Source organism: Biomphalaria glabrata, chromosome 13, assembly GCF_947242115.1.
Source record: "Biomphalaria glabrata chromosome 13, xgBioGlab47.1, whole genome shotgun sequence".
Lineage (NCBI taxonomy): Eukaryota > Metazoa > Mollusca > Gastropoda > Planorbidae > Biomphalaria > Biomphalaria glabrata.
The window spans coordinates 29012986-29301343 of record NC_074723.1 but is presented as its reverse complement, the minus strand read 5'-3'; the positions used below and the strand labels follow the sequence as shown (position 1 = coordinate 29301343).

The 288358-nt window shown below is 36.4% G+C and overlaps 11 protein-coding genes across 24 annotated transcripts; 5 read left to right on the top strand and 6 right to left on the bottom strand.

The window, feature by feature from the left end:
- The first annotated feature begins 3550 nt into the window (after nt 1–3550).
- On the top strand, nt 3551–20501 carry LOC106068590 (uncharacterized). Of its 2 annotated transcripts, none has more exons than XM_056008896.1 (5): nt 3551–3822; nt 6644–8139; nt 11291–11414; nt 15448–15586; nt 16384–20501. In XM_056008896.1, exons 2-5 carry the CDS (start codon nt 6926–6928, stop codon nt 18855–18857), a joined length of 3951 nt encoding a protein of 1316 aa, XP_055864871.1. In that variant the 5' UTR covers nt 3551–3822; nt 6644–6925; the 3' UTR covers nt 18858–20501. The 2 variants fall into 2 exon arrangements, with proteins under 2 accessions (XP_055864871.1, XP_055864872.1); XM_056008897.1 differs by lacking the exon at nt 3551–3822 and adding an exon at nt 6330–6449.
- An 11721-nt stretch (nt 20502–32222) lies between these two features.
- Nucleotides 32223–42825, top strand: LOC106070332 (39S ribosomal protein L47, mitochondrial-like). Its single transcript, XM_013230210.2, has 5 exons — nt 32223–32376; nt 35821–35999; nt 37189–37249; nt 39010–39106; nt 42416–42825. Exons 1-5 carry the CDS (start codon nt 32273–32275, stop codon nt 42785–42787), a joined length of 813 nt encoding a protein of 270 aa, XP_013085664.2. The 5' UTR covers nt 32223–32272; the 3' UTR covers nt 42788–42825.
- Nucleotides 42826–43110: 285 nt separating this feature from the next.
- On the bottom strand, nt 43111–52153 carry LOC106070318 (uncharacterized). 2 transcript variants are annotated; one of them, XM_056008683.1, is made up of 4 exons: nt 51998–52153; nt 50433–50533; nt 50169–50226; nt 43111–47196 (listed from the first exon to the last, which is right to left on the bottom strand). In XM_056008683.1, the coding sequence occupies exons 2-4, from the start codon at nt 50469–50471 to the stop codon at nt 46259–46261; spliced, it is 1035 nt and encodes a 344-aa protein (XP_055864658.1). In that variant the 5' UTR covers nt 50472–50533; nt 51998–52153; the 3' UTR covers nt 43111–46258. The 2 variants fall into 2 exon arrangements, with proteins under 2 accessions (XP_055864658.1, XP_055864657.1); XM_056008682.1 differs by having other exon boundaries at nt 50433–50523; nt 51998–52152.
- A 15420-nt stretch (nt 52154–67573) lies between these two features.
- Nucleotides 67574–73054, top strand: LOC106070331 (uncharacterized). The gene is made up of 4 exons (XM_056009070.1): nt 67574–67706; nt 70763–71012; nt 71192–71260; nt 71827–73054. The coding sequence occupies exons 1-4, from the start codon at nt 67687–67689 to the stop codon at nt 71944–71946; spliced, it is 459 nt and encodes a 152-aa protein (XP_055865045.1). The 5' UTR covers nt 67574–67686; the 3' UTR covers nt 71947–73054.
- A 29358-nt stretch (nt 73055–102412) lies between these two features.
- Nucleotides 102413–123946, top strand: LOC106056499 (uncharacterized). Of its 2 annotated transcripts, XM_056008567.1 has the most exons (7): nt 102413–102531; nt 104862–104966; nt 109057–109167; nt 112359–112535; nt 116464–116601; nt 120815–120897; nt 123841–123946. In XM_056008567.1, the coding sequence occupies exons 1-6, from the start codon at nt 102498–102500 to the stop codon at nt 120895–120897; spliced, it is 648 nt and encodes a 215-aa protein (XP_055864542.1). In that variant the 5' UTR covers nt 102413–102497; the 3' UTR covers nt 123841–123946. The 2 variants fall into 2 exon arrangements, with proteins under 2 accessions (XP_055864542.1, XP_055864543.1); XM_056008568.1 differs by lacking the exon at nt 109057–109167.
- A 701-nt stretch (nt 123947–124647) lies between these two features.
- LOC106056498 (polyhomeotic-like protein 1) lies at nt 124648–143507 on the bottom strand. Of its 2 annotated transcripts, none has more exons than XM_056008565.1 (14): nt 143370–143507; nt 140208–140281; nt 138877–139288; nt 138033–138172; nt 136601–136888; nt 135689–135907; nt 134118–134306; nt 133016–133444; nt 131838–132311; nt 131330–131456; nt 130228–130443; nt 129396–129529; nt 128828–128962; nt 124648–127452 (listed from the first exon to the last, which is right to left on the bottom strand). In XM_056008565.1, the coding sequence occupies exons 3-14, from the start codon at nt 139265–139267 to the stop codon at nt 127249–127251; spliced, it is 2946 nt and encodes a 981-aa protein (XP_055864540.1). In that variant the 5' UTR covers nt 139268–139288; nt 140208–140281; nt 143370–143507; the 3' UTR covers nt 124648–127248. The 2 variants fall into 2 exon arrangements, with proteins under 2 accessions (XP_055864540.1, XP_055864541.1); XM_056008566.1 differs by having other exon boundaries at nt 134118–134303.
- A 7742-nt stretch (nt 143508–151249) lies between these two features.
- Nucleotides 151250–180119, bottom strand: LOC106069596 (uncharacterized). 3 transcript variants are annotated; one of them, XM_013229299.2, is made up of 2 exons: nt 179817–180119; nt 151250–159953 (listed from the first exon to the last, which is right to left on the bottom strand). In XM_013229299.2, the coding sequence occupies exon 2, from the start codon at nt 159605–159607 to the stop codon at nt 155423–155425; it is 4185 nt and encodes a 1394-aa protein (XP_013084753.2). In that variant the 5' UTR covers nt 159608–159953; nt 179817–180119; the 3' UTR covers nt 151250–155422. The 3 variants fall into 3 exon arrangements, with proteins under 3 accessions (XP_013084753.2, XP_055864727.1, XP_055864728.1); XM_056008752.1 differs by lacking the exon at nt 179817–180119 and adding an exon at nt 167607–168218; XM_056008753.1 differs by lacking the exon at nt 179817–180119 and adding an exon at nt 167613–168218.
- On the bottom strand, nt 168176–212535 carry LOC129922554 (uncharacterized). The gene is made up of 2 exons (XM_056009192.1): nt 212461–212535; nt 168176–170902 (listed from the first exon to the last, which is right to left on the bottom strand). The coding sequence occupies exons 1-2, from the start codon at nt 212533–212535 to the stop codon at nt 168176–168178; spliced, it is 2802 nt and encodes a 933-aa protein (XP_055865167.1).
- A 2542-nt stretch (nt 212536–215077) lies between these two features.
- On the bottom strand, nt 215078–221672 carry LOC106070329 (UPF0488 protein C8orf33 homolog). Of its 4 annotated transcripts, none has more exons than XM_013230207.2 (5): nt 221535–221672; nt 217884–217946; nt 217408–217492; nt 216125–216259; nt 215078–215725 (listed from the first exon to the last, which is right to left on the bottom strand). In XM_013230207.2, the coding sequence occupies exons 2-5, from the start codon at nt 217902–217904 to the stop codon at nt 215295–215297; spliced, it is 672 nt and encodes a 223-aa protein (XP_013085661.2). In that variant the 5' UTR covers nt 217905–217946; nt 221535–221672; the 3' UTR covers nt 215078–215294. The 4 variants fall into 4 exon arrangements, with proteins under 4 accessions (XP_013085661.2, XP_013085662.2, XP_055864796.1 ...); XM_013230208.2 differs by having other exon boundaries at nt 217884–217937; nt 221535–221616; XM_056008821.1 differs by lacking the exon at nt 221535–221672 and adding an exon at nt 221201–221528.
- Nucleotides 221673–221735: 63 nt separating this feature from the next.
- LOC106070327 (coatomer subunit beta'-like) lies at nt 221736–241961 on the top strand. Of its 2 annotated transcripts, XM_056008815.1 has the most exons (21): nt 221736–221876; nt 222964–223101; nt 223541–223627; nt 223882–224008; nt 224431–224579; nt 224688–224834; nt 224945–225044; nt 226000–226142; nt 226906–227105; nt 227626–227825; nt 228190–228296; nt 228650–228793; nt 229261–229391; nt 229683–229890; nt 230187–230378; nt 231005–231138; nt 231311–231403; nt 237022–237202; nt 238078–238215; nt 239299–239532; nt 241118–241961. In XM_056008815.1, the coding sequence occupies exons 1-21, from the start codon at nt 221874–221876 to the stop codon at nt 241154–241156; spliced, it is 2895 nt and encodes a 964-aa protein (XP_055864790.1). In that variant the 5' UTR covers nt 221736–221873; the 3' UTR covers nt 241157–241961. The 2 variants fall into 2 exon arrangements, with proteins under 2 accessions (XP_055864790.1, XP_055864791.1); XM_056008816.1 differs by lacking the exon at nt 239299–239532.
- LOC106070325 (uncharacterized) lies at nt 241660–280106 on the bottom strand. Of its 4 annotated transcripts, none has more exons than XM_056008817.1 (17): nt 279994–280106; nt 261682–262338; nt 260316–261442; nt 255782–255912; nt 255257–255397; nt 255001–255061; nt 254463–254547; nt 253637–253742; nt 253451–253511; nt 252040–252173; nt 251598–251715; nt 250992–251055; nt 250700–250762; nt 250523–250580; nt 249450–249505; nt 249198–249314; nt 241660–248297 (listed from the first exon to the last, which is right to left on the bottom strand). In XM_056008817.1, exons 2-17 carry the CDS (start codon nt 262106–262108, stop codon nt 248206–248208), a joined length of 2841 nt encoding a protein of 946 aa, XP_055864792.1. In that variant the 5' UTR covers nt 262109–262338; nt 279994–280106; the 3' UTR covers nt 241660–248205. The 4 variants fall into 4 exon arrangements, with proteins under 4 accessions (XP_055864792.1, XP_055864794.1, XP_055864793.1 ...); XM_056008819.1 differs by having other exon boundaries at nt 261682–262149; XM_056008818.1 differs by lacking the exon at nt 279994–280106 and adding an exon at nt 266890–267038.
- Nucleotides 280107–288358: the final 8252 nt, after the last annotated feature.

Genomic DNA, 288358 nt, shown 5'->3' with positions numbered 1-288358 from the left:
AACAGTAAAGAAAATTAAGCCCTAATACACTGAACTATTACTTACAAATACAGGACAGAAATGGCGAAAAAATGATAGGAAAGTGACAGAATAGTTGGTAAACTAGTTAGATCTAAAGAGAGATATAAGTAGACGCCCGTTTGTCCCTGTGATAAATAAAACTTGGTATAAGTTACGAGCCAATCCGTGACATACTCTCCCCCCCCCCCCCCACTCCCTCTCTTTTTATTTTCAGAGCCTCGCTCTCTGGCACCGTGAAAGTTACGTGGGGTAACTCTAGTCCGACTTGCAGAAAGAAAAGAGTTATCTTTCCATGACTTTTTCATCGTGATGTCCCGCATGGTTGGGTTACGGAGAGAATTAGAGATAGATAGATAGATAGATAGATAGATAGATAGATAGATAGATAGATAGATAGATAGATAGATAGATAGATAGATGGATAGATAAGATAGATAGATAGATAGATAGATAGATAGATAGATAGATAGATAGATAGATAGATGGATAGATAGATAGATAGATAGATAGATAGATAGATAGATAGATAGATAGATAGATAGATAGATAAGATAGATAGATAAGATAGATAGATAGATGGATAGATAGATAAGATAGATAGATAGACAGACAGGCAGGCAGGCAGGCAGACTGATAGATAGATAGATAGATAGATAGATAGATAGATAGATAGATAGATAGATAGATAGATAGATAAATAGATAGATAGATAGATAGATAGATAGATAGATAGATAGATAGATAGATAGATAGATAGATAGACAGACAGATAGATAGACAGACAGATAGATAGATAGATAGATAGATAGATAGATAGATAGATAGATAGATAGATAGATAGACAGATAGATAGATAGATAGATAGATAGATAGATAGATAGATAGATAGATAGATAGATAGATAGATAGATAGATAGATAAATAGATAGATAGACAGACAGATAGATAGATAGATAGATAGATAGATAGATAGATAGATAGATAGATAGATAGATAGATAGATAGATAGATAGATAACTGAAAACAAACGAACAAGGTCAGCATTGATTAAGAATTACAATAGAGTCTGAGAGATGTCAACGTTTCACTCAGTGAACATAAACAATGCGATTGGTTGTTCTCATTACCAATCACAAACGAGGAACTTCACTATGGCCACTTTTTCTGCACACCAATGATCACTTGAATTCGCCTTTTCTTTGAACTCTTCCCTCGATTTTGGAAGTATTTATTGTTTCCATGGACTTTTTTGTGCTTCGTCACCCTATCAGTTTGTTGTGATTAGCATGCTTGTGTAATCTCGAGGGGTCAACGCGGTTTAGATTCCAGTTTTGAGAAACACTCTCTGCTCCAGTTCTAAAACTCAGCTAAGCGGTTTCTTATCAGTCCATCTGTCATTTCCCTTGAATGCTAACCAGTGTCGCTGCAGGAAGTTAACAGGGGCGCCAGTGACGCCAAACACCCCCTCGCCGATCTTTCCCAGTTACGCCGCCACTTTTAACCATCTTACAATTCAAGTCGATGATTGTGTTATGTTTGTGTGTTTGAAATTCTAAGTAATATTAACACTTTTTGTCTCCTAAGTCAGGATACCATCGTTGATCTGACCCCATTAAAAGAAACCAACTACCAGAGCTCGCCTGATACGATTCTATGGACTATTTGGCGGATAACTATAAATAGCCAGCTATTTTTGGTATTTCTGGTGTGCATATTTTATAGGAAGTGTTAATAAGCTATTTATTTTAATAGGAATATCTTACTACTTGATAATCTTATGCCCTTTTGAGCTCTGTCAAATCACATTTCTAAGCTCATTTGCTTGTAGCGCAAAGGAATTTGGTTATTTTTCTTTTTATATATTTTATTTCGATTTTCTTTACATTTTATCTCTTGTTCACACACACACACATTTTCTCTTTTTTCCTTACATTTTATCTCTTGTTCACTCACACACACACACACACACACACACATTTCTCCGTATCTCTTTCTTTTCTTTTTTTATTTTGGTGCTCAGAAAATGTAAACCGTATATTAGAGTTGAGAAAATAAACAAAGAGTAGATCTATCTGTTTCAAATTTATCCAAACTGAAAGATACCTTTGAAAAAAAAAAAACTGTATGTTTAAAATGTTATAATCTTGTGTTAGAGAGTGGAGTATATTGTTTTGATCAGGAGGTTAACCTTCAGACTTATTCCATAGCAGTCTAAGATGATCTGTCGACCTCTCTCTCCATTCCTCTGTTGTTTTTTTGACACGACAAGTATCGCCTTCAATAATAGGTTCGTCCATTCTTTGCTGCTGCTACCAATCATTTTCAATAATAGACTCGCCCATTCTTCGGTGTTGCTTCCCATTTCTTTCTCTGTCTGCCTCTTCTTTTATCTGCTACTGTTGCCTGCAGAAAGGTCTTGAGAGCCTTGAGATATGGCCTTACAATTTTATTTTTTTTTTTACAGTGGGGTCCAATCGCCATTATGATTCTGTTTCGAATCTCCTCATTCGCGACGAGTTCTTGGCATGTTTTTCATTGAAAGTATCTTGATTCCATGGCTAGGATCCTTCTCTCTAGTTCTGCAGCTAGCGTCCAAGATTCGCAATCATACAAGATTGTCGCCATGACCAAGGAGTACATCAGTATGATTTAAGTGTGTAAGTGTGGTCGAGAGGCTAACTTAGCTTGGCTTGGCTACCTAGAAGGGAGCTCGAGGTTCGACACCCGACTCGGGCAGAGTTGTGTTTACTGAGCGCCTAAAGGCAGCACGGAAAACCAACTCCTAGATACCCCCCTCCCCCCCCCCCCCCACTGGTCCACAAATGAGATTGGACCAAAGCGCTCTGAGCATGCTATATAAAAGTAGCGCTATATAAAAGCTATAAATATAAATATATAGTGCACAGGCTAGATCTTTGTTATTCTAGGTTAATTTGTGCAAAACAAAAGTACCTTACTATAGCAACTGAAAGTTAAATCGTTTTTATGGCAACTTCGAAACAAAGTATTTTCTGTTTAGAGGGTAAAATTTTATATCCCTGTAATTATCAAAGCAATCCTTTAATAAATCAAGGAAAACCAAAGTTTAAATTCCAAACCCATATAGGTATAATGATATAAATGTAGATTCTATATAGATCAGTAAATTAAATCTAAAAACCTTGGAAAACCTTAGCAGGTCTCAGTTGCTTAGTCGTTTGTTAAGAGTGAATTATAATGTGTATGCTGGAATCTGCAATTGGATAGGCGGGCAGCTAGCAGATGAGATCACACTGACGAGTCTGTGTCTGGCTTTTCTTTATTAGATTTTTTTTTTATGTTTCACTTTTCGTGGGATCATAAACCACTGGCAGCAGATTGTTTGTACTTGTAGCACTAGGCTAAGATGATCACTAGATATCTTATCTTTTAGTATGTTGGTCAGAAATGTTAACTATTACTTGTAAATCGGATAGACGACAAATACGACAATCCACACACACACACACACATACACACACACACACGCACATTCACAGACGCACCAGCGATAATGGGAAGTCGAAACAAAACAACACCAAAGATAGACAACTGTCATAGCAACACAACTCGAAGACCTGGATACAGGATTATCTCCCTTGATTAGTGAAAGGGGCATCACCTACTTTAGTGTTACGTAATGTTTTCGTATCCGTGTCTCCGGAGCGTGTACGGATTTTGTGATTCCGTTTGTGGTTATAATTGAGGAATTGTTTAAGCGTAAGCATTCCATTGCCACAAGTGACGTGAAACAAGAAGATAAGGGCGCGCATAATCTTTCAGGTAAATTAATATTAAAATATTTTTCTATGTTATTAATGATTAAAGTTAAACACAACGTTTACGTATTGAAACAAGGAATACAGATAAATATAACCCTTGATATTTCAACATGGATTCTAATTAGGCTTACCTTGGGTGAGATTAAAATATAAAATGCATTGTTATGTGGCCTTTAATTTAATTTTTTTAAAGATTTATACGTTTAATTGTCCATCCATAAAGACTGTCCATTCTTACACACTGTCCATCCATAAAGACTGTAGATTCTTTCACACTGTCCATCCATAAAGACTGTCCATTGTTATACTCTGTCCATCTTTAGACACTGTCCATTCTTACACATTATCCATTCTTACATATTGTTCATTTTTACTCATTGTCCCTTTTCACACACTGTCCATCCTTACACATTTCACATTGCCGCTCCTTACATATTGTTCATTTTTACACATTGTTCATTCTTGCACATCGTTCATTCTTACATATTGTTCATTCTTACACATTGTTCATTCTTACACATTGTTCATTCTTACACATTGTTCATCCTTACACATTGTTCATTCTTACACATTGTTCATTCTTACACATTGTTCATCCTTACATATTGCCCATCCTTACATATTGTTCATTCTTACACATTGTTCATTCTTACACATTGTTCATTCTTACACATTGTTCATCCTTACATATTGTTCATTCTTACATATTGTTCATTCTTACACATTGTTCATTCTTACACATTGTTCATTCTTACACATTGTTCATTCTTACATATTGCCCATCCTTACATATTGTTCATTCTTACATATTGTTCATTCTTACATATTGTTCATTTTACACATTGTTCATCCTTACACATTGCCCATCCTTACATATTGCCCATCCTTACATATTGTTCATTCTTACACATTGTTCATTCTTACATATTGCCCATCCTTACATATTGTTCATTCTTACACATTGTTCATTCTTACATATTGTTCATTTTACACATTGTTCATCCTTACACATTGCCCATCCTTACATATTGCCCATCCTTACATATTGCCCATCCTTACATATTGTTCATTCTTACACATTGTTCATTCTTACACATTGTTCATTCTTACACATTGTTCATCCTTACATATTGCCCATCCTTACATATTGTTCATTCTTACACATTGTTCATTCTTACATATTGTTCATTTTACACATTGTTCATCCTTACACATTGCCCATCCTTACATATTGCCCATCCTTACATATTGTTCATTCTTACACATTGTTCATTCTTACATATTGTTCATTTTTACACATTGTTCATCCTTACACATTGTTCATCCTTACACATTGTTCATCCTTACACATTGTTCATCCTTACACATTGTCCATCCTTACATATTGCCCATCCTTACATATTGTTCATTCTTACACATTGTTTATTCTTACATATTGTTCATTTTTACACATTGTTCATCCTTACACATTGTTCATCCTTACACATTGTTCACCTTTACACATTGTTCATTCTTACACATTGTTCATCCTTACATATTGCCCATCCTTACATATTGCCCATCCTTACATATTGTTCATTCTTACACATTGTTCATTCTTACACATTGTTCATTCTTACACATTGCTCATCCTTACACATTGCTCATTCTTACACATTGTTCATTCTTACACATTGTTCATTCTTACACATTGCTCATCCTTACACATTGCTCATTCTTACACATTGTTCATTCTTACACATTGTTCATTCTTACACATTGCTCATCCTTACACATTGTTAATTCTTACACATTGTCCATTCATACACAATATTAATTCTTACTCAATATTTAGCCTATATTGTCCATTCCAATATCATTATTTAAAAAATGTTTATAGGACATCTAAAGTGGGTTTGTGTTGTTGTTTTTTTTTTTTTGGTTTAACGAGGATGCATTGTTGTCAGAACATTTGTTTAATGTATCCAATTTTTGTCACGCACTAATGACAGCCTTGATGAATTAGAAATAATGTCTCTAGATCTTTATTTATAGTCTATTTAAAAATCCATATAAATAATGAGTCTTAAAACTATGACATGCACGGTGATAAAATGGTGCACAGTCTAGTTGGTAAGTTGTCCCACGTTTGAATTTCTTGTAGGTTTTGCAGAAAGGAGTGAGGGAAACTGAGCCTCATCTTGCTCAAACGTAAAACCGGCACTGCTCATGGGGGAAAACGAGATATTGTCGGTATTAATGGTTGTTGAAGTCAACAGAGGTGTTTACATAAGTTTCTAAAATTAACTTTTGTGTTTAATAACAAAGAGATTTCGAAGGAATATTGCGACACAGTCCTAACTTTCGGCCTTGACCTTTAGTCAGGTGACTGGGTTCTGCGCGATTCGGAAATACTGGAGCAGCTCAGAAAGCGTCTTATCACAATTAAAATATTGTCCTAAAACTCTCTCTCTCTCTCTCTCTCTCACTCACTCTCTCTCGCTCTCTCTCTCTCTCTCTCTCTCTCTCTCTTTCTCTCTGTACCTGTACTCTCCAACTCTATTGCTTTCTTTCCTAGTTACAATTTTGTGGTTTATCTTACGGCTGACTTAGTTGGCTTTCATTCTGTTACTGACTTAAATTTTTAATGTAAGAAATATAGAGTACTGTTTCCATTCTAAAATTGAGAAAACAAAACATACTTATAAATCGAAAAATCTCCTATTTAACTAGATCTATTATATCTTAATGCTAAAATAATAAATTATTGCTAATGTTTCCTTTAATAAAATATGTATATTTTTTAGATAAAAAAAAAACTGTCACTTTATCTTTGTTTTCAGCTGAAACAGGCCTTAAGGATTCAATAACTTAAATTTTGTTGCAAGCTTACGCTCAAGATTTCCACCTTTACATCTACCTCCAGCAAACTTTATTTTTCGACTAGACGGATTCTATGACATCAAAAATCTCAATGTATTTCTGTGGAGCGGAAATTCGTGTTGCAAAACTTTCCCATTATTCAAAACTTCTTTTCAAAATGAAACATCATAGCAAACTTAGTATTTAATTTGATGGTGCTGCCAATTTAGCCTATTTTTTTTTGTTTCAAAGTAATAAGCGCCATGTCCGAAGTCTTCTGGCTCCCCATTTCATTACTAGTTGTCATCGCTGCGGTGCCGCTTGGAAAACAAGACTTTGAGCTGGATGGGAAAAAGGTGACGTGGAAGCATGAGGGACTTCCGTACCCGCACAGGAGAAACGCCTTTCTTGGCATGTCCGTCCACAACCTAGTGTTCTATGGAGACCATCAGAGGACGCAACAAAACTTTGTTACCGAACCCTCCAAGATGAACAACGACAGCGCTTTTCGAAACGATTCGGAACTATTTGCAGAAGTTCTTCAGAATGCTTCAGAGCACGGCGAGTCGTATCGACGATTAAACTCTTGGATATATCTGACATATCAAATGTATAAATATCAAGAGATTAGTTTTCACTCACCCCAGTTTGTAGCTGATTTGAAAAGACACATTTCTAGATCTTCCTTAGAGGGTGTTGATAAACGCTACGGCAATGGAGAAAAATACATTTACCACAAACAAAAGTTTTCCAGGTCTGATAAAATGAGATCATTGCGCATATATAAACAAAAGAAATCAAACAACTCAAATTTCACTTCTGCTCAAAAAGCAGCTAAAAGTGGCAAAAAGAGCGGGATTCAAACTAACTTTTTAACCCAGAACAACGAACCGGAAGTGGAAACGCGCAAGCCCGATCAGTTCGTGTCATGCGAGCACGTGACAGGCTACAACACGCATCGTTGGTTGGAAATGGTGGTTCGTTGTCCCGGCAACTGGACGCAAGACAATGTTCGAACTCAGTGCGAGACTTGGAATGATCTGGTCATGCCGTCCTTCAGCTTCCTCCCGTTTCTTCCCGTCCAGGACGAGGGAGGGAAAGTGTACGCCAACGTCTTCTGCGCCACTTGCCATGGTGTGGTCTCTCTCCTCCCTTGGACTTCCAAAGTAGTCTGCGAAATTTATGAACAAAGCAGCGCCGTCGCTCTGGTAAACGCAGCCAGTACCACCTTCCTAGCCGAGTATCTCAGGGCGCCGCACTGCAAACGGGAGGTGGTGCCTTCCCTGCCGGACAACATCGTATCCTGCAAGGTGCACTCCCCTGAGCAGAACGCCCGGAAGTGCTCGACCCCCGTGTGTGACGTCGTTGGCTCGGATTATCCTGTGTCATTCAATGTGCTGATGAACTTTGACTTTACAGGGGATACTCATTTACTGTTCAGCGCCAGCCCTAAACTCTCAGAGGAATATATTCCTAGGTGAGTAATTGATACCCCAAGTTGTAGCTAGGTGACATATTTCTATTAGAACTCAGCTGGAATGTTAAGAAACGAAGCATAGAAGCATGTCGTGTTGTGTATTTAACACTAAACAGAGACAGAAAAAAAAACTCGTTTCGGTACTTTTTATTTTATCTCCTCAACAAGCATTTATTTCAATTCTTTCTAATTTGAAAAAAAAAGTTATTGTTTTACTATTGGCGGTGACTAGACTACATCATCTCGGGGAGAAACTGTCTACCGTATACTGACATTGGCCACTTATTTTTAACGTCTTAATTTCAAGCTTACAAAAAATGGTGATTTCAAAAATTAGTTTCATTCCAGTAATCTACTTTTTGCTTGAACGTTTATTCACAGTTTGATATTTAAGGTTACCTTGACTATATTGCAACCACAAGAAGAGAAAGATATGCTGCTTCTTCCCTAGTGCTATTAGAGCATAGAATGGGCTATCTGAGTCAGCCAGGAAAACCAATAACTTGGTAGAGTTGAAGTCATTGATTAACATGCATATAGTGATGAGAAGGTGGTGGAGAGACTAAGTACGCTTGAACTTGGCTTGGCTACCTTTGAAGGGGGGCTTTAGGTTTGACTCGAACAGAGTTGTGTTTACTGAGTCCCTCCCTTCCCCACCCCACTCCACATATGAGATTAGGCCATAGCGCTATATATATATTTAGTAAGGGTGAATGATAGGTAGCCAGCTAGCATTGAATTGACCTCTACTTTGCATACAGCAACAATGTCCTGGCACTTGGCGAGGTGTTGTCACCAAGAGCAGAGCCCTGACTATTTATTTAAAAAAAGAAAGAGGGGAATTAATAACCTCTAAATGATTATTTAATCGGTTTATTTTGTTATTTATTCAGGTATTGTAATCGACTATGCACAATTTCGTAAAATTCAAACTTGATCTGAGAATGTTAACAACAAAACATGAATCAAAACATAAAAAATTAACCAATGATATATTTTATGTCTTTGTTTCATATACAAAAAGGGAAATGTGCAAAGCCCTCCGCCCTCTGGGTGACAAAAGTGGTCATCGTTGAACCACTGTAGATGAACTATAGATCTATATATTTATATTTGACTATCTGTTGTTTGATCGATTACCCCAGTTAGCTCATTTCTTAAGAGCAAATGTCGTAGGCTCTAACCCAATAGTGGCTGATTTTTTTCTTCTGTATTTTTACAAATCTAATTTTTTTTATGTGTGTCTGTCTTTCTGTCTGTCTGATAAAGTTTGAACACGTTATTTCTCTGATACCCATTCTTCGACCAAGTTGAAACTTCGCACAATTATTCAATGGGACAGACAAAACATAAATAAAAATAACCAAATATTCAATTATTATTTATTATTTCGTTTTATATCCAAAAGAAAAATGAATCCTTCAGTATATACAGATACGGTTAAATATGTCGGGTTTCGCCCACTTAAATAAGTGTACACATTATTTCTCTCACACCCATTCTCGGATCAAGCTGAAACTTTATAGCATTATTTCTTGTACCGAACAATACATGAAACAATTAAAAAATTAACCAATTAGTCAATTAATTATTTTGATTACTATCGAAAATGGAAAAAAACTTCTACAGTAATACAGTTATAAGTGCAGAGTACTCCTGTGGCATTTTACGTCTCGAGAGACGATCTTTTCCCATTGCAACTTCTTGTGTGACTAAAGAGGCCAATCCTTGCGATCGCTGGTTGGGCATATGTAATCACCAGGTGCCGTTGCATTTTCACCCTTCTTTCTGCTTCTGTTGTGTATGACATCTGCAATCTGTGACCCTTCCTTTATGCTCTCTCTCCATGTGGATCTGTCCAGTGCCACTTCTTCCCAGTTGCCAGTGTCGATTTTGAAGAGCTTCATGTCGCGTTCGCATACATCTGTATAACGTAAAAGTGGGCGACCAGCGGCTCTCCTGCCTTCTATTAGATCGCCATACAGGATGTCCTGTGGAAGTCGACACACTGGCATTCTACGAACGTGGCCAAGCCAGCCAAGGCGTCTGCTGCTGATAACAGAGCGGATGTCCTGGCACCCTGCTCTGTAGCACTTCCTCATTGGTTATCCTATCTTGCCACCTTATTTTAAAGATCCGCCTTAGGCATCGGAGGTGGAAGACATTCAGCTTTTTTTCCTGCCATGAGTAGGTTGACCATGTTTCACTTCCGTACAGCAAGGTGCTCAACACACAGGTCCGGTAGACAAGGGCTTTAGTACTGCTAGTCAGCAATATGTTGTCCCAGAATCTTTTCTGCAACAGTGACATGGTGGCCATTGCCTTGGCTATCCTATTGTTTATGTCTTTATCCAGTAGAGTGTTGTTGGATATGATGGAGCCGAGGTAACAAAAGCTTTTGTGCAGAGTATTTCCCCTTAGATAAGCTTTGTTTTTTTTTTAAAGGATTTTTTTTGTGTGCTTATTTTGTTATAAAAAGAGAAAAATCATAAAATGTCAGGAAAAGAATCTCCTTTTATTTGAATGTTTAGTTTACTTTGAACATCGAGTAGGAATAGATTTTAAATGTAGTTTATATGAACTTTCTAGATCTAGATCACTTTGATAAATTGGGACGTCTGGTATTAATGTTATCTCTTAACGTTTCCATTATAACGTCTTACACGCAGAAGGTTTCCTGAACTTTCCTTTTTACCGGGATTCCTTTTAATGAACATGAAGAATAAGTCAGCTCCGGTTGTTTACTTGAGTGTTTTTCCACATTTTTTGCTTTTTCTTGTGCTTCTAGTTTTTCTTAGGAATCTATTTCTCTCTCTCTCTCACTCTCTCTCTCTCTCTATCTATCTATTTATCTATCTATCTCTTTATTTATTATTTTTCTCTTCTTTCTCTCTCTCTCTCACTCTCTCTTTCTCTCGTTTGTCTTTGTCCCCTCTGTCCTCCTCACTTCCTCCTTCTCATTTTCTATGTCTCTTTCTCTATCCACCTCTTCCTATATCTGTCTATCTATTTACTTCTTATTTCTCGTATCACTCTCTTTCCTGTTCTCCTTTCACTGTCTCTCTCTCTGTCCCTCCCTCTCTCTCTCTCTCTCTCTCTCTCTCTCTCTCTTATTTCACTGTTACTAAGATCATGATGTCATATTTCCCAGATGTCGAGAATGGGAAACGTACGACACATACAGTCAGACGTGTCGATCCATCACTTGTAACAAGTTCTACACATTAGTCGGAGATAGATGTGTCCCGACACAGCATGACTCTATGCCTTCAGATGTAAGTATCAGGTTATACGTGTCACGACACAGCATGATTATATGCCTTCAGATGTAAGTATCACATTATAGATGTATCCAGACACAGCATGGCTCTATGTCTTCAGATGTAAGTATCACATTATAGATGTATCCAGACACAGCGTGGCTCTATGCCTACATATGTAGTTAAGTATCAGACTACGAGGGTCTTTCTTTGTTTTTCTTCTTTCCTTGTTTTTTCCGTATATTATGACTCTATACTAATTCGAACTACATAATCGCAAAGGTCGCAAGGTCTCAAAAGGGTAGTTTACTTTACTTTTAATTTATGTATCATTGACAAGTATTTTAATTTCCCATTCTCTTTGCTAATAAATAGGTCAGTTACAGATGCTTTAAAATGTTTATTTTTGCTGATGTATAAGTCAGTTACATGTAGTTTGCATGTCCTTTTTCAAAATTAATCCAACCTTTACATCAAAAGTATTTATCGACTCATTGATTGCCCCAGATACCAGGATGTCAGGGCGAAATTTTTTAGAACACACACCTTGAAAACACTATTCGACAATGTCGACCCTGGGAAGGTACTGGGCTTTGTCCGGGAGGTGGGGTTGTCTGCGAAGATCTGATTTTTGAACTGTGAACATATAATATTTACATAAGATTTTTACCAAATTATTAAATTTTTACCACCTTTACTTTTTTAACTGTGAATAGACCTTGTTTGTAATGATTTAACTGTATAGAATTTAGCCCTTGTTATGTAAAGGGAGAGTGATCCTTAAAGGATTACGGGCACGATATGGCCTAAATTGTGCCGATGTGCCTAAACTCAAAACTCAAACTCATTCTAATACCAACACATTCCAAATCTATTGAGATTCAAACATGTTACACGCATAACACTCGTAATTCATAAAGTCATTTTTAGAGTGGAATGGAAAAGATGAAACCTCAGTGAGTGTTCGTTAAGGATCGAGCTTGCGTCCTATTATGATGCTTGACCAAAGGAAATGATTTAGCTAACAGGCCAGGAATAAGAGATGGCTCTTCACCGATTTCTGTCATAATGATGATCATTTCATCAAATCAATTATTTTGAGACAAGGCTGTCTGTTACTGTTACAAGTATACAGACACCTGTATGTCTGTTATCACTACTGTTACAAGTATACAGACACCTGTATGTCTGTTATCACTACTGTTACAAGTATACACACACCTGTGTGTCTGTTATCACTACTGTTACAAGTATACACACACCTGTGTGTCTGTTATCACTACTGTTACAAGTATACACACACCTGTGTGTCTGTTATCACTACTGTTACAATTATACACACACCTGTATGTCTGTTATCACTACTGTTACAATTATAGACACACCTGTATGTCTGTTATCACTACTGTTACAAGTATACACACACCTGTATGTCTGTTATCACTACTGTTACAATTATACACACACCTGTGTATCTGTTATCACTACTGTTACAAGTATACACACACCTGTGTGTCTGTTATCACTACTGTTACAAGTATACACACACCTGTGTGTCTGTTATCACTACTGTTACAAGTATACACACACCTGTGTGTCTGTTATCACTACTGTTACAAGTATACACACACCTGTGTGTCTGTTATCACTACTGTTACAATTATACACACACCTGTGTGTCTGTTATCACTACTGTTACAAGTATACACACACCTGTGTGTCTGTTATCACTACTGTTACAAGTATACACACACCTGTGTGTCTGTTATCACTACTGTTACAAGTATACACACACCTGTGTGTCTGTTATCACTACTGTTACAATTATACACACACCTGTGTGTCTGTTATCACTACTGTTACTATTATACACACACCTGTGTGTCTGTTATCACTACTGTTACAATTATACACACACCTGTGTGTCTGTTATCACTACTGTTACAATTATACACACACCGGTGTGTCTGTTATCACTACTGTTACAATTATACACACACCTGTGTGTCTGTTATCACTACTGTTACAAGTATACACACACCTGTATGCATGGGCGTAGCCAGGATTTTTTTTCGGGGAGGGTTTTGGGGGGGGGGGCTACCACCCCCCCCCCGGCGGAAAAAATCTATATTTATATATATATGTGTGTGTGTGTGTGTGTGTACATAATTAATTTTTATTACATTCTGACCTTTTGTTTATTTTAGACTCCCCGCCCTTGCTAGCAAGGGGGTCGGGGGAGTTCGCAGCGCTCCCCCAGCGCGGGGCGAAGCCCAGCCGCCGAGCACTGTTTCTGGTATTGAAAGCCAACAAAATGCATATTCTGAGGTATCTACAGCTCATTATCTTGCTATTCAAAAGTTTTATTTCAAAAACCTAATGTGCTATTCTTACTGACTTAGACCCTCCCGCGCCGTTGGGCGCATTTTCCGGCAAGCTGTTTCCGCAACTCTTATTTTGCGTAATTCATTTTGTCGGAAAACATGTCCCGCAAAACCTCATGCGACGCTCTGTCACAACCTTACTAAGGATTCGACTCCCAGTTCGGCATATGATTTCTTTGATTTAGACCCGATCTCTATGACTGACTCCTAAAATCTGTCGTAGCCATCTTTGTTGAGACACATTTAATGATGTTCAATTTCGGCAGAAGACTATTCACACTTAATTAATGGAGCCCAAGCCACTGGTAGAAATGTGTAACCTTTCTTGACTACGCTCTTGGAATTAAATGCCTGTATTTCGCTTTAGATTTTATATCGAAAAGGAAAGTTTTTTCGTCAAATCATCTGTTGAGGGGTTTTAAACTAAAAAATCTCTGGGTTTTTTTTTTGTTTTGATTTAATTCAAAACCCCATTTAGCTACGATCATAGAATTTGGTGACTGTAGTTTGCTTTAAAATAATATTGAAGAGAGAGGTTTTCAACTCTAAACGCTCTGCAGGGGAATTTTAATTAAACTCAAAACCATCTGGAGGGGTTTTAAACTTTAAAGAAAAAGCCATCTGGAGGAGGGAGATTTAAACTCAAAACCCCTTTGGCTACGCTCATAGATTTTATAGTGTGTAATTTGCTTTTTTTTTATATCGAAGAGGTACTTTTTAGCTTCAAACCCCAACTGGAAGGGGGAGTGGGGTTAAACTCAAAACCCCTTTGGCTACGCTCATAGATTTTATAGTGTGTAATTTGCTTTTTTTTTATATTGAAGAGGTACTTTTTAGCTTCAAACCCCAACTGGAAGGGGGAGGGGGGTTAAACTCAAACCCCCTTTGGCTACGCTCATAGAATTTTTAGTGTGTAATTTGCTTTTTTTATATTGAAGATGGGGTTATCGTAAATTTTGGAGGGGTTTTTTTAAATCAAAATCTTCCTCAACTGTGCTGTTGGAATTTCGGGATTGTTGTTTGCATTTTTTTGTTTTGTTTTATAGAAGAGGGGGATTTAACTGCAAAAACCTCTGGTAGGGGGTTTAAAATTCAAAACCCCCTGTAGGGGGTTTTAAACTCAAAGCCCCCTGGTAGAGGGATTTGTATCTCAAAACCCCCTGATAGTGGTTTTTAAAATCTCAAAACCCCCTGGTAGGGGGATTTAAACTCAAAACCCCCTGGTAGAGGGTTTTTAACTCAAAACTGCCTCGGCTGTGCTGTGGTAAGTGATGATTTAGTATTAAAATCTCACCTAAAATAAACAAAATGAAAGCAAAAATCAGTCACTTAATTCCGTCCCCCCCCCCTGGGGGGGATTTCATTTCGGGGGGGGGTTTGAACCCCAAGAACCCCCCCCCCCCCCGGCTACGCCCATGCCTGTATGTATGTTATAAATACTGTTACAAGTATACACACCCCTGTATGAATGTTATCAATGCTGCTACAAATATAGGCCTACACACACTTGTATGTCTGTTATCAATAGTGTTAAATGTATACAGTTACACACACTTGTATGTCTGTTTTAGATGTTACAAGTATACACACCCCTGTATTCTGCCATCAATACTGTTACAGAAACATGTATTCGAATATACAAGAAACACTTTTGACTTCTTCAGGGGATCACTGATGTGCAACAACTTCGTAGCCTGGATCAAACAGCCATGGTCTCACTGGTTCTCAATGTAACCTACGCAGACTACCTCATCTTTACACTCAATAACGGGAGTGATGAAAACATGGTTCGGCAGCTTGCAGGTGAGGTTCCAAGTCTCTGTGGTCAACCTCAACTATTCTTCGCTTTACATTTTAACTCTCTTAGACAAATGTTTTTATTCAAACTGATATATGACTTATGCAATTCTCTCCGAAGAAAGAGGGACTAGTACATTTGCATTAAGTAAGACCGAAGTCTCAGTTAGCGCACTATAAATAGCGCATAAAATAATTAAGGTTAGTTTCTATAAAGCTTATATCAATTCACTCTGCTACACAGTTTGAGCATGTAATCTCTCCCACTAATAAAGCATGAATCAATTTTGAAAAATTAACCAATCAGTAATAAAATAGTGGTAATTAATTATTTTATTTGATAACGAAAAGGGGAAAGACATCTTACAGTATTTAAATATATGGTTTTACATTTGGAGTTCTCCCCATTAGATAAACTTCGGAGGTTTTGTTTTTTTTAGTAATTATATATAGGCCTATATATATATATTTTTTTTTTCAAAACAGGGTTAGCTCTGCAATAAATAAGAATTAATATTTGTCTCAGTTGCAAAAGAGCTCACAGCTCAGCAGCGAAAAGCTGGTTAGAAGAAGAAGTCTGGCTACATTTTCAATAGAAAGCATTTATGTCTAGAGAGAAAACTGTATCCACTCGTTTTGTAGAAACAAAAATGTCGACTTCATTTCACTAACAAGGCAAAATACTTTTGAAACAAACTCGCTATACTGATTGAGTATTGAATGATAACTCTGTCAAGTCTACTTTCACTTGATTGTTTCTTTAATTTCTATTGTTTGTTTTTTTTTTGGTGTTTTTTTTACAGATAAACTCAACATTAGCGCTGAAAGAGTTAAAGACGTCAACGTCACATTCGACTTCAGCTCCACCAACGGGACGACTTTGAAGGTCACTACGCTAACAGAGGAGGAGTACAATAAAATATTCCCTCCTCTGGTAGCGCAACCAGATTCCACGACCGATAACCCGTACGCGAATCAAAAGAACTCCACCAGTAAAAGTAAAAACATTAACGAGGCTCAGGTCAACAAGACCACGAACCCTAAACAATCTGCTAGTCTCAATCCGTCAAAGATAAAGTCATTTTGGGATCAAAAGAATTTTCTCGCTTCGAGGCAAGACCCTGGCGACTCCCGTAATTGGCAAGACCAAAAGAGGGGAATAGATAATATATTGAACATGTCAGACTCGGAACCAAACGAGAACGCTTCCATCACTTCTAGGGAAGTTGACACACGCCTGGAAGATTTAAGAGAAGCGTTGTCCCAAAGAAAGTCGTTTAAGAAGTATGTCCATGATCTGAAAAGGGCAGAGCTCTTGACCTCAGACATTGGAAAGGTCAAAGGATTTAGGAAGCTGAAGTCGAAAAATGATCTCTACGAGAAGGGGCTGGTCATGGTGGTCAAGAACGGCTCGAACTATTATTACATCAGCGAACCTTTCAATAATAAAAGTGATCGAATCGTGCTTCAGGCTGAGGACATCGCTGCAGCTGCCTTCATGACAGGCGTCGAGATCCTGGACACGCTAATGAGGCAGACCGTCAACATGAGGGTGAACTTCGTGCTGGTCCCGCCGCACGACCCCCACTCCCACGAGGACGGTCTGAACGCGCTGCTGCAGAAGATCGACACCATGATTGTGGAGAAGCGGTTCTCCCTGAAGCTAAACGGGAATAGCGTGGACGTCATTGACGCGGACGACAAAAGCGACATTATCGCCAACGCTGAAGACTTCTGTCCATGGGGTGTTGAGTACATGGTCTACGACGATGAGTTCACTATGATGAACATAGGCAACCAAACTCTTATGTACATCAATAAAACCAATTCTTACATCAATGTGGGTCTGTTCGACTTGTGGGTCATGTTTGCGGGAAACCTAGCCGCCAACGAGACCAATTTCACTGGCCTAAGTAAGTACGCCTTCGTTTGCTTCATGCCCAGAATCTTGCAGAAAGACTGCAACCGAATAGATCTAGAAAATAATGAATATTACCTGGCGGGTGATAATCGATCCATTATTTTCGAAGAAAGGGAATACGATATTTTCTCCTACAAAGTTGTTAATGAATCCACTGGGAAAGTCCAAATCTGCGTTCCCCAGTCGTTTCACAGCAATATGCAGACCATGCTGCCGCACATCAAGCTGTACGGGGGATGCAGTCATGACTTCGATACTGCCCTTAAGGTCGAAGGCTACATGACTCTAGTGCTAGGAAGAATATCCGTCGCTGCACTTGCCTGTGTTTTAATAACCTACTGCCTTTTCCCGAGGCTCAGAAATCTCCCCGGAGTTAACACTATGAATTTAACATTCGCCCTGCTAGTGGCCGAGATTATATTCTCTGAAGGAATCAACGTGAGTACTCACTGGTTGTGCTCAGCTGTGGCTATCAGCCTGCACTTCACCTTCTTGGCTGCCCACTTTTGGATGAATGTGATGAGTTATGACGTGTATCGAACATTCGCCAACTCGACCTCTGTCAGTCCGCAGCTTCGAGACAGGAGGCGCTATTTCCCGAGATATGCCACCTACGCTTGGGGCGTCCCCATGCTCGTTGTTGCTTTCTGCGCATTCATAGACTTCTCAGATGTATTTGACAACATATCCATAGGCTACGGCAAGGAAGTCTCCCAAGAGACCAATTTCAGTGATTACGACATCATCACTACCCAGGACGGCGAGGTATTAATCCAAGACATACGTAACGCTACGGGTGATCTCAACCTAAATATCGCGAGGGCATCGGTTTGCTGGATAACCAGACCTTTAGCAGCCCTCGTCACCTTCGGCGCGCCGATCCTTTTGATATTTATCGTCAACAGCATCTTCTTCGCACGGACGATTCTCAGCATCTCAAAGACGATGAAGCTCTCCAGAAAGAGCATCACCAACAGACACTCCAATTCCTCTTTTCAGAAGTTCTCCGCTCGCTCGGACGTCATGCTGTACGTCAAGATGTCCACGGTGATGGGCTTCACCTGGGTGTTCGGGCTCGGATCCTCCATCCTAAGCTCCTTTGCCAAGCCAATCACATATTCAGCCTGCATAGCCAGCCACGTTTTGGCTATCTGCTTCACGCTCTTCAATGCCTCCCAAGGAGTTTTTATTTTCATTGCGTTTGTTTGCAATCGCAGGGTTCTGGCGCTGTACTGTGGACTCTTTCGCAGAATTAAGAGATGCGTGTTCAAAAAGGATGTTGACGCAAGGCTGTCATCTGTTTCCACTATAGAATCCAATAGAAACACGCCGATGAGTTATTCAAATCGAATTTAATGTATTGCCGTAGGATTAAAAAAATCAAATACATTTCCATCTTCGCTTCAAATTAATATTGCAACATTCCATCTTCGAGTTCATATGATATCACTATCAGATTGTGCTTATCTTCGACCACAAAACAAAAATGTGTCTTTACTGCGTATGGAAAAGTCCTGAAACAATTATGTTATAATTTATTTATGTGAATATGTATTTAAAGTTGGTTAATGTGATAACTTTGTGATCTCTGATCTCTATGACTTATCATGTGATAAATGTCTTTACCTCAAGCAGTGTGCATATTTGAACGGTATCTCAAATAATTTCAAGCAAAAATTTAAGGAATGTGGAGCTCTCTTAAGCATTGGTGTATAATTTGACTTTAAAATGTGCATATTTATTATTGAGATGTCTAAAATTTCAACATATTATCAGGGCAGTATTAAGAATAGGCAAACTAGGCAGCAGCCTAGGGCTTCCGATGGATGAAAGCCTCGCACAAGACTCAAAAAATTTCGAAACTTCGATTAAATATCTAACTAGCAGAGTTCTGTGGCTCTATGTCTACTAGCTCTAGCTGTAGATCACACATGTAGGTTTTTAAAAAATATAAATTGTGTAATTATTTTTTAGTCTATTTTTATATTTTCGATTAGCATCTATTTTATATTTCTTTTGGGGCCTCCGGTTACCTAAGGGTGACCCTGATATTTGGGCCAGGATCTGGAGATAAATTGAATGTTAGCCTTGGAGCTTAAAATAAAAATGATGAATTAAGGGTAGTTTTATCTTTAATATTTGAAAGAGTTTAAGAGTTAGCATTACGAGAGGGTTAAGTTAATGTTACTTTTTTTTTATGTAGACCTAATGAGCTCAATAACTGATGATTTAGTAGTTTATAAAAAAAAATGTCTGCTGTCCACTCTTAAATACCTGCATTTTAATTTCATATTTTTATTATTTTATATCCTTGTGATAAGTTTGTATTCGGTCAGTTCAGATCTGGATTTTCTATTTCTTTTTCATTTGTTGTTGTTGTTGTTTTTAACTCAAAGATGAAAGATTTTTCGAACCCATATTTTAGTACATTTATAAGTAACATCCCCTTATATGAATAGCAACGTGACCTCCGTGTCGAAGGCGCCGATAGCAATGCATTGGACACATTATCATGTGAAAGTAGCTGATCTCGTTGTAAGGTTCTTCTATATTTAGGTCAGCTAGGGTGGGGTAATGGGGGTCAAAATTTGAAAAATCTCCCCGGGCCCCAAATGAGTGTCCGAAATTTTGGTTTTTACATTAAATATTACGCCATTATCTCATGTCATGATGTCGAATGTCAAAATTCAGGGTCCCCTATAGATGTCAAGCCCCCCCCCCCCCGGGTCCCTGGCTACGCCACTGTATAGACTAGACTAGTGCTCATAACATTTGTATAGCCTTTGTGTGGCAATGGGAAAGATATAGACGTAAGGAATCAAGAAAGAGTCTCCAGCTAGCTTGATAGTCGGTTGTGTCTCCTACCCTTGGATCTAAGCCTACGTGTCTAGGTACCACTACTGTGATACTGTTTGCAGAGTTAAAATATTTGTATAATTTGTATTTTGTTTATATTCATATATATATATATAGATATTGGAAGATGTCAATAAAAAATCATAACACTGAACGTTGTTGTTGTTGTTGTTTTTCTGTTTTGCTGTGTTTTAAAGAAATGATATTCTGAAAATGATTTTGTCTTATGCATAGTGTATTAGTCACTGTCTATACCAAAGGCTTCGAAACTATGTAGACAAAGATGTGGATCCTATCTTTAGTTTTAAAAGCTGATAACATCTACAAGTTCCAGGTTTCTTTCTGAATCTACCCCACCATCTGATACAAATATAAGCCATCCTTATGGGCATTCATTGTAGATGTAAATATATATTAGAATATTGATCAAGTACGAACGACATTATTAGCAATGATTAAACCAAATTACAAAAAAACAGAAGCGTCCCCTCCCCTCCCCCCAAAAAAATAAAAAGAGGGTCTACTATGACATGGGTCATCTGTTACTTTAGCGGCGAAAAAAAGAGGGGGGGGGGGGAGAACAAGTAATTTATTCTGTCACTAAATAGCAGGGCCGGACTTAACCATTGTGAGGCCCAATGCGAAACGGATTTCGCGGGGCCAAGTTTGGGTAGGGATACGGATAATAAGTGAAAACTAAGAGTTTGTGTTAGAAAATAAATTCGTCTTTGCATTTTACTCATTCTTTACTGTACGAGCCTTGCGTGTAGCGAAGTCATACAGTATACCATACAAATTCTATTTCCTAGATAGATCACGCTCAATAGCAAGAATTACCAAATGTTTCAATCTATCCATCCATCCATCCCAGTGGCGCTACAGCCCATGGAGGGCTCTGGCCTGCTTTAACACATCCTTCCATTCAGATCTCTCCTGGGCCTTTCGTCTCCACGCCCTAACCCCAAGCTGCTTCAGATCTGCTTCCACGTCATCTATCCATCGCATTCGGGGTCTGCCTTTGAGTCGCCTGCCTTTTGGTTTTTGCCTGTATACGATTTTCGCCCCTCTGTTGTCTGACATTCTTTCAAGGTGACCTGCCCAACGTAGTCTGTTCTTTTCAATCTATCTACGAGAATTGTTGACCTCAAGTAATTCTTCATTAGTTTGAGACGTGAGAAGCTTCTTTTATCAGATTCCACAATTACGGGTACTGCATAATGCCGTTTTTTTTTAATCGCGCGTAGGATTGGCGTTTTCCGTATTGAATGACACCCCAAAATGATAATTTTTGTCTATATATTTCAGGAGATTTTTGTATAAATTTTCAAAAGATGTATTAATTTCCGGAGATTTCCAGGACCTTTTCGAATATTTTGCTATTTCAAGAGATTTACAGGAGCTCCTGGAAAATCAGGAGGCCGTTGGAAATCATAAGTTATCAAATGGTTTAATTTAATAATTTACACCTAGAATTACCGCGGGTCCTATGAAAGTGCGGGGCCCACTGCGGTCGCAGAGGTAGCAGTGGCCTAAGGCCGGCCCTGCAAAATAGCGGGGGTATGCTACGCCATGGGTCGAACAGTAAGCTATAAAGCACAAACTATCAACAACCACAACCACCTCCCCCCTCACTCCATACAACCTTAATGTTAGCTGAGCAAAAGTGTTGCCGATGTAGTTGTTTTGTTACATTGTTATTATTACTATTTATTAATACTCATAAGTATTCTAAATTCAATCAACTGATTGTTAAGAAGTAATGGTTCAATGTGAGCCGGGTCTGTGATTCAAAGATAATCTAATTGATGGTGGCCGGTTGGCCTACAAACGGGAAGGGGGAGGTGAATGGACAATCTTTCATTTCTGGCCTCTGGAAATTTTTAAAGAGTATTGGGCTTTGGAATATCTCCTTGTATGGGTAGTAACTAGCACTAAACTCTGCCTATTCATTCTTGTGTTTAAACATTTAAATAATTGTGTATATACAAAATGCATTATTTTTAAAAGAATATAATAAACGTATACCCTATATTATTAGTACCTCTTACAACAGAAAACACATCAATTAGTAATGTAAACATTTATTTTTGGAATTAACAAAATTAACAAAAGTATTTTTTTTTATATTTATTTCACTAACTTATTTTTAGAAAATAGTATTTAAAACACTGGCGGATCCAGGGGGGGGGGGCGGTAGGGGCGATCGCCCCCTCCCCACTCGGCCGACCCCCCCCCCCCGAACGGGGGGGGGGCGGACGAATTTTAGTATAGAAGTCACACAATTTGTATACGAATTTATTACTTATGTTAATAATATATACTAATTATTTATATTTCAAACTATTTTTAGATTATTTCGCCCCCACCCTCTAGTATGTTGGCCGATTAGGTGGGGTCGGGAGGGGGCGATAGCATCAATCCGCCCCCCCCAACCATAAACTTTTGAGTGGGGGGGGCGGTCCAATTTATTTGTAGAAATCACAGCTTGCCAAAAGAATCAATTAAATATCTATATGATTAAAACTTGTTATTGATATTTTAACCGATCTTTATATTATGTCGTTCCCCTGTTGTCCGATTGGTGTGTGGGGGGGGGGGCGAAACCTCTACTGCCCTTCTCACCTAAACCCTTTGAGTGGGGGGGGGGCGGTCCTACTTTTATGGAGACATCATAGTTTGTGAGCAAGATTAGTTGCATTGATATATAAATTTGATATTATGTCGCTCTCCTTCAGGTATCTTGGCCGATTCGGTGGGGTAAGAGGGGGGGGGGCGATTGCATGTACTGCCCTCCCCGCTCTAGCCCTCTGAGTGGGGGGGGCGGTCATATTTTTATGGAGGAATCATAGTTTGTGAACAAAAATAGTTGAATTTCTATATAATTGATATGTGATACCATTTGTATATTATGTCGCACCACACTCTAATCTCAAATTTTATGATTAGTAAATATAAAAGGAAAAAGGTGGGAGGGGCGATACATGCCATCTCCTTTCCCTCCTCGGACAAAGCAATAATTTTTCTTTTTGTATTATAGTTAAGAAATTACAAAATGTAAAAAAAAAATCAGCCACTAATATAATTTATATATGCTATAAATTAAATTCTCGTATCGAGTTGCCCCACCCTTATTCTTTAATGCCAAATGCAATCATTAGCAGAAATTATAAAAAGGAGCGAGGATAAATCGTTTTCATTCTACCGCCCCTCCCATTTCCAGACAGAGTTTATGTAATTTCACATGAATTTATCATAATTATTTTAAGAAAGACTTTGCTTTGGAAAAGTTAGAATTCAAACAAAAATTTTCAGTATAAGAGTCACGATTGAGATGAGTAGCCTTTTTTCCAACCTCTACTCAATCTAATATTTTTCTAGTTAACTTTGGGACTATAACTCACAATTTATGCTTGAATTTTATTGAATATTATTTATTGCATTTTTTTTCGGCGGCGATCCTCAAAGCCTTAATCTAAATATGTTTTTTCAAGGAACAAATCGGTTTTATTTGCAATGTATTAAGGGCGTATACATTCAAATTAGAATATTTTTCAAGTACAATATTATTCAAAAGGTCCTTTTTTTAATAGGATGAATAATGAGCTTTAGGTAAGGAGAATGTGTTTCTTCAGCGAAGAATGCAAGAAAACGCTTTTAGCGTCGGGGCTTCGCCCCGAAAATCACTGATGAATAGTGAGCTGTAGATGTCAGGAGCAGGCGTTTCTGCAGTGAAAAATGCAAGAAAAGGCTTTTTGGCGTCGGGGCTTCGCCCCGAACTCCACTGATTAATAATGAGCTGTAGATGTCAGGAGAATGCGTTTCTTCTGTGAAGAATGCATGAAAACGCTTTATGCGTCGGGGCTACGCCCCGAAAATCACTGATGAATAGTGAGCTGTAGTTGTCAGGAGCAGGCGTTTCTGCAGTGAAAAATGCAAGAAAACGCTTTTGGCGTCGGGGCTTCGCCCCGAACTCCACTGATTGATTAATAGCTGTAGATGTCAGGAGCAGGCGTTTCTGCAGTGAAAAATGCAAGAAAACGCTTTTGGTGTCGGGGCTTCGCCCCGAACTCCACTGATGGATAAAGAGCTGTAGATGTCAGGAGAATGCTTTTATTCAGTGAAGAATTCATGAAAACGCTTTATGCGTCGGGGCTACGCCCCGAAACTCACTGATGGATAAAGAGCTGTAGATGTCAGGAGAATGCGTTTCTGCAGTGAAGAATGCATGAAAATACTAAGAAATACTGCTTATTTATTCTTATATATATATATATATATATATATATATATATATATATATATATATATATATATATATATATATATATATATATATATATATATATATATATATATATATATATGTGCTGTACGCACGTTTATGTATAGGGTTAGGGTTTACTGGGCGTTAGGGTTAGGGTTTGGAAAAAAATCGCCCCCCCCCCCCACTCCAAAGTTCTGGATCCGCTAGTGATTTAAAATGGAGGAATTTTTTTATTAAAAAAAAAAGGTTCACATATTAAATTTTAAGCACAAAACGATTCGTTCACTTTCAGAATATTAAAGAAGTTGTTGTTCCATCTATAAACCTACTTTGCAAGCTCTAAAATATTGTGAAATTAGTTTTTCAATATCCCTTTTAGTTTTTGAGATCTAATCGTGACGGAAGGACGGACAGACATGTAGCCTACAGGTTAACAACACCTTTATAGTTTTGAAAAGCGCTAAAAAAATAAATTACGAGAAAGTCATTTCAACTTCAAAGGACCTTCTTACGGTTTTCTCTAGAAACTCTGTGATAAGATTGACTGAAAGCGTTCTTTTGAAGCAGACATTTCAATAAGTCTCATTCATTTCGATTCTATCCAAAACTCTTTCTCAACTCAGAACGTTTGAATTTCTCACTGTCCTTTGTGTGAACAAAGCAAGCCTGCTTCAAGACGTCATGTTGAACAAAGCAAGCCTGCTTCAAGACGTCATGCTGAACAAAACATGCCTGCTTCAAGACGTCATGTTGAACAAAACAAGCCTGCTTCAAGATGTCATGCTGAACAAAACAAGCCTGCTTCAAGACGTAATGCTGAACAAAACAAGCCTGCTTCAAGACGTCATGCTGAACACATTAAGCCTGCTTCAAGACGTCATGCTGAACAAAACAAGCCTGCTTCAAGACTTCATGCTGAACAAAACAAGCCTGCTTCAAGACGTCGTGCTGAACAAAACAAGTCTGCTTCAAGACGTCATGCTGGACAAAACAAGCCTGTCTCAAGACGTCATGCTGAACAAAACAAGCCTGCTTCAAGACTTCATGCTGAACAAAACAAGCCTACTTCAAGACGTCGTGATGAACAAAACAAGTCTGCTTCAAGTCGTCATGCTGAACAAAACAAGCCTGCCTCAAGACGTCATGCTGAACAAAACAAGCCTGCTTCAAGACGTCATGCTGAACAAAGCAAGCCTGCTTCAAGACGTCATGTTGAACAAAACAAGCCTGCTTCAAGACGTCATGCTGAACAAAACAAACCTGCTTTAAGACGTCATGCTGAACAAAACAAGCCTGCTTCAAGACGTCATGCTGAACAAAAAAAAGCCTGCTTCAAGACGTCATGTTGAACAAAACAAGCCTGCTTCAAGACGTCATGCTGAACACATTAAGCCTGCTTCAAGACGTCATGCTGAACAAAACAAGCCTGCTTCAAGACTTCATGCTGAACAAAACAAGCCTACTTCAAGACGTCGTGCTGAACAAAACAAGTCTGCTTCAAGTCGTCATGCTGGACAAAACAAGCCTGCCTCAAGACGTCATGCTGAACAAAACAAGCCTGCTTCAAGACGTCGTGCTAAACAAAACAAGTCTGCTTCAAGACGTCATGCTGGACAAAACAAGCCTGCCTCAAGACGTCATGCTGAACAAAACAAGCCTGCTTCAAGACGTCGTGCTGAACAAAACAAGTCTGCTTCAAGACGTCATGCTGGACAAAACAAGCCTGCCTCAAGACATCATGCTGGACAAAACAAGCCTGCCTCAAGACGTCATGCTGAACAAAACAAGCCTGCTTCAAGACGTCATGCTGAACAAAACAAACCTGCTTTAAGACGTCATGCTGAACAAAACAAGCCTGCTTCAAGACGTCATGCTGAACAAAAAAAGCCTGCTTCAAGACGTCATGTTGAACAAAACAAGCCTGCTTAAGACGTCATGCTGAACAAAACAAGCATGCTTCAAGATGTCATGCTGAACAAAGCAAGCCTGCTTCAAGACGTCATGCTGAACAAAACAAGCCTGCTTCAAGACGTCATGTTGAACAAAACAAGCCTGCTTCAAGACGTCATGCTGAACAAAACAAGCCTGCTTCAAGACGTCATGCTGAACAAAACAAGCCTGCTTCAAGACGTCATATTGAACAAAACAAGCCTGCTTCAAGACGTCATGCTGAACAAAACAAGCCTGCTTCAAGATGTCATGCTGAACAAAACAAGCCTGCTTCAAGACGTCATGCTGAACAAAACAAGCCTGCTTCAAGACGTCGTGCTGAACAAAACAAGTCTGCTTCAAGACGTCATGCTGAACAAAACAAGCCTGCTTCAAGACGTCGTGCTGAACAAAACAAGCCTGCTTCAAGACGTCATGCTGGACAAAACAAGCCTGCCTCAAGACGTCATGCTGAACAAAACAAGCCTGCTTCAAGACGTCATATTGAACAAAACAAGCCTGCTTCAAGACGTCATGCTGAACAAAACAAGCCTGCTTCAAGATGTCATGCTGAACAAAACAAGCCTGCTTCAAGACGTCATGCTGAACAAAACAAGCCTGCTTCAAGACGTCGTGCTGAACAAAACAAGTCTGCTTCAAGACGTCATGCTAAACAAATCAAGCCTGCTTCAAGACGTCGTGCTGAACAAAACAAGCCTGCTTCAAGACGTCATGCTGGACAAAACAAGCCTGCCTCAAGACGTCATGCTGAACAAAACAAGCCTGCTTCAAGACGTCGTGCTGAACAAAACAAGTCTGCTTCAAGACGTCATGCTGGACAAAACAAGCCTGCCTCAAGACGTCATGCTGGACAAAACAAGCCTGCCTCAAGACGTCATGCTGAACAAAACATGCCTGCTTCAAGACGTCATGTTGAACAAAACAAGCCTGCTTCAAGATATCATGCTGAACAAAACAAGCCTGCTTCAAGACGTCATGCTGAACAAAACAAGCCTGCTTAAGACGTCATGCTGAACAAAACAATCATGCTTCAAGATGTCATGCTGAACAAAGCAAGCCTGCTTCAAGACGTCATGCTAAACAAAACAAGCCTGCTTCAAGACGTCATGTTGAACAAAACAAGCCTGCTTCAAGACGTCATGCTGAACAAAACATGCCTGCTTCAAGACGTCATGCTGAACAAAACAAGCCTGCTTCAAGACGTCATATTTAACAAAACAAGCCTGCTTCAAGATGTCATGCTGAACAAAACAAGCCTGCTTCAAGACGTCATGCTGAACAAAACAAGCCTGCTTCAAGACGTCATGTTGAACAAAACAAACCTGCTTCAAGACGTCATGCTGAACAAAACAAGCCTGCTTCAAGACTTCATGCTGAACAAAACAAGCCTGCTTGAAGACGTCATGCTGAACAAAACAAGCCTGCTTCAAGACTTCATGCTGAACAAAACAAGCCTGCTTCAAGACGTCATGCTGGACAAAACAAGCCTGCTTCAAGACGTCATGCTGAACAAAACAAGCCTGCTTCAAGACTTCATGCTGAACAAAACAAGCCTGCTTCAAGACGTCATGCTGAACAAAACAAGCCTGCTTCAAGACTTCATGCTGAACAAAACAAGCCTGCTTCAAGACTTCATGCTGAACAAAACAAGCCTGCTTCAAGACGTCATGCTGGACAAAACAAGCCTGCTTCAAGACTTCATGCTGAACAAAACAAGCCTGCCTCAAGACGTCATGCTGAACAAAACAAGCCTGCTTCAAGACGTCATGCTGAACAAAACAAACCTGCTTTAAGACGTCATGCTGAACAAAACAAGCCTGCTTCAAGACGTCATGCTGAACAAAAAAAGCCTGCTTCAAGACGTCATGTTAAACAAAACAAGCCTACTTCAAGACGTCATGCTGAACAAAACAAGCATGCTTCAAGATGTCATGCTGAACAAAGCAAGCCTGCTTCAAGACGTCATGCTGAACAAAACAAGCCTGCTTCAAGACGTCATGTTGAACAAAACAAGCCTGCTTCAAGACGTCATGCTGAACAAAACAAGCCTGCTTCAAGACGTCATGCTGAACAAAACAAGCCTGCTTCAAGACGTCATGTTGAACAAAACAAGCCTGCTTCAAGACGTCATGCTGAACAAAACATGCCTGCTTCAAGACGTCATGCTGAACAAAACAAGCCTGCTTCAAGACTTCATGCTGAACAAAACAAGCCTGCTTGAAGACGTCATGCTGAACAAAACAAGCCTGCTTCAAGACTTCATGCTGAACAAAACAAGCCTGCTTCAAGACGTCATGCTGGACAAAACAAGCCTGCTTCAAGACGTCATGCTGAACAAAACAAGCCTGCTTCAAGACTTCATGCTGAACAAAACAAGCCTGCTTCAAGACGTCATGCTGAACAAAACAAGCCTGCTTCAAGACTTCATGCTGAACAAAACAAGCCTGCTTCAAGACTTCATGCTGAACAAAACAAGCCTGCTTCAAGACGTCATGCTGGACAAAACAAGCCTGCTTCAAGACTTCATGCTGAACAAAACAAGCCTGCCTCAAGACGTCATGCTGAACAAAACAAGCCTGCTTCAAGACGTCATGCTGAACAAAACAAACCTGCTTTAAGACGTCATGCTGAACAAAACAAGCCTGCTTCAAGACGTCATGCTGAACAAAACAAGCCTGCTTCAAGACTTCATGCTGAACAAAACAAGCCTGCTTCAAGACTTCATGCTGAACAAAACAAGCCTGCCTCAAGACGTCATGCTGGACAAAACAAGCCTGCTTCAAGACTTCATGCTGAACAAAACAAGCCTGCCTCAAGACGTCATGCTGAACAAAACAAGCCTGCTTCAAGACGTCATGCTGAACAAAACAAACCTGCTTTAAGACGTCATGCTGAACAAAACAAGCCTGCTTCAAGACGTCATGCTGAACAAAAAAAGCCTGCTTCAAGACGTCATGTTAAACAAAACAAGCCTACTTCAAGACGTCATGCTGAACAAAACAAGCATGCTTCAAGATGTCATGCTGAACAAAGCAAGCCTGCTTCAAGACGTCATGCTGAACAAAACAAGCCTGCTTCAAGACGTCATGTTGAACAAAACAAGCCTGCTTCAAGACGTCATGCTGAACAAAACAAGCCTGCTTCAAGACGTCATGCTGAACAAAACAAGCCTGCTTCAAGACGTTATGTTGAACAAAACAAGCCTGCTTCAAGACGTCATGCTGAACACATTAAGCCTGCTTCAAGACGTCATGCTGAACAAAACAAGCCTGCTTCAAGACGTCGTGCTGAACAAAACAAGTCTGCTTCAAGACGTCATGCTGGACAAAACAAGCCTGCCTCAAGACGTCATGCTGAACAAAACAAGCCTGCTTCAAGACGTCGTGCTGAACAAAACAAGTCTGCTTCAAGACGTCATGCTGGACAAAACAAGCCTGCCTCAAGACGTCATGATGGACAAAACAAGCCTGCCTCAAGACGTCATGCTGAACAAAACAAGCCTGCTTCAAGACGTCATGCTGAACAAAACAAACCTGCTTTAAGACGTCATGCTGAACAAAACAAGCCTGCTTCAAGACGTCATGCTGAACAAAAAAAGCCTGCTTCAAGACGTCATGTTGAACAAAACAAGCCTGCTTCAAGACGTCATGCTGAACAAAACAAGCATGCTTCAAGATGTCATGCTGAACAAAGCAAGCCTGCTTCAAGACGTCATGCTGAACAAAACAAGCCTGCTTCAAGACGTCATGTTGAACAAAACAAGCCTGCTTCAAGACGTCATGCTGAACAAAACAAGCCTGCTTCAAGACGTCATGCTGAACAAAACAAGCCTGCTTCAAGACGTCATGTTGAACAAAACAAGCCTGCTTCAAGACGTCATGCTGAACAAAACAAGCCTGCTTCAAGACTTCATGCTGAACAAAACAAGCCTGCTTCAAGACGTCATGCTGAACAAAACAAGCCTGCTTCAAGACGTCATGTTGAACAAAACAAACCTGCTTCAAGACGTCATGCTGAACAAAACAAGCCTGCTTCAAGACTTCATGCTGAACAAAACAAGCCTGCTTCAAGACGTCATGTTGAACAAAACAAGCCTGCTTCAAGACGTCATGCTGAACAAAACAAGCCTGCTTCAAGACTTCATGCTGAACAAAACAAGCCTGCTTCAAGACGTCATGCTGAACAAAACAAGCCTGCTTCAAGACGTCATGCTGAACAAAACAAGCCTGCTTCAAGACGTCATGCTGAAAAAAATGATCAGAGAAAAGGCTCCAGACCTGTGAGAATGTATTTCAAGGATTGGCCTGTTTAGCCACATGAGATGTCTATCGACTCTTCAAAAGTCAAATGGGATGGTGATATCTTTATTTCTGTGTTGGATTTTTTTTTTTTTTGGTTTTGATCAATCTGAATGTAGCGTTGATACTTGGTCGTTGGTTTGTAGCTCCAAACAGCTAGTGCAACTAAACCGATGTAGTGCGTATTCAATTGTTAAATTTAGAACTTGAGACAAAGTTTAACAAAGTTCTTGTTAAACAAAACTGAATACAACATTTATTTGCAAATATAAAGTTTTCTATTTCAATGTAGATGTGTGTAGAAACACAAGTGAAATGATAATAGGTTATTAAACAAGATAAAGTTCAACTAAAAATGCAAGTCTATTCTATTCAGCCTACACAGTTCCAGTGAGTGTCCATTAAGAATCAAGCTTGCGCCCTATTATGACCCACAGGCCACGAAAGAGAGATAGCCATTCGCCGATCCCTCTGTCCAGAGGTTTTCCATAAACTAGATGTTCATTTAATCACATCCGTTATCGTGAGACAAGACTTGTTAAGCCTTATTTGGGCTCCTCTCCTTCCCAAGGAGCCCGAAGTCAAAGGCAACATGTTCCTATATAATGTAGAGCATTAAAACTATAGCTTTTATATAGCGCTACATTCATGCTTATAGCATGCTCACAACACTATGGTCCAATCTCATTTGTGGACTATTACTAGACGGACCTAGGGACATTCATAGTACGTCATCATCTTTTTTTCCTTGCGGAACGGCTTGCTTGATGGTACTGGTTAGCGGACCCTTACTTTCATACTCACCACGTGAAATGTTTGCTTGCTATAACGCGCTATGGGCATCCACTGGAGGCATTGCTCTATAACCAAACAATCAGCCAACCTTTTCTGGTCACTGCAAACACATTTCATCATAACGTCTAAATATTCGATATAAAACGATATAAACCATACAACAGTCATCAGATTCCATGAGCGTAGCCAAGTCGGCCAAGAGGGGTTTTAAGATTAATTACACGCACACACACATGTTGCGCGGGAGAGGGGAAATACCCCCCCCCCCCCCCCCCCGTAAAAAAATCCTGGCTACGCCCATGTCTAAATTTATTTTCTTTTATAAAAAATAGTATGGAACGTCTACTTTTGAATTAGCTAAAAGATGTAGATCTAATTAATTGAAATCTATGCTAGATCTGATCTTTCTTAAACAAAGATGACCGGTTGTCTCTTAATTTTATTTTTACTTATTTTAGAAATCTATCTATTATGTAGGGCCTACACTCTAATAACGGTCTCGTTAGTACCACACCACCAGTCAGATCTACAATATTATATAGGCAGAGCTTGTATTTAAGTGAAACCGAAAAGAAACGAGAGTTATTGTTCCTTATAATAAAACAAATATGGCTGCGTTCACAAATAGTTTTAAAAGAGTTTTGAATGTCCTTTCAAAAAAGTCGTTTACTAGTTCTAATATCTGCACAGCAGGACAGAATGGAATAAATAGGTATTGATACATAGATCTAGATTGATAATACTTTAATAGGTATAATTCTAGATTATATTTTCATAGATCTTAATAATAAGAATAGACAACACAAGACAAAGTGAAAGTAAAGTCATTTTAAACTTCAGAGTCAAAGTGACAGTCAAAGACAAATCACAGAGACAATCGACTCAAGTCACAGTGACAGTCAGTGTCACTCAGTCACTGACTCAGTCTGACTTAAGAGAACTGAGACTAAGGAGTTTGAGTTGACTCAAGCCTTAATAAATGAATTTGACTGAGACTGAGTCAGGCACGGGGCACTGTTACTCACTGTAGTCTTACTCATAGTAGGGAGGCAAAATAAAAAATTGATCTTTGAAAAAACAATTTTTCGTTAGTACATCATAGTGAATTTCTAGCTCACAAATCTGATTTCATTTATATTTATGAACTTTACTTGTTTAAAATGTAAATATTGATGAAATTTAAGCAAATTATCGGGTCTAGATCTACAAGAAATGCCAGAGAGGCAGGGACAAAATGGCGGCGTTGTGATGGCAGAAAATAACTAAATATTTTTAAAGTGGGATCAAAATCGTCTGAAACAATTATTTTTCAAATGCGCTTTATAATTCATGCGAAGACGATTAATACATAAAATCTATTTGAATATATCCAGAATATTAGGCCTTACATGGCCTCCAGTGGTTTTACATTGATGACGAAATTTCCTTATCAAAATTCACAAAAACTGTAAATCCCATAGCCCACAATGATAACCGTATTTTCAAGTTTTTGAGCGACGCGAAGGAGATATCGCGATAAAACTTGGTAGAATTATAGCCTGTCATGATATCTACTGTAAAAAAAAAATGAAAGTTTGATCATTTTCCTGGACCCTGTATTGCTAAAAACAAAAAATGAATATTTTTTATAATAAATGTAAAAATGACAAATAACTTTTTTAAAAACCTGTAATTAAGCTTTATATAGGCCATTGTCTAAAGTAATCGATAACACAAGTTTAAAACTTCTCACATTTCATTCAAAAGTGTAATAAATTGCAAGTGTGGCCTATGTGAAAAAAAGTCAAAAACGCAATCTCAAGTTTATGGGTCATTTTTTACTTTCACACTTCCTGTTTTTTTCACCTAGCTACTCATAGTAACTCATACATTTAATAAGATAAGTTACTGGAGAATAAAGTTTAGATTACGAAATTACGGACATTAATGATTAGACTGAGTAAATTAGACATAACTGTTTACTCATTTATTGTGTATTTAGTGTATGTATATCATCAGTACTAATCTATATTATAGCAGACCTGCCTACCGTTACACAAAATGCGTACATTCGTTACGCAAAATCTCCCAAAAATGACCGTCAGTACGCAAATACGCATTTAACCCGTCACGTTCTTTCCCTCTCTTGACTAGCTTACGAGCGGTCACAGAGGTCACGCTAAGCCGTCCTGTTGGGGGGGGGGGGAACAGAAAAGGTGGGGGAGCACATTGTGTCCAGATCTATATGTTGATTGGTTCTTAAAAGCAATTAGATTTAGTATAGAAATGAAGAACGCGAGAGTGAGGGAGTGGCGGGTTGGTACCAGGTTGGTACCGTCAGTTAGCTGATACACCAACGTGACTTTTTATTTTGTAAGTTCATTAGTAGAAATTAATTATATTGAATCCCTGATTCCCGTACCGGGTATTCATATGTATAGAAAAAAATATTGAAGTGCTATCGATTCTAAACACATTAAGTGACATTGTAGATATCTAATCTAGATCTGGATTCTAGATCTAGAATCTAGATAGGAATAGATCTAGCTAGAGTCTAGCTAGTGACGGCTAGTCATTACGTTATGTCATGATTCTCTACAATATAGATCCAATTTAGTTATTGTATGAGTTAGAATTTAGATTGACTAGATCTAGATCGATAACATCTACTACCATCTAGTCTAGATCTAGACTACATTCTTAGTCTTAGTATAGAATAGATCAAGGATGAAGGTAGGCCTACGAAAGTTTGGAGTAGACCTACGTTTGTAGCGGATCCAGGACATCGGTAACACTCTTGAGCCCAGATCTAGAGTAGATTATATTCATTATATAGATATAAATCCAGATCTAGTCTAGATATCATCTCTATTGTCGTATTGATCTAGATTTAGATTGTAGATCTAATCATGACATCTAGATCTAATATTATATATATATGTATATATATATATATATGACAAAATAGTGGATCGCGTAAGTGTTACGCATTCTGGTGCCAAAATACGCATTTTGACCATCAGCGTTACGCATTTGGACTTTTTTTTTGGTAGGCAGGTCTGTTATAGTCTAAACCTAGAGTCTCTAGAGAGTGTAATATAATACACATTTAAGATATAGAATTAGAATGATTTTAGATAATATTTATGGATCTATTTAGTGGATTTAATGTACTATATTTATACATAGTAGATTACTTAGATTAGTTCCTAGTCCAAACCTCCCGCTGGACAAAGGGGATGGGAGCGGGCAGAGTTTGATACATTAAATCGACAGTCTATCGCATAGCCAGTCATCCGTAGTGTGAACACTACTCTTGTTTTCTTGTGGACTATGCGCAGAAATAAGAGAGTGATCTTTCCTTTACTCCTTACTACTCGTCTAAACTGTTGAGGGAAGAAGAAAATTATATATTAATTTGTGTGACTACTAGCTCACTACCTTAAGTAGGTCAAGAATTATTTTTTTTGTGTGTTGTTAATTTATCTTATTTTGTAAGAAGAATAAATCTTTTCTAATTTCTCTTTAATGCATGTAAGATTTTATTAATTTTGAATATATGGATAAGGTTAATAATTATCATTTTTAAAATATAAGTGTACACTAAATGAATATATGGTGGCTGAGTGGTAAAGCACATGTCTTCCAAATGAGGTTCCTGGGTTCAAATTTTGGTGGACTGGGATTTTTACATTCACGATCTTCAGGGCTCCTCTGAGTCCACCCAGCTCTATTTGGTACCTGACATTAGTTGGGTAAAAGTAAAGGTGGTTGGTCCTTATGATGGCCATATGACACCCTCGTTAACTGTGCGCCATAGAAACAGATGACCTTTACATCATCTGCCCCATAGATCACTAGGTCTGAAAGGGGAACATTACTTATTGAATATATACAAAATAACAACTTGTAATTGAAAAAGTACTTATGTTTGATAAAAATTCATTTTGAAAGATTTAAACTTTAAAAGAGAAAAATTAATTTTATTTTTTCATTATTATTATATTATTTTAGTGCCCAATGATTTTTTAATTTTATTATTTTTATCTATCAAAACAAGACTATGGCTTGAATATTCCTGGTCCATGGGTGAATTCGATGGGGGCCACCTCTGAATTTTTATGATATTTTTTTTTAATGTGGATCCACATTAAAAAGGTATACTTTATTTTTACAGATATTTCTCCAGTTGTCTATTAAATCCATTAGCCATTCGATCTCCTTTGTCACTTCTGAGCCCTGCGCAGACATGTATGTCACATAAATCAAACCACTTCCACACTACACCATTGAAACATGACCTGATGGAATTTTTTGACAGAAAAGAAGTTTGGGGTGAAAGTAGCGTAGCTTCAGGTATGTACTTATCCTGTTATTCCTTAATACTTTAAATCTGTCTTTTTTCTTCTTATCTCATACGTTAAGACATTGTAGATTTTCATGTCCTTAATTTTTGTATCTATGAATGTTGTTGTAGAGAATAATTGGAATGATTTGTGAACAGTCATGGGTTATCCAGAGAGGTTCCATAATAACTAGATCTCTTCTAGAAGTTAAAAATGTCATTATTTCTGCATCTCATTTCTAACAAGCAAAAAAAAAATCTTTTTTAAAAAAAGAAGAACTCCTCCCTTACAACTATATCTATCAATATGACTATATCTATTAATAATGTAGAAGTTATTTCCCTTATTCAGTATTAAACAAGATAATTAATTACCAATTATAAATTGACTAATTGGTACGGTAATTTTTACAATTTATTTATTCATGTTTTTTAGGCACATAATTGTTTAAAATATCAAATTGATTGAAAAATGGGTCTTGGAGAAATAGTGTTAAAAGGGGACTGAACCCTACAAATTTAGTCTGTGAATGCTGAAGGATTAATTTCCCTTGTTGGTATCAAAGAAACTAATTAATTACCAGTAATTAATTGACTTATTGGTTAATTTTATGTATTAATAATGTGTATCCTTTTACCAGACAGACAGATAGGGTAGACAGACAGAGTGAGTTGTTTTGTTTATTATAAACATATTTGCAAAGACAATTTAATTTTTTTTTAAATATTTATTTATGGTACAAGTTTGCAATATATGAACTCATGTGATAAGAAAAACACAAATATATTTTGATTAGATATGGTAAATTAATGTTGTAATAGCTGAACAAGTTATGAACATAATTGTCTGGAATTTTCCTACTACAGCAAGCATTCAACCTTTTCTGAAAGTTGTAGGCTGCAGAAGCAACATGTGTAACTTAGAGACAAGAACTTTTTACGTTGCAACTTTAATGTTCAATTAAAACATGTGAATTTAAACATCCTTGATTGATATCAAATGTAAAGCTTATCTTGAACATCCATTTAATCTTTTAAAATGTCATTATTACACACAGACTTTCTACTTTATACACATATAATCTTAGAAATAAATATTCTTTGTTTTTAAATGTAAAGCATACATATTTTGAACATATTTATCCTCCAACGTAAAGCCAGTCATTACAACATTGCTATAAATTGCCATTGTACTTTCAGGAAGACCTTACAGGCTTGAAGAACTAAGAATCAAAAGCAATCAGGATCTGCACAAACTTTGGTAACTACAATGTCTTATACATATTCATATTTACTAAGATTATTACAGTATCACTTCAAAAAGATAATTGCAAAGGCTGGGTCTAATTTATTTAATGTACACTTTGACATGTTTGTTTTTGTCTTTTCAAATATTTGTCTTGTCATATCTACAGAGTGCTTAGTTTAAAGTCTTATTGCTATTATAAAAAAGAATAGAAACCTCTAGAAATGAGTACAATTTTAATTTGAGTGAGAAGCCAATGTTGCTCCTCCCTTTCTGAATAGCTTCCCTTCTAACTGGATGGCTGCATGGTCGTGTCGAATGTGCTTCAGGTTGTGATGATAATCTCGAGTTTGAACCCTGCACTCTACTATCTATGTCATCCTTCTGGAGGTCTGGACTAGGATGTAATAATCTTTATTTCTGAAGGAATGTCCAGATCTTTACAAGTCAAATAGATGAGCTACTATCTGCTCCAGTGGCTGAACGTCTCCTTCTTTCTTTGTTCTGTTTGACAGAAAGCATTAAAATATACTGACCACCTTCAGCGTTTGACCATCAAGATTTAATTACCATCTTATTTTGTCTCCACCACTAATGAGTATTTAGCTCTTTTTTTTTTTTGGCACTGTTTTCCAAGCTATCAACTCACTCTGTCAGTCTGGTACAAAGTTTGTACACGTTATTTCTCAAACATCCAATCTCAAATCAAGTTGAAATTTCTCACAATTATTTCTAGTACCTGACAAAACAAGAATCCAGTTTAAAAAAATCACTTAGTTAATTCACTATTAGTAATTAATTATTTTGTTTCATATTGAACAAGGGAAAAAAATCATGTGTGACAGATGTGGGGGTATAAGTTGAATTCATCCCTATTGATGATGCTTGAGTCCTAAGTTTGAACTCAAGTTATTCAACTTTTTTTTTCTGCACTAAAAAGCGCTCATGGTAACTTTCACTCAGACACCCCCATCTACCCCCCTCCCTCCTTTCCCAACTGGTGCAAACAAGACCAGGGCACTATGGTCTCCCTGCCTTGTCACCAATTGGAGTTCATCTCAGGTGCAAACAAGTATTTGTTTATGTTTTTCTTGTTTCTCCAATTCAATCTATAATTAACTGTGTATCTGAAGTTGAAAAAAGGATTGATATATATTCTCTCAATTATTTCCAGCAGGATAAAAATGTCTTCAATAAAATATGCTGTAATACATCCGTGACACTCTGCTGATTTGAATGTCCTAAAACATTCTCAAAGTTAATAGTTCTGGAGGATTATGCTGTTTGCTTATTAAATATTAGTAGACCTTCATAAAATGTTTAACTCTCTAGAACTCTCTCATCTCTGACAGTATATCATTACATAAGCATCTGTATGAAACATATTTGAAATCAGTAACTGTTTTGTGTTTTATTTTTTTTTTTTGTTTATGCTGAGGGCATTTTTCAGTCTACATTCTGGTATTAAATATTTGTTCTATACCTATAGTTCCAACTGATTTTAACTCTACCTTTTTTTTTAAAAAAAGGAATCTTGTCAGCTTTCCTTTTAAGCTTTTGAGTATTATTCTCAACATTAAGTTGCTAAGATGACTTTTTAGAGTGCTTGTTCTGTAAGGACTACATTATATACCCACCACATAGGCACATACCATTTTGTCATTATTATAATAAGAAACATTTTTTTTGCCTTCTTTTTTTAGTCCATATTTTGTGTGTACACATATGAAATGATTTATTTTTTTTTGTTTTTTTACCTGAACTTCTGTGACTAGGTATGTCTTGTTAAAAGAGAGAAACATGTTGCTGACTATGGAGGCAGAGTACAACAGAAATACAGAACTATTTCCAAGTCCTGAGAGAATTACTAAAGTAAGTTGTTTTTTATATTATTTTTGAATAGCTTTTGTAGAGCACATCTTTCATGATTATAATATGCTCAGTGCGCTTTGTACAATCTCTTTTTTGGACCAGTTGGAGGAGCTATCTAGGAGAGGGTTTCCTTGCTGCCTCTGGGCACTCAGCGAACACAATTTTGTTTGAGTCAGTTTCAAGCTCAGGCCCTCATGATAGGTAGTCAAGTGGTTTATGCGTAGCTTCAGTTCATTTATAATAAAAATGGGTTCATGAGCCTTATGTTACCAGTACCTGTGGTATTAATGCATTGCATCTACACCATTCTGTATTTATTTAAATTCATCATAAAATGTTTTGATATCTAAATTAGCATTATTTACAGTGCTGTCAGTTACTTTGTAATACAATACAAGCATGTAGATGAATAGAAGTTTGATTTAGTCCATTATAAGTAGGTTTTGTCTTCTTCTTCTAGCCAGCTTTTTGCTGCTTAGCTCTTTTGCAGACTGCCAAGGAAAAATAGTGAGCTGTTCTCTTAAGTAGGTTAAATATTAGCTGTACTTCCAGGAGAAAAATAATGCTTAGATGAATGAATACAGTCAGAAACAAGAAACACCAGACAATACAAAGAAGCAAAAAGAAGGGCCACAAAAGTTGAAATAAGAAAAAAATAGGAATGGGAAAAGTCCAAGATCACTTAGATTGGGAACCTAGTAAAAATCTGTAAAGAATGGATTTCAAGTTAGATCACACATTTGTGAGAACAGAGATGGTGGGCTTATCACAGAAAACAGAAGGGTAATTGAGAGATGGGCTGAATAATTTTAAGAGTTCTTAAATGCGACTAAAAATGATAAATATGAACTGCCACAAGGAGGACCAGATCCCTTAGTGAACCCATCAACATTCATTGAAACATCAGAAATCATTAGGACGAAGAAGAACTAAGAGCGGACCAAATTTCAGCAGAACTAATAACAGATCACATTTTCATACTAAGATGTATACTAATGAATACAATATACCAGTCCACCAACTCTATATTGACTATAAAATAGCTTTGGACAGTATCAAAAGGAAATATTTATATGACACACTACAGGATTTTTGAAATACCTAACAAATAAGACTTATACACTTAACATTAAGCAACTCAAACAGTTAAGTCATAGTACAAGGAGAACACTCACAGGAATTGAGTATTAAGTGAGGATTAAGACAAAGAGGCTCACTTTAATTTATGCTCTTGAATTGAACATTAGAAAGAGGAATGTACACTTAAACACAAGGGGAACAATTATTATCTTTAGCAGAGAAAACATAGGTCTACAACCATCAGGGACTAATACAGCTGATCTGTACAATACCTTGCTTATACTGATGACATTGCATTATTGGGTGAAGACACCTTTGACATTGGTAGAGCTTTCACACAGCTGGAAGAAACATCTCATCCAGTAGGACTTGAGGTCAATGACAGTGGTAAAACCAAGTATGTCATAATGACAAGAAACAATCAGATAGAGAAGCAATATATTCAAATTACTGGCCACCAGTTTGAAAATGTTGAAATGTTTAATAATAATAAATAATCCCAAAATAATCAAATATATACATTCACTCACTCTTTGGACTGTTGGGGCACCATACAAGATCTGTTGACTGTTTTTCTCCATTCCTCTCTGTCTTTTGCCTTGGATAGAATCTCTTTAATGGTAGGCCCGTTAAATCTTATATTTTGTCTTCCCATCGCTTTCTCTGCCTCTTCTTCTTTTTCCTGCTACTGTTCCCTGAAGACCTTGTAATATGGCCATAGAGTTTTAGTTTGAGTTTTTTGACAGTAGTTTGCAGGTCATCATGGGGTCCAATAGCTATGATAATCCTGTCTCTAATCTCTTCGTTTGTTATGCATATGTTTCTGTGGCCCACAGTTAACGAGGGTGTCATGAGGCCAGCGCAACGACCCCACCGCCTTTACTTTTCCCAACTAATGTCAGGTACCCATTAAAGCTGGGTGGACTCAGAGGCACCCAAAGATCCTCGAATTGAAAATCCCAGTCTTCACCAGGATTTGAACCCGGGACCCCCAGTTCGGAAGCCAAGTGCTTTACTTCTCAGCCACCATGCCTCCGGAACACTGACAAAAGCAACAGAAAATCTGCTAAATTCTTGGAAAGAGAAAATTCATAGAAAAATGCTATACAAGAGGAAACCTGGTGGACATGGACTAATCATGAGTATAATCATTGTTTGAAAACCCACCTAGAGTGAGGGAAATAAAAAAGAAGAGACATCCTTGGGCAGATCACTTCGAAAGAATGTCAAAGAACAGAGGAGCTAAAATAGTAAACTGACAAAAGGCAGACCAAGAGTACAATAGATTGATCATGTAGAGGCAGATATTAAGCAACTTATTAATTAGAGTTCTGGCATGTTTATTGGTGTTTTAGTTTTGTAGTTATTTTTAGGGATTAATCATTTTGATTTTTTTTTCCAATTTTTTACAATCCTGAAATTTACTTTGAGTTCTAAAAAACAGTTGGATATTTTCTTAACCTAGTTTCCAAAATGTGCTATAAATTTTAAATCTTAAAAATGTAAAGATATCAACTCACTCTGTCTGTTTGTCTGGTAAAAAATTTGTACACATTATTTCCAGATACCCCATCTCGGATCGAGCTGAAATTTTTTCTTTTACCTGACAATACAAGAATCAGTTAATTAACTATTGTTAATTAATTTTTTTGTTTGGTGTCTTGAACAAGGGAAATAAATTGTACTTCACTGAAGTGTTGTATAAGCTGAATTAGGTCACTGCTCTAAATTGAAACAAACAATATATAACTATACAATCTTTTCTAGCTATAAGTACTTCAGTAGCAGAGTTGTTAGCCTGTTGGCCCATTTTTTGTTTTTTTTTAAACCAAGTAAGGTTAAATTTACCCAGATATCTCTTTCTTTGTCAACCCCACCCCCCATTTTATTTTCCCAACTGGTCAAGATAAGTGATGGGATCATACATAGCATGATGAGAAAGCAAAAAGCATGAAATAGCCTTAACAAAAACAATTGGTAAAAATATTATTAATCGCCCAGATTTATTACAGATTTAATTACATGGCTGATACAAACTAATTGATAAAATTACACTTTGTATAAGTTCTTTTTTTAAGTATTTTTTATGTTTTTCTTGTTAAATTTTCTATTTCAAAGGTATAAGTAAAAAAAAAAAAGAAAAAAGCACTAATTTAATTTTCAAACAGTTTTTTAGTGATAATTTAGGTTTAATAAGCTTAATAAGCAAATTGAGTCTATTTTCACTAGGTGGAGGAGTCAATGGAGAACATTCTAGAAGTTGTCAAAGAGAGAAACAATGCTGTTTCACTTTTAGAGACGGGCAAGCCAGCAGACCCCGGTGGCGCCTATGTCCGAGACTTCCTGGGCAGGGTTAGGTGGCGCAAGTTCAGCGAGTACGCCGTCCCACCCTACATGAACAAGGCACACCGGCTCCTGTTCCCACGTGGCTTTAACAAGATTCACCTCAAGTATCTACCCCTCTGGAGACAGAAAATAGCGAGGTTCCGCTGGTACCACTATCACAGGCAGGTGAAGGAGAACCAAGAGCTGGTCAAGAAATTCCCTCACTTGGAAGGAAAACTGCATGTACCACTTCCAGAGGAACCCCAAGTTTACTGAAGCTTTAGAATAAATAGGATGTATAAATGTAGAATAAATTTGTTGGAGTTGGTTTGAACTATTTATATGTTACAAGTAATGGTTGTTCAACTTTGAGGTCCAAAAATGTCTAGAATTGAAAATTGTACTCACTGGATAAGATACAACCTTAAACAGAGATACTTGGCTAGTGCTCAAGGCAGCAAAAGGTTTTGTTTTGTTTTTGTTTGTTTTTTTACATTTGAGACTAGTTATCAATAGTACTAATTTAGATCAATTGTTATTAACAATTTCTATCGATGGTGTTACTTCATTTCTTAATTAAGTGAATTCGAATTCATTATAATATTCATTAATTGTAAGCTTTGAACTAAAAAGAATAAGATTCAGTGAAATGTAATTCATTTCCTTGGCCACAATCTCTATGGATCTGAAGAAATAAACTTTAAAAAGTGTCTTCATATTTACATATGCTACTTCATAGAGAAGATGAAACTATTAGAAAATCAAACAAAGCATTGGGGTTTATTCAAAGACATTCCTATAAATCAAATAAGAACATAAAACTAAACTGTTATTTAACCTTGGTTAGGCCATATTAGAATATGCATCCTCTGTTTGGGACCCCCTCAACTCAAGAAAACATTAAGAAACTGGGACACAAAATAGAGCAGTGAGATTCATTACAAACGTATATTCATATTTGACTAGAGTAACACCTTTAGTAAAATCATTAAATTTAGAAAGCCTTCTGGGTAAAAGACTTAGGAAAAAAAAAAGAAAAGTAGCAATTATACATAAAACACTGAACCATAATCGTCAAATACAAAAACACAATTTAATAAAATACTCAGACACAAAGATAAAGGCCCATTCCTCGTCCCATATGCTTGGACAAATGTGTACAAATGCTCTTTCTTCCCTAGTGCTATTAGAGCATGGAATGGGTTGCTTGAGTGTCACAGTCTCGGTTGACATTGCCTGTTATATGTTCACCTCGGCTTGGAACATATATGTTGTTGTTTTTTAACAGTCTATTATCACAACATACTACAAATAGGTTGGTCTATACACTGATCATTGGATCACTGTCGGGGCTTTTATAATGATTGATGGTCCCGGAATCACGCCCTGCCAACCGCATCCCCCAGGCCCCACCCCTTCCCACCGTCCTGCGGTAAGTTTGGCCTTGGGCGAGCTTGTTTCATCGTCAATTCTGAAGGAACACCGAAACATTTAAAGCACACACACACACACAAAACAACATCTTTATGTATTCTGATTAGGGTTTATTATCATGAAATTATTTTAGTTTGAGTATTTAGTCCAGTTCTTGTAGGTTTTTCTTTAAGAGTGAAAGCATGTAATTATTAAAATTTATTTCACAATAGACTCTGCCTGACAGATACATTCATAGGCGCCTGCATGATTTTTTGCAGGGGGGGGGGGGGCTTGTGAAGAAGTTTATTATATCTCTTCTATCATAAACTGGTGGACGTGTTTATCCGCTATTTTATCGTGTAGGCTTACTAACACTGACCGCAACTCCATAAGACGTAACTACATTTACCAAGATGACTGCACTCCTCAATCCTGTTCAAGGAAACCGCTCACATATATCAAATCTAAAGACAGCTGGTTAGAATGTTTCCTCGAAGACAATAAACACCAACAAAAACTTGTATCATATTCTAGGCATGTACTAAATATAATAACTATAATTATCTGCAAATGAAAACATCGTTACGACTAATGCGCTATAGAATATTGAATTGCAAGTCTATCATATAGCGCACATGGCCGTACATGATCTACAGATGAGTCTATTCTAGTTTCTTACAACAATAGCTTATCCTTATTAACTTTATGTCAGTGGAAGCACTACATGTTAAGTTGCTTCCTAGCAGAAGTTAATTGTTTTGAAGGTGTAAATAACTGGCTAAAATTTGACTATTCAGAATTCAGAGGGGTACATGTATATGGTCAGCCATCAATTGCCTGATAAGCCAAAGCTAGTCTACTACAACTGTACTTCAGTCAACAGGGGAAGCGCTGCTTGTTGTAGCTACTTTGATTTTAATTGATCTGATGGTGCAAAAAATAAATGGATAGAATTAGGCTACTCTGAATCCAGGGGGGTGCAAGTGCACCGCCTTGCATCTACCTACGTGCGCCCATGGGTTCATTACACCATACACACACAGTCGCAAATATCTTTCTGGATGGTGATTCATAAAACGATAGGTATAAAACAGTAATAGATTTATACAAAATGTTAATACATCAAATGATGAAATAAATCCAGATAATTTCTGCAACACATATATATATATAATATAATAATAATATAATCTTTAACTAATACATTATCCTAATAATAAAATATAGCTAAATGAATACTCTTTCAATTTCTTGACTGTGACTACAACATAAGATAATCTTCACAAACAACCCAAGACTTGATAACCATAGCCATCAGTTTGGTCCAACTATCACAAGGATGTCGTCGTTAACCCTTAAAACGCATGTGGCAGTTTAGCCTCTAAACATCAGAATTGTAATTCCATTTTGTATGCACACACTGTAAAACAACTCAGCACTTTAAGGGTTAACACGAGAAAGACACTAAAATAAACATAGATAGTGTCACGAACTTTAATAGCCTACTAGCACGAATGAATTTGTAACTAAGTCTTAAATACAAGACTTAAAAAAATACATTTTATATTCAGAGGTCCAATCATCATCATCAAACTCCGTTTGAGTGAAGGCTTGAGAGACTCAAATTCTCTCTTGCAAAAGCCCTGGACAGAAACCCTGCTGTCTTGCGTAGTGCATAAATGTCGCCATACAGGTCGAGAATTTTTAGTTTCCCAGACCTGTCGAGACGGAGATCAGCAAGTCTGGGGCAGTCAAACAGAATATGAGGCACGGTTTCCTCTTCTTCCCCGCAGCGGGAGTACCGTGAATCGAAATTTGTCCATAGCCGTGAGAAATAAGAGCCAACAGGACAGTGGCCTGTCCTGCACTGTGCTATAATAGCTTGCTCAGGCCTGGACAGCCTCCACCACGGGGAAGTGCGGTCAGGGCGCCTCATGCGCTCCGAGACTCCATGGGCTTTTTGGGACTTGTCCCAGCACTCAAACCACTTTTCCATTTCTGTTGTTTTTTTTTTAATTATAGCCAGAGCATGTGGAAAACTTACAGCCTGTATTCGGTGGGTGGAATTTGCCCTCCCTGGTGGGCTAGGGAGACTGCAATAGTCTTGCCAGTCACACCTATGTATTATTACAGGGGTGCTGCAGTGTAGCGTAGTAGCATATCACTCATTCAATTAACAAAAGACTCATACAAATAAATCCGTACTTGGTTACTCAAATTTACATAAGACGGAATTGAAAATCCTTTTCTATCTGACTTAATTAACTTGCTCCATCAAGTTTCTACAACTAGATTGCCTTTTCTATTGGTCAGCATTTTAAATTTTCCTTGCTACCACACCTCACCAGCACCACTGCTATTTAGATTATAATCAATATTGCCACTGTGGACTAACTGATCCCACCTGCCCCACCACCTATATCCAATACACTGAACAGTGGCACCACTACTTCCAGGGCATGTAGGTGTCGTATAGCAAAATTTAATGAAGTCACCAGTCTGTAATTTGTCTTGCCACTCCCCAAGGCTTATCTGTTTCGGGCAGCCGTGAGGGTGTGACACAATAAAGGTCATCCTGTTGACGTCTCTTTTATCAAAGTACTTGTTAGTGACCGTCTTCCAAACCTTATCGAAATTCAGGAAAAACCTTTCCAATTGTTCTCCAATATATTTGTCACAGGTCACACACTTCAACTTACAGAAGTCTCTTTGGACATTGACAAAGTCTATGACAGCAGTATTAATAATATATAGTGGACTGTCTTTTGTGTCGTAGAAGAGTCTTAATGATGTTTCACACGCTTCAGTCTCGTCAAAAACAACATGTGCCGCCGTGTCCACAAACACCTCCCACCACACGCTGCTGGGTGTATTGGAACGTTGACAATTTGCACACCAGCAATGTTGCTTCCTCTTGTGATGCTGAACTCTGTCTCGCTCAAAATAGCCGTCTGTGTACTTGTACACCTCACTGACCATACCACTCCCTGTCCTTAGGAGTGACTTTTGTTCATTATAGTGTGGATAGCAATGATTCGAGCCTGGCCAGAATTCTGGTCTCTGTGGGCTGATCGCTCGAACACTGACTCGTACGGTCAGCTGGGACGCAGCTATAATGACATCCAATACGTCTTGGTCCCGATGAGTTTTAGGCAAGTGTTTGATCTTGAATTTATGAGCAGCGATGTAACCTTTATGGCCAGGATTTTTCTGACAAGTTTTGTGCCTAGAGGATTCTCCTAATGGTGGTGTCTGTGTTTCGTGGCTCACTGTAGAAATGAAATAGATTTATGTGAACCTATGCAAAAAAAGCTTACACTAGAGTTATTTGATGTTTAGGAGTAACTTGCAAAGACACTACTTAGGCTACATTTGTTACATTTTCTCCCACACTTAGTGGAGATAGACAGACACCCTGACCGACAGACAGACAGATAGATAGATAGATAGATAGATAGATAGATAGATAGATAGATAGATAGATAGATAGATAGATAGATAGATAGATAGATAGATAGATAGATAGATAGATAGATAGATAGATAGATAGATAGATAGATAGATAGAAAAACAAACTATACGTGAACTGCAAATAAACACTACATCTATAGAACAAGTAATCATATAAATATCTAGGCGTTATCATCAACAAGCTTTCATGTGAAGACCACCTTGGAACTCTGACAAAGAAAACAACCCAGCCACTCTTTTTTCTATACAAACTCAATAGCTTTAAACTAAACAAGAAGATCCTTGAGATTTTTTACAGCGCGACTATACAAAATCTGTTAACATACGGAATAACCTGTTGGCAAGGCAACGCCTCATCTAAACTGTTGCGACGTCTAGAAAATTGAAAATTATCAAAAATTACACTCACAACATTACCACATTTAAAGGAACTTTTTGAACAAACGTGCCTAAGAAAAATCGAAAAAATCTTGGAAGACAACGGCCACCCGCTCCATCAGTCAGGTCGTCGCGAAGTGGGCGACTGCTGTCAATCAAAACAAGAACTGAGCGGTACAAAAACTCGTTCGTACCTCACTCGGCCAGACTCTGTCACCGCCACTCATTGTGTGTAGTCGCTGAATGAACTCTTTATGTTGTCTGTTGTATTTATGTGTATTTTTCTGTTGTGTTGTCTTTATATGAGAAGAGTCCTTGTAATCACAACAAATTTCCGTAAGGATCAATAAAGCAGTCTTAGTCTTAATCTTAGTCTCAGATAGATAGATAGACTGACAGACAGACAGACAGACATAGATAGATAGATTCAATATTTGTACACGTTATTTCTCCGACACCCGTTCCTCGGTCAACTTGAAACTTTAAGTATTAAATGTACCTAACAAAACTTGAATCAATAAAAACAAATTAAAACTATTAGTCAAAAAGGTAAATGACTCTTCATTATTGTGATGTATAGTTGTAAGTGTGGAGTTATTCCCTTAGATAAGCTTTGTGTTGTTTTATTTTTATAAAGGATTTTAAAAATATTTTGCTTATGTTCTCTTTGCTTTTAATATGTGTTGGGTGCTATTGACTGCTCTATTGCCTGCTGCTAATTATTTCTTTATTTCTGTATTGTCTTTTTTAGAATGAATCGTATGTATTTACATTTTCAAACGCGTGGTCAGTAATTTTAATACATTGCTCTTCAGTCTGATTGTCTCTTGTCGTTAGAACATACTTGGCTTTACTATCATTTTGTTTCTTCTTGTCGAGATGCTTCTTCCAGTTGCGTGAAAGCTCTAGCAATGTCAGAGATGTCTTTACTCAATAAGGCAATCTGATCAGCATATGTAAGGTTTGTAGAGATTGGCTATATAGTGTTCGTGTTGGTCATTGACTAATGTTTCTTCATAAATAAGTTTTTAATTGTTCCCCTTGTGTTTATGTGTACATCATGACTCTCCCTAACAGTCAATTTATTTGTTTTAAAGCAGTGCTTCTCATTACCTAACATTATTAAGAGTGGTACAATTTTTCATAGTAAAACACACATGACTTCATACAGATATTTCCCGTTGTCAATTTGGTTTTAGTAATTAACATTCTAAAATGTCTACAATGACGCATTAAAGAGTTGAAAAGAACTGAAGATGCCAAGACATAAATGTAGGCTTGAAGCTTCTGTGATTGCTTTCAAACATTTGTAAACGTTTTCAGAAATACATTCTGCTGGCGTCTACACCGCATTATTCTTCCACGAGTTAAAAAAATATAAAAGATAAAAAAAATTTAAATCGTTTAAATCTTAACACATGTTCCGGAAGCTCAAAATTGGAACCAGTGAAATCTGCCCATGTGGAGTATCACCAGAAAATGCCGACCACGTCCTCCAAAACTGCTCTCTCTACCAAGAGGCCCGGATAAGACATTGGCCCCAAATCACCCCAATAGAAAGAAAACTATATGGAGAGCTCCCTGATTTGGAAACCACTGCGCAGTTCATCTCATGTATTGGTCTAGTCATATGAACACTCCAACATAACAATGAGAACGATGAAGAAGAAGAAGAAGAAGTTTAAATCTTATCTTATATAATACAGACGTTTATGTACGTCCTACGCGTCATGCATTTAATCGTAGCGTTGAATCTTTAACACTAATGTCAAGTCTGTATGGTTCTGAAACATGGAGAACAACTGAAGCGACAACAAAATAAAGTACAGACCTTCTTCAACAGATGTCTGAGAAATACCAGTATCTTAAAAATACACTGATTGGACAAAATAGAAAACACCAAACTGTGGGAGCTGGGTGGACAGAAAAATATAGTAGGAAGTGGAGATGGATTGATCACACCCTTAGAAAAGATACCAACAACAGAGCTAGACACACCTTAGAGTCAGTTAGAGCCCCAGAGGGGACAGGAAAGAGCTGGGAAGGCATAAAAAAATAGCAAGAGTGGCGTGTTTTTACAGAGGCCACATGTTCCATGAGGAACTAGCAAGAGACCGTGGGGAGTGGACAAATTATTTATATTTATACCAATAGTAACCCTTATTAAAACTGTTCGCATACGGATGTATAAATACAAAGCATCAATTTTTGGTCTCTTAAAAAAAAAAAGTAAATTAAAAAATAAACGCTATTTTACATTTTTGAATAGCATTCCCAAATAAAAAGAAAATTTAATAGCATTTGAGAATATCAATTAAGTTATGAGCCTTTAAACGCTAATTCTTTTTAATTCACATTAAATGGGTACAAAGAATGTAATGTAATAGTTTACCTCCTTGTCGTCTTCTAGTTTCGGTAGTAGATCTAGTTTCTGTATCGTCTTGTGCACTCTTTAACGAGAAGGGAAGAATCAGTATATAAGTTAAGTGGCCATTATACATAAGACTCTGAACAATAACTTACAGATAGACCACCAGATGTTACATGTGTATTTGTAGGCTATGTTTGGTGTATATTATATTATATTATATTGTATAGTGAATTTATTTTTTAGCATTGTATGTTTCTAAGTTTGTTTAATTATCAAAACACTTGCCTTTTCATTGTTTAATGGCTTGCACATTTGTGAACCCATTTCTTTTCATTTTAGCATTTAACATCTCATTTGTACTTCGCTTTGTATTAAGCTGAAATGAACTTAATTTTGTTATCATAGCAATATTACATAGCAGCATTAATAAACTATATGTAATTCTTTTCATGGCTCAACAGTAGTTTGAACACCAAGAAGTAAAGGAGAGATCACTCTTTTATTTCTGCAAGTCGGACTAGAGTTATCCCACGTAACTTTAGCGGCGAAAAAAAGAGGGTGGGGATAACAAGTAGTATTCAGCCGTCACCAAATAGAAGGGCCGGACTTAACCATTGTGACCAAGAAGTCATGGAATGATCACTCTTTTCTAAAGAATGACTAAAATGCAAAGGCGAATTTATTTGCAAATACAAACTCTTAATTTTCACTTATTATCCGTATCCCTTCCCAAACTTGGCCCCGACAAATCCGTTTCGCATAGGGCCCCACAATGTAGTCAAAATTCCTGCATCAGGTAACTGTTTATTTCTATCAGTCGTATATTTCTGGGAAAATGTCATCGACGAAAATGTTGCTCTCGAACTTCGCAAGATGGCTGTAAGCTTTGTTTGCGAACATTGGGATAAGTATGGCTACGCCCTGTCCGTTTTTATTACTCACGGAAGCACAGTCATACACTCTACTCGACAATACGCAGCCTACATGAATACTTCCGGCGTTTATGGTAGCAAGCAGTCGTTTGCCCAAACCCACCCATTTGGAAAACTCGCGTCTTTCAGGAAGTGCTCACCCGTCACTAAATAGCGGCGATGCTACGCCGAGGGTTTACTAGTATTACATAATGCTTTAATTATATATTATATTGCATTGAATGTTTCGGGCCTCAGTGACTGCTGTAAATGTAATAAAATTAAATTGTACTGTTTATTTATATAATGTGCTCATCTTTATACTAATTTTAAGTTCTAGAATAAATTCTTTGTATTTATGTTTAAATGGAAGCGCGGTGGCTGAGTGGTAAAGCGCTTGGCTTCCGAACCGAGGACCGGGGTTCGAATCATGGTGAAGACTGGGATTTTTAATTTCGGGATCATCGGGCGCCTCTGAGTTTATCCAGCTCTAATGGGTAGCTGACATTAGTTAAGGAAAAGTAAAGGCGGTTGGTCGTTGTGCTGGCCACATGACACCCTTGTTAACCGTAGTCCACAGAAACAGATGACCTATAGACCACAAGGTCTGAAAGGGGAACTTAACTATTTATGTTTAAAGTATCTCTGGCATTACGATGGTTTTTGGAATGATTGGGCTTGGCTCCGAATACAAACACACAGCCTGGACCATACAAATCCGTTCTTTTACAATTTATAGTTTTTCAGCCATAAATGGAAATCCCTTATAGTATTTGGCCTATAACCAATAAAATGTATTAAAAGCAATGTGAAATAAATATAATTTAATTTAGTGCCTACTAGAGAACCAACATGAAATATATTAAATAATAAATAAGTTGAAATAATTATTGAATTTAAAAAACAAATTAATGAATGAAAAGTAAAACTTGTCTATACCTATTGAGAAAACAAAGATCTATTTCAGAAAGTTGTAAGACGTCTTCGTAGAAACTGTGTGTAGCCTACAATGCAAATAATAGATTTGGTAAAACAAAAACAAAAACCTTCATGTTTTAGCAGACGTCATCTTGATTTCTCAAGAAATATAATTCATATTTGTATCACGAGTGAGCATTAAGTGATGGAATGAGGTCTCGCATTGCACAGCTTTCCTAGATCTAGGCCAGTGATCTTCAACCTTTTGTGCTCTAACTCATTCTTTTATTATATATTTTTTCTTTTAACTCTTTCTCTCCTAATTGACTATGCCAGCGTTGAATTGACCCCATTAAACTAAATTGATTTTTGGATTTATAATCTTTAATTTGTATTGTGTAAAAAGAGCATGCATTTCCCTATAATTCGATACCAAATGTAACATTTTCTGATAGTAAACAAAAAAGTTATTGAAGTTTAATCAGAACAGAATAGTGAAATACAAAGGAGCAAAATGAATAATTCTATTGGAACAAAGAAAATAATTACAGAGAGAATGAGTTTAAAAATTCACCAGCGCCCGCTACAGAAAGAATAAACTAAAGTTAAGTTCCCCTTTCAGACCATACGGTTCATAAGGCAGATGATGTTAAGCTCATCTGTTTCTTTAGCCAACGGTTAACGAGCAGGGTGTCATGTGGCCAGCACAGCCTTTACTTTCCCCAACTAAAGTCAGGTAATCATTAGAGTTGGGTGTGCTTAATGCCGCCCTAAAAATCCCGAAATTCAAAATCCCAGACTTAATCGAGACTCTAACCAAGGACACCAGGCTCGGAAGCTTAACCACTCAGCCACCGCCTCCCCCCCCCCCCGAAAGAATATTATAAGACATCAGTTAGGCCAGGTTCACATTGAACTTCTCCTTCACTTTCACCTTTCTCTTGGTCTGCTGGACCGTTGGGGTACCACTCAAGATCTCCCAACATTCTTTCTCTATTCATTTGTCTTTTATAGAATTTCATTATGATGTTCTTTCTGAAAATATTGAAACCTGCCTTTTTACCTGCCTAAGTGGATCACTTCGGGGGCCGATTTTGAGTTTGTGTTTCCACACAAACTTTCTTTGTAACCTTGTTTTGGCATGAGTTTGTATTGTATTTACAGTTTACAATGAAATTAAAAGATGAAGTTGTGGGCTATTTTTTAGCAATAAGATGTTGCCTGTCTATCACACATTTCATTATAAACGTTTCTATATATATATAACTTACGAAGCTTTTCTAGCGTGCAACTATTGGTGGTGCCTCATCTCTTCCATAAGCTACTACATTTTGTAATGGTGATTTTGTTTTTGTGCTTGCAAATAAAAAAAAAACTACTTAAATTTTTTAAAAAAGCACCTTTTCTGTCACTGATAGGTTGTTTAGAAAAAGAACAAAGTAACAGAGAATTATCAAAGTTGACACATCCGTTTTTAAAACAAAATTTTGTAACTTCAATCAACGTGTCACGTATTGATAATACTTTCAAAACCTTGAGGTTATTGACACATCACTTTAGGGAGCGAGTAAAAGAAAAACTAGAATGATCTTTTGAAACAAAAAACATTACGAACTTTAAGATTGACAAAATATCACTAAAACTATCTTCTGTTTCGCTGTTTCTGTCTTCTTGTAAATATTGTTAAGAAAAGCAAGACAAACGACACTAGCTCCAGCTGGAATAACCTGCCCAGTGTGCGGCCGAATATTCCGGGCTCACATAGGTCTCACCAGCCACATGAGGAGACATAAAACCCCAGTGCAAAGCCCTCAGCCCCTGGATGACAAAGTGGTCATCATCGAACCACGATTGACGAACTATATATATTGTTGAAAAGTTGAGCTTTTTTTTTTTTATTATTATTTTTCATTGCCCTGCAAGATTCTTTAAATACTCAGTGGATTTGTCCTTTTTGTCAAGGTGCTGGCTATATACTTCGTTTCATTGCCTCAGTTGAAAATGTTTTCACGCAAAGTAGACACATTAGAATATGTTCATCTTGCGTCGAATCACTAAAACCCATAGAAAGATAATTTACTGCGTACTGGCGAGATTTTGTTTCTAGGCCGACATTATCAAAGCTTTCATTTTGTAAAGAGGCAAAACGTTAAATTGTTCTATTAGAATTACTTTGTTTAATTATCAACTTATGAACTTTTACGCGGGTACAACCTAAAGAATGAGACACTTCCTTCCTGTTTTACAAAATGTAATAGGAATTCACAAAAACTCAAAAAAAAAAAAAAAAAAAAAAATCTCATACGATGTATCTATTGTTACTCCACCGGCGCTGACTTTAGAGAAATTGTTTGTTTGTTTTGTTTCAAAGCACCTCCAGTCTTTTATTTCATCTCTAGTTGTTCAGTTTGTGCCCAGAGCCCACCTCGCGCTCTTCGTGTCCAGCGCCCCTTACCGCCCATTTAGCCCTCCTTTTTTATGAAATCGCCCTCTGGGGGAGCGTTTTCGCCCTCGTTGAAGACCACTGATCTAGGTCTATTTCGGTTGTCATACATGACAGTATGCCCCATTATGACAGAAACTGAGTTCAATCACGAGTGATCATAAAATTGAAAGAACGACGTGTGTAAAACTCCATGCATTACATCAGTGACGTATCAAGATACTCGTCTACCCGGAAGAAGAATGTAATAGCCCCAGACCCCCACATTACAACTAGGTCAATGTGACTGAAGCCCAATCGGGTCAATCTGTGTGTGTCAGTAGGCATACTTTTAAAAAAAGCAAAATCATACTATACAAATAATCTCCCATTTCGATATCAAACAAAATTAATTAATTACCACTATTAAATTAACTATTTGGTTAATCTATAGAAGCCCACGAAAGGTGAATAGACGCTATTAGTTTTGTGTGGTCTGTCTGTCCGTCCGTCCGTCCCGTTTAGATCTGGTAAACTAGAAATCAAAGGAATACTGAATTAAAGGAAGAGAAGAATTTTTGTGTATTTTCTTTGTAAAGATATGTTTGTTTTTCTTGAGGCCTTGAAAAGAGATTGACCCTTTACAGAACAATTATTTCAATTAGATAAGGTTAGGCCATGTTCACATCGAGCTTCTCCTTCACTTTCACCTATCTCTTGGTCTGCTGGACCGTTGGGGTACCACACAAGATCTCCAAACCTTCTTTCTCCATTCTTCTTTGTCATTTGCCTTTGATAGAATTTCATTCTGATATTCTTTCTGAAAATATTGAAACCTGCCTTTTTATCTGCCTCGGTAGACCACTTCGGGGGCCGATTTTGAGTTTGTGTTTCCACACAAACTCTCTTTGTAACCCTGTTTTTTATTGCTTTATGCTTTGTTCAATGAATAAATATACAAAGTTTCTACTTGATCCGAGAATGGGAAGTGAGAGATATAAAGTGTTCAAAACTTCTATCAGAGTAACACCTTAAACAAGTAATAGTGTCATTACTTACTTACATTACACCCAATTTATGCACAATTCAAGGTTTCTTATGAGCCACCAACTATATCTCTCAATAATGTTGAAGCTATTTCCTTTTATGATATTAAACAAAATAATTAATTACCAATCTGACTACTTGATCAAATTTTTAATTGATTCATGTTGTTGAGTACAATAAACAATTGCTTAAAGTTTTATCTTGATCCTAGAGTGGGTTTGGGAGAAATAACATGTATAATTATCTACGGGTACACAACCACAAATCATAAGCCATATCTCTGAATACTGAAAAATTTATTTCCCTTGTCTGCAGTGCTAAAAAACTACTATAAAAAAAAGGGCATCCTATAATTTTATTTAGGAATAAGGAAATGTTGAAAATCAAGTTTATATCAGTAATCTACTCTTTATTTGCATTTTTAAGATAAGATTCGTATAGTGCAATTATAAATGAAAAAACACACATTTTGAGCAATTAAATACAATTAGATTTTTAAAAAAGAAGAAAAAGATTTATGATCAATGTGGGGAAACTATAAAGAAAATGAAAAGACTGGAAGAGATGTTATAACAGATATTCAAACTATAAACCATGTCAAAAACACTACAATGAAATATCACTGTTACCAACTAAAGAATCCAATGTTAAGGTAGGAAGAGCTTTTACATTGGATTCTCCAGTGCTAAAATGGGAAAAAAATACTTGGTATCATAGATAAGATTTAATTCATTTGTCTCCATTATGGAAATTTCCATACCTGACACGTCAAATGTGCTCATTTTTAACAAAGTCCAAACTTAGGAAATGATACATATTTCAAACAATAAATATCTAACCCTTAAGCATGACACAAATTATAAGAAAAAGTATTATGGATGACTTTTATAGAACAGATTTACTAAGTTGCATTCTCTATTTCCCCAAACAAAACACTCCTATAGAAAAAAAATTAAATGGAGAGTTGCCTGATCTGGAAAACACTGTAAAGGTCATCTTTTAGATATAGGATTCCTTATCTGAATCCTCAAACATCAAAATGAGAATGCAGAAACAGATGAATAGACTCAAAATACACTTTTTATAATCAGATTTATAATCTACTTTTATAATCAGATTTATAATCTATTTTTATAATCAGATTTATAATCTACTTTTATAATCAGATTTATAATCTATTTTTATAATCAGATTTATAATCTACTTTTATAATCAGATTTATAATCTATTTTTATAATCAGATTTATAATCTACTTTTATAATCAGATTTATAATCTATTTTTATAATTAGATTTATAACCTACTTTTGCTAATTAGAATTATAATCTACATTTTTAATTGCGGTGGCGATGGGGATACCTTGTTGCATTTGCAGGTTGGCCATGGCCTGCATGATGGCCTGATTGGTCAGGATGCCCTGCACCGGCTGAGAGGTGATGATCTGTCCAGCACTATTGACCACCTGGGCCTGGTTCAGTCTGATTCCTCCCTGGTGGCTGTTCATTGTGGTGCACTTAAAAGATAAAGAATCATTACTTTAAGATGAAGAAACCAAATGAATTTGGATATAAAATACTTACACAGACCAGACTTGGGATCCCTGACAATTTGTAAAACAGTTGGATGTATACAAGGGGAAGATGGGAGTAATAAAAGAAATAAAAAATATTTGGAAACAGAAAACTGATACTCTCAGGGTTCATAGCCAATTTTATAAATGATTTTCCAGGTTTTCAAGGTGGCTACGAACCCTGTACTCTAGAAAATAAATGTTTCACATCTGTCTAAATATGTTTTCTTTGTTTTTTTGTTGCTTTTTTTTCCAAGTAAATTTGTTGTAGTACTTTATGTCTTTCTCTTAATAAATCTTAAATTGATTCATTCTCTTTATCTCCTTAGACCAGAATAAAGTCATAATAAATTAGAGTTAAGGAACCAGAAACAAGCGGAAAAGGGAAAGAATGGGGGGGGGGTGGAACAGCCAATTCCTAAAACTATGAGGCTCTTATCATTGAGAGACTCAAAGAAAACTTTTTTTTGTCCATTAAAAAAATAAACCACTGAATCTTGTATTAGAAGACTATAGTGATTAGTGATAAGCTTCAATGGGATTCAGTTCACTAGAGAATGCACAAACTTTGTGTACTACATAGGCAGTATTAATGTTGCTTTAAATATTTACCTCAGCCACAAAGCTACTAGCCAAGTTGTTGTTGGCTTGCTGCCCTGCCTCATCGTGGCGCCCGGGTGGAAACGGTCGTATGAGGGAACGACTAAGCCCAGGGGTAGCGAAACAAAGCTCCCGAGGGAGTGCCTAAGAGGATACGAGAGTAAACTCATTGCACTGGTGGGGATGTAATAAAGCTTCAACAAGAACCTTTGCTCTCTGCACTTTTCCTGAAGTTGACGGATGAAGGAAATCATGTCAATTGTGGATCTCCCTGAGCGAAAGCCGCACTGTGATTCTGGATAGACCCGATCAGCAAGTTTTTCTAGCCTGGAGAGTATCACTCGAGTAAAGACTTTGCCAACAATGCTTAGGAGAGAGATTCCCCTGTAGTTATTGCAGTCGCTTCTGTCGCCTTTATTCTTCACGGTGATCTTTGCATCCCGCAGATCCTGTGGCACATCACCTTCTTGCCAACTTTTGCAAAGCAGTTCATTTAGAGGTTGGATTAGTGTAGTTTTGCATTGTTTTAGAAGATCTGGGATGATACCATCGCATTCTGGTGCTTTGCGGTCTATGGCTTTGTTGAGCTCTAACAGAGTGGGTATTTCGTCTAGCTCGTACATTGAGACAGAGCTTGTTGTGGCGTAGAGTTCAAGTAATGTTCAACCCATCTGTGTATTTATTGGCACTTGTCTGTGATAATTTCCACAGTGGTTGATTTAAGAGGTGCTGACTGGTTTTGGGAGGGTCCGAGAGCCTTTTGATTCATTCATACATCCGTCTTATGTTGCCCACTTGGGTTTCGAGCTGAATATTCTCACTCAGCTGTACCCAGTATTCATTGGCACAGACCCTTGCTGTTCTCTGTACAGTGGCTCTAGCTTCTTTCAGATTTAACAAGTTGCGTTGGGTAGGTTTTGCCTTGTATGTAGCGAGTGCATCTCTCTTTGCTCTGATGACAGGTGCTAAAATAGCTGATTTAGAGTCAAACCAATAATTTTATTATGTAGTTTTTCTTCCAAAGATGTCAAAGGAAGTCTTTTGTATGGTCGACTTGAGGTGCTCCCATTTTTCTGTTGCTGTATTTCCAGAGACATTTTTATACTCGCGTTCAAAAGATTCCGCAAACTGTATCTGGAGATCAGGTGGCACATCTTGCTTACATCTGATTGGGGTCTTCCAATCTGCATGGTATGGTGGATTCTTTTAGGGAGAAGAATGATCTTACAACATACTAAGGAGTGATCCGTGTCACAGTCTGCACTGTGGTAGGACCTGGTAAGCTTGACAAATTTTAAGCACTTTTGTCTTACCATGATAAGTCTAGTTGGTGCCAGTATTTGGAGCGAGGATGCCGCCAAGCTACTCTGTGCTGTGGTTTAGTCTAGTCTAGTCGGGTCACTTAAGGCTTGAGTCAACTCAAACTCCTTAGTTTCAGTTACTCTTGGGTCACTCTGAATCAGTGACTTGAGACAAGTCGAGTGTCTCTTTGTCTTTGTAATTTGTCTTTGACTGAGCATGAGTCTGACTTTGACGGACTGTCGTTGTGAAACTTTGAGTTTGACTTTGTCTAAAGTAAAGTCTAATCTTATTTAGCCTAGTGCAGTAGTGGCCTTAGTGGGTGACAAGTGGTGCAACCGCCCCAGGCCCCGCGCCTGATGGGTGATCCGCGATGGGAGATTTTATTGTCACCTACTTCGAAAACTAAATCAGTTCTCATAAACTAGGACTCATTATTTTCCCAGTATCTTTATACCAATTTCCAGTTAAACTCTTAACATACATTTTTGGTTTCTGTCACAGTCTCAGTTGACATTGCCTGATTTAATATTCACGTCATGTTAAGAGTTTAAAAGACACGTGGAATTCCTGATGTAGAAAACAGGAAGTAGAATGAATAAAGTTGACTTTGAGTTCAGTCATGTCAGTCAAGTCAGTCAAGTGTTATCCTCTGGACGAGGCAGTCTTTTTGAGACATGTATTTCTAGTATTATTCTGGATTATTCTGTACAGTGTTACCCGCTGAGATGCGGACGTGATTTGTAATATATTCTGGAGAGTTTAACGTATTGGATATTTTTTATACCGCTGTTATGCGGATAGAATTTTCTTGACTTGTAACACTAACAAGGAGAGCAGTATTATTTTTATTGTCAAATAAACTTTATATTTGTTTGCTGAAACGGACTTAGGTCAATTTGTCATATATATGTTTGTCACGTGTCAAGAGTACTCCAGGAAGCACGAACCCAGCATTCCACGACATTTGCATTCTTCAACATTACACCATTTAACCTTTTACAGTTTCGAAGTACCTTTCAGTTGCGGAGAGCATCTAATGACCTGCCGAGTCTAAGAGGCTATCAATGTTTAACAGTTCACCTCTATATCAATAAAAAAAACACCTAAGTTGAGACAACCAATCCAAATTGTTTATTTCGTATTTAAACATCGACGTCCAATCGGATTTTATTAGGAAAATGCGTAGTGATAAAGTTTGAACTTCTTATTGCATTACGAAAAAATGAAAATGAAATAGTCATTTATAACATTTGTTGTAACATAAATCATACAGTGGCGTAGCTAGCAATGTGCGGGTGGTGCGGGCCGCACCAGGCATCAAACCAATGATAAACTTTCTCAGTAAAAACAACATATTGTACATATATGAAAAAAAAAACACAAACTACAAATTTGATTATTTTACTACTTTGTTCATATCCTATGTTCTTTCTTAAATTAAATGTAAGCTGTAGACCTGGCTATATCTAATTTACTAGATTTGTTTATATCTCTTAAGGCGATGCACTTTTGCATGTCCATTTTCTTCTATGGCACATGGTAGGCCTACATGTTGTTACTTCATTGCTCGGTACGATGATTTCATCTATATCTAGAGCTTAAACCTCTAGACTCTATATATATATATATTATAATATATTATTTATACTAATTGTCGTTGTTTATTTTCATTTCGCTATGATTCTTGTTACTTTCTTGTAAATTTTAATGACCATTGAACAATAATAGTGATATCAATATTTTTTATGCAAACGATCTTTTTATTTTTTATTCTTCACCAACTAGTTAATTTCGATACTGTAATGTAAACAAGATTATGGTTGTTGCTCAAGACTGAAAAGTCCTGTTGGCCCGCATAGTGCTAGCTCAGACGGAGAGATTGTCATCTCTGGTTAAAATGGTTGACGGTAGTGATCTAACGGTCCAAAGGGTAAAAATCTAATAGTGCTACCTGAAAAGAATATTGGATATTACTTATTTTTTCTCTCAAAGCAGAATCTAGCACTCAATGGGCATCTCGAACAATTTTGAAGAAGAATTATAAAGACGAAATCTCTGGAAGTTTGTGAAATTACTATCCAAGTAAGATCCACTCCTAAAAGAAATTGTAATCCAAATCAATCTGGTTCCAGGCCGACTATGTAAATGTCCCCACAAATGCTTTACGAACTTATTATAATATTGTGTGATTACGAGCCAGATATTTCTAGATAATTTCCCAAATGATAAGACTTCGTTGTCTTGGATAATGACTTTCATTGACATCATCTTAATTCCTTGTCTGCTTGAACCATTCTCTATGTTTTGTAAGAATTCGGGTTGCTGAATCTAAAATCAATAATTCATTGTCATTTTTACGTACACTGGACCGTTTACACATCTTTTTATCAACTTCAGCACATCGCTATGACGTCCTCACCAAAATAACCGGAACTAGCCTTAAGTGCTTGATTAAAACCCACTGCAACACCAGACGAGAAGCCGTCAAGATGATTATGGTTTAATTTAAAAAATTATAAAAACTCTAGAGACATTGATTAGTGCAGCTAAAAAATCTTCTACTAGATCTGAAGCAGGCGGTTTGGTAGTTACTATGCAGCCTACATTTATTTTCTCACTTTGGGGTTTTTGTCGCTGTATTAATTAAAATAATTGACACGTAAGTCTACCTTCAAAAACATGGATTGTTAATTCAAGACTGCGCACTTTAGGGCAAAACATTAAAAACATTTGTGAGCAGGTCAGGCAGGCGCGAGTGGATAGAGAGATGACCTATTCTCTTCTGCTCAACATTAAATTATTACCAACAGTAGGCAGATGTTTGCGCTACTGGGTGGGCTCATCTGTGACACCTCAGTCTACGACCAAGGGGCTAGAGTCACCTAAGTAACCAGACATACTAAACTAAATGGAAACAAGATAACAAACTTTAGTTTAGTATAAATAAACAAAATGAAACTTTATTTACATGGAATCAAATAATAATAAAATATAATATATACACTAACCACTATAAACTACCCTCTAAATCTACACCACTACAAACTCTAACAAACTAACCAAACTAACTACACAAACTGATCAAACCAACTATCAAACAAAATCACAACTACTACACTAGACCTAGATCTACACAAACACACTACAATAAATTAGTCTAGATCTACCATATCCTACTATTACACTCATAATACTAACACTAAAACAAGAATATCTTATCCTTAGGCTCAGTACCTTACTATTCACTAAGAACAGAACTGAGAAACAGACTATAAATATAACTAAGTTTACTAAGGCGATAATAAAGAAACAAAATAACACTAGATTCTAGATTCCCTAGAATTAGAATAAATCTAACAACAGCAGTTATTAGCAGTAATATTCAACAGCAGCAGTTAAAAGCAGTAACACAGCAGTTAAAAGCAGTAACAATAGCCTGCAATACATAAATGCAAAACTATATTAGATCTATATTCTATTAGGACTGATGGACGCCGCCATCTTCCGTACAGCATGTTGCCAACTATTATGACAAATAGTCCAAGTAGAAAATAAAATAACTATCTTACACATAGTATAGATCTAGTAAAAAATATAAAATATTTCTACACTTACAGGCCGTCCCAGGTACAGGAATAAAAATATAATTAGACGACAGACCACAACGATCTTCATCTGTCACACAGACAGATATGGTACTGACCACTGGTCAACTGTACACTGAACTGTTTTAAAACAGCGTGGCATCACTTTTTATACACAAAAAGCGGAAGTACAAATAATAAGTTTGGCACTAGCCTATAAAAATAAAATATATAAAAATATAGCTCTGGGAGCGCAAGCTCACACATTCTTAACTAATAGTCGGGACGACATCGCTGAAGCCATTGTTACCTCTGCTGAAAGCATTTGCACAGATCTGGAGATTAGCAGACCTCAATGACGTTTTGGCCTCAAGAAAAAAGATGACAGGCAAAAAAGGTGAAGATTCTGTAGAAACACACAAAAAAAGAGCTACAAATGGAAATGTATTCTTCCTTGTACGCAATAATTCAAGAAAACATCCAATATGAGCAATGTGGTAAGTAAGCTGGAATGTGTGTCACCATCCCAACTATTGAATCTTCAGATCGAAATAATTGCGATTAACGAAAAAATTTGCGACTCAGTAATTTGGCAATTGATGTTAAAAAAAATGTTCATGGAGAGCATTGCTATTTCCGATGCATCTGGTCCCCGAGCTAGACATGGCCAAAGACCGAGTACACCGTGAACCTCCGCCATTTTCCTTTGTTGTACCAAGCTAACCGTGGGGAACTCGCCATTAATGTAACGGTCACTTGAGGAACGGCGCATGGATTTTCTCACTTTCAACACCGCTCCATGCAATGGGTAAGCTGTCGCTAACCCGTGGGCATCCCCAAGGGAGTCTTGTGTTGCTACCAATTTAGCCTAACCACTTCCTCTAATGGCCGTTTCCACACGAGCGCCACGATGAGGCAGAGTAGCTTGCTCGCGCCTGTATTGAACCAGCTGATGTGCTTGTACAGTTATTTCGGCCAATAAGCTTCCAGAAAGTTTGGCGATGACGTATTAAGTTGTTGTTTTTTTTCCCAATAGACTACTTCGCATAGACATCGTGCGGCCGTGGGAAACCCCGTATCAACGTGTTAGAAAAACGTGGCGATAGCCCCTACCGTCCGTCCCCCCTTTCCCAGATCCGCCAGTGGCTCTTATAGCACACTTCATTCTTATATAACGTCCAATTGGCTTCAATTTGCAGAGTACATAATAGTAGTGCACGAGTGTTTTCCTTTTAATTGGCCTCTGTTCATGCCGAACAATTACAATCTTCTATTATATAATTCTCTTATTCCTACAAGAGTTTGGACGAGCAAGAAGAAAAGGAAAGATCACTCTCTTATTTCTGCGGACAGTCACCCCACGAAAAAACAAGAGGTGGGGGGGGGGGAGAACACGTGGGTATTCACACCTTGCTACGGGTGGCAGCGCGCTGGACTGTCAAACCCTGCCTGTTCCCATTTCCCTTCGTCCTGCGGGAGGTTTGGACTAGGAAGTAAACTATCTTCAACTCTGAAGGAACATCCGAAACATGTAAAACATTTTACAAACAAACATTTTACAAACACTAAATAGCAGCGGCGGACTTAACCATTCTGACCAAGAAGTCATGGAAAGAGAACAAGTAATCTACTATGTATATTCACCAGTCACTAAATAGCAGGGCCGGACTTAGGCATTGTGGGGCCCTATGCGAAACGGATTTCGCGGGGCCAAGTTTGGGTAGAGAGACGGATAATTAGTGAAAATTAAGAGTTTGTAGTAGAAAATAAATTCGTCTATGCATTTTATTCATTTTTTACTACGTACAGAATTACTTTACGAGTCTTGCGTTTAGCAAAGTCATATAGTATATCATAATATTTCAGTTTCCTACATAGATCCCTCTCAATAGCTAGAATTACCTAACATTTCAATCAATCTTTGAGAATTGTTGACCTCAAGTAATTCTTCATTAGTTTGAGGCGCGAGAAGCTTTTTTTACCTGATTACACAATTACGGCCAATGCATAATGCCGTTTGTATTTATCGCTCGTAGGATTGGCGTTTTCCATATTGAATGACACCCCAAAATGACAATTTTTTTCTATATATTTCCGTATATTTTAAGACCTTTTTCGTATATCTTGCAACTTAGGGAGATTTTCAGGAGCTCCTGGTAAATCGACAAGAGGGCGCGGAAAATCTGTTTTATGTTATAAGATCGTTTAATTTAATAATTTATACACCTTGAATTAGCGCGGGTCCTATAAAATAGAGATGGGATTCGAACCCAACTTTTAAAGTTCGGGTTCGGTTCGGTTCGGTCAGATTTAAGTTCGGGTTCGGTTCGGTTCGATGACGAGTATAGTTCGGGTTCGGTTCGGTTCGGTCAGGTCCAAAGTTCGGGTTCGGCTCGGTTCGATGTTATGAAATTATGTAATAGCGAAATTAAGTTATTAGGCTTAATGAAATGTAGCCTATTAGATAAAAACACTTTCATTTGAATTTTTCATAAAACAAATACTTTGCAACATATAATAGGCCTATTCCAAAATAATGTTGCCTACATAAATTTCAAGGGTTGTAAAAAATTTCTTAATGAGTCAGTGTCACACACATATATATAGTAGACCTATGGTCAGTTGTATTTTTTTCCCGAAATAATGTTGCCTACATAAAGCCTACAAGTCGGCAAGGGGTTTAATTCCGGGCGGGACGCGGCGCTAAGCGTATTCTAAACTTTATCTCATAGTAAGAAGAGAGAATTTTTAAAAAGCTTATATTTATGTTTTCTTACAGAACGCACTAGTCATTTTATTTTTTTAAAAAGTCGAGGGCCATATTAAATCTAGTAATAAAGAAGCAGCCCTGACCAATAGTATTATGTGAGGGACATTCTAGGTAGGCCTACATATTGCACACGTACTTCTGTAATAAGCGTGATCTTTTTCAGAAATATTCTTCGTGTTAAGACGTCTCTGTCGCAAACTTTTTTTTCCTACATAAGTCGTCATTATAATGAATAGCACTAAACGGAAGAAATTCGACTATTATGAGACAAAAAATCCAGAAGAATCACACTAGCGGAGATGTTTTAAAATGTGTTCTTCAAAACGTTTTGACCAACATTGTTGCATACGCGCCTCGCAAAAGCAGTCTACATTTAACAAGGTCTTATTAGAAGATATTCCTACTTAATATATTTTAATTTTTAAACATATAATTTTACTAATATTCAGATAAGTTACACTGAAAAGAAAACATTTATTTCGACGCCCCCTTTATTTGTTAGTTGGTTTGTCGGTTACCAACAGCTAGTATAATTGAAGTTTATTGAACCAATAAAGACGTTTTATATTTTTACTTAAACTTTAAAAGAAATTTCTTATGCGAGCAGCTCAATATAGCTTAACTGTTATTACAATATTCACATATTTAACTTGAGATATAGATGTAATATTAATGAAATATACTGATATTTAAACGAAATCTAGCTCACCACAAAACAACGTCTTTACACTTTCATTTCTCAACATTGTCTGCCGTTTCACATTTTCATTACTCTAATTTCATCATCCTCATCATACATGCATACACCAATCAATCGCCAGGAAACACACACACACACACTCTATAGCACTCCCTATTTGTCAGGAAGTTGCTTCCACCCCTCCCAATTCGAGGTACTCGCCATCCCCACACCCGTGCATTAAAAATACTGATGATCAATAATGCAAACCAGAATAATAGTAATAATATTCCTATACGGAATACTTCACATTTTTTAAACATACAACACTAAAAAGAAATGTAAATACCGTTATTTAGTAATTAAATATTAAGTTTTTTAAATAGTTCTAATATTAAATATTTATAAAAGAGAATCCGTTTTAAACTGATGTTACTATGAAAAGAAGATAATTAAATGTATTTTAAACTAGAATACATATGAACTTATTGAAGATTTATATCTACACTCTATAGTCGTCCAAAAATATTCTACTCTCAACTAACAGCCATTTCAATAGAAGTGACAATATTTTAAGATTGACTTACTACTTATTAGATCTACTGAGAGGGCGGGCTAATCGGTTCAAAAGAAATATTGCAAACAGCCCGTGAAAATTCAGGGGCAGGGAGAGTCGGCACGTATGGAAAAACCCATGGGCATACCTCGCGCGCGCTTTTATTTTTCTTTAGTTTCCAAAATACCCCCACCCCCTTTATCTATCCCATGTTTGGATAATGGAATCATTAGAATTAAAATAAAATATTTAAGTATTTTATTATTATTAGGCCTATTATTAAACTAAAAAAAAAAAGGATGTAGAAATTTGCAAAATTAGTTCGGTTAAGATAAGGAGGGTTCGTTCGGTTCGGTTCGTACCGAGCAGTTTCAAAGTTCGGGTTCGGTTCGGTTCGGTCATAAGTGAGGTTCGAGTTCGGTGTGTTCGGTTCGGGTTCGGTTCGTTTCCCATCTCTACTATAAAAGTGTGGATCCTTTGAAAGTGGGGGCCCACTGCGGTCGCATAGCTTGCAGTGGCCTAAGACCGGCCATACAAAATAGCGGCGTATGCTACGCCGCCGGTCGACTAGTAGCCTAATATATAATATACTTACGTAATGTAGTTACGTAATGTTCTATGTTTTGTAGCAAAAATAAGGGCCACGGCTTAGAGGCGGAGATACTTTATTGTTATTGTTACAGCGTTAGAGACTAATTAGCCGGTTAGAGTAATGTTCTATGGTATATATAGTCTACACTACCCTTGAGGCAAAGGGCCCCGCAAATTACGCTCTCCCAGGGCCCCGTGCACTGCTAAGGCCGCCCCTGCCTAATGTTAAATGTATTATAGCTACAGATCCTCCGTTACAACCTCTAAGCACATGTAAAAGCAAGTTATAATAACAAAATGCAATCTCATTTTCTTGAGCTATGACTAAATCTAGGCTGCGAAAGAACTATGATTTTAATATTTCGATCTAGACTAGATCTAGAAGTCTAGAACTATATATTTTATATAGATCTAACTCTAGATATCTAAATAAATTAGCTTTTCCTTATCTCCTTGTTTATTTGATCCGAATTTTTAGTAGACTCTAGATCTAGATCTATAACTTCCTTTTCAACTGATCCAAGGGAAGAACTACTTAACGAAAGCGAAACAGATTCTTTTAGGTTTTAGATTTATTTAAACTTTGAGAATGGACTCAGTAGAGGCAACGTAAGTATAACAATAATTGTTTACTTTATAATGGATCTATAAAGCACAAAAAAAAAAAATAGATTCATATATAAAGGCTTTACGATAACATTAGGTCTAGGCCAGTCTAGAGGCTATAGTCAGACACATGTACTAGATCTACTATGTATGAATTAGAGATGGGAAACGAACCGAACCCGAACCGAACTCGAACCTCACTTATGACCGAACCGAACCGAACCCGAACTTTGAAACTGCTTGGTACGAACCGAACCGAACGAACCCTCCTTTTCTTCACCGAACTAATTTTGCAATTTTTACTTCCCTTTTTAATATTTTGGGTTTAAAACAAAATTACTTAAATATTTTATTTAAATTCTAATGATTCCATTATACTTTGAAAACTTGGGAGGGGGTGGTGGTGGTAGTTTGAAAAAAAAAAGCGGCGCGCTTTGATTCCCATGGGTTTTTCCGTACGTGCCGACTCTCCCCTAACCTTGAATTTTCGCGGGCTGTTGGCAATATTGGTTTTGAGTCGAATAGGCGCCCTCTAATTAGATCTAGATCTAAATTCAAGTTGCTAGTAAGTAGAAAGTTGACATTAATATATTGTCACTTTTATTTGAGATGGCTATTAGTTGAGAGTAGAATATTTTTTTGCCGATTAGAGAGTGTAGATATAAATAAGTTCATTTGTGTTCTAGTTTAAAATAAAATTTAATTATCTTCTATTAAGTGATTTATTTTTACAAAATTGTGAAGTAGGCCTATTCTATATTGGAATATTATCAGTGGCGTAGCAAGGGTGGGGGAGGAGGGTGAAAAATGTAAAATCCCCCCGGGCCCCCACTTGAGGGGGGCCCCAAATTATTGTTTTTTTAACAATAAATATTCAATATTACGCAAAAATGCAGGGGCCCCCAAAGAGGTCCAGCCCACCCCGGGCCACCAAATGATGAAAAATTCCTATCTACGCCCCTGAATATTTATACTATTATTCTGTTTTGCATTATTGATCATCAGTATTTTTAATGCAGCGTTTCTCAAACTTTGGGTCCTCTTCCGTGGGTGGGGATGGTTAGTACCTTGAATTGGGGGATGGGGAGACGCAACTTCTTGACAAAAAGGGGTGTCATAAAGTGTGTGTGTGTTTTTTCAGGTGGCGTTAAGAAGAGGTTAAGCGATTGATTGGTGTTTATGTATTAAGGATGATGAAATTAGCGTAATGCAAATGTGAAAGGGCAGACAATCTTGAGACATGAAAGAGTAAAGACGTTGTTTTGTGGTGACCTAGATTTTGTTTAAAAATCAGTATATTTCATTAATATTACATCTCTATCTCAAGTTAAATATGTGAATATTGTAATAACAGTTAGGCTATATTGAGTTGTTCACATAAGAACTTTATTTTAAAGTTTATTAAGTTTATATATTATTATAAGGCTTGTCTTCGAGTCCGAAGATTAGTGAGGAATGCAGTTTTTCCCATGGCTGAGCAGGCCCAGCTGTGACCTACATATTTGCCACATCCAGGGCAAGCATAACCACTGTTCGCAGGTGGTCGATTTAGTTTTTCTTTTCGCGTCTTCGTTTGTCCACGGCAGCGGATTTTCTTTTGGTCTCAAATGTGTATACCGCGGCCTTCGGGAGTGAACTCCAACTGATTCGTTTTAAGGCCGAATGCAACCAGCTGCTCTCTTCTATGTCAGCTAAGCAAAGTTGACGCCTAAGCTGGTCTTTGAAGCGTTTCCGTGGGGAGCCTCTGTAACGTCGACCACCTTTTAGCTCACAAAAAAAAAAGACTGCCTTTAGCATACGTTAGTCTCCCATACGGGATACGTGCCCTGCCCAGCGTAACTGTCGGACCATAAGAAGTCCATCTATACTATCCTTACCGGTAAAAATATAAAACGCCTATATTGGTTCAATTGCACTAGCTGTTTGTAAGCGACAAACCAACGACCAACTAACAAAGAGAGGGGGCATCGAAAAAAAAAGTTTTATTTTTAGTGTAACTTATCTGAATATTAGTATAATTACATGTTTAAAAATTAAAATATATTAAGTGGAGATGTCATTTTATCTTCTAATAAGACCTTGTCAACTGAAGACTGCTTTTTGCGAGGCGCGTATGCACAAAATGGGTCAAAACGTTTTGAAGAAAACATTTTAAAACATCTCCGCTAGTGTGATTCTTCTGCATTTTTTTGGTCTCAAAATAGTCGAATTTCTTCCGTATATAGTGACGACTTATGTATGAAAAAAAAATCCTCGATAGAGACGTCTTTACACAAAGAATATTTCTTTAAAAAGATCACGCCCATTATAGAAGTACGTGCGCAATATGTAGGCCTACCTAGAATGTCCCTTGCATAATTCTGTTGGCCAGGTCTGCCTCTTTATTATTAGATTTAATATGGCCCTCGAATTTTTTTTATTATGATGAATAGTGCGTTCTGAAAGAAAGCACATCGATATTAGCCTTTTAAAAAAATTCACTTAGCGCTGAGTCACGCCCTGAATTAAACCACTTGCCGACTTGAGCGAAAACCTGCCGCATCTTCATTTCTATCTCCATTAAGACATTTTTACAACGCTTTAAATGTTTGTAGGCAACATTATTTTGGCAAAAGTATTGCCCAAAGGCCTATTATATGTTGCAAAGTATTTGTTTTATGTAAAAATTCAAATAAAAAAGTTTTAACTAATAATTAAACCTTATAACTTAATTTTGCTATTACATAATTTCATAACATCGAACCGAGCCGAACCCGAACTTTAGACCTGACCGAACCGAACCGAACCCGAACTATACTCGTCATCGAACCGAACCGAACTCGAACTTAAATCTGACCGAACCGAACCGAACCCGAACTTTAAAAGTTGGGTTCGATTCCCATCTCTAGTATGAATATGAAGATGTACTATTAATAGCCTTAGCTGGAAGGTTTCCGTTAGTCAAACTTTCACCGCGCGAAAGTCAAGGGCAAGGGGCAGATAATGAAGATGAAGCAATAATTTTAATTATTTTGATAATACTATTGTAAACTATAAAATTAGTTCATTTATAATTCCAGAAAATTCGGCAAATGGGTCTATCTTGATCACAACTGCAATGGTACCCATTATAATTGGCAGAAGGGTGAGAAGGATACAAACTCCCCATTTTACAAATGGCTTACAAGTGAAAAAGTCTTGGAATGTAATAAGTCGCCACTTACAGTCAGAAGCAGACCAATCTCCTCTCTTCCACTAATACACAGGAACAGAGACCGAGTTGACCAATGGAACTGTCATAGAGACAGATCTCCATCATTTGGTGTCCAGGTAAGAAAAAATTATTACTAATCATGTATAGTTTGCACACTCAATTTTGGTCACTTTTCAAAACAAAGTCTGTTTTTTTTTTTTTTGTTTTTTTTTTTTTGCAAGCCAAATATGAGTTTGTTTTTCCACACAAACTGTCTTTGTAACCTTGTTACTGAATTGATGTTTCTAAATTTCAGATAGATGAGACAAAAGACCACGTGGATGCTTCCACTTCAACAGGCACAGAATTAGAGCAGCCAATAGTAGTAAGTCTACACTTGTCATTTTTTTCACTCTCCTGTCAACACTAGTTTGGCCTAAACATTTAGCTGGTTGTGTTTGGCTTAAACATTTTCCTGGTCGACATGGATGTCTGATGGCACTCCCATTTGTTTTTGCTTCTGACTTTCCCCATCTTTTAATGGTTCCATTGACAATGTTAGCACACAAAAAAACAAGGTATGAGAACAGCCCTTACATTTTGTTTTAAGCAATACAGAGGCCAGGATAATCTTCAGGTGTTTTCTCTACTTCATATTAGATATCACTGAGTACATATTATGTCTGGCCATAATTCTACCTAGTTTTAGTGTGTATCTTCTGTAGGTTGTTTAGTTTTTGGGAAAGCAGGCCTTGTTTATATATATATATATATATATATATATATATATATATATATATATATATATATATATATATATATATATATATATATATTTATTTATTTATTTATTTATTTATTTATTTATTTATATATATATTATGTAATAAAAAAAAAAGCAAAACTTTGCAGGAGTGTAAGAATAGTTGTATTTCTCTTTTTTGACATTAGGTCCAGCCAAAGATCCAGTTTGTGTGTAGTAAGCACTGCTATTTATGCACTAAGGAAAGGGAACAATTAATACAGAAGAAGAATATGAAGCCAAAAAAGAGCTTCTGCTGCTGCATGTAAAGTTAAACAAGTTTAGCCAAGCTTCTAGGAAACTGAAAAGCCACACAGAAGATGCGGTTGTTGCACTCCTAAGTTTCCTGCTTTCTTCTCTCTATTTTTTACTTTCTTTGTTTTATATCCCCATTTTTTAAAATATTTTTTTGTGGGGCCAAAAGTAGAAGTCTCGTATTTAATATTGACTAAATTGTAACCTTGACCTAATGCATTTTTGTTTTATTAAATGAAATAAATGATGAAGTATTATAGCGACATTTTTAGATAAAGTATGTTTCAGACAATTATTGATTCACACGAAACATTTCTGCACCTTGAAAGTAAGGGAGGCTCACAACTTTGAGGACCACTGGAAAAGATGTGTTCTAAGAATAAGCTTTGTCATGATGAACTAGTTAGATGCTTGTGTATTAGACACTGTAGTTAGATGCTTGTGTATTAGATACTGTAGTTAGAAGCTTGTGTATTAGACACTGTACTTAGAAGCTTGTGTATTAGACACTGTAGTTAGATGCTTGTGTATTAGACACTGTACTTAGAAGCTTGTGTATTAGACACTGTAGTTAGATGCTTGTGTATTAGACACTGTAGTTAGATGCTTGTGTATTAGATACTGTAGTTAGATGCTTGTGTATTAGATACTGTAGTTAGATGCTTGTGTATTAGACACTGTAGTTAGAAGCTTGTGTATTAGACACTGTAGTTAGAAGCTTGTGTATTAGACACTGTAGTTAGACGCTTGTGTATTAGACACTGAAAATTACGTGTTTACTGTAATTGAGGTGCGGTATTGCAAGTTAGACCTTTAGAGGGACCGGAGTAAACTTAGTACTGTGAGAATACCTTTCCAATCGACTATTTAGACACTATACAGAATTGATCTATACAGTGCTATTGACTCTAGTTCCTTTTAAAAGTTTGAATAGATTAACAACTTCACACGTGGAGAATATTTTTTATTACAAAGGTTATATCAACTTTGTCTGTCTATATGGTAAAGGTTTAAATATGTTGTTTTTTTCTCCCATTCCCCATTCTCGGATCAAGTTAATACTTTGCACAATTATTTATTGAACCTATTCGATAAACAAAAATAAAAACAATTAGTTATTTATTTGTTGGTGATTAATATTATTTTGCATGATTTCGAAATAAGGGAAATAGATGCTACTTAATGAGAGATGTGGGTAAATGTATATGGATTTATTCCCCTTATTACATTTTGACACATTTTCTCTCCCACTTTCCATTCTCGGATCCAGTTCAAATTTAGCATAATTATTCATAGTCGATAACAATACACAAATCTATCCAAAAATTAACCAGTTAGCTAATCGTTTATTGCTAATTAATCAATTTTATCTTAAATAATAGCAAGGGAGAGCTAGATTCAGATAAATGTCAGTAATTAGCGATTATTTCTTATTAGATAAACTTTGGTTTTAAATAGTTATTCTTTTTTCTATTACTTGTTCTTGTGTTGTGCTCCCTAATCGATCTAAAAGTTCCAAGACAACTATTTCAAAAAGTGATTATGCTGTATAGCATCTAGTTATAGTAGTTAGTGCTGTAAAGCAGATAATTAGAGCAGTGTTGATGATAATAACTGCTAGTTACAGTTGCTGATAGTGACAATGTGTAAGCAAGAAGAAAATAGTCTTCAATGATCACTAGATATAAATGCCAAAGTTAAGTCTGAAAATTATACACAGAAATATATATATTTATATCCAATAGTAGAGCATAGAATTTTCCATCAAATTATTTATTTTTTAATCACATATTTAGAAATGTAGAGGAAGCCTCTATTTTAAACAAGAATGCTTAGCTACCGGCTGATGTAAAGACCCAGATTGACAACAGAAAGTGTTTCTTTTGAAAGTCCAAGATACAAAAGTTTCAAGATTGAGATAAACAAGATTACTAAGAGAGTTTGTGTTATAGGCGGCCCCCGTCGGAGTCGGATCCCTATCGGATCCGCCTATTCGCAAGGAATATTCAAAACGTGATTTTGTTTTGATTGTCAAAAATAATAATTTTTCAAAGATTTATTTGGCTTTGTAAAAAATGTTGTTTTTTCTGTAAAATGTTTTACATGCTTTGGATGTTCCTTCAAAGTTAAAGATAATTTACTTCCTTATCCAAATCTCCCGCTGGACGAAGGAGGATGGCATCGAGCAGGGTATGAAACTGGGACCGTCGAGATAATCAGTCCTGCGCGCTACCCGAACGACCAGGCATTGCTCTTAAACTTATAAGAAGCTGGCTACAAACTAATAGCCTATTATTGATAAAGAGATATATTACACATTACGGCATGACAACTACCGGATATGTACAATATGTCAGAAAAGCGATTTTAGATAATCTTTTGGTATTGAGCATTTTTATTTAAATGGAACTAGAATGAGGATGTAAATCTACGTAAATTAAACTTCTGATTTAACTCTCTCAATATCTAGATCTAGATCTAAAATACAAATATGGGACAATGTAGATGTAATTTAGATAAGATTTATGTAAAAAAAAAACTGAATAATCTATAAATAGACTGAATGCAATATTAAATTTTAAAAAGTAGGCCTATATTAGTTTTAGTATTTTATAACATTGCAATATTGATCTAGACATTTGAAAAAAAAAATCTACACTTTAAGTCTAGAAATTAAAATTATAGATCTTGATCTAGTCGAAATCATGGCTGCCTGGTCGTGTGGTTTGCGCGCTGGACTGTCGTTTGGATTTATCGATGGTCCAAGGTTCAAACCCTGCCCGCTCCCATCCCCTGTCATACTGTGTGAGGTTTGGACTTCAACTCTGGAAAAACATCCTAAACATGTAAGACAACAAACATTCTAAACTAGACCAAAAAAATATAGATCTAGAATCTACAATGATTTTAATTAGAATTTAATTTACATAAATGATTTACCAAATTGCATTACTTCAGGAACAAAAGTCAGATTATTTGCAGACGATTGCATAATATATAGAACAATAAAAACAACACAAGACATAGATATTTTACAAAGAGAATTAGATGAATTACAGAAATGGGAATCAAATTGGAGCATGTCTTTCCACCCAGAAAAATGTCAGTTGTTAAGAGTAACAAAAAAACTAAAACAAATTAATTCCACTTATCTTATTCATGGCAAACCAGTAACACAGACTAAAAACGCAAAATACCTAGGTGTTATAATAAATGAAAAACTGTCATGGAATCCACATATTGATGAAACTACAAAAAAATCAAACAAAGCATTAGGATTTATTAAAAGAAATTTCTATAAATCAAATAAGACCATAAAACTAAAATGTTATTTAACCTTGGTTAGGCCAATAATAGAATATGCATCCTCTGTTTGGGACCCCTCAACTCAAGAAAACATTAAGAAACTAGAACAGACACAAAATAGAGCAGTACGATTCATAACAAACGAATATTCACATTTGACTAGAGTAACACCTTTAGTAAAATCACTAAATTTAGAAAGCCTTCAGGACAGAAGGCTCAAAAGTAAAGTAGCAATAATACATAAAACACTAAACCATAATCTCCAAATACAAAAACAAAATTTAATAAAATACTCTGAAAGACACAAAGATAAAGGCACATTCCTCGTCCCATATGCTAGGACAAATTTGTACAAATACTCCTTCTTCCCTAGTGCTATTAGAGCATGGAATGGATTGCCTGAGCTAGCCAGGAAAACCAGTGACTTGGCAGAATTTAAGTCATTGGTTAATATGCATGACTAAATGCATGACGCGTAGGACGTAATCATCTTCTTTTTTGAAGTAACGTCTGTATTATATAAGATAAGATAATTTAAATCTAAATCTAGTTTTAAAAATCTAGCTTAGTGTAAAAAAAAATCTAGATCTAGTGGAAAAAATCTAGCTCTAGTGGAAAAAAATATATCTAGTGTCAAAAAATCTAGATTAGATCTAAATCTAGCTATTATGTCTTTATAAATTAAGAGTCAGAGTACGAGGTGTAATAAATATTACTATACCGAGTTGTTTTAGCATTTCATTTCCCTAAAATCTGCTACGTCACACTGCCTAGTTAGACTAAAATGTCTCATAAAACGAACAGCTTGTCGAGGATTCATAGACATCGGTGCACTGAGTGAGTTCTTTTAGCTTTTCATTTAAATAATCAACTACTTATTACGTCAAAGGAAAAAAAATGAGCTGGTTAGACTAAATATGTATATATGTATAATATATATATATATATATATATATATATATATATATATATATATATATATATATATATATATATATATATTACATACATTAAATAAGGATTAAAGACGCATCTTTTTTGTTTTGTCTGTCAATCTGTCTGTCCGTTATATTAATATCAAAAAAAAAAAAAGACTAAAAGCTATTGAAAATCTGATTAAAATTTTATTTCCCTTCCGAAATATCGCAATAGTTTTAAGTTTTTAAGATAGATTGTTCCGGATGTTTATATATTTATAGTGAGAGAAAATAAGAATTCCAGATTAATCAAATACCGTTAATTAAATTTGTGGGATGGTCTCTTATGAAAATTAGATGTACCATAGCCTATTGGAGAGATTTTCAAACCATGCTTTGGTATTAGAAAGTAGTTTTCCTTTAAAATCGGAACACAATATTATCGATAATTAGATTTTCTAACGTTTTAGGTAGGAAATTAAATGTAGTGTAAGAGAGAAGTGCGATTTTACATAAATAGAGTTAAAATATTTTTTTATAAAATATGCGGAACAACTAATTTTCGTATATGGGAAGATTATTTGTTCTATTTATTAGAAGAGTGAGTTCAAACAGTTATTTGGCGTTAGTACATTTTTCAGATAAAATTCGGAACATTTTTGTAAGAAAATTAAAGTAATTTGGTCGATTTCTTTTTCAAAACAAAATCCGGAACTCTCTTTACCGATTAAACAACTTTTGTTATGTTTCGGCAAGAAAAATAACTGTAAAATAAGTCTAATAAGTTATTTTTAATAATCATTTCTAGTAAATTACTTTCTTATTTTAAAATCCTGAAAAACCTTTTTTTGAAAAATTAAATCATTTGACAAAAATTAGTTTTAATCTAAAAATACGGAACACTTGATATCGATAAATAAACTATAATGACTTATTGTCAAAGAATAGAAGTGTAATACTAATCCATTAAGCGATGTTTCCACCAATCATTTGATATAATTTATTTTTTTATAAAACAATATCCGGAACAACTTTAAGGCAGTTTATTTTTCGGTGAGCTAAAGGGTGGTCGACGTTACAGAGGCGCCCCACGGACACGCTTCAAAGACCAGCTTAGGAGTCACCTTTCCTTGGTTGACATAGAAGAGAGCACCTAGCTGCATGCGGTCTCGGAAAAAAGACAGCTGGAGGTCACTCACGAAGGCCGCGGGATACACATTTGAGACCAAAAGAAAGTCTGCTGCCGAGGACAAACGCAGACGACGAAGAGAAAATCTAAATCGATCACCTGTGGACAATGGTTATGCTTGCCCCAGATGTGGCAAAATATGTAGGTCACAGCTGGGGCTGCGCAGCCACGGGAAATACTGTATGCCTCACTAATCTTCGGACTCGAAGACAAGCCTTGTTATTATTATTATTATTTATAAGCTATTTACATTTTAAAAAACCGGAACAACATATTAAAGACCAAGTGTTTTTGCAACGTTTAAGCATGGAAATAAAATATAATAATGCCCGGGCATTACCACATAAACCGGCACACACATGGCATGTCATAGCATAGCATAGCATAAAGTACTGTCTAACGTTTTGCAAATGATAATACGTACAATGTATAGTGTAAATTTTTTTTATATTCTTGTTGAATTTTTTTTTTTAATTGTAGGTTAATAAAAAAAATATAAAAAAAAAAACAACAAGAAAACGCGTTCGGGTATCTGTGACTTACTGCTGTCAATTTTTTTTAAGGTTGTCTGCATTTTAAAAAAATTTCTTTGGTTGCGACCAGACCGGCCCATTTTGTGCCGGCCCACCGGGCATTTGCCCGTTTGCCCATATAGCCAGTCCGCCCCTGCCTGCGACCTACATATTTCGTCCTTTTCGTCTTCTGCAAAACTTTTCTTTGCTTCTTAAATGTTCAGAGGCCCTCGTAAGAGCTTTCCGTCTGTTTCAAAGCTTATCTGCTACCAGCTACTTTCCTCTATTCCAGTGAGGCAAAATGTCACCTGTGTTGATATTTATAGAGTTTCTAAGAAATCTTTCTTACGCAGTCCAAATTTAAGCTCGCCAAAAAATGATCGCCTTTGACATGCGGGAGTATAGTATATAGTGCTTCTTTACTTTCTACAACAGCTTATAGAAAAACATGGTTATTTCTAAGGTAGTCTTCTAAGTGTTAACCCATTAAGTTGAAAAGATTTCCAAAGTTCTACTCCCAGGTTCAAGCCTTAACCGCTTCTTCCCACGCCGTTTTGCTGGAAGTTTAGGCAGGATGTACTAATCTTGAGTTCTGAAATCTGACGAACAAACAAGTGATGCAGACCATGTTGTGACTTGTTTACTCACATCTGGCGCAGAGTTCAAGCCTAATACAGCGATACTCAACATATACAATCAGAGTTTAAGCCTAGTACAGGAAAACCTAACATATAAATTCAGAGTTCAGGCCTAGTACAAGGATACCCAGCATATAAAGTCTAGTACATAAATACCTAACATAGACTGTCAGAGTTCAAGCCTAGTACAGGGAGACCTAGCATAGGAAGTTAGAGTTCAAGCCTAGTACAGGGAGACCTAACATATACAGTCAAAGCCATGTATAGTGATACCTAATATTTACATTTCTGTACAAAAGTAACATGCCGCACGATAAAATCCTCTATTCCAAAGAGCGTAGCTTCAGAGGCTTCATAGGAAATTGTGGTTGGAACTTGGGACCCGCATAGTACTGCATTAAGGTCGGATATGTTCCGTGAAGTTTGTGCATGACTGACATATTTTATATAGAGAATATGTCTGTCCTAGGGAGAGCTGTTTGAATTTTAGCTATGAAGTCATGAAAGGAGGACTATCTTGCTACTTACGTTCTCCTCTTACGCTTAATCAGCAGTGCTGCAACTGACTCACCCATTCAGCAGTGCTACATCTGCCATACCCAATCAGCAGTGCTGTATGTGTCATAGCCCATCAGCAGTGCTGCAACTGACTCACCCATTCAGCAGTGCTGCATCTGCCATACCCAATCAGCAGTGCTGTATGTGTCATAGCCCATCAGCAGTGCTGCAACTGACTCACCCATTCAGCAGTGCTGCATCTGCCATACCCAATCAGCAGTGCTGTATGTGTCATAGCCCATCAGCAGTGCTGCATCTGCCTCATCCAATCATTAGTGCTGCATATGACTCACCCATTCAGCAGTGCTACATCTCCCATACCCTATCAGAAATGCTGCATCTGCCATACACAATCAGCGGTGCTGCATGTGTCATAGCCGATCAGAGGTGCTGCATTTGACTCACCCATTCAGCAGTACTGATTATGCCATAGCCAATCAGCAGTGCTGCATCTGTCATACCCAATCAGCACTGCTGCATCTGTCATAGCCAATCAAAATTAAGCATCTATCATACCCAACCAGCAGTGCCTCTTTCACACCCAAGATGTAAATCGTTGAGCTGAGCCGGATGTGGACTTACACTCCCAGTCTGGCTTTTAAAAACACGAAGTACTTACAAAACTTGGTTCACATGATATTTAAATGTTTACCAAACAGGAGATATATGAAGCTTAGATACTGAAAACAAAACACAAGAGTAATCTTTCCTTTACTCCTTACTAATGGTTTAAAGTTTTGAGGGAAGAAGAAAATTATATATATATATATATATATATATATATATATATATATATATATATATATATATATATCATGGGCGTAGCAATGGTTTTTTTCGGGGGGGGGGGGGGTTGGGGGGAATTTTTTTCTCCCCCCCCCCCCGTGAAACAAATATATTTATATGTATGTATGTGTGTGTGTGTGTATAATCTTTATTACATTCTGACCAATCATTCTTTCGGAAGACGCTTATTGTGCCCTAGAATAGGTTCTTCCTGGAGTTAGTGGGAAAATTGTAGGCTCCCCGCCATTGCCAGCAAGGGGGTCTGGGGGAGCGCTAGGGGCTCCCCCCGCGCCGGCGGAGCCCCGCCGCCAAGCACTATTTCTGATATTGAAAGCTAACAAAATGCATATTCTGAGGTATCTACAGTGCATTTTCCTGCTATTAAAAAATTTTATTTCAAAAACTTAATGTGCTATTCTTACTGACCTAGACCCTCCCGCGCCGTTCGGCGCATTAGCCGTCAAGCTGTTTCCACAAAAATCTGTCACTGGTAATGTTTGAAGCCTCTTCCCACCTGCTCTGAGGACTTCCATAAATGTGTGGCGCCAAGTTATACTAGGATATCATCGCAACTCTTCTTATGCCTAATTCATTTTGTCGGAAAACATGTCCCGCAAACCTCATGCGACGCTCTGTAACAATCTTAATAAGGGGTCGACTCCCAGTTCGGCATAGAATTTCCTTGATTTACACTCCATCTCTATAACTGACTTCTAAAATCTGTCTTAGCCAACTTTGTTGAGACACATTTAGTGTTTTTACAATTTCGGCAGATGACAATTCTCTGCATTTTATTAATTGAATCCGCCACTTGTAGAAATGTGTAACCTCTCTTGAATACTCTCTTGGAATTAAATGACTAGTTTGCTTTAGATTTTATATCGAAAAGTGAAGTTTTATCGTAAAAATCATCTGTTGGGGGTTTTAAGCTAAAAAATCTCTGGAGTTGAGTTGTTGTTTTTTAAATTCAAAACCTCATTTAGCTAAGCTCATAGAATTTGATGAGTGTAGTTAGCTTTAAAATAATATTGAAGATAGAGGTTTTCCACCTCAAAACGCTCTGTAGGGGGGTTTTAAACTTAAAACCATTTGGAGGGCTTTTAAGCTTTTAAAAAAGCCATCTGTAAGAGAGGGATTTAAACTCAAAACCCCTAAATGCATGACGCGTATGACGTAATCATCTTCTTTTTTGAAGTAACGTCTGTATTATATAAGATAATTGTCTTGGCTACGCTAAAATAATTTTATTGTGTAATTTGCTTTTTTTATATTGAAGCGGTATTTTTTAGCATCAAACCACTCCTTTTGGCATCGCTCAAAGCATTTTGAGTGCGTAATTTGCTTTTTTCTTACATCGAAGATATATTTTTAAGCTTCAAACCCCGCTTGCCGGGTGGGGGGGGGGTTAAACTCAAAACCTTTTGAATAAACTTATAACAAGTTGAGTGTATAATTTGCTTTGTTTTTAATATTAAAGAGGTATTTTTTACCTTCAAACCCCGCTGAAGGCGGGTTTAAACTCAAAACTGAGTCAAAACCAATTTAGCAACGCTCAGAACATTTTGAGTGCGTAATTTGCGTTTTTTTAAATTCCCACTTTGGCTACGCTCATAAAATTTTTAGTGTCTAATTTTCTTTTTTATATTGGAGAGGGGGTTTATCGTAAGTTTTGGAGAGGGGTTTAAAAATCAAAATCTTCCATAACTGTTCTCGTGAAATTTGGGGATTGTCGTTTGCATTTTTTTTTTGTTTTGTGTTATAGAAGAGGGGAATTTAACTTCGACAACCCCTGATAGGAGGGTTTTCAACTCAAAATCTTCTTTGTTGTGCTAGGGCAAGTGATAGTTTAGCATTTAAATCTCACCTAAAATAAACAAAATCGAAGCAAAAAATCAGTCACTAAATTCCGATCCCGCCTTCCACATAAATATATAATGTTTTCTTCTACGTTCGCGCAAAGGTTAAAAAAAAAAAATATTTAAGGTGTGAAAAAAACCCACACAAAATATATGGAGGGAGGGTGTAATATGAAAAAAAAATATAGAGGGAGGGTGTAATATGAAAAAACAATATAGAGGGAGGGTGTAATAGTAAATAAAATATAGAGGGAGGGTGTAATATGAAAAAAAAAATAGAGAGGGAGGGTGTAATATGAAAAAAAAATAGAGAGGGAGGGTGTAATATGAAAAAAAAAACAAAAAAAAACACAAAACATGGAGGGAGGGTGTAATATGAAAAAAAACAAAACAAAAAAAAACACAAAAAATATGGAGGGAGGGTGTAATATGAAAAAAAAAATATAGAGGGAGGGTGTAATATGAAAAAAATATATAGAGGGAGGGTGTTATATGAAAGAAAAATATAGAGGGAGGGTGTAATATGAAAGAAAAATATAGAGGGAGGGTGTAATATGAAAAAAAAATATAGAGGGAGGGTGTAATATGAAAAAAAATAGAGAGGGAGGGTGTAATATGAAAAAAAAATGGAGAGGGAGGGTGTAATATGAAAAAAAAATAGAGAGGGAGGGTGTAATATGAAAAAAAAATAGAGAGGGAGGGTGTAATATGAAAAAAAAATAGAGAGGGAGGGTGTAATATGAAAAAAAAATAGAGAGGGAGGGTGTAATATGAAAAAAAATAGAGAGGGAGGGTGTAATATGAAAAAAAATAGAGAGGGAGAGTGTAATATGAAAAAAAATAGAGAGGGAGGGTGTAATATGAAAAAAAAATAGAGAGGGAGGGTGTAATATGAAAAAAAAATATTGAGGGAGGGTGTAGTAGGAAAAAAAAATAGAGAGGGAGGGTGTAATATGAAAAAAAAATAGAGAGGGAGGGTGTAATATGAAAAAAAAATATTGAGGGAGGGTGTAATATGAAAAAAAAATAGAGAGGGAGGGTGTAATATGAAAAAAAAAACAAAAAAAAACACAAAACATGGAGGGAGGGTGTAATATGAAAAAAACAAAACAAAAAAAAACACAAAAAATATGGAGGGAGGGTGTAATATGAAAAAAAAAATATAGAGGGAGGGTGTAATATGAAAAAAATATATAGAGGGAGGGTGTTATATGAAAGAAAAATATAGAGGGAGGGTGTAATATGAAAGAAAAATATAGAGGGAGGGTGTAATATGAAAAAAAAATATAGAGGGAGGGTGTAATATGAAAAAAAATAGAGAGGGAGGGTGTAATATGAAAAAAAAATGGAGAGGGAGGGTGTAATATGAAAAAAAAATAGAGAGGGAGGGTGTAATATGAAAAAAAAATAGAGAGGGAGGGTGTAATATGAAAAAAAAATAGAGAGGGAGGGTGTAATATGAAAAAAAAATAGAGAGGGAGGGTGTAATATGAAAAAAAATAGAGAGGGAGGGTGTAATATGAAAAAAAAATAGAGAGGGAGGGTGTAATATGAAAAAAAATAGAGAGGGAGGGTGTAATATGAAAAAAAAATAGAGAGGGAGGGTGTAATATGAAAAAAAAATATTGAGGGAGGGTGTAGTAGGAAAAAAAAATAGAGAGGGAGGGTGTAATATGAAAAAAAAATAGAGAGGGAGGGTGTAATATGAAAAAAAAAAACAAAAAAAAACACAAAACATGGAGGGAGGGTGTAATATGAAAAAAACAAAACAAAAAAAAAACACAAAAAATATGGAGGGAGGGTGTAATATGAAAAAAAAAATATAGAGGGAGGGTGTAATATGAAAAAAATATAGAGAGGGAGGGTGTTATATGAAAAAAAAATAGAGAGGGAGGGTGTAATATGAAAAAAAAATAGGCTATAGAGGGAGGGTGTAATATGAAAAAAAAATATTGAGGGAGGGTGTAATAGGAAAAAAAATAGAGATGGAGGGTGTAATATGAAAAAAAATTAGAGAGGGAGGGTGTAATATGAAAAAAAATAGAGAGGGAGGGTGTAATTTAAAAAAAAAATAGAGAGGGAGGGTGTAATAGGAAAAAAAATAGAGAGGGAGGGTGTAATATGAAAAAAAAATAGAGAGGGAGGGTGTAATATGAAAAAAAAACAAAAAAACACACAAAACATGGAGGGAGGGTGTAATATGAAAAAAACAAAACAAAAAAAAACACAAAACATGGAGGGAGGGTGTAATATGAAAAAAACAAAACAAAAAAAAAACACAAAACATGGAGGGAGGGTGTAATATGAAAAAAACAAAACAAAAAAAAAAAAACATGGAGGGAGGGTGTAATATGAAAAAAATAAAACAAAAAAAAAACAAAAAAAATATGGAGGGAGGGTGTAATATGAAAAAAATATAGAGAGGGAGGATGTTATATGAAAAAAAAATAGAGAGGGAGGGTGTAATATGAAAGAAAAATATAGAGGGAGGGTGAAATATAAAAAAAAATATAGAGGGAGGGTGTAATATGAAAAAAACAAAACAAAAAAAAAACACAAAAAATATGGAGGGAGGGTGTAATATGAAAAAAAAAAATAGAGAGGGAGGGTGTAATATGAAAAAAAAATAGAGAGGGAGGGTGTAATATGAAAAAAAATATTGAGGGAGGGTGTAATAGGAAAAAAAATAGAGAGGGAGGGTGTAATATGAAAAAAAAATAGAGAGGGAGGGTGTAATATGAAAAAAAATAGAGAGGGAGGGTGTAATAAGAAAAAAAATAGAGAGGGAGGGTGTAATATGAAAAAAAATAGAGAGGGAGGGTGTAATATGAAAAAAAAAATAGAGAGGGAGGGTGTAATATGAAAAAAAAAATAGAGAGGGAGGGTGTAATATGAAAAAAAATATTGAGGGAGGGTGTAATAGGAAAAAAAATAGAGAGGGAGGGTGTAATATGAAAAAAAAATAGAGAGGGAGGGTGTAATATGAAAAAAATAGAGAGGGATGGTGTAATAGAAAAAAAAATATAGAGGGAGGGTGTAATAGGAAAAAAAATAGAGAGGGAGGGTGTAATATGAAAAAAAAATAGAGAGGGAGGGTGTAATATGAAAAAAAAAAACAAAAAAAAACACAAAACATGGAGGGAGGGTGTAATATGAAAAAAACAAAACAAAAAAAAACACAAAACATGGAGGGAGGGTGTAATATGAAAAAAACAAAACAAAAAAAAACAAAACATGGAGGGAGGGTGTAATATGAAAAAAATAAAACAAAAAAAAAAAAAATATGGAGGGAGGGTGTAATATGAAAAAAATATAGAGAGGGAGGGTGTTATATGAAAAAAAAATAGAGAGGGAGGGTGTAATATGAAAAAAAAATATAGAGGGAGGGTGTAATATGAAAAAAAAATATGGAGGGAGGGTGTAATATGAAAAAAAAAATAGAGAGGGGAGGTGTAATTTAAAAAAAAATAGAGAGGGAGGGTGTAATTTAAAAAAACATTGAGGAAGGGTGTAATATGAAAAAAAAATATGGAGGGAGGATGTAATATGAAAAAAAATATGGAGGGAGGATGTAATATGAAAAAAATATAGAGAGGGAGGGTGTAATTTTAAAAAAAATAGAGAGGGAGGGTGTAATTTAAAAAAAAATATGGAGGGAGGATGTAATATGAAAAAAAAATAGAGAGGGAGGGTGTAATTTTAAAAAAAATATGGAGGGAGGATGTAATATGAAAAAAAAATAGAGAGGGAGGGTGTAATTTTAAAAAAAATATGGAGGGAGGATGTAATATGAAAAAAAAATAGAGAGGGAGGGTGAAATATAAAAAAAAATATAGAGGGAGGGTGTAATATGAAAAAAAAATATAGAGGGAGGGTGTAATAGGAAAAAAAATAGAGAGGGAGGGTGTAATATGAAAAAAAATAGAGAGGGAGGGTGTAATTTAAAAAAAAATAGAGAGGGAGGGTGTAATAGGAAAAAAAATAGAGAGGGAGGGTGTAATATGAAAAAAAAAATAGAGAGGGAGGGTGTAATATGAAAAAAAAAACAAAAAAAAACACAAAACATGGAGGGAGGGTGTAATATGAAAAAAACAAAACAAAAAAAAACACAAAACATGGAGGGAGGGTGTAATATGAAAAAAACAAAACAAAAAAAAACACAAAACATGGAGGGAGGGTGTAATATGAAAAAAATAAAACAAAAAAAAAACACAAAAAATATGGAGGGAGGGTGTAATATGAAAAAAATATAGAGAGGGAGGGTGTTATATGAAAAAAAAATAGAGAGGGAGGGTGTAATATGAAAAAAAAAATATAGAGGGAGGGTGTAATATGAAAAAAATATATAGAGGGAGGGTGTTATATGAAAAAAAAATAGAGAGGGAGGGTGTAATATGAAAAAAAAATAGAGAGGGAGGGTGTAATATGAAAAAAAATATTGAGGGAGGGTGTAATAGGAAAAAAAATAGAGAGGGAGGGTGTAATATGAAAAAAAAATAGAGAGGGAGGGTGTAATATGAAAAAAAATAGAGAGGGAGGGTGTAATATGAAAAAAAAATAGAGAGGGAGGGTGTAATATGAAAAAAAAATAGAGAGGGAGGGTGTAATATGAAAAAAAAATAGAGAGGGAGGGTGTAATATGAAAAAAAAAACAAAAAAAACACAAAACATGGAGGGAGGGTGTAATATGAAAAAAAATATAGAGGGAGGGTGTAATAGGAAAAAAAAATAGAGAGGGAGGGTGTAAGAAGAAAAAAAAATATAGAGGGAGGGTGTAATACGAAAAAAAAATAGAGAGGGAGGGTGTAATATGAAAAAAACAAAACCAAAAAAACATAAAACATATGGAGGGAGGGTGTAATATGAAAAAAAAAGAAAGACACACAAAACATATGGAGGGAGGGTGTAATATGAAAAAAAAAAAGAGAGGGAGGGTGTAATATGAAAAAAAATAGAGAGGGAGGGTTTAATATGAAAAAAAAATAGAGAAGGAGGGTGTAATATGAAAAAAAAATAGAGAGGGAGGGTGTAATATGAAAAAAAAAGAAAGACACACAAAACATATGGAGAGAGGGTGTAATATGAAAAAAAAAATAGAGAGGGAGGGTGTAATATGAAAAAAAAATATTGAGGGAGGGTGTAGTATGAAAAAAAAATAGAGAGGGAGGGTTTAATACGAAAAAGAAATATAGAGGGAGGGTGTAATATGAAAAAACAAAAAAAAAAACACAAAACATATGGAGGGAGGGTGTAATATGAAAAACAAATATAGAGGGAGGGTGTTTTTATGAAAAAAAATATAGAGGGAGGGTTTAATATGAAAAAAAAAATAGAGAAGAAGGGTGTAATATGAAAAAAAAATAGAGGGAGGGTGTAATATGAAAAAAATATATAGAGGGAGGGTGTAATATGAAAAAAAAATAGAGAGGGAGGGTGTAATATGAAAAAAAAATAGAGAGGGAGGGTGTAATATGAAAAAAAAATATAGAGGGAGGGTGTAATATGAAAAAAAAATGGAGAGGGAGGGTGTAATATGAAAAAAAATATGGAGGGAGGGTGTAATATGAAAAAAAATATAGAGGGAGGGTGTAATATGAAAAAAAAATAGAGAGGGAGGGTGTAATATGAAAAAAAATATGGAGGGAGGGTGTAATATGAAAAAAAATATGGAGGGAGGGTGTAATATGAAAAAAAATATAGAGGGAGGGTGTAATATGAAAAAAAAATAGAGAGGGAGGGTGTAATATGAAAAAAAATATGGAGGGAGGGTGTAATATGAAAAAAAATAGAGAGGGAGGGTGTAATATGAAAAAAAAATAGAGAGGGAGGGTGTAATATGAAAAAAAAATAGAGAGGGAGGGTGTAATTTAAAAAAAATAGAGAGGGAGGGTGTAATATGAAAAAAAAAAGAAAAACACACAAAACTTATAGAGGGAGGGTGTAATATGAAAAAAATAGAGAGGGAGGGTGTAATATGAAGAAAAAAAGAAAAACACACAAAACTTATAGAGGGAGGGTGTAATATGAAAAAAAAAAGAAAAACACACAAAACTTATAGAGGGAGGGTGTAATATGAAAAAAATAGAGAGGGAGGGTGTAATATGAAGAAAAATAGAGAGGGAGGGTTTAATATGAAAAAAAAATAGAGAAGGAGGGTGTAATATGAAAAAAAAATAGAGAGGGAGGGTGTAATATGAAAAAAAAAGAAAGACACACAAAACATATGGAGAGAGGGTGTAATATGAAAAAAAAAATAGAGAGGGAGGGTGTAATATGAAAAAAAAATATTGAGGGAGGGTGTAGTATGAAAAAAAAATAGAGAGGGAGGGTTTAATACGAAAAAGAAATATAGAGGGAGGGTGTAATATGAAAAAACAAAAAAAAAAACACAAAACATATGGAGGGAGGGTGTAATATGAAAAACAAATATAGAGGGAGGGTGTTTTTATGAAAAAAAATATAGAGGGAGGGTTTAATATGAAAAAAAAATAGAGAAGAAGGGTGTAATATGAAAAAAAAATAGAGGGAGGGTGTAATATGAAAAAAATATATAGAGGGAGGGTGTAATATGAAAAAAAAATAGAGAGGGAGGGTGTAATATGAAAAAAAAATAGAGAGGGAGGGTGTAATATGAAAAAAAAATATAGAGGGAGGGTGTAATATGAAAAAAAAATGGAGAGGGAGGGTGTAATATGAAAAAAAATATGGAGGGAGGGTGTAATATGAAAAAAAATATAGAGGGAGGGTGTAATATGAAAAAAAAATAGAGAGGGAGGGTGTAATATGAAAAAAAATATGGAGGGAGGGTGTAATATGAAAAAAAATATGGAGGGAGGGTGTAATATGAAAAAAAATATAGAGGGAGGGTGTAATATGAAAAAAAAATAGAGAGGGAGGGTGTAATATGAAAAAAAATATGGAGGGAGGGTGTAATATGAAAAAAAATAGAGAGGGAGGGTGTAATATGAAAAAAAAATAGAGAGGGAGGGTGTAATATGAAAAAAAAATAGAGAGGGAGGGTGTAATTTAAAAAAAATAGAGAGGGAGGGTGTAATATGAAAAAAAAAAGAAAAACACACAAAACTTATAGAGGGAGGGTGTAATATGAAAAAAATAGAGAGGGAGGGTGTAATATGAAGAAAAAAAGAAAAACACACAAAACTTATAGAGGGAGGGTGTAATATGAAAAAAAAAAGAAAAACACACAAAACTTATAGAGGGAGGGTGTAATATGAAAAAAATAGAGAGGGAGGGTGTAATATGAAGAAAAAAAGAAAAACACACAAAACTTATAGAGGGAGGGTGTAATATGAAAAAAATAGAGAGGGAGGGTGTAATATGAAAAAAAATAGAGAGGGAGGGTGTAATATGAAAAAAAAATATTGAAGGAGGGTGTAATATGAAAAAAAAAAGAAATACACACAAAACATATGGAGGGAGGGTGTAATATGAAAAAAAAAAGAAATACACACAAAACATATGGAGGGAGGGTGTAATATGAAAAAAAAAGAAATACACACAAAACATATGGAGGGAGGGTGTAATATGAAAAAAAAAAGAAAAACACACAAAACATATGGAGGGAGGGTGTAATATGAAAAAAAATAGAGAGGGGGGTGTAATATGAAAAAAAAATATTGAGGGAGGGTGTAATATGAAAAAAAAATATAGAGGGAGGGTGTAATATGAAAGAAAAACACACAAAACATATGAAGGTTACGGCGACCACCTTTTAGCTCACCAAAAAAAGACTGCCATTGGCATACGTTCGTCTCCCATAAGGGATACGTGCCCTACCCAGTATAACTGTCGGACCATAAGAAGTCCCTCTATACTGTCCATACCGGCGTTGGCAAGGACATCGCTGTTTGTAGTGCGGTCCTGCCACCGTATGTCTACGATGGAGCGCAAGCATCTTATGTGAAAGCACTCAAGAAGTCTTAGTTGTTTTCTGTAAAGTGTCCATATCTCAGAGCCATAATGAATATATTAATTGCAATATTAAATGTCAGAAAGTAACCATTTTAGAAGTTATACTGCAAAGACTTTCTTCCAAGCCTATAATAGCCCAATAGTTGTACACGAAGGAAGCAATGTAAAACATTAAGACGTGAGCTGTGGTTTTCTATAGGCCTACTGTTGGGGGGACTTTCTATTCTAATCGCCATGTAGAATTACATTGAGAACTGACAGAACGAAAAAGCAACTCTTCGGATTGATAGTCTTTACCCGATCGTTCATTTTCTTAATTACAACAATATTCCCAAAATGACTTCGGGTATATATCCTTCCTTATCAAATTATTCATCCGAGCGAGGCTCGGTCACCTGATATTAAGATTAATGTGATTAAGTTCGGCTTACCACCAGGTATAGAAGTGAGATTAAATTGATTAGTCCAGACTCGACTGTTAGCGACCAGCGAGTAGGTGAAATGACAGAGTGTATCTAATCCGACTTAGTCTAGCCTATAAAGGTTTGGAAGAGATGGGCCGAAACAGGAAAGGAGATAGACTAAGGATTATCTTGACTCCGAATGGAGTCGCACCTAAGAGTGTCAAGAGGCTGTTTACACGAATAATCTCCTTGATCAAAGAGAGACGTGGGTAGGGTTGGAAGAAAGAATGAGGTATATTCCAGCCCAGGTGGTGTCTACCGTGAGCGTCGGCGCTTTTGGAGACGGGCAAGCCTGCAGACCCAGGTGGCGCCTACGTCCGAGACTTCCTGGGCAGGGTTGTGGGACATGGTCTTTTAATAAGTAGACCAATAAATCGGGCTGAAAAGGTTAATATTGGAACACATTTTTATGTCCGTTTCCATTTGATGCTTGGTGCGGCTCGACAGACGCCTCACCTTTGTTACGTTACTGCGACCAGACCAATAGAAGAATCATATTCCATTTGAGAGGTTCAACTCCTCTCTTGCAAAAGCCCTGCATGTGTGTGACGATACAGATGGATCAGCAAGTCAAGGCTTGAAGGCATTGATTGTCTCCAGAATTTGTGTTCGAAGGTCGTTAGATGAATGCCTTGACTGGCATTAGGTTCCAATAGTTTCAAACGAATGTCTGGGGCCGCGGGGAAGGCTGTGAAAACGTTGACTGTTTTAAAAAAGAAAAGGACTCTCATGATATCTCTTTTAAAAAAAAAAGAAAGAATTGAAATGTTTGCTAAAAATCTTAACTTGTGTACATCGGTTATATGTCGCAACTGGACATGTAGTGGAACAGATATGAAAATGTAGGCTATATACTGTAATAACTTAAGTGAGGCAGCTCAACGAGACATAGACGTTTATTCACACGACATCACCGGTACACAAAACAACATCTATCTTAGGCACAATCTCTCCATATTGGCTCTCTACTTGGGCGGAAATCGTTCTCCTTTCTTCCTAATGTTGACGTCCTTCTAGATCTAGTCTTTCAGAGTGCGCACCTTCTAGCACTAGCCTGGATGGTGATGCGCATGGCAGAGTTATAAAATTGCCCCCTTCTTAGAGCTTTTCGTCCCGAAAAGAAACAGTGCAGTGGAGGGTTGACAGTTCAGGTGGTGGTCGATCGGTGGGAACCATAGACGGTAGAGTGCCTGTTGCCCACGAAGCCATCTGCACAGTTTTCCACGCCGTCGCTTCCTCCTCTTCCAGTTGGCCACTCTACGCTTGAGGCGATATCGTGGTCGCTGCTTCGACCTCTTGAAGATAGTCGCTGTTGCCAGCCAGCTGACATAGGGAGAGTTAGTGGAGGTCAGTGTTGCCAGCCACTTAACACAAATGGAGGTTGTGGCGTTCAATGTAGATTCCAGGGTTGTTGTTCTAATACGCTGAGTCAGCGGACCTTTTCCATGGACGTCTCGTGACACAGTTGTAGGCCCACTTGTAGCCATGGTTTCAAACACATAGTCTTTCTCAGCCTCATCTTTAAGGTACGCCCATGAAGCACCCTTGTAATTTTTATCCACCACTACATCAAGTTTCGATGGAATTAATTCCCCATCGTTCAAGTCTCTCTCACTGATGTGGGCAGAAGTACACATTTCTGTTAAGTTTAGATCTTGTAGCTGGGTTTCTTGGCATGGGCATTGTCCACGCAGGGCGCCGCCTATACAGTTCTTGTCAATCGCCTGGATGCAATTTCCAAGCATCGAGTTCTCTCTTATGCCGCTGCCAAAGTCAAATTCGTTGTTTCTGTCTAGGTCATTGTTGGGGCTCGTATTCGCCATTTCACCTGACGACATCAAAGGCAATGAATCAGAAAAGGTTCTGAGGCTTTCATGGCTTGAGTTCCCGTCAGGGGTACTGACAGATAAGCAGAGGTCTTTAAGTTCCACAGCAGCAAGCTTGGACGCAGACCCAACGTTGTCTTGATCTGTCAGGCTCATTAAAGTACTCGTTTCAGGTACACCAGGAACAAAAACTTCAAGCACATAACAGACTACTCTTGTTTCGTCATTTGTCTCTTTCCTTTCGATTCGGCACATCCCGTTGAGATCGTCGCAGCAATCGTTGTCACGTTTCTCGTCTTGAAAGTCACCCCCGCCAGACTTGCCTACAACACAGTCACAGACGGCGCTCCAATCCACAGCGCCTCCATCACCACTGTTTGTGCAGCCACAGTCCTGACCAGGTAACTGCCCTTTCACTAACGAGTTTATTCCTTCTTTTGCTTGCGACACAATTTTATCACTTTGGTCTATTTGGCCTTCTACTTGCAATACACCTTCATCTACTTTGTTCAACATTATGTTCCTGCTCATGTTCCCCATCATGATCCTAATCGTGTTCATTTGTTCCTTAAATGCATCCCCACAGTCCTGAATGGTTGCCAATGACATCAACAATCCCAGATTCAATTTCAAATTGATAGGTCTCCGGATCTTCTTCTTCATCAATCAAGGCTTGCCAGAGACGAGCCGTGAGCGTTTCCATGCTACCGACGGGCTTTAAACCTCGGTCCCGAAGCTCTTGTCTTAGCTCTTTAATTAAGAGCTGATGTAATAGCTTCAACGATGCCATAGAGATCGAATCCTACCTCCTCTCGTTGAGTTGCCTATAATCCCACTTCTAACACCAATTGTAATAACTTAAGTGAGTCAACTCAACGAGACATAGACGTTTATTCACACGACATCACAGGTACACAAAACAACATCTATCTTAGGCACAATCTCTCCATATTGGCTCTCTACTTGGGCGGAAATCGTTCTCCTTTCTTCCCAATGTTGACATCTTTCTAGATCTAGTCTTTCAGAGTGCGCACCTACTAGCACTAGCCTGGATGGCGATGCGCATGGCAGAGTTATAACAATACTTAAGCTAGGGCAGTGAAACATATGAAAAGGTAAGCTATATACTTAAGCTATGGTAGTGGAACAGATATGAAAGGCAGTAGAGCAGATATTTTAAAAGTAGGCTTTATACTTAGGCTAGGGAAGTGGAACAGATATGAAAAGGTAGGCTATATGCTTAGAGGCTAGGGCTGTAAGCTTAATGAGAATCTTTATCGGAAACTAATTGTATGCGTCAATTTGCTTATCATTATCTAGCCCTTTGAAGAGTTTCTATTGAGCCTTAAATTGAGTCTCTGTTAACATTGTCACGGAGTAGGTTTGTTTTGTTTCTTTAATTTTATTTTTTGATAGATGATTCGGAATACACACGTATTTGTTTTTAACAGTTAATCATCATTACACACACACACACACACACACACACACAAAGTGGACAGACAAGGCCTATTTGATCACTGTTGAGGCTTTATGATGATAATGTAAATGGTATTGCCATACCAATGTTATTATTATGTTATTACATATTGCTGCTTGTTCTTGGTGGGGGAGGGGGGGAGAGAGAAGCGGTCCTACTTATATGGAGAAAAAAATAGATTGTAAACAAAATTAGTTGAATATCTGTACAATACAAGCTATTGATTGATATTTGAACACATTTGTATATTATGTCGTATCACATTCTAATTTCAAATTTTATCATTAGTAGATATAAAAGGAAAAAAAGGTTTGTACCAGGTTGGGGGGGGGGGTGATACATGCAATCGCCCTACGCCTATTGAACAAACCAATACTCTTCCTTTTGTATTTTAGTAAAGAAATTACTAAATTAAAAAAAAAAAATATCTGTCACTGGACTGTCACTAATATAATGTTATACATGTTATAAATTAAATTCTTATATATAATCGTCCCACCCCTTTTTCTTTGATGTCTAATGCAATCATTAGCAGAAATTATAAAAGGAGCGAGGATTAATTCGTTTTCACTCTACCGCCTTCTCCCCTTTCCAGATGAAAACATGACGTTTTAAAACAGAATAGTCCAATGTGGAGACATAGTTTATGTAAATGCACATGAATTGACCATAATTATTTTAACTAAGAAAGGCTTGTTTTGGAAAATTTAGCATTCATAAGAAATTTTTCTATATAATAGTAACAATTGAGATGAGTTCTGAACCCAATTATTTTTTCTAAGTCGCTTTTTTTTCGATCTTTATTCAATCTGAAATTTTTCTATTGCATAAATAAATTGGTGAATATACCTCACAATTTATGCTTGAATCCTAAAAATGCAAAAAAAAATTAGAGCAGAATCTAATTGGTCCACTTAATTTCTCCTCCCACTTCAAAAATTTTTTTGTTCGTAGCTTTAAATTTTAGTTCTTTAACAAAACAAAGTTACAAATAGGCCTATTGAACAAAATGTGTCATTTACTAATGAACTTTTTAAAAATATTATTTTTCGAATTATTATTTTTTTTTCAGCGGCGATACTCAAAGTCTTAATCTAAATCTGTGGGGTATCTTATCTTTTCAAGGAACAAATCGGTTGTATTTGCAGATGCAGTGTAGATTCATAATAGAATATTTTTCAAGTAAAACATTATTCAAACGTTTCTTGAAAATGAGATCTTTTCGTTCTGTTGATGTCTTATGCTGACCAAAACAGGTCTACCACGAAGGATCTCGCTAAACATGAAGATAATGTTATGACTTTTCCATGCGCACCGCCATCCAAGATAGTGCAGAAAGAAGACAAGTCGGATGTTGACATAAGAGACTAACGATTTCCGCCCAAGTAGAGAGCCAATATGGAGATGCTGTACTCAAGGCAGATGCCCCTTTGTGTTTGTCATGTCTCCGTGTAAATAAACGTCTATGTCTCGTTGAGTTGCCTCCTGTCAGTTATTACAATAATATTACGATGAATACGCCTAATAAAAATTTACTTACGTTACTTGTGCCTCAATGGTCAGTCACACTACAGGATCGGCCCTTGCCCCCATGTTACTTTATTATACTTAATTCCACCTTCCTCTTTTAATAGGATGAATAATGAGCTGTAGATATCAGGAATAGGTGAAAGTGAAGAAGTTCGATGTCAACCTGGTCTAACTGATGTCATATAATGATTATCTAATTGATCTAATTGTTCTGTAAAGGGTCAATCTCTTATTCAAAGCCTCGAGAAAAAACAAACATTCCGTACAAAAAAAAAGCCCCCTTCCTTTAGTTCATTATTCCGTTGATTTCTAGTTTACGAGATCTAAACCGGACGGACGGGCAGACAGACTACACAAAACTAATAGCGTCTATTCCCTTTTCGGGGGCTGCTAAAAATTAATCAAATAGTTAATTAAATAGTGGTAATTAATTAATTTTGTTTGATATCGAAATGGGAGATAATTCGTATAGTATGCTTTTGCTTTTTTTTTATGTATGCCTACTGATACACACAGCTTGACCCTGGCTTCAGTCACATTGACCTAATTGTAAGGTAGGGGAGGGTGGATATTACATTCTTCTTCCGGGTCCATGAGTAGCTTGCTACGTCACTGATGTAATGCGAGGCGCATTACACACGTCATTCTTTCAATTTTATGATCCCTCGTGATAGAGCTCAGTTTCTATCATAATGGGACATACTGACATGTATGACAACCCAGAAAGACTTAGATCAGTGGTCTTCAACGAGGGTGATTTCATGAGAAAGGAGTGATGAAGGGGCGGTAAGGGGCGCTGGGCCCAAAAGTGGGCACTAGGTGGGCACTGGGCACAAAATGGACATCCAGAGATTGTACATTTAAATAGATTGATTATCTAGTATCTAGATCTTTCTAGATCTAGATTACGTATATAACTATTGCAAAATAATAAGAGTGCTCTTATTTTCGTTGTTCAATTATTTGGACTACTAGAGTAGATATAAACTTTCCACTGTCCACACAAACTGTCTTTGTAACCTTGTATAACTTATAACAGATTTCCCGTGGCCTCCTGATTTACCAGGAGCTCCTGGAAATCTCCTGAAATTGCAAAATATAAAAAAAAAAGTCCTGGAAATCTCTGGAAATTATTATAATCTTTTGAAAACTCATGTAAAATGTCCTGAAATATATAGACAAAAAAATTGTTTTTTTTTTGGGTGTCATTCTATATGGAAAACGCCAATCGCGCGTAGGGATGAAATGACCGGGGATGCAATGACCGGAAACCATATATATATATATATATATATATATATATATATATATATATATATATATATATATATTGTTATAAACCTGGTGGTGGCATAGATGGGGGTAGTGGTGTGTGTGTGTAGTCAGCCGACGCAAATCACCCCAGGCCAGCGCTAGACGAGCGGTCAACCGTGACGAGTTACGACGGTCCGCCGAGACGAGTGTCAACATGATGGTTCGGGAAGGATCGACGTCGTGAACAGAGATCAGGAGCGTCACGAGGGATGTAGTCATCTACCACCCAGAATGGTCGAGCGACGTTCTGTCCGGTTCTAGAAGGCCAGCAGGGACCCTATATAAAGAGCGAAGGTATCAGAGACCAGTCAGTCACAACTTCCCGATCTACAGTTCGTTACAACGGCTCAGTACAAGTCCGAGGCGAGACAGAGAGACCAGTGCAAGAGTTGATACGGCGGAGAGATATTTGTACAGTCTTGTGTTACGTGCTGCCAATTGTACAGCATTGGCTGTTATTTATTGACATTATTGATTATTATTATTATTATGTTAGAAATGAACGAGTAGTCATTCTCTGGCTATTATTATTATTATTATTATTATTATTAAACTATTACGTTATTTTGAAGCCCAGAGTTGTCAAGTTTATTAAGTTGGTGGTGTCGTTTGGTGCAATTTGCAGAGAGCCTGGATTGGGAGTGAATATATATATATATATATATATATATATATATATATATATATATATATATATATATATATATATATATACATATATATATATATATATACATATATACATATATATATATTGTTACGAATCTCACTATCCAGGCTCTCTGCAAATTGCACCAAACGACACCACCAACTTAAAGACTCTTACTCTGTCCTAGCACGGCGATCGGGATGATGGTTGTAGGGGCTCTCATTCTCTGTGTCGCCGGGTTCCGCCCCTTGAAGCCGGCGCATGCGAGTTTCCCTGGTAGCCCCGAGTATTTGGTCGTGCATACCTTTCTGATCTGTAATGGGTTCCAGTTTGTGCAAATCTTCTAGTGCAGCTTCTTTGTATAAGACCGAGTTCACCACAATTCCAGCATCGTACAGGAACCCTAGGTTGATTTTCTGGTATCTGGTTTGTTCGTCGTTCATCTAGTGCCTCTGTCACCCTTCTAACAAGTTGCGCGAATTCTTCCTCTTTGACTTCCAACTTTCGGCCTTGATGAACGCTCCCAGATGCGTCTTTAGCGGCTTCATATGAGAGAGCGTATACGAGGGCTTCACTGGCCTTACGTTTACCACTAACTCTGGTGGCTTTCTTTAACTCGGGGTCTCGAAGTGCATCAATGAAGGCGTCTGTAATAATGACCTCCAGAAAATCTTGTGCGGCTGTTGGGTATGCCAGATGTGCGAGGCGTTCGATGTCTGTCTCTAGCTCCTGTAGTGTTTCATCGGGACGTTGTTGTCTGGTCTTTAGTTGCACACGATACACTTCTTGCAGATGTTCATCCCCGTATCGAAGTTTCATAGCCTGGACAAGGGCGGCGAAGTCTTGCTGGTTCGGTAGAGACTGTAGCAATTCGGAGGCTTTTCCTCTTAGGGATAACACGAGGGCTGTTGCTTTCTCCTCCTCACTGTTCCATTTGTTAACTTTGGCTGCTGCGTCAAATTGCTTCTTGTATACTGACCAGGACAAGGAACCATCAAATACGGGGAGCTTCATTTTCCCGGAGACTTCAGGTACAAATGACGTAATATCTGCTTCTGGTACATTTGTGTGCTTGCGTTGGACTTGTATCTTCATTTCATCAATGGCCTTCTCTACTGCGTCGACCCTCTGATTCATCTGCTCGTCAATGTTGGTGATTCTCTCCTCCACAGCATGTATGCGTTGGTTCATTGCCAATAACTCCGTTTTGATTCCCGAGTCCATCGTGTCTATCTTGGTGTCCTTGTATCTATCTTGTAATTGGTGTTTTCTAGCCCCGAGTTCATCTGTTCTCGCATAGAACCGATCTCCTCACGAACAGCTGCCATCTGCTCCTGTTTGCTACTAGTGAGCTGTTCCAGCAAGTCCGGTTCGACTTCAAAAAGATATGTGTCCGGATCTTCTTTTTCCTTCACCAGTTCTTCCCGAAGGCGTGTTCGTAAGGTTTATTTGTTGCCGCTAGTCTTCAGATCTCGACCACGGAGCTCTTCCTTCAGTTCCTTCACAAGGAGTTGGTCTAGCGTTTTCGTAGTAGCCATAGCAGATCCGATCCAATCCGATTCCGATCCGATCCCACTTCTGACACCAGTTGTTACGAATCTCACTATCCAGGCTCTCTGCAAATTGCACCAAACGACACCACCAACTTAATAAACTTGACAACTCTGGGCTTCAAAATAACGTAATAGTTTAATGTCAATAAATAACAGCCAATACTGTACAATTGGCAGCACGTAACACAAGACTGTACAAATATCTCTCCGCCGTATCAACTCTTGCACTGGTCTCTCTGTCTCGTCTCGGACTTGTACTGAGCCGTTGTAACGAACTGTAGATCGGGAAGTTGTGACTGACTGGTCTCTTATACCTTCGCTCTTTATATAGGGTCCCTGCTGGCCTTCTAGAACCGGACAGAACGTCGCTCGACCATTCTGGGTGGTCAGATGACTACATCCCTCGTGACACTCCTGAGCTCTGTTCACGAAGTCGATCCTTCCCAAACCATCATGTTGACACTCGTCTCGGCCGATCGTCGTAACTCGTCACGGTTGACCGCTCGTCTAGTGCTGGCCTGGGGCGATTTGCGTCGGCTGACTACACACACACCACTACCCCCATCTGTGCCACCTCCAGGTTTATAACAATATATATATATATATATATATATATATATATATATATATATATATAGAGAGAGAGAGAGAGAGACAGAGGCAGACAGACAGACAGACAGACAGATAGATAGATAGATAGATAGATAGATAGATAGATAGATAGATAGATAGATAGATAGATAGATAGATAGATAGATAGACAGACAGACAGACAGACAGACAGACAGACAGACAGACAGACAGACAGACAGACAGATAGATAGATAGATAGATAGATAGATAGATAGATAGATAGATAGATAGATAGATAAATAGATAGATAGAGAGAGAGAGAGAGAGATAAAGAGAGAGAGATAAAGAGAGAGAGAGAGAGATTATGCCTGGACTGGAAAACGAAAAAAAAAATCCAATATTGATCAGATCACAGACCTATATATATATATATATATTCTTATGCACGTGACTCTTTTTCAAGCTGTAAGGGAAGTCGCCCGAATCTTGTCTTATCTTATATAATACAGACGTTACTTCAAAAAAGAAGATGATTACGTCCTAGTCATGCATATTAACCAATGACTTAAATCGATCTTTTCTTAGAAAAGTTTTTAAAGATTTGAAATAATGCAATAGCATTTTTGAGTATTTTAAATAGAATGGGTTATTATTAATTTTAATCACAGAACTATATATTTACGCAAAACTATGATATAAAAACATTTTCTGTTAGTATCAATTGAAATAATGTTTCCAAATCACCTTGTCATTATGAATAGTACATTTAAATACATTCTTCTTCTTCTTCTTCATCGTTCTCATTGTTATGTTGGAGTGTTCATATGACTAGACCAGTGATTCCCAAAGCGGTCTATATAGACCCCCAGGGGTCTACGAAAGTGAAAAAACAAATTGGGGGTCCATGAGATGTCCCAGGGGGTCTATGATAACAGATTACATATAAGCAGGTCGTGACCTTAATTTTTACATCCCGTTAATGTAATTCTTCACACTAAATATAATTTGTAACTTAGTTAATCGTTTAAATATTTATCCTGCTATTCAAATGAAAAATTGTTGTATTTAATTTCAATACTTATTAAAATAACTTAATTTTGTCTTCATGTAAATAATGTTTAGCAAAAAGAAATGTAGAATGTCTAGCGTTGATTATATAAATTGTTCATTCTTTCCTTGTCAACCAAGCGGTTACCGATTGCCTTTTTATGACGATATGAAACTAATTACGCTTGACAAACATCGACAATATTACCCTGATAAAAAGATATGAAAAACTTTTGAACATTCAAAGATAAAGTTCAGAATAGACCCACAAAATCTCTATTCAACATCATGTAGAGAAGATGGTGGTTTATGAGTCTTACAATATCTGTTCAATTATAGCAAAATAAGGGTGTGGTGGTAGTGGTTAAGCGCTTGGCTTCCGTAATTGGGGTCCTGGGTTCCAATCTCTGTGAATTTTGAATTTCAGCATTTTCAGGGCTCCCCTGAGTCCACCCATCTCTAATGGGTACCTGAATTATATTAGTAAAAGTAAATGCGGTTGGTCGTTGTTCTGCCCACATGACACCCTGCTCGTTATTCGTTGGCCAAAGAAAAAGATGACCATTACACCATTACAATGTCTGAAATGGGAAATTTACTTATTTATGACAAAATGCGGAAAACACCATAGGTAAAACATTGATTTTTACCAGCCGTTGTAGTTTTAAAACCTGTTTTTACACAAACCCACATCTGATATTATTAAAAGAATTTCTTTAAGCAACAATACAGTTCAAGGTTGCTTCGGTGGCATGAGTTATAAAATTAAAAGCTTCATATGTAATTCTTTGCAAACGACAAATATAAGTTTGGGCTCAGCAGCGTCTGACAGGATGTAGTGGTGCAAACTGCATTATGGTCGCCGGCTTCTTATTTTTCCTCAGGTTAACTCACAAATCCTTTCCCATGTTTGAGTTGCAAGACAGGAGAGTTTTGAATTCAGTTTTACTTCTGCTAGGTGGGTAGCCAGCCAAGACGTATGAGCCCTTCCTGCTCGAAGCTTACTGGTTGAGGCGACAGTCACTCGCCTTCGCTCTTTCTCTCGATAGTGATAACATCTTCATGGACTCAATATTTGAGCAACTCGTGAAACACAAGATATACACGAGAAACTGCTCTTTGCGAAAATTTCTACAATGATACTTAAGGCCATTGTGTTTGGAGATTCCAGCAATACATATTGCTATTTTAATTGGTTTTGAATTTTATCAATAAAAAAGAGAGATCTCTAAAATCTCTAATATGTAGCTTTAAATTACTTTTTCACTTTTCAACTCTCTACAGATAGAAATTAGGAGGCGTTTTGGCTGAGCGGTAAAGTGCTTGGCTTCTGAACCGAGGGTCCCGAGTTTGAATTTTGAATTCTGTTGAAGACTTGGATTTTTAATTTCGGGATCTTTTGGGCGCTTCTGAGGCCACCCAGTTCTAATGGGTACCTGACATTAGTTGGGGAAAGTAAAGGCTGTTGGTCATTGTGTTGGCCACATGACACCCTCGATAATCGTAGGCCACAGAAACAGATGACCTTTACATCATCTGCTCTATAGACCACAAGGTCTGAGGGGAACTTTACTTTACTTTTTGTACAGATAGAAATTAGTTTTTAAAAAATGTTGAATTTCAAAAATTTGAAAGTTAAGCAGGGGTCTACCGAAAACCAGAAAACATGGCAAGGGGTCTACGAGACAAAAAAGTTTGGGAACCACTGGACTAGACCAATACATGAGATGAACTGCGCAGTGGTTTCCAAATCAGGGAGCTCTCCATACAGTTTTCTTTCTATTGGGGTGATTTGGGGCCAATGTCTTATACGGGCCTCTTGGTTACCTAGATCTTTCTAGATCTAGATTATGTTTCAAATATTGCAAAATAATAATTATGAGACAAGAGTGGTCTTATTTTCGATGTTAAATTACATAGGTTAGGTTTTTAAAAAAAAAAACTTTACTTCTTATAACTACTTTACAAACTAGCGCCTTGTTTCAGCCTTTTTACGACATTTTTGTGTAGTATTAGAGATCTCTATGTCCAGTCTAGGCCTAGGTATAATATATACATAGTTCTGTGATCTAAACATTAAATTATATCTTAATATATAGGTTCAGGTTAAACAAAAACTGACTTCTTATGACTACTTTACAAAACTACGCCTTGTTTCAGCTTTTTATTTTTTTTCTCACATTTTCGCGTAGTGTTAAAAGATCTCCATGTCCAGTCAAGGTATACTATGTGCGTCTTCCTGTATTTTCTACATCGGATACACCAAAAAGGTAGTTAATTCTAGTTTTCCGCCATGAATGAAAATATCCATCGATGCATTTTCGGTACAAGCAGATTACGTCATCAGTTCAAGCGCACCATTTTAAAATGTAAAAAGGGAACAGGAAAAAAAATGAATTTACCGAAAGCATCTATTAAAAATATTTCATTGTAAGATGTCTGACTGGGATTCAGAACTGGAAACAATAGGTAGATCTAGATCTAGGCTTTTTTTCTCTTTTTATTTGTAATATAAAGATAGTTTTATTGTCTACATAGATCAAATTAATAATAACAATACGGCTTGTCTTCGAGTCCGAAGATAAGTGAGGAGTGCAGTATTTCCCGTGGCTGCGAAGCCCCAAAAAAGCTGTGACCTACATATTTTGCCACAACCAGGGCAAGCATAACCATTGTCCGCAGGTGGTCGATTTAGATTTTCTTTTCGCCGTCTGCGTTTGTACTCGGCAGCGGATTTCCTTTTAGTCTCAAAGGTGTATCCCGCGGCCTTCGTTAGTGACCTCCAGCTGTCTCGTTCTGAGGCCGCATGCAACCAGGTGCTCTCTTCTATGTCAGCCAAGGAAAGTTGACTCCTAAGCTGGTCTTTGAAGCGTTTCCGTGGGGCGCCTCTGTTACGTCGACGACCACCTTTTGGGTGAGCTAAAAATAGATTAAATTAATCTCAGAACAAATTAGGCCTAAAGACAGTAAAGTTATAATTGCAATGTCTTCGATGCCGAAGTTTAAGGATGTTAGCATGACTATCGTCACTATGCAAACTCAGTTGCAAGCTTACATCATGCATATTTTTCCACATCTGATTCAGACAAAGTCGTTGTCCTAGATGGGGGGGGGGGGCTTAGTTTCCTTTTCGTCTTCTGCGCCCGTCTTCAACAAGGTTGTTTTTTTCTTTGGGTCTCAAAAGTGTGTCCCGCGGCTTTTGTGAGAGCTCCTCGTCTCTTTCAGACTCAGAGATCACATGCTGCCAGCTACTTCTAAGATAAAGAGATGATTGGTAGCCTATAGAGCCACAATGCCAACCTTTGCCCACATTAAACTGGAACATTAGTTTGTTGTGCACAAATTCTTTTGAATCTTAATAATTTAGATCTAGACATAATTTCTCGATCTAATTGTTACCATAATTTTTTAAAAGTAAAAAAAAATCTTCGCGTGCACTTCTACTAATTACAAGTGTGGACAACTTAATCGCTATTCCGAATGGTTAAAGCAGTGGTGTAGCTTTGGGTGGTGGAGGAGGAGGGAGAATTTGAAAATCCCCCGGGCCCCCACTTGAGAGGGGGCCCCCAAATAGTGTTTTTTTTTTACATTAAAAATTAAATATTACTCAGAATGCAGGGGCCTCCAAAGAGGTCAAGCCCCCAGGCCCCCAAACGATGGAAAATTCCTAGCTACGCCCCTGGGTTAATGCCAAACTCGATTCTTCATACTGTCATCTTGTTTATTTATTTGATACAGTTTAAAGGTTCCACCCTTTACGACTTTTTAGTGCAGTTAAAATTTTAAAATTTAGGTATACATATTTTTTTATGTAGATCTATTTTCTTTTACTTGATCTTGTTTAGTCCTAAAAAGAATTAGGACATTCTGAAGTATGCAAATCAGCTGTTTGTTTGTTTTTTAACTGTAGGGTGCAGACACGTGATATACATATTTTGTAACATCTAACACAGACAACAAAAACATTGTTTAGCCTATGGCTTATTTGAATATCTCTTCGCCATCAACGTCTGTATTCGACAATAGTCTCAAATTCTCAAATGTGTATCCCTAGACCATTGTGAGAAATCTCCTGCAGCAGCGATCTATTTTGAAAGCCATTTCAGAGCTTTGCGATCTATAGGGCATCTGGTTCTGTGGCCAACGATTAAACGAGGGTGTCATGTGGCCAGCACAACGACCAACCGCCTTTACTTTTCGCCAACTAATGTCAGGTACCCATTATAGATGGGTGGAATCAAAGATCCTGAAATTAAAAATCGCAGTCTTCACCAGGATTCGAACCTGGGACCCCGGTTCGGAGGGCAAGCAATTTATCGCTCAGCCAACGCGCCTTCATTGTAAATTGTATGAGCTTCCCAGAAAACTGAATACTGAGGATTGTCAAAACCTTTTTAAAAGGCTTATCGAGCGGAAGAACTTCACATTTACAACCATATATCTCAATACTGTAAGATTTCTTTCCCGTTTCAATATCAGACATAATAAATTGATTACCACTATTTGATTAAGTAATTATTTTTTGTGTTTTTTTTTAGATTCATGTTTTGTTAGGATCAAAGAATAATTGTGCGAAGTTTTAACTTGATCCGAGAATGGGAATAGGAGAAATGACGTGTTCGAAATTTGTACCAAACAAACAGACATACGGACAGACAGATCAGCTTTGTACAAAAAAATCAACACATGTTGTCACCACAGATTTTAAATTGCAATGCATTTTTATAAATAAAATAAATTTTGTGTTTACAAATCTAATTGTTCATTTGTTGTTGTTTTTTTTTGTTTTTTTTTACAAGCCATTGCAATGTCATCGATCGCTTTACTGATGTCCGTCACCATGAGTCTGGTATCCTACTGGTACAACATTTCACAAACACAGAAAACACACAATTTGGCAAAAGGTGAGTTACAGACATGGGCGTAGCCATGGATCGGTTTTCATGGTTTAAACTTTTAAACCCTTCCCCCCTTAATTACCCCCACCCTCCCTCCACCTCTCTCATTAATAAAGCAAATGTACGAGAAGTCTTCCTCTTCACATCTTTTCTCAATTCCTAACGTCGAAAAAATTCGTAGTCGGGAAATCCTGGGATCTAGGACAAACCAATTTTATATAATGCACATTTGATTAGACACGCTATGTATGAGTCAATGTTTGGGTAACAGTGGATCTATAGATATCTGCATACCACAAATACCTCTATTATAATTGAAAACTCGTTACGACTTTATGAGCTCAGAGTTTCATTATAACGTCATGAGAGTATGTTCAAACTAATGTAACCTCTACAGGACTATACACATTATAAACCTAATGTTCTTTTATTAAAATAGAGGGCTGTAAATCACAACTAGCATTGTATATGTTTATAGATTTAGGCAGTGCTTTTTTTTTTTTTTTTTGTTGTAAAAACAAATAGGTGCCGGTACTCAGTGATGGATTGCCTAACTTTTAACTACTAATAAATTAATAATAAACGTTAAAATACAAGAAAAGTAATAATTTTTCCCCACAGTCAAAAAGGTGCCGGCACGCCGTACCGGTGCGTACCGTCACAAAAAAAAAGCAATGGATTTAGGGGATAACCATTATTATGCGAATATGTTTTGAGTATTACACAGTTAAGTTTGTAAAGTTACTTTATGAAAGGTAAAAGAACGCCAATCGCATTTACTGTCATTAAAAGTGGCCCATTCGGCGACATCACCCACTCTTTAGGGTTCCGGACCTCTGGGTATTTGCCCGGTTGCCCGTAGAGCCAGTCCGCCCCTGCATAACATGCTCTGTGGTTTAGGTTGCAAAGTGCGACACTTATGGTTTTTCTGAGACCTTGACTTACTAAATCTAGTCCAAAATGGGCAACATTCATGAAATGTAGCAGGCTGTTTAAAAAAAAAGATTTAACAAAACGTGTAAATTACTTCTTAGAATATAAAGGCAGGCCTATTAATAACTCAGAATGGTAACAGACACATAAAAGGTTACCTTGTGACGTAGGTGAATCACAAAAATAGAGTCGTTTTTTCTTTTATGACATGCTGGAGCTTTTGTAAGATTGAAAACAAACAACAAATATTCCGTCATTTAATAATTATATTAAAAAAGATATAAAACTTTTTAAAATGATTTCTAGTTCTCACAATATTTTTACACTAGATTGAGAATAACCACCAGAATGTTTTTTAGCGGCCCCCGAAAGGGGAAAAGACATTCTTAGTTTTGTGTGGAATGTCTGTCCGTCCGTCTGTCTATCTGTCCGTCTTTCCGTCTGTCCGTCCGTCCCGTTTAGATCTCTTAAACTAAAAAAGATAGTGAAAATCCGACAGCATAATATTTTAGACCATTCAAAGTTCTGATGCAACGGATACTTTTTTTCTTTTCTGAAAGCGAAAAAAACTAATTTTTTAAATCACTTATGCAAGCAGTTTTTTCATTAAAAATGCTCTACTTTTACAACTATTTACTATTAATAGTAACAAACACCGAAGGCTCTATAGTAGGGGAGATGACCATTTATCATATTTTTAACACATTTATGCTAATGGTTTTTGATTTTTTGTACAAAAATATTTTTTTTACATTTGTATTGCTAAGTTATGTAAGTATTGTCATACTAACTACTACATTTACACACAAAAACAATGTTTACTTTTTTAAAGAGAAAAAAATCTATTTAGTATGCATATAAGTTGGACATAATTGAAAACAGCCATTAATACGTAGTTTTTCATATTATCACGTGGATTGTAGTGTACAGTTGCACCTGTAGAGTACTCCACTAAAGGAATTTTTTCTTCGAGATGTTTTTTTCTTGAGGATTTGAATAAGAGCTTGACACTTTAAAAAAAAAACAATTAGATCAATCAGATATTCATTATAACACATCAGTTAGACCAGGTTCACATCTAACTTCACATTCACTTTCACCTATCCTTTGGGCCGCTGGGGCACTACACAAGATCTGTCAACCTTCTTTCTCCATTCTTCTCTGTCATTTGTCTTTGATAGAATTTCATTATTTTTGAAAATATTGAAACCTGCCTTTTTACCTGCCTGGGTGGACCACTTCGGGGGCTGATTTTGAGTTTGTGTTTCACACAAACTGTCTTTCAAACCTTGTTTTTTAATCGCCTTAGGACACACTATGTTTAATCCTACAATCCAAACTAGGGATAAACAAAAACAAAATAAAGAAGAAAAAAACGTATAAATATTAAAAAAAAAAAAACAAAGCTTTTAAAAAGTGTAGTTGTATCAATTATCAATTAGTTTGGATCAGTCATGTCATTAAATTTGTAATAGATCTAGGCTAAAAATAATAATCCTGTGCGATTAGAAATATTTTTTATTTATTGTTTTTGTTTAGCGCAATTTTATGCTTTTAGCTTTCTCACTACTTTATGATACTATCACTTGTCTGGACCAGTTGGAGAGGGGTAGGGGGGTGATCGCTTTTTGAATATATTTATTTTAAAAAAGGGGGAGCGACCTGAATTCAAACTCGAGGGCTAAGCGTGATAAAGCCAATACGGTAACCACTGTAGCAGGGAGCTGCTTAAGAAAAAAAAGAATTTCAAGTTATTTATATTTTATCCTTACAAACAATAATGGGGACTAATTCAACTTTTACCACTTCATCAGTCGATTAAAATTTCTTACCCTTGTTCAAGATACAAAACAAAATAATTACCAATAGTTAATTAACTAATTGGTTTGTTCATATTTATTAATTCTTGTGTTGGCATGTTAAAGAAATGGTGACTAGACACCTCATCATACGAGACATTTCATAATTGCAACATTTCATCATTGCAACATTTCATCATTGCAACATTTCATCATTGCAACATTTCATCATTGCAACATTTCATCATTGCAACATTTCTTCATTGCAGCATTTCATCATTGCAACATTTCATCATTGCAACATTTCATCATTGCAACATTTCATAATTGCAACATTTCTTCATTGCAGCATTTCATCATTGCAACATTTCATCATAATAGCAATTCATCATTTAGGGTTAAGGTTAGGGTTAGGGTTATCTTGCTCAGTATGTTAATTACTTAATTACACCTACATGTACTTATGTTTGCAAAATACCCTTTATGCAATGATGAAATGTTATGGTGATGAAATGTTGCAATGATGAAATGTCTCGTATGATGAGATCTCAGGGAACCAAAAGAAATAATAGTGCGAAATTTCAGCTTGACCAACTTTGTACCAGACAGACAGACAAACAAAGTGAGTTGATAAAAACTTTGTAAAAAAAAAAATACTTTAAAAAAAAAAGACAATAGGCCTACCTCCTTTTACAGCGATTATTTTTCCTTTTAAAAACTAATGAATTAATGACTATTTTAGCCTCCCCCGTTCCCCCGAGAAAAAAAAACCTGGCTAAGTGAATGTATAGATCTACTACACTTTATAATATTCCTTTAGATCTAGACTTAGAAGACGATACGCACAATTTTCCTGAACATTAGTCTGTTTAACTCTTAAATTAAAAAAATGCCTTACCTTCTGAAATTCCCAAACGCGATAGTCCTTTCAAGAACGCATTGTCCTCTCAAGAACACGATAGTCCTTTCGAGATCGCGATAGTCCTTTCGAGATCGCGATAGTCCTTTCAAAACCGATGTTGGATCTAGATCTAGACTTAGTTCTCTAGTCAAATTTAAATTTATGTATTTGTTAATTTTGAAAAATTATAACGTCCCAGTGTGGCCAACGAGCTAGTATTTTATTTCTCAGCAATATAAATCAACTGTTCAATTTATAGGAAAAACATTACAGCCTTTTTTTTGAGATCTGCTGTCCATGTTCCAGTCTCCACCCTCCATGAAGTTATGACTTGAATAGAGGCATTGTAAAAAAAAATGCAGAACATTTATATCCTAAATAGAATACAAGTATATGGTATCTCCCCAACTTATTGCGTTTTTTGTCACTTTTACACTTAAGATATTCTGCAATATTTTTCCAGAAATAGAGCGTCGCTTGTCGGAACAGGATCATTTGATCTTCGAGTCTGAAGTCAAGATTAGGGAAGATATTTTATCCTCAGTCAGTGCGAGTGAGGCTTCATCTAGAAGAGGTAGTGTATCCATGCGCATGTCAATATTGACACACCTTATAGAGCATAGGTTCTGAAAGCCATTTTTACGAACTTTAATCAATTCACTCTGTCTTTCTGTCTGGTAAAAAAAATGTGTACACGCTATTTCTCCCACACCCAATCTCGGATCAAACTGAAATTTTGCACAATTATATTTTTTCGCATGTCAACACAAGAATCAATAAATAGTAATTAAACCATTAGTTAATTAATTATTGGTTTTTAATTACTTTGTTTTGTATCTCGAACAAGGAAAAGAAATTTTCATTGAATGATAAAGTGGTATAAGCTGAATTAGTCCCCTTTAAAGGTCGTCGTCTGAGTCTTAGTGAACACAAACATAAGACTAGAGATATAATAGAAACAGAGTGGTTACCGTGTTGGCTTGAGAAGCCTGAGAAGGCTTGAGCCATCAGTTCGAATTCAGGTCGTTCCCCCCCCCTTTTTTTTTTTATTCTTATATTTTATATGCTTTGTTGTTGTTGTTTTTTTTTATTTTCTTCTTGTAAATCTTGCACTCTGTCTAGTACAATTTGTCTACACCTTAAAACAAACAAACATTTTACCTTATTTCTTCCAAACAAGAGGTGGACTGGGTATCAAAACCGGCCCGGGCATTTCTAAACCATCCGGCCCATAAATTGTATATTATATGATGGACATCCAGTTCTAAGTCTACCTGTCCTCAAAATCATTATGTTAAATTTGATAATGTATCGATAGATGTACACATGCTTACAGTGAACACTATGTCCTTATAAGGAATAAAGGCTTTATGTTGCTTTTTAATCTTAAAGTGTATATGCCCTAAAAGGATGAAGCTCTACCGATGTAGGTTATTACATTATTTCGGAAAATGTGTTAGATTAAATTAGTAGGCCTTAGTAGAGTCTTAGAGTCTGTAAAGGATTTTTAAGAAAATCCCCAGAAAAAGGAATACTATGAAAAATGTAACAATTTAATAGTGGCATCCATGCGGTCCTTATCTTATAAAATAAAGACGTGGTTTAAAAAAAGAAGATACTTACTGTGGTCCTACCCGCCCATTTGGATACCGGCCCATCGGGCATTTGCTCGAATGCCCATATTGACAGTCCGCCCCTGTCCCAAACCCAATCTCGGATATTTCGCACTTTTGACTACGGAGCATAACAAAAGTTCTGCTTCAATATTCCTATGCACTAACTGCACTATCAAATGTCTGGACCTAACCATTTGAGAAGTTACATTGCAAAGACTTTCTTTCAAACCAATCTTTAAAAAAAATCAAAAGTTTTACTCAGAACATGCAATGTAAAGCGATTAGACGAGAGCTGCGGTTTTTCTAGACTGTAAGGGGACTTGAGAGACTTTCTATTCAAATCACTTTGTTCAGCGACATTTAGAACTAACAGAACATAAAAGAAAATGTTCGGATCGGTAGTCGTTTCCCAATAGCTCATGTTCGTCAGTACAAAAATGTTTCCAAAATGAGTTTGGGGTTAATATCATCTCTCCTTAAAATATCATCTCTCCTTAAAATATCATCTCTCCTTAAAATATCATTTCTCCTTAAAATATCATTTAACAGAGCGAGGCTCTGGCACCTGGTATTTATTGTTTGTCTAGATCTATTACAAATTTAATTACTTGACGAATCAAAATTAATTGATACAATTACACTTAATGTATGCTTTGTTGTTGTTTTTAAGTAATTTATTTTCTTGTTAAAGAGTCATTTTAATTAATCCTAAAAAGTCGTGTCTCTACAATGTGGCCTGTTTTATCTGAGTCTACAGCTGAGGTATTGAGGGAAATTTATTTACAATTTCAGTGCTAGAGGTTTTAATAAGTTAATAGAAATCTGTTGTTAATATGTGTATGTATCGGTATTTTGTCCAAACCCGGCTTTCTTGGAATTTTGCAGTCGATCACGCTTCCCGTATGAAGCCTAGTGGCTTCCAGGGATCTGCGCCTCCAGACAGTGTTGCTATGTCTAGGCCTATGTTGTATTGTTGGAGCTCCCTGACTAGTAATAATAATTTTTTAATATAATAATTTTATTTATAAAGCGCTGTTAACAAACAAAATGTAGGCGCAAGGCGCTTTGATAACATTACAAACATAAACACGAGAGCTAAAATGACAAACTAATCTAAAAAAGTTCTTCATGAATGTAAAGTAGCATGTTGTCTGTTTGAGATTAATTGGGAGTGAGTTCCAAACCTTTGGTTCGTGCACAGAAAAAGCCCGCAGACCGAAGCTTTTGAGAGAGAAACGTTGCACCACTAGAAGCGTTGAATCCATTGAGCGCAGGGCTCTCTGGGGGACATATGGAGTGATCAGTTCGCTAAGGTACTAGGGCATTTCTTTATTATAGATACACTGATGACAAAGTGTGGCTACCTTGTAGTCGATTCTCGCTGTCACAGGAAGCAAGAATAGTTAACCACTAGTCCAGTCTGTCTTTGTGGTCTTTCAGATGTGTCAGTGTCAAGTAGAGTGGCCACATTCCATGCACCTATGATTGGAGGAACTATAGTCTTCTTTTTCTTTGAGTTTCGTCCGCTTGCGTAGGGTTCCCGCTAAATGTGGGAGGTTGGCTAGGGTATTTAGAGCAGGCTATTTTGGGGGGCACTTTTTCCAGTCCTGTGGAGGTGAGCAGTGCACTCCTAAATAGGGCCGCTCAGTCGCTCAGCTGTCTGCCGGACTTCACTGCTCCTCTGTGTTAGTGGTGAACGACCATATGGCCTAAGCCGCCTGTGTGCAGGGTTGCAGCTACAGCTTCCACTGTGCCCTCACCTACCGCTTCACTGCTTGCCTGTCGCCACAGGTCTTTGTTTTCTTTACTAGTATAAGTAGTAACACTTGATTTAATGTCTCATGGGCCTTGTTGGGTACTTGGCAGCCAGTCTAGGAAATGAAAACTCCGAAATAAAAGCTACGACTATCTGTTGTCTGTGCGACATGGCAACGAGCTACTGGTCTAAACTGCCCACAAGTGGTGACGTTGCAGATCAGGGTTAAGGCCTTCTATAACAAATGGTCTCAATCTAATGCACATTTTGTCACAGTAAGAAACAGAAAGGGAATCTTGCTAAAGAAGGGTAGTTTAATAAGGGATCGGAACAGGTCGAACTAATCGAATCAAGAATGAAATGCTCTTTAGATCCAAGTGTTCCTTATTTCAGACAGCAAACAAGAAAGCATTGATCAAGAAATGCATGAAATTCGACGCAAACTCAAGAAAGAAGTTATACCTTACATCACAGTCTTGAAGCTACGTATCAAACAGCAAGGTCAGAGGTTACAAATCCTGGAGAGTTTGTTCCAGGGAGAACGAAAATTTCCAGGGAACGTGGATTTCAGTAGGTACAATTAAGACTAAAATGCTACTAACTTTTATCATCATCACCATTGACATCATCATCATCGTCATCATCAACATCATCATCATCATCATCACCGTCATCATCACCATCATCACCATCATCGTCGTCATCATCATCATCATCATCACTGTCATCATCATCATCATCATCATCGACAGGTAGGCCTAGAATTGGAGGCCAATCATATGATATAAAATTTGTGGGCCGGATTGTATAGAAATACCCGGGCCGATTTTGACACCCAGTCCGCTCCTGATCATCATAATCATCAAACTTAATGGGAGTGAGGGATTTAAAAAATCCAAATCCGCTCTTCCACAGGTCTTGGACAAAACCCTACGATTGTGCGCTATTGTAGTAATTCTAAGGCAAAAATTCAACAAAAGGAATGAGATAATAATAGACTAGATCTATAAACAAATAGTTAGACATGGACTTCAGCTATCAAGCTATAGGGACTAATGTCTTAATTTCTACAAGTCCTACTTAACACTAGAACAGACAACTGACACACTCCCCAGTGTCGCTCCAGGTCTTCCAAACAGTTCACTGGTATCATGCAGGACGGCACTTAACCCCAGACAGTTCAGGACTCCCGTAACCTGCAGATCCCTGTAGAATCAACATGTCTTCTCCTCCTCGTGTTGAACGGTGCTATGATCACTGGCGGATCCAGGGGGGCGGTAGAGGCGATGGCCCCCCCCCCGACACTCGGCCGATCCCCGCTTCGGAAGGGGGGGGGGCGAATGAATTTTAGTAAAAGAAATCACTCAATTTGTATACGAATTTATTAGTTATGTTAATAAAATATACTAAGTATTTATATTTCAACCTATTTTTAGATTATTTCGCAACCCCCTTTCTAGTATGTTGGCCGATTTGGTGGGATGGGGAGGTGGTGATTGCATGGGGGGGGGGGCGGTCTAATTTATTTGTAGAAATCACAGCTTGTTAACAGAATCAATTAAATATCTATATAATTAAAACTTGTTATTGATATTTAGCAGATCTTTATATTATGTCGTTCTCCTGCCGATTGGGGGGGGGGGGCGGGGAGCGAATACATCTACTGCCCTTTCCACCGCCCATCGGACAAACCAATACTTTTTTTCTTTTTGTATTTTAGTTAAGAAATTACAAAATACAAAAAAATATGTCACTGAAACGATTTATATATGCTATAAATTAAATTCTTATATCAAGTCGCCCCACCCCCTATTCTTTAATGACAAATGCAATCGTTAGCAGAAATTATAAAAAGGAGCGAGGGTCAACGTTTTCACTCTACCGCCTTCTCCACTTTCCAGATGAAAACATGACGTTTAAAAATAGAATAATCAAATATGGCGACAGAGATTATGTAATTGTACACCAATTTATCTTATTTATTTTAAGAAAGACTTTTTTTTGGGGGGAAAATTTAGAATTCATACGAACTTTTTAATTATAAGAGTAACAATTAAGATGAGTTCTGAACCCAAATAATATTTTCCTAGTCACCTTTTTCCAACCTTTACTCAATCTGATATTTTTCTATTGTATAAAAAATAAATTTTGAGACTATAACTCACAATATTTGCCTGAATCCTAAACATGCAAAAAAATCAGAGTGCAATCAGTGGGTGGGGAAGGAGAATTTGAACATCCCCCGGGCCTTCATCAGCTACAAAACAAACAAAAAATAACAACCAATTAACACAAAATAGTCTGAAGTTAAAACTTATCTGTCCGATGTTGTTCTCTATCGAGGCAGACAAGAAATGAACTACGCTGGTGTAAAAGCGCGGGAAATCGGAAGGGGGCGGAGATGTCAGGCAAAGATGAATGGGAAAAGAGGGTACTGTAGTGTTAGTGCCCATCGCATATTAAATAAAACTGTGCTGGTTGTTGGTCCCGTTGGGTTGGATGGTACCTGACATGTAAATAAGTTTGTTTTCGATCTGTGGACGGGTGTTTTTGTCATTGCATTGTTGTATAGTGACGAAGAGATCGCTGGTACCCCTATGATGTGTGTTATTGAAATGAGCTTTTTTTTTTATATTATTTTTCGAATATTTTCTTTTTCGGCGGCGATCCTCAAAGTCTTAATCTAAATACATGAAGTATCTTATCTTTTAAAGGAAAAAATCGGTTGTTTTTGCAATGTAGTAAGGACCTGTGAATTCATATTAGAATATTTTTCAAGTAAAACATTTTCAAAAGGTCCTTTTTTGAATAGGATGAATAATGAGCTGTAGATGTCATATATATATATGTTGTACGCGCGTTTATGCTTAGGGTTAGGGTTTGGAAATAAAAATCGCTCCCCCCCCCCCAAACACTTCAAAGTTCTGGATCCGCTAGTGGCTTACAACATTATTCTCCATACAGATCTGGAGCTTCTTTTTGTCTTTCCAAACCTATCGATACGGAATTCGGCAAGTCTCGGAAAGTCAAAATACTATGAGACATAATTTTCTTTTTTTATTCAAATAAGAATGAATGAGGAAAAAAAAGAAATCAAGTCAATTTTAAAATTCAAATGTCTTTGTTTGTACAAAGCACATTTCAACTCGCTTGGCCTGTCTGTTGTCTGATAAAAAGTTTGAACACGCTATTTCTCCCACATCCCTTTCTGGGATCCAGTTAAAACTTTAAACAATTATTCATTGGCAAAGACGACATCAATTAATAAAAAAAATAACTAACAAGTCAATTAATTAGTTACTGGTAATTAATTACTCTATTTGATACCGTAAATGGAAATGAATTCTTCAGTATTAAGATATATAGTTAAATATTTGGGGTTTTGTCTCCTTAGATAATTGTGCGCATTATTTCTCCCATACCCATTCTCGGATCAATTTGAAGCTTTAAACAATTATATTTATTGTAAAACATGAATCAATTTAAAAAAAAAACAATTATATTTATTGTAAAACATGAATTAATTTTTAAAAAACGAATTAATAGGCCTAACCAATTAATTATTGGCAATAATTATTTTGGTTATCTAAAAAGAGAAATAACTTCTACATTATTCTACATATAGTTGTAACTGTGAATTTCTTCCCCTTAGATGCGTTTTATTTTGTTTTTTAAAGTATTTTTTTCTGTTTTTCTTGTTTTTACAATGAATCATAATTCCGTGTATTAAAAAAAAAGGATCAAATAAAGAGTTTGTTCCACAAGTGTGTTAGAAACTTTATTTTGGCCTGAAACTTTGGTAGATCTTGTTGCACGCAACTTAAAGTCCGGTAAATACGTTATAATAGAGCTATCTGAAAGTATCATTGCTTTGTCGATTCCTACTACAAGCTTCAACTTTCCTCATGGATGTAAAGTGGAAGGCATTGGTGAAGCTAAGGATTTTGGGGCCCGGGGGGGGGGGGGGGCTTGACCTCTTTAGAGGCCCCTGCCTTCTGACTTTCAACATCATGACTTGTATTTAATAAATACTAAATTCAAATTGGAACAGTATATATATCAGTAATATCATCTAGATCAACGCTGTCTAGTAGCTTTGACTTCACTGACATTAAAGCCATACTGCTAAGTCTTCCGTGCGTCATTGTGCTCATTTTTATTAACTTTGGTCTTGAGAATCACAAATTTATCACAGTTCAGAAATGTTGCCTTTAGGAATTATGTCCAAGAAAGCCAGCCAGACAGACAGACTCATTGTGGCTGCGTAATCATAGGTTTGATCTCTGTACAGATCAAAGCCCAGTCTAATATTTTTAAGAGTTGGCAGAACAAGTTCTTCAATAATGTTGTGCATCTGGCTTCAGAATGATACAATATAAAATGCACTACGTTAGGGTCTATAAGAGAAACGGATGACGTAATCCTTACAAGTGCAAAAGCTACGAAGTAAAGCCCTCTACTAGTATTTGTTTACGAATGACGTGTCATTTATTTCCAGTTCTCGACCCCTTATCTATATCTCCTCCTAAAATGCTCTCGCCTGTTATGCAAGGTGGGAGTCCCAAAGAGGTTAGTCTGTTCTACGAGATTCTGAAACAGGCGGAAAAATCCATCGGCTTTGAGAAAGAATTAATTGGTAAGTATAATAATAGGTAGGTTGTCATTATATTGTAGTTTATAAATAGTATATGCAAACGCATAATTTGTAGGCATAGAAATAAATAAATACCAACATATTGATTAACGCAAAGTGGCAATGCTTTTTTGGACTTATTAACAGTTAAGAGAGCAAGTGTGCCAGGTACTACCTAATATTAGCTACCAAAACCTAATTAGAAGCATTTATCCGGGAGTTGGGGTTGACTACGAAAATTTGATTTCAGATAGGGCAAAGTAATTGTAAATGTATATTTACAACAGATTTTTATTATTAAATTATTATATAATTATAATTATTACATTAAATTATATAAATTTTTACTATTTGAGCTATGAATGGACTCTATTTCTAATATCTTAGCTGTATAACATTTAGATCTTGTGGTATAAAGGGGAAGTAACCCTTGAGGTTTTATGGGCACGAAATTGCCTAAATTGTGCCGATTTGCCAAAAACCCAAAATATAAAATATCATTTTTATTATGAATTATCCATATTTGACGTCAACGAGGAACGTCATTCTCACAAAATAAACAAAAAAATCAGCCCAGCTTTGTAGGTTGAGTGTGGAAGTCCATGCAATCTTTAACCTGCTGGTGGGGATTTTCATGAGGCTGCTAGCGGGGATTTTCATGAGGCTGCTAGTGGGGATTTTCATGAGGCTGATAGTGGGGATTTTTCATGAGGCTGATAGTGGGGATTTTCATGAGGCTGCTAGTGGGGATTTTCATGAGGCTGATCGTGGGGATTTTCATGAGGCTGCTGGTGGGGATTTTCATGAGGCTGATAGTGGGGATTTTCATGAGGCTGCTGGTGGGGATTTTCATGAGGCTGCTAGTGGGGATTTTCATGAGGCTGCAGGTGGGGATTTTCATGAGGCTGATAGTGGGGATTTTCATGAGGCTAATAGTGGGGATATTCATGAGGCTGATAGTGGGGATTTTCATAAGGGTTAGTAGTGGGGATTTTCATGAGGCTGATAGTGGGGATTTTCATGAGCCTGCTAGTGGGGATTTTGATGAGGCTGATAGTGGGGATTTTCATGAGGCTGCTAATGGGGATTTTCATGAGCCTGCTAGTGAGGATTTTCATGAGGCTGATAGTGGGGATTTTCATGAGGCTGATAGTGGGGATTTTCATGAGCCTGCTAGGGGGGATTTTCATGAGGCTGATAGTGGGGATTTTCATGAGCCTGCTAGGGGGGATTTTCATGAGGCTGATAGTGGGGATTTTCATAAGGCTGATAGTGGGGATTTTCATAAGGCTGATAGAAGAACACAAGCTTTTCATATACCAGGAAAAAGAAGACAAATGAGTCTGTACTTTTACAAGTCAACATTCTGGCTAGCGACTATATACGGTATCTATGGATCCTTCAATACTGTGAAGAAACGAAAACTCGGCTGGTTTAGTCATATTGTAAGACATTACTCATAATAAAAATTCATTGTTCAAGGTATTTCTGTGGGAATGAATATTACGTTTCTCCACTCCCAACCCCAGTTGTCCCACAATGGCAATCTTTTTTTTACAAAGTATATATCAACTCCTCTGTCGTCTATCTGACAAAAGTTTGTACTCGTCATCATCTTCTACAGACCCACACCCATTCTCAGATCAAGTTGAAACTTTGCACAATTATTCTTGACATAGACAAGACATGAATCTATCCACACAAAAAATCAGTTTGTCAATTAAAAAGCAATAATTGAAGGGAAAAAAACATACAAAGAAAAAATTGAGAATTTCTTTGCAAAGAACAACTCAAAACAATGCTGGGAGGGATTAAAGAAAATAACAGGCTGCGCCTCAAAACGAAAACAAATTTTAGTGGCTGATGATGAGAAATTCGCCAACGAACTAAATTATTTTTATTCTCGTTTTGACAAAGAAGATTTTGTTGATCTACACAAAGAACTTTTCAACACTCTGTCCAAAGGAAAACAAGAGCCCTACGTCAATTTTGTAACGGAGGATGAAGTGACATTGTTATTTAAAAGAGTAGACGTAACAAAAGCTTGTGGACCAGACAAAATTAGTGGCAAGCTGATCAAGCTATGTGCGGAGCAAATTTCTTTTATCTTCTGTCATATCTTTAACAAGTCATTGCAAACGTGCGTAATTCCAAACATCTGGAAAACTTCAGAAATCATACCAGTGCCTAAGAAACCAAAAATAGATTGCTTAAATGATTTCCGCCCAGTAGCACTAACACCTATTGTTATGAAATGTTTTGAAAAATATATCCTTAAACAACTTGTAGCAAAAGTCAATAACAGCCTAGACCCTCACCAATTTGCATACAAAGCAGCTAGAGGAACTGAGGATGCCATTCTATTGCTTTTGGACCAGCTTTATAAGCATCTCGATATACCCAAAACATATGCACGAGTCCTCTTCGTAGATTTCTCCTCGGCTTTCAATACCATACAGCCACATCTAATGATAAACAAACTGAGTAACTTAAATGTAAGCCCTTACTTGCAAGCATGGGTTCTAAACTTTTTAACCCAACGGCCCCAGTATGTTAAAGTCAACAACACCAAATCGTCAACTCGAGTACTATGTACGGGTGCTCCACAAGGTTGTGTACTTTCTCCTGTGCTATACACTCTTTACACTAATGACATAAGAAGCATCTATGACTCAGTTAAACTCATTAAATTCGCTGATGATACTGCCATAGTCGGTCTTATTTCAGGAGACGAAACTCAGTATCGAAGCTCGATAGAAGAGTTTACAAACTGGTGCACCGACAACTTTCTAGAACTGAATGTAACAAAAACTAAAGAACTTATAATAGATTTTAGAAAGAAAAAACAAACTATACGTGAACTGCAAATAAACACTACATCTATAGAACAAGTAAAGGCATATAAATATCTAGGCATTATCATCAACAACAAGCTTTCATGGGAAGACCACCTTGGAACTCTGACAAAGAAAACAGCCCAGCGACTCTTTTTTCTATACAAACTCAACAGTTTTAAATTAAATAAGAAGATCCTTGAGACATTTTACGGCGCGACTGTACAAAATCTGCTAACATACGGAATAAGTTGTTGGCAAGGCAACGCCTCATCTAAACTGTTGCAACGTCTAGAAAACATCATTAAAAAAGCATCAAAAATTACACTCACAACATTACCACATTTAAAGGAACTTTTTGAACAAACGTGCCTAAGAAAAATCGAAAAAATCTTGGAAGACAACGGCCACCCGCTCCATCAGAACTACGCCAGGTCGTCGCGAAGTGGGCGACTGCTGTCAATCAAAACAAGAACGGAGCGGTACAAAAACTCGTTCGTACCTCACTCGGTCAGACTCTATCACCGCCACTCATTGATCAGGGAACATGAAATGCACCAAGATACCTGTGTGTAGTCGCTGAATGAACTCTTTATGTTGTCTGTTGTATTTATGTGTATTTTTCTGTTGTGTTGTCTTTATATGAGAAACGAGTCCTTGTAATCACAACAAATTTCCGTAAGGATCAATAAAGCAGTCTTAGTCTTAGTCTTAGTCTTAGTCTTAAATAGGCCTACCGGTAGTTAATTATTGTGTTTGATACCAAGAAGGAAAAATACTCCTTTAGTATTCACATATATGGCTAAAATATGTAGGGTTTCGTCCCCTTTCTCGGCTGAAGTTGAACCTTTAAACAATTTTAACTGTACCTAACAAAGCATGAATCTTTTTTTTTTTTTAATTAGCCAATATTTATTGGTTATTATTCTTATAACGAATAAGGGAAATAACTTCTACATTATCGAGAGACTTGTAAGTGCGGAGTTTTTTCTCTCAGAGAAGCTTTGTTTTTAAGAAAAGTATTTTTATTCTCTATATTTTCATCAAGCCATTACACCATAGTCTTCTTCGTGGTGTGTTTTCCTGTTACAAGCCTGTTACTCCGGTTGGTCGTTGCGCTAGCCACATGACATCCTCTTTAACCGTTGGCCATAGAAACCTATGACCTTTACATCATCTGCCCTATAGATCGCAAGGTCTGAAATGGGAACTTAAGCCTGTCACTCAGGCCCTACACTAACAAACATATGTCCTGTTCAACACTTGTATTCACTTTTCCTTGTTCTCTGACGTTTCTGGTCCAGAGTTAAGGTTCTTTTTATTCTATGTTTCCTAATTCCCCTGATTAATGATGACTATCTGTATGTATTGTTTATCTCCAGATCAAAGAAACAGAATAAGTCAATTAGAAAATCTTGTCAAGAGTATGCCAGACAAATTTTTTATACCGTTAGGAATGAAATAGGTAAGAAGCATAAAGGTTGAGTTCCAGTTTCAGAGTATTTCAGAGCTAGGGGCTGATTTTATAAAACTCATCTGTCTCTATCGCAAAAGATATATGAATTTCATGAGTGTTGAGACTAGGTCTCTTGAGATCTACGTCAATAGAGGCTTCTTTTTTCGGCCTGGACGCACGCAATATTTCTAAGATGGTTCCAAGCAGATGGTAATTCGTTACAAGTGTTGTTGTTTTTTACCGGGGGGGGGGGATTATCTAAGAAATATGCGATTAACTTAAGGTGAGGCCGAATGCCCAACAACCCGGTGTTAGCCCTCCCATTTTTCTTTCTCTGAACCGCATCGGCCATACGGGTGTCTGACAAAGAAGAGGCGCTTTGAGGATTAAGAAAAGGCTGTTGAGGATTTCTTCACTCCCAGCCAGTGCTACAAAATCGGTTCCATTAGGCACCCAACGGGAAATCTGTTTTGTTCCCTTCATTCGTCTCCTCTATGGAACGTTTACACTCGAGCGCCACGTTAAGGCTCAAGAAGCGTTGCTCAGGTCTATCGTCTTTAAGAATGTTACATGGCAAACACAACTTCCTCTTTGTTTTACAGCTCTCGGGAACCCATTTGAGTCCTAGAAATCCCGTTAGCCTTCACCAAGAATCGAATGTCCTCCCTCTCCCACCCATAATCCCGGTTCGAAACCCAAACGCTTTATCACTTTACCACTACGCCTTTTTTTTTTACAACTCAACTCTGTCTGTTTTTAAAACGTAATTTCTCCGACACCCAATCTCGGATCAAGCTGAAATTTCGCACAATCATTTCTTTTACCTGACAACACAAGATTTAATTTAAAAAAATATTATCCAATTAGTTAATTAACTATTGGTAATTAATTATTTTGTTTGGTGGTATAAGCTAAATTAGTTCACTTAATATACAGCCACTTTAAAGTAAGTTGGAAACAAACAATAGATAACTATAGGCCTACAATCTTGTTTTCATATGTACCTCACTAGCAGAGTGGTTAGTATGTCGCTTTAGGTCGTTTCCCTCTCACCCCGCCCCCCCCCCCCCTATTTTTTTATGTTTTTAAAAAGCGATTACGGTAAAATTCACTCATATATCCCTTTCTTTCTTCCCTTCGAGATCAGTGATAGGATCATAGCGTAGGATCATAGCGTATTGAGACAAGTGATAGGATCATAGCGTATTGAGACAAGTGATAGGATCATAGCGTATTGAGACAAGTGATAGGATCATAGCGTATTGAGACAAGTGATAGGATCATAGCGTATTGAGACAAGTGATAGGATCATAGCGTATTGAGACAAGTGATAGCATCATAGCGTATTGAGACAAGTGATAGCATCATAGCGTATTGAGACAAGTGATAGGATCATAGCGTATTGAGAAAGCTAAAAGCATGAAATAGCGCTAAACAAAAACAAGTACAAAATATTTCCTATAGTAGAAGTTTATTATTGTTGGACTAGATGTATTACAAATTTAATGACATGACTGATCCAAACTAATTGATACAAATACATTTCGTATTAGCTTTGTTGTTGTTTGTTTTCTTTAAAGTATGTTCTGTTTTTCTTGTTGCTCAAGGCTTAAATTTGGTTTCTGGCTAAGATTGGAATCAGTTAACTAGGGGAGATCATCATCCTCATCAAACTCCATTAGAGTGAGGGCTTGAGAGGCTCAAATCCTCTCTTGCAAAAGCCCTGGACAGAAACTCTTCTGTTTATCGTAGTGCATACATGTCGCCATACAGGTCGAGAATTTTTGGTTTCCCAGACCTGTCGAGACGGAGATCAGCAAGTCTGGGGCAGTCAAACAGAATATGAGGCACGGTTTCCTCTTCTTCCCCGCCGCGGGGGCACCGTGAATCGAAATTTGGCCATAGCCATGAGAAATATGAGCCAACAGGACAGTGGCCTGTCCTGCACTGTACTATAATAGCTTGCTCAGGCCTGGACAGCCTCCACCACGGGGAAGTGCGCCTCATGCGCTCCCAGACTTCACGGGCTTTTTGGGAACTTGTCCCAGCACACTTTCGTGGATTAAACCCGGCGATAGAAAGGAGACTCCTGTGGCTTTCATTCAGTCGCCCTGACGATTTCGGACTAGATTGCATTTTTAGTTGAATAATCTTCTTGGCACTAGCGGATCCAAAACTTTTGACCCTAACTCCATGAAAGAGAGAGAGAGAGAGAGTAGGGAATAACAAAAGTGGTCATATTACAACGCATTCTCCTGACATCTACAGCTCATTATTCACCCATTTTATAAGGCAGGTCAAATTGTGTCCACTAAAGTAACGTGGGGGTAAGGGCCAGTTAGTCATGACGGCAAACCCTTTTTCTGGCACCATTAGTAGTCACTCGGTCACTCCAACTAATTTCTCCCAAGAAAGAGAAATATCCTCTATGATGATTGAAACCTCTTAGAACAGGTCATCGCGTGGTGATCCTATGCATCCTCCTCATAGCTACACCTCAAGTTTGTACACGTGATTTCTCCCACTTCCCATTCTCGGATCAAGTTGAAATGTTGCACAATTAGTAATTGTATCTAACGAACCATGAACCAAAACCATCAAAAACCTACCCAATGAATCAACTACCGTTAGTGATAATTAATTAGTTTTGTTTGATACGGAAAGGAAAATAAATCTTACAGTATTGAGAGATATAGCTGTTCATATGAAGTTCTTTCCATTATATAAGCTTTGCTTTTTAAGAAGTATTTTTTAAATTATATTTTGCTCGTTTAAGACTTACATGCATGCCATTTTTAGATTATTACATAAATCAGCAACACAGACTTTTTTTTTTTTGGGGGGGGGGGGACATTTTTTTTTTAACTTAAGACTAAACATTCATTTATTTCAGAAGTTTCACAGATATTCACTTTATTTGAACTATGTTTTTTTGTTTTCTTTTGTTTGAAGCTACCAGCTACAAGAAAACTTGTACAAGGCCCGGTGAATTCAGTGAATTCCAAATGAAAGATCAAAATAAAGTATGTCTAATTTGAAACAATGTGTTTGGTTTTAAAAGCAATTAATTCACAGACAGGGGAGAAGAAACATTTTTTTTTTACATACACAGAGATGTTGAGAAGTTGTAGACAGAAGAAGAGAGACAGACGAACAAGAGATTGACAGAAAGTAGCAGGAGGGGTAGATGTTAAGTAAAACCAGAGAAAGTCTTTACCATCAGAAGGTTGTTGCCCAGGCAGGGGCTCTATGATAACAATTAAATATAGGGAGAAAGGGGTAATGGGACTTTGTTTAGTCTGATAAGACAATTGGGAAAGAAAATAAGAAATGGAATAATGAAAGAAAAAAAACAGAATGAAGAAATTTTTTTTTTGTGAACGCTTTTCTAAAAAAAATGTTAATATCAGGAAACTTGTTCTATAAATAGACCTCAGGTGGACAAATCCTCTGCACCAGATTTGGCAAACTCTGTATGTTGCAAGTGTGTGTGCAGGGTCACAGGACAACAAATCATGCTTCATCTTCAGACTGGAAGGCAATGACTTGTCATGTGTGACCATCTTTGGTACTTAAGTTCTTTAATTCTTCAGTCATAGAATAACATTTGGTTGGCTTTATATAATATAGCATTCACAACAAAAAATGTGTTCGCTTACAACAAATCTCATGGCAACAACTGACCTTATCTTTAGGTCAGAAAGTGACCTCATGGGATACACATCTCAATTGAGTCCCAAAGACAAAACAAACTTCTAATTGCAACAAAAAAAACTGATTTATTTGGTTCACAAATGTACATGGGTTAGAAAGGTTTACAGAGAATCAATGACACTGAATGTTAAGCTGAGTAATAATGGACCTTGTGACACAAAAGTATGGCTTAGAATGAACTCTATTCATTCATAGGCTACTAAACAAATAGTTTGTGTTTTTTTTTATATTTACTTAGTTCTAGAAACCATCTTAATGTTCTGTGTTGTGCTTTTATTATTTGCTTAAATAACAAAGAAAAAATGTGTCTAAAAAAAAAAATATTTTCCAAAGACTAATCAGATCTTACAAAAATTGTTCTTCATGGCGGATTCAGTTCAATGTCAACAATACATACAGAATGTTCAATGTTTGAGTGCAGTTATTGTATCTAATTACAAAACATATAAAGCACAAGGAGCTCCCTGACAGATTCATTTGTATGTCAACTAAATATTCATTCCATAGCTTACTTATGAACAATATGTTACAGGAAGAAAACTTTTTACATATGCACCTAAGGCGCCTTTCCACAAAATAAAATAAACTTCAAATTAGAGTTAATGCCTGGCAGCCCGTCAATTAATAGCAAATTATATATATTTCATCCAGAATATTCAACTCAGAACCTAAGGGTTCCTTAGTAGTCCATTGGCAAACCTCATTATAAAAATAGATGGTCTACATACACAAGGCAGTGAGGGGCGGGGGGAAGTACTGACAACAACTAAATGTCAGAAACAGCATGTCACCATTCACACAACTTATCAAACACACATTCAGCTCATCTATTATACACACACACACACACCACACTGCTCAAGCAATCCCCTACACTAGTCTCCATACATAGAAATATGTACATCATTATATACAGATTACAGCCAGAAGTCGTCACCAAGCTAATTAGCAAGAAGCTAACAATGAACTTGTACAGATTAAACATTACAGATACACGTCTTCTCTGTCTTACTGACCATTTACTTGGCAACCCTAACATTGAGACACAATCAAGAGAAAGAGTGGTCAATTAGTCAATAAATTCTTTGTTCACTTTAACCCTACAAGGTTAAAACTTGATACTAATGCTTAGAATGGACTGCAGAAAATCATTGTAAAAAATGACAAACTGAAACTTTGATATAAGAATGCTACATTCCAGTCATCACAAGTGACATACCATCCTACCCAATTGTTTTCTTATATGTAGAGCATATTCTCTGCAATTATTTTGTGGGGGAAATTGTTTCTGGTATGAAAATGTGACATCACAGAGACTAAAGTTTGTATTTGTAACAATCATTAAGAAAAATGATTTCAACCCAGAGAGAGATCTAAGACAGACTGGAACGAACTTAATGTAAACAGCAAGTCTGAATGGAAGGAGCAGGAGATGGCCATTCCATTGGCTGTATTTCTACTGGGATGGAAACATTTTCTAAGACAAACAAATGAACTACTTTAAATGTTCAACTTTAAAATTTAACAGAACTTAGACCGACATTATCAGGTTTTATAAACATTAAATGAAATTAATCTAAACATAATTGAAATCATTTTCAAGTTATAAACTTTGCTCTTCCAGTCAAGAATTTTATTCACAGCTGGAATGGTCCATGTAGCTAAAGCTTGTGTCTCACATGTAAACACTATGTTGCCATCATTGTGTTTATTGTTTTTCTTTATTTGTACATAAAGAATTCTGTACTATTCTTATCTTCAACAATTATTATTTCATTATCTCTGTTGATATAGACCTGGCACTATAAACACAACAAATGTTGATATAGTGTTACAAATAGATTACTGTTGAAAAAACTTTACACACACACACTATTTACACAATTCTACAACTATTTGATATGTTTGCAGTTTTTTTATGTTTGTGTTTAGATTTTATGTTAGTGTTTAGATTTTATGTTTGTGTTTAGATAATCAGTTAATGCCATTGCCTAATGCAACAATGTGCAAATTTTGAAGCTGTACTGTATACACCAGAGATCTAGCCCTAGATGTCATCCAATACATGACACAGTCAAGCTGATCCAAATTAGCAGTCAAAGGATCACTGCTTTCTGTGCCTAACCATAACAAGCCTGCACCTGACACAGAAAATAAAAATCCTCACACAAAATTATAATGTGTAGCACCTTCTTGGAAAATCTCAAATCTGTGGGCGACGGCTGGGAAAAAAGCAGAGAAAGTCGCCTATGACCATTCTTTGTGGTGAGGTATGCTGCCTTATGCCCCTTAAGTAAGTACAGGACAAGACCATAACAATGATGAGCTATTGCTGCTTCTGACCATGGTGCAGATATTCAGCTTCTTGTTCACTGATCCAGACACTAACTCTCTTTATCAACTCCTTCACCTTTTGATTATATTTACAGGGAAAACAAAAGTATATCCCCCCCCCCAACTGTCAGTGAACAGTTGATCTAATCTCAAAATGTTAACTACTAAGTTAATCTTGTCTCCAATGAAAGATAGGGCACATAACATCACACACTTTAGGAATCCCTGAAATGTTTCTTCCATTATCACCAAAGGCCCTGACTGACAGGTAATGCAGTGTTGAGATGACCATATTGTCAGTTAAAGTAGACATTATGACGGGGTATTTTCAGACTTGAGTGAATTAATCTTGGAGCAGATTTTGAGGGCTGGACCCAATTTTATATTCATGGCAGTCATCAAGTGATCCTCTTTCAACAACAGTAAGGCCTGGCCATCAATCTCCTGAGAGCGGAATTCCTCGGCATATTCTCTGCAGCCTGGCATAGATTGGATAAACTCATAGACTTCAGTGACCTTGAGACAAGAAAAAAAAAAACAGTTGGCATTACATCAACAATGATAAGTAGACTATACAATTGATCAAACTTCACATATTTATATAAATAAACTTGTTTGTTTTTTTTGTTTTAAAAGTCAGTTAACTAAGAAAAGAGAAAACTATAAATCTTTTATTGCCAATAGTGAACATACAACCAATAGGAAAAAGGTTGATGTGAATATTAAAACATTCCAACCAAACACCATGTTGGTCTTGTATTAAGTTCTGAATGAGCCAGCACAGTACTTCTGCTTTCTTATTTTTATGTTGGAGTGCTCAGACAACAACTCCCATAACCGAGATTTCATATCAGCAGCTCTCCATATAATTTTTATTTATTTTACAGAGGTGTTATGGGGCCAAGCCTTACAATACAGTATGCTGCTCTGAAGGACAGAAGGGCAAATTTCAATAGTGGAAATTTTTTAGTTTTCAGATGTGCTGCCTCATTCTTTAGTGTGTTGGTCATGCTGGGAAAGCTTATAGCAAGCATCAATTCTCTTGAAATTTGAATGAAGGCTGGTCCATGTTTGGTTTATTCTACTCTCTATTATTTTCTTCATATCTTCCAGATAGAAACAAATGTTTGATTGTCTATTCATTCTCTAATATATGGCCAGTAAGTCAGCTTCTAACACAGTACACATCTCTAACATAGTGTGAACACATCTCTGATAAATAACACATAGACAGAAAGAAGTGATAAAATAAATAACATTCACACAGTTGGCAAATCACAAACAAACAAAGAAAAATCCATAAAGAATGTCATAATACAGTGTAAGCCTGTATTCCAAATCATTTGAAGCATTGAAGTGTCTTAGGTTTTTAAATGGCAGAAACAAAATTAAGAGGATGGCTGCCTGGTCATGTGGTTTGTGCTAAAAAATCATCACCACCGCTACCAAGACATCCCCTGTCATCCTGGAAGAGTTTTAGGCTAGGATGTACTAACCATCAAGGAACGTCTGAAACTTAAAAGTCAATTTACTAGTCACGTCAAAATTTAGTCAAAAGGCAGCCTTGGATGTGACAAAAGTCGGCAATAAGAAATATTAAAAGAATTAAAAGATTTTAAAATTATTATTGTACATTTTCTTTTGTTATATTGTTAGTTTATTACACTTTTTTATAATTTTTTAAAAAACATTTTTTTTTAATATGAAAGTTATAGTCTTTTGCTAAAGTACTTACATGTACCATATAAGAGTCAATAAGGAAGAATTTCAGGTGATACCAGTAAGTCTTCACTAAATGACAAGTTCATAGTCATGTACCTTGGCAGTCCATCCAAATATTTTATTAAGTTAATTACTGATACTGGGCCACAAAATTTGTTTAATAACTTACAGTCCATTTCCCTGGGTCAGTGCGTGGAATGTTGGCCTCCATGTCCATTTCAAAGTCTTGTGACCTGGACGGCGAGGCAGCAGATGAGCTGGTGTCCTGAGCACTGTTGGAGCTGCTCATTTCATCACCCACAGGCTGAGGAGCAGAAGTAGAATCATTTGGTTTTTATTTTAGATATTAAGAAAAAATAATTTAGAAACTAATCTGATGAGGCTGAGTTCTACATATAAATCTGAAGTTAATCTGAAGTATGGTTTACAAAGGATAAGTCACATAATGAAAGACAAGAGGCATAGCACCAGTTAAAAGCAAGCCCCTATTCCTAGTTCAAATATTATTTTAACTTTAATAGGATTGTGAGCCAGCTTTTCCTGTAATTTCCTTAATTGCTTGTATCAGTGAAACTCAAAGAAGGAATGTTTTACCATAAGAAGAACAATAAAGTTAGAATCTAAACAAGCAAAATATTTAGAAAATCCTTTTTGAAAAAACAAAGCTTTGATACATTGACACTAAACTGTTTCAGCTGAGAACTTATTGCTTATTTCTAAGAACAAAATAAACTCACTGCTGTGTTGCTGTCTTCATTGTTGTCTGGATTAGTGGTACTGTTGCCTGAGGCCATGGCAAAAGGCAGCCTGACTCCTTTAGACACTCTCCAGTTCTTGCGGCCAAGTATGTGCTTACGCTTTCTAGCAGTTCCTAAGCACAAAATAATCAATTAGAATGAAACAAAACAATCTTAATTATAAACAAGCAAGATACAAAACAATACTTTTTTAAAAAACAAACCTTATATTAAGTGTATCAATTAGTTTGGATCAGTCAGGTAAATAAATTTGTAATAAGCCTCAAACGACAATCTATAAAGGGGACTAATTCAGCTTATACCACTTCAGTCAAGTACTATTTCTTTACCCTCGTTTGAGATACCAAAGTAATTTATTACCAATGGTTAATTAAGTAATGATTGTGCAAAATTTCAGCTTGATCTGAGATTGGGTGTTGGAGAAATAACATGTACACATTTTTGGCAGACAGACAGACAGAGTTGATATAAGCTTTGTAAAAAGAGATCTCTTTAGAATAGATATCTAACTCATATTTTGTTCATTTTCATGTTGATTTTCTATTATAAAACTTTCTAACCAAAATTTTTTTCAAAACAAAAGCAGTTCAGCAGATCTTGATATTCTATGAAAGACGGGGACATGGCTTTAGAAGACACCTAACATTGTTTGGGAAGGCTAAGAATTTCAGTCATAGTGATCACATATTACTGATGGTCATAGAAGCTACTGAAATTTACATCATACATTGCTTCAATATTTCTAAGGGAACTCAACAAAATCCTTATAAAGATGACATTAAACTGCTCCAGTTTAAGAAGATAAACTCACCCCTAGATTTGTAAATTCCAACACGCCTGCTGTTGCTCACACTGTGACGCCTGGAACAAGTCAGAGAACAAAACCTCCTGGAGTTGTTAAAAGTGGAAGCTGGGCCGACTTTCTGGCACATCTCACACTTGAGAAGTTTGACTGGTGACTTCTGCTGCTCTTGGTCATCTTTTCGTTGAGGGAAATGGGAGATTAACTGAGTGCTGGACAAGTGAGCTGGCAACAGAACAGCATCATTCAAAATATTTTTTGATGACTCTAGCCAAGAGAAATTCTGAATGTCATCAAGTATAAAGTACAAAATGCTAACATCAATTATATTCTAGATGTTTGTTAGAAATTACTTTATGATGTGAACATAAGACTAATTGCTTCATGGATCACTTCAGTCCAGATCCTGCTTTGAAATATTTTCCCCACAGGGGAAGAGACAGGCTGGGAAACAATGGAGGAGATGAGGAGAAAAGAAGCAACGATGGTAGGATGGACATGCACCCCACTGGGGAGGAATCCCCCAGAACAGAGTCTGATGATGAAGTACCATCCCAGCCCTATGCTCCACTGGGAGTAAAAAGGACCAAGTCCCCTGAGTTTAAGACTTCAATTTATCTATTGCACTCTATCATTCATATGATTAATTCAATGCAAACTGATGTATGAGAATTCATTTGGATTCTGTAAATTTTTTATAGATTAAAAAAATATATAGCGATATTTCAAAAAGCCCATATGAAAAAAGACCATTTCAAAAAGCCCATATGAAAAAAGACCATTTCAAAAAGCCCATATGAAAAAAGACCAATCTAAAATTGCAAAATATGGCCTTAAACAGTTTTAGATAATCTAAGCTACTGCCATCCATCTCATGGACAATAAACATTTCTCAACAGGTAAACTAAAATGTTGGCTATATCACAAGAAGAGGCAAATCTATGCTGCTAGTTTCATCCCCTGTTAGATGATCTTTTGTACAAAGATGCCAACTTGATTTTTTAACATTAGATAGAAGGACATCAATAAACCAGAAAACTGTCACCTCCAATAAGTACAATGAGACTTATGAGGGCTCACATTATAGTAACATGGGACCAGGGCAACTTACCATCAACTTGGCTGAGTAAAGTTGGCGGCTCATCATCATAACTAGTTCCCTCCTCTTCAGATTCTTTCACTATTTGTAGACTGGCTTTAGGTGGAATAAACTCTTGCAGTAATGACGACTGCTGAACCTGTCACAAACACAGCTCGTTTTAAATCATTACCAAAATATTTCTTTTTTTTTAAATTAATTATTTAGTGACAATCAATGTTCATTAAAGAAGAAAGATTTCTACATCAATAAGACCATAGAAACATTCCTTTGTAGAGTCCATAAAGAGTCAAGCGTAAGACATCATGACCTAAGGCCAAGTGAAGGATTTGAGCAGAAAAACATTCCTCTTTATCTAGAAAAATTAACTCTTGATTTATAATTATTTCAAGCCTTCTCTATGAATAGATAAAATATCTACAATAAAATTTATAGGATTATGGCATTCTCTTTAATGCATGCATACATACGTGCAAACAAACACACACAAGACATTATGTGTGTTTCTTTCAGTACTTACTGGAAAAGGTTCGAGTCCCTCTTGTATAATAAATCCTTCAATGAAGTGAGTTAGTATCTGAGGCTTCACAATCGCCCTCTGTTTCTCTACAACAGGTAAGGGCAGAATGACAGGCTTACTCTCCTTGATAACAGTGGTCAGGCCTGCTGCCTCCATGGCCGCAGGGTCGATGGTGGAGGGGCTCTGCTTAACTATCTCAGACAGTTTGGGCTTCTCCTCCAACACAATGTCATCAATAGTCATTCTGACACCAGTAGGTGTTGACTCCACGCTGGCTGCCTTAGGAATAGGAGGAGGTGAGACAAGGGGAGGTGGAGAGGTAACGCCATGACTACTTGAGTTGTTCTTTAGAGCTGGGACTGCCGCAACTGTACTTGTAACAGTTGAGGACGATGACACAACGGTAGTTTTTATCTTGTCTTTCTGAGATGTATCACTGGCTGGGGAGGCTGCGGGTATTTTCATTGGTTCAACCTATAAAGGAGGAGCAAAATTTTTTTTTTGATCTGTTACAAATTGTACATTTTTGTCATCACTAATCTACTTGTTTCAGTAAGCAATTCTGATAGGATAGTCCTTGATAACATTAAATGTATTCCACACATTATTCAAAATATGTAAATTTACTAGTTCAACCTTTGGCAACATGCTGAAAAATAAGATGAGTTGGAGATATTTTTTTAGATGTTTGCCCCAGCATTGTCTAATCCTATTTTCAAAGCTGACAGAGGCACCTAACCCTTGACCTGTATATGCATGTATTTTATTTAAGACTTAGGAGGATCTGATGTCTTTCTGACATCACTCACAGAGGGCTCGCTGGTGAATGTATTCTTTCACAGCAATTTTTAAACTTCATTCTTCCATCTCCTAAGTAACCTTTAAACTTCAAGTAATGCATGCTCCATTATATTTTAACACTATACACATATCCTACTGATACCTGTACTTATGGATGAGATATAATAATATTTTAACACTATACACATATACTCCTGGAATACCTGTACTTATGGATAAGATATGATTCAATTTTAACACTATACACATATTCTCCAGGGATACCTGTAATTTTGGATGAGGTATTATATTTTATCACTATACACATATCCTCCAGGGATATCTTTACTTATGGTTGAGATATGATGCTATAAGACAGTAAATTATTAAAATATTACCTCCGCTTCTGTTACTGGCTTGGGTGCTGGAGGTGTCTGTGCAGTATTCTGTGACAATCTTTGGGCATTGACTTCAGCACCCTCAACTGATGCCACCACTGCCGCAGGACTTTGGCGAATGGGGGATGCCTGTGTCACTGTCAATGATGGCATGGACATGACAACTGCAGTAACAGGAGTGGATGGGGCTGACACTGTGACGCTGGTGACGGTGGGGGCAGAGGTGCTGCTGACCTTATTAGCAGGGGTCAAGGGTGAGACAGAGGCTGTAGATGTCGGTGTCTTGGGCTGAGCCTTGGGACGAGGCTTTGGTTGCCTGGGCACAGCCGGCACACTGACTTTATTGGGCTGGGTAACATTGGGCTGGATTTTAGCTGTAACTGGAGTACGATTCACAGAGGGTAGTATGATTTTGCCAGCATTATTACCCTGTAGAGAAATGACAATACAAGTAAGACACTCAGTCCAATACTAAAACATTACATCAGGCTTCTAACATCTTTGTATACGAAATATTTGCAAATAACCTGTGGAAACAGATGAATTCTAAAAATAATGTATTCATCCCTTACAAACAAACAAAATTATTTTTAAAGTTGTTTTTTTAATACAAGAAAGCAAACTTTTAAAGAAAAAAAAAGTTTTTCTCAAAACAAAACATTAAAAAATGGCCAATCCATTGTCTTTCATGTTAGAACAAACGTTTTTCCCCACAGACTTCAACTGTAATATTTATCTTTATCAATTATTGGTTGAAAATTTTAACATATTCCAACTATCATGAGATTCAAACCATTAAGAAGTCCAAGATTGCAAAGACTAATCTCTTTATAAAAAATTGGTCCCTTGGATGCAAAATTTCTTTAGTAAGAAAAAAAAATTCCCCCTTTCAGACATTAGAGATGATACTGCAATTATATAAAGTTCATTGGTTTCTATGGCCAATGATGTCATGTGACCAGTGATCAACCAGCTTTACTTTGCCCAAATGTTAAAAGCAATTAGATATCCATGCCTTCCATAAAATTTAAAAAAATGAAGCCTCAATAATAATAACTATACAATTGTAACCCTAAGAAGTCAATGAAATAGCCCAACCCACCTTAGGTGTTTGTTGACCTTGAACTTGCTGCTGTTGTTGCATTTGTTGCTGTTGTTGCTGCTGCTGCTGATTCTGAGGCTTTAATCCAGCAGTGAATGCTGCAGCTTGCATGTTGGCCATGGTGATAGGCTGTTGCTGGATGGGTGCCTGAGTCCTGATTAAAAAGTTTTGTCCTGTGAAAATGGCCTGCTGATACACAGACAAATAATACTGACATTATGTAGTGAACTAACAGATTACATTCTATGCTAATAATTTATTTAGGAATTAGGAAATTTTGAAAATCAAGTTTATGTCAGTAATCTACTATTTATTTGCATTTTTAGGATAAGATTTACATTCAAACAAAAAAAAAAACATTTTGAGCAATTAAATACAATTAGATTTTAAAAAAAAAAGAAAAAGATTTATGAGCAATGTGGGGAAACTATAAAGAAAATGAAAAGACTGGGAGAGATGTTATAACAGATATTCAAACTATAAACCATGTCAAAAACACTACAATGAAATATCACTGTTACCAACTAAAGAATCCAATGTTAAGGTAGGGGAGGAAGAGCTTTTACATTGGATTCTCCAGTGCTAACAAGGGGAAAAATGCTTTATCATATATTTGATTTGATTCATTTGTCTCCATTATGGAAATCTTCACACCTGACACGTCAAATGTACTCATTTTTAACAGACTTAGTGTAATCTTTGGAAATGATACATATTTCATACAATAAAACTCTAACCCTTAAGCATGACACTACGTTTACTAATAAGTTTTATGGATGAATTTAATAGAATAGATTTACTAAGTTGCATTCTCTATTGGAAGGCCCAAACAAGATTTTTGCCCCAAAAACACTCTTATAGAAGGAAAATTAAATGAAGAGCAGCCTGATCTGGAAACTACTGTAATGTTTATCTTTTAATTATTGGATTCCTTATCTGAACCCTCAAACATGAAAATGAGAATGAGAATGCAGAAAAAGATGAATAGACTCAAAATACACTTTTTATAATCAGATTTATAATATATTTTTATAATCAGATTTATAATATATTTTTATAATCAGATTTATAATATATTTTTATAATCAGATTTATAATATATTTTTATAATCAGATTTATAATATATTTTTATAATCAGATTTATAATATATTTTTATAATCAGATTTATAATATATTTTTATAATCAGATTTATAATATATTTTTATAATCAGATTTATAATATATTTTTATAATCAGATTTATAATATATTTTTATAATCAGATTTATAATATATTTATATAATCAGATTTATAATCTACTTTTATAATCAGATTTATAATCTAATTTTATAATCAGAATTATAACCTACTTTTATAATCAGAATTATAACCTACTTTTATAATCAGAATTATAACCTACTTTTATAATCAGAATTATAACCTACTTTTGCTAATTAGAATTAGAATCTACATTTTTAATTATATATATATATATATTATATATATACATAGTTTTCTTGCTCATTAAAAAGACAACTACAAAGAAGCCTTCACAAGATGTTAGAGAAACATTTAACAGACAAACTCACTGGCATCTGAGCCTGGCCTTGATTAATAATCTGCTGGTGGCCTGTTGCCGTGGCAATGGGGATACCCTGTTGCATTTGCAGGTTGGCCATGGCCTGCATGATGGCCTGATTGGTCAGGATGCCCTGCACCGGCTGAGAGGTGATGATCTGTCCAGCACTATTGACCACCTGGGCCTGGTTCAGTCTGATTCCTCCCTGATGGCTGTTCATTGTGGTGCACTTAAAAGATAAAGAATCATTACTTTAATTGAAGAAGCCAAATGAATTTGGATATAAAATACTTACACAGACCAGACTTTGGGATCCCTGACAATTTGTACAACAGTTGGATGTATTTAGAAAAAAAAAGTAGCAAACAAAAAAACTGATACTCTCAGGGTTCATAGCCAATTTCATAAATGATTTTCCAGGTTTTCAAGGTGGCTACGAACCCTGTACTCTAGAAAATAAATGTTTCACATCTGTCTAAATCATTTTTTTTTTTTTTTTGTGTTTTTGGCTACTTCAAGTAAATTTGTTGTAGTACTTTATGTCTTTCTCTTAATAAATCTTAAATTGATTCATTCTCTTTATCTCCTTAGACCAGAATAAAGTCATAATAAATTAGAGTTAAGGAACCAGAAACAAGTGGAAAAGGGAAAGAATGGGGGTGGGGGTGGGGACAGCCAATTCCTAAAACTATGAGGCTCTTATTATTGAGAGACTGAAAGAAAACTTTTTTTTGTCCATTAAAAAAATAAACCACTGAATCTTGAGTTTGAGTTTAGGCACATCGGCACAATTCAGGCCACTGAATCTTGTATTAGAAGACTATAGTGATTAGTGATAAGCTTCAACCTGATTCAGTTCACTAGAGAATGCATAAACTTAGTGTCCTACATATGCAGTATTAATGTTGATTTAAATATTTACCTGAGGCACATAGCTACTAGCCAAGTTGGTGTTGGCTTGGCTTGAAAAAATCTGGCCCAGCACCATGGGGGTGCCTGCAGTCTGTTGGGCGGGTAAGACAGTGGGATTCTTAGACACCATGGAGGCTATAGCAGCACTGGTATTCTGGCCTTGGCCCTGAATGGTCTGACCTTTGCCACCAGCACTTTGTGACTTAGCATTACCACTTGCTACAGCACCTTGCGCCAACATGCCCTGCATGGTTCCAGTGATGATGTTGCTTCCATTCCCCAGTGAAATGTGGGTGGGCTACATAAAGGGAATGAAAGAAGTATTTGTACATTTTTTTCTCCATTTCACTACTCCCACCAACCCTCAACATATTAAACACTTTAACATATTTAACAAAGAATATATCCAAATAGGCAAACTAAAACTCTATGGCCATATCACTAAATCTTTGGGGCTTGCAAAGGCCTTCCTTTAGGGAACAGTACCAGGAAAAAGAAGAAGAGGCAGACAGTGAAAATGATGGGAAGACAACTTAAAAGAATGGACGGGCCTGCCATTAAAGGGGTTCTATCCAAGGCAAAAAACAGAGAGGAATAGAGAAAGACAAATCTTGTGTGGTGCCCTAACGGTGCAACAGACTAAGGGATAGATGAAAGTGTAATAGTCAAAACTATGCTAGTGACATAAATGAACTAAATTGGTTGCTGGAGTAAAAATTGTAAAAAAAAATGCAAGTATAAGGATACCAGTTTAAATCTCTCTCAGAGACCTTCTTGCATTTTCTTTTTAGTGCAAACTTTGTTGCCACACTGCAAAAATGTTTTGGACCAAAAAGAAATGTGGATGGCGAAATGAACAAAACATTTTAACAGCTGACAATCTTCCCTTATTTTTCAGTGAAATGAAAATGAATTAACTTCATTCATGTGAAATTCAACCATCAACAATATTTGGTGGATAATACACTAATGTTTGATGTAGATAATAACCCTTCAAATCAAAACAATGTTTAGAAGGACAGATGTGTGTAACAATCACTTTTGGATCTGTTTTTTGGTCTTGTTTTTTAGCATGAAAATTAAGTCAATAAAATATGATTTGAAAAGCTATGAACTTATTTTTTTATTTTCTATTTAATTTCTTTTTTTTTTTTTTCAAATTAAGCAATGAGCCTGATTCAAGAAACACAGTGTCTAATAGAAGCACATACTCTGTTTGACTGCCCCAAACTTGCTGATCTCCGTCTTGACAGGTCTGGGAAACCAAAAATTTTTTTACATGTAAGCACTACGCGAGAAAACAGGGTTTCTGTCCAGGGCTTTTGCAGGAGAGGATTTAAGCCTCTAAAGCCCTCACTCAAATGGAGTATGATGATGATGATGAAAAGAAGCACATTATAATGTAGATATATATAAGTATATATGATCGGGAAAAAGATTACCATTTGAGTGGCTGCTGTAGGAGAGAGAATTCCACCAGGACTTCCAGGGTTAGCAGTGGTTGCAGCTCTCTGCTGTTGTTGTTGCTGTTGCTGCTGCTGTTGTTGCTGCATGGCGTAATTAAGTTGTGAAAATTGCATAGCTGCAAGATAAAGAATGATGTGACTGCATGTGACTACTCATTCCTCCCGTGCATCAACAATGAATAAAACAGTTCAACTTTAGACAAGAGCTGTTAGGCAAATGACCCAAAATGCACCTTTATGAAATGGATAGGATTTCTCAGCAATCAGTGTTAAGGACAGTTAACATTTTGCATCAAAATTATGAATCACTATCTAAGAGTGTCAACTCATTCAAAAAGATACAAATTTAGCTGATTGACAAAGTGTTTTACATTTTTTTTAAGCATAAAAGCAATCTTTTCCATAAATGAACAGATCTGCTTACCAAATGGATATGTTAAAAGGACAGAAAAATATTAAAAACTTTAAATAGTCTTAAGAAATTATAAATTGACTTTACATTTTTTTGTTGTAAGCATTTAAGCATCAAATCAGCAAAAAATAATTTTATAAAGATGCCGCCACACTTACAGAATAATTTCAAAAGTTTGTAAACAAAAGTTATAGATTTCAAACTTGATAAAAGAGTGATAACATGATGATATGCTAGCATCCGGAGTTGTTTTTTATAAGCAGAATAACATTGTTCAATATAGCAATGCAACAAATATCTTACCTATAGTATTACCTACATTATTATGTATAGTATTACCTATAGTATTAGCTACAGTATAATGGATAGTATTACCTATATTACCTACAGTATTATGTATAGTATTACCTATAGCATTAGGATTCTGTAGCATGTAAGAGTACTGTGGAGGGAACTGGGAGATGAACTGGAGCTGAGGGATAGGTGTGCCTGCCCGAAGAACATTAGTAGAAGCAGTGAGCGTGGGCTGTGGTGTCTGGGCCTGGGGCGCCACCATCCCCTGAATAGACACAGTCCCCACATTAGACACTCTGGGCTGCTGTTGTGTCTGCTGTTGTTGAATCTGCTGATGAATCTGTTGTTGTTGTTGTTGTTGCTGCTGCTGCTGTTGTTGTTGTTGCTGAACCTGCTGGACCATTTGTGGCTGGCTGTGTGTTTGAGTTTGCTGTTGTTGGGGTTGCTGGACTGGGCTGGACTGGACCGTTTGCTGAGGTGCCTGCTGAGCTTGTTGGTCAGACATTTTTATTCAATGCAAGTAGTTCTAAGAGAAACAAAACAAACAAAATTATGGACATTATGTTTATGTTTTACATACTGGCCATAACCTATAAAGCATAATATACCAATCGCAAATAAAAAGTAAAGCTACTTTCTTACACAAACATTCGAGATTAAAGCTAATACATACATAAAATAACGCTTTAGTTTTTAGTGGATTTTTTTTTATTCATTTATAATATAGAAATTCCAACTTATGCTAACCAAATTTAATGTTAAAATTATGGATTAGAAAATCCACAAAAAATATTTTCTAAGCCTTCTCAGAAGCAAAAAGAAAGACTTTTATTAATGTTATATTGCACACTGACTTTTCAACTAACTGTTAAAGACATGTTTTCCAAACTTTTAAATGACATAAGTACAATTGCTTCAAGATGATTTAGCTTATTTTATTTTCTTAATGTCCATAGCATTATCATAAAAATATTCAACTCTTATAAACATTACTAACTGTAACACTATAATTTAACAATCAAGCTAATATAGCATTAAGTTTTTTGATTATATAAATAGTCAATTCTTATAAACATTACTAGAACTGTAACACTATAACTAAACAATCAAGCTAGCTAATATATTCTTTGTTATACTTTAGTTATCAGTAAGCCTCAAAGTCATTACTTGGTGAAGAGTTAAAAAAACATAAACAGGAATACATATCCCCAGAAAGCCACTGAAGTTGTAGATGACAAAAAGATTCTGCTGGCAACAGTCCTACTTAACTACTTACTGATATTCAATAAACTCTCTCTGCTAGCTCACATACTATTGATTTCTTCTTTTCTTGTGCATGACACACTAGTTTAGATATATGGCAACAGATATAGTTGAACTTTTCAACCCTAGACAACTAAAACTCAAAACTTTGTAATTAATTTAAAACTAAAAAAAATGCTTACCAATTAATATTCCTCTTCAAAGCTAGAGAGACTTGATTATATATTAATTAGACTTGATGAGTTACTCTTTCATTCTGGTTTGAGGAAACAGATTTTTAAAAAGAGAAAAGCATTTTAAAAATATTTAAAAAAAAAAAAAAAAACAATACCTCCCCATTATTATACTTGAAATATAAATAAAATAATTTAAAAAAAGAAATAGATCATAAATCAGTATTAAAATTACTCGAACCTAGAATCTATTACTATCACTACCAGATTTTTTATAAATTTATATAAATACTAAAAAACATTTGTAAAATGTTACAAATTTTGGATGTTCCTTCAGAGTTGAAGATAATTTAATTCTTAGTCCGAATCTCCTGCAGGACAATGGGGGATGGCGAAGGGCAGGGTATGAACCCAGGACCATTCATAAGTCCAAGCAATAGTCCAGCACTGCAGCATGCATACTGTATGACCAGGCAGCTTACTAGTATATTACTGTCTAGATAACTAGATCTATGCAAACCTAGATCTAAGTGTAGATAAAGATAGGGTCATTAGGATGGTGATCTGTATCTTAATTACAGGTTTATTAGCTTTAAGTTTGACTTTCTTTAAAATCAAAAGCTTGATCAAGAGTTAAAAAAATTTAATCTTACCTAATTACCTAAGAGAAAAAAACCGGAAATGTGCGGAAAGTAAAAAACGACCAATAATTTAGAGATCGCATTTTTTATGTTTTTTTCACACAGGCTGCACTTGAAAATTTATTTCACTTTGGAATGAAACGTGAGAGGTTTTAAAGTTGTGTTATCGATTACTTTAGACAATGGCCTAATTTATGCTTAATTAGGAGTTTTTTTAAATAATTATATTTTTTTAATTTATCATAAAAAATACCCCTTTTTTTTTGTTTTTAGCGATACAGGGTCCAAGAAAATAATCGAATATTAATATTTTTTTAAGCTAGATATCATGCATGGCTATAATTCTACCAAGTTTTATCACGCTATCTTATGCGCGTCATATCGAAAAGATGAAAATACGGTTAGCATTGTTGGCTATGGGATTTACAGTTTTTGATAAAGAAATTTCTTAAAAGACATAAAACCACTTCAGGCCATGTAAGGCCTAATATTCTGCATATTTTCAAATAGTTTTTGTGTACTAAATATATGCACCCAAATTTTAAAGCACATTTAAAGTCATAATTTATACACCATTTGAAAGTTCTGTTAAAATATTTTAATGATAAACTAATGAAAATTTGTTTTTTCAAAGCTAAATTTTTTATTTCACCTCCTACTATAGTAGTTTATTTAATTCGGACATTACATGAATTCGGACATTCGCTGTTTTTGTAGTCATTAAATAATTATTTAATATTTGTTATAAAACTAGTGCGCTGTATAATGTGCTCGTCCATTTTCCAATGATTCTGACCCAATTTCCTTCTATTTAGCTTGCTTTTTATGTAAGAAAAACGAATTTCAAATTTGTTATTCAGGTTGTAGTTTTTTCCTATGTTACCCGGATGACTTTACCTCTTCCTAGGGTTAAGACTATATTTTTTGGTTGGCTAAGTCTATACTAATGAGCCCGGCAATATTTACTCTGTTTTTGGAGCTGATTTATTTATTTGATTCATAAGCCAAGTTGTTAGATTCCATACAAAAAAAAAATTAATAGGGTGTCCGAATTAAATTACGATTTTCTTACCAAAATTTATTTCGGACAGCCAGTTTTGGACATCAATAAAAATGATCTTATATTATATTAGTTCGTTTGTTGTTTTTTTAATAGAGAATAAATGGGCAAATGTTTGGAGTGAGCTTGGTACATTGAATGAAGTTAAATGCTTAGATCTAGACCTACTAGATAGATGTATGCAAACGCGACATGAAGCGATGACATGAAGCGCTTCAAAATCGACACTAGCAGCTGGGAAGAGGTGGCACTGGATAGATCCACATGGAGAGAGAGCATTATAAAGGAAGGGTCACGGATTGCATATTATATGTCACACAAAAGAAGCAGAAAGAAGGGTGAAAATGCAACGCGCCTGGTGATTATATATGCCCAACCTGCGATCGCAGCTGTGTATCAAGGATTGGCCTCTTTAGTCACACAAGAAGTTGCAAAGGGAAAAGATCGTCTCTTAAGATGTAAAATGCCACCTACAGACTAGATAGATCTAGATTTATATAGAGAGAATATAGAGGATTCAGTTAGGCAAGAATGGCTATCCTAACCTGTACTATACTACAAAAGATCAACTGTATTACAAATTTATTAAATAAATAAATAAAAAACACAAACATTCAACACACATCTAATTATGCAAACATAAAATAAGTCTAAAAGTCGGTATAGAAGTCAGTATCCCAGTGACCTAATTTAGGTAGAATAAGTGTGTTCATATTTATGCATAATTTCAAAACATCTTAATGATTTAATGTGAGGGCCTATGCCTGGGAATCTTAAAATTATGGTGTCCGGAATCAAATAATGTGGGTCAAATTTGTCCAAATTAAATGAAAACACAAGGCCTCTTTGACCTTAAATATAATAACAAATATAGGTTAGGGATACAAATATAAGTAGTCATCCTTAAATTCTCCATAATATAAACTAAACTTAAAGGAGATTTTGATACTTCATTTTCTTTTCTATGTCGAACCATTGTCAAATAATGCACTGTCAAAGTCAAACTTTCAAATTTGGGCCTATAGGTGTCCGAATAGCATAAACTACTCTAGATCTAGAATCTAGATCTTAACTAAAGTTAAAGGACTAGTGATTAGAGTCTCTAAATTAGACTAATCGACTTAATCAAGTAATGTAGCTGCTAGACTAGCTTCAAAGCTTGTCACTAGCTAGACTGATTTTCTAGACTAGTTCTACTTATACTTATAGATCTAGAAGATGATTAAGTATACAGTTAGATTTAGATAGTGTAGACTAGAAATATGTACCGAAATCTGTTGAAATCATTAGAAGTTAAACTTAACAACAAAGTCTACCAACTCAAGATAACAACTGTCAGTGACTGTCTTGACTGAGCTGAGTGTCACCAACTTCAACTTGACAAGCTCGACCTTCGCATTAAATTAGATCACTTAAATCACAATAAATAAAGGATAAATGAAGTATTTCTAAGAACAGATTAGCACTTACACATCTAACTGAAGAAAGCATTCAGATTTAAATATCAAATTAGAACTCTTTCATCCACAATTTACTTTTCATTTTAGAACAATGAAATCTTTACAATAATCGACAGCCATTTTGTTGCGGCTCTGTACTACAAACAATTTTATTGGCTGAAGATTGTCTAAAACAAGGGAAACTATTCAATTAATTATTTTTTAAAAATAATTTGTGTTATCTTTCTTTTCTTAATTATTGACAGATTTAAAATAAATGTCTTCGAAATTCCACCAAAATATCAAACATTTAAAACACCATACTTATCATCTGCAAAACGCTAGACGGCTGTACTTTTAGTTATGTAGGCTTATAAGCGGAATGGATTGCAATATTGCTTTGATGTCTTCGAGGTTGTTGTTTGGTGTAATCATTTTGCTCGTCGGTTTTAATGTTGAATGTCACTTTCATTTTTACTATTCACTCACTCTGTCTTTCTGTCTGTCTGGCCAAAAGTTTCTACACGTTATTTCTCCGACACCAGATCTCGGATCAAGATGAAATTTTGCACAATTATTTCTTTTACCTGACAACACAAGCAAAAAAATAAATAAATAAAATAACCAATTAGGTAATTGACAATTGGTAATAAATTCCTTTTTTTTTTTTTTTTTTTTTTTTTTTTTGGTATCTTAAACAAGGGAAAGAAATAGTACTTGACTGAAGTGGTGGTATAATCTGAATCTATTTGTAGATTGTTGTCCGTGGCTTTTTACAAATTTAATCACATGACTGATCCAAACTAATTGATACACTTAATATTAGCTTTGTTTTATTTTTTAATTGATATATATATATATATATTGTAATTTGCTTATTTATTTGTTACTTCCCTTGCTTTTGTCAGGGCCGGCATTAGATAATTGGAGCTCTCGGCGAAGTTAATAGTGTGGCCCTAAAGAAATAGAAAAAAAAAATACGACCGAAAAATGCTCAATAAATTATAAACCTTCCTGTATCTATATCTAACTCATCAAAAAAGTTAAATTCACATTACGCCGATAGCCGATAGAAAGGATGAAACAATTGTCTTCTAACATACGTTGTCTAACAAGTAGATCTAGATTCGTGACTAAAAATTGAATCATAGTAGACACAGAGCAAGGCTAGTAGACATTGACCCTTATAGTTCTGCCATGTTTGAGATTTGATCTATGTTTCGCAATTTTTTTTATTTTTTTTAAATTTGATTCCTGTGCGAGGCCCCCACCAATTGGAGGCCCAAGACAGCTGCCTAGTTTGCCTATGCCAAGAAATATAGCTGTGTTTCTTCGTCAGCAAGCTGAAAGGAGCTAAGAACCGTTGTTGAACCTCTTGATAATGTATATGGTAATAATGCCAGTTACTCCTTATCTTATCTTATCTATTTATATATTACAGATGCTACTTATAAAAAAAGAAGATGATTATGTCCTACGCATTTCGTATGTCAGTCTAGTCATGCATGTTAATCAATGACTTAAACTCTGCTAATTAATTATTTTTATACCAACAAGGGAAATGAATCCTTCAGTATAAACAGATATGTTTAAATATGTGTTCCCCCCCCCCCTTTAGATAATTGTACACGTTATTTCTCCCACACCCATTCTCGGATCAAGTTGAAACCTTACAAAATTATTTATTGTAGGCTACCTAAAAACAAAACGTGAATTAGTTAAAAAATTAACCAGTTAGGCAATTAATTATTGGTAGTAAATATGGCTATAAATGTACAGTTGTTTCCCTTATTTAAGCTTTGCTTTTTAAAGTATTTTTTTAAAGAATACTTTGCTTGTTTCTGTGTTGTCATTAGTAATGCTACTTTCTTGTCATTAAAAATACAGCGCTATTCTCGTTTCATTGAAACCAAAATGTCCCTCTCGCGTCACTCTAGGGACATTGCAACGAAACCTTTCGTTATAGAAGACCTCTACACTGACCTGCGACGTCGTAACCTGTGGGCAGTTTTTAAACCAATAGCTCGTCGCCACGTCGTACTTTGAAGTGGCCACGAGCTATTGGTCGCTAATGCCTACAGGTTACCACGTTGCAGTTCAGTGTTCAGGCCTTCTATGACTATTGTCTCTATTGCACGGCGACCCCCACGCTGTGTCCCCAGAGTAAGACCACCCCATGAGCATGTTCGGAAAATCAGGATTACTTTTTTCTTAGTTGAACTCTTGTTCTGCTCTTGCTTGTTCTTGACTCGTAGATCAAACATTTTTTTTAAAATTTGAAATGCAATACAAGAAAAGAGATTGATGATGATTTTACGCCTCTATAAAGTGAATGTTCAAATATTGATCCGCGACATCTATTAGGCCTACATTTCAATATCTTTATCTTTACAGGCCTACATTTCAATATCTTTATCTTTACAGGCCTACATTTCAATATCTTTATCTTTACAGGCCTACATTTCAATATCTTTATCTTTACAGGTCTAAATTTCAATATCTTTATCTTTACAGGTCTAAATTTCATTATCTTTATCTTTACAGGTCTAAATTTCAATATCTTTATCTTTACAGGCCTACATTTCAATATCTTTATCTTTACAGGCCTACATTTCAATATCTTTATCTTTACAGGCCTACATTTCAATATCTTTATCTTTACAGGTCTAAATTTCAATATCTTTATCTTTACAGGCCTACATTTCAATATCTTTATCTTTACAGGTCTAAATTTCAATATCTTTATCTTTATAAGCCTACATTTCAATATCTTTATCTTTACAGGCCTACATTTCAATATCTTTATCTTCGTATAGATTACAGGCGTTACTTCAAAAGAGAAGATAATTACCACATTGCATGTGTCAATCTAGTCATGCATGTTAATCAGTGAGTTAAACTCTGCCGAATCGTTGGTTTGCTTGGCTGACTCGGGCAACCCATTCCATTTTCTAATGGCACTAGGTAAGAAGGAGCACTTTACATTATAAATTCGCATTACAAACTTAGCGGCTATGGCTGGCACATTTTTTAAAACTCTGTCATGAACTTTGAGTGGGTTAGTTAACATGTTATATTTCTTAAAACGACACTCCCGACCAGATGTATGTCTGTGCCTGTAAATTTCCAAAGGTGATGAACACACACCCCCCCCTTTATTTGTTTAGTCCATCACATTGAGTTCATAGATAGCCAGGCCACCACATTAAGTCAGGATAGACATAATGTCAACATGTAGACACTGCCTAGAGGTCACACCTTATGAGAGAACTGATTTTTTTTACTCAGAGACAAATCTTAATTAGGGGGCGGGGCTACAAGCCACACCTCTACACAGGTAATCGAGTAATGAGTTTGTTAACTAGGAGATGAATATCAATTAGAGAGTTGAATCTCAAGAAACCCCCTCTACACGGGTCCCGATCCTGCTTACTTGGAGATAAATCTCAATTAGGAGGTTGGACTAGAAAACACATACCAAAACTAATGACCTTTTGCTACAAAGCCAGGAGTAAATTACTTATCCCAGTAAGCCAAGGACTAATTTTGATGCAGAGTACAAAGCTCAGATATGAGTTTAGTCTGGTAGCATATGAGATACTGACAGGGGCTATCTTTAAAGGGAGAGCCAAACACCTCCTACTCTTTGTTTAGCCCATGACACTGAATTTATTGATAAACATTGACCATTTTTAAGCCAGAATGGATTAACGCATCTCGTTAAGACGGAATATTGACACTGGGCATATATATTATTGTTGAATTTTTTTACCTTTTACCTTTACCTCTCCCTTAGTCTGTTGGACCGTTGGGGGCACCAAGCAAGACTCGTCGACCGTCTTTCTCCATTCCTCCATGACTTTTGCCATGTTTAGAACCTCTTTCAATGGCAGGCCCTTCCATTCTTTTATGTTGTCCTCTCATTGCCTCTGTCTGCCTCTTCTTCTTTTCCCTTGTACTGTTCCCTGAAGGAAGGTCTTTGCGAGCCCCGAATATCTTGTAATATGGCCATATACTTTAAGCTTGCGTTTTTTTTACTATAGTAAGCAGGTCATCATGGGGTCGGATCGCTGCAGTAATCCTGTCTCTAATCTCTTGGTTTTTGATGCGGTCTTTGAACGTGATACCTAGGATCCTTCTGTAGCATCTCAATTCCATTGCTAGGATCCTCCTCTCTAGCTCTGCAGTCAGCGTTTAAGACTCACAAGCATATAAAAATGTGGCCATGACCAGGGAGCGCATCAGTCTGATTTTAGTGCCGAGGGCTAAGCCTTTATCTTTCCATATTATTTTAAGTTTTGAAAGGGCTGCTGTGGACTGTGCTATTTGGGCCAATAGTTCGTGTTTCGTTCCCTCATCTGAGACAATAGCTCCGAGGTATTTGAAGCTGTTAACACTAGTTAGCTTTTCACCTCCAATACTGATGCCTCTTTTAAAGCCCTGATGGCTATTGGTCATAATTTGAGTTTTTTCGGCATTTATTTGCATGCCATATGCTGCGGAAGTCTTGTCAATGCGCATCACCAGGTCAGCTAGTTCTTCTTCTGTCCCTGCTAGGCCGTCAATGTCATCTGCGAAACGCAAGTTAGTAATTCTTCTTCCTCCAATGTTTACAGTACCTTCATAAACCTCGAGACCACATTCCATTATCCTTTCAAGGAAGATATTGAAGAGTGTTGGTGAAAGTAGGCAGCCTTGACTTACTCCAACTGTGGTTTTGAACCAGTCCCCAATATTATTATTGAAGTACACAGCACTGGTGGCATCTTTGTAGAGGTTCTGGATAACTTTAATTATGTTTTTATTAATGTTTTATTTTTCGATTGTCGCCCAGAGTGCCCCGTGCCACACTCGATCGAAACCTTTCTTGAAATCAATGGAAAAGATTCTCTTGGTGTTGGAGATATTTTTCACAGAGCATTCTAAGGTTTAGGATTTGTTCAGTTGTGCTGCGACCTTGTCTTGTTAAAATACTTTTCCTAAAGTGTTAAATTCGAATCTTACTCCTGCGTTAAGTGTCTTGATTTGATAACCATACTCTTAATCTTTTGGGAGTGTCGAGAAACTCTTCGTTATTACTGCTATCATTTACGATATCTACTTAGCCACTATCAGCCCCAGGCCCTAGAGGTTTGTGGCCTTTAAAACACGAGCCTGATGACACGAAAAACATGAACATACATCTACCCACTATAAAACATAGATTGCACTTTACCATAGAGAGCCTTACATAAGTACAATACACATGTATATATTCTACATCGACAAACAAGTTACACTTATACTTAGACTTAGGTCCTCCCGCGCCGTTCGGCGCATTGGGTGGCAAGCTGTCTCCATAAAGATCTGTCATTGGCAATGTCTGAAGCCTCCTCCTACCTAGTGTCCACTGTTCTGAGGTCCTCCGTGAAAGTGTGTCGCCAAGTAATACGAGGACGTCCCTGTTTGAGCTTTCCTCGTATTGACTGCCATGTCATCGCAACTCTTGGTGTGCGTAATTCATTTTGTCGTAGAACATGTCCCGCAAACCTCATGCGACGCTCAATCACAACCTCACTAAGTGTTCGACTCCCAGTTCGGCATAGGATTTCCTTGTTTGAGACCCGATCTGTGTAACTAACTCCCAAAATTCGTCTCATCCATTTTTGTTGAGCCACATTTAGTCTTTTCTCAATTTTGACAGATGACTTCCATGTCTCCCATGCATATGTAGCAGTTGGAATGACGATTGTGTTGAGGTGTATTTTTGTCTCGAGTCCAATGGCTTGGCTAGTCCAAATAGGCTGCAGCTTTTGGAAATGCTCCCTGTCTTTCCTATTCGGGACGCTACATCATGGTAGGCATCTCCATCATTTCAAGTAGCACGGATTAGTGTGAACTATCTCTTAAGTGCTTTTCAACTTTCATTCTTCAATAAGTGATAGGGTTTAAAACAATGAGGTGAAAGAAAGTAAAATAACATGTTATGCTATTTAGAAGTTTTGCAAAATGTTCAATATAAAGTTTTTTACTAGACATGTAGGTACGGTTTCCGGCTAAGGTCGGAAATCTTATTTTTACTATCCGGCTTTATCCTGCACCCTTACACTACAAACACCGTTCCTCCATTTTAATAGCGGATATATGAAAGGGCTGGTGTGGTACAGAGATGGAATATGTGGAAGTTTCCCCGGTGTTCTCGACCTTCTGCCTCGCCCAAACCGGAGTGTCTTGGGATTCGAGTCAATGTATAGGATATAAAAAATATACATCTGATTGGATCTTTCCTTGACATTTCAGTTTGTTAAGACAGTCAGATGGAGGCTAGCTTCCGTTTGCCTAGAGTTCCAAGAGTCTTCGAATCACCTCTTAGGACAATAACAAGTAAGGACTGACTAATTCAGATAGAACAATGTCACAAGCATAGACTTATGTATACTATATCTAGACTGGACATTTTTTAACACTACAAAAATGTCGTGAAAATTTATTAGAAAGTTGGATCAAGGCGTTGTTTTGTAAAGTAGTTAAAAGAAGTAAAGTTTTTTTTTTCAACCCTAACCTATGTAACATATAACTTAATTTTTAGATCTAGATCTAGTTATTGAACATCAAAAATAAGAATACTCTCGTCTCATAATTATTATTTTGCAATTTTTAGATACATAATCTAGAAAGATCTAGGTATCAATCTATTTAAATGTACATAAGATATTTAAATCAACATGAATTATTTCCATCTAGGATTTTTGAAACATTATCTCAATGGAAACAAACAGGAATATCTGAGAAATGATTTTGCCTTATTTCTAAACTTTGAAAACTAAAGATCATTACTTTTCTAAGACAGAAAAGATTGATTGGGCGACTCCCCTTAGAGCCTGAAAAAAGAGTTTACGTACATAAAAATCTCTATATGTATAGGTCTGTGAACAGATCAATCGCAGATAAGAATTTATTTCCGGTTTCCAGTCTAGATCTAATATATAAGTCTATGGTTAAAAGTATCTCGACAAACTTCTAGTAGGCTAGGATAATAGTAGATAAAAAGGGACCTAACGTAATTTATGAATTTAAAGTATTTTACATTTGTTTTCGTAAATGTATCTGTGCTATTCATGTGTCGGAGTTTGATAGCGCTATTTATCCAAGGAGAAGGTATACGCAAATTCTGTTATTACCACTGGTGATACACACAGTCACTCATAGATTAGTGTTAGTCTACATCTGCCATTGAGATACGACTTTTTGATCCTCAAGTGTCATATTATAAGAAATGTGTTCTTAATTTCAACATGAGAACCGCTTTTCATAATCTTAACTCTCAACATGAAAACTGCTTTTCATAATCGTAACTATCAACATGAAAACTGCTTTTCATAATCTTAACTCTCAACATGAAAACTGCTTTTCATAATCTTAACTCTCAACATGAAAACTGCTTTCATAATCGTAACTCTCAACATGAAAACTGCTTTTCATAATCTTAACTCTCAACATGAAAACTGCTTTTCATAATCTTAACTCTCAACAAAAGAACTGCTTTTCATAATCTTAACTCTCAACAAAAGAACTGCTTTTCATAATCGTAACTCTCAACATGAAAACTGCTTTTCATAATCTTAACTCTCAACAAAAGAACTGCTTTTCATAATCTTAACTCTCAACATGAAAACTGCTTTTCATAATCGTAACTCTCAACAAAAGAACTGCTTTTCATAATCTTAACTCTCAACATGAAAACTGCTTTTCATAATCGTAACTCTCAGCATAAGAACTGCTTCCCTTACTCTCATATGTGAACTCCTTTCCTAAGCCTCACATAGGAATTGCTTCTTAGCCCCAACCTGACCCATAAGGCTTATATCTTCAAGCGTACCGGTATTCTGCACTCTACAAAACAACGGGGCCTACTATTAAACAACATTCTCATGACTTATAAAACATTTATTTTTCAATTTACACATTATCTTACATAGTCATTCTACAGTCATCTGGTCTATACATGTAACTTTATGCCATATAAATACAAAGTGTTTAAAAAAAACACACAAACAGATACATTGCAAATGAAAAAAAAAAAAAAAAAAGAATATGGAAAATATTGAAACATTGTAAAATAACCAACTGGAGGATTGTGAAGCTAATATTTAAAATTAGTTTATGTTTGTTTGTTTTTACACTTTAGGGCAGTGTTTCCCAAACAGTGGTCCATGAGCTATTGGAGTAATTAACTAGTAGGTCTACACGTGAATTAATTAATGCAGAACAGAAAAACTTATTTTATTCGCTTTTCTAAGCTAAAAATCTAGAGCAACATCACTATGAACTTTGAACTGCTCTAGATTTGACTCTAATTCAATAATAATAATAATAATAATCTTTATTATCCGTGAGGAAATTTGTTTTACAATTTGAAACAAAGATGAAACATTAAATGATTTCTGGTCGAGTTTATCTAAAGAATACAACACTATTTCCACACGAGATGAGGGAAAATATGCAGGTCGTGACTGGGTTTGCATTGTCACGTGAAACACTGCACTCATCCTTAATCTTCGGAATATAAGACATTGCCATTATTATTAATATTATTTGGGGGATGCAGGATTTTCTTAGTATTATCTTTAAATTAAAATACTAAAGAATGGTAACAGAGTTGAGACGCCACACCAGCTATTAGAATTCAGCTTACCAATATCAAATAAATAAAAAAATTACGGCTTTTATATAGCGCTACTTTCATGCTTATAGCATTTTCAGAGCGCTTTGGTCCAATCTCAGTTGTGGACCAGTGGTATCTAGGAGAAGGTTTTTCCGTGCTGCCTTTAGGCGCTCAGTAAACACAACTCTGCCCGAGTCAGCAGTCGAACCTCTAGCCCCCTTTATAGGTAGCCAAGCCAAGTTCAAGCGCACTTATCCTCTCGACCACGCTTCGTGATATCACGAATTTAAGCTCTTCAAAGACACAATACCATCAAAGGGAATTAATCCTTACATTTCCCAATGTTTATGTTTGTATTTTATGACAGCTTTATACTTGAAAATAAATAATAATGCTGAATTTAGAATAGGGCTTAATTATTACAATTATTTATTTAAACAAATAAGAAAAAATTCAACCTAAGAAAAATAAGCCATGTGTTCCGCCGGAATGTGCGAAGTGTTCCGATAGAGAATGTTTGGGAAACACTGCATTACAAAACTTGCAATCTTGTGAATGTGATGTCAATAAAATAATTATATAAAGGCTATATTTATATATATAACACTAGCACATTTAGGTAGACAACATTGCTGCAACATATATTGTTGCAAAGAGGAAACGTTTGTCTCTGAAGAAGTAAAATGATACAGTAATATATATTTTTGCACTACTCTTGTCAATGATCAACTAACATTAGGTTTATTTTAAAAAAAAATGGTTGTCTAATGTATTTTTGTTTAAGCTGATTTAGTGACGAAATGATGAAATATTCATTTGGGACGCCAGATTCTTTTCAATTTTGTGTGTACTTGATACAGATCTACATCTACATTTATTTATTGTATTTAGTATTACTGGTTTTTGCCTTTGCTCTCTTTTAAAAGATAAAAAGTAAAGTTTCCCCATTCAGACCTTGCGATCTATAGGGAAGATGATGTAAAGGTCAACTATTTCTGTGGCCCACGGTTGACGAGGGTGTCCTGTGGCCACCTCAACGACCAACCGCCTTTACTTTTCCCCAACTAGACTCAGGTACCCATGTGAGCTGGGTGGCCTCAGAGGCCCCTTAAAGATCCAGAAATTTAAAAATACCAGTCACCACCAGGGTCGAACATGGGACCCCTAGGTTCGGAAGCCACTCGCTTTACCACTTAGCCGCCTCTCTCTTTGTAAAGCCTCTCTCAAATGCTCGATTCCGTTGGACAACAGAATAGTAATGTACAGAATGGGTTAGACGTTTTTCTTTAATATGTTGTATAATGCTTCTTTTCCTATACATGACTTTAAAATGAATACACAAACTTCTAAGTAACTGGCCGTGTTTGAATATAGATATATAAAGAAAAGAAATGAGCACATAGTTGTACATTATTTACATTATACAATCTCAAGACATCAAACGATATAATAATGGCAGAAATTCATTCTCTATAGATCCAACAATGATCACACTACACTCTCTGGACTCAACTTGAATTAGTTCAAACAATCTCAAATAAATTAAAAACAAAATGTATAAAACAATTCATCAATAAAGGCAACATTAAAATACATGTTAATGCAATCTCAGGCATTATAAAATACACACATTAATAGCGCAAACGTACTTTCATGCATAAATTAAACACACTACTTAATAAGCAATAGACTCTTAGCCATATTGAAATACATCAATGGGCACTGTATGTACAAGTAAAAATTATAGATGTCAGACGCGAATAGCCCACAATTTTAGTAAAAGAAATTGCAAAAAGTTATTTCTCTATAAAAGAAGTTACGACCTATATATGATTTGATTTGATTTGAGGCACATCGGCACAATTTAGGCCATGTCGTGCCTACGACCTATATATACTACAATATATATAGGCTAGGTATTTGATTTCTGTTTACGATTTATTTAGGTAGGGGCTGTTTTACTATTACAGTGTTTTATACACCAAGTATCAGAATCGTAACATGGACTTGTAGTATGCTTTTTTTTTTTTTTTTTTTTCAATTCCTACCATTAGATGACACTTTCTCTATAGACTATGATCAAAAGCAAACATTGAATCAGTTATCGGAAGCTTCAATTTTAGACTTAAGTTTGGTTGGTTTAGCTCATTTGATAGAGCGTCTTTACATATAATAATAATAATATTAAACTTCATTATTCATATGGAAATGTGTCTTACAATATGTGCATAAAGATTATAGATAGATAGATAGATAGATAGATAGATAGATAGATAGATAGATAGATAGATAGATAGATAGATAGATAGATAGATAGATAGATAGATAGATAGATAGATAGACAGACAGACAGACAGATAGGTAGATAGATAGACAGACAGAAAGACAGACAGACAGACAGTCAGATAGATAGATAGATAGATAGATAGATAGATAGATAGATAGATAGATAGATAGATAGATAGATAGATTAGATAGACAGACAGACAGACAGACAGACAGATAGATAGATAGATAGATAGATAGATAGATAGATAGATAGATAGATAGATAGATAGATAGATAAAAACACTATTAACTATAGGATTTCAGGGCGTGATAACTGCACATAAAACTATACTGTCTTCGAAAAAAAATGTGAACACAGCACTGCCAACTACTAATAGACGCGACAGATTAGAATATACTAGCTCTATACACCAAATATTATATAAATAACAATCAAATCTGCAACATAGACTTATATAAGATCAACCATTATAATGATTATATACATATTTTTTTAACAACGAATACAACAAATGTTTGAGTGTACAAACATATCAAAATAATAGTTTACAAACACACACTCTGAATGTAGAAAGAGTTCGATAAATCAAACCTGTGACAAAGTTTTAGTAATTCTGGTCTGAGTTTGATTGGCATTGCCGAATTGTATAGCCTGTCAGATTGTGAAAAATCTGTACAAGTGGTTCGGTAGTGTTTCTCACATGTATTGCATGCTGGGAAATGATTTGAAGAGGTAGGAAAAGTTACAATGAAACATTGAGAATCTCTGATAATAATATATAGATATTTAATCCGTGTCAGTGAGAAATAGTTCGCAAGTCCACATTCGTTATGTAAATAGTGAACTATTCTTAATTGTTATGCATCTTTAGTTTGGAGGCCTGATGATAAAGTTGGAAGTCAACTATTTCCAAACCGAAAGACCCCCCCCCCCCAGTTCAGTTAAGAATGGGGTAATTCGGGATTTTATTGCGTCATTGGACCCATTCAGCTAATAAGGTTTATTAGATTTGTAGTTGGTCGTTATGCTGGTCACGTGACATCCTTGTTAGCTTTTTGGCTATGAGAAGAGATCAGTTTTAGATTATCTGCTCCATGGAATAGTGACTTTCGAACTTTTAGTAACATTCTAATCAGTATACGCCTATGTATTAAACTAGAGTGGACAGTTTATCGCCCTGTTCATCAGATATTATGTTGGTGGCAAAAGGCGTGTCCAAAAGTTGCGATAGGATGGCGGGCGATAGCTGGCGCGCGCTGCTCCCTGGCCTTTGGGGCTGTCGCACAGGGTTGATGTAGTTGGTTCTTCCCGTATCGTTGCTGTATATAACATTGGCGGCCTGCCTGCTTGAGACATGGGGACGGGAGTCACCAGAGTGCTGCTCAGAGGGATGTGGCGGGGTTACTGGGTAATCCTGCAGGACCGAAACGTGAGGGGTCAGCGGATAGTTTGGCCTTGCCCCAGCCACGTTGCTGCCTGCGGGTTTGGTATTGTCGTGTGAATCCTCATAGACAAACTGCGGCACGAGACTAGTTATGGTGACCGGCTTTTTGTTGAAGTTGATTACCTGCTTCTGGGTAATGGCCGGTTCAGGAAACACTGGCTTATTATGGGATAACATTTGCTGGACATTACTGTAATGACTCTGATCTGAACTGCTGTAAGTGTCATTGTCCTGGTTGATGTAAAGGCTTTTGCCCTGATTGACATAATGGTCCCTTTGTTGGTAGCTTTTATCTTGGATAATGTAATGGGCATTGTCATGTCTGGTAAAGAGTTTTTCATGTTGATTAACAGGTGGAGTAATAAATCCTGTTTCTTGTGGTAAGCTGGTGAACTTGGGATCATCGTTGGGAGAGTAGATCCCCTTTGCGTGGGAGTCATCTGGGTGCACCTTGTGCTGTTCTGCTGTCAAAATATACTGATCACCGTCAGGCTGGGTCGAATAACGGGAAGCCAATGTGTTAGCGGAAGCTATAATATTTCCTGAAATATCTCCGGATGATTGATGCGTCCTCCCACTGGAACTGGATGATCTGTTAAGAGCCTCTGCCGACTTCCCACTGGCGAGGTTGACGTACACAGGTTCGTCAACCGCTGGTTCATCCGTCTGGTCTGTGCAAGTGTTTGAGTCCAGAGATCGGTTCAAGGGAACAAAATCTTGCCCGTCTTTGCGCGATTGTCTCTCTTGGCGTTGCTCGCACCTCTTCGCCGCATTGGATTCTATTTGCTGTAGTTCAGTCTCTGAAGAATAACCACTGGATTGTCTATGGTACAAGGGTCTATCCACTCCTGGGTCAAGAGATGCTGTTCTTTGAAGATGTGTCTTATCATAACCAACGTCAGAACTAGACTGTTCTTGAAAAGAGGATTTACTAAAATTGGAAAGAGACTGTCTATTGTAAAAAGAATGTTCAACATTCTGCAATGAATGCTTATTCATCTCTCGTTCAACATTAGAAGGTCTTTGATACGTTGGTTTATCCATTCCATGGTCAACACTAGAAGGTCTGTGATAAAATGTATTATTTATATTTAAACTTACATCAGCACCAGGAGGTCTTTGAAATATAGGGGTATCCATTCCATTATCGCACTGCCTATCAGAGTAAAGATCTGCACTAGAAGATCTTTTATACCAATTATCAGTAGCTGGATCAACACTGTGAGGTCTTTGATATAGCTGTTTGTCCATTCTCATTTCTACACTAGGAGGTCTTTGATATGAATACTTATCCATCCCGAATTCGGCACTGGGTGGTCTTTGAAAGAGAGACTTATCCAGCCCAATGTCGACACTTGGGGGTCTATAATAACCTGATTTTTCAATCCCTAGTTCTACACTGGGTCGTCTTTGGTAACCTGCGAGGTCACCATGCATAGAAAAACTCCTCCGTTGTAAGGAGCCCGCGTCTGGTGCCCTCTCATTCAAAACAGGTGAGACGTTTATTGCTGAATCTGGTGGGGTCTGATAGCTCGGCCTGCTTGGCCCAGGTGAGGAGGTTTGCAAACCAATGCCAGAAGGGGGCATAATTATTCTTAGCTTTGGTTTCGTTCTTGAAAGTGGGTGAATGTTCTCTTGAATAAAGCTGTTATGATATGAATTTTCCAACGAATTTTCATAATCATTTTGTGGCAAGTTGAGTGATTCTTTAGATGAAGATATCACTCCGTGATCGTTGGACATGTTGTGCCTTGGGGTGACTGGAGAAGAAGGAACTGGTCCTTTCTTTTGACCCGAGAACAGTTTGTATATATCTGCAGAAGAGGCGAACATGTGTCTCCTTGATGCCTGTAGGCAGAGTTCAGATGTGGCGCGAATCTGTTTTTGAAGTTGGGGAATACTTCCGAGATCTAAAGAAGACCTCTCCTGGACTGTTCTCATTCGGTTTTCTAAATCCTCTTGACCGTTAAGATTTACTGGCTGCCAAGAATAACGGTCAAGTCTAGGAGGAGCACTACTTGGGGATGCAGAGTGGCGTGTTCGCCTGAAGACGACCTCTGGGTAATTTAAACTTGCCTGCTCTTCTACAAGGCGGTGGGGGCTGTCTCGAACGAAGCTGCCTGTATTTGAAACATCAATAGAAGAGGCGTATTGCGGCTGAAGGTTCACATAACGGCTGGGTTGAGCTGGAGGCTGCCACTGCGATTGAAGCTGGGGATGATGATGTGATGAATCAGCAGGATGTTTTATTTGGTAACTTGGCTGATGCAGATACGCTGATGGAGCCTGCTGCTGCCTTGTGTCATAGAGTTGTTGATAATGACTATCTGTCCGATCGTCTGGAAGCTCGGGGTTTTGTCTGTACATACTGTACTGCTGCGGCTTTTCTGGGTGCGAAGGGGTATATCCCGACGGTTGGAAAGGAAGTGATGACGGCTGCTGTGCTTGCGAAGGCGTATATCCGGACGGTTGGTAAGAAAGTGATGATGACTGCTGTGTTTGCGAAGGCGTATATCCGGACGGTTGGTAAGAAAGCGATGATGACTGCTGTGGTTGCGAAGGCGTATATCCGGACGGTTGGTAAGGAAGGGATGAGGGCTGCTGTTCAGCCTGCCACGACGAAGAAGACTCATAGTTTCTAAGATCTGGCATGGAGCTCATTATACGACGCTGTCTAGAGTTGTTCCCAGTGCCGTTAGCATTGTCACCTGGTAACGCTTTTTGTGTTTGGTGTTGTGGTAGGTACTGACTTGCATCTTCAGCACCCACTGTCCTGTGCAGACCAAGCGACCGGTGCTGACAAGGGCTGGGTGGGACGGATTTACTCTGACCTACCGCATGGTTAGCATAATCAACATCGTGGTTCAAAGCAACCTGATTTTTGGTAATATTGGAAATTCTCGCTCTTAGCTGTCTATTTATATCCATATCGGGAACATCGTCCACACTAGCATTGGTGAACTTTCCTCGACCAGCCGGGTCAATATTATGCAACGGGATCTCAGTATCTTTCTGGAAAAAAGTCGTATAGTCCTGCCAGCCATCCAGAGGGGACTTGGAATGAGATGCTAATGAGCTCCTTTCTTGGTGATTTGTGGAATCACAGGGTCTTGCTTCTACAGCATCGTTCACATGGACTGGAACGGCCCTGAAAAAGCCTGATGTGTTTAATGTGGCAGCTTCATTGCTGGAAGAAGTCAAATCCAGATTATGAGTACTTCTTCTACTGTATCTCAAATCTCTTGGGCTAGACACCAAAGAATGAGACAGTCTGGCCAAGGTGTCGTTTGCGTAGTTTCCTTGGTGGTAACGACTCCGGTTCCTATCCTGCAATGAATCTTCTTCTTCTATAGTAGTAAGGGCGCGAAGTCGGTCTTCGAGGTTGGACGTCGTTTCCGGTGACTCTATTTGCACGTCGCGCCTCTTAGCGTGAAGGCTGATGTGTTTGTTCATAGAGGATCGGCTCATGGCCAGGACGCTAGGCCCTTTTTCTATGGGGGATCGCTGCATTGCGAAGTGTGCTGCGCTGCTCAGCTCTAGGTGAGGGATGTTGCTCCCTGCGCCTATGGGAGAACCTTCGTAGGTGCTAAGAGAAGACAGACTGGAGGACAGAGGGGAGGAGATGGAGGCCGTGGTAGTTGAACGACTGTCAGTGCCATACCCGTCGTCAAGACTCAATACGAGTTTCTCCCTTGGCGGCTGTCCGTTCTCCGCGACTTTCTGACATGAGACGTAGGCGCTTGGAAGGCATCTGTTATGTCGGGAGTTTAAATCCTCCAAAGAGTAATGCTTGACGTTTTCTAGCGTGTTTTTAACTTGTTGATTAAGATGTCCTGATTTAAAAGGTTCAGAATTCCGTCGTTCTGGATCGGTCATCATAATCATAGCCATCAATAAAAAGTCTGAAATGTATTATCCTGTGCCACCACATCAGAGGCGTGTTCTGTTGACAAATGTCACAATAGTTGTTTTATAACTAGACATTTCTATACAAATACTCGTATCTTTGACACGTCATGAATTGTTTACTGCACCGTGCTGAATGAGTTCTCAAAGTAAAAAAGAAGTCCTCTTTTTGTTTAATACTCCATTTCAAGCGATGTTTTGTTTTTCTCTGTCTTTTTAAATGCTCAAGAGATGTTTTCTCCTTTTGTTACATAAATGCTTTATTTAACATCAAATTGAATCTTTCTATTTCAAGATATCCAGAGGCTGATGAGATGCTTGAAGATTGAATCTGAAAGAAGATTTTTATAAAATAGATTAGACAAGATAGAAGTAATATATAGCAGACTATATTACAACATTAAATTATTTATTTACAAAGCTTTAAATCAACTCTGTCTTGTCTCAACTTGTCTGTCTGGTAAAAAGTGTGTACACGTTATTTCTCCCACACCCATTCTCGGATCAAGCTGAACTATTTGAACAATTATTTCTTGTTCCTGACAAAACAAGAATCAATTCACCAACTAGGCAATGAACTATTGGTCATTAATTATTTTTGTTTGGTATCTCAAAGAAAGGAGATGAATAGTACTTGACTGATAAAGTGGTATAAGCTGAATTAGTCTCATTTATACTTTGTAGAGAAAAACGTTTGACATTAACAATTAGATAGCTATAAAACATTCTATTTTCATGAGCACTTCCTAAGTACACTTAGTATAGAGTCTTGAAGAGGCTTTAATATTTCTAATCGCACAGATTTATTATTTAGATCTATTAAAAATGTGATTACATGATTGATCCAAACTAATTGATACAGCTACCCTAAATATAAAATCTGTTTTAAAAAAAAAAGTATTTGTTTTTCTTGTTTTCAAACATAGCACAAATCAATGAACAATTCGTTTTTCTGTTGTTCTGGCTGAGTTTTTAAGCGACAGAGTTTTCAAAAACTGAAGTCCAAATATGAACACACCTAGCATATGTCAACGTTCTGACATTCATTCTACAGATCGAATTTTTTTTTTATTTAGCAAAGCTCGCAAAGACCTTCCTACAGGGAACAGAACCAGGAAGAAGAAGAAGAGGCAGACAGAGAAAGCGATGGGAGGGGGGGACAACATAAAAGATAGGACGGGCCTGCCATTGAAAGAGGTTCTAAACAGGGCAAAGGACGGGGAGGAATGGAGAAAGACGGTCGGCGAGTCTTGCTTGGTGCCCCAACAGTCCAAGAGACTAAGGGAGAGGTAAAGGTAAAAAGTGACATCAAACTTCTATAGGCTTTCGATTTTCAAGAGTCTCTGAGGACAATGACGAGGAAGAGTTTAACTTGGGAACGCATAGAGGGGCGACAAAGGAAAAGGCGTCGATTCCTGGGAACCAAAGTGACATCACTTGGCATGGCTTGAAGTACCACCAGTGATACGCATATCACAGTTTTGAAAAATCCTTTTACTGTCGAACCATAAGTACGTGTTTGTATGTCACAGTGTATGTGTGAGTGTGTGTGTGTGTGTGTTTTTAATGGGTTAAAACCACGCCTCGTTTTCAAAACGAGGTCGAAAAGCATAACACAAATTTGAAACAGTCAACTCAAGAAATGTTACGAGTGTGACGGCTGTGGATTACGTCATACAAGTTTCGAGAATCATAAAACTACGAAATATAAATCTGGCAACACTAACGATTTTCTTGAATGGTTCTTATGACCCAAGATAGCAATTTAATATATTTTCTTTTTAAAATAACAACATTTTCTTCGTGGTTTTCGAATGATTGTCAGAGTGCCCCAGCAGTAACACATAGCGTCAGTGTTTGTGCTATAAATAAACCTTGCACCTCCCTCGCCCCTGCTGATTCTTCCTCCACGCCTCCTAGTTTAAAAAAAAAAGTGATTTTCATTATTGGAAGAGTAACAGACTGAAGGGAGATAAGTGAAAAGATCGAGCCTTGTTTATCTTTGTCCTACACAGCACATGGCCCCAGACAGCGCCAATCAACGTGCCCTCTGTAGCCCTGCCCATTACCAAAATGGATCCCACAAAGATCCGATGTAATGAAATGTTAAATTGAAGCTTTAATCTGTGTTCATGGTTTCGTACCCAGACAAGGGAGAGAATCACGAAGAATAGCTTTATCCCTATTCGCTATTTCGTTCTCTCTTCATCATTAGTTGCATCCCTTTTTTTTTAATTTTGAATAATCAATTTGTCATAGGGGTAATATCTGTTTACAAAACTTATATCAACTCACTCGGTCTGGTCAAATGTGTGTACACGTTATTTCTCACACACCAACTCTCGGATCAATCTGAAATTTAGCACGACTATTTCTTTAACCTGACAACACAAGAATCAACAACAAAATATGAACTAATTAGTTACTTATCTATTGGTAATTAATTATTTTGTTTGGTATCTCTAACAAAAGAAACAAATTGTACTTGACTGAAGTGGTCGCATAAGCCGAACTAGTCCCATTGATTGGTCGCCGCTCTAAATTGAATATTGCATATTCTGTTCTGATACTCTACCAACTGAGCTTACCGGGTGCTATTAGAATCATGGAAATTACGCACAAAAAGTAAAATAAATTATTGTTTTTATATAGCGCTACTTTCAAGCTCAGAGCGCTTTGGTCCAATCTCAGTTGAGATTGTGTGTGTGTGTGTGGGGGGGGGGTTATCTAGGAGAAGGTTTTTCCGTGCTGCCTTCAGGCGCTCAGTAAACACAACTCTGCTAGAGTCGGGTGTTGAACCTCGAGCCCCCTTCATAAGTAGCCAAGCTAAGCGTACTTAGCCTCTCGACCACGCTTCCCAGTAAACAGTAAAGTAAACAGAAGAATAACCTTGTAGTTTAAAAAAAAAGTCAGATTTCCAAAAAAGGTTGGGTCGAAATCGCGGATGAAAAATCTTTTCGGTAATTTCAACCGCTGTGGTTTCGATCGTGTAGTTGCTCAGTTGTTCTAAGCACACATAAAGTAGTAACGGGTTGAATTATCATTTTTTCGTTCTCGGCAAGTGGGAGAATCAGAGATATGTCAGTCAGTCTGTACATGAATTGAATGAACCAATCAGGTCCCATTGCACTGACAATATAGATACAGATCAATTTCCTCCGAGATTCTGTCAAAGGTAAATATGTACTTTATTTTCGTTTGTGTGTGTGTGTGTTCGTTCACAATGAGGTCAAGTCCACTCCATAGCAAGACTCTAGCCTGGGCTAAAACGCCAATAGCATCTAACCTGCTTTACCTGATAAGTAAACAAACCTTACCCACATGTTAATCTCGAGCCCGGCTAGTTTTGTTCTCTTTACTCCTTCTTTCCAAAAGTCTTAGCGCGCCTAACCTCAGGCCTTTTTTACCCAGCATTCACTACCAACCAATGTTTCTGTGAGCACTGACATTTAGAAGTTCACTGTCTGACGACCTTTTGGTTAAAGTGGAGGATCTGTTTGATTTGTGTGTGTGTGTGAATGACCAGTTCAGGGGCGGACTGTGTGTTAACATAGGCCCGGGCATTTCTATACAATCCGGCCCTCAAATTGTATATCATATGATGGACATCCATTTCTAGGTCTACTGTCCTCAAAATCATTCTATTAAGTTAGATAATGTATCGATAACTGAACGCATGCATACAACTCTGTATCTTTTGAAGAAATATAGTAGGCCTTATGTTGCTATATAATCGCTAAAAATGTGGGCCCTAAAAAGGATGAAGCCTACTTGCAGCACGGTCTACGGATGTAGACTATTACATTAGTTTGGAAAAAGTGTTACATTAAATTAGCATTACACTGTAAAGTCTGTACAAGATTATTTTTTTTTTAACGCGACGCTCGGAGGGCCCCTTTTACAAGAGAATATTATGAAACATTTAACAATTTAATGCGTTCTATTGCGGCATTCATGAGGCCCTTTAGGTGCTCCATTTGGGTACCGGCCCACCAGGCATTTGCCCGAATGCCCATATATTCAGTCCGCCCCTGGTCCAGTTGGATAGAGCCCGGTATACTAGGGGATGTAACCGTCTCCATTTCTTTTCTCGCAGGAGTTTTGGGATAGACAGATGAGTACTAAGCGTGCATTTACCTCACCGCCCAACTCTGGGTGATACACTATCCTATTATTTCTTAAACACCTACACATTAAAATGTTTCTAAGGTGGCCCTAGTTGACAGGGTATCTGACTAGTAATAGCCGGTGGGGTGGGATGGCTGTTTAAGGTTGACTGTGTGGTGGGATGGCTGTTTAAGGTTGACTGTGTGGTGGGATGGCTGTTTAAAGTTGACTCTGGGGTGGGATGGCTGTTTAAGGTTGACTGTGTGGTGGCATGGCTGTTTAAGGTTGACTGTGTGGTGGCATGGCTGTTTAAGGTTGACTGTGTGGTGGGATGGCTGTTTAAAGTTGACTCTGGGGTGGAATGGCTGTTTAAGGTAGACTGTTACGTGCGCATATTAGTGTAAATGTGGAACGGTGCGAATGCGTGTTGAAAGGAGGAACCAAAATGGAGGAATAGAAACTAGATAGTGGTTTGAGTGTTCATGAAGATTAAATGAATTATAATCTATGACGTTGACTTTTTGTGTTGTTGCATTATTAAAAAAAACTCTTCACATAACACAACGTAACAAGTGGCGCCCAACGTTCTTTCTCTCTCTCTCTATTTCTCTCAATCATTCTTCCTTTTCCTTCCACTGCTTTGTCAATTTTAACCTCCTCTCAAATCATACTCAATTTCCCCCTACCTCTGTATCTCTCTTTCTCTTCACTCATTCTCTCTATCCTCTCCTTCTCTCTCTATCCTCTCCTTCTCTCTCTATCCTCTCCTTCTCTCTCTATCCTCTCCTTCTCTCTCTATCCTCTCCTTTTCTCTCTATCCTATCCTTCTCTCTCTATCCTTTCCCCCCCCCCTTTCCCTATTTCTCTGTCCTCTCATTTATCTCCCACTCCTTTTCTTTCCTCATTTCTCTTTTACCTCTCTCGCTCTCTCTCTCTTTCTGTCTCTTCTATCGTCTTCTTTATCTCTTTCTCTTTTTCTCTCCCTCTTCCCCAGCTTTCGCAACTCTCTCTCTCTCTCTCGCCTCACTATATCTTTGTTTGCACTAGCCGATGTAACTGCCATACCTAAATAGTTGCTATTTTCATTCACCCCCCCTCCAGCCCCCCTGCTCATACTTTCATCCTTGACAAAACGTACTCATGACTCACATCCCAGGTCTCCGTGAGTATATCCAGAGTGACGTCATGTTCAACACTCTATCTACCTCGTCACTTACCAGCAACAGAAGTAAAAAAAAGGGGGTGGGCAAAATTAGTTTCCCCCCTCCCCCACCCCATCCTTTCCGCTTTTGGGTCGATTGGATTTATTTCTGTTAGCGAGCGGTAATTATTTTGGTTAATGCCGTCGAATATGGTGCGTTAAAACAAAACGTTCAAATGCTACCTTCAAATGATACGCTTAAAAGATACGATCAAATGATACGTTAAAAAAGATACGATCAAAATGGTACGTTAAAGAGATACGATCCAATGATACGTTTAAAAAGATACGATCAAATGATACGTTAAAAAGATACGATCAAATAATACGTTAAAAAGATATGATCAAATGATACGTTAAAAATGATACGTCCAAATGATATTAATATGAAATCATATTATTATATGATCAAATGTTCGATCAAATGATTCAATCAAACGTTTCAACTGATACGTTAAATTGACACGCTAAAATATATGCGCTCAAACGATACTATCAAATCATACAATTACATGACGTGCTCAAATGATACGATAAAAAGATACACTAAGACGATACTCTAAAAAGATGTTCTCAAACTATACGATCTAAATGGTACAATTACAGCTACGCTAAAATGATACGACCAAACGATACGTTCAAATAATATGATCAAATAAGTTCCTGAGCTTCACTTTTTCTCACATTAAAAAACATGAAATACTTTCATTCAGACTACTCACAGACACCTGACACATGTGCACACTTGAATCTCAGTAAACACACACAACACACACAATGTAGATATAGACGGTTATATTTCATGCATTCTAAAACGCTAAGAAGTCACACATGTTTCACTCACTAATTACAGTCACACTCACAAACACACACGCAAAGAAAGCACATGCGAGGTAACTCTAATTACACGCGCAATCTCAGGTAAACAAAAATTGAAAACATAAACTTGTGTTATTTCTTGAATGATTATGGCAAGGCAATAGAGTAATAAATGCAGCGTCTGATTATCAAACTTAAAAGTGTCTGAGTCTGAATGCTACCCAATCATTATTCAACCAGTTTTGTTAAACACAACACCTGAACGCGGCAGCACATTTTCCTCATAAGCATTTTAAGATTGTATAAACAGAAGACGAACGGACGGACGGACAGACAGACAGATGGTGAGAGAGAAAGAGAGAGATGCATATATTAAAATACCTTTACTTCATCGTAAAATTAGTTTATATTTTATTTTATTAGTTTCAAAGTTAATTAAATGGTCGGGATTTTTGCATTTTTGTTAGGTAACTCAAGCACAGCATTCTATGGGAACAGGGGCTAAGCTAGGAATTTGCCATCATTTGAGGACCGGGGGGGGGGGGAGATTGTCCTTTTTATGGAGCTCCTGAATTTTGCGTTATATTTAATATTTAATGTGAAAAACACTCATTTGGGGGCCCTCTCAAGTGGGGGCCCGGGGGGATTTTCAAATTCTCCCCCAACCTACTCCCACCATAGCTACGCCACTGTATGGTAAGAAGATTACCAAACCAAGCCAAACAAAATTAATTTAATATAAAAAAAGTGTATACAATACCATGTAGCTGTATACACTGATACCCTACATTTAAATTTCTAGAAGTCTGCTGGAGATTTTTATGCTGCCAGTAATATGGTCTTTGTATATGTTTTGATTTGAATTCGATTAGACAAAGGCAATAACATAAACAATATACTGTTTTTTTAAAAAAAGCTTATACGAAGCGTAATTCTATCAATTAGTTTGTATCAGTCATGTAATTAAATTTTTTACAGATCTAGACCAACAACAATAAATCTTTGCGATTAACAATATGTTTACCAATGTTTTTAAGCACTATTTCTGTCACTTATCTGGACCAGTTGGGAAAATGGGCGGGAAAAAAGGGGGGGGGGAGAAAGATGTGGATTTTACCGTAATTGGTTTTTAAAAGCATTTACAAGAAAAAAAAAAAGGGGGAACGACCTGAATTCGAACTCGTGGCTCACGCCTCCTCGAGCCGACGGGCTAACCACTCTGCTACTTATAACTAGAGAAGATTGCATAGATATATGTTGTTTCTTTCATTTTAGAACAGCGACGCATAAAGGGGATTAATTCAGCTTATACTATCACCTCGGTTAAGTACTATTTCTTTCCCTTGTTCGAAATACCAAAAATAATAATTAATTACCGAAAGCTTATTAACTAATTGGTTTATTTTTGTTTTTATTGATTCTAGTGTTGTCAGGTAAAAGAAAAAACTGCAAAATTTCAGCATGAACCAAGATTGGTTGTCGAAGAAATAACGTGTACAATATTTTACCAGACAGACAGACAGACTGAGTTAGCTTTATTTAAAAAAAAATAGTGAAGAAAAATTAAATATGGTTTAAAAATCTTAGTTTACAAATACTCTGTACACCAGAGACACACAAACTATTTGCTTCCATTTTATGAAAATCTCCAACAGAAATGTCTAGTTTCTAAGACGAAATGTTAAATATTAAAATTACAATTTGTTTACAAATGCATATCATACACATACAAATATTTATAAACATACAAATAATGAAACTAACATACAAATAATGAACCTAACATACAAATAATGAAAGTAACATACAAATATTGAAACTAACATACAAATAATGTAAAAGACGGATGCTAAATACCTTTACCAATATTAACGAAACAAAAATCCAGAAATTCTTGTTACTGAGTTGGAACTCGTATAATTGTGTCTAGGCCCAGGTTATTAAGAGAGTTTCCCCTGCCCTAACAGGTCACACTAAACGTCCAGACGATAGAGGCTACATTTTAAAACATAAAAGAAAAATTAAAATCTGTGAAACTGGGTCAGCAGTATATTGCTCATCTACTCCCACACGCGCGCTCATGTGCGATGGTTCCGGGCGTGCCAAAAAAAAAAAAAAGGAGCCGTCTGGTTCAACCCTACACCTCCTGCCTACCCCCATTTCCAGCAGCTTATTGGTACACACTCCACCGGTAGAAGCAACATTCCGGCGATTTTCAGGTGAGACAGATTCTTCTCTCTCTCTCTCTCTTTCTTCTTCCCTTTACTCTTTCACAAACTTTTCCAACTATCTTGTTTCTTTTTTCTGTGTCACTTTCTTTCATTGTTACTTCATCTTTTTCTACTTCCTTGTCTGTCACTTTCGTTCTTCTTTTCCGTATATGTTTTTTATTCTTTCTTTCTTTCCAAGTTTCTTTGACTTGTACATTAGCGTGTACACGCATACATACACTTTCTTTTTAGTACATTGGTTCTTTTAGAATGAACAGCAAGGAACTGCAGATCTTGTAGTCTGAGATTGATTCTTTTAGAATGAACAGCAAGTGCATGCAGATCTTGTAGTCTGAGATTGATTCTTTTAGAATGAACAGCAAGGAACTGCAGATCTTGTAGTCTGAGATTGATTCTTTTAGAATGAACAGCAAGTGCATGCAGATCTTGTAGTCTGAGATTGATTCTTTTAGAATGAACAGCAAGGAACTGCAGATCTTGTAGTCTGAGATTGATTATTTTAGAATGAACAGCAAGTGCATGCAGATCTTGTAGTCTGAGATTGATTCTTTTAGAATGAACAGCAAGGAACTGCAGATCTTGTAGTCTGAGATTGATTCTTTTAGAATGAACAGCAAGGAACTGCAGATCTTGTAGTCTGAGATTGATTCTTTTAGAATGAACAGCAAGTGCATGCAGATCTTGTAGTCTGAGATTGATTCTTTTAGAATGAACAGCAAGGAACTGCAGATCTTGTAGTCTGAGATTGATTCTTTTAGAATGAACAGCAAGTGCATGCAGATCTTGTAGTCTGAGATTGATTCTTTTAGAATGAACAGCAAGGAACTGCAGATCTTGTAGTCTGAGATTGATTCTTTTAGAATGAACAGCAAGTGCATGCAGATCTTGTAGTCTGAGATTGATTCTTTTAGAATGAACAGCAAGGAACTGCAGATCTTGTAGTCTGAGATTGATTATTTTAGAATGAACAGCAAGTGCATGCAGATCTTGTAGTCTGAGATTGATTCTTTTAGAATGAACAGCAAGGAACTGCAGATCTTGTAGTCTGAGATTGATTCTTTTAGAATGAACAGCAAGGAACTGCAGATCTTGTAGTCTGAGATTGATTCTTTTAGAATGAACAGCAAGTGCATGCAGATCTTGTAGTCTGAGATTGATTCTTTTAGAATGAACAGCAAGGAACTGCAGATCTTGTAGTCTGAGATTGATTCTTTTAGAATAAACAGCAAGTGCATGCAGATCTTGTAGTCTGAGATTGATTCTTTTAGAATGAACAGCAAGGAATTGCAGATCTTGTAGTCTGAGATTGATTCTTTTAGAATGAACAGCAAGGAACTGCAGATCTTGTAGTCTGAGATTGATTCTTTTAGAATGAACAGCAAGTGCATGCAGATCTTGTAGTCTGAGATTGATTCTTTTAGAATGAACAGCAAGGAACTGCAGATCTTGTAGTCTGAGATTGATTCTTTTAGAATGAACAGCAAGGAACTGCAGATCTTGTAGTCTGAGATTGATTCTTTTAGAATGAACAGCAAGTGCATGCAGATCTTGTAGTCTGAGATTGATTCTTTTAGAATGAACAGCAAGGAACTGCAGATCTTGTAGTCTGAGATTGATTCTTTTAGAATGAACAGCAAGTGCATGCAGATCTTGTAGTCTGAGATTGATTCTTTTAGAATGAACAGCAAGGAACTGCAGATCTTGTAGTCTGAGATTGATTCTTTTAGAATGAACAGCAAGTGCATGCAGATCTTGTAGTCTGAGATTGATTCTTTTAGAATGAACAGCAAGGAACTGCAGATCTTGTAGTCTGAGATTGATTCTTTTAGAATGAACAGCAAGTGCATGCAGATCTTGTAGTCTGAGATTGATTATTTTAGAATGAACAGCAAGTGCATGCAGATCTTGTAGTCTGAGATTGATTCTTTTAGAATGAACAGCAAGGAACTGCAGATCTTGTAGTCTGAGATTGATTCTTTTAGAATGAACAGCAAGTGCATGCAGATCTTGTAGTCTGAGATTGATTCTTTTAGAATGAACAGCAAGGAACTGCAGATCTTGTAGTCTGAGATTGATTCTTTTAGAATGAACAGCAAGGAACTGCAGATCTTGTAGTCTGAGATTGATTCTTTTAGAATGAACAGCAAGTGCATGCAGATCTTGTAGTCTGAGATTGATTCTTTTAGAATGAACAGCAAGGAACTGCAGATCTTGTAGTCTGAGATTGATTCTTTTAGAATGAACAGCAAGGAACTGCAGATCTTGTAGTCTGAGATTGATTCTTTTAGAATGAACAGCAAGTGCATGCAGATCTTGTAGTCTGAAATTGATTCTTTTAGAATGAACAGCAAGGAACTGCAGATCTTGTAGTCTGAGATTGATTCTTTTAGAATGAACAGCAAGTGCATGCAGATCTTGTAGTCTGAGATTGATTCTTTTAGAATGAACAGCAAGGAACTGCAGATCTTGTAGTCTGAGATTGATTCTTTTAGAATGAACAGCAAGGAACTGCAGATCTTGTAGTCTGAGATTGATTCTTTTAGAATGAACAGCAAGTGCATGCAGATCTTGTAGTCTGAGATTGATTCTTTTAGAATGAACAGCAAGGAACTGCAGATCTTGTAGTCTGAGATTGATTCTTTTAGAATGAACAGCAAGTGCATGCAGATCTTGTAGTCTGAGATTGATTCTTTTAGAATGAACAGCAAGGAACTGCAGATCTTGTAGTCTGAGATTGATTCTTTTAGAATGAACAGCAAGGAACTGCAGATCTTGTAGTCTGAGATTGATTCTTTTAGAATGAACAGCAAGTGCATGCAGATCTTGTAGTCTGAGATTGATTCTTTTAGAATGAACAGCAATGAACTGCAGATCTTGTAGTCTGAGATTGATTCTTTTAGAAGGAACTGCAGATCTTGTAGTCTGAAATTGATTCTTTTAGAATGAACAGCAAGGAAGGAACTGCAGATCTTGTAGTCACGGAGGTCACGATCAGACTCGCGGCAAGAGACCGCGTACACTAAGACCCCCGCCATTTTCCTTTTCTATAACAGGCTAACTGTGCGGGACACGCCATTTATGTAACGGCCCCTTGAGGAACATCGCCTGGATTGTAACAAGGTTGTAGGAGATTTTTTACAACTTCGCACAGTGCAATGAGGATGCTCTCGCACCCCCTTAGGCACCCCCACGGGAGTCTTGTTTTGCTACCCTTTAGCCTAATCGTTTCCTCCTACGATCGTTTCCACCCGGGCGCCACTATGAGGCAGGGTAGCATGCCCGGGAAATAAGGGGACAAAATCCATATATACATCTACATCTCTCATTAAGTAGCATTTGTTGCCCTTATTTCAATATTTAAAAAAAAAATAATCCCCAATGATTAATTAACTAATAGGTGGATTTTGTTTTATTGATTCATGTTTTGTCAGGTACAATGAATACCTGTATAAAGTTTTAACTTGATCCTAGATTGGGAAATGGGAGAAAGAACATTTTCAAACTTTTTACCAGACATACCAGACAGACAGACAAAGTGAGTTGATATAAGCTTGGTAAAAAATACTCTACATTTGTCTTTCATTTGGCTTGACCGACAACCATGGAAAGTAGTTACCTATTTTTTACTTTTAGCCCAATACCAATGTAAAAGCTTAATAAGTTCCATAACATATTTATGGTTTTGACAATAAGTTCCATAACATATTTATGGTTTTGACAATTAGTTCTATAACATATTTATGGTTTTGACAATTAGTTCCATAACATATTTATGGTTTTGACAATTAGTTCCATAACATATTTATGGTTTTGACAATTAGTTCCATAACATATTTAAGGTTTTGACAATTAGTTCCATAACATATTTATGGTTTTGACATTTAGTTCCATAACATATTTATGGTTTTAATAATTAGTTCCATAACATATTTATGGTTTTGACATTTAGTTCCATAACATATTTATGGTTTTGACATTTAGTTCCATAACATATTTATGGTTTTGACATTTAGTTCCATAACATATTTATGGTTTTGACATTTAGTACGTTGATTCTAACATTTGTCCATTCAAATGGTTCTTCCGTTAAGATTTGAGACTTCCTTCTGGTCTCTGTCTGCTTACGACGACTCCCATCTACACTTATCTTTCACACCCCAATGAAAGACAACAACAACAACAAAAATGAAGGCACGCCACTGATTGTGTGTCGCGGTCAATGGCATTGCATCGTGGGTAGGACTGTGTGCTTGTTTGTATTTGTGCATGTGGCTATGTTAATGTGTGTATACATTAAATGGGTAGCTCTGATCCAGAGCTGGAATTTTACAATTTAGATTGTCCTGACACTTGTCAACGAGAAGCGGAGAAAGGGGGCGCCTTTGTGACAGGGGCGCAAGGGAATCGGACACCACCGATACAGAACCTGACACCAGCCTTGATGAATGTGAAACTCTAGCAATGAAAGGTCCAGGTCTCCGCGGCAGCTCTCCCTCCCCCCACCCCTTCCAACCACAACGTCATTTGTGATGACTAAGAAGCTTTAGGTTCTGACACCAGGAGAATGAGTTTCCAGGTGTGCCGTCTAAGAGCTGCTCAAAGCATGTGGTCCTACAAGGCGGGCTCCTTAAACCTGTCTATACAGTAATAAAGTTTTTAGAAACAATACTCTTTGTCTAAACCGTAGTCTACAGACTATACACAAATATATCGAAAATGTTGGCGCAGAGGCGTAGCTAGGTTTGGTGTCAACCTTTGAGGCTTGCTAATGGTGTTATCTCCATCTCAAATGAGCCTTTAAAAAAAATACTTCCAGTAAAGCTATCTTTATCATTAAAAGACCAGAAGTTTGTTAGTGCATCTAGATAACAATAAATCTTTAAAAAAAAACAAAATTTTTATCACTTTAGCGTTGACCCCTAATGGGTGTCACGTGGTGCCTTCCGCAACGTTCTGTCCGCCCCCCCCCCCCGGAAAGCAAGTGATGCCACTGTGATGACGGACCAGAAAAATTTTGAATTATTTATAATCATATGACTAGAAAACTCAGGGCTCACAAAGGCCTTCCTTTAGGGAACAGTACCAGGAAAAAGAAGAAGAGGCAGACTGAGAAAGCGATGAAAAATCAATACCAAAGAATGGACAGGCCTGACATTGAATGGAATTCTATCCACGGCAAAAGACAGGAATAGAAAAAGACTCTAAATAGATCTTGTGTGGTGCCCCAACGGTTCAACATACAAAGGGATAGATGAAGGTGAAGAAAAGATTGTTTCTAATGTACATCACGTTTAGATCTAGAGATACTTGACAGATCCTACTGCTTCAAAGCAAGAAAGAGGAATTCGAAAGATACGACGTGGAAGCAGTGGGGTGCTGATGTGCTGAAAGGCGGAGGGCCGACTTTCTTAAGAATAAGCTAGCCCAGTTTGCAAATCAAAGAAAACAAAATTAAAAATCAGACATTTCAAGAAGAAAAAAAGATATTAAAGCCAACAATAACAATATATGTGAGAGGGAAAAAGTAAAAAACTGCAGACAACTTCTTGGGTCTCTATGATACTCCTTAGCTCTCTGCTACAATCATAGTCATAGACATCAATAAATATAGACTGGCCGATTAAAGAGTTTTATGAAACGAAAATTTGTGACTTTCAATTTTGTGTACTTTATTATACAGCATTTATGAACAGTATAAAAGTTAATTATTCATATCTATTTCAGCCATAACCTATATAAGTATTACAATATTTTTACTAGTGTTTTGTTTTATCTCTAAGAATGAAGATCATGTATAATTTCATAATTTGGAAATCGGAATACAATAGATATATACATGTTTTCAAGTTACATGAAGTTACTTCCTTCGGCCAGTCTATGTTTATTTATGTCTATGGCTACAATACTATTAAAGTATTAACACCAAAGCAACCAGAAAACAAACTCTTCAACTTCCTGTCTTTTTATCTTTTCTCTACTTTCCATTGAAGAGCTGAATAAATATATTCAAAATGACAGAACGGGGCAAACATTGAAACGAACAATAAATATGTATTGCCCAGCCAGATGGGTTTGAAGTTCAGCCGCATCTACTAACGTAAGGAAGCTGTACACACGAGAGAAATAATTCGGCTTCAGTGTCACTAGCCATAACGTACTGCATGTTCGAATTACTAGATTTTTGTTTGACCCGGAGGAGGGGGGGGGGTTAGCTGCTTTAATTTGGGTTAGCTTTTCTTATAATACGTCACCGCCGAAGAATATGTTATGCAAATTCAAAGGACTTGTTTTTTTACTGGATTGGATTTGCTTATTATAATTTTTATTTGTATCTGATTATATCACACAGCTACCCGGTTCCCACTACATATGTGGATATCTCGGAAGATGAACTTCGGTCAGTGCTCCCAAACTATGTGGGCAGTCGACGAGGCTCGAACAAGTTTGTTCAACTATAACTCAGATCCTACAAAGGATGGAATGGAATATTTATTAATTAATTAATTTAGTTATTTATGACGTGTAAAAGGACTGCGAAATTTCCAAAGGCAATGGAAAGGCAACTATCAAGCTAAGAAACAGTAACAAGTTTAGAAATGATAGAACAAGACGATTACGGGTACACAAATATGCAAAAAGATATAAACTGAACACAAAATAATGCCGCTTCATACATAGATAGTAGAGATTACGAATTGGAACGATACAACACTGGCATCTGTAAATTTAATCATTGCGGTTTTGATCTTGATAAAGGCTTAGGTGTCCTAGACTTTAGTGAAGAAAGAATAGTTTAAATTTTCGTATTTTATTGTCTACGGCAAGTGATTATGAGTGGTCAGGACCAATAATTTTATATTGTAGATTGTCCGAGGTCGAACACGACATGTCAAAAGTCAAAATTGACACCAACATTAGGTAAAAAGAGGCACCGGATAGATTCAGATGGAGAGCAAGCATTAAGAAAGGATTGTGGATTGCAGAAGGCGTACACACCAGAAGTAGAAAGAAGGGTGAAAATGTTATAGATTTAGATGTCCAACCTGTGACCGCAGTTGTCAAAATTATTTTTGACTAATTAAATTCATTAGTCGCAGGACAAATTGCCAAGGGAATAGAGCGTCTCTCGAAACGTAAACTTACCTAGAAACCATCTAATAAGTTGTGTGTACTTTCCAGCACTATAGTCTCAAACTCCTAAGCTCTGTCGCTTCTAGAAAATGTAATTGTTATTATCTATCTGTAGTAGGTAACAGATATCTTTCAAAATGGCATCTTTGAAATTGTTTTTTTTTTTTTGTCAATTTATTTTAACCCCTTCCCCCCACACACACACCAAATCTTACTCTTTTTTGTTTATCTTCATTTTTCTTATTTAGGTTCCATAATATCACCATCACATTTCTTCATGTCGGTTTCATCTCTTTCTCTCTCTCTCTCTCTCTATCTATCTTTCATTGTATTGTATAGCTTAAAGAACGTAAATTGGATCTTAAAAACAAAGAGCAGGTTACTCTGATTAACGAGTGAAAATTCTTTATTGATTGACGTCATTTTCTTGCATGTGTGACGTCACAAAATGTCGCGTTCAAAGTCCGTCAACTATGGTGCGTCTCTATATCAACTAAGTGTCTAACATGTGTAATAGGTTGTAATGTAGAGGCGACAAAACGCAAAACGAAAATGAAACTAGACACCTTTCTTAAGTTACAAAAGTGAATGACAGTGCAGTTGGGGGAAAGGCCTGGGTAAAAGAGAAAATAATAAAAATCTTCTTTTGCTATTGTATTCGTTACTATTATATCTCTATAGTCAATCTTTTTTTATTTAACCTATTTGTGATTTGAAACAAAACGTGAACATTTCTAACGAGCCCGTGACCCTCAAAGGTAGGCTATACGCCTGACCTTTAACCTAGAGGAGCACGATCCCTTCACGCGTTCCTTCTTCACCACAATGCTCGAGCCGCAATAATAAAGTAGCGACCACGGGGGACGGGCTGTAGCTGAGCCACTGGCCTTTAAGGCATGCCTTAGTGGAGTATATTTGGTTCTCACGGAATTGTTTTACAAGACACACACACACACGCTCTGATCACACAGACACGCTCACACAACATTAATATAAGTAAAGCAGAGTACAGCCCCCCCCCCCACACACACACACAGCGACCCGGGGGGGGGGGAGGAGACAGTGGCGTAGCTATGGATTTAGGGGGCCGGGGGGGGGGCTTGACCTTTTTAGGGGCCCATACATTTTGACATTCGACATCATGACATGAGATAATGTACTTAATAAATAAATAAGTCTAAATTCTAATTAGTACAATATATAAGTAAAAGTAAAAAAAAAAATCATTAAGACTCTTTTAATGAATAATACCGTTGTTTATTGGCGAGATAATACACAAATTGACAAATCTCAATTCATATCGCCTCACGTCGAGCTTTCTGCGCAACAAAGGTCATCTATAACATCCTCTAGAATTAAAGATTAATGCTGTCTAGTAGTTTTGACTCCAAGTGAATAGCAAGATAACATGGAAGTGGCGTAATATTTAATGTAAAAAATGTGGGGGGCCCCGAAGGCACCCCGACTCTAGCTACGCCACTGAGAGGAGAAAGGAGTGGAGAGAGTGCGAGAGAGGAGTGAGAGAGAGAGGGGGGAGAGGACAGAGAAGGAGAGAACGGGAAGAGAAAGAATGGGAGACAAAGTGAGATAAGTGAGGAAGAGAGAAAGAGAAGGAGAGAGGGAGAGAAAGAGAGAGAGAGATGCAATAAATTAGTGTAAATATTAGTGTCGGGCTATTGATCTAGATGCCCATTAGTAACGTCTGCCTGCAGAGTATCAATAAACTATCAATAAAGACCAACATATTCGTCACATGGCATAGGCTAGTATTGGCTTGAAAATATTTTTTTTTTAAACCAGCGTGGTTCTTGGGTTGCGGGGCTGGCCCTAGCAGGACCACCTCCCATGGACCTCCGACACGTGGTGGCTTTATTTATTGTGATAGTTTTATCATGACGCAGACTTTCGCAGACTATCGCGATTTACACACAAGGTTAGTAGGTTAATGTCATAGAGACTACACCATTGTGTGCAGTCATGCGTGTTTGTTTACCTTTTTTTATTCTTAGCTCTAAGTAGGAACATATGTGTATAACGGGTTACCGGCCGTTGTTTGGTCACATGTGTGCTAAGACATTCTAGTTAGCAAATGTAAGCATTTCACGTAACACTCTGTTGGTTTTGTTCTCTGGAATTTCTTTTACGAAATGAAAAGGGATGCGTTGGCGGAGTGGTACAGCGCTTGGCTTCCAAACAGGCCGGGGGGGGGGGGCAGATTCGAGTCCTGGTGAAAACTTGGATTTTTAATTTCGAGATCTCTAGAGTCCACCAGCCTTTAATTGCTACCTGACGTTAGTTGTGCTGGCCATAGGACACTCTCGTTAACCGTGGGCCACAGAAACAGATAATCTTTACATCATCTGCCGTATAGATATCAAGGTCTTAAAGGGGAGGGGGATTTACTAAGAAATGAAGATGATTAAGTCCTTGTTCAAACCTCCTGAAGGACTGCATGGGGGTGGGGACAAGGTTCGAACTGGGGGCATGACAATCCGAACAGCAAACCAGGCAGCATCTTTTCTTTTGAATACTAGGGGGAAAAGGCCTACCTTATGTGTGATCTCATGAGTAATGAACTTGTACATAGGTTAGTGAATGAGAATGGTCTTACAATTTTCAAGCATTTGTCTTGGAGTGCAGAGACAGTCGGGAGGGGGAAAAAACACGGATCTACCACACACTTCCTTAGCCTACATAAACACACACACACCTCCTACGTATCCATAAAAATGGCAGGCTCATATCATGACAATAGTGTATAGTGTAATAATGTCATCTTCTACCCACCCCGTAATGACGTAACAGAGACGGCTAGAAAATAGTTTGAGGGCACATACGACGGAGACAAAACACTCTGATCTTTGACCTAATGATTCACTTGAAAATCAACATTGTTTAGATTCTAAGGTAATATCTTAATAATCGTTACTAATATGTATAGGTCAGTGCTATCGTCTCGGGTAAAGGTTAAAGGGACGTTAACAGCGACGCTTCTGAGCGACACATTGGTGTCCAAGTCCAACAACTCACTTGCAATATACGACACTTTTGGAAGATCAATGTTCCTATATAAACACTTTTCTTTGTGTTCCAGCAGAAACAGTACGTAATCGAAGCCCCAAGATAACACACGAAGTACTGAGTAATCGATAAATAGAATCTTCGATTCTCAAACTACATCGTCTTAATGGACTTTTTCGAACTCTTGATCAAGTTCTCAACTTTACGTATGGGTTGCCAGGCGTCTAGCAGAAGAAGGACATGTCCTCCTTTTTAGGGTATTGTCCTCCGTCCGGCAGGCATTGGTTTTAAGTGTGAAAATGTCCGTATTTGGAACTAAAATTCATCAGAAACAGGTTAAAAAATGATGCATTTTTGTCTGACAAAGTACGAGATGAATCGCTACACCACTATTGCGCACATGATAAACTACGTCATCTGAGAAATATAATGCAAAATAAAGTAGTTTTACAACCTTTGATTTCCTGAAATAATCTAACACAAAGTAAGCCTAGTTTTTAAGGGCGTCCTACCCGGGAGGGCTTTGTCCTCCTTTTTGTCCTCCCATGGGCGTGAAGGTATCGGGTCACCCTAACTCTGATGAAAGTAAAGTTAGAGTGACGTTCCCCTTTCAGACATTGCAATATATGTGGCAGATGGTGTTCAGGTCATCTGTTTCTTTGGCCAACGGTTAATGAGCAGGGTGTTATGTGGCCAGCACAACGACCACCCGCCTTCACTCAGGAGCGCCCTAAAATCCCGAAGTTCAAAATCCCAGTCTTCACCAAGATTCGAACCCAGGACCCCAAGTTCAGAAGCCAAGCGCTTAACCACTCAGCCACCGCGCTCCCTACCTCTGATAGCACCAGAGAAGAAAGAGCACTTATATGAATTTGTTCCAGCATATGGAATAAAAATGTACATTAATCTTTGAGCATTACTACTTGCTATATTAGATTTAGATGTTTCTGTAAATGAAGATAAAACCACTAGGAGACTAAGATAGACAATATTAAAGTGGTTACATTACAAAGTGTAGTCATAAAAGTGTCTTTACAGCCCTAGTCATTGAGGTCTCTATACTACTATACTGTCATGGTCATAAAAGGTTTCGAAAAAAAGAGCAATCAATATTCAAAACAGGTACATTATATTAGCATAATTCTTCTTATTTGTTGGTTTGACTAAAGGAAACAACTGTTGAGTGACCTACCATACGGCCTAGTTCTGATAGACTTGTTTTTTTAAAGAAATTAGAGTGGAGTCTATCGATATTTAAAAAAAAATATAGTGTTTATCATATCGTTTATGTCTAATACGACTATTTATAAAATTACCCGATACTCTAACAGCTTGAAAAAATAAAACAGCAACATTGTGTCAGAGATTTAGAACCGCTGAAGGATAGTTTCAAGAAATCGCTTCCATTACGTTGTGTGTTCACATTACATCAACAATCACAGAGAGTGATATATAGAGGTAAATAATAGGATTGATTTGTAGGATCGATAAATCGATACATATTTAATTGGACATAACATAAGAATTAGAGAGAACAGACGACGGACGGACAGACAGACAGGCAGACAAAGAGAGAGAGACAGACAGACAGACAGACAGACAGATAGATAGATAGATAGATAGATAGATAGATTGATTGATTGATTGATTGATTGATTGATACTTTCTATTTGAGTAAACCTACCTTTAAGCCTGATCAGCAACAATCTCTGAAAGAACTGGTTCCTTAGCATCTAACTACTCCACAAACTGCAATACTCTAATGATTCACCTGTATTTATATCTACAGCACATCAAAGAGTACAGTATTATGTATAGTACAGTATTTCCAGGCTTCGATTTGATCTAGGATGTTCCTAAGAAAAGAAAACAACACTGTTATAATACAGTCTTTTTGGAAAGACTACTGGTACAGCTAGCAATGCTTAGATTAAATCAAGATTATAGAGATCTAGATCTAAATCAACCAGTCCTAACTGAATAACACCTTTTTTTTTTAAGCTCATGAAATTAGTCTAGGTTTAAACCTAACATTTTGTCTGTGGGAAAATTAAAGGGGGGAAGTGAGGTATACACGCGAGTGTGACGAGAGTGGTCCGCTTAGCGGAGCTCAGAGTTCATTCTCTTGCTTATATCCGGTGTAGTCAAATATCAGCAAAGTCGTTTCGATTTTCAATTTTTTTTTATTTCATGGTAGTAATTATCATCATCATTATCGTTGTATATAAAAAGAAATATTACTTATGGGCTATGAACCTTTTAAATGGTAAATTGCCAAACCAACTTAACAAAAAATTACTTAGCTGCTTGTTTTTTTTAAAACTCCGTTCTTGTTGAATGGCATTGAATGAGATAGCGCGGGGGGGGGGGGGGGGGTAACCCAGCTGTTATCTTCAGACAAAAGATCCTTGAGTTAGGCCCCTGAAACGTTTTGGAGTTAAGTGGCCCATTGGAAGCAAACTCAGTATTGTAGTACAACAAGGGAGATTACTGTTAAGCCCAAATGCAGCGTTGTGTTCTAAGTGGCTGTGTAGCCAGGCTAATGCAAACGTATGTTTTGGGTTTAGTTTAAAGTCTATTGCGTTCTAAACTTAATTTGAACTTAGCAACTAGATCTAGGTATAAATCCAACTATGGTATATCGGTGTGTGAGCTTTTGTCTCTAGATTTATTAGAGACGTTTGCATAATTGTTTGGAATACTTTGGAATAGGAATAGCTTTTGTATAGTCTTTCTTTCAACCCAGCTCAGTGTGTATCTCTGTGGAGAGGGGGCATCTCGGAAAATGTTTTCTTTCTGTATTAAGGCGCTCAGCAAACATAAGTTAATTTGATTCGGGATTCGAACTCAAGCCCCCTTGATAGGTACCAAAGCGGTTTATGTTATTCAGTCAAACATCGTATATTTTTACTTTTTACAAGTATAGGAGGCGCAGTGGCTTGGCAGTAAAGCCCTCTGAACAGGGGTCCCGGGTTTGAATTTAATTTTAATTTTAGGATCTTTGGGCGCCTCTGAGTCCACCCAGCTGTAATGGGTACCTGACATTTGTTGGGGAAAAGTAAAAGCGGTTGGTCGTTGTGCTGGCCACATGGCACCCTCGTTAACCGTAGGCCAAAAAATCAGATATCTTTACATCATCTGCCCTATAGACCACAAGGTCTGAAAGGGAAACAATACTTAACTTGCTACGTTTACAAAGTATTACAAAGCTAACATTCGTACATTAAACAAAAAAAAAGTATCGTACTTTTCTTTTTCATTTTGGTAATAATACTGAAACATTTGACTGCCAAAGCCAACGCCTTCCCAAAGCTTTCGATACAGTAAGTATAGGAATAGAAAAGGGGGACAAGAGAATCAACCTCCTAACTCATCTCACGCACAAACACACAACAGTAGCGGTACTTGAACTGTTTGAAGTATACCCTGTTCTGATGACATGACCCCCATTATTGTCACGTGACTGACCTACATCAAGCAAGGCAGCGTGATCTTTCACCTACTTGAGAATGCTGGAGAGTGTAGAACACTATGAGTACGTTCGAGAGACTTACCACAGACTAGAATGACAGTCAGCTGAAAATATGTCTCTTGTATAGTATAATTGAGTTTCTTGGACTCACTATTCTATGTTAGGATAAACCCAGTTAACAGTACTCACAGTTCAGACCTATGGAGGCAGATAATGTAACGGTTCTGTGGCCGATGGCTAACGAGGGAGTGATGTGTCCAGCACAACTTTGACTCCAGGGTGTCATAAAAAAAAATGAACTTCAAAATCCAAGCCTACACTGGGATTTAAACTCGAGACACTTCCGTTCGGTATCCAAGGGCTTTTACCTATCGGCCACCACGCTCCATTCCAACAAGAAGAAAAATATAAAAAAATATTTTAAAAATAAAAAAACAAGCCCAAAGTGCAACAAGCAAAATTTAAAAAAAAAAACTTTTTTAAAACAACAAAGCTAATCTAAGGGGAAGAACTCCACACTTACAATAATGTATACATTATTTCTTTAGTTTCGATATCAAACCAAATTCATTCATGATAATTGACTAAAAGCCTAATCGTGCTTTGTTTGGTACACAGTAAATACTTGATCCGAGAATGGGTGTGGGAGAAATAACGTGCACAACTATCTTAGGGGGACTAAACTCCAAATATTGAACCATATATCTGAATACTGTAGAATTCATTTCCATTGTCTGTATCAAACAAAAGAATTGATTGCCAGTAACTAATTAATTGACTCAATAGCGAGCCTTTTGTGTGTATCCTGTGTACAGAATGAAGGACATGCTGAGAAGCATTTTGAAATAAATGAACAAATACTTTTGCATTTTTGTAGCACCGCAGACCCTACAGCTTTTCTGTGTGTAGCTTTTAGTTCGTTGACGACATTAACTCTTTCTCTACGTAATAATTTCCCATGACTCGACGGAATTATTCATTTTGTTCATTTGTAGTTCACTTCCCTGTTAAGATTAACTCTTTCTCTCCGTAATTATTTTTCCATGATCCGACGGAATTATTCATTTCGTTCATTTGTAGTTCACTTCCCTGTTAAGATTTAAACTTCTATCGCTTTGTGTAATCAGAAAATGTTTTACTTGGTATAGAACTCAAGGGGAATGCATGCTCTTTTTAGGTGACACACATTCATGTTTATAAAAAGACCAACAAATTAATTTAATGGAGTCGAATCAACGATGGTATCGTCAAATAGGAGAGAAAGGGTTAAAGTTTCAATTGTTTGGGTTGTCGTGAAAATGTCCAATGTGGCTGAAAAGTACCAACTAATTATTACATGGTTTATTCAAACTCTTATCAATGCAACCGTATTCACCGGATACACCAAACAAACACTTGCTATTTCCAGGTTTGTGGTTCTCCAATACTCACAAATACTTTTTTGTTTCGGAAAGTTTCGCTAGGAAACAAGATGGCTGCCTTCACTTAGGATTGTAGTCTCTGGAGTCCCGAATCCGTACCTCGTCTGTCATTCTTGCTGTCACACAGAAGACAATAATCTTCATATTTTGCTGTCACACAGAAGACAGTAATCTTCGTATTTTGCTGTCACACAGAAGACAATAATCTTCATATTTTGCTGTCACACAGAAGACAGTAATCTTCATATTTTGCTGTCACACAGAAGACAGTAATCTTCATATTTTGCTGTCACACAGAAGACAGTAATCTTCATATTTTGCTGTCACACAGAAGACAATAATCTTCATATTTTGCTGTCACACAGAAGACAGTAATCTTCATATTTTGCTGTCACACAGAAGACAATAATCTCCATATTTTAGGAAACATTCGAAAAATTAGAAATAAATTAGGGAACATAGGTTTTCATTAGGCACAGTGCCGGGATACATACGTACGAGGAAGCCACAAACCTATCAATGAATTAAGAACATGTCTAACGGACTTGCGAAGGTGTTCAATAATCCAGTTGAACAATATATGTGTCAGGAGACAACATTTACATATTGCCAACAGTTCCACCTTTCCCCTGAGTATCAAGGCTCATTCAGTTGTAACTACACGCTCTGGTGAGCATATATACATATAAACATAATAAATGTGTGTGAGGGTAAGGGGTAATATGTGTGCGGGGGAGCCGGAGCAATTAAGAGCACTTGACTTTTAAGTGTGTGTGTGTGTAAGTGTGCATGTGTGTTACGTACATGGCGAACATGAAAGAATTCTATTAATGCAACACCTGTGTGTATGGTTTACCGAAGAGCTCCGATATAACAAGAGAGCAAACGTTATGACACCCAGACTGCTAGCGAATCCACAAAAATTGCTGGCGGTCTTAAGTAGTAAAGTAAAAAGTTCCCCCTTTTCAGACCTTGCGATCTATATGGCAGATGATGTAAAGGTAATCTGTTTCTGTGGCCCACGGTTAACGAGGGTGTCATGTGACCAGCACAACGACCAACTGCCTTTGCTTTTCCCAAACTAGTGTCCGGTAACCATTAGTGCTGGGTGGACTCAGAGGAGCCCTAAAGATCCCGGACGGTCAAACATCTAATCAAAATGTGTGCTAAGACTTCGTGGGCGACCGCTCATTAATTCTAATTGTAGATCATGCTTCCATTTTCACAACGCCTGGCTTAACGGTAACAGATTTTGTGGCCAAATTGTGCTGAGTTTTCCCTCTTGTTAGAGACGTATGAAAACCTCCACGATTCAGCACGATACTTAGCAGGGCCGGCCTTAGGCAGAGGCAAAGTAGGCAGCCGCCTAGGGCTTAATGTTGGTGAGGGCCTCGCACAACACTCAAAGAAATTTTTTTAGATAAAAATTTCGGAACATGGATTAAATGTCAAACATAGCACAACTCTATGTCTCTATGTCTACAAGCCTAGCTCCAAGACTCCCTTCTTTGATTCAAGGTATATCCACGAATGTTTAGCTCAACTTGTTAGACTGCATGTGTTAGAAGACCATTGGTGCTTCCTTTTGGTGAGATGTTGAAGCGTTATTTCTAGTCACGTGATCATGGATCGTCCAGGAATCACATTCATGCCATCGGTGCTTTGATTGGGATGAAAAATCGGTTTGTGACATTTGTTCGTACATGTTTTAGAGGCTTAAGGAACGCTAATTGACCGCTACGGAAATTGCGCCATTTGAATTTAACTTATTTGTTGATTTAAATGTAGATACGTGAAGGTTTTTAATTCATTACGTATTTTTCGGTCTTAATTTTTTTTTAAATATGATTCTGGGCCACCCAATTTCTTTTGCCTAGGCCCTCCAATTACACAAGGCGGGCCCTGAGCTTAGGCTGCAACAACCGTGAAACCAATAGATTTATTGTATATTCAAAATGTAAGGGGCAATGTAGACAGTTCAGAAAGTTGATCTGATCGGATCTAGAGTAAGCCTCCAACATTTTGTTAATCCTTTCACACCAATTCTACTTATGGAGACATACGTAGAGGTAAATCCATAAATATTAAGCTTTTTCGTGCGTCCGGTATATCGCTAAAATATTTCTTCATATCCCTTTCTCTTCTTTTTCTCTTAAACAGTTTTTTTTAATTATTATTATTTAAAGAGTGAAAACTGAATCGTAAACATAAAGTCCAAAAAAAGTGCAGATTACTGATTTACAAATGCATCGTGAAATCCCTTAATAGACTTGAAAAGCATTGAGGTGGGGAGGTGGCCAAATTTGAATATCCCACCCGGGCCCCCACTTGAGGAGTCCCCCAAATGAGTGTCCAAAATTTGTTTTTACATTAAATATTACGCCATTATATCATGTCATGATGTAAAATGTAATATACATAGGACACTAAAGAAGTCAAGTCCCCCATGCTCCCCCCCCCATACCTAGCTACGCTACTGCTAAAAAGGATTATTCAATCGGTGACTTAACGATTTTGACGTTAACCCTTTGTGACCGCACAACAAAATACGTTTATATGTTTATTTTTTTCTCAGTCACATGAAAGCAAAAACCAAATCGCTATCCAAAATGTCCACTTGCAATCGATTTAGACATAGGACCTTAACGACACAATAGTAGAAAGCTGAGCACCTGAAACAAAGATGAAATTGTTTCACTCATGATGATATTTTTTTTTACAAACCCTATATCAAATCACTCCGACTGTCAGGTACAATATGTGTACACATTATTTCTCCCACACCCATTCACTGATCATGTTGAAACTTGACAAAATTATTTGTTGTATGTAACAAAAGATGAATCAATAAAAAAAATCAGTTAATAGGTAATTGGTAATTATTTTGTTTGGTATCGAAAAAGGGAAAGAAATGCTACTTATTGAGAAATTTGGCTGTATATGTAGAGGTATTTCCCTTAATACGTTTTGTATAGGTTTGTTCTCTCCCAGTTCCCATTCTCAGATGTAATTATTCATAGTCGTTAACCTTTGGCCACAGAAACAGATAACCTTTACATCATCTGCCCCATAGAGCACAAAGTCTGAAAGGTAAACTTTCCTTTTTTTTAATTCATAGTCGAGGACGACACATGAATCAATGAAAAAATTAACCAGCTAGTTAATCAATTAGTGGTCATTAATTAATTTTGCTTTTTATAGAAAAAATGTTGCTTTTCCCACTTGTATTGAGATATATGGCATTGATTTTGCGGTTCTTCCTCTTAGAAAAAATATTTGAAAAACAATTTCAATTTTTTTTTACCATAATTTTTCCAGTTTTTCTGAAGGGAGCAATCACATATTTAAGATCCTCGTTCCTCAAATGAGATTTGTTCAGCTGTCCTTAGAATTAAAACTGAACTTATATTTTTTCCTCCTTTTTGATAGCCAGGCCAGCTTACAGGCATTAACACACACTCACAAACGTACAGACATAAACACATAAATACAGAATGCGCTCTTGCAGTAATTCTCACCACACGAACACACAAACATACAGTAAACTATTACAAACACACATATGTTTTTCACCTTTCCCTTTCGAGACATCTTTATTTTGGTTACTTCCCTTTGTTTTAGCCGCAGACGCCTTTTAAAGGTCACAGGTCATCAAACTATGTAAGAAACTTGATCGAAAAAAAAAAGAAAAAAAAAAGAAGAAAAAGTTTAAGTCTAAGTAAACAGCAGGTAGGTAACGGGGCCGCAAGGTGCAACAGGGGCGTGCAAGAGGGGGAGGGGAGTATACGCACAAAGGGTAACGTTGTTCCAAGTGTCAAACAGGTAAACTTTTATCAGACGACCTGAGTAGCTGACGGCGATGCATGGCTCCGACGTTACACACACACGCTCTTTCTCACACACACACACACACACACAATAAAATATATGGATTCTGTCTATCACGCTTTTGAGAGTGGATTAACGTGTTTACGACATGAAAAGATGGATACATAACTGATGAATGCACGACCTTTTTTTTTTCCGGAAATCACTTAGATTCACCTATTGGGAAGACAAACAAAGAAGACTATTTTACCGGAAGTAGTTGTATTATGACGTACTTCCGTTACTAGACCAGCAAAAGTAAAGATTCCAGTAATGATTCGCGATGCAGGCGATGTAAAGCTAATGTTTCTAAGACCGACGGTAACGAGGGTGTCGTGTGACCAGCACAATGACCAACTATGTTAACGCTCCCTAACTTAATGTCAGATCCTCATTAGTGCCCGGTCAACTCAGAGAAATCCTAAAGATTCCAGAGTTAAAAATCTTCGAGACACATTGGGACATTTGCTCATTATTTTCTGAAGATTAACTATTTCGCTGAAAAAACAATATCTTTGAAATAGTTTAGACATTTTTTTCATGACCTGTCAATTTCACGAAGGCGTCGTGAAAGTCATGGAGACGTACTTCTCGACGACAGATGATCTTGTAACTCTGACCGAAAGTGGGATCATCGAATGCCTAACCTGAATCAGCCAACGACTTATCAGAGTATTGATTAACATACACGACTAGATTGAAACATGAAGTAACGTCTGTACTATAGAAGATAAGGTAAGGTGAGGTAAGATAAGGTAAGGTAAGGTAAGATAAGGTAAGGTAAGGTAAGATACGGTAAGTTAAGGTAAGATACGGTAAGGTAATGTAAGGTATGGTAAGATAAGGTAAGAAGATGGGTCAGTGTCATTTGAGAAAGATTCAGACAGTACATTTGACAGCACTGACTTCCAAAAAAAAATGGGACTGGTTTGTTCAGGCTGGTCAGGTCTCACAACCTGGTCCAACTGGCAACTGTTTACTTGTCCATGTCAGTCGCTTGTGAAACCGTGTCCTCCAGGACTAACGACTTCCTAACGGTCTCAGGTCAAGCTGTTTTTTTTTTCAGGTCAAGGTCATGAAGATTATTACTTTCAAACCCAAAATCTCCTTCTGCAAAGATTGATAGAGGTCAGAGTTCAAACATGAAAGATTTTTGTCTTTTCAAATTCAATTAGATTGTTAAAATTTGTTGTTATTATTGTTTTCATGTTCAGAGATGTAAACATATTTAATTTGAGGGACAGGGCGGGGGTGGCTGAGGTAAAAGTATTTGGCTTACGAACTGAGAAGTCTCGAGTTCCTATCCCGATGAAGACTAGGAGTTTGATCCTCGGGTTTTTTTAGGGCGCCAATGTTAACCCAACTTTAAGAGGCACCTTACATAGAACACCAAAGGCGGTTGGCCGTTATCCTGGCCCCACGACACTCTCGTAAACATAGAAATACATGAAAGGGGTAACTTTACTTTTTTTTTATATAACTTTTTTTTTCCATTTGAAAATACTTGAAAATGAAGTGAAAATATATACCTCAATCCCATGCGTCTAGTGACAAGTAATCAGAGGCGTCGCAGAAGAATAAACGTTTCCAATAATGGAGGTTTTTTTTTCTAACTTCTATTGTTGAAACGTAATACAAGAAAGCTAATTACATATATTCAATGGTTGGTACATTGGTCAGCCAATATTAAATGTGCGCCGACTTTTTTTTTAGTAGTGTCTGGCAATGTCACTTTGATTCCCACCATCCCAAATGGGTATCATCCGGTGCAGTCCGCACCCCTAGGACTCCCCCTCCCCCCCAGGTGACACCACTGTATTAGACCCGCCGCCAGAAATATGTGTAGACCAAAACAGAAACGCCAGTATTCGTGTTCCAAAAGCTCAAAGTCTAACCTTCTCCGTTGTCCTGTGACGGCGATTAACCAGTTCATTAATAAACGTAAATTCTACAGTTTCTATACTGTCACATGTCTAGAGACCAATTGGTGTTTTTATTGCACAGCAGTCCTGGGTTATTGTTGTGTGTGTGTTTTTTTTTCTTCTCTTTAACAGGATGAGGGAAGGGGGAAGTAAACAAGCACAATCGTAGTGAGTGCAGCGGTGCGGAACCGCTTACGTCACAGTCACTTGCACATGCGCGAAATGAAATGAATTATTGACTTAAGGGAGATAATCGATGAGGTGTTTCTCCCAGTTACTTTTTGGTATTTTGATATTGGATATTTTGGGGGGTTTTGGCACATCGGCACAATTTAGGCCATGTCGTGCCCATCATCCAGGAGATCTTTAAGATGAGACAGAGTGATGGGTAATGAAGGCAGACTGAGAAAAGAGGCAGACACAATGATTTGGAGGAGCAGTGGCTGAGCGGTAAAGCGCTTGGCTTCCGAACCGAGGTCCCAGGTTCGAATCCTGGCGAAGACTGGGATTTTTAACTTCGGGATATTTGGGCGCCTCTTGAGTCCACCCAGCTCTAATGGGTACCTGACATTAGTTGGGGAAAAGTAAAGGCGGTTGGTCGTTATGCTGGCCACATGACACCCTCGTAAACCGTGGGTCACAGAAACAGATGACCTTTACATCATCTGCCCCCATAGATCGCAAGGTCTGAAAGGGGAACTTTACTTTACTTTTAGACACAATGATAGGAAAGAAGTAGGGCACTTTTGAGCTCTAAAAGTTCTAAGCAAAGAGGCGCGCAGTTTAACGTCATGTCTCGGGACGGCTTACTTTTGGAGCTTTATATGTAAGAATACAAACGTTTTTCCAAACTCATGGTCCGTTACCCAACTGGGAAGGGAAGACAACTTGGATTGATTTCACTATATAGTTATTTCTAATTCAAATTTGTGACTTTCGATAACCAGATACTCCGATGAATTGTGCAGTGGTATCCAGATAAGGCAGTTCTCCATACATTTTGTCCTCTAAATAGTCATTTTGGGGCCAGTATAATTGTTATGTAGTGTACATGCGCGTTTCTGATGTAACCATGAAAAACAAAAGGCGGGCGGATGGTTTGGTTGTGTACGTTGAATTGATTCTGATGAAATCACGAGGTGGTATGTCCTAGTTTTAGTGTGAATGTGTGAGACATGAGAGAACAAGTGAGAGTTGTGTGACAGAAAGACGTGTATTTTTTAGTTAGTCATATATTGTTTAATTTGTAATGTAGTCATGCCCATTGCGGAGCGAAGGCACCTTTGATGGAAAAGTTTGAGGAGCATTAGATTCCTTCTACAGGGAACCTAGGCCTCAGAACCATACACAAGTTCGGTGAGAACCACTGCTTTATAAACATAGAGTTTCTTTGTTAGGTGAAGAGGCCTATTTAGTCATATTCTCAGTTTGAGGCGACCTTAGTGAAACTGCTGCCCAGGTATGTAAAGTGGTCAACAACATTAACGAAGTGGACATTCCCATTGATTTGTGGAGCTGGGTTAGTTCCATTTGAGGACTTCAGAAGCAGGACCTCCGTTGTTTTTGTTAGCGGCCCCCGAAAGGGGAAAAGACGCTATTAGTTTTGTGTGGTTTGTCTGTCCGTCCGTCCCGTTTAGATCTCAGAAACTAGAATATATATATATATATATATATATATTTGAATAAAATTTGAATTATTAAGACAATAGCTTATCTTCTGACAACTTAGGGGTCCAGATTTATTTATTGTGTAAACACCAGTATCACATTGAGAAGTGAATCGGATACGAACACGATAGACCTACCAAAAGGCCTACTATTCCTGATCATAACATTGGCCTAGGTATAGTAATTTCAAGATAAATCGTGTAAAGTCATATGAATTCTAGATCTAGATTCTATATCAAGATTCTAGATCTTGTTCTAGATTTAAACTATAGGCCTACTATAGGTCTAGTTCTAGATCTAGCTAGATCTAGTTTGTATGACATATGGCAATGGAGATATTAATTATTTTTTTTGCGAGAGGAAAGTTTTGTCCAAGTCTGTCAAGTCATTTCTAGCAAGCTCACTACCTAAAGTAGGTCAAGAATTTTTTCTTCGTGTTGCCAATTTATTTAATTTTGTAAGAAGAATAAAAAAAAAATTTTAGTTTCACTTTATTACATGTAACGTGTTATTAATTTTCAATGTATGGATCAGGTTAATAATTATTATTTTTAAAAATATAAGTGTACGCTAAATGAATACATGAGATACTGTGGCTGAGGGGTAGAGCACTTGGAACCAGAAGTCCCTTGTTCGAATCCTTCTGAAGACTCTAGGTGGACCACTTAGGGGGGCGATTTTGAGTTCCACACAAACTGTCTTTGTAACCTTGTTTGTTTGTTTTTTAGGTTGATGAACAGACCAAACATGGCAGCAGTCTCATGGGCGGCATCTTCTGCTGGATTCTGGAGTGGACACTACAGAAGCACAATTACCATTCAACAACTGCTCTGGGTCGGACACTTATTGTTGGGTGACGACCGCAAGCCAAAGGCGATCTTCTTTGGCGAGCTTAAAGGAGAACGGTTGTAACAGAGATTTTACTTTATTTTAATGTTCTTTTTGGACGAGGCTAAATTCTAAAAAGAAATTATTCTTGTGAGTAAAAAGAAAATAACTCTGTCGTTAACCTTTATATTAAAGAACAAAATGTGGGCGTTACAGATCACACATGTACCTTTAATACCGATATAATATTCTGGTTAGTTCTAACAGGGAAATGATAATTTCAATGTATATATAAATATATATATATATTGTCCTAAAATGAAACAGATATCGACCAGGAAAGGCCTATATGTCCCATGACAAGTTGTGGCTTGTTTGTTAAGTCATTCTGTGCCACAACAGCCGAAACGTCGCTAACTAGATTTAGGTCTCGCCATGCCCCCCCCCCCCCAATACCCCAAACTGACAACATTGACAACACTGACCTATATGTGATCTAATGTGATCTAATCTTGCCTGACTCCAATGACTGCCTAACGAGGTACTTCAGGAAGGGGGGAGGGGAAAGTGACGTTTTAACGACCGTGTTGCCCAAGACTTGACTTAAGAGCTGACTTCTTTCCTAAGAGATTCCAGTAACAAAAGTCTTTCAAACGGGCAGGTCTTATCTAAGTGGTAGTCAATAAATTATTACTTTACATTCTCTCTCTCTCTCTTTCTCTCTCCCTTTCTCTCTGTCTCTCTCTCTGTTTGTCTGACTTTTCATATAATATCTTTCTATATATTTCTCTATCAATCCTCTTTCTCCATCGTTCTTTTCAACATCCTTCTCTTTAATTTCATCACACCATCTCTCTTTTTCTCTTTTGGTATACAGTAATATCCTTCTCTCTCTCTCTCTTTTCTTCACTCCTCTCTCAATAACTCTCCCTCTCTCTCTTTTCTTCACCCCTCTCTCAATCTCTCCCTCTCTCTCTTCTCTTCACCCATCTCTCAATGACTCTCCCTCTCTCTCTTCTTCAACCTTCTCTCAATGACTCTCCCTCTCTCTCTCTTCTCTTCGCCCATCTCTCAATGACTCTCCCTCTCTCTTTTCTTCACCCTTCTCTCAATGGCTCTCCCTCACTCTCTTTTCTTCACCCTCTCTCTCAATGACTCTCCCTCTCTCTTTTTTCTTCACCCCTCTTTCAATGACTCACTCTTTTTTTTTCATTCTTTCTCTCAATGTTTCATTACCCTTCTCTAGCTTTACATCTCTCTTTCATCTTTCTATGATTCTCACTCTTTTTACCCTTTCTCTCTCTCTCTCTTTCATTTTTTTTGTTTTCCTCCTAACATGGTCTCATTCCTATACTGAACATGTGAGCGATGTAATATAATTCTTTGGATGATCTACACTTAGATAACTAAGACACCCCATCCCCCCCCCCCGGCCGAGGGTTATGCATTTATCAATTATGGGGCTGAGGAGAGAGGGCCCCCTGGAATCTTAGCGATAACAATGGGGATAGATTTTGAAGTTAACAAGCATCAAGGGAAATAGCTCAATAAATACCTGCAACAAAAATAATTTTCAAAGTAATGTCCCCTTATTAATGAATTATAAGACCTCAACTTATGGTGACGCATGTTAAATAAACAAAGGGCGGACTGGGGGTCGTGAAAGCTTTTTTTTTTTTTCAAGTTTCTCGAAACTTAGGGAAATTCTTTTGTACTAGTCGACCGGCGGCGTAGCATACGCCGCTATTTTGCAGGGCCAACCATTTTACTGTCAAAATATTTTCGTTTCAGTATTCTCTACGAAAGCACTAAGTAACCACTGAAACTCTCTGAACTACTGGCGTATATCTACGTGCAATAAATGTCTCTAATGTCTCTCTTCGGTGGCTGAGTGGTTAAGCGATTGTGTCCTGGGTTCGAATCTCGGTGAATACTCGGATTTTGAATTTCGGGATTTTTAGGGCGTCCCTGAGTTCACCCAACTCTAATGGGTATCTAACTTAAGTTTGGGAAGTAAAGGCGCGTGGTCGTTGTGCTGGCCACATGACACCATGCTCGTTAACCGTTGGCCAAAGAAACAGATGACCTTAACATCATTTGCCCTATAGAACGCATGGTCTGAAAGGGAGACTTTACTTGATGCCTCTCTTCAGTATTGTCGCAACTATTGAATTAGTTGTATAATATAATTGGTTCATATTTTAATAGCGCCGATTTCATCAATAGGTGATGACGTCATTCGCGCTATTTTATTCCTAGTGTAGTAGTTGCTCTCCCCTTGTCACTTCGTCATAATTTCTTATGACGTAAAAACTTTCGTAGTAGATCGTTTTTGTTTTTTTTCACTCCATCTTGAGCTGTAGAGCCAAGCAGTAGGGGCCTATTTTGTGAGGGCTTGAATTCTCCTTGTGCTTCTGTTACTGGATAGCCTTAGCGTTGGCCTTGGATATATTCATAAAGGATTATTTGGACCCCTGTTTAGGGGTCTCAGTCTCAGGTTTCAGTGGTGAAATCGCAAGTCTCAGTTCCAGGTTACAGGACTGAGGTTTTCATCTCAGGTTTTCTGTCTGATGTTTCAAGTTTGATTTACGAGTCTGAGGTTCCAGATTGCGGATTGTTGTATCCAGACCTGGTGGTGTTTTGTGAAGTTGTGAGCTTTGGATGCTACTATAAACTTTTACTTATGGATCGTCGGTGAACAGTATCTTGGCTGGAATATAGATCTACGTGTATTGCCAGTTGTTGATTGAAAGATTGTCACTGTGTGGACACTATTACTGAACCTTATAAGTTAAGGTGAATACTCTTACTTTAAAATACTAATTAAGTATTTACTAGAATCTTACTATAAGTATTGATTTTGCATACCATACTATATGCGCTTATATTTCTTTATCATTATTGTTGATCATATGTCATTGTCATTGTACACATATCATTAGATTAAATTCATATTTTAATTTAAATCATCATACACCTCGTTTAATAGTTTATGAACAACTGGGTGCGTATGGTGTGGCTGTCGGGCTGAACTTGGGGCTAAAATAAATTTCTTTATAAATTAATTATAACACACTCATTTGTAATTCAAAATTGTTTTTAATAACTAAACACATTAATACTTAATAATTTCATTCAACTAAGACCTGACAAGTATCGACTAATGATTTTATCTTTATGTAAATTAGCTTAACCTCTTTTTAAAATTTGATTTGTTGTTCTTTTTACTTTGAACATTTGAGCTCTGTAGTTCAACTCGGAAAATGTGTTACAGTTCAAAATGCTGGAACTCGCGTGTAGCCAAGGTCACGCTTATATCTCTCCCTCGGAGTGATAGAGATAGAGAGAGTGAGTGAATTTGTGAGTCAGTGAGCTAGCCAGACTGTGATTTGGGTGTTTTGCTCTGTTACAGTCGATATGATTGTGTCAAGAGAGTATGTCGAGTGGAGGGCCTAGTTCTAGGACTTGACCCACTACCTCAGTGAGAACGACATAACACTGCATTCAGCCGTAGACCCGATGATAGATCTCACGGCTTGATGATTGGACAATCTGATGAGGAGAGTGGGAGATTGCTGGGAGAGGGAGAGAGGGAGGGAAATAAAGAAAAAAAGTGTAAGTGTATGTTAAAGAGAGAAAGAGAACGAGAGAGTAGACGGAAAGGTTTAAGAAAAGTAAAGAGATTGAGAGAGAAAGAGAGAGCAAGAGACTGAGAGAGAGGGAGAGAGATTGAATAGGAGAGATTAAGAGAGATTGAATAGGAGAAATTAAGGGAGATTGAATAGGAGAAATTAAGGGAGATTGAATAGGAGAGATTAAGGGAGATTGAAAAAGAGAAAGCGATGTAGACAGAAAAGTAGAGAAAGAGCGAGAGAGTGAAATTGAGAGAGGTTTAAAAAAATGTATGAGAAAGAAAGAATTTGAGAGATAAAGAAAGAATTTGAGAGAGAGAAAAAATTTTAGAGATAGAGAAAGAAAGAATTTAAGAGAGAGAGAATGAATTTGAGAGATAGAGAAAGAAAGAATACATGATGAAGAAAGAAAAAATTCAAGAGATAGAGAAAGAAAAAAATTGAGAGATAAAGAAAGAAAGAGGGATGTGGAGAGAGGAGAGAAAAAATAGTGAGAGAGAAGGAGAGACAGATGATGAGAAAAAGAACAATTGGCGAAAGGAACAAGAGAGAAGGAAGACTTCCAGAGTAAGAAAGAAACAGATGGTGTGACAAGAGTGAGAAAGAAACAGATGGTGTGACAAGAGTGAGAAAGTAAGAGATAGTGTGAAAGAGTGAGAAAGAAAAAGATGGTGTGACAAGAGTGAGAAAGAAAGAGATGGTGTGACAAGAGTGAGAAAGAAAGAGATGATGTGACAAGAGTGAGAAAGTAAGAGATAGTGTGAAAGAGTGAGAAAGAAAAAGATGGTGTGACAAGAGTGAGAAAGAAAGAGATGGTGTGACAAGAGTGAGAAAGTAAGAGATGGTGTGAAAGAGTGAGAAAGAAAGAGATGGTGTGACAAGAGTGAAAAAGAAATAGATGGTGTGACAAGAGTGAGAAAGAAAGAGATGGTGTGACAAGAGTGAAAAAGAAATAGATGGTGTGACAAGAGTGAGAAAGAAACAGATGGTGTGACAAGAGTGAGAAAGAAAGAGATGGTGTGACAAGAGTGAGAAAGTAAGAGATGGTGTGAAAGAGTGAGAAAGAAAGAGATGGTGTGACAAGAGTGAAAAAGAAATAGATGGTGTGACAAGAGTGAGAAAGAAATAGATGGTGTGACAAGAGTGAAAAAGAAACAGATGGTGTGACAAGAGTGAGAAAGAAACAGATGGTGTGACAAGAGTGAAAAAGAAATAGATGGTGTGACAAGAGTAAGAAAGAAACAGATGGTGTGAAAGAGTGAGAAAGAAATAGATGGTGTGACAAGAGTTAAAAGAGAAAATGACGAGAAATGAAAATAAAACTGGAATATAAAATAAGTTATTAAAAAAAATAACAGGTTAAAAAAAGAAATTAATACATTTTCTTGAACCAAAAAAAAAAATCTTGTACGGGACGAAATGGCCTTGAGCTAAAAAGGAAAGCGTTGATACAGTATTGATCTATGTCAATCTATCGGGCTTGAAATAAGTTTCTTTCCCTCCAGGCTAAGGGAGCTAGAGGTCAGGGTTTTTTTTCAGCTCAGAGAAGAGGGTGTGGGCTGGAGGAGGGTAGAGTGGTTCAGGGAATGAAAGATTGCCAAACAAATGTCAGTAAATTTAAACTTCAACCGTCCAGTGACGAAACGAGGTCTAGGTCAAGCACTTTGTGAGGAAATATTGATTATAAAATAACAAGTACCGGTAGCCTACAAATCTTGCAAGTGGTCACAGTTCTAAACACTTCCATATTGGTTCCTGCTGAATTGTGTTCCTTGCTTGGTCCATTTTACCGGTAGACTACGGCCTGTTAGTTTACTGTGGCTTATTGTTTGCAATACAGCAGCACACATTTACGCCTTTTATGGATCGCTCTAGATACCTTAATTAAATGCCAGATAAGAGATGACATTTACATCCTACACCTAGGCGAATCCATGTGTTAATCTTGTCATGTGAATGTCAGACATTTCAACTCTGATAAGATGTTTCTTTTTTTGGCTGTTCCTGGCAACCCTTTCCAGGCTCTAAAGGCACTAGTGAAGAAAATCCACTCCTATGAATGGATTCCAGCATATGGAATAAGAAATGTGCCTTTACCTTCGTATCTCTCTAAACTTTTATGTGTGTGTTTTTTGTATTTGTAAGTTATGGTTCATTGTTTTATGTCTTCTGTCCTGAAGTGTCTCTAAATTTAGTAATCTTACAAATGGTGCTACTCTAGTCAAATTGTGAATATTCAAAGCCCTTAACATTCCAAAGAAGATTCTCGTTGCCTGTCAGAGGGCGGTACTGCTGCAGACCTGCCACATCACCAGAAAATTCCTCAGTGGACACTGATAAAGGGACTACAATGAATTTTGTTTCTCTTTAGCGAAACTTCCCCCTGGCAGTGTCATAGAATGAATACTCGTTCGTTTCCAACATAATAATAATAATATATTTATTATCATTGAGCACAGCCGTCTTATAATTGTGCATTTAACATAACATAACATTAAACCCGTCATATCAATTTCACTCGAACATTACAAGTGATGTTCACATTTGAAAGGTGGATTGGATTTTATGATTCAATAACAAAATAGTTCTGTTTCTTTTTTGTGATTAGTACGCATGTATTCCTTCTCTGTGATGGTAAAATGTTAAACTTATGACCTAAAATTTCAGTTTTTTAATAGGTGTCCAAGTGCGGTGTGTTTGCTAATGATTTTACCAACATCTTTTAGGATTTTAAAATGTTTATTTTGATTTTTAATGTTTAGTCTGCCAAACCAGGCAGAGATGTTGAGCATATTAAAACTTTGATAAGCCTAACATTAAAGATCGATATATAGATATCTTGAGTGTGTTGTTTGTATAAAGGTGTATAATTAAGAATTAATAATTACATAATGAAATATCCTAGATATCACATACAAAGACCGCATCACAAACGAAGAGATTAGAGACAGGAATATTTCAGCAATAGGAGCCATGATGACCTACTAACTACTGTAAAAAAAAAGCAAACAAAAACTCTATGGCCATATCACAAGGTCCTCGAGGCTCGCAAGAGCCGACCTTCAGGGAACAGTACCAGGAAAAAGAAGGCAGACAGACAACATAAGAGAATGAACGGACTTGTCATTGAAGAGAATCTATCAAAGGTAAAAGAGAGAATGAAAAAAAAAAGGTCAACAGATCTTGTGTGGTGCCCCAAACGGTCCTTCAGACTAAGAGATTGGTGAACAAAAAGATGACGAAGGTGAATTACATAATTACACACACATCAAACACTTGAGGTTTACATACAAATAATTTAGCAAGGAAAAATAAATCAATGTGACTTACCCGGCAAAAAAAAAAACAACACCTTATTGTTTGATGGGACAAACTGTATGGCATTGTAAGACTTTGTTGTCGTCTGGAGATTTGTGTTTAAGTACGTTATGTTAAAATACAGAATATATCCTTTTTTTTTTTTTCTAACTCACTACAGACATGACTAGACTATAAGTTCCAGGACAAGACTATACGTAAGGGCTGATTACATGAAAAACTTTCCAATTTTAGATCCACTTACGAAACAAAATATTTAAACACATCTCTTTCGCCATGATGACACATGACATAGAAAGCAAATATTGAATCAATCGATTGCACCGGTTCAATCATTGCTCAATGTTGCAACGAAGGACAGTGGATCATTTATTGAACATCTATATATCCATTTTGTTTAGAAGCTTGCACGATAGTCAACAATGTCACGTAGTGATTGATACGTGGAATTAAATGAATAAGAAATGATAAACAACACAGTTAACGGGTAATTAAAAACATTACTCCAGGCTGATTAAAGACATGTTTCACATCCATGAATTTTGTGCTAAACTTAATGAATGAAAGTGAGCGATAGTGAGAGACGGAGTGAGAGAGAGAGAGAGAGAGAGAGAGCAATGCTTCACCTCATTTTTAATAGTTTTTTTTTTAAGTTGGTCTACTAGCTAGCCAAGACTTTGTGTGTCAGAGAGGGGAAGGAAGGAGAACAACGAAGGCGTTGCTAAAGCCTGGTCACTTCCACCAGCTGCCCCCCACCCCGTTCATGCGCCTACAGGGACAACAATATGAGATGAAAAAAAATGAGGGGGGGAGGGAGTAAACACCAATTTTTGACGGTCACAGTACAAAGGACTAACAACCCCTCCCCAACCACACACACACACACACGTGAAGGTGCTGGGGAGGGGCGTTAAAAAAAAGTTGTTACTGAGATGGGTGGGGAAAGGTAAAAGTGGGATGGGGGGGGGGGGAGGAGAAAAATTCGTCTCTCGTATGAAATTTTATACTCCAAGTTTTTTTGTGTTCAACCCAAGCAGAAAGGGGTTCTTAGCTTGGAATAATTCGGCTACCATAACCGGCTACAACCATAAGGGGCTGAGAAATAGATGACTATATTGCAAGAGAACATTTAAACACTGTTGTTGGGTTCACCACAAAAGTAGATCTCGTTTATCAGCATATAAAATCTAAACTTGTTTGACTTTGATTGACATTAGATGTCTATCAAGAAGAAACAATCTCTTGGTTTGGGGAGGGGGGGAGGGGGTGCATTGTACGCCATTCTTTTCACTGAAATACACATTCACTCATACAAAGGCATACACACACCAAAAAATCACTCACTGATCAAGAGATCTCTTAAAACTGTGGTACGGATTAGCATGAAATTTCGTACACAGAATCCTTTTACCTCTTAGGCTCTTGCTAAGAATCGTCTTTTTTCTATTTGCAACCTGACCACTGCTACTCGCGAAAAACTGCAAGCTTTCAATCATAACTTTTGTATTTTATTTTCGGCATTTAAAACAACTACAACTACAATAACTTCTAGTTGCTACTTCTTTTATTACTAGTACCTCAAGAGTAATAACTACTACTACAATAGTACAATTACACAAAACAACAGCAACAACGACAAAGAACAACAGCTCAAAAAGAAAACAAAATCCAAATTTTGACAGAAACTGCTTATTAGGCAGGGCAAGATTTACGTATAGGGCACTATAGGCAACACAAGCTATAGTTTTTAAATATTTAGCACTGACATATATTATCTGGAGTTATAAAGGCGTCGTGTCTATAAAAGAAAAGTTCTGAAAAATACAAAAAAAAAAAAAAAATCTTTGTTTTTAAATGAATCTTTGGGTTGTACACGACCATTAGTGTCTTTCTACAGGCACTATACAGAAAGGTGAATAAAGTCTCAGCTAAGTACAGACCTAAGTAGGATTGATTCCCTCAAGTGACTTAATGCTTTGTGTCATGAAGTAAAAACAATTGAATGTCATGTTCAATGGAGTGTGGCGCCTCTTAAAAATTCTCTAATGGGGCTACTTTCACCTGGCACCTGGTGTTAGCACTCGTGTGGTAGCTGGTGCAGTCGATATCAGAAACTCGTGGGAGATGAATTGGTGAAAAGGGGTGGGGGGGTGATACGTTGATTAATCTGTATTTCTTACAATGACTTACATTAAAGAAACAAAGAAAGATTTAATGCCGCATGGGTACACACCATTTTTCCACTCAGGTCTCTCCTAAGATTTTCGTCGCCTACCCAAACTCTGGGATGTTGTAGATCTTCCTCTATATGATCAATCCATCGGAGCCGTGGTTGCCTTTTGGGTCAACTCTCTTTTTTACTATTATACTATTTTTTTCCTTTCTTTCAAGGTGACTTGTTTAACGTAATATTGTGTAGAGAAGTACAATAAATATATACAAATCAACCTGCAGAAACAACGTTAATCATTTTTGTAAGGCTTTGTCCTCTTTTTTGTCCTCCTTCGTAAGGCTTGGTCCTTCTTTTGTAAGTCTTTGCCCTCCTTTCTGTTCTTATTTTTAAGTCTTTGCCCTCCTTTCTGTTCTTATTTTTAAGTCTTTGTCCTCCTTTCTGTTCTTATTTTTAAGTCTTTGTCCTCCTTTCTGTTCTTATTTTTAAGTCTTTGCCCTCCTTTCTGTTCTTATTTTTAAGTCTTTGTCCTCCTTTCTGTCCTTATTTTTAAGTCTTTTTATCCTTTCTGTCCTTATTTTTAAGTCTTTCCATCCTTTCTGTCCTTATTTTTAAGTCTGCCCTCCTTATTTTTAATTAGTCAGTCAATAATTAAATTTGTAATAGATCTAGACCAACAACAATAAATCTGTACGATTAGAAATATTTTTACCAATTGCTTTTGTTTAGCGCTATTTCATGCTTTTAGCTTTCTCAATACGCTATGATCCTATCACTTATCTAGACCAGTTGGGAATAATGGGTGTGAGAAAGAAATGGATATCTGGGTGAATTTTACAATTATCGCTTTTTTAAAAGCATTTTTTTTTTCAAGGAGAACTATCTGAATTCGAACTCATGGCTCACGATTCCTCAAGCCGACATTCTAACCACTCTGCTAGTGAGGTGGTTATGAAAATTGAAGATTGTATAGTTATCTATTGTTTGTTTCAGACTTACTTTACTTTAAAGTGGTGACCTATAAAGGGGACTAATTTAGATTATACCACCACTTCAGTCAAGTACAATGTCTTTCCGTTCTTCGAGATATCAAACAAAATAATTAATTATCATTAGTTAATTAACTAATTGGTTAATTTTTTAAAATTAATTCTTGTTTTGTTAAGTGCACGAATTATTTGCGCAAAGACAGACAGAGTGAGTTGATATAAGCTTTGTAACAAGATCAGTGTGTCTATCCTTGTCTGGATTAATCCCGTTTTCCACCACAAGGCTCTCCACTAGTTGGCAAGTTCTTATTGGAGGGATTCTCAATTCTTTTCTTTCACTTTTGGGTTGCTGACTCAATGTAGGCTATTGACTTACGAAGAAGCAGTATAACAAGGGGCCCTCTGATCTTTTCCGCTGAGAAACTTTTGGAAATTTTAAGACCCGGTCAACTTAATATCATTTATTCTTTGAATTGAAAAATAAAAATAGAACACCTGCTAGGAATGGAAAATCTGTGTATTGGGAGTTGGGGGTGTGAGGGTATCTAAAATTAGCGCTTCAATTCTTAAGTTCTACTAGCTTAATCCCTCACACACACACTCGCAATATTAGTACCTTTAGAGCACAGAACGGGTTGCTTGAATCAGTCAAGAAAATCAATAACGTAGTACATGTTAAGTCGCTAATTAACACCGGCAACTAGATAAAGATATGTGTAGTGTTCTTTTTTAATTAATGATTTTAAGACTGGCGAAACTACTGTGAACATCTTCTTCTACTTTGCCGTTCCGGACCAATTGTGATGCCCGTTGTCGAAACTGCGGGGAGTCAGAGGAAACAGTGGTGCACGTCTTGCAAGAGTGTCCGCAGCACCGCGAGCTGCGGGGAGACGTATCCAGTAGTCAACTAGATCTGTATGGAGGCTATGAGGCACTACGCCACACAGCAGAGTTCCTTACCAGGGCACTACGTCGCCCAGCCTTGTCGCCAACCGCAGTTCTTCTACTTTTCCTTCTTATTATTATGTTAGGGGGTTCAGATGTCTAGCCAATATCTGAAATGAACTGCGCAGTAGTTTCCAGATCTTGCAGCTCTCCATATAATTTTTCTTCTCTAGGTCTGTTTTGGGTTTTTCGGGTCTCTCGTTAGAGCTTCGAAGGACATGGTCGAATTCCCTGATGACACGCCAAAAGGGCACATTTCACAAATCCCTATTTTTTAGCTTCCGGAACATGTTTTGTCTTATTCAGCTGTTTTCGGTTTCAATGTGAAAAATTATAAGTTGGTCGTTTCGGAATAGCTTTTAATATTTATGAAATTTGGATGACAGCCTGTCCATTTTTTTGGTTTATTCTACTTGTTGATACTCGGTCGTTGGTTTGTAGCTCCAAAACAGCTAGTACAACTAAACTGGTCTAGGTGTATTATAGTCTTAATGTAGAACTTGAAATAAACTTAAACAAACTTCTTTTTAAACAAAACTTCATTATAATTTATAATTATTAATATCAGGGATTTGGGTGCCCGGGGGGGGGAGCTTTACCTTTTTAGGGGCACTTGACATGACATCATGACATGTCTAAATTCCAAAAAAAAAAAAGAATAATACTGTTGTTTAGATAATGCACAAAAGACAATCTTATCTAAAATACAGACGTTACCGGTACTTTAAAAAAGAAGATGATTACGTCCTATGCGTCATGCATCTAGTCATGCATGTTAACCAATGACCTAAATTCTACCAAGTCACTGGTTTTCCTGGCTGGCTCAGGCAACCCATTCCATGCTCTAATAGCATTAGGGAGGAAGGAGCACTTGTACAAATGTGTCCTAGCATATGGAACAAGGAATTCATATCGCATCACGTCGTGCTTTCTGTGAAGCAAAAGCATCATAAAAATCATCTAGAGTTCTAGATCAATGTTGTCTAGAATTTTTGATTCCACGTGAATAATAAGGTTACATGGAAGTGGCGTAAAATTTAATATTTAACATAAAATTAGGATATTTATTTGGGGCTCCCTAAACTAGACCCCCTTCCGCCAACCATAGCTACGCCATTGATTAATATAGACAGCTTTCAGCTTGTAGATGTATGTAGAAACACAACTTAATAATGGGATTTTCGACAAGATCAAACTCACTCAAAATACACTTCTTTTTGTAAAAGTCTTTCTGTAAAGTCTTTCTGTAAAAGTCTTTCTGTCACGCGTCTTTCTGTCACACGTCTTTCTGTCACGCGTCTTTCTGTCACACGTATTTCTGTCACGCGTCTTTCTGTCACACGTCTTTCTATCACGCGTCTTTCTGTCACACGTCTTTCTATCACACGTCTTTCTGTCACACATATTTCTGTCACACGTCTTTCTTTCTGTCACATGTCTCTCTGTCACACGTCTTTCTGTCACGCGTCTTTCTGTCACATATCTTTCTGTCACGCGTCTTTCTTTCTGTCACATGTCTCTCTGACACACTTCCTTCTGTCACACGTCTTTCTGTCACTCGTCTTTCAGTCACGCGTCTTTCTGTCAAACATGTCTCGCTTGTTCTCCTTCTTCAATGTTTACACCTTTATTTGTGTATTTGTTCACTTGAACTATGACAGACCATTTCGTGATTTCGTCAGAATCTATTCAATCTACACAACCAAATCATCCACCCACCTTTCTGGCATATACACTTGATAACACTCCTCACTAGATCTAGTATTCTCTTCATTTCTTCCTGTCATTTCCTTCTTTTTCAACGTGTGCTGGGGTCCATTGGAGAACAGTTTTATTGCTGATGTTGTTGAGCTTTCCAAGAGCTGTTCTGGTTGGTGACCGATAGATAGGTGACATTGTCGTCAGCAAACTTAGTTGGGAGAGACGTCTCCAGAATTTGAGACTGAAAGGAAGTATTAGTGTAGTGAGTTAGATTTTGTTCAGAATACCCTTTTATATTATATACTATACTGATCTCATTTTATCTCAAGCTGAATTTGTTTATCTTGTCATAAAAGTTCTATTTAGTTTTGTTGACAAAAGAAGTTATTCAAGTTATTTCAAGTTTTACAAGTTAAGAAATAATACTCATACAGCGGTTTAGTTGTCTACCAGCAGTTTGGTGCTACAAGTCAACAAATATTTTTAAAATATGTTGTTTTTTTTCCAAACACATTTGAACTTTGATGACGATTGCCTAGAGGTGTACATCTTTGATGTTTTAATAATACAGATCTTTGTCTCTTTCCTATGATCACACATCTTCAACTTTACTTCTCTTTGTTAACGATATTGTTATTCTGACATTATATATAAACAAGCATTTTAGTTTTAAAAGTGAAGAAAACCGAAATTATTATTTTACTACAAATCTTCGCAAGTTTTATCGATTATTCTCAAGACGAGAACGAGGAAGACATCATGGCATTACGCATAGTTTTGCAAGCATCACGTGGTTGCCTCATCGCTATTAATTCCAACCAATGAGATCACTCAGATTGATTGGACAGAATCAATGGAGTAAAGAAAGATACTCTCCTGGACGGGGGGTGGGTAAGGTTGGGTGAGTACCAAGAAATGAGGGTGCTGGATTCATTGCTTTTAAGTAGGGCTAATGCATCCACACTATTCATAAAGTTTTGCCCATTGCCAGCATTGGTACATTCAAAATTACCTTTTAAATTGAATAATATTACATTTTTCTTTCATATTTCAGTGGTGTATAAGTAAAGTGAATGACGGCTTACGATAGAGTTATATGATCAGCTCAATGATTACCAGATTTTAACTATCAAGAGCATAGGTCGGGTACCTAATAGTAATGGTTTTGAACCCGTAGAAAAATCCACCCAGGTCATTATTTGGGACATTATTTTTTTTATTAAGTTTATTTAACGACACCACTAACATGTGCCTTTGAAGTTGTGTACTTGTAAGCGAGACAATCACAATACCTCTCTCGCAGTTAAAGATAATCGATGCATGGTTAACTGCCACTGGAAGAAGCAGGTCTATGTCTAGTCAAGTTAAAAGGTTACCTTAGTCTAGAACACAAGGATCTATGATCAAAGCCGAAACTAGGTCACAGAAGACTCGCATTAGAGATCAATGGTGGGTTATCACACATAAAAAGCTCCAGCTAATGATTTTAAAGAGTTAGTTCCGCAAGCGACCATAAGATTCTGATCTACTAAACTAAATTTGGCAAGATATTATGAAATGTGCACAGCCTTCCCTAATTCTCTATTCACTAACCTCAAGCGATCTAGAATCCGGCTTTAGCAACTCTATAGGAAGTTTGGTTTCGAACCCACCTTGGTTTGCTACCACAGTTACTTTGTACACTAACGCCACCACTACAGACCAGTCACTGCAATCGAGCAAATTAGTTGTTCCTCTGGACCTTGAAATTTGAAATACTTTTTTTTAAAACGAAGGGTAATCAATACATTAACATCTTTTTTCAAGGAAGGTGTGATAGTTTTCTGGGGTATGTGAATTAATTTCCAGATCCACTTTTTTATGTCATCATTTTCCAACTATTAGCTCTACTGTTTTAGCTGTTAGGCCTATGTGGTGGTATAATAAAGAAGAGGCAAACATAATTGCCTAGACCACAGCGGCACTCAAAACAAAAATTGCACAGTCCACATGATGACCACAGTAGCACTCTAGACAAAAAATTGCACAGTACACATGATGACCACAGCAGCATTCAAGACAAAATGACACAGTCCACTTGAAGACCACAACAGCATTCAAGACAAAAAAAAATTGCACAGTACGCATGATGACCACAGCAGCACTCAAGACAAATAAAAATGTACAGTACACATGATTACCACAGCAGCACTCAAGAAGACATTCGTATGATGAAAAGAAAGCTTTCCAGTATCAGCACAAAGTTCAAACTGATATGCTATTTAAAAAAAAATGTTTTGGTCAATCAACAACCTAATCCAAATAATTTCCCTAATTATCTCATCTCTGCCCGTGGTCCCGTCTGGAGCAGGGTGTGGCCTATCCATCTCCAGCGTCTCTGGAGGATATCTACTTCGAAATTCTGCTGCTTTGTTCAGAATTTCACTAGCGCGCTATCTGTAATTAGCATCCATGCAATGTACATTCAACTCATAGTCAAGTCCTCCACGTTTTGACTTTAGAAATATGGTGACCAAACTACGAAAACGTGTTTGTCTGCTTCTGTAAACATAGTCTATAAGTACCACAAACAACAAGATTACTTCAAGATACCCAGCATCTGACCTATGTAGAAACACAAACTCTGATAGTTTCCAGATGTTCACAAGCACGCGAACTTGCTATCGTGTAGATACCCTAAACTACGGTCCGCGGGTGGTATCTGGCCCATGACGCAGTCCTATCTGAGCCTTCAAAGCTCCTGCTACAGTCACCAGTACATGATGAAGCCGAAAAAGCTCGGTTCCATTGGACTCATGCGTCTTAAATCTATACGGCTGAAGCTGGGCGTCAAAGCGGCTCGCGACACATGCGTCTGAAATCTATACGGCTGAAGCTGGGCATCAAAGCGGCCCGCGACACATGCGTCTGAAATCTATACGGCTGAAGCTGGGCATCAAAGCGGCCCGCGACACATGCGTCTGAAATCTATACGGCTGAAGCTGGGCATCAATGCGGCCCGCGACACATGCGTCTGAAATCTATACGGCTAAAGCTGGGCATCAATGCGGCCCGCGACACATGTGTATAAAATCTATATTTATAAAGTGTAGGCCTACATATAGATCTAGATCTATTTTCTTTTTCTCTGACTGTTTGTGTCCAACTTGTCGGTGGGGGAGAAAGAGAGGGATCGCAGCTAGTAACATTAAAATGAGTATCACTCTACAACTCTATATTGTTTTAGGATGCAGTTTGTAACAACTGTTGTTTATACAGCTGTTTTCTGTATTAGTCAGTGGTATTTAGGTTTATATATAGTATAGTGTTGGCACGTTAGCTGGGGTGTATTTGTTTCTGTTGTGATTGTCTGGGCTCAGTTGGTGTTAGCGTTCATGTATGATTTTCCTTTTGATTATTTTCTAGTTTTGTTGATTTTATTTTCTATTGAATAAAGTATCTGTTGTTTTTTTGTTTTTTTTGTTTTGTTTTTGTTGTTGTATAATCGGTTCCTTTACTTGTATTAGTTAGTTAAATTAGTTAGGCCTAAATGTGTTCTATGTAGTCTGGGAGCTAGATCTGAACTAGGTCCGACCCCACTACTACAGATATAATAATTACGTATTAAAACTACAACAGAGACTGGAAACGTTTTATGTAAAACTATAAATAAATCTTAATATATATAAAAAATTAATAATAATAGGCCTAATACTTTTTTTTCTAAACCGATGTGTAGGCCTACCACTCTCTCTTCCAACGTTTGACTTCATATAATCTCTATCGACTTCACATGAGTAGAACCCCTTCTGAATCACAATCCTCACTATTGTATTTGCATTGTATTCAAAAAGGAAAAAACAGACACACACACACACAAAACATAAAGTTATTGCTGTACAAATTTGATGTAGGTCAGTGCTCTAAGGGCTAAGGGAGGTAGGTGCCAAATGTCAATAATGACTTAGTGAACGCTTGAAAAAAAAATATTCTGAAGATTGAAAAAGGTGTGTTATTAGTGACTCTTTCACAATGGTCACTTGACCTCGTCCAATAATGGTTTGGTCCTATTCATCCGACTTAAGCTATTGTCCGAAATCGCTCGGGGGTGTTTTTTTCCCCCTTTGCCAAGTTGGCTAGTGTAAAAAGAAGAGAAGGGGGGGGGACACGCTAGAAAGCCAGCGTCTGCGTGAATGGGAAAGACCTCCATATTATGTTTATATTTGTGTGTTATTGTTAAGAAATGGGGTATTCCCTGTTGATATTTCTTTTCGACAATTCGGCGAAACAATAGACGTCGTGGCATTGGGTGGGTCTGGAAGTTATGCTGGGAGAGGGGAGGGCACAGGTGTAGAAAGGATTGGGGAGGTGGGGAGCTAGCTACCAAAGTAAATAGGCCTACCGGTTTGTGAGACTGAAACGTCCGAATGTTAGCTGAACGAGCAGTGGCAAGTCTGATGTTTAATCCACAATAACGGAGTGTTTAGTTTTTTTTTTCTTTTTACTGTTTGTTTGAATCAGGTGAGGCTGAGGCATTGCTTGCTGCCCGTCACGGGGAAAAAAGGAGACGGAGGCTTCTATTCCATTGTAATTTATCTTATATATCGTCTACCCTCCTCCTTTCCCTCCACACAAACCACCAGCACCATTAATACCAGTCTTACTCTACGCATATTGTACACGTCTAAATAGTCTCGAAATGAAACTCATATGGTGTGTGTTTATAGAGCGACTGGCTGCACCCATTCAAAAATTGTGAGCATAGACATACATAAATATAGACTGGAAAAAGGAAGTAACTTCATGTAACTTGAAAACATGTATATCTATTGTATTCGGATTTCCGAATTATGAAAAATTGCATGATCTTCACGCTGAGAGAATTAAAAAAAAAACACTAGTGAAAATATTGTAATACTTATATAGGTTACGGCTGAAATAGATATGAATACTTAACTTTTATACTACCCATAAATGCTGTATAATAAAGTACACAAAATTGCAAGTCACAAATTTTTGTTTCATAAAACTCTTTAATCGGCCAGTCTATATTTATTTATGTCTATGATTGTGAGTGAACTAAAAATAACTCGATTCGGTAATTCCGGTTCGCTAGGTTATCGTGTGCAAAGAACAAAGCAGCAGCCCATTGAAGTAGATATCCTTCAGAGACGCTGAAGATGGATCCGTCACACCCTTCGCAAGCCTGCATCCAACATAACAAGGCAAGCTCAAACCTGGAACCCCTAAAGGAATGAGGAAGAGGGGACGGCCCAGGAATACATGGCGCCGCGATTTGGAAGCAGATGCCAAGCAAATGGACAAGACGTGGGGAAAGTTGGAGGGACTCCCAGAACCGAGACGCCAAGAGGAAGCTGGTTGGTGGCCTATGCCCCAGATGGGACCACAGCAGAGATGAAATGGCATCGTTGCAAAAGCACTAAATTGTCATTACAGGAACTTAATTACCGTCCTCCTCCTCCCAAGAGAAAAAAAATATATCTACAACGGGATGAATGTTACCAACTAAATAGTTAAAAAAATAATTAGAGCTACATGCAGAAGCTCTTAGGATTTAATCTGCATTTCTAAAACAAAGCAAAAAAAGGGGGAGGAACAAAATTATATGGGTTTTTTTAAACACAACCACAGACCTATGCATATTTCTATATATACAACTTATTGATACATCAATTCATTGTACACTGTATACACCAAAGGATCTATGTATATTCTTGCCTCAGGAAAATGTCCACATTTAAAAAGTGAGAAAAATGCTTGCTCGTGGACGAGCCTATCAGGCAAGAAGGAAAGCCAGCTCTTTTCTTTGTTCAAACTCCATGAGCCAAAGTTATTTGAAATATTTTTTTTATGGCTTCCAATTTTTCAGAGCTCAAAGGCTCCTAATAGTCCACTGAATCCATTAAAAAATACCTCTCACCTCCTCTTTTTTTCCCCCCAAATGATGGCGCCTTTTCCTAATGTGTTTAACTTGTTAAGTATCATTTGAACTATAGAATTAGGTCACTATAGATATTGGAGATTTTACGATAATCTTATAAACTAAACAATGTTAATGACGATAAATTGAATTCCAATGCTACTCTTTTGATATCCACGAAGTTGAGCTACAAGCGAATAAGCTTAAATACTTTGATTCTGCGTTTCAAAAAAAGTGCACACAAATTAACATAGCTTAACGATATTTTCTTTGTTCAGTACACCGGATACACCAAAAAAAAAGTATTTTTGAATTTTATTGAAGTCATTTAGGCGACACATCAGACTGGACATTTGACATGATTTTCTTTGTACAGATCTATAACGTTGTGCTGCCTCTTGCGAAATCAAGCAGTTTTTAAAACCAAAAATAAATATATACTGGCTTGTCTTCGAGTCCGGCGATCAGGAGAAGTGTAGCATTCCACGTGATCAGCTGTGATCTACATATTTTGCCACATTTAACGCAGACAAAACTTGTGTCTGCTGGTGGTCGATTTGGTTTCTATCGTCGCTGTGTACTTCTGTAATAGCTTTCCCTTTGGGCTCCAATACTATTGGTTACAATCGCTATACCGGTATATAACAATACTTCTCATTGTAGCTATACTTTTCATTAGAAGACAAAATGTCGGTAATTTTTAGGGAAGATCTTTTGAACCGTTTCTCATCTTTACTTATTAAGTGGTTGAGTGTTAAAGCCCTCGGCTTCTAGACTAAGGTTTTCAAGTTTGAATCCCGAATCGGTAATAGTGGACGTTTCTTGTTTCTAATAACAGCCTAGCGTGTGTTGGAGGGAGGTACGTTGTGCTGACCACATGACATCCTCGTTAATTGTACGCTATCGAAATAGTTTTCATCACATGCACCATAAATATATGGATTTCCAAGAGAAACTATAAATGTTTCTTGAAGCGAACTGTATGAGTGTAAAGTTGAATGAGGTGGAGAGAGAGAGAAGAAGAGAGAGATTGAGAGGAGACAGAGAGAAAGGAAGAAAGAGAGAAACAGAGATCGGAATAGAGGGGGAGTGAGAGAAAGAGGAAGAGAGATAAACAGAGAGGGAGAGAGATAAACAGGGGAATAGAGGGGGAGTGAGAGAAAGAGGAAGAGAGATAAACAGAGAGGGAGAAACAGAGAGAGTGAGAAATAAAAACGGAGAGAAAGAGAACATAACTGCTATAATCTATTATCAAGAAATCAACGACACTAGAATGAGACGCCTAGCATCAAGTTAATACGAGGTTTCAATTGAGTTCGACATTCACATGATCAGTGTCAACCAACAACTGCATGAATATTTATGAAAGTTCAAGTTTCGAGTTCAAGGTCAGGGATTAGAGGTCGTAAAAAAATGTAGTGGCGACTACTGACATGCGGCGACACCTGAAGTGAGGCGGTCTCTCGGACCAGGATAAAGTCTTCTTTGAATTGGCTGTCCTCCCCCGAGGCATAATTCAACTTTAGTCACGGGGAGGGTGGGGGGCACGCTATTAGTGGCGCAGTGAGATTAAGATATTAATCTTTGAGGTGTCGCCAGGGTATGAGAGACAGTGACGTGGCTCTGTTTATAGTCTACTGGACTCGAGGTAAAGTGATCTTAAAAACACACTCTTCAGCATGTGATCAGCGGACCACCAAGTAATTGGTCCTTGGTCTGGAAGATCAAAAAATTAGATGTGTATCTCTGTTTATAGAGGCCAACCTGTTGGTCTATCAATATCGATGGAGTTCATATTTTGTGTTACAAAGCTTATAACAACTCACTCTAGTAAAAAATTTGAACCAGATTAATTATCCTACACCCTTTCTCGCCTTTCTCTGATCAAGTGCTTTTTTTTTTTGTTAAAAAAAAAAGGAAGTTGCCGGTACTCAGTGATGGATTGCCTAACGTTTAACTACTATTAAATGGATAATTAACGTTTAAATACAAGAAAAGTAATATAATAATGTTTTCACCACATTAAAAAAGGTGCCGTAAGCCAGGTGTCACAAAAAAACAACACTGCTCTGATCAAGTAGAAACTTTGCATAATTATTCATTAGCAAAGACAATACATGAATCAATACAGAAAAATAAACCGGTTACTCAATTAATTATTTTGTTTGAACCTATAAGGGAAATTAATTTACATATATGGCTAAATATGTGGGGTTTTGCCCCATTAGATAATTTTACTCATTCCTCCCATACAAAATCTAGAATCAAGTTGAAATTTTGACCAATTGTAACTAATTAACCATGAATCAATTAAAAAATTTACAAATTAGTCAATTATAATTATTTTGATTAAAAAAAAGGGAATTAACTTCTACATCATTGAGAAATGTAGTAGCAAATATGGAGTTCTTCCCTTGGATATTTTTTTTTAGAAAGTATTTTAATATTTTGCTTGTTTGTAGATCTAAATATTACAAATGGCAGTACGGTAAACTTTTTAGATGGCCTTGAGCTCAAACCTTGCCCACATTCACCCCCTTCATCTTCCATATTATTCTTATGTAATTTCCAAAGGAACATCCAAAACTTATAACATTATAAATGTAGCATTACCAATTGGTGAATGTTTTTCTATCTCCTATCCAACAATCAGCAGGTGACAAATGTCTTACATCCAACAATCAGCATGTGGCAAATGTCTTCTAGCCCACAATCAGCACGTGGCAAATGTCTTCTATCCCATTAACAGCAGGTGGCAAATGTCTTCTATCCAACAATCAGCAGGTGGCAAATGTCTTCTATCCCACAATCAGCAGGTGGCAAATGTCTTCTATCACACTAACAGCAGGTGGCAAATGTCTTCTATCACACTAACAGCAGGTGGCAAATGTCTTCTATCCCACTAACAGCAGGTGGCAAATGTCTTCTATCCCACAATCAGCAGGTGGCAAATGTCTTCTATCCAACAATCAGCAGGTGGCAAATGTCTTCTATCCAAATAACAGCAGGTGGTGATGTCTTCTATCCCACAATCAGCAGGTGGCAAATGTCTTCTATCCCACAATCAGCAGGTGGCAAATGTCTTCTATCACACTAACAGCAGGTGGCAAATGTCTTCTATCCCACTAACAGCAGGTGGCAAATGTCTTCTATCCCACAATCAGCAGGTGGCAAATGTCTTCTATACCACTAACAGCAGGTGGCAAATGTCTTCTATCCAACAATCAGCAGGTGGCAAATGTCTTCTATCCCACTAACAGCAGGTGGCAAATGTCTTCTATCCCACTAACAGCAGGTGGCAAATGTCTTCTATCCCACTAACAGCAGGTGGCAAATGTCTTCTATCCCACTAACAGCAGGTGGCAAATGTCTTCTATCCAACAATCAGCAGGTGGCAAATGTCTTCTATCCCACTAACAGTAGGTGGCAAATGTCTTCTATCCAACAATCAGCAGGTGGCAAATGTCTTCTATCCCACTAACAGCAGGTGGCAAATGTCTTCTATCCAACAATCAGCAGGTGGCAAATGTCTTCTATCCCACTAACAGCAGGTGGCAAATGTCTTCTAGCCCACAATCAGCACGTGGCAAATGTCTTCTATCCCATTAACAGCAGGTGGCAAATGTCTTCTATCCAACAATCAGCAGGTGGCAAATGTCTTCTATCCCACTAACAGCAGGTGGTGATGTCTTCTATCCCACAATCAGCAGGTGGCAAATGTCTTCTATCCAACAATCAGCAGGTGGCAAATGTCTTCTATCCCACAATCAGCAGGTGGCAAATGTCTTCTATCCCACTAACAGCAGGTGGCAAATGTCTTCTATCCAACAATCAGCAGGTGGCAAATGTCTTCTATCCCACTAACAGCAGGTGGCAAATGTCTTCTATCCAACAATCAGCAGGTGGCAAATGTCTTCTATCCCACTAACAGCAGGTGGTGATGTCTTCTATCCCACAATCAGCAGGTGGCAAATGTCTTCTATCCAACAATCAGCAGGTGGCAAATGTCTTCTATCACACTAACAGCAGGTGGCAAATGTCTTCTATCCCACTAACAGCAGGTGGCAAATGTCTTCTATCCCACAATCAGCAGGTGGCAAATGTCTTCTATCCCACTAACAGCAGGTGGCAAATGTCTTCTATCCCACTAACAGCAGGTGGCAAATGTCTTCTATCCAACAATCAGCAGGTGGCAAATGTCTTCTATCCCACTAACAGCAGGTGGCAAATGTCTTCTATCACACTAACAGCAGGTGGCAAATGTCTTCTATCCCACAATCAGCAGGTGGCAAATGTCTTCTATCCCACTAACAGCAGGTGGCAAATGTCTTCTATCCCACTAACAGCAGGTGGCAAATGTCTTCTATCCAACAATCAGCAGGTGGCAAATGTCTTCTATCCCACTAACAGCAGGTGGCAAATGTCTTCTATCACACTAACAGCAGGTGGCAAATGTCTTCTATCCCACAATCAGCAGGTGGCAAATGTCTTCTATCCAACAATCAGAATGCCTACAATCATTCAAAGAAGCAGGGCTGTCACGAAAAAAATTTTTTTAACTTGTTTTACTGGCAGTTTTCATATTACAAGTGTGTGTCTGCTTGTAGAGTCACCCACCCAATTTCTTTAGAGTGCTCAAAAGTAGGCTAAGTACCACCAACTTCCACTTTCTCTTGAAACCAAATATTTAAATGAGCATTTTCTTATATACAAGTTTTAAAGCCCCAATGACGGACTTAAGGGCACTCAAAAAATTATTTATTTTTACCCTGTTTTTTCTTAATATACACTTGGAATAACTAAACACTTTCTGAAATTGGTTACGCAATCTAGAACCTTGGGCAGATGATGTCAGTTTCTGCAGCCTACTCTAAGTGACCACTAATATTATTTTGTTTTTTTTTTCAAATAGATTTTTGTTCTCTTTCTTTCAATGCAGTTTTCTCAAAGATATACATAAACTGTCAAATTTCTAAGAATATCATTAAAGCCTTTTCGAAATACACGACCAGTGAGTGTCCAACCACCCTGAACCTATGAAGAGTTTTCAAGCTAATGGGAGGAATAGTTAAAAAAAAACAAAAAACAAGAGTGATATTAATTGATGAAATTACATTCAATTCACTGAGCACAAACAGTCGTGACTACGAGTTATAAAATTGACTGACGAACACTTTCAAAACATTTATAACATTTTTAAAAAGCCAATAGTCATGCATACAGTTTAAAAAAATACAATTCTTCTTCTTCTTCTTGTTATTAAAAAAACACACATTTCCAAATAAAATTTTAAATGCAGTCTTGGCTTGCTAAGATCCACATTCTGTTGCATCAAAATTAAATGTAAAGTCATTGAAGGATTTTTCAAATTTGTAAACACTATCTTTAGAACTCAAATTGTCGGTGGGTTCACTTTTTTCCTTTTGTTGCGCCTCTGACATTTCTTCAGAGGGCTGGTCGCCACCATCTGGATCGAAACCAAAACAGAATGAGTTATCTGAGGGCACATATTTGAAGAATGTATATTTCTTTTCTGAAGAATAACTGCTGCTAGGCTGAGAGTCCAAGTCATGGGACTCGATGGACTGGCCAGTGGTATTGGGCTGTGAATTGGTGAGGTTTAGGTTGGTGAGTTGGTTGCTGACAAGGTGGAGTTGTTTAGAGTGACTCTGTTTGAGATACTTGGAATTTCTTGACGATTTCTGTGAGTCAATCGATTTGAATTTTGAATGCCGCAATCCTGAATAAAATTAGGAAGAAAAATTATTTTGTGTATCAGATTTTAAATAAGGAATCTTTGACGCTAAAATTATATACAACAGTATCAAAAAGGTCATTTAAATATTTAATAGCTTAAATCAATGACTTAGACAGCCTTATTTTATTTACCAGTACTTTAATGAATTTATCTTTTGGAATCATTGTTTAAAAAAAGTTGTATGGTATCTATACATATATAATAATAATGATAATGTGCCTGATTCCAAAGCATAAGGATGAGTGCAGTATTTAACTTGACTTCAAAAACCAGTTGTGACCTGCATATTTCACCTCACCTGATGCAGACAAAGCCAAAAAAATATTTTAAAAAATGCTTGCATAAACAGCCAAAACCCATGAAAATAATATACATAAATACCTGATAAAGCTTTGTTCTCTGCATCTTTCATTTTCTTCCTGTAATCTCCCAAAGCATTTCTCATAGCTTGCCTCTTTTTAACCATTGGAGCTTTAGAACTTTTCAAAATTTTTAAGACCTTAACAGTTTCTGCAACTAAAATAAGAAATAAAAAAAAGTTTTATTCCAATTTTATACACACATGAATTAAGAAATTGAGTCCCAAAAGCCTGGCCTAAAGTGGGCTGAAAGGTGACTGAGTTTGAGAAAATGCAAGGTTATCAGAAATGGGTTTAACAAAAAACACAGTTTTGTAATTGTAATAGTTGTTTTCTTGAATACCGTATATAAAAGAGAATAAACTGCCCAAATATAGTTGACTCTTTGATAATCTGACACTTCATAATCCAACACACAATGACACAAAACAACCAATTAATGCAGCAATACTGCATAAAATTAGGAATAAAAAAATATTTTGTATAGGATTTCAAATAAGGAATCTTTGAATGCTAAAATAATGTACAACTGTATCACTAGGTGGTTTAATTAAATAATTGATAGCTTAAAAATTGATTTTGACAACCTTATTGTATTTATCTATGCACAATTTAAAAATTCATCTTTTGCAATCATTGGTTAAAAAACAAAGTTGTATGATATTTATGCATATTGTTATAAACCTGGTGATGACACAGATGGGGTTAGTGCTGTGTGTATTTTTAGACTACACAAATCGCCCCAGACCAGTGCTGGACAAGCAGTCAACAGTCACGAGTGACAGTACATGCCAGTTCAGGAAGGATCTGTGTAGTAAATAATATGCACGCAAGTCACGTTAAATGAAGTCATGTGATCAAACAGAATGGTCAAGCGACATTCCATCCGGTTCTAGAAGGTCTATAGGGACCCTAAAGAAGAGCAAATGTATCAGAGTCAAGTCACTTCACGTTACCTCGCAATGTCACAAGTACAAGGTGAAGTTAGAACCAGCACGGTATGCAGTCAGTCCGGGACAGAGGCAAGGTTTTTGTAATCAGTGTTATGTTGTTGCCAATGGTACAGTACTGGCTGTGATGCATTTGACATTAAGTCAAATTTTATACAAAAAACTTAGCACTTATTATCCTTATCCCTACACAGACTGGACTAAGTTACGTTACTTAGGTGCCCTGAGTGGTCAAGTTCTTTGAATTAGTTTTATTTATATATATATATATATTTCATATACATTTTACAAATTTTTCAAATATAATATATACAGCAATGTCACAAGTTTGACCTCACAAATGTAATAAATGTACCTTGCTTAGAATCTGGAGATTGACGCATCAAGCCCAGCTCTAACTGTGTGATGCACCAAGACAACTCCTCAGAAAACTTTTGTGCCTTCAAAATTTAAATAAAAGGGAGATAAATGCTAAATAAATCCTATATGAATTCACATCTGTTACTTATCTTGCCCCCCACTTATTAATTTGTTGTTGGTGATTAACATCTGCAAGATACTTGAAGCTGTTACTAAAATACTATTCACACACAGATGAGAGCAAAACAAATGCATGAGAAGAGTTTTTCAACCATTGTTACATCTGCTGTGAAGTGCAAAGGTTGTTGATTGTTCAGGTATAATTGAACTGCTTTATTCTTAAAAAGAAACTTTATCATTTTTTTTTAAATTGATTATTAATAGAATAGTATTTTTCATTCAAAATCAATCCTTATTTTTTTTTAAATATGAAAAAAAAAATATATTCAAATTAAAATTGATGCCACTCACTTCACTTGCTGACAATGCCATGATGATTTCTCGACAGTCCTTACTTCGCTACAACTAATCAAGCTGAAGAAGAAGAAAAAAAAAGAGTGATTTGTTAGTCAGTATTGATTTGAATAAACAAGATCAGTGACTGTGGATCACATATATGAGAGATATACATTAAGTATTATCCTTCATCCTCCCCAAAAACGTTAGGAAAACCTATTTCTAAATTTAACTTAGAACTAAAGGTCTGAATGTGGTCTGAAAATAATAATTAATAAGCAAACATGGCTATATGACTTAGATCCATTAAATTGTAATACTTTCATACAGTTGGGCAACTTTTTTTTTTTAAGGTTCTTCAGTTTGTATTAGGGCTACTTTACATTATATATGTTTTATCATTGGTCAAACGGTTTTGATTTTCATTCGGGAAATGCACACATACATGCATACATACATATGCCTTACTTTCTGCTTTATATTATAGATAAATAATATGTGTGTGAACAGTGTGTGTCTGTCTATCTAACTTTCTATCTAACTTGTCACTAGTGTGTCCCAGGCTGGATAACATTATATCCTTAACTAGCTTTTACAGTAACACAGTGTGACACCACATCTACCTAGCCTACCCTCAAAATGCATCCCTACCTGAATATTAACCATTGACATGTATCATTAATTACAAAAGGTAGAGGCCTGGGGTGGGGAGGGACATTTAACCCAGGGTGACAGTCTAAGTACTAAGTTATAAATATTTTGTATTAGTCAGGGGAGGCCTGGGCTGTATGCATGGCAACAGGGTTAGACTTATGCAGACGCAGTGGGACCAGCACTTTCAAAGGCCCTGCACTAATTCTAGGTGTAAGTTATTAAATTAACCATTATAACTTGTAACAGGGATCCCGGAATCTCATGATTTTCCATGTTGCAGGAAATCCCTTGAAATAATGCGCTGTCCAAGTCAAACTTTGAAATTTTGGCCTATAGTGGCTATAGTGACCCTCTATACTACTCTATGAGTCTATAGATTTCTAATTATAACTAGATTACTAGATTTAACTAGATCTATATTGGGACTATATCTCTATAGACTATATATTGTCACTATATATAGATAGGCTTAGTCTAGACATATAGTAGAGGGTAGTGCCCATACCGCATGGATGCAAGCAACAGAACCCCGTTTTGCCTGCAAGGGGGGGTCGGCAATCCCAAAAAACCTGCAAGAATGATGCCTCTTATACTTCTCGACATAAATAAAACATTTACTGCTATATATATATAAATATATATGTCTTTAAATACAAACTATAAATTCTAAGATTTTACTTAAATTACTATAATCTACATGTATGTTTAAACATTTCATTTTTTTTTTATATATAATATGCACATAGATAGGCCTACCTACTACTACTATATTAGTATAAATCAAACTTTGTAGCACCTATGTTAAAAGTTAACTCTATTTCAAATAAAAGATCTAATAGATCTAAATATTTATAGGCTGACAGAGTAGTCAGTAGATCTTACCAAATATAGAACTAGTTAACTGGATCTTCTAACTAATAGTAGCTTAGAGTACTTAGTCTTAGACTGATTTTTATACTAGATATCTAGATCTAGTCAAGATGTTATTTTAATTCTATGATAATATTAATAGTAACAAAGTAGATCCATCAATTTACATCTATCTATATCTAGGTCTAATAAAGAAACTAGTAAGTATTAAGTTAATTAAGTATTACAGATCTAGACATACAATATTCTCTGAGTCTAAGTCTAGACTTTAACTTGTCTAGGAATAGAGTGTCACTAGAGCTACTATTTAACTAGATATTAGATTTTCTCTAGATTTAGGTATAGACTAGACCTAAATCCAAATTATATACTCTAGATTTAGTTTCAGATCTTCAAGTTAGATCTATTTACACTAATCTAGTAATGCTAGATCATAGAAGTGAGCCCTGCCCCTACTAGCCCTAGCTAGAATCATCTACTAGATTACTAGATCTAAAATCTAAATCTAGACTAGAGTCTTGCCTTTTTTAAATAAGTTTTTTTTATTATTAGATCTAGAATCTAGATTTAATTAGATCTAGACTTTACTAGTAGAATATTATATCTGATAATAGATTATAAAATAATACTAATAGATACGATCTACTTTTGATCTATGCTGCTTCTGCCCAGGGACTAGACCTAGTGTCCTAGTCAGGCTAGTGGTAGATTGTAACTGTAAGATTCTAGATAATTATTCCAATTATCTAGATCTAGCCTGACTAAGTCTAGTCCCTGGGCCTGGATATAATTAAATCTAGATTCTAGGACTAGATCTAATAATAAAAAACTTATTTTAAAAAAGGCAAGACTAGATCTATATTATTATATAAGTTTTATAACTATCGTTACTATCATTATTTATTAATACGGCGATGATCCGGTACGGTAATTTCGCATTTTCGGGTAAATACGTTCAACTTCTAAGATCATATTAAAATGTAGAAATAGATCTAGAATCTAGATCTCTAGACTAGATCTAGCCTTTAGGTCTGGTTTTAATTTTTATGCCGGCAGATCAAACTTATTAGAATTAGATCTAGATCTAGATAAATAGATCTACTTGCCAGATCTAACTTAGGCGTCTCAGGCCGGGGCCTTACGGATTTGTTTCTAACTTTTGTTTACGTTTTTGATACAAAGCGAAAGTTGGAAATAGCGCATGCGCTGTAACTTAAGAATTGTAACTTCCTGTCTTTCTTTGAATTCGACTTATTAAGTTTTAGTTTGCAAGTACAAAACGTGAATGTGAAAAAAAATATAAAAAGTCCGATACTGAATCGGCAATCAGTCGGACTGGCGTTTGCCGGCAAGCTTTTTTTTAAACTTCGATTTTGCCGGCATGCCGGCTATAGCCGGTGATCTTGCATCCATGCCATACCGAGGCATTGGTCATCATAGGCATAGGTGTCCGAATACTATTTACTTAGCATAAACTGCCATAAAAAACTACTCTCTGAACTTTCTCTAGAGATTAGACTCTAGTAAGTCTAGTTACTAGTAGAGATCTAGAGACTCTAGAGTCTAGACTATACTATAGTCTGATACTATACTATAATATTACTAGATTCTATATTACTAGATCTAGAGTCTATATAGTATATCACTATATGTCACTATATGTATTAATTTAGATTTTAGATAATCTACTTAAATCTACTAGACTAGATCTACTACTTAGTACTAGTAGTACTACTACTAGTAACTAGATCCAGATCTAGATCTAAGTCTAAGTACAGTCTAGACTCTAGACTAAAGTCTAAACTTACTAAAAATTGGTGATTGAGTTCAGTGCATAGAATGATAAGATCTATATTATTCTATATCTAGGTCTAGATGTAGATCTAGTCATCTACTCTAGTTAGTCTAGACCTCTACTGATGAGTGATGATCTAGAATCTAGATCTAGATTCTAAATTAGTGTAATTCTTTTTAAATGGGAAATATTTTTTTTTTTTTTATGTGAACAAGAGTATGCTCCCGTGACTGTAGACCTAAACAAGACTAAAATAAATCTAGAAGAGCTAATACGCTTTGTCACTGGTGAAATAAATAATTAGATCTATTATATCTAATTCTGTCAAGCAACTCCATAAGCCTTACTGTTGCAGCGTGCACTAATCCTAAATTTTATAGATCTATCCAGACCTAGTCTAGGTTGGCCTAGACTCCTAGACTAACTGTTACATATGTTGTTTTTTTTTCAATTGCTACAATATTGTTTTCTTTTTTCAGAGATCATTTCCTTTTGCTAGATCTACGCATGCGTATTACTGCAGGCCACGTACGAGACATTGAGTTATTACTGGACAACAGTACATCTATAGTCATTATAGATAAGATACAGAGATAGACTATAAAAGATCTAAAACTACAACTCTGGATCTTAAATAAAAGTCACTCTGTAATTATATTCTTGTATGATAGATCTAGATCTATAAGATGGTAAGTAATTTTGAAGTATTAGAGTCTAGATTTAATCAACTGTTTTGTATTTCTGAATCACTGAAATTCTGTGCACAAACTCACAAACTGTTTTGTTACATTTGATTTTGTACACAATTCGGACTTCCCACTTGTTCTTCACTTCTTAACAACAGAGACAGAAGTTGACAGAACACTCACATTGAGACTGTCTAGTGTCTAGACACACCACCTGAAGACAAAATCAAGAAATGCATAGATCTATTTCATTTTAACAATTTAATTTTAAATCTTCACTTGTGACGACTTGTCATTTAGATCTAGAAATACTAGAATCTAGATAATGATTAGATAAGTGGGGAAATGCACACACTAACGTGTAATTGTAATTAATTGTAAAACTGTGGCAAACATTTATGTATGATAGATTCTACATTTGTCATATCAGTATTAATGATTAGTGGCATTACATATATAATCTGAATTAATCATTTAAAAATTTAATGTGTAAAGTGTAATGAATTGTGTCAAACATTTATGATAGTTACATATCTGAATCATCTAGATTTTTAGGTTAAAAGATCTATATAGATATCTATACATTATAATTATATATATTTTATAGAATAATTTTAATGTTCATTAAGATCTCCATCTTGGGAAGATGCTAAAAAAAATCCTCTTGGAAATCTTTATGTTATATAACAATACCACATTATCAATAATGTATGATATTATACTTTTGTATTATAAGTATGTTTGTGGTGTAGAAAACAAACATTTTTTATACTCTTATTGTATAATAATGATTAATAATGTATTGACATTATTGATAATCCATGGTTTTCAATATTTTCATATAATTAAAAATTGACTTGACTTATTGACAAAAATGTAGTGAATAGTTTAATTAGGCCATTTTAAAAGGCTTAGAAAAATGCAAATTATTTAGCTGCTTCTTAATTTAATTTTGACTAAAACATATTTCTGTTTAATAACTTAAGTTTATTTCAACTCTTCATCAGTCTCTCTGGCTTTGAGGTTCTCTTTGAGACCTTCCTTTCATTCACTGTGTTTAACATTATTTTTTAAAATTTCATTTGTACAGCCCCTTAGATTGGATGTCAAGCGCAAGCTTTCAGCTCGCTCAGATCGTGTGAAAAGTGTTGACCTCCATCCAACAGAGCCATGGATGTTGGCAAGTCTCTACAGTGGACATATTAATGTCTGGAATTTTGAAACACAGGTAGAGTAGAATGTCATTAAGTGTTAGTACAATTGAGATGCTTTAAAAAAAAAATAATTTGTGATTAAATTTGTATAAGACTTGTTCTAAGTAATTAGAAATTTTATCATCTCCCTCAGGATTAAAAAAAATCATACTACAAATTTTCTTTTCATTTTTTTTTTTTTTTTTTTTTTTTTTTTTTTTTTGCAATTTTTTTTTTTTTTTCCAAGAAAAAAAGTCAATTATGAACTATAGTTTGTATTGTCAAACATATGTTTTAATTTTCAATGTCACTCTAAGTTAAATATATATATTTTTAAAATTTAACTATTTTATTCACTGTTTAACATTATTTTTTTTAATTTCATTTGTATATATATATATCAATAAAGTAAATAGTTAAATTTTAAATATTGTGTTCTCATCTCATTATAATTATACACATTTTTTTTTCTAGCAATTGATTAAATCCTTTGAAGTATGTGACCTTCCAGTTCGTGCTGCTAAGTTTGTGGCCCGAAAAAACTGGGTTATCTCTGGCTCTGTAAGTTTTGCTCTATGCACATTTGAGTTGTTGTTTTTTCATAGTTTCTAAACAAATTATATGAAAACTTTAGAAGACTCCTGCCTTAAAAGGCTAATTTTCATCCATTATAGTTGAAATTAAATAAAATAAATTCCTTTTTTAACCATCCATCACATGCCTGTTTTTTTTTTTTTAAAGTCTTTAAAGTAGTTAATGACCTTTTAATAAACATGCTTCTTTTACCTTTACATTATCATATTTGTTTCATCAAGGATGATATGAACATCCGTGTGTTCAACTACAACACTTTAGAAAGAGTTCACCAGTTTGAGGCTCACTCAGACTATCTTCGTTCTATTGCTGTTCATCCAACTCAGTCTTACATACTAACTAGCAGTGGTGAGTTATAAGTGACTAAATGAGTGAATAAAATGTGTACATCCTGGTTGAAATGTTCTGCAGTCATAGACAGTCCTTAAATACATACTGTCAAGTTTAGTTCACCCAATCAGAAATGTTGGCTAAATACAATGATATGTATTTGATTTTGTTTAATTTGTGTGGGTCACCTTTAAAATTGTTTAGTATTTTTATTAAAAGTTTGTTTTCCAGCCAACTTCAACACATTGAATAAATATTATGTAGTATCATTGTTTAAAAAGAGTGTTCTTCAATTATGGCTATCTTAGAGATAGTATTATTTACCTTTGATTTATGATCTAACAATTATTTTGTAGTCGATACAAACTCTTATGTTGTACTTGATATACGTTGTCTTTTTATGTTGTAGATGATATAATGATCAAACTGTTATTCTATAGATGATATGCTAATCAAACTTTGGGACTGGGATAAGAAATGGACATGTACTCAAGTGTTTGAAGGACACACTCATTATGTCATGCAGATAGTCATCAACCCAAAAGACAACAATCAGTTTGCAAGTGCTTCATTAGACAGAACCATCAAGGTACAATGACGTTCTGTTTTTGACATTTTCATTTTGACATGTTCCAGATAAAGCTTGCTCTCCTGTTTCCAGTCTTTTGTTTTAATAATTGTACCTTTGGGTGTCCAGGTTTGGCAGCTTGGCTCACAGACGCCAAACTTTACACTTGAGGGACATGAGAAGGGAGCTAACTGTGTGGACTACTACTCGGGGGGAGATAAACCATATCTCATTTCTGGTGCTGATGATAGGCAGGTTAAAATTTGGGATTATCAGGTACAGTTTTGTATTTTGTGTGTGTTCAGTGTTAAGAAAAACAACTAGTTATAGCTGTACAGTTTTAGATATGATCTTAACATGTTATATTGTTTGATTGTTTCCTTCAGAACAAGACGTGTGTTCAGACACTAGAAGGACATGCTCAGAATGTGGCAGCAGTAGCTTTTCATCCAACACTCCCTATCATATTGACAGGATCAGAAGATGGTATGGACACTTGTACCTTTTGAAACTTTTCTATAATCATTTGTGTTCCCTAATATACCTTTTAAACCTTGAGAAAAAAACACAAACTTTTGAATGCACTAAAATAGAAAAAAAAAGTAAATGTTATTTTAAAAAAACATGAGTGAATCATATTTCATTTCTAATTCTTTTACCCGACCCGCATTTATTTATTTAATAAATGTTGTTGTTTTTAAATTGCTTTTATGTAGCGCAACTTTCAGACTTTTAGCATGAGTGAGGGTCCAATCTCTTTTGTGGAACAGTAGGGGAAGGGGATATCTGGGAGAAGTTTTTCCGTGCTGTCTTTAGGTGCTCAGTAAACAATATTCTGCTAGACTCTGATGTCTAACTCGAGCCCCCTCGAGATAGTCAATCAGTTTAAGCCTTTCAGTCACACATCTCCTTTTAATGGATTATTATAAAAATGAAATATTAGGTAAGTTTATGGGACTTGAAATCACATTTGCATAAAAGTATTTTACTTTTTTAATTGATACTTCATGGACAAAAAAAGTAACACCAACTTTCTTTAAAGGAAGTGCGGTGACTGAGTGGTAAAGTGCTTGGTTTCCAAACTGGGGGTCCTGGGTTTGAACCATGGTGAATACAGATTTTTTTAATTTCAGTATCTTTAGGGTGCCTCTGAGTCCACACAAATCTGTACATGGGTACATGACATGGGACATAGAAACAGATGATCTTTGCATCATCTGGCCCATAAATCACAAGGTCTGAAAGGGGAACTTTACTAACATTCTATAAAAGTGATAGCTAGTATAGAACATTGTGTGGATAAAACAATGTAATCTGAAAGCATCAGCTGACTCTTTATCAATGTGAAACCTATCCTATAGATAGCATATGATGTTGAAGAACATTGTGTATTAGAAAAGAAAATGTTATACATATTTTATTTCAATGTTCTTTATTTCAGGCACTGTGAGGATCTGGCATGCCAACACATATAGGCTTGAGAGCACACTGAACTATGGGCTGGAGAGAGTGTGGACTATTGCTTGTCAGAAAGGTTCTAATAATGTGGCACTGGGCTACGATGAAGGCAGCATTATCATCAAGGTGAATTCAATGTTTATAGTCTTTCTCCAAGCTATGATGGTTTCTTAGTCCTCCACCTTGCCTTTACCACCTATAAAGGACTCGTTAATTGTTTAAATTATTAAGAATTATGGACGGGCTGGCCATTGAAAAAGGTTCTGTTCAAGGTAAAAGATAGGAATGTGGAGCCCCAACGGTCCAACAGACTAAGGGATATGTGAAGGATTTTAATTTGATACTTTCCCTTATTAGTATTATGATTACAAACTTCCATGTTTAATAAAGAGTCTGTGGTGGCTAGGTGCCTAGCTGCAAATACAAATTTCTACCAGAGGAATAGTACTGCGTGTCTGGGCTCTAGAGAAAGGTAACCTTAATGTTGCTATGCACTAAGGAGACTTCAAATTATTTAATGACACTGATAAGCTCAATATATTAAGGATTTAACAAATAAATTATAAAATAAATACAATGACACTGTTCAACATACTGAGGCTTTAAGAAATAAGTTATACACTAACAACTATTTCATCTGAGGTTCTGTATGAAAGAAGTTGATCACTTATAAAATTGTGACAGGATGATGAATTCATTAAGTCTGCAACTTTTACTTTAGTTCTGATCCAACTATTTAATGAAAAACTAAAGGATTGTTTCTTTTTTAAATTTATGTTTTAATAATGGTTTAACCTTTTGGCATGGACTGTTAAGACTATCCTTTTGTTCTTGTTACTGTTTTTTTTTTATTATAATTGTTTCCCTTTATTTTATTTTCCGTGTGTAGCTTGGTCGTGAAGAGCCTGCCATGTCCATGGACTCCTCTGGAAAGATCATCTGGGCCAAACATTCAGAGATTCAACAGGCTAATATCAAGGCAATGGGTGACCAGGAGATTAAGGATGGTGAAAGGTTGTCCCTTGCAGTAAAAGACATGGGAAGCTGTGAGATCTACCCCCAGACCATTTCTCACAACCCTAATGGAAGGTGATTAAATTAATATTTAAATGCCTTAAGCTAGTATCATTTTCTTTTTAAGTTTAGTATATTTCATATTTGATTATGTAGCCAACTTTCTAAATTGACTGAAACAAGATGTTTTTTTCTTTTTACTACTCTCTAATGATAGTGTTCTGTAGCTGTCTTGAAAAACTAACAAACTTATCTTCTTCTGTATCCTTGGCTTTCATTAAACTTATTAGTGAAGTTGTTTAAACATGTTTGTAGATGTTAACTATCTCCTAAAGACCCATATCAGATACTGGACTATAGTGCACTGAGTATGCATTGAGCATGAAAGACAGTTTTACAAAGGGAATTTTTAAGAAAATTATTAAAATTTTAAACACTTATTTAAGCATATTGATGCAGACATATCCTAATTATATTGGCACTAAAACCAAGCAATTATTAGTCTCCCAAAAAATTATGGAGACTTTTTTTTTTTTAGTGAAACAACAGATTTTTAACATACCAACATTTCCTAAACACTGTTGTTGCTGTGTAGGTTTGTTGTCGTGTGTGGTGATGGAGAGTATATCATCTACACTGCTATGGCCTTGAGGAATAAATCCTTTGGCTCAGCTCAGGAGTTTGTCTGGAGCAACGACTCCTCTGTCTATGCTGTCAGAGAGGGTAGCACATCTGTGAAAATTTTCAAAAACTTTAAGGAGCAGAAGTCATTTAAGCCTGACTTTGGAGCAGAAGGTGAGCATCTATTAGTTAGTCAAGAATTTGTGGGAAGTTAATGATTTGTTATTGAATGATGGAAATTTAGTATAAATATATAGGATTTGTTGTGAATTTAATCTTTTGTATTAAAATGATGGGACCACAGAATAAGTATATATACTTTAAGTAAAATTAATTTTTTGTATTAAACAATTGGCTATATCCTGTTGCAAAGACCATTGTCAGGACTTTTTTTTGACAGTGGAGGTTTCATTAAACTTTCTAGAAAAAAAAATTCAATATTTTATATCTATTATTTTATAACACTAAGTAGATTTAATAAAAGAAAATTTTCCTTTTAGGTTAATGTCTATCATAACTTTAAAAAAAAAAATTCTAGGTATACACGGAGGCCACATGCTTGGTGTAAGGTCAGTAAGCGGCCTTGCATTCTACGACTGGGAGACAACAGAACTTGTTAGGCGGATTGAGATTACACCCAAGCATGTGAGTTATATGCTACTACTATACTGTATGTAGGCTGGTTAGGGCATCATACTAAGAGAGACAGAAAGAGTTTAGTCATGTAAACCTCTCAATGTTTACATGTTTAATCAAACTAAACTGTAGAAAAGATAATATTTAAATGTGTTTTTGTTTTTTTTGTTTTTCAGTTTAAAATTAGAATTAATTTTTTTTAAAACCTTGTACATGTCAAATGTTGTCTTAGCTTTACAAAATAATTGAATTAATGAGGTAACAATCAATGGTTCAGTATGTTTAAATGGCTCTTCCGTTTTAGAAGTTCGCAAATAATAGAGTTGGAGCAACTAGGTTTAAATCTGTATATTTGTCACCAGATTTTCTGGAGTGAAAATGGACACCAGGTCTGCATTGCTACTGAGGAGTCATTCTTCATCCTCAAGTTTGTTCCTGAGGCCCTGGAGATTGCTAAGGAGTCCAAAGACAAAGTGACTGAGGATGGAATAGAAGATGCTTTTGAGGTGAGCACATGTGTGAAATAGCTACATGTATTAGAGAAAGTGGAGGAAAATGTTCACATTGATGAAGTGTTATCAAATAACCTTAAAAATATGACTTACTATCATTTATCCTGCATGGAAACTTTAATATAATAAATGATATAATTGTAGGGAAGGCAATGTTGCTCAGCACTTGAACCATAACTTATAAAGCTTGATTCATATCACAACATGTTCATTGTTTAGCTGGCAATGCTGATAAGTTTTCTAAGAGAACTGATTTTGTAAATAATTCTGTCCAGGCACTTTTTCTTCAATTGTCAATATGCCTCCTTCAAATTGTGGTGAAGCTAACTCTCTATTGTGTGCAAACCACAGCTGATTTCATCTTTTTGGTCATCTGTCATAGCTATTTATGAATTCACAATGTATTCCTTTGTTTTTCATTGCTAGGCTATATTTGTGTTAATTGGATCTGTATATTTCAGGTGTTGACAGAGATAGAAGAGTCTGTACGCACAGGCTTATGGGTTGGAGACTGTTTTATTTATACCAACAGTGTCAACAGACTCAACTACTATGTTGGTGGAGAGATTGTCACAATTGCACACTTGGACAGGTTAGTCAAGACTGTATTCATTTAACTGGCTGTCAGTTAAGTTCACATAGGCTCTTACAAACTGTAAACACATAAGTTATCTTTTAATGCTCAGGCTTACTACTACCCCCAGTATACGGTAGTGTTTATAGACAGGATAATGACCACCAGCTTTTGCATAAATCTACAATAGTTTCTTTTGTACTGTATAAATATGTTTTATAGTTAATTCAATAATGTTGTGCTATAAATTAATTGACTGTTACAATTCTTTTAAAACATAACTCAGTTGTACTTTTTTTCCTTCTCAAGAGTAATGTATCTGTTGGGTTACATTCCAAAAGACAACCGTCTCTATCTTGGCGACAAGGAGCTGAGTATTGTCAGTTATTCTCTCCTGGTTTCAGTTCTGGAGTATCAGACTGCAGTAATGAGGCGAGACTTTGACACAGCGGACAAAGTGCTTCCCACTGTGCCTCGCGAGCAGCGAACAAGAGTTGCCCACTTCCTGGAAAAACAGGCAAGGAATAAAATTGGGATCCATATTTTATGTTCAATGAAAGCTGTGCTTTAGTTTTAAAATGACCATTCATTGATCCAACACAAAAATAAAGTTTTTATTGCTGATATTTTATGTCTTTTGTTCCTGATTAAAAAAATAATAGATTTGTTGGTTCCAAGCATCTTGCCTTTCATAATATTTACTCTTTGTTTTATCATGATATTATTTCTTTCAACATAATCTTCTAATCTTTCTTGTCTATCATAGAATATTTTTTTTGTTCCACGAAAAGTAGAACTGATTTTTTTTTTCAGGGATTCAAATCTCAAGCCATGGCAGTGACCTGTGACCCTGAGCATAAATTTGAACTGGCCATCCAGTTGGGAGATCTGAGGACAGCCTATGAGCTGGCTAAAGAGACTCAGTCCGATCAAAAGTGGAAGCAACTGGCTGAGTTGGCCATCAAGAGATGTGAGTTTGGTTTGGCTCAAGAGTGTTTACACCAGGTCAGTGGAAGCCTTCATCTTCTTCTAGTCTTTTTCAGAGTTCTTAGAAATATTTTGATGCTTCCCCTTGATTATAAATAATATTAATTATAGCATTTATATAGCGCTAATTTCATGCTTATAGTATGCTCAGAGCGCTATGGTCCAATCTCAGCTGTGGACCTGTGAGGGGGGGGGGGGGTATCTGGGAGAAAGTTTTCCATGCTGCCTTTAGGCGCTTAGTAAACACAACTCTGCTCGAGTTGAGTGTTGAATCTCAAGTCCCCCCTCCCCCAGGTAGCCAAATTCAAGCCTGCTTAGCCTCTCAACCAAGCTTCCTTATTAGAATTACACTCAAACCTTGATAAATTTAAAAATCCAAGCTAAGCCTTGATAATAATATATTAATCTTCAGACATTTTGGAGCTTTTGGTAATCTCAGGAAATTTGGCCTATGGAAGTTTAATTTTACTTGACAAGTTTTTGATTTGTGATATCTTATAGATCTGTTTAACAAAAATTTTTTAATATTTACAAAAAGGAAAACCAGATATGATTTAGGCATTAGTTAATATTTTTTCTTCTGAATTTTGGTCCTGTATTTATAACATAGCTCTAAAAAGCACCTAACTTTGTTTGATTTTCAGGCTCATGACTATGGTGGTCTACTTCTGCTTGCTAGCTCAGCTGGCAATAGAGAAATGGTCAGCAAGCTGGGAGAGGCCGCTGAGAAATCTGGTCAGAATAATGTTGCATTCTTATCAAACTTTGTTCTGGGAAAGTAAGTATTTAATTTTCTTGTTGCTACTGTGTTTTTTTTGTTTTGCTTCAATCAGCTGGTATATACTTGCAGACCTTTAACTTCAGTATTATTTGATGATTGAACATTTCTATGTAAAAAAAAAGTTAATTAGCTATTGAGTGACTAAACTATTGAATGGGTTTCTCCTTAGATGTGAAGAATGTCTGGAAATTTTAATCAACACTGGCAGATTGCCTGAGGCTGCATTCTTTGCCAGGACTTATCTCCCTTCTCAAATCTCAAGGTAATAAGAATGGATACAAAATAAATGCCAATTTTAATGATTGATGTACAACTTAAACACATGCATAGGTGTAGTGAGGGGGAGGGGACACTTATGGATGCCACAGCCAGAGGAGTGCCAAAAGATTTTGAAGACAAATATAATTTTCAGGAAATTTTCAATTTAAAAAAAAAAAAAGTTCAGAAAAAAATATTTTTAACTAACAAACATTTGAACCTACATCTTATTACTTATTTTGTTTCTTGATCTGCCTTAGAAATTACTGTTATGCAAATTTTAGTTGTACAATAGACTTCCACTCGCGTTATGTCTGGTGTGATCGCAGTGCTGTGTTTATAACAATTTCTGAATGTGCATGTAATAAGAAATAAAGGAACACTGAAGAGTAACCTAAAACAAGGCTTTATTAAACTAGAACGACACATGAACTGACGAAAGAGACTTGGACAGTAGCACACTAGATCAATGTTGTGAACACATTCTCACGACGTTACACAAACATAAACAAATAGTAACTATTTCACCACATTCACCCCCCCTAGAATTAAAATAGCAAGTATAATAATATAGTAGGCCAATAGCATAAATGAAGAGAGAATGCCAGTGCCTGTAATACAATAGATTATCAATAGATCAATAAATAGTGTCGAAATATTAATTTCTCTAGTAAACAATAGTGAATGGTGATACAAAGAAACCTAAAAACCAGTATCTGTTGTATGACTTATAAACAATTAATAGTTTCTGTTTTAAGTATTAACAAATAGTGTAGTAAGTAAACATGTACGTAAGTAAGTGAAAAGTAAACTCTAGTATCAGTAGCAAGAGATAAACAATGCCAGTTTATGTAGAACATAAGTAGTGCAATAGAGGAACAACTCTAGACTCTATAGTTCGGTCTGGTTCTTCTCTCTCTTAAGTTGTAACGGGGTTGACTATCCTGTTCTACAGTTTGGGAGTCACTAGCGAGTTCCTGAGCGTCAATTGGGGTAGTATTTTCAAGAGGAAGCGCTCGGAGGTCCTCAGAGCCTACCAGGGGTTCTTTCCTTTCTTGTATCACCGTAGGGGTGTTTACTGGTACTTCCGTGTTTTGAGTTTCTGGAGGATATTCATTATCCTCACCCTGAGGGAAGAACGAAGGTTCACTTGTTGTGGATGGGGAGGGGGTGGGAGCCAAGCGTCTTAGAGAGACCGTCTCCTCTTTACCGCTGGGCAACCGTACGACGGCATATTGGGGGTTACACATCAGCAGGTCGACTTCCTCCGTGAGAGGATCATACTTTGAAGATCGGTTCTCTCTTCTCAGCAACACTCGACCTGGGCTAGATAGCCAAGTGGGGATAGATATCCCGAAGGAGGATTTCCGGTTGAACCGGAAAACTCTCTCGTGTGGAGTTTCGTTTGTTGCCGTAGATAGTAATGATCTAATCGAGTATAGGGCCTGGTTCAAGACAAGCTCCCATCTCGAGTTCGGGAGATCGAGGTCTTTCAGTGCTAAAGTAACAGCGTTCCATAGAGTTTTGTTTAGTCGTTCAATTTGTCCGTTGCATGAAGGATTAAAAGCGGTTGTTCTACTTGTAGCTATTCCCCTCTCGTGCAGAAAGGATTGCACCTCCCTCGACATAAAGGCCGTACCTCTGTCAGAATGGACGTACTCTGGCATCCCAACTAAGGAAAACAGCTGATTTAAACACTTTATGACAGTAGATGAGGACATATCGGGACATGGGTAGGCAAATGGGAAGCGTGAGTACTCATCCACCATTGTTAATAAGTATTTGTTGTGAGTAGCAGATGGGAGTGGCCCCTTAAAATCGATGCTTACTCTCTGAAATGGTTGGGTAGCCTTGATGAGGGTGCCTGAAAACTGTTTGAAGAATCTAGGCTTCAGTTCAGCGCAAGTTTTACATTGGTTTACCACTTTGCGGACGTCCTCGCAGGAAAAAGGTAAGTTCTTAGTCCGAACGAAATGGAGGAGTCTCGTGACCCCTGGGTGACAGAGGTTGTTGTGTAACAGTTTGAGGTCTTCTCCAGTCATTGCTGACGCAAAGTGGTTTCTTGAAAAGGTATCCGCCGCAGCGCTTTGTTTCCCGGGTCGATATACGACGTCATATTGGAAACAACTAAGCTCCAGTCGCCATCTTTGTATCTTTTCGTTTTTGATCTTGCCCTTGTTCTGCTAGTCAAACATAAAAGACACTGAGCGTTGATCTGTAACCAATGTGAAGGGTCTACTGATAAGGTAATGTTGCCATTTTCTCAGGGCTTCTACGATAGCGTATGCTTCCTTTTCTACTGCTGAGTGTCTGCGTTCACTATTCGTGAGTGTTCTTGAAAAGAAGGCGACAGGACGGCCTTCTTGATTAAGAGTGGCGGCAATCGCGATGTCAGAGGCATCTGTTTCGACTGTTAGAGGTCGATTGTAATCTATCGTCGACACAGCAGCGTTTTCAAGTTCGTGTTTTAGCTGTTTAAAAGCTTCTTGAACTTGTTCAGGGGGAGGAAAGGCTTTGTTGTTTACCAATAAATGGATCTTGTTGGAGAAATTTGGGATCCATTGAGAATAATAGGACAGTAGTCCAATCACCCGCTTTTGTGATTTCATGTCTTGTGGTGGAGGTAGGTTTCTCAATGCTTGAAATCTTTCGGGGTCTGGTCTTAATTGCCCTTGTGAGATTTCGTAGCCTAGGAGGCATACTTTATTAGTCGCAATAGCACTTTTATCATTGTTGAAGGTGATACCGTACTTTTTAGCGGCATTGAGAAATCTCTGTAGATTCTGGTCGTGGCTACTGGGGTCAAGTCCGCAGATGGTAACGTTATCCACGTAAGCGAACGTGTCCTGTAGCCCTGCCTCCTCAATTATTGTGTTGATCGTCCTTTGAAATGCAGCGACTCCGTTTGTCACTCCAAAAGGAATGCGGCAAAACTGATAAAGCTTTCCGCCAGCCTCGAACGCCGTGTACTGCTTTTCATCATCCCTGATAGGTATCTGGTGGTAAGCGCTTTTGAGGTCAAATGTACTGTACATTGAGTATTTAGATATTTCCTGCACCAGTTCATCAACTTTTGGCACGGGGTACGCGTCGAGGTAAGTGAATCGATTGATGGTTTGGCTATAGCCGATAACCATTCTCTTTTTGTGCCTTTCATTAGTTGTTACAATTATCTGGGCTCGCCACGGGGACGTGGAAGGCTCAAAAATTTTGTCAGATAGGAGTCTCTTGATTTCATTTTGAATGAATTTGGAGTCAGGCATAGAATATTTTCTAGATTTAGTGGCTATGGGGTGGCAGTTAGGAGCAAGATTAGCGAAGAGGCGAGGGGCTTCAACTCGTGCAGCTTTCAGCGTACAGACCTGGAGAGTGCTCCGTTTTCCCTCAAATGGGATCATCAGTTTTTCATGCTGGCTGATGAAATCTAGCCCTAAGATTACATCAGATACTAGTCCATCTAGTAGTGAGAGCTTAACACTTTCGTATTGTTCATCTTTGTACTTTATTTTTGCGAAAATATGGCCGTGAGTAGTGCGAGAAAGATGTGTAGAGGCCATGTAGATTCTGTTTCTGGACGTTTCTAATTTCCATCTGTACCTTTTAGCAATTGAAGAAGATATATAGCTTTCACTGCTCCCCGTATCTACGAGAGCCTTCAATGGTACTCCATTGACGAGTATTGAAATAGTAGATTTAGTAAGACCGGACGCTGGTGTCGATGCCCAGGAGGATCCAACGGTTGTAGTCCGAGACGTCTCATCATCTGCTTTCACTATGGCTGAGGTTATAGATTTGAGTGTCTGTCTGGTCGATCTACAGACTTTCTGGAAATGGCCCCTCTTACCGCACAAGTTGCATGTAGCGTCGCGGGCCGGACATCTAAAGCGTTGATGTGGGCTGTTTCCACAAAAGAAACATCTTTTACTAGTCGCCGCACTCACCTCGTGTTCTACTTTTGTCGTTGGAGAAAGGCTCTCCTCGTCGGCGCTAGCTCCACAGGGAGTTTCAGAGCAGATGTTATACGCCATGGCATGGTTATGGGCATATTCAAGTTGTCTTGCCTCTTCATAGGCGCACTGTAGAGTTAAAGTAGATTTCTCTAAGAGTCGCAGCCTTATGCTGTTTGAAGCCAGTCCAGTAATGAAGGCGTCTCTTACGAAGATATCTCTGTGTTCTTCAGCGGTGACAGCTTTGAAGTCACAGTCTTTGGCCATACTTTTAAGCTTAAGTAGGAAGGAGTCAACGGTTTGTCCGTTCTCTTGTCGACAAAGAGTTATCATGTGCCGTGCAAAAATTTCGCTTTTAGGCTTCACGTAGACATTTTGTAGAACTTTGATTGATTCTTCGAACGTGGTACACTCACTTATGTACTGAAATACGCTCGAAGAAACGTAGTTTTCCAGTAATTTCTTTTTGTCAATCTCACAGTGAGAGACTGAGGAGATGAAATTCTCAAATGTTCTGAGCCAGTGCAGCCACTTCTCGGCAGCCAATGGCGAGCTAGGCTCTATGTCTAGCTGTTTTGGCCTAAATAGCCGTTCCATTTGTATAATTACTTTTACTTACAGACTGAGAATAGCGTTGAACGAAAATCCAAAAAAGATACGTGAGGCACATAGATCCATAGAATTGAAAATTTCTAGTTTAATAAATTGTAATAAGAAATAAAGGAACACTGAAGAGTAACCTAAAACAAGGCTTTATTAAACTAGAACGACACATGAACTGACGAAAGAGACTTGGACAGTAGCACACTAGATCAATGTTGTGAACACATTCTCACGACGTTACACAAACATAAACAAATAGTAACTATTTCACCACAGTGCATTATATTATTTTAATTGTCTTTATAGTGAAAACATCTTTTATTAACAAATCGATTCTAGATAATAATTCTGTGAACAGTATATGGGTTTAGATTGTGCACCTTCATATTTTTTTTTCTGTGCTGTTCAAATTTTGAGGCCACCCCTTCTCACCCACCCCCACTTTTCCACTCATAGGCTGCTGAGTAAGGGGTTGAAAAATAGGATTTTTTAAAGGAATGTTATAAGTGAAGTTATTTCATCTCCAAAGTAGAACATTTCATTTACTGCTTGAGTGAGAAGCATCTGCAACAAGATCGAGTCATAGAGTTTTTTTTTAAAGAGGCTAAGATTCTACCATGTATTTTCATAATGTCAAAACAATCAAATTACTTGCGAGTGGCGTTCAGTTGATGCTTTTTAGGCAAACAAATAGAAACACATCACTACATCTTTCTGAACATGAGTATGATGTTTCAATCAAACCCATTATAATCGAACATGCTCAACTGCCTTGAATGTATCTCACAATTTAATATCTACCCGTCCGACACTTTCTTATTTTAACTTGGACATGCACTTTACTTTCTATGAGAAATAGTGTGCTACGTGTATAGGCCAAAGCAGAATGAAGTTCAGAAGTTTACAATGCATGAAAATGCTTTAGTTTTCTTTTCTTTCTTTAGTTCATTCAAACAAAATCCACATAGATTTGTCTTATTTCAATAGGTAGAAATGTGAGTCTTATCCATTTCTTGTATTAACTGCACAAACTAAACATATGTACACATCAATTGTATTTTTTTTCTATCAGAGTGGTTTCTCTTTGGAAGAAATCAGTAGCCAATGTCAACAAAAAATCAGCTGATCTGCTGGCAGACCCAACAGAATATGAAAACCTGTTTCCAGGGTTGCGAGATGCTTTCAAGACCGAACAATTTCTGAAGCCTCGTAGAGAAAAAGTATTACCAGCAGCTGCCTACACAAAAATTCCAGTAAGTTTTTTTTTTTTTGCTTAAATTAGCTCTGTATCTTTCTTATGGGTTTGTATATTTCTTGTTTTGATTTTTGCAATCAGTTGTTCTACCACTTCTACTCATACACTCATCATCTAATTTTTCAAACAAGTTTAGGCACGACAACACATGAATCAATACAAAACAAATCCAAAGCCAATTAGTTTATCAATTAGTCATAACAATGTACTAAGCTAAGGGGAGATAAGCCTTGTGTAGAGAATTTGTTTGTTGGCTAAAATTTTCAAACTAACAATAGGCTATAAAATCTATTTTTATAATGACTTGAAGAGCTCAGTGTCCAGGTGGCTTGAACTTTTTTTTTTTAAAACAAAACTTATTTTTGTGTTTAAATTGCTTTTGAAAAGGTAGCATCTCCCATATCGCCCCACCCCAAACTGGTCCACAGAAGCTATTGGATCATAGCGCACTGAACCTGCTATAAGCATTAGAGGTAATGAAAAGCAAATTGAAAGATAACTAGAGTAAAATAAATGAAGTTCAATGTTGATGTGAAGATTATATCAAATAAATTAACAAGAAAACTTTGTAATGGATTTGGTAATTACCATTGTCATAATTACTATTTGTACAAATGACTTTTCTTACTACTTAATAGTTCAATCTTAAACTCTATGACTTGATCATCAATGGTTGAAAAAAAATAATTATAGTTTGTTTTTTTTTACAAACATTTGATATATAATCAGAAATCACCTGATTGGTTGGGAAACTATGTTTAATGTTTCTTTAGTTTTGTTTTCTTTTTGCTCATTATCTGGTAAGTTGAATACTTTCACATTTAATTAGCTTTTGAACTGTTGTATGCTGATATTTCTTGTTTGTCTTCCTAGAGTAATGCTGAATACAACCCAGTGGAAGAAATGCAACGAGCAGAAGAGAGCGGCCATTTTGTTTATGCTGCCCCAGTGCCAGACGATGCTGATGATGATGATGATAATTTTGAAGAGGCTGTAGAAAGTGAAACAAAGGTAATAGCTAAGTCTAACTCCTTGACAATTTTAATGTTCGTTATGTGAAACTCCTTACCATTTTTAAAAGGCTTATGTAATGAAATTACCTGCAATTTTAAATACTCATTTAGTGAAACTCCATGTCATTTTAAAATGTTTATTTAGTGAAACTCCTTGTGATGATTTCTTTTTTATGTTCATTTAGTGAAACTCTTTGTAAATTTTAAATTTTCATTTAGTGAAACTCCTTGACATTTTAAATGACAAATTTAATTCTATATTCAAGACTGTATGTATATTAACCAATTATCAAGAAAACTTTGTAATGGATTCGGTAATTAACATTGTCTTAATTACAATTTACTACAAAAAGACTACTAAATATTTAAGAGACTTAAGCTTAGTAACTTGTTTATCAGTTTTTACCTACCGGTACTTTGGATTTTAAATTTCTTGAACTGAAATAATTGATGCATTTGGCACACCTTGCCTATCATTTATGATGGGAAAAGTATATCTTTATCATGACCTCAAGTAGGAATCTGACCTATCATTAGTCCACAATATTTATTAATATCAGTAGTTAAAACTTTTGGTAGGGAAGTGGAAGTATACTATGTATAGTATGGTAGAAAACAAAATGAATTCTAAAAGCATTGTGTTGACTGATTACACTCTCACTGCTACCTCTACTCCTACCTGTGTCACCACTACAGTTATAACAGTATTTTTTTTTTATAATTGTCAGAACTTCTTAGGCCAAAACATTCACCTGTTTGATAGAGACTCTGAAAGATATGGAATGAGCTTTGATTTTTTTTTAATTCTCCATAAATATCTTTGTCAATAAGGCAAAATAAAAAAAAGTAAAGCTCCAGATTGCAAGTCATTTTGTGAACAAGTCTTTGACAAGATAATTGTTGAAAATCTATCATTGTTTTAGCAACACTTAAACTGACTTATAACTGTTTAAAATTAGCAATATATTTTTTGGAAGGAAAGATCTTTATTTTGGAATTTCTCTACCCTTTATTCATTTTTTTTTTTTTTTTTTTACTTTTGTTTATATTAAGTTGTGCTATTTGTTTGTTCTCCATAAAGTCGCCTGCCAAACCCGAGGAACCCAAAACTCCTACACAGATAACTCCTCCTGCTGTACCTCCAGCCTCAAAACCTTCCCCTGCTCCTACACCTGCCATCCCCACCCCTGCTGCGGAAACACCAAAACCAAGTGCACCCCCTGCTACAGACAGCAGCAAAGACGCAGAGGGAGATCTAGAGAAGGAGCTAGAGCTAGATTTGGAAAATGTTAACATTGAGGATTTAGATGAGGGAGTAAGTCAAAGCAGTTGTTTTCACACTTCAATATTTACAAATGTGGTAGGAAAAGAAATACACATTTTAAATTTCTAATTGTGTATGTAACCAAAACAATATTTGAAAAATTGGATAATTCTGTTACTAAAGCTAGTCCCAAAATTCTTAATTAGTTTTAATTAGTAATTCAACCAATGTTTGGCATGAAAGTGATATAACTACTGACTATAAGACTCAATGTATCTTTAATTGAAATGGAAACCTTCTGTTTACTGTTTCATGAAAATGAATGCTGTCAGTAATCAACTATTTGTTTAACCCAATCGCTATTAGGCCCATACCCTGCAGTATTTAAGCTAAGAGGGGTAACTCCAAGTCACAGAGTGATGTTACAAAATATATTTCAAAAAACATTAAACAACCACAAATAATAACTAAAATAGTTCAAAAAAAAAAAAAGAGAAATGGATGACCTTTACAACAATATCTAATTTCAATAGGTTGTACATGATGAAAACAAGAATAACATGTAAAGAATAAAATTTGTGCCTAAATTTTTTTTTTTTATATACACCAGAGGTGTAGCGAGGAAAACATGCTCCCCCCCCCCCCCCATTTTCCATGAACAGACATAGAACTATAGGCTTACAAATAAAAAGTATTTAATAATAATGATATAACATAAATAACTTTAGAATGTATTACCTAACTAAAATATCTGTAATAATTTTGGGGGGGGCCTCTGTGTGTGGCGCCCCCCCTGAGTGTGGCACCTAGGAAATCTTGCCCCCACCTCACTAATGCTCTGGCCCCCACCACCCTAATAACATTAGTTATTGTTGGTAGCTTCCAACATTTATCCAAAGACAGTTTGAACTTAGTATGGCCTATACACTTGTCATGTTTATATGTAAAATGTGTAGGTGTCATAAGCATTTAGCATTTACTGACTTCCACTGGGTGTCCTAGAGGCCCGTAGTTGCTTGCTGTGGTTTTGCATATCTATATTATCACAGCTACCATAAGTTCTATCATGGGATCATGTATAAAAAGCTCAAAATAAATTGAAAATGATTGTCCTGAACAAGGTTTTGTCTATTTCATCCAAAGTGTCCATTGGGGCAACAAAAACTGATCTAAATATCAGTCCAACGAAGTTGTACATTTATTGAGATTAGGTCTAGATCTAGATCCAATGATTTATTTCACAATCTCTCTCAGAATCTGTCTATATCTGTGTCAATTTTATCTTCATTATCAGGTGTATTTAGTATATTATTTGCGATGAGGGGTCTAAAAAAGAGAGCTATGCAAGTCACACTGTTGCAGGCATGTTTCTATGCATTAGTAGTGAAGGTTGGGTTGGGCGCATTTGATCGCAATAGTGGTGACCTAAACCACTAAGAAATGACTGCTTTGTGATTAAACCTGTTACCTAATCCTACTAGGAAATTTTTATGTAAATGTAATTTTTCTTCCATTTTATTATTTTTTTTTTTGTTTTTATGTTTTTTATTTAGTATCACCCCCCACCCCCAACCAAAACAAATACAACAAAGGTTTTTTAACTAACTTTAATTCATACATTTTCTTTTTTCTCCAGGATATGAACTTGGATGAGGATGACTTGTTACAAGATTAGGTTCTAATTTCATAACTTTGTTTATATATATTTTGTTGGCATTTTTTTCTTTTCACTGTCATAGATCAGCCATTGAAACATTTTATTGTAGGTGATAGCATCTTGAGCTGTACCCTTTGCATGAGGACCTAACAAATGTTAAGAGTATTTATAATTGATCATTGGTTCTGAATGTTTTCATTCATTAAGTGAACATTGTCTGGACAAGATGTGATACAATTTTTAACAAGTGGTTATTTGTTTGTTTTTGTTTTTAATGATCATGTCTAGATGCCTTCAAGTACTCCTTAGCCTACTTTATATTTATAGTTTGGGGTCGGAGAAGTGATGTTAGGAATCATTCCTAGGGGAAAATTCCCTTTTGTATTTCTAATAGATATTCTTCATAATATCTGTATCATTAACGAAGAAACGTAGATGTTTATGTTTAAGTGTTAAGGCTTTGGTGGTTCCTCCATTGGATACCCAGTAGATTGACTGTTCAAAGAGAATATTTATTCACACACACACACACACACACGCGGTGTCATTAGCAATGTGATGAATTGTTCATTTCTCCAGTGACAGTTTCCACACAAATGGAATAGGTTCAGATTGATCCAAATTGTTTTCACACTGTTACTTAGTCATAGGTTTTTAAAAGGAAAGGGTAGGTAACTGCTTTGACAATTTATTTTCATTTTCTACTTGTAATTACATTGTATTAAAAAAGAGTTGGAGCATTCTTGTGAAGCATTGACTTGACTACACAATCATTTGGACACGATTATGGGATAATGTACATTAAACATTCTGTATCAAGCCAGTTGTTTTGTTTTGGTGCTATTTTGTACAACTCTGTCTGGTAAAAGTTTGTTCTCTTTTCCCAATATCCTATCATGCTGAAATTTTGAACAAAAATTTATTTTACCTGTGAAAACAAGAATCAATTTTAAAAAATTAATGAACTATTGGTAGTCGATTTTGTTGGGTTTCTTCAACACAGAACAAAGAAAAGAAATTGTACTTGACTGAAATGGTGGTATAAGCTGAATTACTCCCCTTTATAAGTTGTCACTTTAAATTAAGGTTGTAACAAACAATAGACAACTATACAAACTTCACTAGTAGAGTGGTAGTTCAAATTCAAGTTGTCCCCCCCCCCTCCCCCACTTTTTTTTTTGTTTAAATGAAAGTTTTAAAATGTGATTATGGTAAAAATTCACCCAGATAGCCCTTTTTTTCTCTCCCAACTGGTCCAGACAAGTGATAGGATCAAAGCAGCTATAAGCATGAAATAGTGCTACAAAAGCAATTGGTAAAAATATTTCTTATCCAGATATATTGTTGGTCTAGAAAAGATCTATCACAAATTTAATTACATGACAGATCCAAATTAATTGATACAATTAAACTTTGTATAAGCTTTGTTGTTTTTCTTTCTATATATCTCAAGTGTGTTTAGTATAACTGGCCCATTTTTTTAAATTATTTTTTTAGATATAAAGAGATACATAGACTTTGTCACTCATTGTTGTAAAAAAATTTAAAAAAAAATAGAAAGGTTACATTTATCCTAAATTTTTTGAAACACTTTACAAAAATTGTTTTCAGAAAAATTCAAATGTAACTTCAAAAATATGGTGCAAATATTTTTCCAGTGAAAGTATCATTTTCATGATATCTAAAAGGCTATAAATAGTAGTGATGATATACCATAGTAAATATCTAGTTGTAAGTTGCATTATTTGTGAAAATAACACAGCACACTGGGTTAGGGTTCTTCAAAAAAAAAAAAGGCTGCACAATGTCTTTGCAAAATTAAAATCCAAACTCCTGCTTTCAAACTAAGTTCAACATCTCAAACTTAAGTAAGATGTGTGTATATTTCACAAACACTGATAAAAAACAAACAAACTAAATGCAACATTTTGATATACATTCAATATTTATTGCTGTTACAAGGAATCAGTACATGACTAGAGTGTACTCAAATAGTGAAAGTCATCTTTGAATAAAAACATTTCACAAACAGCAGAGAATGTGTTCTCAACTGGAAAGCCCCATTGGTTGACTACATCCTAATGAGTAAGCAGGTGTTTGCCGAGTTTAAAATTGTGTAAATTTTATTTTTATGTTACTTTACAAACAATTGATACTATATACTTAAAGTTACATTCATTACATTACGGAGAGATGCTCTCATGGGAGTTTCTTATAAAACTAAAATAAAACCAAAATAATTTTGTACTGGTCAATTTGTGATCTGAGACATTAGACACTGCCAGGAATGTTTCATGATAAATACCTATATACATATATAAATATCCACACTTCTCTTTCATACACATTGATTTCTCTCAGAAAATAGGCACTTATTGTAATCATAGATAGTACATACAACAATTCATTAGTTTCTACAAAACCAATTGGCTTGATCCTCTGTGTCCATCATGCAACACTGAAAAAGACATCTTTTCACATTGAAATACAAAATTTGGTCTTGTAAGTGTGGTTCAAACCAAGTCTTAAAAATGTTCAAACACTGATCAGGCCAAGACTTCACAAACACTTAATAGATAGAAGGCCTTATGGCACATCTTACACAGAAAGTAAGCATCACCAGTTGAGAGTGAGACTTGTTCACCTAAGCAATACCATCAGCTACGTAAGGGACAAGTATCAGACTCTACAAGGTCCATTCTACTCAACCAAGTTTTAGATGCATTGATGACCTTGCTGTATACGCTATGTACAAGATTACTTCAAACAATTGGACAATAATTCAAAACCCTGATGTTATCCTTTAGACAGTTATAAGTCAATTGCGGATGTAGAAAACCTAAAAAAAAATGGCTTGATAATGTGATAACAATGGTAAAATTAATACTTGTATTCCAATAAAAGTATATCATGTTCAATGTACAGAAATATTAACATGCAACTTTTTTTGTCTTATTAACACAGGAAGACTCTACATTGAATTGAATTATTGTACAACAAACTTTTTTTTTTTTTTTGGTTTTGCAAAACAAGTTCACAGTTGAAATATCAGCTTAACACTTCCATTGAGAAATTAATTTAAAACAGATTGGTAAGATACAAGACAAACTTACTTCACAAAATGAATAACTCAAATATTTGAGTTTCCTCACTTGTGACAAAGAATTAGAAGTAACCTGAGTAAAGATAGTTGCTGTACACAAGAAAACCTTCACTGAAACTATTGTAATGAAACAAGGAAAATGTACCAATTGGTCAAAAAGTTTACCAACAGATCTAATCTCAGTTTACATTCAAATTTATTTGGAATTAAAAGAGTACTTGTCTTGACATTTTAAGGACACAAAAACATACAAAATACCACAATTTTTTATCACCAGGTATTGAAACCTTAGAAAAAAAAATAGCTTGATAACTTTATTTCCCTTGTACTCTGGTGTGAGAAAAACAATTGTAGAATTCATGAGTCTGAATGGTCTGCCAGACATAGTCAACAAAGGTTTTACCATATACCAAACTGGGAACTAGCAAACCATGTCATTGGGTGAATCCAACCCAAAAGGTTAATTTGAACTAAGACTGTGGACTTGAGCATTATGATAGAAGACAATGTCTCCCTAGGAAGTGAAAGGAGATCCTTTCAACAATACTTTAGGATATCAAGGCAACAGTCAATGCAGGAAGAAAATCATGAGGAAATACTGGCTTATGTATGGACAACATTCCATGAGTATGTACAGTAACAAGTCAATACATAAACAGTGGTCAACTCTTGGGCCATCCTCATACACACACACAAGTTTTGAGATGAAAAACTCTAGAACTGCTACAACTTCATCAAGTGATAGTTTTCTGTTGCTGTGACCTTTAAAAAAAACAAAACTTTTTTTTTAGTTAAATACTGTATTGAGTGCAGTGAGTTCAAAAGACTTGAAATACTGTAAGAAATGAAATGTAACAATGAGTAGAGTTTGAAAGGCTACCAACACACTTGCTTCCTTTAAAAACAAACAGTAACCAACATGTCATAGGATATTAAGATCTATGATGAAAAACAAAAAATGACAAAAAGCAAAACAAAGAGAAAAAAAAACAAAAAAGCAGTGGTGGGCAGAGAGAAGAAAAAAAGACCAGCAAATCAAAGAAATTTCTCATAAAACCTTACAGAAAGAAAAAAAAAACATTTTGTAGAATCAAATAAATCCAAACAACTAGCACTCAATACAAAGCTAGGTAAACTTGAATCTCATGATGTAAAACCATTTACTTTTAGTGCCATAAAAACATGTTAGAGAAAAGAGATGTAAAGACAATATAGAAAAGAAAAATAAAAAGAATATACACATTGTTCTCTTAAACCATACCAAAATCTTTAGTATAAGAGTTTGAATCAGATTTAAAAGTTACATTGGTTGTAAAGTAACTCATAAGATCAATCATTCATCGCATTTCTAAGATGAGAGAATTTATCAAAAGAGACACTTTGTCCTCTCACTCTATTATATCAAAATATAATATCAACATATAACACATACCTATCACAACATACAAGACTGTCCTCTCATTCCTTAAGATCATACAAGACTGTCCTCTCATTCCTTAAGATCAACGTACAAGATTGTCCATTCTATCAGATTAACAAGTGACACATTGCTAAAAAATAAATACATGCATTAAACTATTCACCAGTATATTTTCATTTCCGATGTGATTTTTATGCTAGCTGTTCTATACAATAATGTGTTTACATAATCCCAGAACATTATTATGTTAAAGATTCTGGCGATCAAAGTTATGAAAGAACATTATAAGCAAATAAAATATTTGTTTATAAGAGCAAGTAGCAATGCTAAGAACATATTTCTAAAGAGTCTTAATAATGTATTTTATCCAAATGTTGACAAGGTAAAGTCACAGCTCTTCTCTTTCTACTGACTCAGAATGCAATATACAAAATATTTGTGATGATCGTAGACAACTCAAAAGCCACTCTTTGAATATCATGTGAAGAAATACTTAATGTAATGGCAAGTGAACTGAATGTCTTTGTCACCCATTGTACCACAATGCTAAGTAATTAACAACACATTCTAACCTAGGACCCTCAAAGACTAACTGGCTCAAATTATAAAGACCTTGGGTCTTGGTTATAAAAGAGCTGTATTTTTGTTTTTGTTAGCATCTAGTTTCAGCTATATTTCAAAGGACGTGCAATGCCACAAAGGCAACTAAGGCCAGCATGTGTTATGAAATCATTTTTTTTACCAACTAGACTTTATACATATCATGAAAGGTTATAATAATTGTAACTTAGAAATACTGAATGTTGTTTTGTAGATACAGACTAACATACAACAGAATACTTCTTGTAAGAAATAACAAACAACAAAAAAAAAAAAAAACAAGTCAACATAATACAAACACAGGTCCATGAAATATCCTTGTAAACCTAATACAAACAGATCAGTGCAGTACAAACACACATCATAGTACTACACAGGTCAGAGTTGAGCAATGAACACACTCCTTTTTTAAATCCAATTTAACATTCCAACATGCTTCATTCAAACCTATGAAACTGAATAAATAAATGAATTACACAAGGCTAGCCATCACAACAGTTCTCTGGTAACAATACAAGTGATCTTGTTGTTAATATCAAGAAATGATAAGGTTTATTATAAATACATTTATAGAAATATATAGATGTACACCACTTCTTAACTTATGACTAGATTCTTCCTCAAATAAATAGATCTCTCTTCTTCAAAACTATATCTAGTTTTTATAATATCATAGAAACAACAAAGTAAAAAAACAAAGACAAAAAAATAATAATAATGATAATAATTAAACAACTAGTTACCATTGGTGTAAAGTTGATTAAATATTAATTGGAAAAGTTGGAATGAATGCAGTAAAAAGTCTCTGTAGACTTTTCTTTAAAACAACTGATCTCCATTCCAGCATACAACCATAACTGTACAGGATGGAGTGGAATGACAAAGACAAAGCCAATGGGTCGTTTCAGAACATCATATTGACACACTACTTAAAGTATGAAGACTCAAAAAAACAAAGATTTACTGCTGCAGGGGTAAACGACTGTATAGAAAATACGAAAAACATGCATATATGTATATTTGGTCCGGCAGGGTTACATATATGCATGTTTTTCGTATTTTCTATACTTAAAGTATGGCAGATCTATAGAGACTGCCACATCATGTTAGGAACAACAGAACCTCCCAAGGAAACTTTAGGTTTAGATTGAGTGGTAGAGTGATAGGAGGCCAGGCCAGCATGGAACTAAAACAAATGTTTGTTTGTTTACAAATCACTATTACATATAGGCTAGCATGCAACTAAAACAATGTTTGTTTGTTTACAAATCACCATTACAGAGGATTCGGAAGTTCCCAGAAATCAAAACAATTCCAGAAAAACTTAGTAAAACATCCGCTCAGCGCAACTGATAAACACAATTTTGTGTCCCCTAGAAGAAATGTTTTCACATTTTCTGTGAATATCACTGGCAGCTTTAAACCAATTTTTCACTAACAAGCAAACAAATGAGTACAAAAACAGATTTCAATAAAAGAAGAAAAATTATTTTTTTTACAAAACATAGTAATAATTATAATGCTAAATAATTATATATATAAAAAAAAAAAAAGAAGCAGCTCATAAAATTATCTACTGATGATTAGTTCGAAAACCCATTAAAACTTTTCTAAAATTTGTATTGGCTTTTTACAAGAATAAAATAAAAGTATATGGTAAAAAAAAACTATATTGACAGCTCAAGTCCTTAATAAAATTTCTTTGCTACTTTAAACAAGAACTTATGTGAAGATGAAACAAAAAGAATATTGTTATTTTTTATTTCTGAAAATAAATCTTGCAATTAACTCAGTTTAAGTGACATCTTTGTCTGACAAAATGTTTCCATTTTTTTTTTCAATGACCAGAAATACTGACATCAAAAATACAGCTTTGTAAGAAAACTCAGTATTTGAATGTGTTAATACTTGGGTTCAGTAAAAGATCCATTCTCTGGTAAGATATCAAGAGAGTTCAGTATCATCAACATCCATCGCCTCCTTTCCTTGGAGCTTGCGTCTTTTGGCATAATACTCTACACGTTCCTCTAAGCTTTCTGAAATAGAAAGATTTCAACTTAACACTTGGATAATATTGAAATTTGAAATGATGATCCTGAGTTCGAAACCTGCTTACTGCCCTCGTGTGACGTCCTGCAAGGGGAATGGGCTAGAACATAATTATCTTCATTTCTGAAGGATTGTCTAAGACATATAAATCAAACAATAAGAGAATAACCAATAATTGGCTGTTGTTATTCTAAAGAAATAAATTTCTCTAAACTACGTTTAGCATCTTTATATCCAGTTAAACTATTAGCTGGTATGCATATTCTTTTTATTTATATCTCCCATCGTATGCATATTCTTTTTATTTATATCTCCCATCAGGTCTGCCGCTCTAGATGGAGATAGCTGTTAAGTCAGAGTGTTCCCTATTAGTTCTGATTACTGTTTCATCTCTGAATGTTTTGATCAGTGATATACTTCTATAGACTCTGTACCTCTTCTAAGTGTCTGAGGGTTTGAGGATCTTTATATTTTTTTTTTTTTTTGGTTATAACAATTATTAAGACATATTGATAACATTTTTTTTTGGTAGCTCCTTTGTTGAAATGCCAAAATTTAAATTTTGGGCACATTTTCTATAACTGCTTTAGACTTGAAAAACAATTCTATGATATATTGACAACTTGGGTATTAACAGTGTGATGTTAAATTATTATTAATCCTGGATTCATATTAGATTACACAAGATAAGAAAACTTTGCACTAAAAATGTGATATTTAAACAAAAATGTTAATGAACATTCTTGTTATTTTTATAACAGAATTATTTTGTTTTCAAACTATTGATTTTAATCATCAATCATGGTAAGAACATGAAAAATCTATCCTAACAGAATGGAAATAAAAACCCAGAAATAGAATCAGACTGACCTAACAGAATAACTTACCACACATTTGTCTTTTCATCAATGGTTTGTAAGTCTTGGGTTTATTGCCTGGGATCATCCATTCAGCCTGCTGGAGTACTGGCCCACTCAGTTCATTCCATGGAGCTATGTCAGATGCTGAGGAGTGACACAAACAGTTAGTCATCTTTTCATTTTGTTTAGCATCAGAACTATTGCAAACAAAGAGTGTTCAAGAGGAGGGGAGGCTTTCCCTTTCTAAAGACTAGACTTTGTTCATCTAGCTGGCCTTACCAGTCTCTACTTTAGCCACATCTAGCTCTTCCAACATTCTCTGGATCATTGTGGCCCTGGAGGACACAAAAGATTTTTACAATGAGCTCAAGTCATTCCTAGTGTAACATTTGTAGTGTAAATAGTTCAATGGCAGATTACACATCTACTTAGAGTAATGCTACCAGGAAGAAATACTACATCAATTCACAAGTGTATAACCTAAGAATAAACTGGTTAGATATAAACCAATCTGCTAACATCATCAAATACCCAGCAAGGAACAAGTCAACGGGAAGGCAAAAAAAAAAAACAACCAACAACAGATTTCTTAGTAAAACAACATAATTTTTTTTTTAAAACACTTATGCTTCATTAAATGCAATGGACAGACTGCTATAACTCACCAGTAAGTAATGATTACTATAGCAACTACTGCAATGAACCATTCATTATTTAGTTATAGACAATATACAAGGTTTATCTAAAACTACATATTTGCAGAGAGACATCTAAAATATTGACATCCCTCCATACTACACTTTGGAGGCTAGTGGCAGAGTGGTAAAAGGCTTGGCGTCCAAATTTAGGAGTCTTGGGTTCAAATCTCTGATTTTGAATGTCATTGGTACCTCACATTAGTTGGGGAAAGTAAAAGGAGTGGGACTTGGTACCCTCAGCCATAGAAACATGACCATTACATCATCTGCCTAATAGATCACAAGGTCTGAAAGGGGTACTTTACTTTTTTAATTTAAACTTAACAGCTGATGTTTTATGTCTTTAAAAACTTTTAGGATCTTAACATGTGATATGAAATTCTTTAGCACACAGTATTTGCTTTTGTTTTGACATTTGATTTGGTTAGAACATTCTCTAACTATTTTCATATATTTTCAACAATGAATTCATTATTAGTTTTTGTATCTTGTTTTTCTGTACCTTGTCAGCATTTTGTGAATAAAAAAAGTTACTTAGTTTGAAGACTAGAAGGTTGATGTAACACTAGCAAATATAAAAGTCTTTTCCCATCAAAAGTTGAAAAAAAAAATTCAGTCTAATTCTTAAAACTTCAGTTACTACTGGCTACCTACCTAATAGTGTGCTGAGCCCAAATCTGTTGCAAATGTCGAATATTCTCTTCATGCCAGTCTGATGAGAAATTTCATTTTTAAAAATCTGGGATTATATTTTAACATTTTAAATAAAGTGTCACTTTTGTTTAAGTAGTGTTTAAAAAAATAAGAAAAAAAAAGCCAAAACTCGTCTACCTGCTTCATAGATCCATTCCAAATTATCATCAAAGTCACAATCAAACAAAACTAGTGGTAGTTCTGAAACAACGGAGCATACATTTTAAAAACATCAATGCCAAATGTGAAATACACAAAAATGTTCCAATAGCAAACAAAAAATGTAGTAAGACAACTAGAGAGACAACTATCAATAATTACAAAAACAAACACTCCACCTCTCCTCTGTTCTTTGTAAGACCTACAAGTATCTCTTGTATGTTCAAAATATCAAAGTGACAAACTATGGATTCTGTAAACAAGAACTCACCAGAGGCCATGGTGTACTGAGGTTTTCTGGGATTCTTCTCAACATCTAACAATTCCTCTATTACCTGGCATTGTACAATCAAAAATTTTAATTTGAGAACACGACTAGTAAAAAAGAATGAAGTTAAGAGCATTCAGTGATAAACTAGCCTACCTAGAAAAAGTCCTAATGTGTACTACTGATGGTCAAAATGTGTATTTTGGCACCAGAACATGTAACATTTGTGTGATCAACTATTTTTTAAAATATAATAATATCATTAAAATGAACACCAAGGACAGAGAATAAAATATGTGATTTTTTTATTATTTTGTGTCAACTTTTTTTAAAATAAGCTTGAAAATGATTTCAAATGAACTTTTCAAAAAAAGTCACGGAGATAGTGAGTGTATAGTACCAACAAGTCTGTCAACATGAAATGTGTTTTATGCCCAACTCCAACCGCTACCCAACAAAAAAAAAACTTTGCTTATTAAAAGAACACAAAATCAATGTTCTGACCTAGTAAAAAAGACATTCTATGACTAGTTCTTTCCAGTGGAAGGCAATAGCTAATTTATAATCACTTTATCCTACTTATGTTAAAAAGTATTTTAAGTAACCCACCGTTACATCTTCCTTGCCCTGACCAATGAGAAAGAGCACAGAGACTATACATCTAATCTGGTGCCACAAAAAAGCTTGACCAACCACAGTCAGCTCACACATTGAGTAACCTTGACTGCTGTAAAAGTTTAAGGTTGAAAGTTAATAACAATCACCTGGACAAAAATAATATGTACAAGATACATAAAATTAGAATCCTTAATTACTATTGCCCAGTGCTTTTTTTGTGACCCTACGCACCGGTATGGCGAACCGGCACCTTTTTCAATGTGGGGAAAATTTTGTTTACTTTTCTTGTATTTTAATGTTTATTATTGATTTATTAGAAGTTCAAAGTTAGGCAATCCATCACTAGTACTGGCACTGTTTTTTGTGCAAAAAAAGCACTGCTATTGCCTATTAACAAGTTAATTTAAGTCTAGTTACTCCCAAAGCTACTTACACCTCTTTAAGAACAATGACATCTGCTTTGAATATTTTCCTAGTGAAGTTGACCACACCATTACCTACATCCATCTTGCACAGGTTACGGAAGTCATGCTCACCAATTAATTTAGAAGCTGCTTCATTCATTAACTACAAGTTCATGAGAGATCAGGTTAATATTTATGTACACTTTAATTACATATGTTACTAAGGAACAATCTTTAGAAATGCATTTGCTTAAAAAAATGTAATAGTAATGTTTTCATTGCAGGGATACATTTAAGGTCTGGGTTGTGAAAATATACACTAGCCACACAGATACTCAATGAAGAAATTCTAATTCGTGCATTATTAATACTTTTTTTTACTAAACTTTATATGCTATCTAAAGTAAAACTTATTATTACAGTTAGTCAAGAATGGTCCCCCTAAGACTAAGACCTTAAGCACACATGTTGCTCATCAATAATATTACAAACACTGCTTAAGAAACAAAATTTTGACATTTCAAAAGAAATATAGACATCTGCATTTATCAATGAACCTATTTTCAATTAGTAATTTTCTGGAAACTATTATAAGAAAATTGTTCAAAAGCTATACATTTTTAAAAACATTTTTAGAAATTAATACTCAGTCATAATAGGAAACGAAGCAGTCAACAAATAGCAAAAACATATTACTTTTAACATCAGGGATACATTTAAGGTCAGGGAAAATAAATTGATAACATTTATGAATACTTTTGCATTGATAGTCTCAAATTCTGCTTAATAACTAGTTGCTAACAAGCACTTAAGTACCTAGATACAAATGAAGTTACTGAAAACTAGAAAAACACAATTTACATTATGTTTCTATCTAGAAATAAAAAGCTTTGTGGACTTCTGAACTGCTTGTACTAAGACATTAGCTCCTATTGAAAACAATGCAATCCTTTTTTTTTTTTTTAAATTTTGAAATGAAGGTGAAGATACTGCAGTTATAAAGCCATCCATTGAAATTGAGTGTTTGGGGATTTTTTTCTGTTCTAAACATAAAGATAGTATTTTTTTTTAACTGCACTGTTGGTTCATTTGTTTGTTTTTTTTTTGTTTTTAATGATTTAAGAGTTGTCTTTCTTTGCCTAAAAGTTAGGACTTTTTAAAAACCAGACAAACCAGAAATAGGCAATACTGGGTTATTGAGATAAAAAAAAAATATGTCAAATTTTTTTGATAATACATTTTTAATTTGTACAATTGTCTGTACCACCTGTTTAAGAATCTCTATTTCTTTCAACTAATGTACATTCTGTTATGCTATTTATTTACTGCTTTACATATTTGGGAAAAAAAAAAAGGCCTCAAATGTTCAATTTCATTGACTGTGTCACAACCAAAACTACAAAGGAGTTAAGGATCATGCAGAACAAAAAACCCACTTACTTCAATATTCAAGTTTCCTTTTGGGAAATAATACTTGTAGGTGCGCTTTTTACAACTGAACCTTAAAGCAGGAAAATGGGGGAAATAAATATCAATAAGTACACAAATGTGTAGAGACTAGTCTACTTAATTGAGGTATCAATTTCTTGTTCTTATAACATTTGTGAACATGATTTTTGTTTTTACCTTGCACTGAACTTTTCATTAACAGGTGCCCATGCCAACACTCTAATCTCTGGAGGAAGTACTTTGTTCAATATATGAACATAACGAATCTCTGTGTTCACATCCCCTAATGAAGGAGGAGACTAATGAATTAGTTATATATCATATGTGGAATTAAATACATTTATTAATTTGTTAAAATTCCATTAATGTGATAATCACTGCCCAGCGATGCTTATTTTAATACTTCAAAACAATACTAAGTATTTATAAAAGGGTTCTCAGAAAGAATCTCTTTATTCTATTAAATGTTCATATGAAATGGTTTCTATTGAATACATCAAGTATATGGTAGTACACTAGAGTAAGATGTATCTATCTCTTTTAAAGTGAATTGTTTTTCATTGATTTAAATTCAATCTAAAAGATTTATGATTCTGTACACTTAGCATTAATATTTTCTGACTTATTCATTATTTAATAAATAGGTAAAACAAATAATAGAAAAATAAAAACCAACCTGTCCTGAAATGGACAGGGCCTCATTCAATCTACACAAATAAAAACTAACTAACCTGCCCTGTACCTCATTCAATAAAAAAAAAAGTATCCCTTTAAGACATTGCGCTCTAAGGCACAGATGATGTAAAGGGTAACTGTTTATGTGGACCCCGCATGTCACCTGCACAAGTAACTGCCTTTACTTTTCCACAACTTATGTCAGTTACCTATTAAAGTTGGGCAGATTAAGGGGCGCCCTAAAAATCCCAAAATTCAAGTCTTCAAAAGAATTCAAACCTGAGACACAGGCCAGTGCCTTATTCAATCTACATAGGTAAAAACTAACCTGTCCTGGTATGTGCAGTGCCACCTTCTCTAACTTTCACTCCAACACCAGATAAAAGGTTACTTCTCAGATCAAGGGAAATAACCTGTCACAATAAGAACCATTTACTTTATCTAAAACATTTAGTTTTAACAACGCTAAGTTCTATTCCATGTTCTATCATAACAAGTTTTATTTATCGACTGAGTGTTTTTTCAATATTTGCATAGCAATAAAATAATAGTAACAAATAGGCATTATCTGAATGTTAGATTAATAAAGAGTGCAGCATTTATTGTACAATATAAGAAACTAAAGCAAGACATCCTTTCTCAGTGCTATCAGATATGTTCCAATGATTGGACCATTTAAATGTCAATTTTAATGACTATAAAATAGTTTAAAAGATTTTGAATAACAACAAAAAAAAATTACAGCTTTAACTAAACACCTTTTTGATATTAGAAAAAAACATTCTAATCAGATGTATACAAGTTTGAGATATATACACTACTGCAAAATAAAATCTACAAATACAATTGAATCCTAGAAAACAAACCTGGCCTAAAGCACTGACTCCTTTATCTGTTCTACCACATCTATGGTAGTTGGCGTTCTCTCTATCAAACATAAAATATCATTATAAATTTCACAAAGGCTAATGGTAACTAAATTCATTTGTATATTGTTCTAATACCAAATTCTATTCTGAAAAAAAGTATTGATAGAAGTTTGAAAGCAAATGTAATCCTATCAAAGTAATATCTCAAAAGCAGTTAAGAGACAAGGCAGCAACAAAGATTAGATGCACTAACCTAGACTCCACCAGCCTGGTCTTCAATAAGGCTTCAAACATGGCAGCTTCAATGGTTTTCTCTGTGTCTTCTTGAACAACAAAGCCATTGTAATCCCAGCCAAGATAAGCTACCTTCAGTGCTACATGGCGTGTATTATATCTAAACACAAAAACAATGTTGTAGCTATAATTTTTTTCAATTTCGCTACATAAATCCAATAACCAATGCATATTGTTGAACAAAAATGAATTTAGAAAAGTGAAAATAAAGAAGAGTCCCCAATGATATGACAATGTGCTTCAATGTTTCAGTTCTACTCTGCTTCAGTACAAAAAAAAAAAAAAAAAGGGGGGGGGGGGGAATTAAAGGTTGTACTTCTTGAAATTGTGTTAAAAAAAAAAAAAAAAAAAACATGTAAATGTGATATAAATCTGATAGCTACAAGAATAGTCACTCTTGTTAGAAAAAAGCCAAGACCAATTATTCATTAGTGTTAACTAATCAGAATAAGCCTAAAAACAAAAATTGGCCCAAGAGACTCACTTAGTGAAATCAAATATCCGCTGCTGTTTACGTCGGCCATGTGTTGCATCTGTGGTGCCATCCTGTTTAAGCACTATGTTCCTGAGCTGTGTAACATGAGCCTCCAACTGTTGAACTCTATTCACCAGGTCCTGCAATAAGAAACAGTGGGACAACTTGAAAGTATAACTGCTACATTTGAGCTGGTAACAGCATAACTACCCAATAAGAAGTAGCTGTAAACATTCAATACAAAGGCAATAAAATGGTGCATCTTCTGATTTACAGCTATACACTGGATTATTATGTTTAATTAAAGCAGCAAAAAAAAAAGGGAAGGGGAGAGAAATGATTTGGTTACACAATACATATTGATTATGAACAGAATAAAAAAAGTATGTCCTTAATAATCAAAGCTGCTATTGATTCATTAACAGAGGTAATTTTTAAAAAATTTAAAGAAAAAAAAAACTAAAACTATATTTTATAAAGATTTCTAGTTTCTGCATAATTAAAATACATGACTTGTATAAACAGAGATGGCTTTAATGAAGATATTGTTAAGCTACTTGTACTGGGGTGTTTAAGACATTGTTCATTCTGTTTTCTAATCAATTCCTACTCTCTCATCTCTCCATACAAGAGAAAACTATTCTATTCTATTTGTAATGGGGCTCAATGGTACAAAGTCAAATGTAAAACAATAAATAGATCTATGTCAGGTCATAATATGCAGGTTGAGCACATGCTTGGCTTCAAAAAGTTCTTTCTTAGAATATTCTTACACATTTCAGACTAAAATCAATGAGTTTCATCACCACTTATCAATGTGTACCACTAATTCTCATTGTGCATGTTATCCTTTCTAGCCTGGCCTAAATTTGTGTTCAGACCTAGAAGTCATCCCCATCTGGCTTCCCAAGCAAACTAAGAAAGGGTTCCTTTATTTATATAACAGTGGACTAAGTGTAAGGCGCTGAAATCTCAAGATCACATGTGAATAAACATTGTTTTGTTGTCACACTTATGTATGTTTACAATAGAGGAGAAACTTCACTTATAAAAGAGTGCATGTATCTGTCACAATAATAAATTCTATTTTGAACAAAAAACTTTAACAAAAAAAAAAAAAAAAAAAGCTTATATTAAGCATACTTGTATCAATTAGTTTGGATCAGTCGTGTAATTAAATTTGTAATAGATCTAGACTAACTATAAAAAAGCATATATACATTTTTTAAAAAAAAGGGGGGAAACAATCTTAATCTGAGCTATGGCTCAAGCCTTCTCAGGCTTCTCAAGCCAACACTGTAACAACTCTGTGCTAGTGGAGAGCTTATGTACATGGAAGATTGTATAGTTATGTATTTTTTCCTTAGTCTCATCCTATTTTTCAAGTTTTTATTCACTAAGACTCAGATCTATAAAGGGAACTAATTCAGCTTATACCACCACATCAGTCAATAACAATTGCTCTCCATCGTACAAGATACCAAACAAAATAATTTATTATATATGTGTTTTTTTTAATTGAATCTTGTGCTGTCAGGTAACAGAGACATAAGTGTGCAAAATTTCAGCTTGATCTGAGATTGGGTGTGGAAGAAATCCAGACAGAGTGAGTTGATATAAGCTTTGTAAAAAGCACAGAAAATTCATTCAAGACATTGCAATCTTGTGAAAGAAAGGCATAGTTCAATTGTATGTGTATTAATGTCCTCTCATTATGCACAGCTCCCTCCAAGATAACATGAACATATCTAATGAAGGGGATCATTTGATAACAAAGTTTCCCTTAAGAGGGTTGCACTGAACTAAAAAAAAAATATCTAATTATGGGCACAATGAAATGTAGTGGCACAAATCAATAAAATGTCATATCTAGATGTGGCCAAAAAAAAAAAATGTGTAAGGATATATCAATCATATCAATCAACGTTGATAACTTGGTAAAACCAAAGAAGGTTTAATAAAAGCTCATCATGAGTATACAAAATTAGAAACAAATGTTTAAAACAAATATTAGTGTTAGCCTTAAAGATTTAGTTTTCTTCTAGAGTAATTTTTAAGTTTTTAAGTACTTTAAAGAGCTCTGTTTTGTTATAAAAAACATTAACAAATTGGGTACCTTTCAATATACTGAGAAGAAGAAAAAAAAAAGGAATTCATATTTTGTATGTACTAAGAAATGATAAATATGTTAACAAAAGAAAAATTGGAGAAAAAAAATAAGCTAATTATAAAAGCTTCAGGCATTAGTGAAGAAGTTTTACCTGTACTATCTTTTTATTAACCTGTGTTACACTAATATCTCTTAGGACATTAACTGCAAATATTGATCTGCCAAACCTAACCACTAAGAAAAAATAATATTGGCCACATATGAAGTAAAGAGACTGTGTGATTACAGATTTGTTTAAGGTGCTGGTCAAACCTTATGATCTTATGACCCTTGGGTTGTTATAGTCTTTATGGGTAGGACTCAAACCACAACCAATACCACCACCAAACCCATGCAACAATGGTGAAACCTGAGGTTCAGATGACTGAGTATGAACTGAGAATAGACATTATGAGACTTGATTCAAACTAACCAATCACACACACATTAATGACAAATGTCACAACTAAAAGATTTATTTAAAAATTTGAAGAGTTGTTTTTTTATCTATGATAATCTCTTATTTCAAGGTCACTTTGAGTACCACCAAAATCATCTGTAACTACTAGTCAATAAAGCCTTAATTGTTACTGGGCTGAACCTATACTTCAAATAGAGAGCTTGATTCCTCTAAAATAAGCATTGGCTAGAGAAACTAATATATATAGAGAGACTGTGTGGCCACTCATTACCCTAGTACATCACTAACTTAAAAAAATAAAACTGTAATTTGTCCAACAGTAAAAAAAAACAAATTTTCCTGTACAATAGGTTGACGCAGGGAAGGATTACTTCCACTATAGTTAACTGAGTATGACATCTATATAGACAATGATACTTAAGAATACTACAGATCTTTAATCTAGAGGGTCATTAATTTAAGGCCCATTCTGCATCTATACATTTGTGTGTGTGTTTGTGTGTGTGACATGCTAATTACATGCACTGTGGACAAAGTATAAAGTGGCAGGATAGCATGGCGTCATGGACTGGGCATCACTGTTCTCAAGTGATTTAGTTTGAGAACAACACAAATATTGGTGGAATTTAATTTCAATCCTTAAATCATTAACGAAGCAGAAAAAAAATCAGCTCTTTTGATAATCTTTAAAATTATGGCTTATATTTCAGGTATTCTTTACACAGGTGAGGCATTTATTATTATTTATAAGGGGAGATAACCTCTACATCACATAGTTAATAACTAAGTAGTTTAAAAAATCTGAGAACCCCCCCCCCCCCCCAAACCATATTTAGTGTAAAGGTTGAGGCAGTCTTCTATATGTGGTATAAAAAAAAGAGTATCTGAACATAAATTGGTAGCCAAATGTATAGCCACTTTTGCAAAGCTTCACATGTAAACAGTATTTGCCTAAAATGAAAGACAGATTAGTTATTCATGCCTATAAATCAGTTCATGCATAACTTGAGCGCTATCATACTAATTGATTGTAATCAGAACAGTTGAACATGCAGACATGCGAAGTGCTACAAAATGTCCTTCATGCACACATCTACAATGAAAGGACTGTTTTCATTTTCACATGCAATATGTTGTTGTTGTTTTTTTGTAATAAAAATGAAACTTTTTAAATTCACTTTTCCGAATCATTTTAGATATTTATTATAGTTTATTTCAATTTCCTTATATCCTCTTTACCCAATACATCCCACTAATATCTTAACCCAATACATCACACTAACATGAATTGAACAAAAAATACCAAAATAAATCTTTTTTTTTTTTTCTAACAAATTTTTTTAAAAGCTTTAAGTATTTTTTTTCTGAGACTAATTAGACGTACTTGTGTAACTGACCAACAGAACAATGTACTTGTATATTTGAAAACACTTGATGATGAAAGAAGCAATGAGACCCAACACCAGCAATCATGTTGACAAAATAGTTTAATTTTTTTTTTTTTATGAAAGCAATGCAATGAATGAATGACTCCAACACACAAAAAATAAAAAAACCATGCACCAAACAAGCTCAAATCAAAGGTTAATTCTACATGCACAAACTGTCTACATAAAAACTTTTTACGTTTTGTCTTGATTACAAAATATTTAAGCTAAAAATTTATGAAAAATGTATTATTAGCAACAAAAAAAAAAAAAAAAAAAGTAATGTTCTTTTAAACATGCCATTGCCTTGTTTCTTGAATAACAAATATAAAGTTAATGTCTAAAATTATGTGACAAGCTGATCAGCCTCTGTTAGATATGCTAATACTTTTAAAACTACATTCCGTTAGCCATTACCAACAAATAAGAAGGATACACACACAAGGGCAACACACAGGATTGCAAAAACAAGATGCACCCATAAACACAGACTAGAGTTAGAACCAGGGAACAAAATGGATTGTGTTTATGACCACTGTCCACTACCTTATCTAGCTCCCCTTCTTCAGTGAGCTCTATTGCTTCTTTCATAGGGCTCACATTCGGAGATGGGCTTTTGCTGTCAACAGTCACACAACTGTCTCTTTGAGACGATGGGCTGTCAAGTGGAGCATTGCTAGATTTCATGTTCTTGTAGAGGCCTTTCATGTATCGACTCGCCAGGGCAGAAGAAGCCTGACCATGCAAAGGAAACAGCATCGACGAAGAGGGCAGCCGAGGTGGTGTGGAAGGAACAGAGTTGAAGACGCACTTGGGTGACATAGAGGACAGTGATGTTTCCTGAGAATCTGGAATGTTAGAGTAGTTACCCTTGCTCTTCTTGGTCCCATTCGAGTATGAGGCTGGGTTGGTTTCATGATTGGTTCCATTAAGTACAGCTAAGGCCATAGAATTGGTTAGTTCAGAAGTGGAATGATTGGGCCATGACTTATAGGATGCGATACCAACTGAAAGATCTTTGGGCGTGTTCTCTTCTTTAATTTTGGGGGTGGACAGATCCATGACTCCAGAAATAGGAGTATTAGGACTGTGCCCATTGTCTCCTGGTGATGGGGAGGAGGAGGAAATCATTGGAATAGGTCCAAAGCGAGGAATGACTGAGGGCGGCAACAAACCATTTATAATCTCTGGGACTACAATGTTTGAGGGTGATCTATCTTGTTTGAATGAAAGACTAGGTGAAGGCTGACCCCTATTCCCATTAGACATAGCAACAGCAGCAGCAGCATTCCTGGCTACTGTCATGAGGTACGACTCGGGGAACAAAGGCACATTTAGAGGGCAATGTGCAGGCGACAGAAGCATGGCCGAAGATGTAGGCGATGAACTGTAAGACATGAAGCCAGCTGCAGCTTGAGATACCGACAACATGGACTCGGCATCAGCCAAAGGTGAGGATCTTTGTGAAATAGCCATGTCCAAGAAATCCCCGTCACTACTCTTACTCTCATAAGCAGCCAACATTTTGTCCATATCACTAGGGGGTTCATCATCAATGTAACAGTTGTGACTTCCGAGTATTTCAACAAACCAGTAGTCCACAAATCCTAGTCTCATTGTAAGCTTCACACGAAAACTGCATTTGTGACCTCGAACTTTTATTTTGTCACAGCCTGTTTTGAAAAATAATTCATCCATTAAAATTTCTCAATTAATGTTTTGCTTTAATGCAATTAATTGCACAAGATTTAGAAGGAAAAAAATGATTGTAAACCACTAACAGTATTTTTAATTTTACTAAAGGTTTGTTTTTCACTATCTTAAATATGAGAGTCACTTAATAATATATATAACAGTTCAACAACAACAAACAAATGTGGAGCTGATAGCAGAAGAAATAAGGCCAACATACCTGATATACAACATCCATATCCACCACAAGCTCTTTTGCAACCACCAGTTCCACTGCAATATAGGGTTTCTCTAGCAACCACAATCTGGCGTACATTTCGTGCTCGTCCTGCACGGACACTGCCATTCTCCAAGACCATCCTGCCAAACTCTGTCAAGGTGAAACGATCATCTAGAAAACTGACCCCCTTGTGGACATCAACATATATCTTGTGGACCTCCCTGCCCTTTCGTAGCATGCTGGCTTGCCGGTATATCTCTACACCATAAAGGTATTTGCGAAGCTCACCACAGTTGACCTTGATCCCTTTAATCTTTTTGTTATTCTGCAAAGCTGAGCTATTGCCAGAGACGCCAGGGGCTTCTTGCGTGTGCACAGATTCCTGTTTGACATCAGTGTGCACTACTTCTTGCTTTAAATCTCCCATAATTCTCAAAACTAAAGTGTACACTACTAGACGAATAGATCCTAAGAGAGAATGAAAATGTTAATGTTCACGTCCAGCGCATGACAGCATCAAAAGGTGTGAATGGCTTCAAACTGTTAAGTGTTAGTGCTACAACTAAGCTACAAGTCACTGCAAACATTAGAAATGACACAAGCTATGCTGGTGACACACCCCATTCTCAAAACTCCAGTCAAGAATTAGCCTTCTGTCTTTATTAAAGAAAGAAATCCAAATTTAAATATTTGAAAACAAAATTTTTTTAGAATTAAAAAAAAAAAAAGAAAGAAAATAAACAGAAAACTAAACATAATTGCACAGCATAGATGGTGGATATCTTCAACATTAATTTCTACTGTCCAGTTATGTCTTGAATAAGAAACTGTCTTTTTTTTTTAAAGTCATGCACTTTTTTTTTTAAATAACCAAACAACCACTCTCTCTAACCATTTCAAATTTAGATCCACCTTTCAGTATATCTATCACAGAAATATGCTTCAATTTATAAACAGGAAACAGGTAGTACAATTACATTTTTAAATGGGTAAAAAATAAGTATTACTTTAAATATTTCAATGAAAAATAAAATTTAGTTCATGACAAACTTAATCTGCCGAAAAAAAAAATATTATTTTCCAATATATATATATAGCAATATGATGAACAATGAATCCATTCACAAAGAAAAAGTCCAAACAACAATGCAGGGTTGCTGTAGGTGGTGGTGTTGTTTTTTTAATTGTATGATTATAAATGAAAAGAAAGTTGTTCTCTAAATCTCAAATGTATCAACTATATAAAAATGATGATACACAATTATTGCACGTCCTTAAGAAATCTAGTTTTAAAACTATACAAATGTAACACCAAGGTCTTATAAAAGAAGCCACTATGTGGAGCCAGGACCACATTAAATACTATATTCTACCAAAGTTTACAAACCAGGTGGCCCAGTTCCCAGGAACAAGATTAGCACACCGCCTACCCCTAGGTACATAGGGTGGCATTCAGACAGATGTGTGCGGAAATTAACCCAGGTGTTTATCTTACAAAAGTCATTTACAGCCAATGTGTTGGCAATCACACACTCAATGGTTTAAAGCTTTTTTTAAAGTTCATTTAAACTACACATAATTGAATAATTCACTAAAACAATAACATATCAACAAAAAAAAAATATGTTTATGTTGTCTATGTCTGCCACCTCCAGTAAGTTGTGTTTACATTTAAGTCAGAGAAACAGTACTAACATGGCAACAATCTAACTTCAAGATATATCATCAAGTTAGAATGTGATAGATCAATATAAATCTTGATTGCTTTGCATATTTGTTGGCTAGTTTTAAAAAGAAATTCAGTTGTGTCTAATAGTAAACAAAAGATTATTAACTCTTGTAACAAATGCCCTGCGAAATGAGTACAAAAAAAGGTTATGGGATGTGACAGTCAGCAGTGGGGCCCATTCCACAAAGATGAACCACAGAAAAGGCAAGGCAAGCTAGCATGAATTACTAGTTACTATATATAAATATAAATTGTGCATACTAGACATACAAGTCGACATTTTCCAATCTTCCAAAAGATGCAGTTAGATAACAGCTTTAAAAATTACATGTTCCATACAATTTTTTGTCTTCCACCAAAAAAATATTCCTAAAGCTAGTAAGGGAAGTGGAGCTGTATGTCTTGAGTCTCAAGTAGCAGCACTACATTCTCAGCGTTTGGCTTACTCAATTGTTTCTTTTAGTTTATTAGCTTGTGTGTAGGAGGAACACATCTTTTATCTAAAACTGGTAGAATTCTATTGGTAAAATATGTTCTACAAAAAAATGAAATAATAAATTCAGTGTAGTGTTACAATTTATAGACTTAATTGCTACTATCCAGTTGTCACAAAGCATTGGGGCTTCCAAAAAAAAAAAAAAAGGTGTTTAATCAAATTATTTTTCCAGAAACACACTAATTTTCTACACGTTTTTTTAATGAAGAGCTAAAATAGCTCCTAAAGACAAAATGTGTCCAATATTAAAACGTACGATCCAAAGTGAGAATACACAGAATTTTGGTTTATTAAGTTTTTGTGCTTCATTTTAACTATTTCTGTCATAATATTTATTGACACATAATGATAATCTAGATCTAAATAATAATTACTGTAATTGTGCTTTTAATCAATTTTAACGACTTTATACTTGAAATATTGTTTATATTTTATTATTATTATAAACACGATTGGCACGATTTTTGTGAATGACATGTGATTAAAATATTAAATTTTCTATTTCTAAATCATATATATATATATATATATATTTAGAACAAGATCTAGAGTTATAACACTATAACTAGTACGTATAGCAGTGTTTAAGATGTTTGTTGTTTAAAAACTACACTCATAGATCTTGGACAACAATTTAATATCTAGATCTAGTTTTTCTACATCTAGAATCTAGATCTATTGCCTTTAGTTTTTAGATCAACTTTTAGTATTTGACTATAAATTATAATGTGTTGTCGTACACATCTATATAATCTAGAATTCTAGATTTAGACAAACTGAATCTGTATTAATCTAGAATCTAGATTAGATCTAGTAGACTAGATTTCACTAGTATTGACTAGATATAGTATCATCTCGTCATCTACTTTAGTAATATTTCCTATGCCTATATTATAATCTTCTAGAGTGCAAGAGATAGATCTAAAATCTAAATTATTTTCTAAATCTAGTCTACATGATAGAATTTAGAATTAAAATAGTATATTATATAATATAGAATAATATAGACTCTATTATATTATTTATATATTTAATATTATAATAGAGACTATAGAAAAAAAATAGATCTAGACTCTAGAGCAGCAGTTCTCAACCTTTTATGCTCAGCGACCCCTTTTTACTATCACCCCCACACACATACAGCAATAGAAGAATAGACAAAACAATCCATATTTTCGATGGTCGTGGGCGACCCCTGGCAAATCGTCAATCGACCCCCCCAAGGGGGTCGCGACCTACAGGTTGAGAACCCCTGCTCTAGAGTGACCTAGACTAGTTACACTAGTAAGTATAGAATTAGAATATAAACATAGATCTATATTTATATATAGTATATATATTATATACTATATATAGTATATAGATCTATAATTTTCTCTATATATATAAATTGACCACCTGCTGATAATAATGGTTATGCTTGCCCTGGATGTGGCAAAAAATGTAGATCACAGCTGGGACTGCACAGCCACGGGAAATACTGCATTCCTCACTAATCTTCGGACTCGAAGACTTATATATAAATATATATATATCATGGGCATATCCAAGATACATAGATTCGGTAAAACTTCCCATCGAAGGACCCTTTTGAAGAATGTTACGCAATTGGCAGCACCGCGCTGTATATCGCTACGGTAATCAGGTCACAAGGTCACTACTGGCTATACGGTGTCAGTAGTATCATGTAATTGTTCGTGATAGATCTAGTCATGCTCTAATGACATGAAAACTCTGGATCTATATTAGATCTATGTAATAATAAAATATTATAAAAGGCTATCTAGTCTATACGACAGTATTCACTAAAAGTCTAGAATCTATACTCCATAGTATAATAATAGTAATAGTCTAGAATCTAGATTTCTAGATAGATCTAGATCTAGTATGTGTGATACAGATGAGCTAGTATCTTAATATTATATTATATATTACATATAAATATAATATATATATAAGATATATGTGCCACTATCACTATGAGAGACTATGCCATGTAAAGTATGTAATCCTTCAGTCATTTTATAAATTAGAATTTATATAAAATGTATAGTCTATACAGTATACTATACTATAGTCTATTCTATATAGTCTTAGCCTGTCTTACTCTTAGGTTAGGTCTAGTGAAGCCTAGTGACTCTGACTCTAGTAGTCTCTAGAATACTCTAGACTCTAGATATCTAGTTAACTCTAGTCTCTACTGATTCTAGCTAGAATACTCCCTCTCTTAGTCACACTTAGAATCTAGTGTCTCTAGAAATAAAAGAAAGTCTAGAATAAATCTACTACTGACATAGTCGTCATAGTACTGACTAGTCATACTAGACTAACTAGTGACTAGATTACTAGATCTAGTCATACTCATAGTGATAGTCTGAGTCTAGATCTAATCTAGATTCTCTTTACTAGTCTACTGTCTCTATGTTACTAATTGTTAGTATGTAACTAATAAACTGTTATAATTATTATTATAGAATAGATCTATCATCTAGCTAGTAGTAGTAGACTCAGATCATGATCATCATGATGATATCGATGATCATCTCTCTAGTACTCTAGTCTAGTCATAGTCTAGAGTCTAGATCTAGACTAGACTGTCACTAGATCATAATGTTAAATGTAGATTACGAGATTGAGAATTATTATAAGTTTACTTTAATAAATAGATCTAGATCTATATTATATATAAATATTAAGATGAGATGATCATGATAGAGAGTAGACTTCTTAGGACTTCTAGTCTAGTTACTAGACGTAACTAGAATCTACTAGTGTTCTAGTGCCCTGCCCTAGTCTAGTTCTAGATCTATCATCTAGACATCGGAGACGGATCACATCCAGAAATCCAGCCAGATGCAGATCTAGAATAATCTAGATCTATCTTAGCTAGATAGATGAGTAGATTCTATATCTACATCTAGTTCTAGATCTGATTGTTTAATGGATTCTGTAATTATTACACGCCACGTATCCAATTACTCACCTCCCTGGACATGCGTTCATATTGGTCGGGTGTAAACTGCTTCGCAGCTGGCACACGATCGAAATTTCCGGGTGTGGCCATTTTGTATTTTTACTTTCACCGCACAACAGCGCCGCCGTCTATCCAACCATCCACTAACCAAAAGGAAGTGGGTAGATGCTTAGGCCTAGGTCGACGCAGCACCCACCACGCCGTATCAAGGACCCACAAACAGGGTGGGATAAATTTTTAAACTTCTTTTTCGTTTCTACTAGATCTAGATCTATTTCATTTAACTAATAACTATCGTGTGACATGCATTGAGATCTACGTGACAAACAAAATTCAAACATTTTTTAAAGTAATTAAAATTATAAACTCCTATTGAAAGCAACTATGATGCAGCTCTTGTAAACCTTAACATCAACAGTGGACAACAGCAAGGAAACTGTTCTTACATGGGTTCCAGCACACATTGAATTAGAAGGCATAGAAAAAGCAGACATACTGGCCAGAGAAAGAAGGACGAATAAACAAACGAAAATCCCTCTCTACCCAGAAGAAATGATGAAAATAGCAGTGTACAATAAATAAAAATTGGACCAGCTCACATACCAATTACAAGGAAAAAAAAAAGGACGCCTATTAGCCTATAATCTATCTCGACATGACCAACGCATAATTTTTTCAACTCAGAACCGGACACAACAGAATGAGACAACATCTTTTCCGGAAGCTAAAAGTCCGGACTTGCTAATCCTGCCCTTGTGGACCATGTCCTTCAAAGCTGCATACTAGGTCTATATCAAGAGGCCCGAACAAGACTCTGGCCCCAAAACCATCCTGTAGAACAAAAAACTATACGGAGATATAGAATTACTGATCTGAACCCTCCAATATGTAACAAGAGAACGGAGAAGAAGAAACAAAAAATAAACGATGTAGTTTCAGGGTACAAAACAGGTGACTGACTGGATTTAAGAATAAATTTATTTTTTTTAAAGAATGGAGGTGTCTCTAAATTAGTATTAGGGTACCCGGACTAGCGGTAGGCCTACTCAGCAATAAAAGAAATAAGGCCTAACAGGGTGGAGCAAAATGCGACGCGTTAAATGGATGCTTTGCAGCTATACCCGATCTTGGGAAAGGCTTCGAGAGTCAACCCTGAGGAAAAATCAGGATCGGGCTACCCTTATGCAGTACTCATTGCTACATTCTGGCTAGGCCTGCGACGCCGATGAACGCAAACAATATCGGCACTTGCCGTTCCTTTGGAAACATCAGCTACTTGGAGAGGGGGGAACTGGTGTGTGGGCGACATCGTTGGGACCACAGTTAATGCCCAGTCTTTCCTACTGAAGGAGACCGTGTAATTTAATTTAAATGGATAATATAATAAAATTCTAATAAAAATTGAGTTTTTCAAGACATTTAGTGGCATTGCAAGAGTGATGCTGGGCCTAAAAGTAGATAGGCCTACATTTCCGTGTCTACCATTTTTTTAATTTTTTTTTACAATCTTGTCTTATAAATTACCGAACTTCTTTCAAAAGAAAAGAAGGTGAACTCATACGCGATCTAGTTGTGCATGCTAAGTAGAGAATCGGACTCAGCTGAGTCCTTGGTTTTCTATGCTTTAATATAACTAGGGAAGAATAAGGAGCACAAGATATAGTCTTCTCTTATTTTAGAGTCTGAGTAGGCTATATTAAATGAGAAAAATACTTTTTTTTTAAAGTTTAATGTAAAGAAAATACAAAATGAAGTTTTATAGACAATGAACTAAAATAGTTTAATGCAGCTGAAATATCCCGATCACAGACCTATATAATTTATATATAAGACTGATTCAGATCTTATCATCATTTGTAATAATTACACATTTCCAGTAAGGTTTTCAAACGAATGAACTACAAAGCGCTAGGCGAAAAAGGGTGAAGTAAAAATGCGAATGACTCAAATGACGGCTTGAAGAAACTAGACTATGTATGGATGTTTTAAAATCCAAATCGATATTATTGCATCATTAGATTTAGATCCTTGAGCTGCTCGGGTGACCGGGGTGAGAATCAGGTCTAGAGGGTATGATTCTCAAAATTAAGACTTTTGTGACTTTGTCCTAAGAGGCCACCAGTAATCAAGACCAGGCGACATCCAAATTTATTTGAAAATAAATGACGCAGAGTGTTAACTTTGAAGCAACCAAACAAAACAATTTCGATTGGAAATTACTCTAAATGAAAGCTCTTGACATTTTTTCTTCTGACCAACTGTTAAGTCAGAGGAGACCATTAAGAATATTTGGTCAGTCCAAAGATTGAAGAGTGCAGTAGCTCTCTCTCTCTCTCTCTCTCTCTCTCTCTCTCTCTCTCTCTCTCTCTCTCTGTGTGTGTATGTATGTATGTGTGTGTGTGTGTGTGCGTGTGAACTGTTTAATTATTTAAGTATCAACAGATATGTCGAATAATCTGTCGACTAAAGTGTTTGATATTGAATGACCTGCATGAATAGGCCTAATCCTCATGCTATCTTTTTAAGTCTAGTCTTATATTTCACTGAAACAAGGCAATTCTAATGCAGGTATTACACTTGATCCACACACACATATGACAACACTTATTGGTAGAATGAGAAACTTACCTACACAATGCATACACACACGCGCTAGCACGCCTAGTCTGCATATATAATTTTGTACATAATACTAATGTGGGTTTAGTCTTTTTTTTTTGGTTTTGTTTCGTTCCCTTGTTCCTGTCTGATAAGGAAAGATAAGTGTAAGCACTAGGTTATTGTATCCGAGTGTGTGTACTCGGTGAAACTTGCAACAATTAGGTCGCAGGGTAGACTATATGCGAGTCGTTAGGAAAATATAAACAATCAGAAATGGGCTGTGGAAAAAAAAAAGGGGGGGGGAGAGAAGTTGGACTGCAGGGCTCAAACTTGCAGTCAAAACAGTGAAGGACATTTTAGTATTGGAATGGAGGACCTTGCAAGACCCAGCGCCCCTAAACGACACTTTCTGTTTATGAGTCACAATGGATCATTCATTCATTCACACACTTACACAAACTTTTTTCATTACCACACGTACACACACACAACCTTATTCCAATGTTGACATGAGTTTAAAGCAAAAAATCCGTCACAAAATTCCACCACCCCACCTGCCGGGCGCCGGGTCATTTCGGCCACGCGAAGATCCACTACTATTGCGATATTGTTGCAAAACTGTTTGTTTTATTTAGTTGGCAACAGCGTAGGTCAATTTAGCGACCTTGACATTGTTTAGTTCATAGTGAACATCAACTATTATATCAAATCTCGATATTTCCAGTTTTATCTTTTTTGGAACACATTTTGAGGAACTTACTTTAAAAGGGACTACAATGAGTTTCCCTTTAGGGAAGACCAATCCGTAGGGTGCCATAGAATGACTCTGAGGTCAAGATTCATAATAATAATAATAATAATAACTAAATGTGAACATTTCTGTAATATGTAAGTGATAATAGAATATAAAAAATATGTATTAATTATTGTTTTAAATTATGTTTCACTTATATACACACAAAATAGATTTTTTTCTTTAAAAAAAAAGTCAACAAACTTTTTTAGTTAGTATAATAGAACCACTGGCGGATCCAGAACTTTGAAGTGGGGGGGGGCGATTTTTTTTCCAAACCCTAACTTTAACTCCCAGTAAACCCTAACCCTATGCATAAACGTGCGTACAGCACACACACATATATATCACATATATATATATATATATATATATATATATATATATATATATATATATATATGAGAATAAAAAAAGCAGGATTTCTCAACCTCCGGCGAAAACAAAACAACTGGGGCAGCGCTATAAGGTTTCCTAGTGGGGTTCGCCCCGAGGGCAAAAGTGTTTTCTTGCATTCTTCAATGCAGAAACGCATTCTCCTGACATCTACTGCTCATTATTCATCAATAGAGTTCGGGGCGAAGCCCCGACGCCAAAAGCGTTTTCTTGCATTCTTCAATGTAGAAACCCATTCTCCTGGCATCTACTGCTCATTATTCATCAATGAAGTTCGGGGCGAAGCCCCGACGCCAAAAGCGTTTTCTTGCATTCTTCACTGCAGAAACGTATTCTCCTGGCGTCTACTGCTCATTATTCATCAATGAAGTTCGGGGCGAAGCCCCGACGCCAAAAGCGTTTTCTTGCATTCTTCAATGTAGAAACGCATTCTCCTGGCATCTACTGCTCATTATTCATTAATGGAGTTCGGGGCGAAGCCCCGACACCAAAAGCGTTTTCTTGCATTCTTCAATGGAAAACGCATTCTCCTGACATCTACAGCTCATTATTCATCAGTGGGGTTCCGACGCCAAAAAAGATTTCTTGCATTCTTCACAGAAGAAACGCATTCTCCTGACCAAACGCTCATTATTCATACTACTAAAAAAGGACTTTTCAAATAATGTTGTACTTGAAAAGTATTCTAATATGAATTTATAGGCCCTAAATACATTGCAAATAAAACCGATTTTTTCCTTGAAAAGATAAGATAACCCACATATTTAGATGTTGGCTTTGAGGATCGACGCCGAAAAATAATATTCAATAAAAATCAAGTATAAATTGTGAGTTATAGTCCCAAATGTATTTAACTAACAAAATATCAAATTAAGTAAAGGTTGGGAAAAGGGACTATGAGGGTATCATAACGCATTATTTGAGTTTAGAACTCATCTCAATCGTGACTCTTATACTGAAAAATTTCGTTTGAATTCTAACTTTCTTAAAATAATTATTACAAACTAATGTGAAATTACATAAACTTTGTCTGGAAATGGGAGGGGCGGTAGAGTTAAAACGATTAATCCTCGCTCCTTTAATAATTTCTGCTAAAGATAGCATTTGTTATTAAAAAATAGGGGTGGGGCGACTAATTTTGTTCACAAACTATGATTCTCTATAAAAATAGGACCGCCCCCCCATTCAGAGGGCTAGAGTGGGGAGTGCAGTACATGCAATCGCCCTCCCCCCAACCCTATCGAATTGGCAAGATACCAGAAAGGGATTGACATAATATAAAATTTATATATTAATTGAATTAATGTTGTTCACAAATTATGATTTCTCCATAAAAGTAGGACCGCCCCCCCCCACTCAAAGGGTTTAGGTGGGAAGGGCAGTAGAGGTATTTGCCCCCCCCCCCTCCAATCGGCAAACAGGGAACGACATAAAATAGAGATCGGTTAAAATATCAATAACAAGTTTTAATCATACAGATATTTAATTGAATCTGTTAGCAAGCTGTGATTTCTAGAAAAAAATTGAACCGCCCCCCCACTCGAAAGTGTATGTGGGGGGGGGGGGGGAGGGATTGATACCATCGCTCCCTTCCGACCCCACCAAATCGGCCAACATACTAGAGGGGGGGGGCGAAATAATCTAAAAATAGGTAGAAATATAAATAATTAGTATATATTATTAACATAAGTAATAAATTCGTATACAAATTGTGTAAATTCTATACTAAAATTCGTCCGCCCCACCCCTCCGGGGGGGGGGGTCGGCCGAGGGGGGGGGGCGATCGCCCCTACCCCCCCCTGGATCCGCCAGTGAATAGAACTTACTTAACTTAGTAATATATTTCTAAAAAAAATATTTTTTGACACAAAATTTAAAACCGTTTGCATAAATGTGCTAAAAATATGATACATTGCTATCTCCCTTACTAAATAGCCTCCAGTGCTTGTTACTATTAATAGTGAATAGTTGTAAATATTGTGTATTTAAAAAAAATGACTGCATAATTGATTTTAAAAATTAGATTTTTCACTTTCATAAAAGAAAAAAGTAGCCGTTGCATCAGAACTTTAAATGGCCTTAAAATACTATGATGTCGGATTTTCAATATCTATTCAAGTTTACGAAATCTAAACGGGACGGACGGACGGACGGACGAAGGGACAGACCACACAAAACTAATAGCATCATTTCCCCTTTCGAAGGCCGCTAAAAATTATAGCTCAAGCCGTGTAAAGAACTCGTGATTTTTGTCACCGTCAGCTCTTTGTAAGAGCGATGATCCCTACTAGGTAGGCCTATAAATGAGTAATAGGCCTAATTTATTGGTAATTTCATTATCTAATCTTATCTTAATATAATACAGACGTTACTTCAAAAAAGAAGATGATTACGTCCTACGCGTCATGCATTTAGTCATGCATATTAACCAATGACCTAAATCTGATAAGTCACTGGTTTTCATGGCTAGCTCAGGCAACCCATTCCATGCTCTAATAGCACTAGGGAAGAAAGAGCATTTGTACAAATTTGACGTAGCATATAGAACGAGGAATGTGCCTTTATCTTTGTGTCTTTCATTATGTAGACATCTAGAACTAGATCAAGGCTTCTGATTTCGAAGATTTAGTAAAGATCTAGATGCAGATCTACTTCTAGATATAATTCTAGATATAGGCCTAATCTATGTAACATTTACGTAAAAATATAAGCAAAGCTTTTTAGATAATCTAAACTTTAAGCAACTTTAAATTTAATAACAAACTCAGTTATCGGTACACTATGGCGCTGACTACGCAATGTTTGTGTGTGTGTGTGTGTTTTTCTCATAACTAATGAATTAAAAAACAATGTAACATTTTTTATCCCCCCCCCCTGAAATAATCCTAGTTAAGCGAATGCATAGATCTACTACACTTTATAATATTCCATGTAGACCTATATCTAGACCTAGACGACGATACACATAGTTACCCTGAACATTAATTTGTTAAACTCACCAAGGAACGCAGAAATAGCCCAGTATGTAGGAGTGTAGTCCTTTCAAACTAAATATGTTCTCGAGCCAAATTTAAATTTCTTTTTTTTTTTACTTTGAAAAATTATAACGGTCAAACCAGAGTTTTCCCAGTGTGCCCAACGAGGTAGTAATTCTTTTTTCCAACGATAGGCCTATACGGCAACTTTCATATTTCTAGAAAAAATTATTAGAGACGTTCCCCACCCACTCAGGTTTTTAGGTTTTTGTTTCCACGAAGCTACGAATTAAACAGAGATATTTGTTATAATAAATTGCATATATAGGTCTACATCCTTTTTCAGTGCACTCGGTGTAGGCTACTGGAAATAGGAAGCGTTGATTAGGTGTGTAATTTAGAAGCTCTATGGTTTACAGCACAAACTAAATTATTATTATTTATTTGGCAACAGTGATTTTTTAATTTAGCCTCCTTGATATTGTCTAGAATAAAAGATTTATCGTTCAAATCCCCATTAATCTCAATGATAACAAGAGTTAGCCAGATTTTAAAACTTATAGCTGCCTAATTCATGTTTAGGCTTCCATTTTAGGAGATACAAAAATCGACACATCTATTGAGTGACATCTCACAAGATTTCAAAAAAAAAACGCAAAGCTTTATTTATTTCCTTATTAAAGCCTTAATTAAAGTTAATGCGTTTTTTTAAATATTTTAATTTGTGTGACTATTTCCGGCTCCCAGAACATCTAACCTTACCACGAATACCTGAAGTACTTACAATTAAAAGTAAGTGGGATGCCCGTTAAGAACTTTATTGATTTTCTTTGAATCATTATATCTCCATTTCACTTTCCTGGTAAAGTCCCACCCATTGACCACTTAGATGGTTTGCCCTTTCCTCTTAAGATATGAAATCTACCCGGAAATAAACACTTGCTTTGACAAACTTGAAGGTCCTTTGTATAGGCTTGCATTATACAAATACATGTAACGTTGCGAGGCGTCTTTTAGTATAGGCGCTATAATTTACAGCATTGTGGTGACCGAATGGTAAAGCGCTTGGCTTCAATACCGAGGAGATTCGAGATTTTGAGCTTCAACTCTACCCTATCATATCTTATAAAATGCAGACGTTACTTCAAAAAGGAAGATGATTACGTCCTATATAGTGAATATAGTCATGAATGTTAACCAATGACTTAAATTCTTAAAAGTCATTGGTTTTCCTGGCTGACTCAGGCAACCCATTCCATGCTCTAATAGCACTGGGGAAGAAATATCATTTGTACAAATTTATCATATTATATGGAACAAGGAATGTGACTTTATCTTTGTGTCTTTCTGAGTATTCTATTAGATTTTTGTTTTGTATTTGAAGATTATGGTTCATTGCTTTATGTATAATTGCTACTTTACTTTTAAGTCTTCTATCCTGAAGGATTGAGTGATTTTACTAAAAGTGTTACCTGACCTACGTTGGGTAAGTAAAGGTGCCGGCCAGAGAGACTTACATTAGCTTTACATCATCTGCTCCAGTGTTTATCAAACTGTGGTCCGCGTACCCCCAGTGGTCCACAAGACCACCGTAAGGGGTCCTCAGAAAGATGACAATAGAATACAACTAAAATAACTTCTTCGCCAAAATCAAGTTTATCCGATCGGATAATTTGAATAATAATCAACTCGACCGTCACTGCTGTTTAATATGTCTATTATTTGTTTATTCTATGTCGACCTAAAACAAGGATTTAAAGACATCCTTCACGTCGATATTCCTGACAGATTGTTGAGCACCTACGCGCGTTGACAAACTCAATCCCAATCGCACATGAATCCATACTTAGACAAGAGCAGCTAATTGAAATAAAAAAAAACGAGGCACTTACAACCAATGTTGGATACCACCAATTCTAGTCACCAAAAAACAGATTCCATTTTATACTCGGTGTTATTGTTCAGAAATTGACTGTTTCACCGTCTTCTGTGGATTCAGTGCCGAAATGAACTTCATCACAAATACAAGAAATCGACTAGAACTTAATGGTCTCGGTTGCTGCTTTACAAACATTAATCCGGACAGAAATACTTTCATCAAATCTCATCAACATCTTCCAAGTCATTAGTTGTTTTTTTTTGTTTTGTTTTTTTTTAAAGAAAATTATAATGTCAATAAAGACCTATTCAACAAAATGTTGTGGGGTTTTTTTTAAACAGTAAATTACAAGGCAGTAAAATCAGGTTATAGAAGCTAGACAGCAGTATATAGAATCTAGCTTGGGGGGTATTGAAGCTAAGGTTATACGACTAGCCTGCAGGTTAATAGAAGCTATTACTTCAGATTGCAGATGCTAGCCTTTTAGTAAATTACTGGACTCATTTTAGTTTGTTCACTCAATATATTCGACTAACACTGGCTTCAGCGCTGAAAACGTTACATCGGAAGCAACATATTCTATTCGAGTATTAACCTAACCATTTTTTTTTTGTTGGTCACATGTCATTATTAATTCGCTTTGTTTTCCCATTATTAAAAAAAAAAGTAAAATAACCAACATACTTGTTGAAATGCATCAGCAAGGAAGTGCTTAAAAGAAAGCAGTGGTTCTCAATATTTTTTCTTTAGCTATCAAGTCGCTTAGAAAATAAAATCCTCTTGTTTTTTGTTTTGTTTTGCTTTTTTAAAAAATTAGTTTAACGTATTTCTCAAAATCAATAAAAGTTTCAATGCGCTTTATTTTTATTTTTTATCAAGATCACAATGCCCAACATCACGCGCCAAACGAGGTGACGGTAACCCCTGACGGAGAACCCCCAGAAAAAAGCCTATGTGACAGGAAGACAGTTTCTGTGTTATCTCAAGCGAGCAGCGTCCTGCAAATGATCACTATCTCCTCAAGAGGACGTCCTACGTACACAGAATACAATGTCCCGTTGGATGCACTTCAGTGCGAGTGCATATGTAGTACGTGGCACACTTATTGTCGACTTAATAGCCTTCAAAAGTGAGTATTCTACTTCAGTTCAAGCTGAACACAAATAGTTAAAGAAAAATAGAACCAAGAGGACGAAAGCTATTCAAAGAACAGGAAGCTAAACAAAAACATCATCTAAGAGTAACATAAAGGCGCTCAAGTCAACTTCTAATATACCACCAAATGGACATACATGGTCTTCAAGACCGAAGATTATGGAAGATTGCAAAATGTTATGTTGATGCTGTAACCTACATATTTTAGCAATTGTCACACAGATGAAACCATTATCTGCTGGGGCGAGACCAATCGTCATAAAAGGCCTGAACACTAACCTGTCGCAACCTGTGGGCAGCTTAGATCAATAGCTCGTTGCCACGTCACAGGTCTGCAGGACGTGGCAACAAGCTATTGGTCTCCACTGCCCACAGGTTGCGACGTCGCAGGTCAGTATTGAGCCATTCTGTAACGAATGGTCTTGGCTTAGTTCTATTGTCGTAAAAAGTTTTCTTCGACAGCAGATTTTCTTACAATATTTGTTTTCTAACTCCTAGTCGCTCGCCCTCCACACCCAAAAAAGACACCCCGCCTCCACGACCACAAACTTTGTCTTGTAACTATTTTTTTTTTGTTCAAAACATTTGTAATTATTTGTTCGTCTAAATGCCGTGGGCCTCTTAATTTATAATATATCTGAGTTATTTCTTAATAACTAAGAAGTAGTCTGCCAAGTAACATTTGAAAAAAAAAAGTGCAGTTTGATGTCTATACAATCCCATTATATGCCTATTTTATTTGGCCTAGAATGTAAAGTTTATGTAAAGTGTGGCCTCCAGATGAGATCTAAACTCTAATCAAAACTTTAAAAAAAGCAAAAAATAAAAAAATCCTTTACAAAAAAAAAAAAAAAAAAAACTTATTTAAAGGGGAAGAACGCCCTTAAAACTATATCTATCAATAATTTAAAAACTATTTATATTATTCGATATCAAATAAAATAATTAATTACCAATAATTAATTAACTGAGTGGACCTTTTTTTAATTTTATTGATTCATGGTTTGTTAGATACAATAAATGATTGTTTAAAGTATCAACTTGATCGGAGAATGCGTGAGGAAGAAATAGCGTTAACAATTATTTAAGGGGACTAAACCCAACAACTTTAGCCATACCTGTGAATACTGAAGGATTAGTTTCCCTTGCTGATATAACAAAAAAAAAAATTACCAGAAAATTAATTGGCTCATTGGTTACTTTTTATTTTATTGATTCGTATCTTGTCTGTGCCAATGAATAATTGTGCAAAGTTTCAACTTGATCCGAGAAGGGTTGTGGGAGAAATAACGTGTACACATTTTTTACCAGACAGACAGACAGAGTTGATATAAACTTTGTAAAAAAAAAAGTATGAGGCCTACGTGAGAAAGTCTAAGTGTCCAAGAGTGTGAAATGAAAGAAAATATGACTAATGAATCAAGTAGTTCTCATAGACAAGCTTTCATTCAAACATCTGTAAAGTGCTACCGTTACACTACTGAGCAGACGACTAATTGTAGCGGTTCTAAAATCTTGACTCGATAAATACATATACTACGTAAATAAGTACACTCAGACGGACACACAAACGCGGCAAAAAATTAATAAATAACAAGAAGAAAATCGTAAGGCTTTCAAAAAAAAAAATGGACTCAATATCTCGAATAAGAGAGGGAAATACGTGTGTAAATAAAACATTCTAAAATTCTTTTGAGAACCGCCCAATTTCGGTTTGCACTAAGATCGTTCTAAAACAAAATGTGCAATGACGTAATCAATTTCTGATGTGCTTATTCTCAAATGATAGAAGTTAGGAAGTTACAGCGGCTGTAGTGTAACCCCGTTTCTCTTCCTCTTAGTCACAAACACTAAAAACAGTTCAACATTTCAGTGCTGCTGTTGTCAGACGTGGTGATTGAGTGCTAGAGTATGTGGCAGTCGAGTTGAGGGTTAGGTTTAGGGTTACTCATTTTTATAATATTTTAGTTAGCGCAAGAGCCACCTTCAGGAATGGTGTTTTAGGATGTCGCCCTTTGTTGTCACCCTATTAGCGCAAGGGGGGGGGGCGGTGGTCGAATCGTTAAGCGCTTGGCTTCCGATCCTGAGGTCCTGGGTTCGAATCTCGGTGAAGACTGGGATTTTGAATTTCGGGATTTTTAGGGCACCTCTGAGTCCACCCAACTCTAATGGGTACCTGACTTTAGTTGTTTAAAGTAAAGGCGGTTGGTCGTTGTGCTGGCCACATAACACCCGGCTCGTTAACCGTTGACCAAAGTAACAGATGATCTTAACATCATCTGCCCCATAGATTGCAAGGTCTGAAAGGGGAAACTTTTTTTTTTTAGCGCAGGCTCATGTACTTCGAATCCCTTGATTATTTTTTCAGGAAGAGAAAAGGCTCCTGCATCTACTAATACATAACAATCGTTGCAATGTGTAAGTATGCAGACTGCTAATAAGAAATAGGGACAATGTTTACACCAAAGCCAATACACAGGATCTCGCCTCATTTCCTGGATATGCTTCTAAGACTGAAGGTGGCGTCCGATTGAAAATATCTATTTGATATAGAAAATGAAAAGGTCTCCCCAGAATGTTCAAGTTTCCAGGTTGAGCTTTTAGTTTCGGCATTAACTACTTCATTTAAAATCATTTAATTTGCTTCCTTTAGAAATTGTCAATGCATAAATATTTTTCACATAGGAAAAAAAATATTGCAAAGTGTAGAATTGTAAGACTTGTCTCCCCTGATCATTCAACTTAGTGGTTATGATTAAAGCCCATAGTTTAATTATTTATTTATTTTAAAGGAGACGCTTATAATTGTATAAAGATATTTAAAACCTTAGAAAATTGAGTAGATCTAAATACAAAAGGTCGAGAGAGGAATAGTTGCTATTTGGTTACCAAAAAAAAAAACACCAACAGTAGTGAGTCCTTGTGATGTCACGTTATCTATATCAACTTTGTCAATAGCATATGTCAGAGATCGTCCAAATGAGGCTAAAAAAATTGTGGCGTACCGAGGGTGCCAGGGGCCTGTGGCAGCAAAGCCTGCCGCCCCCCCCCCTTCCCGATAATGTATGTTATTCATATTTTCCCATGAACAGTCACCCCTCCCCCCCCCCCAATAGCATCACAAAACTTACGACTAATGTACATTTCAATGTAAACGAGGCTGGAACAAGCAATCTGCAGCTACAGAAATACGGGTCTGTGATCATTTATGTAAATTTGATTCCCAATTAGGCGCCTTTTTTTTTACGCTCCGATATCACCCCCACACCGGCCCTCCCTCGGTGCGCCACTGAGACCAGTCAAGTGTATCAAACCTGTTCGCAGCACATGTAAGCCCCTACCGCTAGGACAGACTTCTCCAAGTATTTTTTTTTTTACATCGTTGAGTTGATGGTCACGTGACGTAGAGTTTTATTTCCGAATGTACCTGCGGAAGAAAATAATTTCATACAATAAGTGAACTATAGGTACACAATACAGACTTTTTGTTACATTCAAAATAACATTAATATATATGGCCCAGGAAGGGTAAGTTGATGTTATAATAATAATAATAAAAATGTCTTCGATTCCGGAGATTAAGGATGAGTACAATGTTTCACATGACTGGGACGTGTGTCCCACGTCAATATAACTCGAAATGATATCTTGTTCCGGTTTCGGAATATCTCTCTCTCTCTCTCTCTCTCTCTCTCTCTCTCACTCACTCTTCTCTCTCTCTCTTTTATCTGTCTCTCCTTTCTTTCTCTTCTCTCTATGTCTCTCCTTTCTTTCTCTCTCACTCTCTTCTCTCTCTCTCTCTCTCTCTCTCACTGTCACACACACACACACACTATTTTACACCTTAATGCAACTTTTTTTTTCTTGAAAAATGAAATAGAATTTAAACTAACAAAAAAAATAAAATACTTTTTTCTTTAAACAAAACTTATCTAACCACTTCCATATATCTCAATATTTCAAGGTTTTACTCCCTTTTTAAAGAAACAACAAAATTAATAATTACCACTAATTGATCAGCTAATTCGTTAATTGTTTGATTGATTCAAGTATTGTCATCGACTATGAATAATTGTGCACAATTTAAACTTGATCCGAGAATAGGAAGTGGGAGAAACAAAACGTGTAAAATGCTTCTCCCACACAAAACAGACTTTATTACTTGAAACAGATAATTATCCTTTTTTTTATTATTAAAAAGGCTTTATAAAAGGCTTTCAAACTTGTACTATTATTTTGTAGCCGTGACTTCCGACTACTATAGTGTGTATATGTACGAGATGTGTTTTTCTTCCTTCTTTCAAAGAGAACATTAGTTCAACAGTTGTTGGTTGTTGTTGTTTTTTTAAGTTAGTAACCTTACATTCTAAAGTCTACATTTTTTTTTTTTTTTTAAATCTAGGTTACTAACAGGAAGAAAGCTAAACTCTGGATAAAGTCTAGATTTGGAACTATGATTAATAATCTAATTTAGAAATGTAAACAATGTCGTCTGCAGCCTGACTATTTTTACAACTCGCTCTGTCTGTGTGTCTGTCTGTATGGTAAAATGTTTGTACACGTTATGTCTCCGACACCCAAACTCGGATCAAGCTGAAATTTCGCACAATTATTTCTTTTACTTGACAACACAAGAATAAAGCGCTAATAAAAAAGAATTGGTAAAAATATTAATCGCGCAGATTTATTGTTGTTGGTCTAGAATAGCCTAGTTCTGTTACAAAATTAATTACATGACTGATCCAGACAAAAAGATACAATTAATTACACATCATAAAAGCTTTTTACAAAATTTTAAAAAATGTTTTCTTGTTATTAAATTATGTACCGACAGAGTGACTGTCAAATAGTGTTCGAATTAATCACATTAAAAAATAAAATCTAAGGGGAAGAACTCCACACTTACAGCTACATTTCTCTATAATGTAGTAGACGTTATTTCCCTAATTCGATATCAAACAAAATAATTAACATTAATTAATGACCATTAGTTCATTGACTAATTAATTGGTACTTATTTTAATTCATGTTCTGTTCGGTACAACAAATAATTGTTTAAAGTTTCAACTTGAGAATGGGTGTGGGAGCAATAACGAGTACAATTATCTAAGGGGACAAAACCCTACATAGATGTGTACATGTTGCACAATTATTATTCGTCCCTAACAAAACACGAATCAATCGAAAAATTGATCAATTATTTTATCAATTATTCTTTATTTTTTTATTTTTTTTTATAGAGAGACAGTAGGCCTACTAGTTTTGGGGGGACAAGCCTTGTGTAGAAAATTAGGTCGTCACCTAAAAATATGAAACTAAAAATAGGTAACTTTAAAAACTTTTATTTTCATAAGCACTTGTCTAGCTCAGTTGTTAGTGTGTCAGCCTTCCGCCAAGGAAAAGCCAAAACGAAAACTCCCAGATACTCCCTTCTCCTTTTCTAACTAGTCCACACAAGCGATTTGAGCATTGCGCATTTAGAAGATAAAAAAAAAAAATTAAAAAAAAAATAAATGAAATTGCGCTAAACAAAGACAATTTGTAAAAATATTTCCGATCACACAAATCTATTATTGTTACTAGTTTGTGAGTCTCGTCGCTGTGGTGGGTGATCGCCCCCTTCTGTCAAGGAAAGAGACTTCGCTGTCTTTGAAGCTTCTCATCAGACAGAGTCTCTAGGCGTGGTGTGCACTGCATTTGTTCATTTATAATACCAGGGCCGGACTTAGATAATTGGAGGCCCTAGGCGAAGTGAATTTGGTGGCCACAAATGAAATTAAAAATAACAGATAAACAGCGAAAAAATTAAATTCCGCAATTTATGTCAAACCTAGTGCACCCCAACAGTAACATTGGGCATAAGTTTCGCTATTTCTTCTCTTCTTCCCACCTATTCGAGGCCCTATGAGGCTGCCTAGTTTGCCTATGCCTGCCGACCCTAATGATACTTAGCAATACATGCACTTTATATCCTTTATAAGAAGCCACTAAACTAATGTTACCGTTTCTAAAGTAAATTTTAAAAAAAATTGATTTCTTTTATAAAATCTGTTTCGAGACACTGCCTCTAGAAAAAAATTGATTTATTTTATAAAATCTGTTTCGAGATACTGCCTCTGGCTTCAGCCTCTAGCTTCAGCCTCTAGCTTCAGCCTCTAGCTTCAGCCTCTAGCTTTAGCCTCTAGCTTCAGTCTGTTTCCAGCCTCTGTCAACGTTCGTTTTAAATTAGAAGACCACAAAGGACAAGGAAGTAAGAGCTCCCAAAAGAGATGCCCACGGTCAATAGTATTGAGAACTCATTCATTATACCGTTTTGTTATTGAGTATAATTGTTTAAGTTACGCTTTCAAATTTATTGAACTACAAGCATTACACATCGGCTGCGCCAGTTAATTTGAGTTAAATTGAGGCCGCGGTATCCTCTTTTTTTTCTTTTTTTTTTTTCTAATTTAAATAAATGGGCCACATTTTAACGACCCCCTAAGATACTTTTTATCCCTTGAATTACTGTATCTGTTACAATGTTATTTAAAGGCCCGCTCTTTTTATCTTCCCTTCTCTCTGTGTGTCTTTTTCTCTCTCTCTCGAATCCCCAGTCTTTTTTTTTTTTACCCGCGCAGAGTAATTTCCCCGAAATACAGTTTTTAACTTGATTTCGAAAGACCCTCTTTATAACACGCCCCTCCCCAAACGCAGACATGCTTTGGGCACGTGAAATCTAGTATCACTTGTATGTATCTGCTTTCATCCCGTTCTTCCGCCTACAACAAACAAAAAGACAGTCCTACGTACAATCTGTTGACTTTTTCTTCGGCTTCTAAATGCAATATTTCATAGACCCTATGCTGCTTTTCGACTGTGACCCCGCCCCCCAACATACGTAGGCCTACAACCGCCTTCACATTTTTGGCCCATATTTATTAGGTGGCTGAGCGGTAAAGTGCTTGGCTTCTGAAACGGACGTGGCGGATTCGAATCCTGGTGAAGACTGGATTTTTTTTATTTTGGGCGCCTCTGAGTCCACCCAGCTCTAATGGGTACCTGACATTAGTTGGGGAAAGGCGGTTGGTCGTTGTGCTGGCCATATGATACCCTGGTTAACCATTGGCCACGGAAACAGATGACCTTTACATCATCTGCCCTATTTACCACAAGGTCTGAAAAGGGAACTTTTTTTTTATTAAAATGACAACTTGAAATGTTGTTAGCATCCTTCGGTTGATCGACCCTTTAGCACACATTTTTCAGTTTATGAATTCTATATATAGCACCTTTTAATAGTTTTACTTTTTTTTCATCCTTTAAACTTAAGACAAGCAATGTACGGTATTAGACACCGCAAACATTGCTGTCAAGTCTGTGTCTTAATGAGCAGCCTAAAAATGTTAGGGAATAATGTTATTTACCCATCAGTAACTAACATTATTATAGTATCAGGTTTCAGCAAAGACTGGCTGAACATATTTTATTTACGATAAATAAAAACTAAGCCAGATTCTTGCGGGATATTTGCCAAACTTACTACAGATAAACCACATTGGATTATACTACATACTGTGATGAAAAGGAATTATCATTACAGACCTTACTATTTCAAATTCAGGTTTGTGAAGAATAAGCCAATCAACTTTTTTCTTTGATTATAATGTGAATGGGTCTTTCACAAAGGCCATGATTTGATGTAGGGAAAAGCCTTACTCTGTATTTAAACATTATTTTTGTTTAGTGTAATTATTACAAGGCTGATATCAACTCATTCCCTCTGTCTGGGTGAAATCTTGTGCACGTTATTTCTCCCACATCCTATTCTCGGATCAAATTGAAACTTTGCACAAGCATTCATTGAATATGACAACACAAGACAAGAATCAATAAAAAAAAAAACTAAGTAATTAATCAATTATTCGTAATTATTTAATATTGTTTTAAATAGAAAATGTTCTAAGCTAAGGGGAGATAAGCTTTGAGTAGAAAATTAGGTCATTGGTAAAAAAAAAAAATTACAATATAGACTTTTTAAGACTATAAAACCATCTATATTTAAAAGGTGTCACCCAACTGAAATGGTAGAGGTGAAATCATATAAACTTGTTACAAAGCTTATATAAACTGTCTGTCTGGTAAAAAGTTTGAGCTATTTGTATCTCCTATTTCGCATTCTCAAATCAAGTTAGAACTTTACACAATTATTCATTTAACCTGACAAGACAAGAATTAGTTGACAATTAGTTCATTAATTTTTGGGGATTACTTATATTGTTTGATTTCAAAATAAGGGGAATAAATGCTACTTAATGTATATATACAGTGCTTGTTTTTGTGACGGCGTACCGGCACCTTTTTGATTAAGGGAATTTTTTTTTTTTTTTACTTTTCTAGTATTAAAAAAAAATTTATACTATTTAATTAATTTTGTTTTATATATAAGAAAGTGAGCTAAACCCTGTAATTTTCAGATAAATGGCAGCAGTTAGCGGTTCTTTCCCTTAGATGGGGCTTTGTTTTTTTTAAGTATTATTTTTTCTTTTGCTAGTTTTGTATGGGGTCACAAGGCGAATACCAGAACTAACTCTGTACTGAGCAGTAGAACGAAATATCTAATGTTACTGATGTTATAGGTCTAACCAAGAGCTCTGAAAATACAGCCTAATACAGGCAAGGGGAGGGGTAGGTTTTTAATCTGATTAGGTCACATGTCGTCTAGGATTCTCTCACGCAACTTGCTCCATTCTGGAATGGCCTACTCCCCTGGCTCAACACACGAGTCACTTTGTATGGGTGTTATATGAAAGGGTGTGTTGTGTGTTTTTAAAGCATGCACAAAATGGCTGAGATGTAGGGTGGCCTCGTGTGCTGACACAAGAGGGTGGCCGAACTGTGAGGTACTTTATCGCATTAAAAAAAAAAGGTTTTCTACGTTGCATATTAATCTTACTTTATAATGCGCTTCTATATTTAGTCATGTTAAATGTGATGCCACTATTATTAGTCAGAGACGTAGTTAGGGTGGGGGGGAGGAAGGGGGAATTGGAAAATCCCCCCGGACCTCCAATTTAGTGGGACCCTCAAATGGGTGGTTTTTTTAGCATTAAATATTACGCAAAATGCAGGGGCCCCCAAAGAAGTCAAGCCCCCCGCCCCCCCCCCCCTAATGATTGCAAATTCCTCGCCACGCCACTGTTATTAGTCCTGAACATTTGCCTGTAATAGGCCTATACGTAATAAATTATCATCACGAACACAGAAATGAATAATACATTATCAAAATCGCTAGCAACGGTGCGATAAAAACAGACATTTGCCACCCCGAAGGATTAAGACTTAATTTGTTCAGAGCTTTATCGTTTGGGCATCGAATGTCTTTCGTGGCTGCAGCTAGTTAGTAGCCTATTTGGGAATGGTCACTAGGATTCTATTGAAGACAACAGCCACCCAACAAAAAAAGGTTACTTAATTTAAGTCAGATTGGCAACTATAATATAGCCTACATTAGCGAGTTACGGGCCTCTATTATACCTGATATAACAAAAAACAAACAAACAAGATAGCCTAATAGTATAGCATTATCAACCATATTGATTATTTTAATCGTTAATGTATTCGTAAAGATAGTCTCTGTTATTAATAAATATAGATCTAGGTATTACAAAAGTAAATCAATATAGGCTTTATTAAATTAAAAACAAAATACGGTTTTGATATGTAAAATAAATAGATCTATGGAAATTAGCCAAAAGCTTAAAAGATGACAAACTTAAAAAAAAAATTAAAACATACGTGTACAATTCTGTACTTTCATTCTGAAGAGGTGTATACTTGTAACTATGTGTCAATCTGACACAATTATATATTTTTTTTTAAAGCACTTCTAATTAATATTCCACGTGCCTATACAATTTTTTTTTTCACCTTTCACCTCTACCAGACTAGCACTAGACTCAAGCTCGCATGGCAGACGTGAAACTTGAAACTTAGCAAATCTCTTCAAGCGAGAGTGACGGTCCCTGATTTTTTTCCCCTCCTCTTTCTCGTCCAAAACGACACAACAACTAAGAAGAAAAAAAAAGCGGGGGGGGGGGGGGGCAAATAACGAGAGGAAGAGCGACAAACCAAAAGTAGAGCGCGAGGGGCTTTGTTTTAGTGTGTGCTTGTCCTGGGGTGGCGAACGTTAGTAGTGTATGACAAAACGTCATTTTAACGTACAAACCAACGGTGTCTATGAGAAAATGTCAGGCACGATAATACATGTTTTGTTTATAAATCTATCCCTCCCCACGATTAGTTTACACAATACAGCTATGTTTACATTTTTTTTTTACATTATATAGATAACAGATACATTAGGGCCGTATTTACACTTACCGAGGCCCTAAGCTATTGGGGATACGGGACCCTCTTAGGCCCTCTATTAGATCAGAAATTATATGTCAGTGTCTAATATGATCTTCGGATTCCTAGAGGGTTAAAATGTTATACAATTATGAAGTTTAGACATTGTGAAATAATAAATATTTAATTTTAAATCATTAATATTCATTATAACATGCACACACAAATTGTAGGAGGCCCTAAGCTAATGTTTGTGTAGCCTATACGTAAATCCAGCACTGAGTAACAGTTACATGTGATAATACTACCCAGTGCTATCGCTAGGAATGTGCAAAGGCCGACATGCATATAAAGTATATACTACGCGTAACTATGGCATCCTTCAGTCATGAAGCGACCATGGATCATCCCATAGAAATGTTACATACTGTTTAGTTATGTCATCTATTATCATGCCATAGAAATGTTACATATTGTTTAGTTATGTCATCTATTATCACCCCATAAAAATGTTACACACTGTTTAGTTATGTCATCTATTATCACCCCTTAGAAATGGTACATACTGTTTAGTTATGTCATCTATTATCACCCCATAGAAATGTTACATATTGTTTATTTATGTCATCTATTATCACCCCATAGAAATGTTACACACTGTTTAGTTATGTCATCTATTATCACCCCTTAGAAATGGTACATACTGTTTAGTTATGTCATCTATTATCACCCCATAGAAATGTTACATATTGTTTAGTTATGTCATCTATTATCACCCCATAGAAATGTTACATACTGTTTAGTTATGTCATCTATTATCACCCCTTAGAAATGTTACATACTGTTTAGTTATGTCATCTATTATCACCCCTTAGAAATGGTACATATTGTTTAGTTATGTCATCTATTATTATCCCAAAGAAATGTTACATACTATTTAGTTATGTCATCTTTTCGGAAATATTCTAGTGTCCTGTCGCTATGACGTATAGTCACATAAATGAGGGGGGAAAAAACACCTCACTACCGAAACCGACAAAAAACAAAAAACGACGTTTAACGCACGTGACTCCTAAGATTTCCCCCCCCCCCCAGGAGGAAAGGAAGGGTGGCGACAAGGGAAGGGGAAATCCTGGCTGAGTACATTGTAATAAGGGTGGGGATGAAAGAGCTCACGCATGAAGTGATACTTGGAGTCGAACGTAACTCCCTCGGAGGAAGGGGATAGGGGGGGGGGATGTTCCAATGGATATGTTCCAAGTATGAATATGTTCCAAGTATGGATATGTTCCAAGTATGGATATCCTCGCACACGTACAAATACGATGAGTTGCTAAGTTCAAAGTCTTC

Coding starts and splice junctions, on each gene's coding strand:
- LOC129922554 (XM_056009192.1), bottom strand. CDS start 212,535: ATGGAAGATGAAGGGGGTGAATGTGGGCAAGGTTTGAGCTCAAGGCCA. Junction 170,903..212,460: donor AGTTTACCGTACTGCCATTT/GTAATATTTAGA, acceptor AATCAATTTCAG/ACTACAAGATCTGCAGTTCC.
- LOC106069596 (XM_013229299.2), bottom strand. CDS start 159,607: ATGGCTATGATTATGATGACCGATCCAGAACGACGGAATTCTGAACCT.
- LOC106070318 (XM_056008683.1), bottom strand. CDS start 50,471: ATGGGTTCACAAATGTGCAAGCCATTAAACAATGAAAAG. Junction 50,227..50,432: donor AGCCATTAAACAATGAAAAG/GCAAGTGTTTTG, acceptor TTCTCGTTAAAG/AGTGCACAAGACGATACAGA. Junction 47,197..50,168: donor AACTAGAAGACGACAAGGAG/GTAAACTATTAC, acceptor TCATTTCTACAG/TGAGCCACGAAACACAGACA.
- LOC106068590 (XM_056008896.1), top strand. CDS start 6,926: ATGTCCGAAGTCTTCTGGCTCCCCATTTCATTACTAGTTGTCATCGCT. Junction 8,140..11,290: donor TCAGAGGAATATATTCCTAG/GTGAGTAATTGA, acceptor CATATTTCCCAG/ATGTCGAGAATGGGAAACGT. Junction 15,587..16,383: donor CATGGTTCGGCAGCTTGCAG/GTGAGGTTCCAA, acceptor TTTTTTTTACAG/ATAAACTCAACATTAGCGCT.
- LOC106056499 (XM_056008567.1), top strand. CDS start 102,498: ATGTCTGACTGGGATTCAGAACTGGAAACAATAG. Junction 102,532..104,861: donor TTCAGAACTGGAAACAATAG/GTAGATCTAGAT, acceptor TTTTTTTACAAG/CCATTGCAATGTCATCGATC. Junction 109,168..112,358: donor TGAGGCTTCATCTAGAAGAG/GTAGTGTATCCA, acceptor TCCTTATTTCAG/ACAGCAAACAAGAAAGCATT.
- LOC106070332 (XM_013230210.2), top strand. CDS start 32,273: ATGGCTGCGTTCACAAATAGTTTTAAAAGAGTTTTGAATGTCCTTTCA. Junction 32,377..35,820: donor GGACAGAATGGAATAAATAG/GTATTGATACAT, acceptor TTATTTTTACAG/ATATTTCTCCAGTTGTCTAT. Junction 36,000..37,188: donor TGAAAGTAGCGTAGCTTCAG/GTATGTACTTAT, acceptor TTGTACTTTCAG/GAAGACCTTACAGGCTTGAA.
- LOC106056498 (XM_056008565.1), bottom strand. CDS start 139,267: ATGTCTGACCAACAAGCTCAGCAGGCACCTCAGCAAACGGTCCAGTCC. Junction 135,908..136,600: donor CTAGTAGCTATGTGCCTCAG/GTAAATATTTAA, acceptor TTATCTTTTAAG/TGCACCACAATGAACAGCCA. Junction 133,445..134,117: donor AAGGTCAACAAACACCTAAG/GTGGGTTGGGCT, acceptor ATTTCTCTACAG/GGTAATAATGCTGGCAAAAT.
- LOC106070325 (XM_056008817.1), bottom strand. CDS start 262,108: ATGGGAGATTTAAAGCAAGAAGTAGTGCACACTGATGTCAAACAGGAA. Junction 253,743..254,462: donor CACTGCACATACCAGGACAG/GTTAGTTTTTAC, acceptor CTCCTTCATTAG/GGGATGTGAACACAGAGATT. Junction 248,298..249,197: donor GATGAAAAGACAAATGTGTG/GTAAGTTATTCT, acceptor TTTCTATTTCAG/AAAGCTTAGAGGAACGTGTA.
- LOC106070327 (XM_056008815.1), top strand. Junction 223,628..223,881: donor ACTGGGTTATCTCTGGCTCT/GTAAGTTTTGCT, acceptor TGTTTCATCAAG/GATGATATGAACATCCGTGT. Junction 228,297..228,649: donor TTGAGATTACACCCAAGCAT/GTGAGTTATATG, acceptor ATTTGTCACCAG/ATTTTCTGGAGTGAAAATGG.
- LOC106070331 (XM_056009070.1), top strand. CDS start 67,687: ATGGACTCAGTAGAGGCAAC. Junction 67,707..70,762: donor ATGGACTCAGTAGAGGCAAC/GTAAGTATAACA, acceptor TTATAATTCCAG/AAAATTCGGCAAATGGGTCT. Junction 71,013..71,191: donor CTCCATCATTTGGTGTCCAG/GTAAGAAAAAAT, acceptor TCTAAATTTCAG/ATAGATGAGACAAAAGACCA.
- LOC106070329 (XM_013230207.2), bottom strand. CDS start 217,904: ATGGCATTGTCAGCAAGTGAA. Junction 216,260..217,407: donor ATCTCCAGATTCTAAGCAAG/GTACATTTATTA, acceptor TTCTTATTTTAG/TTGCAGAAACTGTTAAGGTC. Junction 215,726..216,124: donor AGAGAACAAAGCTTTATCAG/GTATTTATGTAT, acceptor AATTTTATTCAG/GATTGCGGCATTCAAAATTC.